Here is a 264,064-nt window from a genome sequence, read left to right on the forward strand (position 1 = left end):
TCTCTCTTGCCTTTGACAGTCTATTAATCTATTTTCTATTTCTTTACAGGAACTGTGTCTAGGAAAATCGGACGCCGGTTTATGTTTCAAATCAGTTGCATATTTTTAATGGACATAAAGGTGTGCAAAATCTTACTTAATATAGCCAAGCTCTCCCACTAATGATCTGATCTGATTTTTCAAAGGCCCTATATTACACAAAATGCACTCTTTTAAGCTTTAAGCCATGGTATAATGTTGTTACCTCCTCAAAAACATAGCTGGAGTTGCGTTTTGTTTCATTCTCATTCATTCATTCAAACTAATGGTCTCTAAAAAAGGTTGGCTTTGCTACTGATTTTTAAGTTCTACTATGTATTTTGCCTGCTTGTCTACATCTGCATAGTTTTGCACATTCCACCATATACTGTTTGATCTTATCTATATCAATGGATCAGGTGAAATTACAGGTTAAATTTGTGTTGTTTTTCAAGGTTATTTGGGGGCAATATATGTTATTCAATACACGCAAGGTAAAAAGTGTAACTCCAACATTCCAGGCATCACACTAACATCTCCAGGGAAACAAACACACAGCAAACCCTGCATCAGAAAATGAATGTAGTGCACCTTTAATGGAGTGCTTCTAGTCACTGTAATAACTGTATGAATTACTGCAGTAGTTACATTAGTGGTGCTGTTGGGAACAATATTCAGATAATGATTTGACTTAGTACTATGTTTGGACGTACTCTCTAACTGGACTGGACTCAAACCGTATTTCTCTGTGTGAGTTATCTAATGTCCAGTCTCTCAAGTCTGTGACCGTTTCAATTTGTAGTTACAAAAAAAGAAGTTCATTCATCAGATGTACTCCCTGCTCCCTCAGTCTTGCTCTTTAGGGGTGTGGGGGGATGAGCCGCAAACCATTTGGCTCAGTGCAAGTAAATAATAAGAGTGATTCCCATAGAGGCCACTTTGTTTGTTTGAACAATACTATTGCCATTGGACCATATTTAGTCACCAGTAGGGCCTGAGGTGCTGCCCGACTCCACTGAGAGTAACACAGAAAGCTGCAGAGATTCCTCACAGATCCCATTGTCCTTATATGGCACAGACCGCAGACTCTGTTCAGTATCTGCAACCTCACTCCCTCCACGCCCCCCACGCCCCCGTCCTCCCGTCTGGCTCTGCATCCCTCCCCTACGCACTGTCCCGGGATCTCCAGAGTTTTTCATAAAATGTTTCCCAAGGATATAGAAGATGCTTAGGGACTCCTAGAGGATGAGGGGAGCAATAATTGAATACATAGAACAGAAAGTGGTGATCTGTAAATGTATTATCAGAAAGCAGAACCAACATGAACTTCAGTTATTTCATATCAGGGGAAAAAAATCTAATGCTAAATTTGATAAGGTTTAGTGATAAAGTTAGTGATAAATAAAGAGCAGGATTATATGCTCAACAGCTTTCAAAAAGAGTCCAGGTGAACACTATCTGAAATCTGAAGTTAATAGTTGGTTCTGAGTTCTGAATCCCCACTTGAAACCCATAGATAAATTGTAAATGTTATGTAAAACAATACAATTATCAAACCATAATTTATTCTATTTGAACCCTCTGATTATCCTCCCACTCCTCTAAACTGTTTCGGAGTAAAGCCCCACCTCTGCAACACTGGTCATTTAGATGTGGCTCTTATGCAGTTACTGTGAAGGTCTTTGGTCCATCATCAAGTTTCACACACACATACCAGCACTAAACAGGCCTGCACTATCATCCAACTGTTTGATTTATTTCAGCAAATACAAGAGTGTCCTTATATAGGAAGCTCCAGAGGAGAGGAGCGGCACAGCTTCGGGAGGGTGCAGGATTTTGGGAAATGTGATAACAGCCAAAGATATGCCTGGGATGTATACGCACTTAAATAGACAGGTTTATTGTGAGAATAATGAGTTATGTTATGGGGCTCTTTCTGATGTTTTTACACATGGGGCGACAGCAGGCTGCCTTATGAGGAGCGGCAAGAACTTTGCTGTATACATAACAGTTCCCTCTGTTTTATGGGTGTCCTGGATAATTTTGCATTTATTAACTATGCAATAAACAACACTTTTGTGTTTACTAGAAAGCAGGTTAGGAGCAGTCACACAGGAGCAGGTGAGACACACAAAATATCTTGCCTTGGACTTTATGACTGTCCCAAACCTGAAACAGTGGGTCGGGCTACACATAAGAGGTCTCCCATTATGGCTTCTGACAATCATTTACAAATCATTTGCAAATATTGTGTCTTTTGGTTTAGCCAGATCTAAAATAAACTTTATGACAGTAGCCATCCAAATCAGCAAGACTCTCAACAACTCACGTTTTCTCAAATAACGATTTCAATTCTACTCATATCACATTTAGCCAATTATTTTTGTTTGCTTTGACACTATTATTCACATTATTCAAATACATTTCTACCAAACAGCCTGATTAAATTTTTGATTTCCATGTTTATGCTGCTGTACTGCCTCCTCTCAGCACTTTCTCCATCACTCCTCTGCTGTATGGTCCAACCTGCTGTGGTCCGTACTGCGCATGTCCGCTGCCTCAGTGGATGCTTCTCTAGGACCTGCGCTCCAGACCACGCGGCTCCACCTCTTTCGTTCAACGGGGCGCACTTTAAATGCTACGTCTCTGAATGAGACGAGGGTCATTTGGACTGTTACTGTTGGAGTACCTCGTCACAGCCTCTCAAAACATCAACCTAAATTCATTACCCCGAATCGGATTTCCTGTCATTATGTAAGTACAGTGTCTTTATACTTTTATAACAAAAGCTCATTGCTGCATGATTTGTTAAGCTCAGCAGAAGCCGAACTTCATAGTAGCATCAGAACTGGAAAAAGTGTGGTAAAAAATGTTTTATTCAGAAATAAATTCGTTGATCATTGTTAGAACTACTGCAAAATGCATAGACAGTAAAGGGGGAAGTTATACGTTCAAAGTGAATATTTGTCTTCTTATTGACCACTACGTTTCCTGTTTCCCAAATAAGGTCACACAAGACTGTTCTGTGGCTAAGACGCAACAAGTGATGCTGTTTGTTTGCAGTTTGTTGTAGTTACTGTAGTTTTTTCTGCATACTCAGACTTGCGTGTCTACTGCAGTTTTTTTCCTTCACAAAGTGAAGAATGCCAAAAACGTAATTGCAGTGCATTTATAACAATTAAGTACTGCTCCATTAATCTTAAGTGGACAAGTTATATTGACCTTAATTAAAAAATTAAAAGCCCACCCACGATTATTCTACTAATCCTGTGGTCATTGCATCTTATTGTCCTAATTTGAACTTGTCACTATTTATCATAATATACAGCTATTTGAATTACTGTGCTCTGGGGTTTATTAGCACGACTATAACAGGAAGTACATTAGTGAAGCTGCCAGCAAAGGAAATGAGCCAAAAATCATTCACAGGACCTACATGGCAACCGCAAACAGAAAGGTCATTTCATCTCATGAGAAAATGGGTTTATTATTACTTGCAATATGCTTATTATTTCAGATGAGGACTCTGACTGTTTGTCCTGTCTTGGAAAGTGTGAGGTTATGTGCAGGCCACTGTTAAAGATATGAACTTTTTTTAGTGTATTGTTGAGATCATGGTGTCTTTTCTAATTAGAAGTTGATGAGTTCATTCATCCATAAGAATAACAGTGCCTTGTGGACTTTCTAATCTATGTTTTTGTCGTCTTTAAAGTTTGGTTTGCATGATCCTGTCAGATCCACTCAGCAGCTCTGCAGACAGAACCATTGCAGAGATGTGTTGACACAATTCTCAGGAAGAGGAGGGAGCAGTGATAATATTAAGATAAAGAGCCAGGCAAAGTTTAAAGGCTTAGCAGCAGCGGGGATGTAATCACCTTAAAAATCAGGCTACTCCGAGACAGTGGGTCTTGAACTTTTCAGAAACACCTCCTCCTAGAAGATTTTATTACAAAGTTTAATAGTTGCGTGAAGATGTTAAGTCATCCATGCAATTTGAATAACAACACATGTTTTCACAAATAGTCAAGATAACTGACAAAGCCTCTTAGATGAGATTTGTCCATTTAAAACCATAAAACTAGTTCACTGCTGTATCTCTTGATTAATTTTAATAGACTAAAGTAGGTCTAAGCCTGAACTGAATCAGGACCAAACCGAGATTAAACCAGGACTGAATCAGGTTTGAAGCAGAGATGGGAAATATTGGCCAAATGAATATCTATATACTCAATAAACTATAAACAAACATAATTATAAATATCAAAATATCTTCCTCCTGTAGTGCCAATGTCAGTAATAGCCTTTGATTTAAAACATTCTACATTTCTTCTGCATCCAAGCTTGCCAAATACTTTCAGTGTTTTATCTCGTAACTTCTTTTAAATTTAATATGTCAGCAGTCCTTGAATGCCTCATCTTTATAGAGCCCTTGGGACATTCATAGACTTTCTCAAGATTTATTTTCCCATAGTTCTTTCCGCTCAGTTTCACCAGTACCAGTTTTGAAGGTTGAACGGCAGCAGCAGTTACAGCCTGAAGTTTGGAGTAATTGTTTGAAACCCAAGTGCCGAGCAATTATCCCTTAGCTTTTCAGTGGTAAATCCAAGATGGCAGATTATTGCTGTGTGACTCAAGGTCCTATTACAATCACTAGGCTTGAGTGGAGCAGGTGCCATTTCTGTACGGAGTGTTCTGATTGGCCGGCTCTGTCAGATACTATATTCAAAACAAATAAGCAGTTAATCACTTTTTCAGTTGTTTTAAATCCTGATGAAGAGTGCGGGCGTGTTAGTTAAGGCGACAGTGGCTTGGTGGTTAGAGCAGTGGTCAGAGGATCAATTTCTGCTCTGATCAAGTTCTGTCTTTGTGTCCTTAGGCAAAACAATTCACCCACCTTTACCGAGTATGAAGGCGGTCTGTGTGGAAGTGATTAGTGGTAGTTGGAGGGGCTGATGGTGCAGATAGGTAGCCTCAATTGTAGCTTCCCACCACAGACTATGGAGTGAAGGGTAGTACTTTAAAAAGCCTGTAAAATCCATTACAAGTGTAAGGCATTATTATTGCAGTCAACCTTCTGTCAGTAAATGCATGTGGTGTAGAGCAGACTTTAGACTTTGAAGCAATTTGGATGTTAAGTGGTATTGATTAATCTGATAATGATCAATCAATATGATCGCTGGCCAGCCTTATATCCAGTAGTTAAATGATCTGATTATCTTGTGACACCAATGAAATCAGTTCATGAGTCTAAAGAGTGTGATAAATCTGCACATCAAAACAAAACAAAAAAACATCTCTGCAGTTTGATTGCACCGGCAAAGGGGAAATGGTTGATTTTTATGGGGTCGTATTACAGCTTTTTATGAGGTCATGTTACACATTTATTTTTAAATGTTATTTCCTCTACCTATCAAGATCTAGTCTGACCATGCCCCCAATGTTGTTTTTGTCTTTTTGAATGATTACAACTTTTTGAAAGCTTTTGTCAACCTAATTATCATACCAACCAGTTTGTGATCCATACACATAAATGCATTTATCAGTATCCCATGTAAACTACAGTGTGCAAGCTGCAACCAGGCCCCCCTCAGTCTCCGTGCTTTGCTGTTATCATTTTGAAGTAAACGGCAGAGCACTCAGAGACATACTATTCCCTATAAGGCCTTTGTTTGGGACTGAACTTGCCGTGCTGTTTAGGTCCGATGAAAAGAGCGCTGCTACAGAGAAGGAGCCCATATATGGTCATCGCAGCACGAGACTCTTAGAGGGAGAGACAGGGAGGGGAGAGGCAGACATGAAAAAAAAAAGATGTTGTCAATTACTGTATTACATAATGATTAAATTACTATAGACTAGGTTGTCAGCATTAGTGGACACATCTTAGATAAACAGCATTGATGGTTTATCGTTATTGAATAAAACAAATGCATTCCCATCCTTCATTTTTGTGTCTAAATCAAGGGGGGTTTATGTGTCTCTTGTGGAGTGTGTGAAAATGTAGTTTGAGGGTGGAGGCCTGTGAGAAGGAGCGTGAAATCCCCAAAGGATCAAACATGTTAACTCTACAAGGTACAGCCAAAACAATATCTGAGGGGCTATGTCTTTGTAGTGTTTTTTGATCATATAACAATCCCATTCCCAATAGCATAAGGCCAACGCTAGTATTCTGTCATTGTCCTGTTGTATTAAAACAAAAAATAAGCTTATATGCCTTATAGAGCCTGCATTAATCTACAAAATACAAAAACAAAAATATCTAGGGTCATGGATAAATGCTTATTCCATTCAAGTTAGTATGGCTTGTAAAGAAAATAATTTATAGCCAACAAGCTTCAAAATGGTGGATATTTGCAGGGATTGATTACAAATGTCATGATATGAAATTGTATTATTTTATCTTCATTTTTAAGAATTCATTTTGCTGTATTATGTAACCAGGTTTCTGAAAGATAAAGTTAGTGTGACATAAACAACGGTATATCACTGAAATGTTTGTACAGTATTGTTTCATTATTCTGTCCCTTTTGCAGCTGGCCCTCCACCCAAATCCAACATGTCCAAGAAGGCCCCATCCGAGGACGAGAAGTTCCTCTATGTGGACAAAGACATGTTGAACAACCCCATGGCGCAGGCGGACTGGGCGGCTAAGAAACTGGTGTGGGTGCCGTCGGAGAAGCACGGTTTCGAGGCAGCGAGCATCAAAGAGGAGCGCGGTGATGAGGTGCTGGTGGAGCTGGCCGATAATGGCAAAAAGATGACAGTGAACAAGGACGACATACAGAAGATGAACCCGCCCAAGTTCAGCAAAGTGGAGGACATGGCCGAGCTCACCTGTCTGAACGAAGCCTCAGTGCTGCACAACCTCAGGGAGCGCTACTTCTCTGGACTCATCTATGTGAGTACAAACTATAGTACAAGTATTATTACCCTGATGTGTCACTATACAAGTTTATGCGTAAATAAAACTGAGAATCTTATATGTAAATATCAGATAATGTTTGAAACGCACCAATTCAGCTTTTTCAGTACATCAGTACTATAGTATTGATGCATTACTGTCCTGTCAAATAAAACTTACATGACATTTTTTTGAAGAACACAACATACTGTACCTTTTCTTGTGGAGGGTCCAATACCTGCTTGTCTGCATGGAGATGTCATTGCTTTCCTTAACTTATCTATCTTTGTGGAGGCTCACAGATCACACCAGGCCAAGTTACAGGTCAAATCTGTGGAGAAGCAACCTCACTGACAGTAAAATGCTTGCTTTTCAAAAGATTTCTGAGCAATAAGAACATTTTTAACTCAATACATGCAAGATAGAGAAGTTTATTGACATACTGTGGAAAGCAATAACATCAGGTGGACTCTCCATCTGAAAAGTTACATAGTGCACCTTTAAATGCTGGTATTGTTTAAACTATATAAGTAAATAGTCTTGTACATATTACATTAATGCATTAGGGACTAAACTGAATCCTTATTCCTATCACTATATATGTGTAACTTATGCATCTGTAATAATAATACCACATACTGAATTAGGGTCAAGTGTAAAGTTATTTCCTCATGTACATGTAATAAAATATGTTATATTAGTGTCAGGTTAAAAAGTAAGTGTAGAGTACAGTTTGGAAGTGGTCTCTGAATGTTGTCATCTCTGGCCAGGTGTTTTACAGCGGCCTGTCGACATAATAAGAAAATAGAGTGAGTAATGCATAGTAATAAGAACATAGCTATTGCATTATTCATTGTGTCGCACATAACTTGACCTTAAAACAGTGCATCAGTGTTCATGTTACATATTTAAGCTCTTTTCATTTGATCTTATTCCAGTTGGGTCAGAGGTAAATCATTCACTTGTTAATTGTCAGAGGCAGCTAATGGTGGAATCTAATAAGATAAATGACTTTAGTCATCATTTTTTAATTCTGTTTCTTTCAGACATACTCGGGTCTGTTCTGTGTGGTGGTGAACCCATACAAAATGCTCCCCATTTACTCAGAGAAGATCATCGACATGTACAAAGGGAAAAAACGACATGAAGTGCCTCCTCACATCTACTCCATCACTGACAACGCCTACAGGAACATGATGCAAGGTATTGTTCCACGCCAACACTCAAATCATTATGACTGTATTTATAACGGCACTGTGTAACTTTTGTAGTTGAAAGTCTGCCACTGGTTTGTCTCCCTGGAGATGTTATTCTTTTACCAGAAATGATCCTCAGTAGGGCATTAAACTTCTCTGTTTCCATGGACAGGTGACGCTACCAGAGCTATATAGGGTCACATCCATTTTTTTGCAATAAAAACTAAATGCAAAGTAGATAAGTTCAATGCCCTTTTCCTCCTGTTTTTTTAATTTTTTAATTTTTAATTTTCCTTCCTAAACCAGATTTATAATGAGATTAAACAAGATATAACCTGTGACTAAATCAAGACTAACCCCCAGTTCTAAATAAGGTCTAACACAAAGGAGGACTAAAACATGAATGAAATTGACTCTGAATTAAACAAAAATAGACATGCAGAGGACCCAGCGTGCCTCAGTTGGTACTCATACGTAAATTTGAGAAACACTGCTGCTTAAGTGTGCTTCCTTCATACTTATTCTAGCTCATTTGAGAGTCATTGTCTTATAAAGCTGATAGTGCATTTTCCAGACTTTGTCCTTACATTAAATTGTTTTTGAGAAACCCCTCCTCAGTGCTGCAGTTTCAGAGCAGCTTGTTTCCCATCGAGTGCAGTGTCTCCTCTGTGTCCAGGGGTCATGCCCACCCGGCCCCCTGCTGACGTGACGATGTGCTCCCAGAGGAGGCCACATCTGGTTGGAGAGATGGGCGGAGGGCAATCAAACATTTCCTGTCTCCAAATACTTGACAATATGTTCAGTCAAATAGTCCTCATAGCTTTAGTGACAGTATGGACAGAAGAATGAAAGGGAACAGAGTTGAAAGATGGAATCAAAATATACTAGGGGCTGTTAAATTAATCACATTTAATTGAATAGTTTGAAATCAAAGCAAACAAATTGTCAATACTCAGCTGGGATCTTAATTAAGTAGTCTGCAGCCAATCAGCAAAAGCATGTGGTTTGGAGCAGAGTTCATTTGAGAGTCATTGGAGACTGTTAAATGACGCATTAAAGTCTTAACAAGATTGTAAAAACTCTGATCGATAGGAAATTTTGACTGAAAAATCTATGTCAGCTGGCCCCTATTCTCAGGACAAAAATGTACAATGACTCAAGTGAAAGAGAAAATGTTTAACTTATTGTAAAAATGTTCAGCTGAGTATAGAAAGTAAAATTTACGCAGGTGCTTTTTTGTTGTTTTTTCTTATTCATGATTATAAAACCGTTATTACACTGTGTCCTATACATTTATATAGAGCAAAAATGTGCCTGTGCAAATATGCAGTCCATATCTCCTAATACAAACACTCTGCTTCTTATTAGCATTCTTGTAACCTACTGCACTGGAGGGCATTCCCTTACATAACCATTACATCAGTCTGAACTTGTACACATATTACTACAGAGGATAGCCAGGATGTTGTGTGTCAATGTACTTACTTTAAACCCAACATAAGCCCAACAAATGTAACTGTATGTCTCCCTGTGTATACATTTAGGGCTTATTAGCACACACACAGTATTGTTTTGTTTACAGGATGGAGACAGGCTGTGTGTATGTTTAAACAAGCTTCACTTAAGGTTTCGATAGAGAAGGGATCCAGCTATGACTTCATAGTTAGTTTGTGAATATGCATGGCTGTCTACCAGATTTTTGATCAAATGTGAACTACCAAATTATTTTGCAATGTGTTTGGATTTTATTTTTAAAAGTAGATTGCAGCACAGGTATGCACATAACAACAGAGACAGCTCAGTAGAATTAGTTTGGAAGTCTTTGCACAAATACATGATCAAATCTACTGTACATCCTCTTTGTACTGGTACCAAACCAGCTCTGCACACTGGTTTGTAATATACTTATCATACAGTTAGTAGTATGAAGATATTGATGCAAGATGTTAAATTTAAAACTAAAGCATCCTTGAGGAAGTGGTGAACAACACCCACAGCTCCCTCTAACTCTTCCTGTTGTTTTGGCTGAAGTCCAGTTGTTTAGGAAAAAGAAAACCAAGTCCCAGAGTGATTTTTTATAATGTTTTAGTATTTCACAGTGGAGCCATTTGCACTTTTGGGATTATGATGTCGTAAAAGATGTTTGAGTTATACTGTCTGTAACAATGTTGTTTTTGGATATTAACAACTATTTACCTACACATTCACATCTGGTTTGGTGCTGCATCAATCAGGAATTATAGAGAAGGAAAGGAGTTGTAATAAAATGAGTGTTTATTGAACTTGAAGTTCTTAACAGCTAATTCATCTGCCAAGGCACTGGGGTCCTCTTGCAACTGTAAAAACAAAATAGTCTTGACATTTTCTGACATTTAAGTTTAGTAAGAATTAAACAACCTTCTGTGTCACGTTATATACAATTGTAAGGAAAAAGAATAGGAAAAATCATTAGGCATCACACTTAACTTAAATGTTTTCACACAGTTACTTAAACAATCTAACCTTCTAAAGGCAGAGAAAAAAAACTGCCACTCTTGAGTTCCCACACTGGATTATCTGAGCAGCACAGGTCTAGGGTAATGTGATATAGTTTAATTAAACTTTGAACAATGTTATCTTTGTGGGCCCTCTTACTCGACGAAGGGGACCATTGAATTTAAGGATATATTTAACCAAATGGCCTTACATGGACTCAGCATGTTCTCCCAGGGGGTACTTAATCACTACTAGAGACATTTAAATCGTATTTTAAAGCATTGCAGGGAAGGACATATTTCTTAGACAGCGAATCAACAACTTCATAAGAATTGAAATTAAACTTAAAAGGTGTCCTGTGTAACCTTTCTGGTGGAGGGTCCTCAGTAGGACATTCAGCTTATTAATTTTGCATTTATTCAATTATAGGTGCATTTATTGCTCCAAAACACCTGGTAAAACATGACTTTTCAACATGGCTGTCACTTGGCCTGGTGGTGTCACAGGCTCCATGGAGACAAAAGTTCAGTACTGTAGTTTACATAGTGTGACCCTTTGAGTAGAATAGTTATGCACAGATATGTAATTTCTCATTTAATGTTTATGAATACTAACAAATTTGAATGTCTTTTACAGATCGTGAAGACCAGTCCATCCTTTGCACGTAAGTGAAGGGGCTTTCCTATCTTTATTTTCATTGTGTAATCAAGTCTGTCTGTCTTAGTGTGCATGTTACATAACATTTGTAAACACTTAACCATTTGCCAGTTTTTAATACTATAATGTAAAATGTACAATCAGAACTATAACTGATACACACTGAACACTTTGAACAAATGGTAAAGAAAGTTTTACATTGGCCTTACTGTATTTTAGCATTAATCTAAATATAATGGAGGACTTGGCCATGATCCCAGTGGACTAAGGCTTGGGCCCTCTCAGACCCGGGTCAGGAAGTTGGCCCTGTATCCTGATCTGAGAACCAGATAAGCCTCCCAAATGTTTGCACTCCATGTTTTCTGTTTATTTACTTTGAATAGACTATTGAGGACTATGATTCAAACATGAAGCATCTAGGGACAGATGTCTTCGTGTTGATTCTCTAACGAGGGACCGTGTCAGTGTGGGTGAAATGCTCACTCACTAACTAAAGTGCTGTTGGTTCAAACCTTGCTCAGTGTATATGGATGTTGCAATACTGGACACTCCATTCATGAAGTCATACATAAAAGATAAAGAGATAACTATCTGATTTGCATATTAAGATTATCTAATTATCTTATCTAAGACTAATTATCATGCAACAATAACGTTATGTGCATGATGCAATTATAATTGTAAAGTAGCATTAAGACATTGCATAGTGGCCCTTGATTTGCCCATATTTCTGAAAGATTAACTGTGCTCCTGCTAAAACAAGGCCAAATGTTTTGATCATTTTAAATCCCTACACTCAATGTTAGTTTTTCCTCAATGGAAAAAGTTCACATTGGTCAGATTCTGCAGCAGCAGTAGTTTGATAAATGATTGGAGTAATTTTAGTCATGAAAAAGTCATTGTTTAATTTTGGGTGAGAGTTGAAATTTGGTCTGTGCTTCTTCTGGAGCCTTATAAGGCAGAAACGTTTGAGCAGAACATGGAATGTCATGTATGAGCTACTGTGTGTGTGCGTGTGAGTGTATGTGTGTATCTGTGTGTGTGTATATGTGTTTATGAGAGAGGGAGGGGGCTGTCACTGTCTGCTCAAATATGTTGTTTTTCTTTACACCATTTTAGAAGTAATAATATGGTAAATTGACATGGGAATTGACCTATATTCTCAAGTAAAAGGTTTAACTAGGTCCCGGGTTGAGCACTGCATTTAAGCATATATACTTATTTACAATATCTTAAACAATGCTTACTCATTATCCTCATTACACATGCTGTTTGATACATTTGATATGCATTTAATGTGGCACAGATGTAAAAAGCCAAAGAGGCAACTAGACAGATTAATAAAAGGTAGAAATGCAGGATTATTAAGGCATTTTTGTATTTTTTGTTGTGAGATTGTCAAACAAATACATTGAAAAAGGCCCCATTCCTTTCCAGAAAATCATATCAAATCTGTACACTGGCCATCAGGATTTTAGGGGCAAACAGCTAACAGTTGTTTGATATGTACTTCTATATTTTGTAGCATCAGGATGCTACAGTCTTACCTACAGTCAGTGTCTGAATGTGTGGTCTGCTTATAGTAGCAGTGTAAATGTCATCTATTATCTCCAGTGCAGGACAATAGTTTGAGCCCTAAAGCGTCCAAAAGGGAGACCATCCTGTCCCTTTTATGGCCTGTGTCTGAACTGTGTAGGACGGATATGTCCAGTTATATTGTTTGTCTGATCAACATTGGAACTGTTGCTTGGATGGAAAAATATCATTAATGATGTAATGGCACTGGATATTCAGTGTTACAGTGAGAGTAGGGACGAGGAGGAGTCAATATTTTTAGCCTCAATGATCAAGTCCATTATGGCAACCCTGAAAAATAAATCAGTCATGCATTTTTTTCATGTTCATGTCCTTATTTTGTTCATGTTTTGTTTGTAGCATTAAATCTAATATACCTAATACAATTGTACCCATGAAGTGGTGTTAAGTTGGTAGAAAAGGTTTCAAAGGTCATCTGGACGATAGTAGGTTAGGTAATAAAAAAAAAGGTATCAACCCCCTATTTAAAATGCCTTCTTTCTCAGTGGAGAGTCTGGTGCTGGTAAAACTGAAAACACCAAGAAAGTGATCCAGTATCTGGCTGTGGTGGCGTCTTCACACAAAGGCAAGAAGGACAGCAGTGCGGTAAGTTTCTGAAACACATTATCAAGCACTTTCCTCGCTCTTACGAAGGAGGTGATCAATGTCTGCAGGAAAAAAGTGCCCTAAAGTTTAACGCTGTATATCGCCGTTTCCTCCAAATAGCAACAATCAGGATCACAGTTTGCCTACGTGAGTAAAGGCCTGGCGTGTGTGTTGTGTGGTGCTTACGTGTGTCTCTCTCTCTAGGTTCAAAAAGTGCATGAAGACAGTAGTTTTTACACATGGGTTAACTGGAGCTCCATAGAAAATAGTCATCTTGATATCTGACACCACTGTAGTTTTGATTTCGACTGCATGCTTGTTATCAAACACATTACGGAGCGAGAGAGGGCCTTAGTTAGGACGCCCGGTGTCGTCTGGCCAAGTCCTGAACTTTGGTTTTCCTGACACACTTCCACTGCCAGCCGAGGCGGGATGGGTGGGCAGGGGCACAGCAGGACGGGGGCCTCTTTGACAGTGAAAGTGTTCTTCACAGATCAATGCACAGTGTGAGCATGAAACAACTCCTTTCTGAAAAACATCAAACATCACTGACCTCATCTGTTCCTCTTTACTTAACTTAAAGACTATATTTGAACCTCTCATGTGTAATGGACATTATTTTGCTGTATTGTGGACAACTAAATATGTTTTTCATAGGACAGGGATGAATCATTCTCAAACATTCCTCTCTTAGTTTTAAGCTGGTGTTATTTCTGGTCATTCCACAGACATCCATTTAAAGTATGGGTTGAGTGCAGGAATTCAAGGATATGATGTCATAATTTTAGATGGAGGGCAGGGACCTATCCATCTCTATGGGTAATTCACACTTTTGAAAGAAATATCAACATTTTCTATCATATTTTTGGTAGGGATTTGGTCCACACATTTGCCATAGCTTGTGGCTTAAAATCCTTTCAACTGATAAGAATTAGATTGTTATGAATAATAGCACTACTTTTTGGAGCTAGAATTTCATCTTCATTTGTTTATGCTGGCAAAGAAGATGTTTAACCATTTTTTCAGTAATTACAGACATATTAACCATAAAGCAACTAAGATACGAGCAGTTTAAATCTTGTGATGTCTGCAAACCCAACCTATTTCCGTGTGCTCACAGAAGTACTGCATGCCCCCATTGACTGTGGCTAGGTTACATGTATGGATTTTCATGCACTGTAATCATAAATTGTGATTGTGAAGTGCCGTTTCAAAATAGGCGCTGAAATTCCTTAAATAATAACTCTACTCTTTTGTTCTTTTGAGTTTTTTCATGTATTCTAGTCATAATTCCTCTTTCAACCAAGACAACTCTTCACTCTGCTTTGCCAACTCTGATCTGCCTTCATCTGCTGGTCTGTACCTCTCTGTGTATTTCTTTCTTCTTGTAAGAAAACATAATAGAAAATAAACTATATTGTTATCCACCTTGCTTTATTCCTTGAACCGCTGAGTCCAGTGTATTTGAAGTGGAGGAGATTTGAGATGTTGCGATGTCCTGTGCCTGACCCTGAGTGCTTTGATCAAATGGATTAGCTCAACTCAAAGTGAAAGGAGTAGTGCACCAATGTAACTACAGTACGCTTAACCTTGTTTTGATGGTGATAATATGATACAGTCAAAAGTCTTATAGTTAAATTTAAATGAAAAAAAACAACAACACACATATAATGCCTCTATACCTTATGTAACTTGAATCTTGCAAAGGTTTCTGCCAAGTTGTTTTGATTTAACCTGAACATCTGAGTATTTCAACTATGATTTTACTTGCTCACTGTTGCCACTAGGGGGAGCTGGAGAAACAGCTTCTGCAGGCTAACCCTATTCTTGAAGCCTTTGGAAATGCAAAGACCATCAAAAACGACAACTCTTCAAGATTCGTAAGTTTCCTGTTGTAATACTGAACAAAAACATATGATTTGCAAATATTTCTTAACATGTTTTTGATCTTTCGTTTGCAGGGTAAATTCATCCGTATTAACTTTGATGTGACTGGCTACATTGTTGGAGCCAATATAGAGACCTGTATCCTTTGTGAATTTTTGTGTGACCAAAATCTGAAAATTGACCTTGTGATGAATAACATGTTTGTTTCAAGTAATCTGGACAAACTGGTATATATATTTCTTGGTATTTTCTTTAACTCCTGAATGCCTGCAGACCTGCTGGAAAAGTCTCGTTGTATTAGACAGGCCAAAACTGAGAGAGCGTTTCATATCTTTTACTACATGATCGCTGGTGCTAAGGAAAAACACAGGGGTAAGACTACTCTCATATTATACATTAATTGCTCCACGACCGGGACGAAAACCACACTGCTCGTCCTGAATCTGAGGTTCGACTATCGGTCGGATTCTCCTCTCCAGCACCCTGGAGTAGGCCTTACCGGGAAGGCTGAGGAGTGTGATTCCCCTGTAATTGGAACACACCCTCCGGTCCCCCTTCTTATACAGAGGGACCACCACCCCGGTCTGCCATTCCAGTGGTATTGTCCCCGACCGCCACGCGATGTTGCAGAGACGTGTCAGCCAAGACAGCTCCACAACATCCAGAGACTTGAGGTACTTGGGACGGATCTCGTCCAAACCCAGAGCCTTGCCACCGAGGAGCTTGCTAACCACCTCGGTGACTTCAGCCAGGGTGATGGACGAGTCCGCCTCCGGGTCCCCAGTATCTGCTTCCTCCTCGGAAGACATGCCGACATTGTGAGTGTGAAGTGGCTGGGATGAGAATCAGCTCCTCCAAATCCGAGGCCATGGTTCTCAACCGGAAAAAGGTGGTTTGCCCTCTCCGGGTGGGTGGTGAGTCTCTGCCCCAAGTGGAGGAGTTCAAGTATCTCGGGGTCTTGTTCACGAGTGAGGGAAGGATGGAGCGTGAGATTGACAGGCGGATCGGTGCAGCGTCTGCAGTGATGCGGTCGCTGTATCAGTCCGTCTCGATTTACCGGTCAATCTACGTTCCTACCCTCATGAGCCGTCATGAACTCTGGGTAATGACCGAAAGGACAAGATCGCGGATACAAGCAGCCGAAATGGGTTTCCTCCGCAGAGTGGCTGGGCGCACCCTTAGGGATAGGGTGAGGAGCTCTCCTACATGTTGAGAGGAGCCAGCTGAGGTGGCTCGGGCATCTGCTCAGGATGCCTCCTGGACGCCTCCCTAGGGAGGTGTTCTGGGCATGTCCCACCGGGAGGAGGCCCCGGGGAAGACCCAGGACACGCTGGAGGGACTATGTCTCTCGGCTGGCCTGGGAACACTTTGGGATCCCACCGGAGGAGCTGGAGGATGTGTCTGGGGTGAGGGAAGTTTGGGAGTCCCTGCTTAGACTGCTGCCCCCGCGACCCGGCTCCAGATAAGCGGAAGAAAATGGATGGATGGATGTTGAACAAAATCAGTTTTATTTTTCCTGCTACATTTGTTCAATCACACCACAAATTTAACACAGTGACTGACTGACTTTCACAATTTCACAAAAATAAAATATCATCAGCAATATTATATTTAATGCCTTTTTTCTTTTATAATTTTGTATGTTATATTTTTAGAGGAGCTTCTTCTGGAGCCTTTTAGTAACTACCGGTTCCTCAGTGCGGGACATGTGCAGATCCCAGGACAGCAGGACGACGAGATGTACGAAGAAACAATGGAGGCCATGGACATCATGGGCTTCACAGACGAGGAGAGACTTGGTAACACACTGTAGAGTGAGATTAAAAGGGTAGTTGATATTAAGAATTGGATTATGTTTAGTTCCACGTTAAAGAATGTAGCGCTTCAAGATTACCATACTAGTGATGAGATCGAAACTGCAAATTGAATGGACACAATCAGAAAATGGCCAATGCAATTATGAATGCAATTATTAAAATAACATAAACAGTGTATTCCTAGCCTTTCTTTGTATTTCTTTGTTTCAGACATCCTGAAGGTGTGCTCCACAGTCATGCAGCTGGGAAACATTAAATTCAATAAAGAGAGGAACCAGGAGCAGGCCACAATGCCAGACAACACAGGTAAAATACAGATAGATATTATTAAATTATTAAGTTATTTTCATTGAAAGCTTATGACAAGTTTAACCTTACCTTGTTCCGTAGCGGCCCAAAAGGTGTGTCACTTGCAGGGCATCAATGTGACCGACTTCACCCGAGCAATTCTCACTCCTCGGATCAAAGTGGGAAGAGAGGTGGTGCAGAAGGCCCAGACCAAAGAGCAGGTAACAGCACGGCCCTCACAGTATTTGCAATTCCATCACTATATTTTAATGCACATTTTGAAGATGCGCGTAAGGACTGGCAGGTGGAAACTCCAAATATGGCATTTAAAACCCTTAATTCGCTTAAAAGTTTATTTGTTTATTTGTTATTTTGATTTTAATTGCAAAACAGTTAAAGCACATTTTGGAAGGTGTAAATACCTTTAGCTGCAATAATTCACCTACAATAATATGAAAACCCACGTGACTGTCAGACTACATACTTGACTGGACTGGAGTGGACACAAGTGATGGACAAAGCCAGAATAATCCCTTGATGCCAGTGGTTGTTGGCCAAAATTCTCCAGAGAAGCACAGCTAAACTAACATTATTGTACAAGATGAAAACAAAAGTTGTTGGCCGTAATAACCTGCTCAGAGCTCTGGCTAATCTTCATTACGAGTGTAACTTGGGGAAAATTTATAGTTGTCCAGCATTTTCATCCTCAGTGTGGTAGTTTGGCAAAGATTGAGGCAGCAGGCTTGAGCTTTGTAGTAAAACATGTCTATAGCATTATTACAGTTTACACGAGATGCTAAGTTTTGGGCATGACACAAATGTGTGCAGCAAACGGCATCTCTAGCAAAGACAAACGAAACAGACGGTGTGCTCTCTGTAGGATTAGGAGTGTCACAATGCAGAGCAGGCAGTTCCTGTAACCAGGTAATCAACACCCCGTTATGTGCTTGAACACTTTGATGGAAAAGGGGATAAAGTTACACTTGTTATATGTTTTTTTAATGCAAATTTTGGAAATATGCGCATTTTGGATGAAACGCAGTTAGTGAAGTTTATACGAGCTTTGAGTTTCACATTATGTTTAAATTATATGGTCCTGGGCATAAAATTCACTTTACTGGGAACTACTTGAATCATATTACTGTTGTAGAATACATTTATGTAGCCTAAGGAAAATAAGAAGTAGAGTTAAGAAGAGGTATGAGGTTGGAGACTGAGTTTTATTATTTGTTCAATACAGTGAACCTCCCTCAGTATTGCTCCCTCTATGAGGTTAATGAAGTGATGATCCCATAAAGAAATAGTTTCATAGTGTATATCCCTATCTGTTAGTAGACACTCCCTTTTACTCACTATGTCCGTGGTGTTTTGTCTTCCAGGCTGACTTTGCTATTGAGGCCTTGGCTAAAGCAATCTACGAGCGTCTTTTCCGGTGGATCCTGTCCAGAGTCAACAAGGCCTTAGATAAAACCAAACGTCAGGGGGCCTCCTTCTTGGGAATCCTAGATATTGCAGGATTTGAGATCTTTGAGGTATGGAAATAATACATGATTTTTTCTTTGCTATTTTTAAATGTTGGATGAAATGCTAAATTAGAAAGGGTTCAAAAAGGTGCCATAACTTAAAATACATAGTGCATATTCTTATTTTCATTTGGTATTTTTTGTTTGTTTAGATTCTTTAAAATTGTAAGAAATTGGGGTTTTGTACATCTGTTTATTGTCACCCTACTTTATACGATTGTTAGCCAGATTTTTATTGCTTTGTATTCATGGACAACTACATTGAAATATTTTTTCCCTATGTGATATAATTGTTGTATTTCTTTCTATTTCAGGACAACTCATTTGAGCAGCTCTGCATCAACTACACCAATGAGAAGCTGCAACAGCTTTTCAACCACACCATGTTCATCCTGGAGCAGGAGGAGTACCAGCGCGAGGGCATAGAGTGGAACTTCATTGACTTTGGTCTGGATCTGCAGCCCTGCATCGAGCTCATCGAGAGACCAGTAAGAAAATGAGCTTCTGAGGAGGTGGCCAATGTTGACAAAAATGAATATATAGATTTTTTTTATTTTTTTTATAGATTTGTTTTGGGTTTTTTTAAGTTCTAATTTCATACTGTGGATTTCGGGGAAAGCAATAACATATTAATGGTATAAACAGTTGTTGTTTCCAATAATAATAGATTAGACTTTTAAAATCTATGGCAAAAAAGTGCCTTTAAATGTCTTGGTTGAGATTCATGTGTCGTAACAATAGATTGTAAAATGAAACACAACAGTGCAGAAATACACCTCGCAAGTATTTGTTGTTTTATTATTTTTTTATCAGTGTTACAGTATTATGTTGTTGACAAGAGTCTATGCATAACACAAATGCAGTATAAAAGTAAGTTTATTAATTAAAATATTGTTTTGATTTTGTGCAGAACAACCCTCCTGGCATCTTGGCTCTGTTGGATGAGGAGTGTTGGTTTCCCAAAGCTACGGATGTGTCCTTTGTGGAGAAGCTCATAAAAACACAAGAAAACCATGTTAAATTTTCCAAAACCAAACAGCTCAAGGACAAGACAGAGTTCTCACTTTTCCATTATGCTGGTAGAGTAAGTATTGATGTACCCAAACAAATCGTGCGTATAATATTTCATTTTACATATTAATGAATGTTGTTATTTTATGTTTTAGGTGGACTATAATGCTACAGCCTGGCTGACTAAAAACATGGACCCCTTGAATGACAATGTGACAGCTCTTCTCAGCAACTCCTCAAGCCAGTTTGTTCAGGAACTGTGGAAAGACAGTAAGATTTTAAATCAGCGCTTAAATATGCACATCCAACATGGCACCAGTCATTAGGAAGTTGAACTTATTGTGTTGTGAATTTCAGCTGACAGAGTGGTTGGTCTGGACACGATTGCCAAGATGACTGACAGTTCGATGCCCAGTGCTTCAAAGACAAAAAAAGGCATGTTTCGAACTGTGGGGCAGCTTTACAAAGAGTCTCTGGCAAAACTCATGACCACTCTACACAACACACAACCCAACTTTGTCCGATGCATTATTCCCAACCACGAGAAGAGGGTAAAACCAAGATATTTCTAAACAAACCACTGAGATGTGAGAAAGTAATAGTTCATATTTCAATGGTTTTATTTGGTTCAGGCAGGAAAGTTGGATGCCCACCTCGTCCTGGAGCAGCTCAGGTGTAATGGTGTTTTGGAGGGGATCAGAATTTGCCGACAAGGATTTCCAAACCGCATTGTGTTCCAGGAATTCCGTCAGAGGTTAGTTGAACTGTATGGACTTTATAAGTTATTTCTTAAATGTATGTTTTATATTAACATAATACTTGCTTAACTTTTAGATATGAGATCCTAGCTGCAAATGCCATTCCCAAAGGATTCATGGATGGGAAACAAGCTTGCTGCCTTATGGTAAATTATAAGGATGTTATATAAATATATCACAATTTGTATTTATTTTTTGTAAACTATTAAATCTTTGTTCATGTTTTATTAAGGCTAATTAAAGTGTAGTTGTTATACAGATGTTTCTTTTACTATTGTTTTTATTGTCTGTGTGTAGATTAAGCACCTGGACTTGGACCCAAACCTGTACCGGATCGGACAGAGTAAGATCTTCTTCAGGACTGGAGTGTTGGCACAGTTGGAGGAGGAGAGGGACCTGAAGATCACTGTCATCATCATCGCCTTCCAAGCCCAGGCCAGAGGGTTCCTAGCCAGAAAGTAAGTCACACATTAGCCTTTATATATTTTGTTTCTTATGATCTTACAGTGTGTTAGTAAAGGTGGAATATTAGTAGTTAATGGAGTTGTTGCCTGTCTATATAATGTGCTGTGTTGGACAAGGTTTATTAGACCAAGACAAATTTCCTACATGTGAGTGAATAAAGTTAATCTTGAGTCTTGAAGTTGTCAGGAAACCTAGGGCAAGAGCAGTATATTTAATAAAAAAGAGCATGAAGTATGTTAATGTGAATAGACAGTACTTATATTTTACTTGAATCAGTTGTATGTGTTTTGTGAAGGGCTTTTGCAAAGAGACAGCAGCAGCTCACAGCAATGAAAGTGATTCAAAGGAACTGCGCCGCCTACCTCAAACTCAGGAACTGGCAATGGTGGAGGCTCTTCACAAAGGTCTGGTCAAACAATTCTTACCTAAATTCAACACTTAATAATACAGATATATTAGTATTTCAATTATTAATATTGTGTGCTTGTATTTGACACATAGGTTAAGCCTCTACTGCAGGTGACCCGGCAGGAGGAAGAAATGAGCCTGAAAGAAGAGGAGCTGCAGAAAGCCAAAGAAGTCGCAACAAAGTTTGAATCTGAGCTTAAGGAGATATCACTGAAACACACGGCGGTAAGAAACAGAAAGTGCAAATACTGTTTCTGTTCACTGATTATTAAAGGAGACTTTTAAAACATTTACGTTTACATCAGGTTGTCTGATCTGCGTACAGTTTATGTTGTGTTTTGTTTGAGTTTTTATTGTATTTAAACATTTGGTAGCACTCTACACCTTAATTAGACCTGTAATGACCAAATTGTTTAAAAAGAATGATTCATGATTTAATTAAGTAGTTATCAAGATGGATTCATTCTTAATAAACTGTTTGTTCATTATGAACTAAGTCTTTGTGCATGCTTTATTAAGGCTAATTAAGGTGTAGTTGTTATTACATATTGCCAAATATTTTGTCCACTGATCTGAAGGTTGACAGTTTCAATCCTGCTATCAACAGAAACTTCATTGGTTGAGCAGTCAGATCCACTGACCCACAGGTTGGCGGTGCAATTCCAGCTCCCACAGATGAATGCTGTTGTTGTGTCCTTGGGCAAGACACTTAATCCTCCTCGCCCCCAGTGTCTGCGTATACTAGTGTATGAATGTGTGTGTGAATGGGTGAGTGCTTTGAGTGCCTTGAAAGTGGAAAAGCGAATTACCGTTGTTTAATTTAATATGTCTAATTTGTTAATACTTGATTTTCGACGATTCTGGAAGAAGCTTTTTTTTAATATTCCTGCTAAATGCTATGATTGTAGGTCCTGGAGGAGAGGAATGCATTACAGGAGCAGTTGCAGGCAGAGACAGAGCTGTACGCCGAGGCAGAGGAGATGAGGGTCCGTTTGGCCGCAAAGAAACAGGAACTAGAGGAGATCCTGCATGAGATGGAGGCGCGACTCGACGACGAGGAGGAGCGGGCCCAATCACTGCTTGTGGAGAAGAAGAAGATGCAACAGCAGATGCAGGTCAATATGATAAAAATGTAATGAAGAGAACCAATAACTACATGGTAATTCCACACAGCACAATATTACACTTGATTATGATTTATTTACTGACCAAAAGTGTAAAATAAAATAAAAATGCTGTCAGTCTGGTCAGTGTTAGTGAATTATATAACCAGCACAATTAATGAAATGACATTGTGAAACTATGATAAAATACTTTCTTATTTTTCCTGTTATGATTTTGTTGATTCATTGTAAACAACTGAAAGCAAATTATTGAATTGTTATCTTATGCTCTACCACTCTACACATTATCCCAAAACTGATGCTCTGAAAAGAAATAAGAACTGTCAGTGGTAATAGTGGTGGTGGTTATGTGTGATTAATGTGTAGTGAACTATTTTTAGGAATTAGAGGAGCATTTAGAAGAGGAAGAAGACGCACGACAAAAGCTACAATTGGAAAAGGTGACCTGTGAGGGAAAGATAAAAAAGCTTGAGGACGACATCTTAGTAATGGAGGATCAGAACAACAAACTGCTGAAGGTAAGTGCTGATGTAATACTGTAAAGCCAATCTGAAACTTTATAAATGTGTAGTCTCACTGTTGGATATTGATATTTTAGGAGAGAAAGTTAATGGAAGAAAGGATTGCAGATTTCAGTGCAAACTTGGCAGAGGAGGAAGAAAAATCAAAGAACCTCACGAAACTCAAAAACAAACACGAGTCTATGATCTCTGAACTGGAAGGTAGTTATTACTATGTTAAAAAATACAACTAATTAAATAGATAGTTAGATTCATATCATGCAGCTCATATAGTGACAAGTGCTGTTGCATGTTTTCAGTTCGCTTGAAGAAGGAGGAGAAGAGTCGTCAGGAGTTGGATAAGGCCAAGAGAAAGTTGGAGGCAGAGTCTAATGACATGCAGGAACAGATAGCAGAACTCCAGGCTCAAATCGCAGACCTCAAAGCACAACTCGCCAAAAAGGAGGAAGAGCTACAGAACGCCTTGGCCCGGTAAAGACCACACGGCGTCTAATATCCATGCTGTGTGATAATATTAAGTTACAGACAGAGCTGGGCCATGTAATATCACTGGGGATGAAATATATGGGGATGAAAAGAAATTTGGAATAAATAATGTCAAAGATATGAAGTTCAGCAGTGTTTTTTTCTCTTTATATCATGATAAAAATGTTGACCATATCGCCTAGCCCTACATGCCACTACCGGAGTCTGTAGAGTCTGCAGAATCATATTTTATATCAACTTATTATATGCCACAGTTTGAATGAATGGAGAATGTTACATCATATTTCACATTATTTGCATAAACATATTTTTAATGCATTTTTTATGTGCCAATCTTAAACCAGGCTAGAAGATGAGACAGCCCAGAAGAACAATGCACTGAAGAAGATCCGTGAGTTGGAGGGACACATCTCAGACCTTCAGGAGGATCTGGACTCAGAGAGGGCCGCCAGGAACAAGGCTGAGAAGATCAAGAGAGACCTGGGGGAGGAGCTAGAGGCGCTGAAGTCTGAGCTGGAGGACACACTGGACACCACCGCTACACAGCAAGAGCTCAGGTCTGTACAAACCACTGTGAAGGAAAAATTAATGAGCTGTTTATTTAGTACTTTAATGATCTGCATTGCAATGTAATGTATGTGTGATTAACAGCAATCTCTAAACCTCAAACACTTGCACACAGTAGTTGTTACTCATGACATAAGGACTTGAATAAAGCAATTTTAAATAATGAATATGTTAAAGCTCTGTTTTTGTGCAGTGTACATAAATTATCTTCTTTATCTTGTATCTTCTTTTTATTATCTTTCATTATGATCAAACTGATATTTTGGAAATCTATAATACTTTGGAATGTCTAGAATGTGCATTATACAGTATGAATTATGTTTCAGTTTTGAACTTTTGAAACAAATATTCCAAAAAGATATAACATTCAAGTTTGTATGTTATATTTTCACATTTTGGTGTCCAATAAATAACTTACTTTATGTTCAATATTTGTGATCAGAGCTAAGCGTGAGCAAGAAGTTACTCTGCTGAAGAGAGCCATAGAGGAGGAGAACCGGACCCATGAGGCCCAGGTCCAGGAGATGAGACAGAAGCACACACAGGCCGTGGAGGAACTGACGGACCAGCTGGAGCAGGCCAAACGAGTGAGAACTACTACCAGGAAATATTATCATGTTTATAGTTAAGAATGCCAGACGACGTTATAATGCAACATATTTAAAGATGTATTGAATGAAGGCACAGCTTTATTTTAGCACATCTGGTGAATTGTGAATATATTTACATTTGGAACAGCAACGCTTTTAGTTAGGCCATATAAAACATCACTGAATGAGAAAACAAAGCAAGCATGGTTAACAGACAACGGTAAAAGCCTTGAAAAGTGTCTAAATACGTTAGTAAAATAAAAGAAATGTATGTATAAACTGTATACATAATTTTCACTGTTTTTGATTTATTATGTCTTTACTGTATGTTGTGATCATTGTGAGGGATTAAAATTGAAGCAGCTTTGTGATACACGTGATACAAGTATAATGTTATGTCTCCTATTGTTAAGGTCAAGTCAAACCTGGAGAAGGCTAAGCAGGCTTTGGAAAAAGAGACTTCGGAGTTGACGATGGAGGTTCGTTCGTTGTCCCAGGCCAAACAGGATGGAGAGAACAAAAGGAAGAAGCTCGAAAACCAGGTGGCAGATTTGCAGTCACGCTTCAGCGACAGTGAGAAACAGAAAGCAGAGATGACGGACAGATGTGCAAAAACAACGGTGAGTATAAAAATATTGCATTTTGTAATTATGTGATGAGGGATATATAACTGGTATTATCTTGCATTTTTTATGATTTAGGCTGAACTGGAGAGTGTGACCAACCTTTTGAATGAAGCTGAAGGCAAGAACATTAAACTTAGCAAAGATGTCACCAGTCTCTCCTCTCAACTCCAAGACACACAGGTACCGGCAGCTGATTTCCTTCCAAATTAAAACAGTCCTTTTTTATTTTAATGTTTTCATTTGTAACTGCCATCTCATCCCTATACTGAAATCATCCAAACCATATCATTTTCTACATCCATAAATCTTCTATTTGGTTTTCTTTTCGACCCCTTGTCGGGCAGCTCAAAACTTCTGCTGACATTCATACCATAATTATCTGGTCTTTTGAGCTTTATAACATTAACATCTACCATTTGCTCTTAGTAATCCTCATACCAAATTGAAGGATGGCAGGTTTTTAGCTGAAGTTACAATTTTCTTGTCAAGTTGTCAAGTCATGTTTTCAGTCGCTTTAAATTGCTTTTAAGAGGTAACTAAAGTTGTTGGTTTTTTTTGCTTTTATTTTATTTTTTTGCATTTAGAAAAAGGTTCAAGTACTGAACCATAACACTTTGACCTCTCCAACTTTATGTTATATTGGCCACCCCTATTCCAAATTGGATCCATAACCTCAACATCTCCAGCTGTCCTACATTCAATGCTGCCAATTTTACTCTCATATTTTTTCCTGTCTTTATAGCCCTGGTGTAGTTAGAATGGATTTGTATTGATTTGTGTTGTATGACTTTTGTAGGAGCTTTTAGCTGAAGAGACACGACAGAAACTTCAGTTCTCAACAAAGTTACGACAATCGGAGGATGACAAGAACAGTTTACAGGAGCAGCTGGAGGAGGAGATGGAAGCAAAGAGGAATGTGGAGAGACATGTGTCCACGCTCAACATCCAGGTGTGTCATCTGCACAAAATAATAATTCAGTACTTTAATAATTTACTGATACTGATAAATATAACTTCAGTATAATGTGAGGGATGTTGCTAAAAAAAACCAAAAGGTCACTTTATTTTATTTTACATCAGTAAAAATGTCGAATCAAAATTGCCTGTACTTTTTTAAGGAGACATATGCTAAATTAATCTTTTTTACATTTTAATTAATGTCATAATCCTGTTATAATAGTTTTCCCTCATCATAAGCTTACCTGTATTTTCAAGATTGAAAGGTGTGAGTAATACTGTATTGTCTGCGTTTGAGGCTTGAGTGTCCAGAAAAGTTCTATTTTCACCTACCACTTATCCCAGCCCACAGTGCTGTACTTACTTGCAATTATTCAAAAGATTTATCTGCATCTTATTTCCGTCAATATAGTCAATTCAGTGTCAGTCCTCACTGGTGTCTGTTAAATGTATTGCATGAAAACAGACTACTGTAATTCAATAAAGATTATCTGTGTAGTTGTCAGATGCAAAGAAGAAGCTTGATGAAATGTCCAGTAACATTGAGCTCCTGGAGGAGGGAAAGAAGCGTCTGCAGAGGGACCTGGAGGCGGCCAACACTCAGTTTGAAGAAAAGGCCTCAGCCTACGACAAACTGGAGAAGACCAAAAACAGACTGCAGCAGGAGCTGGAGGACACCCTCATGGACCTGGACAACCAGAGACAGATTGTGTCCAACCTTGAGAAGAAGCAGAAGAAATTTGATCAGGTAAGATGAGGTTATCAAGTGTGTTTATTGTTAGTAATATTCAAAATTTCAGATAAATGGCATTGTTTTTTTTAAAAGAAAATCTACACTGAAAGTCCGTTCCTCTATAGAATAATGTCAACATGTGAATGCATTGATTTCATCATATTATTTTCACTTTCAGATGCTTGCTGAAGAAAAGAGCATCTCCAGTAAATTTGCAGAGGAGAGAGACCGTGCAGAGGCAGAGGCCCGAGAGAAGGAGACCAAAGCCCTGTCTCTGGGTCGGGCTCTGGAGGAGGCCCAGGAATCGCGCGAGGAGCTGGAAAGAGTCAACAAAGCTCTGAGGATGGAGATGGAGGATCTGATCAGCTCAAAAGACGACGTGGGCAAGAACGTAAGAGCTTAATTTGAAACCTTAATTTAGGTTCTCTTAGGCCAGGGGTGTCCAAACTATGGTCCGGGGGCCAAATGCGGCTCTCAGACCAGTTTTTATTGGCCCTCTGGCCTCCTGCTGAACCGGTCCAATTGATCATAAGCAGTACTTTAAACAGCAAATTAAACTATTTCTACCACTATAACCTCAAACATCACATTGCATTGTGATACAGACCTAAAATGAATGTGTTTCAAGCCTTATTTATACACAGCGGCTCTGTCAAAGCTGTGTATAAAGCACCGCACTGCACTGGTGAGATGTGACCCTCAATAAAAAAAGTTTGGGCACCTCTGTCTTAGGCACTTGTTTCTTATATACTTTTTAAATACCTTTGAAAGGAACAATGCACAATTCTTAGTTGTTGTAGCCTTCTTGATACATTTATTTTGACAGTGTTCACAGATTCATCAATAATGTCTTTGCATTTACATTACTTTATCATTTTGTGTGCTTTTGTTTCAACTTGTAAATCCTCTTCCTTTCATTCTTATGATGTTTTTGTTGCACATTTTCCAGCCATGTAGACTTTATTTTGTATGAAGAGGTGCTTTAAAATCTGAATATTTCTGCCATGACATAACTCAGTCTAAAAAAGAAAACTCCAGTCAGGTACTCATGACTATGAACATACATCAAGAGCTGAAGATAGTCACCCACTGCTCCTGATAGATATCCCAATGCCATTGAAAGATGGGCCAAAACAGAGGACAAATAGCCTTTTATGGACAGAAAGTACTGTACTGGACTAGAATTCTAACCTTAATGTTTTTCTGTCTCTTTTTCTGATCCAGGTGCATGAACTGGAGAAGTCTAAGCGTGGTCTGGAGGCTCAAGTGGATGAGATGAAGACTCAGCTGGAGGAGTTGGAAGATGAGTTGCAAGCGGCAGAGGATGCTAAGCTCAGGCTGGAGGTGAACATGCAAGCGCTTAAGGCCCAGTTTGAGAGGGACCTCCAGGGACGCGACGAGATGGGAGAAGAGAAGAAGAGACAACTCGTCAAACAGGTGACTCCACTCAAGGACAAAATAATACTAAGAGACCATTGCAAAACCTGATTAGGTGTTGTTCATTTCACTACTACTATGCCATACAGTTTGTTTTGGTTGAGTACAGAGTTTTAGATAGATAGATAAAAACTTTATTAATCTCCAAGGGAGAAATTCAGGTGTCCGGCAGCAAACGCACACTTGCACAAACACACACAATAATAACAGTAGAAACAATAAAATATTACTATCAATAGTATAAAGTACTCGTCATATAGAAATTACAGTTCCTATCAGGCAGATCTGTTAAACAGCCTGATAGCTGAAGGGACAAACAACCTCGAAAAGCGCACTGTCCTGCAGCTCAGTGAGAGGAACCTGTTACTCCGTGTGCTTCTCTGTGCAGACATAGTGTCATGCAAGGGATGTCTGGAATTGTCCAGGATGCCCTGCATTAAAGCCCTCATCCTCTTCTCAACCACAGCTCCCACAGAGTCCACCCTCCTCCCGATCACAGATGCGCACTTCTTAATCAGTCTGTCCAAATGATTGCAATCCCTTGTGGTTATACTGCCACCCCAACAGACAACACCATAGAAGACAGCACTTGCCACAACAGACTGACAGAAGAGGAACAACATGTCAGCACACACATCAAAAGACCTAAGCTTTCTTAGGAAAAACAGCCTACTCTGTCCTTTGTCCTTTCTTTCTGTCCTTTCCTATACAGAGCCCGAGCTTGCTCTGACCAGTCCAGTTTGTGGTCAAGGTGCACACCCAAGTACTTATAGGTGCCAACCACCTCGATCCTTTCTTCGTCAATGATCAAAGGATTTGGATCAAAGGTTAAAATGCAACTCAGCTGAAAGCTGGCAATATGAACCCTGCTTGGACCTATGCTTACTGGCATTGTGTCTTTGGGCAAGACACTTCATTCACTAGGTTTACACACATGAAAAATAATTATAGTGACATTTTTTAGCCAAATTTTGTTCCAACAGAAAGGTGTATACGTGTAAATGTGAACTGCAAAAGGAGAGTGCAATGCTTCCAAAACTGAGAAAGAATATTTAGTTTGGTTATTATCTATAAAACAGATTTTGCAATGGTATATTTGTGCAATAAACTATAACATTTTTAGTACAGCTCTGTCAGTGGAACGAGCTGTGATGTATTTAATGACTGCAGGTGCGTGAGCTGGAGACGGAGCTGGAGGATGAGCGTAAACAGAAAGCGAGTGCAGCTGCCGCCAAAAAGAAGCTCGAGACCGACATGAAGGATCTGGAAGGTCAGATTGAGACCGCCAACAAGGGACGAGAAGAGGCCATCAAGCAGCTCCGCAAGCTCCAGGTGAGGGAGGCGGAGGGGTGCGTAAGCGTGTGATTAAACATATATATTTAAATGATGTGTACTGATGTGTGAACTTTAGGCTCAGATGAAAGACTATCAGAGAGAGTTGGATGATGCCCGTGCTGCTCGGGAGGAGGTGCTGACCACGGCCAAAGAGAGTGAGAAAAAGGCCAAGAGTCTGGAGGCTGAGCTCATGCAGCTGCAGGAGGTAAGTCGTAAATTAAACAAATAATCTACAATTGACCATTTTATACCTCCCATTACTGTAATGTGTTACTTTATTTCAGGAACTGGCTGCAGCTGAGAGAGCTCGTAAACAAGCAGAGGCAGAAAGAGATGAGTTGTCTGATGAACTGGCGAGCAATTCCTCTGGAAAGTGAGTTGAACTACTGTGATGCTGTTTTATGTAAAAAAAAAAAAAAAAAAAAGTTTGTTTGGTTTCCTCTTTTTAGGTCAGCCTTGGCAGATGAGAAGCGACGACTTGAGGCCAAGATTACTCAGCTGGAGGAAGAGTTGGAGGAGGAGCAGGGCAATATGGAAATCCTCAATGACAGGCTGCGCAAGAGCACACAACAGGTAAAATAACATATAAGAAAAAATCTAAATCAGATTAAGTGATTGTACTGTTTATAGTTTAAAAATTGTGTTCCCAGGTGGATCAGCTGAACAACGAGCTGCAGACGGAGCGTAGCACCTCTCAGAAGAACGAGAGTGCCCGACAGTTGCTGGAGCGACAGAACAAGGAGCTGAAGGCCAAATTGCAGGAGATGGAGAACCAGGTCAAGTCCAAGTTCAAGTCCTCCATCACTGCTCTGGAGGCTAAAGTAGCTCAGCTGGAAGAGCAGCTGGAGCAGGAGAGCAGGTGAGGAGTCAGAGCAATACAGGTCTATCTTAAGTGTGAATACATTTCAGACATACTCATCTTGTGCTCATCTCATTTTGACCCTGTGTGCATTTGATCAGGGATAAGCAGGCCAATGCAAAGAGCATCCGTCAGAAGGACAAGAAGATGAAGGACCTGATGATGCAGGTGGAAGATGAGAGGAAGCAAGCAGAGCAGTACAAAGACCAGGTAATTAAAATAAGATAGTTTGTGTTCATTACCTCATGGTGCCTTAGACCAACCTCTTGTTTCTGTTCCCCTCATCAGGCTGAGAAGGCGAATGTGCGTATGAAGCAGCTGAAGCGTCAGCTCGAGGAGTCAGAGGAGGAGTCTCAGCGTGCGACAGCTGCACGGAGGAAACTTCAGAGAGAGTTGGACGAGGCCACAGAGGCCAATGACGCCATGAGCCGTGAGGTCAACACGCTCAAGACCAAACTCAGGTGAGAGGTGCAGTGCAATACTACTGTTATGGACCACACAATATAGATGATCAGATTAGAATGAAGGAGGCAACATCAAATCAGTGCACACAACTAAAAGGCCCTGTTGGAAAACAAAGTTACACTGAAAATAAAAGAAACTGTTATTGCTGTCCACATAGAAAACATTCATGTCCGTGTCTATTACAGAGGCAACCCTGAACCCAAGGAGTAACAGCAGGTACCACTGTGCCACTGTAGCCCAGAGCTGCTCATCACTGTTTCCCATTTCTTTCACAGTCTACCTGAGACAAAAATGGCTCAAACTCATTAAACATTGCTCTAATTCACAGCTAGGGCCATCTTTTTCTCAGTGCTTGGTTTAACTGCCCTAAACCAAACTCATTCTCCTGAATCAGGACTCAAATGAGTTACAAAGATAACCAGCGTGCTTAACCCATAACCAAGGCACATTCTCTACTGAATTCCTTCTTCTAGAATAAAGCACGAGTGGTTTTCAGAAAACATAAACATGTCACATGCTCTGTGCACTCACAGTCTATTATTTTTGTCTGTTTGTTTTTGTGTGTTTTTGTGCGTCTTTGTGGTGTTGTAGGCGTGGAAATGAGCCCTCCTTTGGCAGCACTCCTCGCCGGATCGGAGGCGGGCGAAGGGTGATCGAGGATGCCTCAGAGGAGGAGGGCGATTCCCAAGGCGACTACAATGGAAAGTCCACAGAATAATGGATTCGAAACCCATCACATAAGATTCAATGCCTGAAATGTCATCTTGCCCAATTTACTACTTTTTTTTTTTTTTACCTTTTACAGTTGTGTATGGCGCACCTTTTCTTGGCACAAACTAAAATACTTGATATCAGCTGTTTTTATAAGGTCCCGCAGAAGTGTGATTTATGGTTCAACTTTATTTTCACTGTTGTAGTTCACTGAATAATTGAATACTTTGTAATCATGCAAGGTTTTGTACACCAATAGGTGCCTCTAATTATCACGCTATAATGGAGCCTCAAATCTGCACAATAAGCCACCCTTTCCTTCGAAAAGACACATTATGTAAATCTGATGTAACTTTGATCATCCTATTGCCTGTTACTGCTGTTACTGATCCAGAGCTGTACTGTAGTGGACCAATCTCCAGTCAGTGCTGCTGTCTGTAGCCAAGGACATATTTAGCCGCTTTAGTCACCTTTAGGTAATATTTGCACCTTTTATGAGTAAAATATTTAAGTCAGACAAGGATTGGGGATTTCTTAAAATGATAAGCCAAATTACTTAAGACACACTTAATGTTCACGATTTGTATTGCTTATTATTGTCCCTTCTCTGTGTCGGATTTACTGTAAAGAGTTCCAAATGCACCCCAAACCAGATATTTTATATAATCAAATGATGTTTACATGACACTTTATTAACTGTTGAAGCACCTGCACTGAAAATAAAGATAAAGTATATCAGTTTGACAGAGTTTTTAATGTCTTTATTTCACTATTTAAATAATTTCAATCTAAAGAAAAATCTGTTCTTAGGCACATAGTCAGATATCAAGCAGTTGCATAGGTGCATTGAAAAGCACCCGATACACAGTGGTCAGAGATTACAGTTACAGTAAGCTCATTTTCATTTTAGAAAATGTTAACAGCAAAAAGCAGAAACTTGCAACCATTAAGTTCAACATGGGCTACCTTACATAGGTAGCAAACTGCTCCAGGAAAGATATGTCGCATTTATTTGAATGGCAGTAATAAAGCCACTCACATTTCAACATTTCACCAAAAATCACATTACATTACATAGTCTTAAATTCTCATTTTCTCTCCCTAAAACAATAGTCTACAAGGTAAACAAAAGGCTGTGCTTATCAATGAAATCACTTATTGCTTGGTCAGTTGGACGAATATTGGTCACTACCCATTTCAGTACTGTACATGTGCTGATCTACTAAAACAAAATAAAACAGACTGACAGCAACATTACTTATAACATTCTATCAAGTTACTTGTTTTGAGGCAGATGTTAGGCAGACGCAAGAAAAAAAACTAAAACCTCCAATGGCTGGAATATGTATTTTGGTTAGACTAATGAAAACAGGAATGAAATTAGTAAAAGTAAGCTAAAGTCAATTTCACAAAGCTACCACCCTAAACCTGAGTCAGTAAGGGATGCATTTTAATAAATTGTAGGAAAAAAATAAAAACAAATTTTAACCTAACCCCTCGCTTTACACCGAATGTAAAGTTTTGTCAACTGAAAGGCCACTAGGAATGACTTTGTCATTAGAATTCCCAGAAAACATTCCCATGTTTTGGTGGTTCAGTGTTGGAAATAAACTTTGGTTTAGTTTCAATATAGACTGGAGTTTTTTTAATAAATTTCATTATATTTTATTTTTTCAGTATCAAATGGCTCAATCAGTTGTTCCAACAATATTTTTTTTTTCTTTATAGGATGGGGCATGATAGAAAATAATTGAGAAGCACTGGCCTAATCTCACAGCTATTTAGGGTCTCTACTTTGCTCCACATGGCAGGGCATTTAAACAGACCTAAGGTTTGGACATGACTCTCCATGAAGCCAAACCAAATAAGCTGCAGTTGCTTTACTTTATGTGTGATACGAGCTTCAGGCAGTAGTTGCCCATGCACAGATTATGTGGAGCAGATCAATCCTATGGGACACACAGTGTCGAGAGAAATAAGTCAATCTAATCACTGCATATTTTTGTAGAGCAGGTCAGAAGATCAAGGGGACAGTTTATTGCAGAGGCAGGTGTCTGTCTCATAGCAGGATCTTCACACCTCCCTGTGGCGACTGGGCACCTTGGGAGAGGCCTCGTGGAGGACCGGGTCCAAACTCTAACTGCTTCACTACACTAAAAAGATAGTGAAAAAAAGCTATTAAGCTTTTAAGAATAATAATAGGAAGCTAATCCACATGAAAAACAGCACTTACCTGTCATACTGCGGAGGTGGACTGCTTACTTGGATTTCAGAGCCTCCTAAATCAGCAGGACTGGCAGGAGCAGCGAGGAGAGCTGGTCTGCTAATGGACGTGTCATACACAAAGTCTCGACAAGATGCCAACTTGGACTCCAAGTTCTGATTAAGTATATGAAATAGATTGATCACACATATGTGTGTATGTATGTATACATATATAAACACATACATATAAAGATATATATATATATATATATATATATATATATATAAAATAAATTACATTTTTTTGTTCAACTTTCTTACCCCAACTTTTCTCAGTAGTTCTCCAACAATATTTAGGGCAGATATCCGGGCAGATGTTGTCAAGGGAGTGCCTGTTAGCCCATCACCTTCAAGACAACACAGTACTTTTAATTTACTAATCCATATAAAAAGGTAGACCACTAAAAGGAATTGATTTCTGTTGCAAGAATTACGATTACACCTTGCATTATGATTACAGAAGCTGTAGCTAATACTCACCTCTACGGATACTTGAGGCAGGGGGTGTGTCAAACGAGCTAATCGGTTTAGCTGGTGTAGCAGGGAGGGAAGGGTTAATACCAGAGGGGCACTGCAGATCTCGCTCAGTGTCTCTGCCTAAGCTGCTCGACGGTCGTCTCTCTACCTGCCGTACAGCCAACTCTTGACGAAGGTCTGTGATAGGAAAATAATACAGTGTCATTTATTTTAAAGTCAAAAACATATGCAAATCTGAAAGTGTGTACCTCGAGCTTCATCCTTAAGTCGCTGAACAGACTCTAGCAGGTTTTCCTTCTCATCAAGCTCACTTTCAAGGAAGGCATTTCGTTCAATTACGTGGTTCATCCTCTGTTCAAAGTCTTCCAGTGACATAATAGTTGCCCTGTGATAAAAACAGTAAAAAAAAAAAATAAAATTTTCTCTTATGAAACAGATTTTTCTTCATAACAAACCTTTTGGTCCTTTCTAAGTCATCGTTGGACTGCTCTAGCTCCCTGATGTATTTCTGCAGATGATCTCTCATAGCTTTAGTTTCCAGCAGTTCCTCCTCCAGTGTAGAAATGTGCCTTGAAGCTTCTGAGTGCTGAGTCTCAAATTTCTCCTGTTAAAAACACAACATTTTAATAGTAAATGTTAGCTGGTATGATACTGAAAAGGAAAGCAATGCTGAATTTTGCACAATTTCGTCATTCATTTTAGTATAATTAATTTCTCTTTCCTGTGGTTATCTTAAACTATCAATCCATGGTTCTACATTCCAGAAAACAATACAACTTGTGGAAGTAACATGCTGGTGTGAGACTCAATAGAAGCCTTTATGGGAGGATGTCATATCTAAACACATCATTTACAACTTCTGAAGCAGTGGGGCACATGGCAGTGAGGGGCAGGATCTAGTTTCGTTTTAAGGAGCGGTACCTTCACATTTTCTAGCTCCATGCGCAGTCTGTTGTTGTCCAGGAGAAGATCTTTGTTTCGCCCTTCACACTGCTTCAACTCTGACTCCAGCTCAGCCTCATAGTCACGACTCATTTGCTGAAACTCCTGCAGCTCCTCTTGCACCTCGTCTGCCCTAAATAACACAAACTGTGGACCTGTGCTACATACGCTTAGAATGTACAACACCCAAGATTTACCTACCTTTGTTGATGTTTTTCTGCCTGGTCCTTCCAGAAGCACAGCTCATCTTCCAATGACGCAAATTTGCGCGTTGGCTCTACCATCTCTACAGATGAGACTGGGATTTTAGCACAGCACAAAACATATCTAACCCATTTCAAACCCATTCTAAATGTAGTGGAATGCTAGCAAGGAGAATCCACTAACGCTAGCCATTATATTATTTAAAAACTTTGGACAATTAATACATCTGGTAATCATAATCGTGTAAATTTGACTGATCTTAACTCAAAGACTAGAATAGAGGCACATAAAAAATAACACACGTGAAAGACCAAACGACTGCATTGTTTTGTTACACATAACTTTAGCTAACCATTAGCTAGCTCTTTAGCAATTTCAATCCATCGTCCACTGAGTTTTAGTTACTCATACTTTAATTGAAAGAAAATAACAAAAGCTAAGTACTCACCTGCAATTAAAAAAAATGCTTTAAACCAACTAAAAATTAAGTATACACGATCCTAATCTTGCTCGGTGTAGTTTAGAGCAGTGAAGGAGTTCCCATCCAAATACAAACGGAGCAGCGGAGCGCGCCTGTGATTGGTGCATTAGAATGACGATAATCCTGGATTATCCAATCACGTCACACTGACAGGGCGCGCTCAACCAATCCGCGCTCCCCAACCACAGAATGTACTTCACAAGTGATATTTTATTCATTAATTATAACCTCCTGTTGCTCACCGAATGGCAACATGTTTCTACTTCTAAAGAGTTAGAGGCAGATATCCTGTGTAGTGAGCTAAAACAATTCAGTGAAAACAATTGCACACGTATTTTATTTGCCTTTATTAGTAGTAATAGACCAAAAGTGCAATAATATGAGGTAGTTGAAACTAATTGAGCATTGACAATATTGGTGGGATTTTTTCTACATTGCTATACATGAATTAATTTAAGTTTTGTTATTGTTATAAAATGGAATAAAAAGAGGGTGTCAAAATTCATTTATAAAATGGCTGTGTTAAAATCTACCTTTATACCGCCATTTACTGAGTTAGTATACCAGCATGCAAAACTGTCCCAGGCTAGTTAATTGAAGCTGTGTTAGTATTCCTGAGATAATATTAGTAAAAACCATTACATTGGACATTATGCGTTTTGCTTTTAAGCAAATTCATTAAAACATTTTTAAAAAATCATTTTCATAAATAATATTTAAATAACAAAAAACAGGAACAAATATGAAAATACCGAAAATATTAGTTATAACCTAACAACCCTTCAATCATACACAATCAAATCAGGGACTTCATTATTCTCATTTCCCCACACCAATGTTATCTGCAAAAATACATATATTAATAGTTAGATTTGTTATAATTTGTACAAATATTTTAAATACTTTATGTCTACTTACTTTTCATTTTGTTCTGTATTTTCTTGCACTTCATTCTTGAGCACACATGTCCCCCTCTTACCGTCAATCACATCTGTCCTCACTTGACCCAAAGTTTGCAACAGGCACATGGTGTCAAATCCCTCATCACTTGATTCTTGTAACAACTCCAGTACCTGTAATAACACATCGCATTGTTTTAAAGAGAAAGACTACACACGTAATTTATATCTCAATGAAATCCACCTGGAGGCACTTGTATGACTTCAGCTGGCTCAGATTCTCCTGCAGAAACAGTAAATAAATGCTCAGATCATTATAAACCGGGGTAATCACTCCTAAAGTGCCAAACCCAGGGAGCATAGCATAAGGCTGGAGGAAGCCCGAACTCTGCCGTGCCGGTCCGATGGCGGCATAGATCACCAGAGGAGCCAGGAGGATGTAGACTACCAGGTTGATATAACTGAGTAGCCTGAACACACCCACTGCCACGAGCTTGCACTGCACTGCTGAGGGTACAAAGCTATCGTTTTGAAGTAAGCCTTTTCTCAAGTCACAAGGAAACTCGTCTGTGAAGGAGGCCAGTTGGATGTAGTAACCAAGGTATATGCAGGCCAGCAGCAGAATCAGCAGGGTGAGACCACGAGATGCCAAGTATCTGACCACGAGGCGGCGAGAGAAGCGCTTGGTCTTGAGATAATGCTCCACTAATGGATATTTGAAGCAGCCTTCTGTCAGGTCCAAGGCACTGTGGTAGAAAACATACATATCATTGTAAAGAGGTTACAACAGTTGGAAAAATGTTAAGTGAAAACTAGGGATTAGGATGTTCTGGAACATACTATCACATATATAGGCTTACTTAAGCACAGTCGTATGAGATAGTTAATTTATGACAAGGATTACACATACAATAAAGTAAATTAAACTAGCTTAAGTAATAACAATGGTAAATTGTGGCTAGATAACACTGATGACTTGCAAAAATTTTGAATTTCAGGCCTAAAACCTTTGATTTTTTTGGGTGTGTAGAGGTACTGTTGTAGTCCTGGTTTAGTCTTGGTCTAGTTAAATTTATTCCTAATTTAGTCCAAATTTTGGCATGGTGAGCAAGTATGAATGCAATATATTGCTAGATATTAAATCTACATACACATTTGACTAACTTGTATGGATACAAACAAAAAAATGTGATATGTATTACACAAATCACTTACATACCATACAAACAAAAATCGTATGTGATCACATTTTTATGTATGTATGCAAATTGATAAAAAAAAATGTCTAGACCCTACCTTTGAGAGTCATCAGTTCCATCCTTGCTATCTAAAGAAGCCAGATTCTTGGCCAGACGAATTGCGCGATTATAAAAACGATCCAGCTCCTCCATGATAAAACTGAGGTCTGAGGAAAGGTGTGGAGCAGCTGTGAACCTCCAACACAGAGCGGGGATGTACAGGAGGATGGCAAATAAGAGCAGGATGTATGGGAAAAACTAAAAAGAATATATGAAAACTATTAATTATGAATCAGTTATTTCAGTTGTACTTGTTTTGGATATAGTACCTTATGTAACCATAGTGGGGTGTTCTCAGATTGCTGCTGTACTGCTGCCCAACAGAATGAGTCAACATAGTATGCTTGTCTCCAGGAGAAGTTTGTTGGAGCAAAGCAACTGATCTGTGTACCTGAAAGACACAATATAAAACACTGTATTAATCTACTTACAAAGTTCTAAATTCCACTGCACAAAGTACTACTAATTATGTTCACTTATGCTGTTTTTCCTCCTTTCTACTCTATACAAGAGGTTCATCCAGACATGCATAATTCAATCATGATTCATGTGATCATTATTTTGGTGGGTTTTGGGCAGTAGCAATATGGAGACTAACAAATAGAAAATAACAAGTCATATGACCATAGATACTGCACATACCAATCCTGCTTCACCACAACAGCATGACCTACTTTGTACATAAAGAAATAGTCAATATTGTATAGCAGTCTATTTCAGATCCATGGAGAATTGGAACTGCTGTTGTTTTTTATGTGATTATTATATGCATGTCATATAATTCAACAGTCCACTCATTTTCCCATCATACACTGTTATGAGTGGTTCTCCACAGAGGGCTAAATGACACTTTGATAACAACAGACAAGGTGGCTGCAGTTTTAAGAGGATTATAGATCTCCAGTTAAACAAAGGCTTTATGTCCATATGTCACCAGCTACTTTCAACAAGAGCTTTTATGTGAACCTGGTATAATCTTTATCAGCATCTGCAGGAGTGACTGTCTGGGTGCGCGGAAGGGTGGAGACGCCCTAACACATCAACGCACATGTCTTAAATTTCCGCTATGTCCCGTGGTGACTTTGTAGTATGAATGAAAACATAAACATCTATTGACAACGTCCACAAATAAACTGGAAACACAACTCACCCACGGACACCTCTTGAGCAAAGGCGAGAGAGATGAGAAATAAAGGTAGCCCCACGGAAAGAAACGTGACTATTTTGTCCACAGCGAGCTCCAGGCGCACACCTTTATACTTATTACTCTGTCCGTCCGTTGGATCCTTCAATAAGAAATCGCTGAAGACATATTCGGTGGCTACGTGCGCGATCGCCATGCCAAATGTGAACAAAAGCCGTTTTTTTTTTGTATATTGAATAAAGGGTTAACTTGCCGCATGTGGTTCAATTCACCATCTCGCAACTAGCCTGTATTTATGGTGATAATAAGACAGAAAGGCTCCAGACGCCAATAGTGAAGGAGCTGAACTCAATCACCACTGACAAAGAGGATGATGGTAACCCTGCTGCTGTCCCGTCTCGTCAGTCAAATAGCAAATGGTGGGTGCAGTCTCCCTATCTACCACTAGGGGCTGCCATTGCGCTAAACCACGACATAATTTACATATATTTTACATAAAAATCGATTTTTTTTTAATTTTTTTTTTAAATCAGATTATTGAAATCAATAGTCTATAAAAATCGATGGACTATAAAAAAGGACAAACCATTAGTGTGCATTCATTTTTGTATACACGTTGATATTTATAATAATGTTAAATTAAATAGGTTGTTTTAGTCTAGATCTTGTTTAAGGTTTATATTATGGTGTTGTGGATGATTTATTTTATATACTAGTAATCGAAATGGAACAGACAGGTGCAGGTCAGGCGCAATATATTTGCGACAGCTGCAGCTCATTTGCGGCAGTGTGCAGGTTACAAAAAGATCCGTGTTTCTGGGGAGACAAACAGAGGGAAACGGTCCAGAGGGGAAATGTAACGACACCAGGTAGAAAAATAAGACAGTATTTCACATTTTTAGATTACTGTCACTTCCATTTTACTCATTTACAATCAATATCTTACTTCGAATATCTGTAAATCAATGTAGTTTAAGAGTTAATGATGCCTTTGGTTAGCTTCGAGTTGTAACATAACCACGGCGAGCTAAACCTATGTAATTTAAGTATCTGACCTTAGCGACTTTTGCTCATCAAAATAAACATTTGTCAGCTCTAAATTGTAAACCGTTTGTGCCTGGCTACTTGATGCGAAGGATATCGATGATCTTGTAAAGTCAACTGGCTAAAAGACAACAAATAAACAAGTTTACTGACCCCAACTGAGGAGTCGATTGGGCGACCATGTAAAAGTTTTTTTATTGATCCACTGTGTCTGGTGTGTTTTTGTATTTTTAATGAAGCATGAGGGAGAAGAGGACCGAATTTAAGGAGAAGGACAGTTTTGGGATGAATGATGGAAGGACTGGGAAAAGAGAGATCCATATGCAGCTCTAGACCCTACCCATGGCTCGGCCCGACCAAAACAGAAGCCTCAACTTTGCTGTGGAAACTCAAAGACTGCTTTTCCAACAATGCAACACCGTCTACCAACACTGATAAAGAAGTGAGTGGAAACGTCAAGGATTGAGCTTCTCTCTTTGAAATGTTATCAATATTACTGCTTTCCTTTTTTAACATTTACTCTATTTACTGAATATAGGGAATATATCTTCAGTAATAATTCCCCTTGCAAATAATCAAATAATTTGTCTGGGCCAAAAAGTATTTAACTTTTAGAGTCAAAACATTGGTGATATGAGCACGGACATCATCACTTATGATAAATGCTGATTTAAACATTGTTTTTTGTTACTTGGAAAAGAAAATTGTCCTGTAACTGAGTCCTCATCACGAATCACAGGAGAGCTGAACGTATTCTTTTTTTTTTCCTTAAGACTAAAGTTTAGTTTGTTTTCATACCTGGCAGTTTTGACTGCTCACTCATTCTTCCTTAAAGTGGTCATGTGATGTTCCTGTGATGTGTCTGATCAGTTGATTTATAGGTTTTGGCGCTGATTTCTGATGCTGGGGAAGACTGCAAGTGAGCAGTCGAAAACAAGATGTGAAAACAAACTAAACTTTGGGCTGAATAAATAGAAGAATCGGAAGACCAAATTACCCTCATTGGACTAGCTGAACATATCGTTTTATATAAATAATACATATATTTGAATACATTATTATAATAGTCATGACATTTTTTAAGGCTGTATTGTCTTTTTCAGAGCAGTTACATGGAGAGTAGAAAGCCTGTGCTGGACTTAAAAGATGTCCCTCATCCTCCTGCTCCTCTGCATCACAATGTCGCTCCCCAACTCTTCTCTCTCGCCTCTTTCCCCATTCCACCGCCACCTTGCTTGCCTCCACCTCCTTCAATTCCTCAGCAGCCAGCCCCACCACCACTGTCCCAGCAGCAACAGGGGTCTAGCCCCAAAGTAAGCACTTGCTCCTATTGTGAATACTGTGGCACAGGGCACTACAACACTATAGGTGGTGGAGCTGGTGTTGGCAATAGTGGTAGCAACGAAGGTCCCCTCTCGTTTTACATAGCCTCAGACTCGTTGAGAGTACCCAGCCCCAACACCAAAGTTTACAGCTCTGGGCCTTGTTCTAAGCCATCATCTGTTCAGTATAAACACAATTTAAGCTGTGGAAGCCATGATGAATCTTTAGCTACGTGGAGCAGTCATAGTTACACATCCCAGCTGCCATCTTCCGTTGCTACCTCACAACCTGTATCTTCAAATCCTTATGCACCTGGCTGTTCAGAACTGTTGCTCCCCTACCCATCACTGTCCTGCAGCCAATCAAACCAGTTTCCCTCTTCAGCTCCTCCGGTCCCCTCTCTTCCCTCTACATGTGCACCTTTGCATGGCTCCTGTTTGGCTTCTTCTGGGTACTACCCATGTGGTGTAGACTGCAGCCCTTTGACCAGAAGAGCCCAAAGAAGCACAACACTGGGTGACCATACCACCACCACTATATCCACTACCACCACCTCATCACACTTTTGCTCTATACCTATGCACCTAAATATAGAACGCACGGTTGGTGTGAAGGGTGCACAGCACTGCCAAGAGTGCTTGCTTAAGGTTGGTACATTTTCATACAGTTCTAGTGGTAGCTCACTAAATTTGTGGGAGATGATCAGAAAAATTATATTGATGTATATTGTATGCAATAATGGGGCTTGCAGTTTTGTTTTGTTTGTTTGTTTTTTTTCTAACTAGTCAAGTTTATTGGTATGATACAAGTCCACAATGCTCATTGCTTATTACAGTCAGGTACACCACAGTGTGTGTATTATTCAGTTTAAGATTGGAAGAAATGGTAACTTTTTGCAATTTTTGCTTCTTTGTTAGTCTGCACCTCGTGTAGTGTCGGAATCCGACAAAGGGTGGCCCAATGTTCCTCTTCTCCAGACCGCGCCGATCCCCATTTGTAATGGCTGTAACACATCTGCAGAAGGAAAAACGGGACAGAAATATGGTCAGTGGTGTTATTTAGGTTTACTGGGTCACCATGTGGGATTATGTTTCTTTTCTATCAAATTTTTATCTTTCAGGCTCTCCTGAAAGTGGTGGTTCTGAAAATATCCCTCCTGTTGGGGTATTCTGGGATATCGAAAACTGCAGCGTTCCCTCCGGGCGCTCTGCAGCTGCTGTGGTCGAGCGAATACGCAGCCGCTTTTTCCAGGGTCACCGTGAGGCAGAGTTTATCTGTGTGTGTGACATCAGTAAAGAGAGTAAATGTGTTATCCAAGAGCTCAACAACTGCCAGGTACATTGAACATGATGCAACATTCACCCAACTAACTTCTGCTCTTAACATTTTATGCATTATGTATTTGTGTACTTTTCCAGGTCACAGTTGCCCATATTAATGCCACAGCCAAAAATGCTGCTGATGACAAGCTTCGTCAAAGTCTGCGTCGCTTTGCTGAGACCCACACTGCACCAGCTACAGTTGTATTGGTATCCTGTGAGTAGATTGTATACTAAGACTTATTTAAGTTTATAAACATGGCCATTTTGCTGATATTTGGATCTTTTATTAGCTGATGTGAACTTTGCCAGTGAACTCAGTGATCTGCGCCATCGCCATGGTTTCCAGGTGATCCTCGTCCATAATCACGCCTCGCCCGCTCTTCTGCAGCACGCCAACTGCCACGTGGCCTTTCAGGAGCTCACTGCCGATTTACCACCGAGAATGGTCAATGACAAGGTATGCACTAGTACATTTTTGTTTTGTAATTCTAAAAAATGTATACAATTTTTACACCAGATTGAAGCGGATGGCAGAAAGGATGTTATTGGCTTGATGTTTTTAGAGAAAGTGCTGCATTTATTGTCTGATTTAAAATCATACAAACCAGACAGAGTTTTCCTTCCTTCAGCCCACTTTCAACCTCCTCTATGTGCACAACCTTCCCATCGCCCGTGACAAGAGCCAACTCAATGCTGTGAAACTGAGGCTCCGCCGGTTGTCTGCTAACTGTGGTGGCAAGGTCTTGGGTGTGTCCTTCGGGACAGCAGTCCTGCGCTTTGGCAGTCCTGCCGCAGCCGCACGTGCATGTAAACGAATGGAGAATGAAGATGTGTTTGGTCATCGCATCAGCGCATCCTTCTCACCCTGGCCCACAGAAGAGCCCAGACCTGATCACAATTTTCAGGCTTACCTTCATCAAGTTCTCCAGGCTCTGCCTCAGCCCCTCCCAATCCACAGCCCAATGTTTGCCCCACACTTTTCCTCTTCACCTTTTCTACCCCTGGACAAAACCAGGTCACCCAGGAGGCCACGCTTCCGAGCTGCCCGCCAGGTGCCTGAACTGCCCTTCAGCCTCAGGAGAGGGTGCAGTGGGCCTCCCCATGGTGCTCCATTCACAGCTCTTCAGGTCAGGACACTCGCCAGTGCCTGCTTCCCCTTCAGCTTCATTGCGCTGTGTTCTTGTCTAGGCTGCAGTTTTAATCCGAGTACCCTCCTTCATTCCAAAATCTTACTAAATGCTGCTCTATTACCTGCTTGCCCTCTGCCTGTGCTTGCATGTTGCTTCAGTAGTAGATGCATTGTGTCTTATTTTCTGTGCGTCTTGTGTTATGCATAGATCAATGTGTAAATTAACATTAATGCTTTTGTATTCTGTTTGTTCATCATGTGTGGCATGTTCTCATGTACATTTTTGAAGGAACCTGTATCTAGGTTGTTTTTAGAGTGTGTAAACCTTAAACTGGGTTGTAGAAACCCAGGTCAACATAAAGTGGAACCTTTCAAAGAGAGGGTGCATGTTGCATGGGTGCATGTTGCATGGGCCATTATTGCCTATAACCATACCTAGCACTACAAAAAAAAAAGTTTTTACATTGCTGATGAATTATATTCTGACTTAGGAGGTGAGCTGTGTGGATGGTAAGCCCAATGTCTTTCCAGACAAAGGCCCACGTGCCGCGTCTTCCTCACCTCGTCGTAATGAGGCGGGAACCCTGAATCAAGTCCCCAAGTCTGCACTCTCTGGAGAATCTCTGTACAGAAGGAGGTATGAATGAGATTGTTACACAAGATGTGTTCAGTGAAGTTTACCAAAAATATTTTATTGTGCAGAAGGGATGGTTCAAGCCCTCGAAGCACAAATGAGTTCCCTATTGAACGGGAGAGGACTGTGGGAGAGTTTCAGATCAGCACACCCTCAGCTTTCAGCAAACTCAACCTGCAGCAGAGCTTCAGTCCCCACGTGCTTTCGCAGGGATCATGGTCTTCAAGGTGAGTGCTCTTAAAGTTCAGTATTAAAGGTAAAATAAGTTGTTGCATTGTCTCTTTTTATAAAAGGAGCGTATCTCCCTGCTTGTCAAGCCGTTCTTCGCCCTTGCTTGCTCCTCCTCGTAGTCCATGTCCTGAAACTTCTGAGCCTTTTTCTGATGGAGCTGAGGTCCAAGCGGCCAACCTGGATTATAGGATGTCCCGCAAAGATCTCCAGCAAACTCTTCATGAGACATTCTCTAGATATGGACAGGTTTGCGTCTGTTTACATTACCATATGTCCATAGAATTTTTTTCCCCCTCTCTCATTGTACAATGTCATAATTTAATCCATGTCTCTCACATACTATATCAGGTTAAGTCAGTGGAGCTGAGCCCTCACACAGACTATCAGCTGAAAGCCACAGTGCAAATGGTGTCTTTACAGGATGCCATCAGTGCAGTTAGTGGTCTGCACCGCTATAAAATTGGAGGCAAGCGTATTCAAGTGTCTTTGGTCACTGGAGGCAGCAACAAATCTCTGACCATGCTTAGGTAAAAGTACTAATGATAACTCATTAAATAAATAAATGTTACTTTGTGAAAAAAATATTTTTTTTCTTTTGTGCAGCAGTGAGATTATAAGTATTCTCCAGGATGCACCTGCAAATTGCCTTCCACTTTTCAAATTCACTGAAATCTATGAGAAAAAGTAAAGTGTCTACCCACTATAGATAAATTTTTCTTCTGGTTTGAGTGTTATGTAATTAAAACCTATTCTCCTCAGATACTTCAGAAAGCTCATGGTTGGAGATCTGTACAGGCTACCTGAAGTGGTTTCTGTGCGTGAACAGGCAGGGTCACGGCTCGTTTGCCTTTTACATAGCAGCCAGATCCGTCAGAGCCCACTGGGGTCCTCTCAGTCTCAGGAGGGATCATCCTCAGCTAGTGGCAGCCCTGTTGTTTTTGAAGAGCTGGAGTACCATGAGCCCATCTGCAGACAGCACTATGCACAGCAAGACTTCAGGTTGGTCTGCAGTGAATTAGTATAAAAATATTACATAAATTCTGTATAGTAAATTTTTGGTTTGCCAATTTTTAGTGAAGCTGATTTTGATCCTGACGCTTACAAAATCCCATTTGTGGTGATGTCTGTGAGTGCTTTGACCTCTGATGTCCACACTTTGTTGCATTCTCATGAGGGAACCCTTCCACTGCTTAGGTAAGAATGGACATTTTTGAACCCACCTCCTCACCACTCCCACTGTAACTCAAATGTACAAATGTAATTGACCTAACACAGTGCCACATTTGTAGGCATATGCTTGCATAACACACTATTGTAAGGATGATTAAAATAAGTGTCTGCAACATATAATGTAAAGAGATGTTGGTCCTTTTTACAAAACCACTTTCTCCACATAGTTGAGGTGAAATCATCATCATTATTTTGTATTTGCAGTTTTCCAGACTGCTATGCTGCTAAATTCAGCCCCCTGCAGTTGGGAAATGAGACACTAGAGGGGGGTGTTCCTTTGGAGCACCTCATAACCTGTGTTCCCAGTATCACAATAGTCACAGCTCAGAATGGCTTCAAGATCATCAAGTGGATTCACAATAAACCACCGGCACCCAACAGTGGTATAAACTGTACATAATTATTTAAAAACCAAGCACAGCATATTAATGTTAAACTGCGGTCTCTGCAGAGCCGTGGATACAGCGCTGCAAGAGTCCAGTGGGTAACCCTCAGCTCATTCAATTCAGTCGTGAGATAACTGACCTTTTAAAGAGCCAGACGTCCTGCATTATGCCCATCAGCAAATTCATCCCCTCATACCACCATCACTTCGCCAAACAGTGTCGTGTCTCAGACTATGGCTACTCCAAACTTTTGGAGCTGCTTGAAGCAGTGCCACATGTGCTTCAGGTATTTCATCTTTATTAAACATGAAGTGTGAAGATCTGTGTTTTTACCATGCTTGTAAATGTCTGTTCTTAGATTTTGGGCATGGGAACAAAAAGGCTGTTAACTTTAACACATCGAGCTCAAGTGAAGCGCTTCACCCAGGATTTGCTCAAACTCCTCAAGTTTCAAGCCAGCAAACAAGTGACAATCAAGGACTTCATGCAAGCATACCACTGGTCTGACCTTTCAATACTAGAACTTTTTTACTTGAATTTTGTAAATGAATTTCTAACTAGTACCTGGTGCTGTTCTAGGTGCTTCTCCAGGGACTGGCGGGTCATTGACTACGGTGTGTGTGACTTGATGGACTTGCTAAATGAGATTCCCGACACAACTATCACTATTACAAACCAGGACCCAGACACTGTCATCTCTGTCCCCAAAAGAGGTACCATGACCTAGAGGCACCTGTGGTTAAAAACTATTGCGCTTTTCATTTCATCACTGTAGTTTTTTTTTTTTTTTTTTTTTTTGGTCTTCCTTCAGAGCGTACTTCTGAAGAAATGGACCGCACCAAGCAGTTTGGGAAGGAGGTAGTAGATCTGCTCCGCCATCAACCTCACTGCAGGATGCTCTTCAGTAAATTCATTCCCACATACCACCATCATTTTGGGCGCCAGTGCAAGCTCAGCTACTACGGCTTTACAAAACTCATGGAGCTCTTCGAAGCAATTCCTGATATACTCATGGTCAGTCATATTTTTCCATTTTTACTTATGATGTCCAAACCAAATAAACCGTTTCATAACAATATCTTTTTTTGACTATTGGCTCCATTTGATCCGGTCTTTGCTGTTCAGGTGCTAGAGTGTGGGGAGGAGAAAGTCCTGACTCTGACAGAAGTGGAGCGGATCAAGGCTCTAGCTGCACAGCTTGTCAAACTGCTCCGAGCCCAAAAGAACTCCAGTCTCCCCGTGAGCCAGCTGCTCACTGAGTACAGCAAAACCTTTGGCTATGGGCTTCGACTGCAGGACTATGATGCTAGCTCCCTCCCTGCTCTGCTTGCAATGCTCTGTCATGTTGTCAAGGTAATAAAAACAGCAGACGCACACTGCAACTTAAACTGTAGATGGTTGTTTTGAAACGTGTGCTTTTATTTCCAGGTGGTGGATGGGAGTGAGGGTCGTGAGGTGCAACTGATCAACAGAAAGTCCCTGCGTTCACTCACCTCTCAGATCCTGGCTCTGCTCATGTCCCAGGAAGAGGAGCAGGTTTCCAGGGGTCTGAGGGTGGACGAGGTCAGCAATCTGTATCTGAGTGTGTATGTAGCACCTCTCAACCCATGTGAATATGGGTTCCTCTCTCTCAGTGAGCTTCTTAAGAGCCTGCCTTATCTTGTTGAGGTCAGTATCTCGGCTTTTCCTTATACTTGATGATTCTAGGGCTCATCACTTGACAATACGTTTATCTGATTTTGTGAACTTAACAGTTGTACAATGAAGGTGAGGAAGGCAGCTTGATGCACGAGAGAGTGAGACTCACCAGGCTATACCAGTTTGCACGCAATGTCCGTGCTCTGCTCCAAACCTACCATTACAACCAGATTTTCCTGACAGAATTTCCTGGAGCTTATCACAAATTTACAGGGTGCAGCCTTGAGCCACGCTCATTTGGATACAACAACATTGATGAGCTGCTCAGTGCCATCCCACAGGTAGAACTGATTTCATGAAGGAATTTTAAGGCAAAGTATTTCAGAAATAAAGACTTCTTTCACTGTTAGGTGGTCTGGATCAAAGGGCACAGTCACAAGAGGATTATCGTTTTGAAAAACGATATGAAGGGTAATGGTAATATGTCATCAATTTATTCTGCGAAGAAAGAAAGCACAATATTAACTGATATCTTTATGTGCAGCAAGAGTAAGTACATCAGTCCCCAACAGCCCACAGCCAAGTGACAATACGGAAAGTCCAAGAGAGAGTCCTGTCAGCAGTGTGATTTCAGATTCTCAGAGTTCAGGTACTGTAGTCTAAATGTCTTAAGCCTGGAGTGTCCTTAATGTGTGGATGGTGGAAGGATTGACACAAGCATGTCATGGTATGTAGAAGGACTGTTGCTGGAGTTGTCTGTGCACACAATGTTGGAGGAACTCTGTGTTAAATTATATTCTGGTTCATGCACATCACAGAACATAAACTCAGCTGTGTGGTGGTTTGGATTTTTGATCCAGTAGCAAGGGAAGATGGGACAGTCGCCCGGTGTCCTCCATAGGCACTGGAAGTTGATTTAGTCTGGACTGGGCTTTAAATTACATTCAAAATGTGTGTTAAATGCTTTATCATGTTTTCAGTTTACTGTAAAAAATCAAAGTCTTGGCAATCTCACAGGCGGTGCCGAGCTGCTGTCTTCGGTCTCTCCATTAGACCTTCTATGTGGACCTGTCCCGTCCTGCCTCCCCTCACCTCAGCTACACCCTGACCCTGTTCTCCAGTTGGACTTGATTCATTTTGAGGAAAAACTACCCACAACTGGTACCACCTGTAATTTCTATTACATGATATATAAATAGAATGACTAATTACTACTTCCACCTGTTTGTGTTTCAGAGAGTTCTGAAGCTACAGTTGAGAGGACAGCTGATCCACCTGAGCGAGAGGACACAGAGAACACTGTCCCGCCACAGCAGCCAACCTCAAAGGGAGCCAACAGCCCCCGAAGAGTGTCCCGCAGCAGGTTCAAGCTTGCAGCCAATTTCACCTTCACCACAGGGCTCTGAGTCTTTCTGGCAGATCTAAACTCCTTAAACTGGTCTTCACAGGTACAATTCTGATAGACAAGTTGCTGTATTAAACACCATAAACAAGTGCCCTAAGAGTATTGGCAATGTGCTCTCTGTATCCTTTATTCTCATTTGGTCTCTTTGACTCAATATCCCTTCATTTTCACCCCATGTGCATTTTTGTTTTTGCAGATTTTCTGCAAGTGTTCAATTTGACACAGCCTTTTAATAATGTTTTAATGCAAAATGGGTAAAAACACATGTTAAAGAACAAAAAAAATGTCTAAAATAAGTTAGTTGTCACTGTAAAGGGTAATCTGTTAGTTGGTCTTCTAGAGCAAAGAATGGTTTCCAACATTATCAGTTTAAAATGATAAAGACATTGTCTAGTTAAATATGTTTAACATATTATGTCTGACAAAACTAAGTTCTATTGTGTTTATCATTTCCTTTGTGAGGTGAACTTAGATTTGTTAGTGGGACCAGGGAAAAGGCGCCAATTTAAGTTTGTCTTTTTGGGGCTAACATTTTGTGATCATGTTGAGGTTTACTTTTCTCTTACATTCTAGTCTTTTGTCTCTGTCAAAAGCCTCAAGACATTTTTGGAGTAAGGATATTTTGTTGGAAGACTTTGGTACCATCAGTTAGCTCTTGGAGATGCACCAAGAATTAAAGTGAAATAATCATGACTCATGTTTTATTACTGGTATGGATACTCATGAGTTAAAATGGCTGGAATCATTTTAAAACTAGTGCTATGAACAGTTAGATCTTGACCCAAAGATATCTCTCAAATGCTCTCTATTCATGTTACTGAAGTTTGTTTTTTGTCTTCAGCTGTAGCCAACAGGAACTTGTTTTAACTATAGTTTGGGGCTGACACTGGAGTAGGTGGTGTGAAATATGCTGAGTGCATAACAAAGCTTATGCATAGTGTTAGCCCACAGACTTGATGTTTTTTGCCCCCGGAGATGGCCCTCTTATTGCTGCTTTTGTCAGTTCAAGGTTTGAGTGAACCTTGTTGCTGGGAGACTCATGACTCAGATGGCATATCAATGGCAGCAGAGGGCACTCTTGGTTCAGTTTTTATTTAATAAAAGGGAGAATGGGTTTTTGGAGGGGTAATATGGGGAGGTAAGTTGGTTGCATGGGTGGGTGTTTATGAAGATGACTCTTGTGCCCAGTGTACCCACTGTGGTGCCCTGAGATCTGCCTGGCTTTTACAATGGCTTGTATCTGCCATGGCACTAAAGGAGATGCCACGTACCCCCCTGTCCCTCTAATCTTGAAGATTTTACCTAAGCATTGGTTTCTATTGGTCATAATGTAACCGTGTTGGCTGTTGAGATTGAGCAGGTCCCTGTACCACCAAAGTTGGCACAAGTTTGATTTTTAGATGAAATGGCACAAACTCCATTGAGCCAGATTCTGTGTAGACCTCTGTTCTGAGTTTCCTTTTGTAAGACCTGGTTGTAATTTAGCATTTTAGTGATAGCCAAAAGTCTAATCAATGTTTTTAAATGGTCTGTTTTGGTGTACTTCACCTGCACTGCTTTACTGACAGTCTGGAAACCTCTTTAATAAATGAATTTGGAGCTAGGTCTTATGTAGATTGAGATATAATGATTAAAAGTACTAAAATTACGCATTTAGTGAAACAAGTTTGAAAGAAACGGTGACAACTAACTTAATTTTATTCTTCCCTTGGGTACATCAGTGAGAAACTACTGCTTTGGTTAAATATGCACTCTGCATATTTTGTAAAATGTGTTGCGGTATTTTAGATGGTTACGTCTCAACTTGATTTGCCGTAAATTTGGTCACATTATGTTTACTATTTTAAACATTTCTCAAATTACTGTTTTATGGTTTAGTGCTACAAATGTGGATTTACTTGATCATGTCTGCCTTTTGTTAAGTATTACTGATGTGCAAACCATCCCAAACAGTTGCTGTAACAGTTGAACATTGTTAAAGGGGACCAAGAGGAGTAATTTTAATAAACGTCGCAAGCATAACTGTCTGTTTTGTTTTTACATCATCACATAGTTCCTTCTTGAAAGATGCTCTTTATTTAAACATATATGTACAGGTATTTCAGCTTATTCTCTGCATATAGTTAAACAATCACACTCAAAGTCACTACCACTACAGAAAGCTACTTCATTAGAAGAAAGTGACAGCAACACCTGCCGCCATATGAGCTACTGGTCCTAGATACACTCGAAACATGTACGTACACTGAAGGCATTTACAAGAAGTGCATTCATTTCTCAATAGGTGATCATTAAAATGCAGAACAAATGTAATGCATTGTGGATTACTCATTGTATACATCAACCTCTATGCAAATACTGAAGGCATGGCGATATACATTTTACATCGCACATAACAGTGCATTATATTCTGGTGTTAAGCAAAGAACAAATGATATAGGCCAAATAGTAACACTTAAGAAATGTGACATAAAAATCTTTAAGAGTCCATGTCTTGGATAAGTTGCAGTTTGAACACTTTTTTTTTACTCAAGTTTTTAATCTCATGGATAGTAAATACTAGATATGCCTCAAATACCAAATCATTACCAAATGTTTAATTCCATTGAAGTTCATTTAAGGAAACTGGTCAAATTAAGCTTGTGCTTGTATTAGTTCATGGGCATCTATACATTTATATGATCTCATAAACTAAGGATGTTTTGTACCACACATGCAGTATTATCAAAACTGTGTGTGGTTGAATTGAGCATAGATACTGGAGGTCTCTGGTAGTGTAGAGGGCTGCAGTTGCCATGTGTCCTATTACATGATGGCACACTGGGTCGCTCCGCAGCAGTCCTTGATAATGGCCGCTCCAGACTTTGTGATAGACGGTTTGTTGGGAGGCGGTTCTGGGATGAATCTCTTGGGCTTTGGGGGATCCTCTAATAAAGAAGAGGAGAAAGGTGAGCTCATACAAGCTTGTTCAAGTAATATGCTTTTGCTGTGGTTTAAGTTCACTTACTCTGTGCTGCTTTGAGTTTGTTCTCCAGCGGCATCAGCTTCAGTCTGAGAAAGTCCGCCATCTCTTTATCCTCCTCTCGCTCTCTGAAGAGACAAGATCCAAGTTCAATTGTGAGTACTTGCACTAGTGGAAAATTAATAAGGCACAGTGTGAAAAGTATGTATAGCATGTTTAGATTTTGAAGTGTGAATATACTAATTTGTCCCATAACTGAAAGGATGCCCAGTGTTCATAGTGTTCATATTGTGTTTTTTGGCAAGACACTTACAAAGGTGCAGAAAGGTTGCCACACCCTCTGGGGAATCAAATATGAGTGAAATATTAATTGAGTAAACCCACAACTAAACCAGTACTACAACAGGATCAAACCAAGTCTACAGTAGGACTAAATTAGACCCAACATGAAACCAGGACAAGTGTTAACTCAACCTTAGTAAGGTTTAGAAAAGACTTGGCACATGTGACATACGAACCTACAGTGTAAATTAATCATGACGACTATTGGATGCAGTGGATCCTGTTGCTTAGAAACAAAGACTTCTCTTTAGCCTGCATCTTCCTTTTTTATCACCTCTATGGTGTGGTTTATCTGTGAGTCACGCTGTATGTCAGTTTATCAGCAGGAGCAGAGGGGAACAAAGCAAGTCTCATCAGTCCCACACCCTCGCCCCCTGCCTCCACTACAAATACAAACCCACACTGTAAGCCAACTTGCCTTGTCTTACTCTAATGAGGGTCTGTTCTGCTGTTTTCTTACCCACATTTTAGATGTGTGTTGTTTTTATCTGTACCTTAGTCTCTCCACCTCCGCATCGTCCACCAGGAAGTCCCTCTTCTGAACCAGTTTATGGATCTTCAGGATCAGCTCCTCTTCCCGCTGCCGATGCTTCTTGGTTTTCTCTTTCTCTGCAGCAAGTGTGGTAAAGAAGAAATGTGAACATATGAAAGATTAAATGATAAAACAAAAACATGATAATGGTTAAAACGTGACCCAAGACCCAAAAAAACACTTGTCTTGGTTCAGTCCTGTTTGGCCCGTCTTTTGTATTGATGTAGACCTTGTTTAGTTCTCTTCTAGACCTGGTTTAGTTCTGGTTTTGATGCCTTTTTCTCAACAATAACTGTTTATTGTTTGGCAAAATGTGGATGCTACTGAACTGAGCTGTACATGCATCAAATAAAATGATCTAGCCAATAAAGGTGTGAACAATTTGACAAAGTTAATAGGTACATTTTGCTGTATATTTGAGTGCGGTTCTGATAATGAACTAAAAAGCTGCAGGTGTATCATAGTGCAGTATTTAAGTGTTCAGCAAGGGACATTTCCTTGAGTTGAATTAAATGTTTTTGCTGTAGGCTTTGGCTAATATGACAGAAGGATTTCTATTTGAGTAATTCTTCATCTTGAACTCTCTTTTAAACTCTGCCTCATGCATAATTCAATGCATCTAAGCCACTGACTTCATTATGTTTATACTTTAAAGCTCTTTTCGTTTCATTGCACAAAGATCTTAGTATCAGCATAATGTAGTCCACTTCTAGAGAGAGAGAAAGAGAGAGAGAGAGAGAGAGAGCAAGATAGGTGGATCATGTACTATCTGAAAGTCATAGATGTGAATGCAGCACTGAGAGTGATCCCTACCTCTGCTATCACAGAAACCAATGAGCTGATAGACACTTCAGCAGCAGTGAGTCTAGAGATGCTTGGCTATAAGGGCAACCTTAGGAGTCATGAGAAACAATACCCACCTGTGGTTAGAGGCTAAAGTCAAGGCAGCACGGAGAGAAGTGAGCCAACTGTCAGAGGCCCAGAGAGGGGCAATGAAAAAACAAGTACCCAAGAGGTATAGCCAGATGCGCATACCTGAAGCTGCCAAACAAAGGCTCTAAGCTTTGGCCAGCCACCTAAAGAGGTACACATAAATCTGGCAAACAAACCTTCTGTTCGCAACACAACATGCGAAAGTGTACGCTCAATGGCGGAGTAATAAAACCAGAGGAGACCTGCCAAGGCTGGAAACTGAACAGTACTGGAAAGGTATATGGGAGAAGGAGGCATCACATAACAATTATATACAGTGGCTGGTGGCTCTGATAGAACACCACAGCTACCTCCCTGAACAGAATCCAGTCAGCACATCACAGTGGAAGACATCAGGGAAAGAGTCTCAGGTATGAAAAACTGGGCTGCACCAGGCCCTGACATGATTCACGCCTACTGGCTAAAGAAACTCACTGCTCTCCATGAGCGGGACTCACCCTGAATGGCTAACCGAAGACCGTACAATCCTCATCCAGAAGAATCCTTCAAAGGGTACAGTCCACAACATGGTCAGGCATCATCGCGGCTAAGATAAGTGGGCACATGGATCAATACATGAGCACAGCACAGAAGGGCATTGGCAAAGATACCAGGGGAGCCAAAGACCAGCTCCTGGTAGACAGAACAGGCGCCTGAGACTTCACAACCTGTAAAACCAACCTGTGCACTGCCTGGATTAATTACAAGAAAACCTACGACTCAATGCTACACACATGGATCACTGAATGCCTGTAGCTGTACAACATCATCTACGAGCCTTCATTTCAAACTTGATGAGATTGTGGAAAACTACCATTGAGGCCAATGGCAAACCACTTGCACGCGTAACCATATATGCCATATGTGGCATATACCAAGGAGATGCACTGTCCCCACTGCTGTTCTGCATAGGTCTGAACCTCCTCTGCTAAATCATCAACAACACTGGCTATGGATACCGACTCGGGAATGGGGCCACCATCAGTCACCTCCTCTACATGGATGACATCAAGCTGTACGCTAAGAATGAGCAAGACATCGACTCACTGATCTACATCACCAGGATCTACAGCACTGACAATGGAATGTCATTCTGGCTTGAGAAGTGTAGCCGGATGGTGACAAAGAGAGTGAACAATAGCAGACACTGAGGACAGTTACAAGTACTTTGGTATCCCACAAACAAATGGCAATCTTGAAGAGGAAAAAAGGAAAGCAGCCACAACAACAACAAACTTTATTTATAAAATGCTTTTCATACAAGAAAAATGTAACACAAAGTGCTTTACAGTGCATTAAAATCAGTCCCACCCACCAAACCCACCCAACCACCCCATAGCCAAACAACCCAACCCCAACACATCAATAAACACAACCAGTCAACCCCCCCACCCCAACGCACACATCCCACCCCCCACCCCAACACATGTTAAAATAACTTTGGTTTCATTAAAATAAGTTTAAATGCCATAGGCTGGATAAAGATGAACCAGATGAGAGAGCGCCACCAGAGGAACCATCTGCACCAGGAGCAGAGTCACCCACAGCCACAGGACACCAGCCCAGGGCCCAGAGAAGAGATGAGGTCAAGACCAAACCTCCAGGGCCCACGAGCCAGGGCCCAGCAGCCACAGCCAGCCACAGCTCCTGGTGCAGAGGAAACACTGGCAAATCTAAAATTATTAAAAGAAATAAAATAAATCAAAGCTTAAACAAGTAAATAAGACATAAGTAAAACATGGATATCAACATACACTAGCCAGCCTGAATAAATAGAGAAGTAAGCTAAAGTGATAAATACTAATCAAAAGCTATGCTAAAAAGATGGGTCTTGAGCCTGCTTTTAAAAACCTGAATGTTCTCTGCGGCCCTGAGGTCTTCCGGCAGACTGTTCAATAGACGGGGGCCATAAAACTGGAAAGAGGCCTCTCCATGAGTGTGTGTCCTGACTTTGGGGATGAATAGGAGCCTGCTGCCGGAAGAGCGCAGGGGCCGCGAGAGTTCATAGGATAAAAGCAGTTCTGTAAGATAAGAAGGCCCAAGACCATTAAGACATTTAAAAACCAGTAAAAGAACTTTAAAATCGATCCTGAAACACACAGGGAGCCAATGCAGGGATTCTAAAACCAGTGTAATGTGGTCCCCCTGGTCTTAGTCAGGACACGTGCTGCTGAATTTTGGCCAAATAACTCAAACAAGTAAGGCAAGTCCTAAGGAGTCAGCTCAATGATAATAATAATAATAATGCCTTACACTGTAATGCGCTTTACAGGCTTGTCAAAGCCTCTCAAAGCGCTACACTATAGTCATTATTCATTCATTTCCACACTTGGTGATGGTAAGCTACTATTGTAGCCACAGCTGCCCTGGGGAGACTGACGGAAGCGAGGCTGCCAATCTGCGCCATCGGCCCCTCCGACCACCACCTATCATTCACGCACACACCACTTTCATACTAGGCAATGTGGGTGAAGTGTCTTGCCTAAGGACACAACGACAGAACTTGGTCCGAGCGGGACTCCATCCTCCGACCTTCGGGTTGGGGGACCAACACTCTAACCACTGAGCCACTGTCGCCCCAATGGCAAGAACAAGACCCAGGCAATAAACAGCTACGCCCTGCCAGTAATCAGATATCCAGCAGGAATCATAAGCTGGCCAAAGGAGGAGATACAGACCACAGATGTTAAGATTCGGAAGCTCCTGACCAAATCTAGCACCCTGAGACTGTACGCGAGCCAGAAGGAGACCAAGGACTAGTGAGTGTGCAAGCCATTGTCCAAGATGAAACATCCAAAATCCATAAGTACATCAAGGACAAGGTCCCAACAGATGACATGCTCAGCAAATGTCTCAAACAGTGGAGCACAGAGGAAGAGATGCTGGAGTAACATCATGGAAGGACGAGCCCCTGCATGGGATGTACCACCGGAACATAACTGAAGTGGCTGATATCAAGAAATCCTGCCAATGGCTTGAGAGAGCTGGTCTGAAGGACAGCACAGAGGCACTCATCCTGGCTGCACAGGAGCAGGTCTTGAGTACGAGAGCAATAGAGGCCCAGATCTACCATACCAGATAAGACCCAGGCTGTGCAAAGAGCCCCTGAGACAATCCAGCACATAAGTGCAGGATGTGAGATGCTGCAGGGAAAGCATACATGGAGTAGCATGTGCAAGGGGCAAACAAAGTGTACAGAAACATCTGTGCAGAGTACAGACTGGAGACCCCAAGGTCAAGGTGGGAAACACCTCCAAAGGTAGTGGAGAATGATCAAGCCAAGATCCTGTGGGACTTCCAGATACAGACTGACAGAATGGTGATGGCGAACCAACTGGACATTATGGTGGTGCATCAAGAACAGAGAAAAGCTGTTGTGGTGAACATTGCAGTACCAAGTGGTGGGAATATCAGGAAAAAGGAATATGAGAAACTAGAGAAATACCAGGGGCTCAAAGAAGAGCTGGAGAAGGCCTGGAAGGTGAAGGCATCAGTGGTGCCCGTGGTCATCGTAGCACTCGGGTAACTACTCGGGTCATCCCAGGAAAAACATCAGATATCTCAGTCCAGAAAAGTACTAGAAACAGCAAAGGGACTGTGCAGAACCCTCAAGCTCCCAGGACTCGAGCGTGGAAAAAGGGGATGAGACCAGCCGTAGAGGGTGAGGATGAGATTTAATAAAATGCAAACATTAGACTGTTTATCACTGTCTATATTCAGGGTGCTATACTTTTTTCCTCCTACAGAAATAAGCGGAACAGTGAAATCCTACCGCTAGGGGCCTGGGACAATCTATCCAGGGTGTCTCATGTAAATCTCAATGTCAAAAACCTGGGAAGGTCCTACTGTAAGGTAATATGCATTTTAATATTAACTCTTACAGATCCAAAAGAATGAGTGTGAGTATAGAACTATAAGATTAGATTATATGTACCAATATGCCAAACTTCATATACTATCTGTTTTAGTATTTATTATTATTTTTATATACATTGTGACATAAAATGGCAATGCAAAAAAACAAAAACTGAATGCTGATGTTAAAATAAAAAAAATAAAAAAAAAATAGAGGTAATATTAGCAATGGCCAATTTTGGCTCTGTAGTTTGGTCATCAATGATTTAACTTGGACATTAGCACACTGTATTACACTTTGGATCATACACTTTTTAATTTTGTTTTAAGTCGTTCTGCATTTGATCATAAGGTGAAGGGTAGGCTCGCTATTAAGGCAACGTTTGGCTCTTGGCAGTTAATTTAAAATGTAATCGAAATAAATGCTTATTACTGCTAATCATAATGACTCCTCCTGTGGCAGTTATTATTTATAGAAGAGCGTTGTCATAGTCTGTAATTCCTGAAGTGAAATGTGCAATGCCGTTATATTTTAGTTTTAGATGGTGTATATAATGAACAAACCATAAAATCATGATCTTTTCTTTGTTTTCCTAAATATCCCACCAAAAAGAATATGTCTTTAACCAATGTGTGTTTTTCCTTGATATATATATTTTAGTTATCAGATTTTTGTGATTTCATTTGATGATGTATAGCCTATATTCTTTCTGGGTCATGTGCCACTAAAAACTCCAGATTAAATACTCATTGTTGTCATGTTGCTAAAAATAGTTATATAATGCAATGAAATGTTCCTATTTGAAGTTCAGAGTTCATATCCAAAAACAGCTGACATGTCCTTGCTCACAACTGCCACCCGTCCCTGTACAGTACAAACATGGATATACATTGACAGGGGGGTGGGTGACTGTGTGTTACTATGTGATCAATGTGACTTGTATGACGAAATGACGACAGCCACACGAGCATATAGCGCTGCAATAGCACACTGTAAAAACACTATGTTCCTTATTAAAGCAGTGTAGTTAACATCATTTTTCACAGCCACCTAAAACGTGTAGCCAATACAGTCATGCAGAAAACTACTGCACAAATAAATCAAGACATAACAAAGACTTTGGATCAATGGTGCGTGTGGTTTAGAGCAACAGCCTGTATAAATCTGTACTAAAGCAGCATTTTCCAGTGAGACAGACACAGACAAAAGCCAAACATCTATTTTTAGTACTGCCTGAGCCATGGGCCAGTTTTGAAGGACGTCTCTAGCTCTCTTTCTCTTTACTTATCATTTGCTAAAAGTGTGTACTTGTATGTATATGTTTGCTTACCTGGTACGGCCACTATCTGCCTCAGCTCCTGCTTCAGACTCATGATGTCTTTGCAAAGCTGAATGTCATCCATCCTTGAAACACAAGCAAAAAAATCAACAAAGGCCTTAGTTGCATTAAAGAACAGAAAATGCTTTTAGCTTATGTCAGTTCTGATACAATGTTACCTGATTTTGCAAGATTGGAGGCTATCTTACACTACTGACCTCAAAAAAGGGCATTAGAAGAAATTTGTATTTATGCAATTACTATGTATAACTTTAAATTTTATTACAAAGGAACTAATTTGCAGTTTTGTGATTTTACAGTTGCCAGATCTTTTGACACATAAGAAATTGATCACACAAAGAAAGCTTATATATTGTTCATGGTCAGCTTGTTTTATTGCACAAAAGCCTAATTGGGGCTGCTCCAGACAAAATATTAGATATCAACAGTCAGGCTCTAACTGGATGAATCATGTGACATTTTTAATTATCATGGGATATGAGAAAACTGTCAGAGGATGTCAAAACAATTAGGAAAGTCATGAGTGGAACTTAAGTGTTATTTTAAAAGCTACACTAAGCACACTCTAAAAGATTATGAATAAATGTATTAAAAAGGCTTTTTTTTTCAATTATCATAAATAATTTGGATAGAGAACAAAAACATGAATATTTAAAGTCAACATTTCCTTTACTTTACCCCCGATCACTTCTGTCAGTTTCTTATTATATACCATTGTAAGATTGTTTTTCCCCTGTCAATATTAATCCTATATTTGCAAAACATCTCATACCCACTGACATTTCCATCAAATCTCATCAGAACCACCAGATTCCCTCGTAATGGATCTAAATGACAAATATATTGAGGACACACTAACCTCACAGGCAAACCTAACAATCAATGCATATGAGTTTATTTTTAAGAGATTAATCAATACTTCATTTAATCTGCTATCTGTTCTATCTGAAGACGCAGAGATAACGCTGTGCCCTGACCATGAGTCTCCTTCTGCCACGAGCTCAGATAAAAAACACATTGTAAATCAATCTGTCCCACTCGCTCCAATCTCCCACAGCCCTGACATGTAACCTCCTGCTCCATTACACTCTTCATCTCCTTTTCCTCTTTTTCCCTCTCTCTCTCTCTTTACAACCCTCTCCTCCTCCTCCCTCTCCTTACTCTCTCTCTCCCTCTACTCCTCTACCTCTTCTCCTCTCCCCCTAACTTCCCCTTTCTTCCTCTCTCTGCTCCCTCCTTTCTCTTTCCTCTCTCTCCCCCATCTCTTTCTGTACCTCTCTTTCTCTCTCATTTCGCCCTCTCTCCCTTCTTGCCCCCCTCCTGTTGCTCTCTTCTACCCCACTCTTCTCTTTCCTTCGTCTTACCCCCTCTCTTTTCTTCCATTGCCCATTTCTTTCTCCTCCTCCTCCTCTCCCCCTTCTCTCTCTCATCCTTTCCTCCTTTTCCTGTCTTTCCCTCTACTTTACTCCCTGTCTCCCTTCCTCTCTTCTCTCTCTCCCCCTTCTCTCCTACATTCCTCTACCCTCATCTTCCACTCTCTTCCTCCTCTCCTGTTCCTCTGCAGAGAAGTGACAGCAAGCACAGATTTAATTCAGCCCGTGATGGATCAGGCCTGATGACTCATGCAGAGCCTCCTCCCTCCGTGACCCCTCCTTCCTCCGTGACCCGTCCTCACCACTTCACACTCCCGGTGTTTGACACTGGAGCAACAGCACATAACAATGCTCCTGACGTGGGCGTGTGAACTACCATTATTAACACGCTGCCATTACAGGTATTTTCAGTGAGTATATTTGTTAATACAGTGCTGCCCAAACTTTTCACACCAGCTCAGTCATCTCTCTCTGTGCTACACATAACCTAAAAGGCTAAATTAGTCGAAGGACCAACATGGTCATAATTTTGGTCGTATAAATGTGATAAGTTTCTTGTTTAAATTCAATCTACATTCTAAACCTGAATTTCACAGTGGCTAATATAACACATTATTTTCTCAATAAATGTGTTATTGTAAACTAGATAAACGAAAATGCACAACTTCTTAATGATATGCCAGTGAATATTACCTGTGGCCTTTACCACAGAATCACTGATGTAAAACATACAGTTAAGTAACTCCATTTTTTTGTTTCTAAAATCAAACAGCCCATATCTGACAGGCACATTTCGGCATCATCGTTGCATCAGGGTGTAAACAAGTTCAGCTGAGCGGTGACTCACTCTGCTTCTATTTATAACTTTTGAATAATCTGTAAATACTGACATTTCGTGGAAAGTTGCCAGTGCCTATCAACAAATGCGTCACAGCAGAAAAGTCTTTGACAGTGATCACTGCCTTTGGACCACACCAATAATTAGAGCTGATTGCCCTGATTAGAGTGATATGGAGTGGACTTACATGAAGCGCAGTTCAGACTCCCTGCGCACCAAAACCTCCCTAAGGCGTTGGATACGAGCCATCTCCACTTCGATTTCCTCTGGAGACATTGTGCTCTCGGCCATGGACACATCTGAGTGGCCTGCGCAAAGAAGACACAATCCATGCATAAAAAATATTTAAGACACAGCCCATGCAGAATACGATGATCACTGACTGGGAAAGGATATAACAACTGATCCAGCCCTTTTTCCCTAAAATGCCTGACTGAAATGTGCACAAATTCAGACTGAATCTGTTTCTAAACCCTTGGAGTACAGACAAATGGCTGGGCTCTTTGTGAAGCTGAGACGCTCTAGTTTTGGCCTCTGCTGTCTGATCTACTCTCGTTAAGTGGGAACAAACTTTGCACAGAGGAAAATCAGATTTCAAATCCCTCCTAGATTATTTTTGGTAAATATAAGATTAGGTTTTGCTAAGTGTCTGGAGGGATTGTCCGATAGACACTAGATTGACAAAACTGAAGCATATATCAATACAAATTTGATTTAAGGACTAGTTATTATAAAAGTCTTCTGATTCTGATTCTAATTAGGTTAAAAAATGTCCAGGCAGAATTCCTATTAAAGTCTTATTCATTTTTAAATGTATTTTTATGTACAAACTGGGCCAGATTCTTCACAGTTGGTTGGTGGTTGATTTGCCTGAAAATAAGTGAGTTCCAGCTTTCCCCAGGAGCTTCACAGTTCCCTATCAACAGATGGTGGACTAAAATATTAAAAAAATAAGAAAAAGACTGTTATGAGGTTTTAAAAGAGTGTGAATGGATTTCTGCACTGAAAATCAAACATTTTATACAATAAAAAGCTGCTGGTGTAATTCTGTGATGGTTTTAAGTTTAAAGACACTGCAGCTGTTCAGGCACATGTGTTGCCATGTGAGTTTTGTTCTCACCATCACTGACTATGTGATGGCAGAGGATGCACCCATTTTAGCCCAATTAAAGCAACATGAACATTTAACACAAATTTAAGTCATAATTGATCCTACAGCATTGAGTAAATGATTAAACAGACACACACTGACTGCATCTGCTCTCAAAGTAAAAACCACAACCACTGCAGATAACTGAGGGGAGCTCTAATTGCTGTGGGCACAACCTCTGCAAATGTTGCAAGGGCCAAAACATTCATCAGATTCATGGTGCATGGTGGTGATAGGGCAAACAGTAAAACAGCATGAACAGTGTAAATAGGAAAAACAAGACTGTAATAATACTAAATTAGTCAAATAAAGTTTACTATTTCTGCTGGTGGTCTATTATGTTCAAGCACCAAACGTGCCAAGATTTACTTTGCCTTTCCTGTGGGCAGATAAAAAGAGATGATCGAATATATTGACTAGGGATGAGGTTTATGGCAAAACATTGTTAAACAGAAAAGCTCTGATTATCGATCTCTCATGATTGGCAGATTGTCACAGCGTCAAGTAACAAGTCTATATATCTTCACCACCCATCCTTTTAAGATGTCTCCTTGGTGACAAAAAAAAAAAAAACATCCCTTGGGAACCATATAGCCTAGAAAGAACATACAATTAACAACATATAGTACTGGTCTCATTTAGGTGTCAAATGTCATTTTGTCCTCATGCACTTTATTACATTAATTATTTACAATGTACAGAAATGCACCATCTAGACAAAAGGGTAACCTTGTATAGCTGACTGTCGTACTTTCCTTTATTCAATACACATACATACCTACACAGACCGGAGCACCTGACAACAACAGACACAGTCCCTTGCTGTCATTTTGAGCATAGCTTTTCTGCAGTGTCTGGCAATATTATAGCAGTATCTGTAGATTTGCAGTAACTTCAGCTGCAGTAGACCTTTACATATAAGGACAGCTGACTCACCACAGCAGACTTGAGCTGTGCAGAGGGCCCATGTGTTTATACCCATCTCATGTTGAATCAGTGACAAAACAAGAGTTGCACTTTTTCTTAGCAGCAAAGTCCGTCCCCCCCCCCCCCCCCCCCTTGATTTTACTTCAGCAAAATCTGGGCAAGCTGCATTAATCTCAATGGGCCAGTTATGGCAAAGAGCCAGCTTAGTGATGTCTGAAAAGCTCACTCTGTTATCCTCGTTTGTCTAAATTATTAGTGCAAATCTCTTGAACACTTTTCTAATTAAAAGCTCAGTAACCACCTGGGAGTTGACAAATTGCTCCTTAAATCATCCATGATTGTAAACCAGTCTTCTTCTTGTCATTCCCAATAGATTCCATTATAATTAAATGTCCAAGAATGTAACCGTGTTGCTATGATAGGGCTTGACAACTGGAGACGTCAGTATCTGTATGACAACCAATACATTGCAGAGTGACACGCTGCAGTTATGCTCCATAAACATGGAAAAGCCCCTCTCCTCCAGGCAATAATGGGAAAATGCAAAAACAACTACTGGGGTATGTGGGGTAATGGTATTGCTGTTGTTCTTTTATGTAGTTTTGTGTTTTGTGTGCTCTCAAGGAGACGGGAGTTTGTAAAAAGATCCAACGTAAAATTCATGGAAATTTCTTCCTCACATTCTGACAAGCTTTCAAATTGTAGTTATTTTGACTTCTGCACAAACATTTTCAAACCACCTGAACTTTAGCTCCTTTAGTTTAATAGGTGAGCTAAACAAAAAAAAAAAGAAAAAAAGGTGAGATTTCTGAAAATAAAAAACTTAAATATTATATTTAGTTATGCTGGAACACTTCAAAAAGTTCACTGTCCATAGCCTTCTGCAGTGTAATGTGAAGTCAGCTCCACTCAAATGCAAATGTTGCAATGTTTATACAATTTAAAGCCAAAACATTAAAAGTATAGAGGCTGAGGTCTTATGTTGCAAGTTTGAAATATGTGTCACCATTTAACTGTCTGTAGACTATTTGTACTGGTGTCGCCATTATTGTGTATTATTCAGTGTCTCATTCATTAGAGGAATTCCCTGACGCTATAGGTTGAATGTATGTGCACTGATCATAGGCCCTAAAGCTCCAAAAAAAAAAAAAAAAAACAACAGCGCCACTTCAGGGCTTTGTGATCCCAGAGCTGCGTGACTCACCGCTGCTCCTGCGCTTTCTAAAACCTGTCTACGCTCCGGGACACGTTTCCTTCATGACGCTCACCTTTGTCGGTGGTCCACGCCGTTTCCGACACGGCTCCGTAGCTCCTCAGTGCGCGCTCGGTGTCTGAAATGGATTTCTTCAGCTCCATACCGTGTCTCTAAATGTATTCCCTGTCTCGATAGGTGTGTTTTACTGTTCCAGCGGTGCTTCAGGAAAAGTCCCGTTTCACCCAGTGATAAGGCTGCGGCGACCCGCGACGCTCTGCATCTTTATCCGAGCTTTGATGTCTCTGGACGTGGTGTGGATGAAGAGATTCAGGGAGCATGCGCAGTGAGAGCACAGATGTGAGGGACTGGGAGTCACCCACTGACACGAACATGACGTAAAGACGCACAAAAAACACCACAGCAACAGAGCAATAGTTTACACATCAGAAAATAAAGCCTATGAATAACTTTAACTTTGAGATTCAACATAAAGGAAAGAGTTAGTTGGCCCTACATTGGTTTAGGCCATAGACTGTAGAGGCATAACAACATTTCAAACCAGAAAACTTTCAGAGGCCTTTAGAGGAAAAGTTCAGAAATGATTTAATTTTCAGATTTCAGAGATGACTAATGCGTCTACATGTCCTGGGACAAAAACACACATGCTACCCAAGTACAGCCTTGTAGATTTTAAATATGTGTAACCATTGTAAAGCTTTTCTAAGTTAAGCTATTGTTTTACTTAATAAATAAATAAAACATATTAACACAATTATAGCATGTTTTATTTATGAACACAAATAATTTAATGAAAACATTTCAACCATCTCACATAAAATGTACAAACTGTATTTTTGACTGGACCCTGTCAAGATTAACCACCAGTAAAAATCATAACATTTTTCATATGACCTTACACAATTACATTTCACATATAAATACTCTTATTTACGAGTTAAGTGATAAAATAAATGTTCACACTGTACCATATATTATCTATTATATAAACACAATCCACTCTGTTTGCATATATATTATATCAAATATGTTAACAAGTACATTAATATACAAAATATATTATCTTATTGGCTTTGTGCGTGTTTGTAAATCCACTCATCTCTACCAGTGTTCAGGCACAGTTTAAGGAAAGCACCTTTTCATTTAGAGAAAGCATTAGCTCTAACCCTTGGACTTTCACTTTACTATAGTTCTGACTGCAACCAGAACCCATCTGGCTTCTTCCATGTCTGCCATTTATGGATCTAGGCCTGTCACAATATTTACCGTAAATTTCGGACTACAGAGCGCACCTGATTAAAAGCCGCACCAGCCAAATTTGAAGAGAAAATCAATTTTGTACATATATAAGCCGCACCTGAATAAAAGCCGCAGGTTTTCATATTGTAACATGAGATATTTACACAGAAAGACGGTGCACCGACACGCTTTTTTTTAAACTGTGCCTGAAAATTGGCACCAACACGACAACAACACGGGATGAACACATCTGCAGGTTTAGAAAATAAAACTGCACCAAAACGGAAAATCTGCTTTTATTTCCTCTGAAAACTTTTGTCGTCTTTTACATTGACCAAGTTGGATTCATTGATGTCGAGCTTACGTGCAGTGGCTCTATTTCAGGAGTCTGCAACCCGCGGCTCCGGAGCCGTATGCGCCTCTTTCAGCCTTATACTGCGGCTCTGCGTGGCTGAAGTGTATTTTATTTGTGTTAGCTCTTTTTTGTTGTAGTTTAAATTGGAAGATTATTATGATCTTAAAATAAAATTATATTTTCTTATTTTTCGTTGCTCAAAATAAGCGTCACACTCGGAACAATGTTCAAAACAAACACCGCTCACGTCTCACAGACACAGACACAGACACAGCTCACTGTCCTGCGTAAAGAGCCCTGATTTTCAGACGTTGTGCGCACAGGGGTCAGGAGCAACTTTGGCCCGTCCCTAATGACACACTAATAAGCTCGTCCATAGATGTATCATGAAAATCCTGCTGGAAATCGCCACAGAAATCTATTTGATGTAGTAGCAAGTTTATTATCTGCTCTTGTCTCCGCGGTGACGTTTCACATATAACACATCAGACATGTCGCACAAAAGTAGAGCCACAAGCGAGTGAAAATGAGCCAAAACAAAAGTCTTTGGAGAGCTTTTAACAAAGGGGAAAAGGACAACTGAGGAGCCAGAAGAGGAGACTACACCTCCAAGAAAAAGAAAGATAAATTTAACAGACAATGCCTACTTAAAACCTGGGTTTGTCGCTGCAGGTGACTCACGCGCACAGTCCGCTCTACGTAACATACGGGAAAAGCAAATAAGGCAATGAAACCTTCAAAACTGCTTTGGCACATGGAGAATAAGCACCTGGGATTAAACGATACGCCTTTAGAGTTTTTGAAAGAAACTGCGGAGCAGAGTAGACATAATCACATAATCAGCGCAGGGCTCCCTCTGATGCAGCGGTTTGGTGAGTTGTATTTTTTTAATGCACTTAAGTTGTTTTTGCCATATTTATCTGCCACGTGTAGAAGGCTTGTCCGTGAAAATAAAACCCAGGGGCCGTTATCCAGTAAAAAATCCATAAATAAGCCGCACTGCTGTACAAGCCGCAGGGTTCAAAGCGTGGAAAAAAAGTAGCGGCTTATAATCCGAAATTTACGGTACTACTACTTACTACTATTACGATAAGATTTGAGCTGTGCAGGGTTGAATAAGTAAATTATGTGGTTAATTATTGCTTAATTCTGCTATTTATTTGTTGCAGCTCAGGCCTCTAAATTATACTGTCTATTTAAAAAATGATTCACTGGGATTATCCTGTTTTATTTTTATTGTATCAGAGGCATAAAGTACTTTGACTATGAATGGTTATTGTTCTATTTCTCTGTAATCTCTGTAATAAATGGTACTTCAAATGTTGTTATTGTGACAGGCCTACATGGCCCCATTGTAGACTTTGTACTTTGACTTGACATAATGCAGCCATGTTGCCACACAGGAATGATCTGGCAGATTCTGGCCTATGCTTTCTGATTTTTGAAGCAATTCGGTATCAACTTTATGATATTTTCATAAAAAGAATTAAGAAAAATACAAAAAAGTTTAACCTAAGCATTGACATTAGTCCACTGGTCCAGTACACATCACTATATTTATTCAACCACACTGCAAAATCTGAAGAAAGGCAATAGATATCCTTGCTGCCTTCTCCTCAATTACAAGCCAATAGAATGTAATGATGTCTTCTGAAGCCCAGCAACAAGTTTGATATGGTCAACCTTCTATGATCTCATAGCAGCATTTGTTGCAAGTTTTTTTTTTTCTTTGACACATAGCAAAGAAAACAACAACAACAAAAAAAAAACACCAAGAATAACCACAAAGTACAGATCAGACTAGTGTTGTTGCAATAACTGTTTCTTGTAAAACTGAGTGAAACTGGGATTTTAGGTGGTTTAGGTGAACTGACCCAGTGGAAGCACCTTCATTTATTTAGCGTAAGTCACTTCTTATACAACATGTGTCTTGTAACGTGACAATCATTCTTTAGTTGGTTTGGCTGGTTGTTTCTTCTCTGCAGAAGCACTGACCTTCTTAGAGTCCTCTTGGTCCTGGCTTGTTCTATCTTTTGTGGGGAACATCCATGAAATAGCTGCAGCTGCAGTGCCATCACCACTTTGCCGTGAGAAACACAAGAAAGTCGCCCAAACAAATGCACAGCAGCCGGTAAATGTAGTTCGCACATACAGAGGTACCAGAGCAAAGTTCAGGAACTGGAAAAGACAATATTTCAAGAATGAACTTGTACAAGTCAAATCTTCCAATGATTTCAGCAATAATGATGTTGACTCAATGTTCAAATACGATCCTTTTATTTAAAAATATCAAAATCTTGGTATCAAAAACTACTATGATATGACCCCACATTAAGCCCATAATGTAGGTTATGTTGTAAGAGCAGTTTACCTGCACAAAAGGCCAGTACATCAGTCCTGTCTGAAAGATAAAAACAATGTTTACACTTACCAAATAAACATGATTATTAACTTATTATACTGTATTATAAATCACTTGCCTTGTATGTATTTAGAAATTTTTCTCTCCAGTCCTGTGTTATGTCTTCTTTACCCTCTAAAAAACTCACACCTGCAATAAATGGGAAATATTCAGATTAGAAATAATGAATGTTAAATTAATTTCAACCATCGCATTTGTTAAAAGCATCAAACGTGAAGTATTTTTAATAATATGAACTTATTTTATATTAAACTAAAGTATAACACTGACTCTGGTGTCTTGTGGCATTGGAAGTGGCCCATGTGGTTGGAAATGTAGTGGGGTTGTCTGTTTTCCCTTGCTGCCCTTGAAAGCACCCCTGTGGGCTCCTTGTTTTGTCCCCCTAGTTAGAGGATATTTAAGTCACCTGCTCCCAACATGGCAGTCTCTTTGCTGTTGCTGCACTGTCTGCCTCATTGCAAGTGGTCCTGTTCTGTGCTGCTGTTGGTCTGTGGGAGTCAAACCCTGGGTACATCTGTTAAAGAGGGCTGGTTAAGTTCCTGGTTGTCAAGGGTGGCTAAACCTGCTGCTGTTTTGCCGCCCCCCCCTCCTCTTTCATGTGATTTGGTGCACTGGGATCATAAGATTAGTGTCTGCACTTTTCATTTGCTGTGCTGCTGTGTCCACTGAGGTGTGTATGTGGTAGCACCTCTGGCTGCACCCTCATCTGCTCACCTTAGGTGGCTCCAATGGGCTTATTGTTTTGTTTTGGTTTCTTTGGGGTTTTTTTTGCCAATTTTAAACTGTGCTATTTTTTTTAATTCTTAAGCCTATTTTAGACAGTAATTAAATTTTTAGCTTTTTTTTTTTTTTTTTTTAACTTAAATTGTGTTATAATAAACATACTTTCCTAGATTTTGTCGTTGTCACATTTTTATTTCAGCTGCATCCAAAGGTCTTCATTTCGACTTTAAAACATTTTAAATAAAATATTTTTTTTTTTATTGTTTTTCACGTCATCGTTTTAATTCAAAACTTTACCTGTGTGTCTTTTAATGTGTCAATTTGATTGTGACCCCTGAGTCTTATACCCTCAAAATTGCCCTCTGATGCCACAGAGACATAATTTGATGATCAAATATATTTGCTGCCACTAAATTCAATGAATTTCACTGTCTCAAACTATGTTACAGTACTGGTAGAACGAAGGTACACACGTCCTCCTCACCATTTTATTTTTGTCACGTGATTGTATTGGTCCGCTACATTATCCTTTAAATACCTTTCATGTGACACCTGACCTGCAATAATCAATGTGAAAGATCTGCACGTGCGCTCTGCGTGCCTATGCTCACGTTACAGATTGACCCGCGCGTGAGTTCGCTCTGACAGGGGAGCTGTCCCGCACTGACCTGTGTAGAAGACGCTGGTAGCGAGTGGCGCTGCTGTGGTCTGGTCCAGGACTAGTTTACGCAGCACCATCCCGGCGGAGTTTCCGGGGAACGTGCGCTCCAAAAACCGCATCCAGAAGAAGTTGAAGTTGCCATGGAAACTGAAGGCTACTATGGCGACGTTCCGCGTTTGGGTCCAATTGATTTCGTCGCTCCGTGAAAGGCACTGGTGCACGAAGTCTCCCCCGGCGAACAGGCACCCGTACAGGGTGACATTTGTGACCCATGGGAAACGCCGGATAGCCTTAAACATTTTAATACCACAGTGGAAAAAAACTCAGCACGTCCAGCTCCTATTATTCCCGTTCAAGGCGATCATAACGTAATATATTCTCCGTTGACACGTTTGTCCCACAAACATTAGGCTACGGAGCGACTGTCGCCTTGTCTTTGCTCTACGCCTCCGGCTGCGAATGATCTCGAATGAGGTGCTTCGCTGCAATGTATGAACATGGCAGTGGCGGAGAGGCTATTATCAAGTAGGTTATATGTTAACTCGCTGTCCAGGGCCTGCCTCTGTACTCTTGACCGGCTACTCCACTTTCCCCATGGTTGATGGTGCACCGCAATGTCTCTACAGTGAAAGGGTTGGTGGGCGGGGCCACACGAATACAGTAAACCCAAAGCTGTCATTGTTGGACACTGCAGAAGAAAACTAACCTCTAAAAGCAAATAACAAAAACTTACTTTGTATAGCGCAAATTAATTATTATTATTTTTTTATTTCATAAGCCTTCAGTATATAAAAAATCAAAACATCATAAAATACACTTGACATCCTAAGCACCAAAATCAAGATAGCTAAACTTATTATAGTTAATTTTTGTTGTTGTAATACAGCAGTAAGTCTAGTCAATAATTTAAATCACCAGTTTCAACATTTGTCATTTCACATTTTGGAAATTTCATGGCACAATATCATACCATAGGGAAAACTTACTAGTGTTAAACCCTCATCCATTATCACATTCAAGAATCTGAAAACCACCAGAGCAGCAAATATTAAACTTCAATGTTCAGTCAACTGAAAAAAGTATATTTAACAAATGACCTAAACTAAAGGCCACATAGCAACTAATACACTATTTTCATACAGGCAGACTTGATTAACGTTTTACTGATTTTTGGTAAACCTGGGTAGGTGTCCAGTGGCCCAAAAAACACACTGTCTCACTCTTGATTGGATTTTGCAATTTTTAAATCTGTAAAACTAAAGCAAAAGGTTAATGTTATTGCAAACAGTGCCAGGATGCCATATCAGTGGAAGGCACCAATGTGCCTTTCTTTGCAAGTAGTACACTCAAGATTCAAAGAGTCATTATTTGTTAATCTTTTTTTTTTTTTTTTAAGCACTTAAGTCATTCTTGGCCAAGAACATTTATTTACATACATGATCATATTCTCACATATCAGAATGGAGTTTCTCCCCTGGGCCAGCCAGAAAGTGGAAAAGAAAACATTGAAATACACATACTGGTTATGAAGTATAGGCCTTGACACAAGTGGGCATCAGATTGTACTTGAAAAGCACATCGTTGTTACCGCTATGTGTAATAACATGCAACATCTCTATTTGGTAGTAGTCTCACTAAAATAAGACACATTGGAAACATTGAACAAATACAGCAGGCAATGCAGTTCCCATGCACCATGAGCTGAGGCAACAGAGGTTTTGTGTTAAGGTTTTTGATGAAACAAAATACTGTACGTCTATGTCGGGACTGTCCTTTCCCATTCTCCTTGTTCTGTCCTGTGATAGACCTGCGGTTGTCCTGATGGAAAGAGGCTCTCTGAATTTGGGTGATCTAAAATGAACTGGATGGTTGACTTTATGTGCTGGACAAAGTGAGGTGGTTCAGCCTTCGGAGATGTTGAGAGGTACTGTGTATGAATTAAAAAAAACAAAAACATTTTTGGCATTATAGTATTTCTATATACTTACAAACAATATCCAGTACCAGTACCAACCAATACCTTTAAAATGGTGGCATCATTTTGTGCTAACCAGAAACCAATTTCCAAATTCGGAGACCACTCGCAAGGGCCAATTTTGACTAATCCCCGGCTTGAATCATATACTTCTGCCATCTACAACATAACCAAAATGTGTAATACAGCTTTTACAATTATAAAAACACCATACAAGATGCATCTAACATGCTGTTTCTCTACCTGTCCTCCAGTGAATGTTCGTGCTGAGCGCAGTTCCTCTGCAGGCCCTTTACAGGTGAATAAAGAGGGGAACACATCACCTGTTTTTACATTCATACCTGTGAAGAATCAATAATGATATATGATGAGCCCAGGTTTTCTTTGTGATACTGTGACTGGGTCTTACCTATTCCATACACTGCAGGTCTATGAGTACCATTAACAACAGTGTCATTCATTTCTGCAAAACACTTTTGTCAGTGATCATATTATTTTATATATTTATATTTAATTCATATTTTAAATTTGTCATGGTTACCAGTTATGCAACATGTTTCTAGATGAACATTTTCTTTTTGTTTATGAAATGCAGCTGCAAATATAAAACAGGTAATTATAATGGTATTGCTTGTAAGTTTGTAACATTTAAACTTACCCAAAATGTTAAGGCTTAAATTATCAGATGTCTTAGAGTCATCATTGAATCCCCCAACCAGATGAAGCTCTAGTCTAGACATGACACAGTAATAATGCACTTATATCCATGTAAATCAAACCAGTAAACTGAAGACTGAAGACTACCGTACCTGCCGTCTTTGCAGTGGTGACTGAGTGACATCACAGCTTTAATAATAAGTTGGACCTCTGCCCAAGTATTGGAGCCATCCAAGTGAGCAACACAAGCTGCTCCACTTCCTGAGAGATTGTAAAGAATTAAAAAAAAAAAAAAAAGTTATAGTATACATTGTTCATACATAATGGGGTAACAACCTGTGTGTCGGAGAGCAACTAAATGACAGGTGGTTGCATCATCTGATCCAATGACAGAAACATACTCTGTAAGAAAAGAAGAAGATGTTTTGAATAATTAAAATAAAATTTTCTTGTCCCGGAGCTTGTTCTTGGTTGGAGTTTTTTTTAGAGGTTAAGGTGTTTTGTTTTACTTACGATCTGCTGGAGTTGTTGCCGCATACTCTCTTTGCTGAACATATAAGAAACATTTTGGGTCCACATCCACAAGTGGCCTAGAGCGAAACTGTCTTGCATTTTCCTAGAAAACAAATTGAGATAATTTCATATTAATTTCATAAACTACAAGTCAACAAATGGCATCTTCTAATGCAAATCACTGAAGCTTTCAATTAAATGGAGCCAATGTCCAATACTGATACAGCCACTACTACTATTGCTGATTGAATATGCGGTAAGTGGCATAAGGCTTTCCTTTAAACCAGTAGGTCCCTTCAGCTAATCTCATCTACGAGATATGGCAATAACCATTATTTACATAGACCTACTGGGTCTATATTACTTCGTATTAAGTATGTGCATGTGTATTAACATACAGAGTCAGTCAATGAGGGTTATACTCACATTAGATTTGGAAGACAGTTAAAGTATATGAATATAAGTATATAAGTAGTGTTTAAGTATATTAGACAAACCTGTAAATGCGAGTATCTCTCATAGAGGTCTCCTGTCGAGCGTATGCGGTCAAGACCTTTATTCTGGATCAACAAAGGCATGACTTTACATTAAGTCCACTTCAGACCGTTGCTGTTCTATCTGTAAGGCTTTTAGGACACCTTCACAACTAATCTATGAAATATAGAGTGTCCATTTAACTAAAACAGCGCACCGTACCAAGGGTTTGCGCTTCCAGGAAAGCTGGCTTCTTTCCTTCCTCTGAAAACCTTGTTTTTGTTACAACGCCCCGCTGCGGCGAGGAAAAGCGAGAGCGCTTAAGTGTTATTCACTATTGTAGTTAGTAAATATTTGTGCGTAGTGACGTTAGAACGTGAGGTGTTTACGCCACATTCCTCTTGACGGTACGTAGTAAAAAAGGGCAGGCCGACTGGTGAGATTACAGCGCTCGTCGCTATTTGATACGCGATAAATGCTACATTTGCAAACGAGCAGGTTTATTTTTGAAAATTCCCACTATATATTGCGTAATAACGTATTTAGAAATTGATTTGTAGGTGAATGCACGTATAGTCATATTGAATTAACGTTAGTACAGAAACGAACGCACTCCGACCAAAGCTAACGCTGCAAAATGCGAGGTGGCTCTTATGGAGACCGAGACAGGGACAGGGACCGAGACCGTGGTCGAGACAGGTAAATATCTCGTAGTTATCCATCGAAAATATTTATATGACCATAGTTAAGCGTTAGGTATTTTTAAATATACTTTGATTCGCTAATAATGGTGACGATTCTGCTGCTAACTGTTGTTGTCTTTCTTCTGGGTAGGCCTCATCCTACATGATAACGCCAAACTCAAAAGTCATCAGTGTAATTTATTTAGTTTATTTTACTGGGGCCAGGGTTGTTTGCATTGTTTACAAAACAACATTACCTAAATATTATTAACAATAATGACAAGCACCTGCATCTAAATAGCTTAAGCGGTTTTCCCATTTTCCAAAACTGTAATTATTTCTACACAGACCACGGTTTGGGGCACCAAGTGGTCGAAGCAGTGGCCCTCCACCTATGAAGTTTGGAAATCCAGGGGAGCGACTTCGTAAAAAGAGATGGAACCTAGATGAATTGCCCAAGTTTGAAAAGAATTTTTATGCTGAACACCAAGAAGTGCAACGAATGACTCAGGCATGTTTCTCCACTTCATACCTTGAACTCTTTAATATTTTATGTGTCATCTTAATATCTTTCTTTTGTTCTGAATTATAGTACGATGTTGAAGAGTTTCGCCGAAAGAAGGAGATCACACTTCGAGGCTCTGGATGTCCACGACCTGTGACAGCTTTTCACCAGGCTCAGTTTCCCCGTGAGTAATCCACACACAGACATACATGAGGCCCTTGCATAACTGAAAAACACATTTATTCATGTGTATAATATATGCTACTCATATATATTTCTTTTAATTTGTAGAATATGTGATGGATACTTTGATGCAGCAGAATTTCAAAGAGCCCACAGCCATCCAGGCTCAGGGTTTCCCTGTGGCTTTGAGTGGCAGAGACATGGTGGGCATTGCTCAGACTGGTTCTGGGAAGACACTGTCTGTAAGTACTGTTTTAAAAAACATTAATTAGTGATGTGTATAATATAATAATATTCTAACATATTCCTTTTGATGTATTTTAAGTATCTTCTCCCTGCTATTGTGCACATCAATCACCAGCCATACCTGGAGAGGGGTGATGGTCCAATTGTAAGTTCAAATGGAATAATTTGTAAAAGTTATCTTTTCAGGGTGATTCACTTTATGGACCATTTTTTTTAGTGTTTAGTGCTTGCACCTACGAGAGAGCTGGCCCAGCAAGTCCAACAGGTTGCATATGACTATGGAAAGTCATCACGGATCAAAAGCACATGTGTCTATGGTGGAGCACCCAAAGGACCACAGATCCGAGACCTTGAGAGAGGTACGTATTGTGCACACTTACATTGTGAATAAAAGGGATTACACAGACATAAAAGTACATAGTTTAATGTACGTGTATTTAAATAATTAAATCCTGAATATTCGTTCTCTAGGTGTGGAGATTTGCATTGCCACCCCTGGTCGTCTCATAGACTTTTTGGAGGCAGGAAAGACTAACTTGCGTCGATGCACGTACTTAGTGCTGGATGAGGCCGATCGCATGCTTGACATGGGTTTTGAGCCTCAAATTCGCAAAATAGTGGAGCAAATCAGGGTAACGTTTACTCACCAGCTTTTGACTTGCACTATATGATACAGCGATATTTAAGTGTATATTGTGGTTCTCAGCCTGACCGACAGACCCTGATGTGGAGTGCGACCTGGCCAAAGGAAGTTCGACAGCTTGCTGAAGACTTTCTCAGAGACTACATCCAAATCAATGTTGGTGCACTGGAGCTGAGTGCCAACCACAATATCCTGCAAATAGTGGATGTGTGCATGGAAAATGAAAAGGACAACAAGTAAGAAGAATGTGCTGTTCAAACAGATGCTTGGAATCCCATGTGGTATTAACAGTCCCTTCATACTTGCTTTACTTACATTTTAGACTTATTCAACTTATGGAGGAGATTATGGCTGAAAAGGAGAACAAAACCATAATTTTTGTAGAGACCAAGAAGCGTTGTGATGATCTAACCCGGAGGATGAGGCGAGATGGGTGAGTATCATGGCAACACCATTCTAGCTAGTTACTTACGAATAAGCTCTTGATTTATTTGATTATAGTTGGCCTGCTATGTGTATCCATGGAGATAAGAGTCAACCAGAAAGAGACTGGGTGCTCACAGGTACAGAAAATGTTTTGTAAGAATCCATCCATATTTACTTAACTTTGTATATGCTTATTGTTTCTTTTACTGTTTGTAATTTCACAGAATTCAGAAGTGGCAAAGCCCCCATTCTGATTGCCACCGATGTAGCTTCACGTGGTCTGGGTATGTCTTTATGCACAAAATTACAGACAAATCAGAATTGATCTGATAGTTTTATATAGCAGTTATTGTACTGATGGTAGTATTTGTCTGATATATACAAGAGTGCTAATGAAAACATCTCTAAACAATTGTCAACATCTTAATAATAGCTTGATACAGTTTTCATGACTGTGCTTGGTAAGTATAATGGACATAACATCTGAAGACGACTCAGTCCTACCCAACTCCAAATGTATTTTTAAAATGTAGATGATGATCCTAGCATCTGCCGTGAGAAAGCAATGCACAGTTTGTGACAGTGCCCAAGGACCTTATGGTTCACTGGATTTCTAGTCTGTTTCTTGTTACTGCAGTTCAAACCTCCTTCACCTGGGGCTCTCTGGCACGCTGCCCAAAGGAGGGGTGTATGGGGCAGTAGCTCCTGTGCACCTTTTCTTGTCTCCATAATGTTACAGATACAAACTGCCTAATGATAACTTTGCTCCAGTTACACATTTACTTGTATATGATTTACTTGGCGTATTTCCAGTTTTTGTTTTCAATGTCAGTTTTAGGCAACTTTAATCTGAGAAGGGGGGCAGGTAAATTGTTCATGGCTTGACACAAGGAATTTGACGTATTTTTTGTTTTTTCCCCTCTTCTCCTCTCAGGGTTTGGCAGCTCACAGCAGCTGTAACTCTCTGAGCTGCTTTCTGCCCCCTCAGTCATGCTAAAGTAGAGGCTTGGCTAGTTTTAGGGGAGGGTTTAAAGCCCCTCTTCTGTACTTCTTGGGTAACTCAGAGCCCCCCCTGCCCAGTACCTCAAAGTTTGTAAATCCAGCGAGCCTTCCTTGGGAGAAGCCTGAGGGTCCTGTATGTCTGCCCACCGGCCCGTCCCAAAAGCAGACAGACAGGAGAGCGCGTTATAGAGGGCTCGTCTGGATCCAGTCCTGGTCCAGGGTCTGAGGCGGATCCCGCAGTGCGACGAGAGCAACAGAACCTGCCCGTGTTCTGCTCCCGTCAGTCTCCTGCCGCCTCAGCCCCACCTATCAACCAGGACTGATCAGGGGGGACTGGCTACCTTTGTAAAAACAACACAAAGGGGGTAAGTACCGCAACACCCCTTTTCTCTTATCTCCTCTACAACCTCAGCGTACATGCAGCTACTTCCATCACGCCTGTATATTAGTCAAATTTCATCACAGCACATTGTATTACTGAAGAAGTTAGTGATGAAATGTGAAATGGAGGTGGAGGAGACTTGAGGAGACTGGTTACGCAGTGCTGTCAGAGCCCCACACCTCTGTAATGAGAAACAGACATTCTGATCAGCTGTCACATTTGCGAGTGAATCAGGTCAGCCTAAACTGGACCATGACTTATGTCATACTGCAATTAAAAAGGCAAAACTGTGTCTTTTGATCTATATGAAATTTACATTACCTTAATGTCATATCATGGCTGGGAGAATGTTTGAAATGTGATGATCTTCACAGGTAAGTTAGCTCAGGATTCATCATTTTATTTAATAGATTTCCAGGTTTGTATTATAATATCAAGTATTTATTATAAATGCACATTTACGTGTGGTTTTAACGTTCCCATTTTCCCCAAAAAAAACGATTGCCACTCAGATGTGGAGGATGTCAAGTTCGTCATCAACTATGACTATCCCAGCTCCTCTGAGGACTACGTTCACCGTATAGGACGTACAGCCCGCAGCACCAACAAAGGCACTGCCTATACATTCTTCACCCCAGGAAACCTCCGCCAGGCCCGAGACCTGGTCCGAGTTCTGGAGGAGGCCCGACAGGCCATCAACCCCAAACTGCTACAGCTCCTGGACTCAGGGCGGGGAGGAGGGGGAGGCGGTGAGACACACCACCATAATAGTGGATGCACTGTTGACATGGTGTTTTGTGACCACTAATACTTCTGTTTTCCACAGGTGGACGCATGCGCTTTCGCGGCAACAATTCTAACAACCCCAACCTCATGTATCAAGAGGAAACCGAGCGGCGTATGCGCACAGGTGGAGCCAGCAAAGATGGGCGCGGCAGCTTCAACCGTGACAGCCGCAATAACCGCGATGGGGACCGCTCCAACTCCTCTTCCTCCTTCAGAGATCGAGATCGTAGAAACAACTTCAACAACTCAGATCAGTACAACAACTACAACAGCGGCGGAGGCAGCTACAACTCCCGCAGCGGCCCGCCAGGGGGAGGGGGCCCAGAACAGCCCAACCAACCACCGGGTCAGTATGGCCAGCCACCCCCACCTCCACCCACTGGAGCCCCACAGCCTCTCATGGCTCAGCAGTTCCCCCCACCTCAGCCTCCCCTTATGGGCTTCATGGGCCAGCCTCCATATCCCTTTAACACACCCCCTCCACCCCCTCCAGGACCCCCACCTCCTCGAAAGTAACTCATTATTTTTATTTTGTGTTTACAGTGTATCTTTACTTGTGTGCCCAAATGTTTTGTATAATGTAGTAAGGGCTTATATATTTGTAGTCATCATTTCTACTAATTTCTTCTTTATCCACACTGCCTACCTGTGTTTATGAAAGCCTTGGTTATCAAATTTTCTGTGAAACTTTGTACTATGTAAAGTAGTAGACCTACTCAGAGAAAGTGTATCACGAGTGTGCTGCAGAAATCAGTTCTGATCAATATTCTTACATTCCAGTGTTGCTTGTCCTTACCTTTTTAGAGTAAAATTTATACCCGATTCAAAAAAGGGGGCAGTAACTTTACGTAGAAATTTATAGACAGTGCTTGTACTAACCTGTACTGGCCCAATTGTTTATACACAAACCCGTGCTTCAGTCTTCCTTATGCTTTATGATTAGATGCATTTTCCACGCATGCCTTTCCAGCGTGTTAATGAAGCTCTGTTACTTGACTTGTTACCTGCTACTTGTAATATAATAGTTTTTTTGTAGTTTTCTTTCCCCAATAAATTGTGTTAAACAGAGCTGTGTCTTGTCATTAAAAACATTTGATCACATCATTTATATTCCTTAGTTCCACTAGTAGTCTTATTTTGCAGACACACTCGCTTATATTATAATTACATGGGCCACATTAGAACCATATTCTCAAAGCAATGTACCCTGCATAAAATTTGAGTTACTTTTAAGTGGTTGAAATAACAATTCTAAATGAAAAGCTATTAGTTCCCCTCATATAGCAAAGCGTCTCACAATCTCTAACCTCTTTATTTCTTCATTAGGGATGTCAAAATCTCAACATGTTTTAAAGATCTTCCATTTGTTAACATTAGACTATGCATGTATACAGTATGTACAGTTTCAGGCACATGTGGTAGAATAAGGATAAAATAATAAAATAAAAACTTCTTTGGGTGAGTAGACAATAACCAGCAAAGAAAAGTCAACATTGTACTTCAGATGTTAGAAACTGAACAAGCAAAAAAGAAAAATAATAGGACAATTACAAATCAAAATCCTGAGCATGCACATTTTAGAAAAAGTGCAGAACTAAAAAAAAGATATAGATATATATATATATATATATATATTGTAAATATAATTAAGGAGTGTGATATCCCTTTAAGATTTTCACACATGGCCCCTCAGGAATCCAGCACAAACAAGTGACACAACATAGTAAACTAAATGATGAACAAACCTGTAATTGTAGATTTTCAAAACACCAGTAACACTAGTTACTCTTCCCAAGTCACCACTTTGCATCTTTATATTGTTTCGTGAAAAGATTTAAAGAGAATAATTTCACCAACTTATATGTGAAACTTTAACCATTTATATTGTAACTGTATTGTATTGTAATTAATTTCCAGCATTTGTTCATTAAAAGCATGGCTCTTTTTGATTGAGAAAACATGAACTACAATTTGGGTATTTTTTAAAAGACAGCGGTTAAATTCACATAAAATGGAAAATTGTTTTTCTTCATCGACATAAAACAAAGACCATTGATTTCACCAAGTCTCCTTGATTCACATTACTGTTAGCTGGAAAGAGAGTCAGTGAAGGAAGGCACAAAGTAAGCACAAGACCAGTAGTGGATTGCTCAAGTGGTCTTTTAAAAAAATGTAATAAATGATCTCTTCATAAAGTTTCTTGTGGCCTCTTTCTCTCAGAGGTTGCCCCACGTATTTGGAGGAGGGAACTGGTCGACGTCACCAGATACGTCATAAAAGTTGTCATTTAAGTTAAATGTGAGTTTGTACCGCAGTCTCACTTTCTCCTGAAAAACAAATATACAGGTAATTTAACAGTGATATTCAAAAAAGTTTTCTTAGGAACTTTTGGTGTAAAAGCTGCGTTTTTCATTTGTTTTTCTTTTCAAGTTTAGTTCATCATTTATATTATTTTTCCTTAATCTCTTTTCCTTACTTAATCTCAGTAAATAATCAAAGAAGGTTCTTGCATTAAAAAAAGTCAAATCAACGACCTGTTAAACAAAATAAAAATAATTTTAAATGTACCTTTTGAGGATTTGCCAACAGCAGAATCTGTGTAATGGCGGCTGGAGGGAGAATGGGGTTGAAGGCTGGAAGTTCAGTTGCAGTTGGCGGCTGTAGTTTAACCTTCATAATCTAAACCACAAATAAACAGATTATAACTGATACATACAACTTTTTCCAAATCCCACAGTAAATAAACAGTGTGTTTCATAACAGAGCATAGAATCACAAGCGTAGACCCCACTGCCTTTACCAAGCCATGGCAAAAAAAAACCTCAACTATGTATTTTAGACCATTACAGAACAATCCTTGTTATAGATGACATTTTGAGGACTTTGACCATTCGGAAGATATTTTATGTTGTTTTGAATGTCAATTGCTACAGCAAAAGTGCTGATTCTTCATCAGGCTGAAACCCATGGAGGTATGTTTGAATGAAATCCATTATCAAAATATATCCAGTTATTTTTGTTATTTCATCATTGGGGATGTATCATGACATCAACACATTTTCCATCTTTTTTGCCAAATAATTAATGGAAATTCAGACACTACATTTGTCATGTCTTACCTTGGGTACAGCTGCCTGGAAGCGGATATTGGTGATAGGAACAGGGGCTGATGATAACATGGAGATGATTACAACAAGCACATCTGGGCGAGAGGGCGGACAATCACGGGCAAATGTAAACAGCACTCGAAGACTGTGTTTGTCCATTACAGTAACAGGTAATAAGGTGCCTGAAAACAAGAAGGGCAAATAATACTCAAGTACAAAAATGGATTAGAAAAACTTAAAAAACTTTAGTAAGCTAAGCTTTAATTACTTGGTCTGATTGTTTCCAGAGGGACTGTAAGGTCAGATAAGGAAATACTTTGAGGGTCAATAGCAGGCATGGACACTGGTGCTGAAGTAGTGATGGGCTGGTTCAAAAGTGCAGGTGTAGAGGAGGCAGGATCAAGTGTGGAATTTGCCATACTCTGCAAGTCTCTCAATGAAACCTTACTGTGGGTCTGAAGTTTATCCCTATTTGAAAGACAAAGGATAAAATGGGTCAATACTACAGCCTTTAGGACAAAAATGTTCAGGCATAAATATGAAATATAAAAATTAACATCCGACAATGGTTTTAACTTGCCCTATCTGTCACCATATACACAACAAACTGTCCTGCCATGTATAAACATTTCTATATTATAGAAACATTAACTCCTTCAGTCAATTGAATATATGTGCTTTACTACACAAGGTAAGCTACAATTCCGAAATAGTTCAATGTGTTATAACCAGATTATTGTCAATATTCACTACAATTGTCAGTAGTCTAAAAATCTGAATATTTTATGCCGCTTTGTACCATTTGACCTGCTGACTCTCCGGCGGTAAGGACTGCTGTAACAGAGTCTTCCCCAGTATGTCCAAGTCATCCAAAGCATTGGCTGGTGCACTACCGCCCTCTATTGGTGAGGCTTGTACTTTCTGGACAGCAGGTGGGATCAGCGCTGCACCTGGGATAGGAGTGGACTTTTCTGGACTATTGTGACACTAAAAAACAAGGACACACCTGTTTAACTGACTTACAGGCTAAAGAGAGGTACAGGATTATACTAAAGCCTACCTGAGAAGTTGTGTGGGAGTTCTCGGTTACATTCAGTCCTAAGATAAGAAAAACAAAGCATGCTTTATGCAACATAACATGACACAGATTGACTTACTATTTTTTATATTTATAAAAATTTTGGAACTAATACATATATGAACCAAATCTGAAAGTATGTATGTTATAAGTACAAGCAGAAATCAATGTCTTAAATTACAAAAAAACTCCTTGAAATTAGGCCATAAAAAGTTATATATTTTTTTTAATTATGTTCATTGGTATTTTATATTGAGAACAAGTGGTAATGGTGTTTATAAATAAATTGTTAAAATGATTCTATATGCTGTGTAGCAGGTTTTAGAATTGGTTTTAAAGAATGGCCAGATCCAAGTATTTTTCTTTTGTGTGGTCTACACAGGTGTGCCCTTTTAAAGTCTGAATGCCTCACTGCAGGAAGGATACACCCTGGACAGCCAAATCAGCATCTAAGAGTTCAAACGTGCTTACGCTGCTACCCAAACTTTAATTGCGTATAAAACATTAGGTCAGTAATCCACGTAGAGCTTTGATGAGTCAGATAAATTACTGTTAATGACTTGTTCTTACCCAGTGACATGAGTTCATCATCCAAAAGGCTGATGCCCACATTCTGGGTCAGGGTCTCGAGGCAGGAGGGGTCCGTGTTGGACGGTGTCGAGTCAGTCAATGGACTGATACCTGCCAGGTCTAAAAGTGCTGAGTTGCTGTTGACTGAAATTGATAAGGCCAATGATTACAAAGCTTTATAAATTAACTATGTATACAATGACTGTATTGAACAACTAAAATTACCTTCTTCTGATTGCGTTATGTCATCTTTGTTAATCACTTCACCTTTTATCAGCTGTCTGTACATGTTTATAACTTGAGTCAACCTGTCATTTGCCTCCAATATGTCACCTAAAACAGAAAAAACAAATACCTGAATCCAAATTAACAATTGCCATCACTACATCTTGATATTTGACAGCTCTTTCTATACAGTTCACAGGTACACTGCATGACTTCAGGTGGCTGCTCGCCTCCAGATGTTGTTAAATTATCTATTAAAAGTGTCTACAGACCTTTTTCCATTACAGATATTTTTATTGCTCAAAAATACCTTGGAAAATATTAATTCTTACTGTAAGCAGGTTCATCTCTTCACAGCTAACCTATAACTTGGTCTATTGGAATAGTTTAATGCCACTCTGAGAACATTCTAGCCAAAGCAATAACATCCCCTTTAAGAAAATTTGCCTATGTCATTAATCATTTCATATGTATAATAAGTAGCAAAGAGCAGATTAAGTAAGCAGATACCTAGAGCATCATCATTATCTTCAGTGTCACTGGCTAACCGGAAGAGTGTCGGCCTCATTTTCTCACAGCGCTGGTAAAGATCCTGGAAACAAAACAAAGATACAGATTCTTTGATACCTTATTTTCTCTTGTACAGTGTCTGTGTGTAAAGCGTGGTTTAATTTGCTGAGCAGCGCAGACCTTAATGAGTTCCTGGTTGCTCTGAGAACTGCTTTCTTTGCTGTAGCCTTCCAGCAGCTGGCTCAGCAGGCTCACACTCTCATTCACCTCCTGGATGGCATTAACTCGCTTTGATACCTTTTCCACGCGCTTCTGATCCTGATTAAACACAGGAAAATGCTTTTGAGATATTTACACCACCTAAAATGTTCTTTGTATTTGCATTTTCCAAAGGTGTGCTTTTAGGGATGGTTGGTGAAAATTAGCAGTGGTCTAGGGGTGTTTATATATTTCTTTGTGATTATTGTAGTCATGTATGCATTCAACAGTTTTATGAAGCAACAATCTCTTATATGGTTTAATGATTAGACCAAAGTTAAGTTGGCCACACTATGGGTACGCTACGCAACTTAAAATATCACTTTAAGCAAAAATCCCAATAATTATGACATTTGTAAAATCTCCATGTTTCATTTTGACATCGTTTTCAGCACTATTTTGGACCACACCCACCTCTTGGACCATTTCCTTAATGAGTTTGTTTGCTGCTCTTAAATCATCAGGGTGTGTGCTCTTCAATAACCGAGACAGTGCCTGCAAAACAGGATAAGACATAGGTACAAAAGAGGAAGAGGTTTTTATAAACTATTTATCTAAAAGTATTTTCCCAGGACAAAGTGCAGATATGAAAACATAAATCTCCAATTTATCACATAAAAATAATAGCTTCTTTTGAGTTTCAAATGCAGCAATATTATTTTATTTTGATTATACAAAAAATCTATTCTGATTGATTAATCAATCAAAAAAATGTGGCTTCCTTCTACCTTTGACTTTTCTTCATCATCAAAGACAGCACTTTTGGCTCTAGGTGGAGGTGGGGGGAGGGGCTTGTCATCAGGAAGTGCTGGATCCTGCTTGACAATACCTGGAAGAGAACAGGAACACATTTAACCTTAGCATAGATACACAATCTCCATATCTATATGTGCTTTAACTGTTTGAGGTTACTACAAGTAAGAGCTGTTGTCCGCATAAATAGCCTGTGAGGATTCAGGTATTCTACTATACTATAAACAGTGACTGATCAATCACACACACTTCACATGTATCACTGCAATAAAAAGAAGTAACACAAAAACACTATTTCCATGAACCTAAAATGTGAATAAATGTAACAATATTTAAAACACATAAAACAATAATTTAACTAAAATGTATAGGCTCACCCTGCTTTTTCAGCATGTGATAAGCTTCTGAAATTTTGGCCTCATCTGGGAGTGTTAATGTCCAGCTATACATGATTTCTATAACCTTCTTCTTCACTGGTTCTGGTGCCCGGGAACCTAAATACTACAGAAAAAAGAAAGATGTTTTCTACCATATCTTATGACAAATGCATATTAATGAATGTGCTATTCATGTGGAATTAGTATTGGTTAATTGATATACAACATCTGGGAGGAACATCTAGTGTATTTCTTTGGTATATGTGTAGAAAGAAAATCTGGTAACAAATGGAATATACAAAATTAGTGTCTATAATTTTGATTATTCATGATTACCTTAGGTGATACCACCTTGATGAGCTCATTGAGGAATCTGAACTTGCCTACTTCAGAGTGAAATTTCTTCCCACAGTTCTTCATGCAGGTCTCGAGCACCTAAAATTATAGGTAAATATTGTTGACAGGTTCCAAATAACAATGGTTAGCCTTAAGCTACTTGTTTATCATAAATGAAGTGCCTTACTGTAAGTGCTTGCATAGCCTCCCATTCCTGAGGAGATTGGATTTTGTGAGCCAGAAGTCTTGTTGCAAGCTGGGGTCTAAGAGAAGACCGAATATAATTTGATTTATTACAAATGGTTATTATATAATTGTACAAATACTGTGTGCATCCCATAAATAGGACCTACCCTTCAGGTTCATTGTTGAGCTGCTCATAAAATTCTTTGATACAGTTCCAGTCTGTCTCTTTATTTTGAGGGCTAGTAGCTGCGTCTGCATGAAATAAAATTACACACACTTACAACTGATTTCGCGGTTTTAATATCAGTTTTAAACACTGTCTCGCAACACTGCTCATTTCTATTTCAATCTCTACAAACCAAAGTTGCTCTTAAAGGTTATATGTCTCCACCCCGAGTCAGGTGGAGTGCGCACTGTTCCTGGTTGCGAGAAATACCTGTTTGTGAAGGTAGTCAACTATTGTCATAATCAGCCCTTTTACACAGAGAATAATCTTATGCCAGTTTAAAGGTACACTGCAGTGTGTAGGGATTTAATATTCTATGAACGCAAAGCAAAATCACGGAGCTCTGGGTCTGAGACTGCTGCACTTTTTAACGAGAATGACATAGCTGCCTCGACACAAATATGCTGTGAGAGATAACAAAATGTGCTAAAGCGGAAATGAAACACAATTAATCCCGGTGTAATGTGAAAGTGTGTCGCCAAAGTCTAGCTCTTACACAAACATTTAGAGCTGTGTATGGTGTTTTGACTTACTGATGCGAGACTGCAGGCTAGCCTCATCTAGAGGCGGCGCCGCCATCTTGGCCGAATACTAAACAGTCCCAAATCACGCGAGACTTTAAATTTCATCACATTGTATCAATACTCCAATATTCACACTATAGACATTTTTTTTTATAAACTAATATGCAATTTTAATATCGTTAAAGGGGAATTTCTTTCTAAATATGTAATGTCATATTGAGGTACTTGCAGCTCGCACTTGAGCCCCATCCTCCGTCCAGTGAATGAAACACAACGTGACTTAGAGGAGGACAGGCAGCAGGGCGCTGTGGCTCCTGAGGTAGTACAAGACGTGATGCTTAGCACTTCAGAACATTTCTAAGTTCTTCTGCACAAATGGGCATAGTTTGGGACATTTGTGGACAATGGGATGCTGTTGCCACTGAGTGAGGCCGTGCTTTGTAAAAACGGTTGACTTAAAAATTACTGGACATTACCTGAGTCCCTCTTGTTGTTTTGTTCTTTCTCTAAACAAGGAGGAAGAAGTCGTCTCCAGTGCTCTACAGCAAACTAGGCTTGTTTCGACGAAGGATTTTTTGCTCCTGGTGATGCTCTGGGTGAAGAAAAGCTGCAAACTTTAACCAGCGAGAGGAAGCCGTATCCTGACGCGAAGTAGCAGCTGCTGAGTTGTCTGCTGAAGTTTGTTCGCAGTCTTTTATCGTCGACATTTCATTATCAGCCATGTTAACGCCTTGCGTGTGGACAAAGGTCTGTGTAATTTTCAGAGATTACTGCAGGTATTGCCTCGTACCGTGAGAATACACAGGATGCACTTGAAGACGCGGCTAACACGGCTAACCATGCTAGTTTTACATGACTCAGTCAATGTTAATGAATGTAACGCAGCGGGTGTTGTCTGCTCCATGAATCGGTGCTGATGACTCGCGTCTGACTGGAGAGAAAGGACTTAAGACTGTCCTCTGTCGCATTTGGACTATAACTTTGACCTGGGGCTTGGATATTATGATTTTATGAGAAGAATGGGGTCTCTGAAGGCGCTCCAAGAGTGGTGTCGGATACAGTGTGAAGATTACCACGATGTTGCCATTAAGGACATGTCCACGTCCTTTCGGGACGGCTTGGCTTTCTGTGCTCTCATACACAGATACAGGCCAGATCTGATGTAAGTACTCCCTATGATGATCTCTGCTAATCTACAGAGAGACATTGAGTCACAGATATCAAATAACCCACTGGTGAAAAACTATTTAGTAAACAGTTTATGCAAAGAAAGATCTTAGGGTTAACAACATACAAAAAGAGAGTATAGGCTAAGCAACCGTTAATCATTCGTCAATTGTTGTGTTTTGTTTTGTGTCTTATTCAGTTATCTTATAGTAATTTCTCAGTTACAACCTAATGTTACAACCTAATGTAGGCCTATCACAAAACATATAAGTTAGGTATAATTTGCAGCTACCAAATCTCCCTTCTCTCTGCAGACTATGTGATGATATGTTAAATATTTGTCATAATTGCCCATTTCTTTGAGTATGTAGCAGTTGTAGGCCAATGTGCTGTTACTAACCCAGACTGACATGTTATGCCCTGTCTATAACAACACACCCCTCTACTGTAATCATTAGACAGCTCAGTCAGTGACTACCACAAAAACACAGCCACACAAGCATATTTCACCATACCAGGATTAAAATAGATTGTTATGAATGGGGAAATCAGTGTCTGTCTTTATGTGTAGGCTATGTGAAAGACCAAGAATGCAAAGTCAGAAATGGTTAAAAGTACAACTGAAAGTAACATCACAAAAGGTGAAGTGGCCCATAGTTAACTCCTGCACTTCACTCTAATTGTGTAATTATCTCATTGCAAGTGCGTGCATGAATGTTCATGTGATTTTTGGGTTTTACATTGATAGCACTGGCAATAACAAATGCTTTATGTGGCAAATCGAATTAATTTCAAAGCTATTCATTTGTGCATTTTAACTCAAAACTTAGTCTAGATTTGCTTGATTTATGGTGTTGAGCCATTCCGAGACCACAATAGCTTCAGTGCATCTTCCCTGTTTTATAAATGTGCTTCCTGGATCCTTAAATCCTTAAATAACGATGAAACAAATCAACAAACTAACTATGATCCAAGCAGACAGCATGTCGGTGTAATCTGTGACTGGGACCTCAGGCTGTCAAAATGGCTTTAGCTCTAATGCGCCTGTATGAGGCCGCTGTACTGTAATAGCACTCAAGTCAATGTATTTTCATCACAGTACATTAAGCCATACAGAGTCAATATAACTGTAAATGTCTTTGTCTAAACTGCTCATCGAAGACCATTTGTCAGTGATTTAGTGCAATGTAATAGTCGCAATGGCTTAGCTAACATATGGGATATTGCATAATGTACGTTTATATTGTACTAATATTTTCACTAATCTTTCTATCAAATAAATCCATTTTAAATCAAATCCATCCTTGCTGGAAATGTGGTCCGGTGGTTTTAAATGAACAAAGAAATGTGTGCATCCATGAAAATAAATAGTCAAATAAGAAGTGCCTTAATGTGTCTAAAAAACTAAAATAAATTTGCTTAAATTGCAACCACATTGATTCTGAAAATTTATCTGTATAATAGTTTTACTCTAAATGTTCAAGCAATGTTTACTAAGCTTACTGTTATATTTCCTTAAGCTCCTTTAAATACAGTTACAGTTAGATTTTGATCATATAGATTTAAAATAGCCGTAGCACATGTGCACTTTTAGCTGTCCCCATTCCCAAAATAATCTTGAGACTTGAGTTTGCTCACCAGCACGCACTATCTGTCATCTATGTCACCTGGTACTGCCTGTTCAACCAGACTCAATTTGGGTCGTCAGAAGTTCAAATATTTTCTTAAAATTTTCTTCATGCCAAGGTAGACACAGTGGAGCAGAGTTTCTTTGACATGACCTTGATATCAAAGCTGCTGGTATGACTTTGCAGACCATGAGAACGAGATTAGGGGAACAGAGGAGACTTTGTCTGCACCAACACCGGACTCATTCACTTGGTTTTCCTCCTTGAGAGCACCACATGGTAGCCGCAGACTCCCACAGATGGGGCTGGGCCTATTTGATTTCCATGAGTTATGTCGTTATTAAAGGTGCACTATGCAGCCTTTCCAGTGGAGGGTCCGTCACTTGTTTGTCTCCATTTCTTTGCTTGGAATGTTCCACAGTATGGTATAAAACATATCTGTCTGCATGGGGACAAGTAGCCAACACCACCAGGCAAAGTTACAGGTCAGTTCTGTTGAGATGTGACCCTACTCAGAGTAAGAAGAATACATTGAGAGTAGCATGCAGTAAAACTTTTAGAGAGACAAGCAGACGGTGGAACCTCTACCAGAAAAGTTATATAGGGCATTGTTAATATTATTCCATACAAGCAAACATACAATAGATTTAGAACAGATACTAACATGAGTGTAAGACATAAATAAGAAGCCTGTTCAGCCTGCACAAAATGTACTTAACAAAAACTGTCTCCATGTAGCAACCAGAATCTGTATAAATTGATTGATTGTTTTTATTTTGAGCTCATGACAGGAAATGTGACTTCTGTCTGTAGTTACAATATTTACAGATTTGTTGCAGAAAGGACATAAATGTTTCCAAACAGTTTCACACTTCTTACCAAATCCTCTCATCTCAGAGCTTCTATCGGCCAAACATCGACTCAGGACTTTTTCCACTTTTACAACAGGATGTTTACAGCTGGAGCTGGAGCCAGGTTACTCGCTGCAGGCCGTTTGTCAGAACACAGCCTTGTAATTATGAGTCTGTCACTACTGTTAGCACTAGTAGCTTCTTTCTTATTGTTCTTTCATTATTTATGTGTGGTCTGGGTTTACACAGATCACCCACAGATCATGGTCTTGTTTAGATGTTACTGCATTTTCTCTTGCAACACTGAAAAACATTTTTTTTAGAAGTTGGGTAATTCATAACACACGTGTAAATAGGTCAGACTTCAAAACAGATTAGGTCATGCTGTTACACTTCCTAAAGTCATTTACCTTTTTTTTTCTTCACAGAGACTTTTCTTCTTTGTCCAAAGAAAATGTCTATGAGAACAACCGACTGGTGAGTCATTTGCAAGTGTTTATCAGAGCTTTACAAATGTGGGTTTTAAGGATGGTAGAGTGGAGCTCCAATATTCAGTAGAGACTGGTGTTGATTGAACCATGTAACCACTGCATCATAACAGGAGAAACCAGCAATAAAATTAATAGATAATAAACATTTTGTGGACTTATAGCAGGATGCAGTAATGATGGTACACTGTGTTACCTAATGTTTGTGGAGCTTTTCCGAAGGCTTACAAAATCATAGACGAGGAAGCAAGATGATTTACAATTCTTTTAAAAAACTTTATTGAAGATTTGATTCTCAAAACTGTTGAACTTGGGCTTGTACTGGAAAAGGGATGTATGAGTAGGAAGAGAATTATTAACTATTTGAGGGAAGCAGCTGGACATGAAAAAAACGGGAGTGTCCTCTGTTTCAGCCTGACCTAAGCTTGTGGTTGAAATCCATGTTTCTCTGTCATCTAATTGGACTCCCAGGGGCTAGTGAACTGGGTAATTCTGTGGAACAAAATGCAGTGCTGGTATAGGCCAAATAAAATACTATGTTATTCCTTATTGTAAGTAAAAGTAAATATAGAGAAGACAATGAAGAAGACAATGAATGATACAATGGAACAAAAAATGTTTAGTTTTTTTTTTCTGTTTTAATGATAATTTTGCTGAGGGCCACATATAACAGTGGAGTGCTTGTGTGTTGGAGAGATTTTTTTGTGTGTTTTTTGAGCGTAACTATGTGAAACTGAGTTAGTTTGCTTTTCTGTGCAGCACATAACTGTGAAATCAGTCTGTGTAATCAGAAATGTGTTTACTTTAAACTGCAGAGAAGGAAACTGGACATTTACCTGTAAATCCAGCTGCATTTCTGTAACATCATGGTTTACATGTGGAAAAGTGCATGTGAACATTGCATCATGCTGTTACGTAACATCAGGTGCTTCATCTTCCCTGGAATTTTTCATTAGTCTAATGGCTATTCAAGGACAAACTATATTTAAGAAACAGGTTATCGATGTTTCCAAAGCACGGGGTCATTTTCTTGTGCATATTGTATGCTGTAATTGTCTTACATTTTCTACTGTGATTATCTAAACTACCTGTTATTTGTGTTGACTGCAGGCCTTTGAAGTGGCTGAGACACAGTTGGGAATCCCGGCACTGTTGGACCCAGAGGACATGGTGTCCATGAGAGTACCAGACCGACTCAGCATCATCACCTATGTCTCTCAGTATTACAACTTTTTCAACAACAAATCCCATGGTATGCAAAGCTATTCAAGAAAGTATATGTAAAACACCTAATCTGAATATTGTAGTTGAATGGATTTTTGATCAGTTGTCTGTAATTATTAATATAAATGATTAAAGCAGAACTAAGTACCATTTTACCTCATTGAGCATCTCTGTAAGTCCCTGTAATGGTTAAATATGTATTTTGGGGTGTTTGAAGTGTCTGTCATCTTCCACTGGTGTTCGTGCTAGAAGCCAGCCTTGCAATAGAGATGGTTCTCCTGGGAAACCCTGGCTCCTTTTTTTATATTTGGCAACATTATATTCTTTTTTACGCGATTATACTGCCTTAATTCATTTTTTAAAAATTCAAGTAAAGAAAAGAAAGACACCCTTGATTCTGTTCCCTCTGTATTCTCATAAGGCATCTGCAGGGGGAATTCTATCGCTAAAAGTTACTTAGTTCTGCTTTAATATTGATTTTAACTGTGTACTTTTTTTTGCCCACAGCAAATCCTCCCTGTATGAAGAGGCCGAGTCCTATTGGTCCCATTAGTGAACTCGCCCAGAAGAAACCTGCATTGCCTTTAGACGACAAAATAAATGAGAATGAGGTTAGCATTAACTCCACTAAACATTACATTACATTGTGCAATTCCTGCTTTCCTACTGGTGTAAACTGATCTTCATTACATTTGCATGATACTTTATTGCAGCTGCATGTCAACAAGCTGCATTCCTTCCAGATACTGTTGTAATCTTGGCTGGACTTGGACCATGTTTGTCAGACTAATCACTCTATCTGCATGGGCTATTGTGGGGGTATTAAGTCACTGAGCACTGTACAATACAAATCCCATCCTGTCATTTGACTTAAACAATATCTGCACATGTGGTTGCTAATGCCTACTTCCTTGTTTGGGCTTTGTGTTGCACAGTGGGTGCAGAGCAGAGCACAAGAGGTAGAGTAAATCTATAAAGATAGCCTCTGTATCCTGTCTCTCTTCTCTGTTCTCCATCGTCATGCTCCATATTTGGGCTTGTCCCCTTCCTCCTGGACTCCCCTGTTTCTCTCAGATGGAAAACTCCACTCCATCTTCTCCCCCCTCACATCTGACCCCCCCTCCTCTCTTTGGTCCTGGGCCTAGGCAGTAGGAGGGGGTGGGGGTGTTGAGGAGTTCAAAGCCGATAAGTTAGGTTAGTTATTCATTCAAACATCTTGTTTTAATACTAACAATGTAACTTTCCCAATATTTTGTGATACTTTACCTTTACTGGTATTAACGTTTTTTTTAACTAAAAAACAATCAATCAGTCAATGGTGGATTTTTATTAAATTTTTTTTTACACTAACATTTGCAGTGACATACTAATTGTTTGTTATTTAGATTTGAATTGATTTGGTTTGCTGTAGAGGTAGCTAGCTGACGTACTGATCAAATCATATCCTCAAATCCTGACCTCATGTCTGATCTCCCCATCCCACATTGCTTTCCATTTCCCCTCTCTCCTGTTGCCGTGCCCCTCATCACTGGGACGTCCCATCACTGTCAGCAGACAGGAGCAGAGGCCAAGCGCAGCACCTTGAGCAGCACCTGCTCTGTCTGTAACAAACACGTTCACCTGGTGCAGAGGTTTCTCGTGGACGGAAAGCTCTTCCATCGCAACTGCTTCAGGTGAGCTGCCTCATGGCACTTCACAGCAATTTTATACCTGCACCAAACTTGCACATGAGAAAAAAACTGAAGAACATGCACTCAGTTAATTTGGTAAAAGAAGTCCATAAATTTTGTAGAAGTATTGTCAGAAATCTTCCTCCCTCTATGGAGATGCTGTTGTCCACAAAATGTCATAAAACCTCCTCCAGAAAACTGATTGTCCACCTTTAACCCTATTGTGGCGGATGCTATTGTCACAGATAGAGCGCGGTTGCGGACTTTCCATTACAGTAACTCCGCAACCAATTGTGCTATCATGTAAATTCAAACGGCATCTCAAAGCAGTTGGATAGGGCTCTTTAAATATTTTACTGTCATTACGGTAATGTGATTACGTTGTCCCTCGAAGATGACGAATCAGAGCGCAGGTGCCACAGGGATTTTCCCAGTCAGTTATTCGATGCGTCAAAGGAAAAATACGGATGGATATGTAAAATACAGGTAGTTGTGTGAAAAATGCAGTAAATTGTGATATTTACTTTAACATGATTTTTATGGCTAAAAAAAATAAAATTTTAGGTGAGCTATACTGGTCTATTATGTGCTCAGTCCTTAAAGGGGTGACTAGTTATTTACCTTGGTCTTTTAAAATAAAAAATAAAATACATTTAGTTAAATTTCTTTCTTAAGATATTTAAAAATAGGATTATGTACTTAATAAGCTGCCATAAATTGAGGACAGGACACTAAGAAAAGTTTTATTTACTCGTAATTTTGGATGTGTCAGCATCCAAGATCAATATTATCAATATTTTACTTGAACATGTTTACGTGAAACAGACAGGTCATGCATGTTTGTAGAGTATTTTTTGTGGTATTAATTATTACCTTTTGTTCTCCCAGATGCACTGAATGCCACAGCACGTTACTTCCAGGATCCTACAAACTGGTGAGCAACTCTGGGTCGTTGGTCTGCACGCATCACTTTGCTCGCCACAGTTCATCCAATCAAAACGGCCGACCAGATCTCAGCAAGAAACCAGAACTGAGTGTGAAACCTGTTCTAGTCGAGTCTGCCAGGATTGGTCGCAGTCCCGTTCCTCACTCTTCCTCTGTGTCATGTAAAACGGAGGAAGATTTAAGTAGTAAAGAAAAGACAACCAAAGACACTCCTATAGTCACTCCTGTTATAGCCATTGAAGACAACTCTATAGAAGAAGCAAGTGTAACTGACAATGAGGCAGAAGCTCAACCATCGACCCCTCCTAATCCTTTCGATGACAGTGATGAAGAGGAGGAGGATGATTCTGTAAAAGAGGAGCAGATTGAAACACCAATACAACACACAGTCAATGGAGATCTGCCCTCTGCTCCTGTTAGTCAGTCTGAATGTGCAAGTCGACCTGTTCCTGCTCCAAGGAGGGTGTCTGATCCCACACCACCCCCTCGACCTGCCCCTCGAGTCCGGCTTCCTCCCACTGCAAGCTCTGCTACAGCGAGTATGCATGCATTTCTATGACATAATTTCAATAAAATATTTTTCTAATAGTGATTTGACTATTACAGGTGAACCACATAAGCCTCTTATTGCACCAAAACCAAGAGAACGATCACGGTCTCCAGGAAGGTAACATACTTCAAAATATATTTATGTCACTGTTTGTCTTTGAGGGGCTATATAAACTGAATAAAAGACAAAAAATGTTAAAAACATAGTGTAAATCCAAAATACAAATATTTTTTTCAGCATACCAGACTAAAACAAATCTGGTTCTAGCTCTGAAACTATATTAATAAAAAGCTGTATTTTACCCAGTGTTTACTTTTTACATTTACTGTTTACCATTCCATTTACTGTTTACCATTCCATTTGTAAAACACAGAAGGAAAAGTGAAGGAGGAACAACATGTGGAGAAAGCGCTCGGCATGTGGATATCCAAAATGGGCCTTCAATAGATTTAAGAGAGATTAAAAAAACAGGACAACAGGGAATCTTAACCTAGAAGGAAAGGTGTATCTATTCCTGACACAGTTGCTGTGTCTGTAGGCTTGAAATAGACTCAAACTGTCTGAAAATTTTCTGAAGTTGTTCAAACACTTTAGGGCTTGAGGTTTTGTCCTTTTGGTGAACCAGTTTCTGTCTTAAACAAAGCAATGTTGTCTACTCCATTCAGTGTAGTCAAGAGTGCAGTGAGCGTTACATTGGAGAAACTAAACAGCCACTCCATAAGAGAATGTACCAACACCGGCGCAAGAGCTCTTCTGGACCCCAGTCCGCCGTACATCTCCATCTCAAAGCCACTGCCACACCTTTGAAGATAGTGAGGTTCAGATCTTAGACAAAGAAAAGAAATGGTTTGAGAGGGGAGTTAAAGAAGAAGAAATTTTTCCCCCATTCCTGTTCAAGGAAGACAATTCTTCCTTGAACAGGAATGGGAGCCTTAGACATCAGCTGTTAGCTCCCCCCCATTAGATATATATAAGGCAGTGTCCACCAGCAATCCAGAACTGAAGAGGCAGCTTGTATGAGCAGCGAAATGTCTTTACTCCTACAACTTGTTGTCCAGTTGACAGATTTAACTTTGCATTTTTTTCCATTTGTTACTTCATTGTACTTTCATCCCAACTTGTGTGGCTTATGTCTGTAGTCTGTCTGGTGGTTCTCAAAAATCCAAAGATCCCCCATGGCTCGCTTTGGTCCAATCACAAGAATCCAAGAAGAAGAAAGCCCCTCCCCCTCCTGTCCCCGGACTGGCTACCCCCCCAAACTTGGGCTCTGTGTCTTCTCTCAAAGGGGACGACTCCAGATCCAGCACTCCGCCTGTCCCTGCTAATCCGTTTGAGGATGATGAAGATGATGTGATTGAGGAAGAGGAGGAGGCAGGTGATGAGAGCGTTCCCACCACAGTAGCAGCGACTCACCCCTGGTATAGCATCAGGCGGGCAGCGGACTCACCTGCCGCTGACACCTCCCCCAGCAGAGGGAGCACATCTCGATCGGAGAGCCCAGCAGGTGGAAAGAGCAAGAAACGACCTGCCCCTAGAGTCCCACCACCACCAACCTTGAACCAAGGTTTGGCCAGTGCAGAAAAAATACTTTTCATATTTGACCCCCATCACCTGAATGTTTTACATGTGAATACTGATACTATTTTAACATAATGAGCCCATACAGTATATAAGGATGAGAATGCAAATCAAGTTAAATATTTTTTTCAAAGATAGAAATTAGTTGCCTGCATGTAGATGTGGGATATCTATTAATTTTGCCAACAAAACTGCAAAATCAGCAGACCTACATTAGATATTCCCCTGCACCCAGCTCAGTTAAACTCTACAAGTTCATATAATATTTTAAAGTAATCTGTTTCCTTTCCTTCAACTTCTTTCCCTCAGCCCTGTCCCCCTCTCAGCCCTCCTCCTGCTCCGCCTCTCCAGCCCTGAGCACAGAGAGCCTTTCGTCTGGCTCAGAACAGCGGTCGGCTGGTGGTGCCAGCAGTGATCAGGAACAAACCATCACCAAAAGCACCTCAGAGCCCTCCATTGCCTCTCCGGACAACTCCGTGCCCTCTTCAAATGACCATCAGGCTTCACTCAGCCCTTGTCCACCCCATGTACCTTCATACGCCAGCTCAGCACCAGCCACTCCTCAAGCAGGTCGCAGTTCACATGGGTCTGTAGCACCAAGCCCACTTGCTTCAAACCACAAGGTGAGCCAATTCACTCTAATCTGTATAAACTAGTCAGTATACATTTTTCAAAGAAATACCACTATATTTGATGTCTAGAATTTTTACTCACACCTTACTGTTGTGGCCAGTAACCAGTGATTGCCTATGTCAATTTTAATATTTTAAAATCTGTAGTAAGGCCTACTTATTCTACATTCTCTGTATTTGTACTGTACAGCCCTTAGGAGCCATAGGTTGTTGTACATGTGCTATATAAATCCAATTCAGTGTAGTATAAATTCCAGTGTCTCAAACCAGTACCATCACTTGAAAATGGCTTCTGGATGGAAGCCAAAACATACAGATGACTACAGCTGAAACCTCTACATGTATAAATAAAAATAAAATGCATAAATAAATAAAATTTGTAACAAGCTGTCACTATACATAGTTGCTGGTTTGTGTGTGAGGCTGATGTCTGATTTGTGTTTAACCTTATCAATTGAAATATGCTAATTCAATTTATTATTCTGTTTTTAGCGTATTTGCAAGGAGAATCCCTTTAACAGGAAGGCATCTCCATCACCAGCAAAATCCAAAGGCAAACCTCCAAAAGGCCCACGACCCGCTAGACCTCCAGCACCCGGTCACGGCTTTCCACTCATCAAACGCAAAGTAAGTAAGCCCTTTAGCTACAGAATCCATGTATTGTAAATGTACCTTTGCCAGACTAAAAAGCATTCGGTCCAATCCTCTGTACAGGTGCAGTCAGACCAGTACATCCCAACCGAAGACATCTATGGAGAGATGAATCAACTGGAAAAACAACTGGACGAGCTTGAACAGAGGGGCGTGGAGCTGGAAAAGAAGCTACGAGACAACCCTAATGGTATGATATATTACTAATAATTTATTCTTGTGGCACTAAATCTAGTATTTTTATATGGGCTGGGCGATATGAGGATTCAAATTTGATCATGACCTTAGCCCTGTGACAATCTGCTAGTCATAATGTGATTCACTATTTCTCTATTTAATGCAGCTGTCTGCTAAAATGCAGACACTTTTTCCTACCCCTCCAATGGGTTAGTCTCTAAGGCTCTAAATGAGTGAGTAACAGACAGCTGGAAGTGTAGTGAATTCTTTGCCATATCGCCTTCTTGTATATAAAATTATTGTTAATGTCTGCAACATTTATTTACCAGACAATTATTGGATTATCTACATTGTACTGTTACCTTTTCAGATGAAGACGAGGAGCACTTATTGGTGGACTGGTTCACCTTGATTCATGAGAAACACCTTTTGGTTCGCCGGGAAGCAGAACTTGTTTACACGTAAGCATAAGCATCATACAGTCTGTTTGATCAATATAAAATCTATATTCAAATTTTCAATGTTACTATTTTGTGTGATTCAAGGGCCAAGCAGCAAAATCTGGAGGAGAGGCAAGCTGATGTAGAGTATGAGCTGAGGTGTCTGCTCAATAAACCAGGTAGAGTGTACATTTGGGTGTTTTAAAGAAGATATATTATGCAAATACATTTTTAAGAGCCTTTAACCATGTCCTTTCTTCTCTACTTACATGATAGGCGAGGGAGCACGGCACTTTGTTTTGATAATGTTTACTGTGACACACTATAAAGGGTCAGACAGAAATCAGTGCCACAGTTTTGACTCGAAAGTCAGCTGACCGGTTTCTTAATGTCAGTCATTCTAGACCAATATTGTGATTTCATGTCCAAAATCTAAAATAATAATCCATGGGTGTTCTGGATTATAATTATATAGCAGCTAAAAGTATAATATGAATACATTTTGGGATTACTGAATAAATAGTGACTCCATGTAATTTTTTTGTGTAGAGAAAGACTGGACGGAGGAGGATAAGACCCGGGAGCAACAGTTAATGGCTGAGCTCGTCACAATCATTGAACAACGAAACCAAATCGTCAACACCATGGACCAGGACAGACAGAGGTAAAGGGTACTTTAACTGCAGTATATTTTTTGGGTTCAGTGTTTATTGTGTGTACCTTTTCGTTACAGTCATTTTTTTGTGGCACATTTGAGCTACAGATGGTCAAATAATTAAAGATGAGGTATCTGATTTTCTAAAATCTAGACTATTTCTGTTCCAGGGAAGAAGAGGAGGATAAACTTATGGAAGCCATGTTGAAGAAAAAAGGTAGCATTCCTCTCTTTTTTTTAAACACAGTCGAATGAATAAATGGTATTGTAAGAATAGACCTCAAAGTAAAATCTGTTTTTATCATCTTTTTGTTATTAGACTTTTCAAAAGAACCAGAATGCAACCAGCAAAAGAAAAAAGGGGCAAAGTTCAAACCCATAAAAGTGTTCAAAAGACTGAGCCACAAAGGAGAGCCAGGCAAGAGCCCCAGCCCACGCAAAGAGAAGAGCTGAAACAGGCCAACAGTGGATGAAACTCTTTGTGGGGAAAAAGTAACAAACTCCTTTAATCCTTTGACGACTCATAATATTTAAAGTGACAATTTGATTTTTTACAATGCTCCAAAAACATTTCCAGCAGGGTTTGTGTTGCTTTAAAAACATCTTATCAAATGCCGTAAGAACTAATGTCTTCCCATCTTTTGCACTGATACTGGTGTGTGCTTTAAGTAACATGAACTATTGACTGTGTGATTTGTGACAAGTCAGTTAAAAGCATTTTTCATTATTATTTCAGATAACTGTGGCCTATTCATGGGTTTCCAGATTTAAAGGATTTGGCACAGTAATGGTCCACTGTTGTTGTAGCAATAACGTTGTGCTAAAATATGATATCTTTTTGACTAGAGAAAGGTTCTCACAAAATCCTTCAAATTAGAAAGGAATCATTTGCCTGAAACCCATGAATAAGTTAGTACTGGAGTTAGTGTTGGAGTTTTTCACTTATGTTATAAACTCAGCTAATGGATTACTGTAAGTTGTTGGTTGGTCTGTTTTGTCCTGTGGTACTTTTCAGGAATTATCTGCTTTAACATGCCTTCAAACAAATATCAACAAAACCCATCAAGCGGCCATTGTTAGGCCATAAAGTTTTAATCTTTTATATGCATCACATTACAGAAATATTGTATATTTGTTCATTTACTGTAACATTTTGGTCTATCAGTATCGGGAAAAAATATCACATACCCTCCACAAATTTCACCCTTTAACAGTTCATAATAATAATAATAAAGGCAGATACATATCGCAAGAGGCATCTCAAAGAAATTCTTTAAAATAAATATGCAATAATTAATTCATATTTTTGACAATGCCTTTCATGTTATTTTGCCTTAAGAGTCGCTTGTAAAGTAAAGAGAGACTTGTATGACTGGCCTTTATTTAAATGCTTTTATGGATTTTTCATTATTGTTCATAAATATTCATAAACATACTTATTCTCTATTCATTTGTCTGTGTGTCCCAAACAGAAGACATCCATATTTGGTGCATTGCCACTGCTGTTGCTATTTTGTTCCATACATAAATGAGTTACAGGCTGGAGAATATATTTTTGACCTTCCTCTCTGACGATCTTCCCTCCAGTGTTGGACTGTTGGACTTGTTAAGCAGTTCTAGTTCTCTGACTTAATGAGTTAGTGTTGGAGTATATGTTTTCAAACACATCTTGGTGAATTATTTTCTCAGCAATGAGCAGAACCATTGAATTTTACTTACAAATTGCATTTTAAAGTTTATGGTTCAACATCACACAAAAGACTTACACTAGTCCACCTGCAAAAGACAGTATATTTTAGGGCTATTTTTCCTTTCTCGCGATCTTCCTCTCTGATTATCCTCTCTCGGATGTTTCACTGCTGGACTTGTTAAGCAGCTCAAGTTCTCTGATTCTCTACAATGGGAAAGAGCATATTACCCAAAACCAGTCCCGATGCCAAATTGGCCATTGTCATTCAAACTGATCAGTTTTACCTGTGATATTTCAGTGTTGATTACGTTGACATACTGCTGCTCTTGACCAAGAGATGCCATGTCTTCCAGAAACTGACATCTTTCTTCAATCTCCTCCAGGACTTTGATGAAAATGAAAACCCATTTAAATGAATTCTAATGGCAATGGCAACACCTATTTATGGGATTAAGTTTCTTGTCATAGGTGCCATTTGGAGGACTTTGTTTTGACCATTTAAAAGATTATTTGTTAATTTGTTTGTTAATTGCTATGGTAAAGGTGGATAGTCTTACTTTCATGACTACGGTCCTTTTGTTCTGGGGCTTCTGCGATTGGTGGTTGTTGTTTTATTGTGACTTTAGGCTCATCTTTTCCCATCTCCAGGATTTTTTGAAGACGCCGTTTCTCCTTCTCATGGTCTCCTAGAATACAAGGTACAATGTATATTTGTCAATGGAAAACTAAATAAACGATAAGTAGCTGATATAAAAGGTTAAACAAATTATAATGAAAAACACACACAAAATAAATTAAAACAAATATATCTGTAAAATTTCTAAACTCACGGGTTGGACCAGGCCTGAACTTCTCCCTGACGTAGCTGTCTCCTGCTTTGCATTGGTCAGCACTGCGTTTTTGTGGTTTGTTTGGAAGTCGACGTGAAGTAGGTTGGGTTGGTTTGGACTGAGGAGGAGGAGGGGGTGGATTTGAGGCACAGACCATGTGTAAAGGTAGTCCATCTAGAAGTCAAATAATGTCAATCATACATTTTCAGCTTTTAAAATAAACCACACATTGTAGTATGTCTTCCTCTAAATAGGCTAGGTAATAAAACCTACTAAAACAAGAAGGTAACTTAACTGCAGACTATTTTCTTTTTATTTATGTCTACAAATGTCATTATTCACACTGAAACGTATTTTGTTGAATAAAATGGGATAAAATGTAGTTTTAAAAAATGGTACTCACTTTTGAGGCATTCACGGATCTGCCTTTTCTGACCATTGGCAAGATATGACTCCTGCATCATCACTGGGAAAATGGATTGAGAGAAAGACAATGAAATTCCATAGTAAATCTATATCGCCTAACAAAGTATATTTTAATACGCAAATAAGCTCTCTGGTTACGGGTTACAATAGACATTAAAGCCGTTGCATTGTGCACACTTGACTCACATTTGAGCAGCTCCTGTGTCTTCTGGCTGTACGTGTGGGGTCGTGCACAGCTCCATAGCCCTCCTGAGGTTTTCGGGTTGTTCATCTGCAAGGCATTTCATCAGCATGAAAACAGTTTAGAAATGAAATCAAACACAAGCCATAATTTTAAAACGTAATGGAATAAAGATTTAGATTTTTCGTTTGGCTACCTCTCAGATCATAAATTAAACGTTACGCTCTGGGTGCGCTTCCTGTAGCGGTTACCACGACAACGGAACATCAACAAACTGACTCAGGTTTAAAGTGGGAGTGGGAGACAATAAGGACTTTTTTTTTTTTTTTTTTAACGGCAAATAAAATGCCTTTTGTTTTATTTATATATCAGTAAAAACTAACAAATGAATGCCATATACTTTTCCGTAAAAATGTATACAGAGAATGCGGACATGTGCATTGACACGTGACCAAAGTCTAATGGGTTAACAGCTGTAATATGTTATTAAACTTCTATATGTTTGTTTGTGTTTTTATTCAGGCTACTTTACAATAAAACACACTTCGTGCTACTTCAACTGACCATCACTTTAGGCTAGCTTAGATGCCTAATAAGCCAACAAAGCATTTTAGGACAAAGGCTTGTTTCAGTTTAAATAGTATTAATAGGCTACAGCTAATGGTAATAGCCAACATATTGATCTATCTTATGATTGATCTAGGCCTACAAACTCTTATTACTAATAGGCTTTGATACCAAAAGATAAGTTAGGCGAGGGTTGTCAACTTAACACTGTCTAACAGTCTCATCTAATGTCAGCTCTCAAACGACTTGTCCTGGTGTTTCTGTGAAAGGGAGGCCTGTTGTTGTAGTGAGTGTCTGGAGATGTCGTCACTCGTAGGTTTAACTGCTTATCAGTAGTGGACACCTGATCAGGACCAGCAGTGCTGTAAAGGTCATTATCATTGCACGGGCAGCAGTGTGTTTCTACCCTAACATCTAGATAAACAAATATCACTGAGGAACAGGGACCTTCTAAGAAGTTGAAACCACAAGTCCCAACAGAGAAGATGGGACAGTCAATTTGGACAACTAAGTGTTCTCAACAAGTATTTTGAATAGTCCTAAACATTAGCTTTCACTATCTAAGTTAAAATAGGCCCTAAATGTTGCCTTGTTTTTTTTTTCTATAAGCTAAGAAAAGATATAGTCTTTTGTTATTCCATTTTCTTATCAATGTGTTTAGATCATTCAAGATTTCAAACTATTTACTCCAATAAACACTTTATTTTTATTTTATATATATATATATATATATATATATATATATATATATATATATATATATATATATATATATATATATATATATATATATATATATTTGCAAATGATGATAATTAGCAAATTATATCCTAAGATTTTGACACCTTTTAAACCTCAAACCTTTAAAGTAGTAGGAGGATTTATCTCAGTAATTATTACTTCAGGTAAACCATCGTCTTGACTAAATGCATCTGTTACAACATAGTCTAGTATTTTTTTGTTTCTTCACAAAGCAAAAAGTTGCCATTAGTTTTTAGCACAACTGATCTGAATACCACAGAGGTGGAAGTTGGTGAGCCTAATGATTGTATTAAGTGTATGAAGCGACGTAGTAGTGAACGCTCCACCTCCTAACGGTCAAAACCTACGTGAAAAAGTGAGATTTGGGGTTGAAGTTGCAGCTGACAGAGATAGACAAGACAGCAGTGAGATATCAGTGGAGCTATGGAGCTTTAGGAAACTGTTGGTGGAGCCTCTGAACAGGACTGTAATTGGGGTGAGGCCTTGGTGACGAGTTTTTATTGAATTTAGAAGTTTTGGGGTTTATTTCAGATTTTTTAAGTTCAGAAAGTCAAATTTGTAGTTGTGTGTCAGTCTGTAATATTTGAGGTGCTCGATGGCTGTTACGCAGGCTGTACTCCCCTCCTTCAGCTCCTTTACCAACTTCACCCCCTGCACTGACGATATGAAGGTAAGGAAAATGTTTTATTTTAAGTACATAGTGCCATAGGGGAATATATATATATATATATATATTTCAATTCCATAGCTTTATGTTTGTTTCTTTATGTCTTCTTGATGGTTTTATGGTCTGATCTTTTTATGCTAAAATGTTTATCTTGTTACTTCTCAGTTTCATATAAACATCTCTTCATATTGGTGCAGACATGTCTATTTTTTCACCATCAGGTTTGGGATGCAGAGGTGAGCTCTCTCCCCGTGGACCCCCTCAGCAGCAGGCCGTTACCCCCAGACACTGAGCAGCTCCAGGTTCAACACCTGACTCTCGAGGAGCTGGACAATAGCAGCCAGGCATCATGGGACATCGATCTCTTACTGTCAGACTGGGCCCTGAGCCCCTCACCAGAGCCCTGTGTGAACACACAGCCTGAGCTGCCAGAGATCAGCATCAAGTCGCTTACTGAGACGTGTTCCTTCAAAGACCAGCAGGACAGCAGTCATGTGGCCGAACTACTCTCCACAGTTGAGAGCTCCCAGTCTGAGCTATACCATCCTGGGTACTCTGACCCTCAGCCTGCCCGAACACTCCCCATCCCAAATGTGGAGCAGTTTGGCTTTCCCCAGACAAGCAGCATAGACAGGCACAGAGGAGCTCCTGCCAAGATCCTGTCCTGGGACTTCAGTCCGTACTACGCCCCTCAGCAGCCCACTATGGTGGCCTACACAGACCACAGGTTCCTTCCTCCTCAAACTGTGCACCATGATCCAAGACACTACTATGTGCCCCACTTTGGTCCCAACAGCAGTGTTTACTGTGACTTCAGTCCCACTGTTGGCCATGTGCCCCTGAACCAGCCTGGGCTGATACTGGCCTCTCCCCTCCCCCCAGGGGCAGTGGAGGGCAAACGTGGGCGTCGGACCGTGGGCAAGAAGAGGCCTGCCATCCACAGCTGTGAGTACCCAGGCTGCTCCAAGACCTACACCAAGAGCTCGCATCTGAAGGCCCACCTCCGCACCCACACAGGTACAGCCTGCCAACAGAAAAATAATGAATAAAATAATAATAATAACAACAATAGCTTATAATAAGTTCATAAAAATAATAATAGTGTTTGTTTGTGATCAGGTGAAAAGCCATACCATTGCACCTGGGAGGGCTGCAGCTGGAAGTTTGCACGTTCAGATGAACTGACCCGTCACTATCGCAAGCACACAGGTCAGAAGCCCTATGAGTGCCTCCTGTGTCAGAGGGCCTTCTCTCGCTCGGACCATCTGGCTCTGCACATGAAGAGACACGCATGAGGAATACAGTTAATACTAATGAGAATAACAATGCCAAAGATGTACTAATATTTGGAGAGAAATATTCACAAACCATTCATTTGAGAATTAGGCGGTAATTTATTTAGTAATACAGACCTGATATTGGGACCAAACAGAGACACTGTAGACATGGGCATTGAAACACTAAAAAAAACTCCAGCCTTTGTAACTTTACTTATTATGTATAGATCACTGTGTGGTAGGTTTTATTTAAAAAGTGCCTTGTATTGTCTTTGTAGGTTTCTCTATTTTCTCATGTTTAAAAAGGTAGCAGCATATTTATTGAGATATGTTTTATATCAAGATTATATTAATGTAGAGGATTTTATATTCTAACAGTGTGTGTTTTTTTTATGTTATTTTAAATAAAATATTGGCGCTGTAAATTGGTTTCGCCTCGTCCACTTGTTATACAGCGATGACCTCCTTACATCATACTGCTGTCTTTTTGAGTAACTCCATTCCAACGAATTACAAGATTATGTAAGCTTTCTGTGTGAGCTTTCTGTGATGTGTGACTTTAGCCAATAGAGGGCAGTATGTCATAGCTGCAGACAGAGACCTGGGTGTTCGCTTATGTAACTTCTCTGTTTAGTGTTACTTTTTTAAAGATTGGATTATATTTATTTTACACATACAGGGGAAAAAAATGTTATGTCAAATAACAGTCTTGACATAAAATTATATTAAATACAACAAAAATAATAATAATAAAAAAATAAAAATAAATACTACTACTACTGCTACTACTGCTACTACTGCTACTACTACTACTACTACTACTACTACTACTAATAATAATAATAATAATAATAATAATAATAATAATAATAATAATAACAATAATAATAATAAATAAATAAATAAATAATTGAACAGCCTACAAACATTGAAATTAGGAATCTATTTAGACATTAAAACATCAAAATAATAACAAGGCTTATTCACAGTGAATCTAATCATAGTAGGTACGCTGAGTACAGAAGAGAAGTGTATTACACAATTTTCTACTGTAACGCGTTGAACAGGTTTTTAAAGTCTAATAGTTCCTTTTGTTCTAAATATATCCAAAGATTAATTACTCTGTCTCTCTTGCCACTTCTCAAAAGGAATAAAAATATATAAAATGAATATTACGGTAATCACCTTTATATATAACCTAATGAATTTAGGTTTGCATTCCATCATATAGAATATACAACACAATGCACTATTTATATTGGATTCCACCAGGATAAAGTATCTGTAATAGGTCTGTATATGGAGGAGATTATTATAGATGAAATGAACATCTGTGTTAACGAGCACAGTGAAAACAAGGAAGCTAATAAGTATGTCCTCATTGTTATTGCATTTCATGGTTTCAAAGCTATGCTAACGACCCATTTATGTTACTTAATTTCCTCAATATTGTGCAATTTCTTCTCCAGCACAGCAACAAGCCAATCTGCTTTTCTAACAACGGTAATAGTCATACCTTTGTTTATGCCTGTAATTTCAATGCCACACCACCTACACTTACCTCATAGTACATATTTTCAGTCTCAAGGGAATATCATGTACACTGTTGCATTGACCTTAAATGACACTGCACATGCACACAAGGCTGACCTGTGTTGACACTGTGAAGCTTATTGTAAAGTTTAATATTTGAGCAGTCCCTTGTTGTGTGCCTACATCTATAAATTGATTTCTTCTGCATTATTTAGCAAGTGTTACTTCAGGACAACGAACTTACAAGTTCTCATGTTATCTTTTCTTTCAAGGGCAGAACTTTCAGTGAAGCAGTGTGCACGGTGTTATTGGGAACTTCATGATTACACAGAGGTGGAGGTAGATAACTGGGCACTTTTAATATAGTAGAAAGAATGACTAAATGAGTGCTTCAGAGGGTCATAGGGTAGTTTACTTTTATAGATATAATGTTTTAAATTATATTAAGAGTGGACTTTAAAACACATCCAGCTGCATTTTGAAGACACTCAAATATTTTAACTGGCAAGATAAAACAAATATTACATGGATTTCAGAACTTGTTTGTTCAGGTTTAAACTAGCTGTTTAGTGTTGTGGTTAACAACAATAGCATGTAACGTATCTTCAGTGAACAGTCAATGCATTGTATCACCTATATATGAACATGCATGACCTGCCTCTTGTCTCTACAGTTAGTACATAGTTCTCCAAAAACAATGCTTTAGGGCTGTACAATATGTCACAATCAACATCACAATAACGTAATAACTAATGTCATAAGAACAAACTAAATATGCTGCAATAAGGCCGAGGTTCTCCATCTGACAGAAATGCACTGATGAAATGAAAAGTTACAAAGCTGATTTTCCTTACTAGACTTCATTTGCTCTTTTTGTTTTATATTAAAACTGATATTACTGAGTTTAAAAGTATATTAAACTCTTGCAATACTATTGATGTCACAGTACTTAACAGCCATATCGCATATTGCTATATTTTGTCACAATAAAGCCTTAGCTGCATTTACTGCTGAAACCAAAACTGAAAAATAACCAGAGATGAACCTTTTCTGGACTGAAATGTCTGATGTTATTTTCTGGGATCTGCTGTAGCCACTCCTCCAACTGGCCCGAGTGCTCCGATGACCACAGGCACCACTAATGCCTTCACCTTCCAGGTTTTTTGGAGCCCCTGATATTTCCCTAGATTTTCATGTTCCTTTTTTCTAATTTTCCCATCACTTGGTATAGCAATGTTCAACACAACGGCTTTGCTCTATTGTTTATCCACCGCCACAGTGTCCAGTTGGTCCATCACCATTCTGTCAGTCTGTATCTGCAGCCCCATAGGATGTTGACTCGGTCATTCTCCATGACCTTTGGAGGTGGTTTCCACTTTGACCTTGGGGTTTCTAGTCTGTACTCTGCACAGATTTCTCTGTACACTATGCCCACCACTTGGTTATGCTTTTCCATATATGCTTTCCCTGTTTACTTTTCTTTAACATCCTATAGGTTGCATGCCTTATTTTATTATTATTCCAATATAAAAATCAAATATAGGCGCACACAAATAGAAACCCCAAAGAGAATAAATTACAACAAACACACTAGTCTATGCATAAGGACAGGGTGTGTACACTGTGTATACACCCATACGCAAAGAGGCTGTTATGTAATCTGCACCACTCAGGCCATCTGAGGACTGAGTGGAGCTATACCAGTTCAGTTGGGGTGAGCTCAAAATAAAAGAACACATTGTTTTCTTTGAGCGATCCACAGAAGACAACACTTCCTCCTCTCACTCCTCTCCATTGCAGCTGCAGGGAGCACTTCATCCTGGGGTATGTTAAGAGCAGAGACCCTGGTCCTGTTGGCTGAGGTTACAACATGTGCCTTAACAACTGCAGCTAAGGTGGTGGTTGTGAGATTTCTGCGCGAGTCGTGATGCAACAGACAGAAATCAGTACAAAGGAACTGCTTTAAAGGTCATGACGGAATGTTCTCAGAAAGTGTTTTCCCAATAGCAAACAGCCTAAGGATACAGACTAAGCAGACATTTAGTTTTATAGATTTGTAATAGAAAGCTGTTTAAAATGCTGCCGTTTAAATTGGACGAACATTTAGCACAAGTAAACCAGAGTGAATAATATGTGAGACTCAATACACCCATTTGACTTAAATTTCAGATTCAGGTCTCCTTTGATGCTTAGACCAGAAATAAACGTCCTTACAAGTCTGTTCTTAAACGTTAATTGCAGCCCTAACTTACAATGTCAATAACAGTTCCACAAATTATAGCAACACATTCATAATCATATGCCTTTTTCTGGGGTTACCATAACAATTCATAATGTATTTTAGAATAGGTTTTACGGCTGGATAAGGACAAGCTCCTGCCTATATAGACTATTTGGATGCCAATGAAAAAAGTGGGTCATCAGAGGCTTGTGCACAAACAGTGTAATTAAATGTGAAGAAACCTGTAATTCAAGCAGGTCTTGTAAAATCTTGTCTTATTTATGTTTTAATGTTTATGTAAGGGGATGTGCTTGTAATAATGCTTCATATAAGGACCACTTTAGCTCTTCAACATCAAAGGGTGGATTAAGCTCAAAAATAGACTTGTTTCTCAGTCCACCATTTATCACAGAACCTTGAAAATGCTGTTGTATAATGTTCCACCACCTCATCTTTTAGACATTACAGAAGAACTGGAGAATGACTCACATATCTCAGAGCATTACATCGTCGGAACAAAATAATATGCATTTAAGAAGCAGTTAGTCAAGTTAATAACAATGAAACCCAAGTATCAGTGCTTGCATTTAAACTAAGGTATTTTTAATTACAGAGACAAATATAGACGTTGGTATAAGTTTCCACTGTGGTTCAGATCAGGAGACATTCACTTCTTATGTCTCTTAAGACCTAATCCGGCTTAGGCCTAGTGTTCCCATTATGTGAGGTTGTGTGAAATAATAAACACATTAAGCGTGTAAGATTAATAACAATCAAATTTAAATAGAGTTTCTGCTATTAAATAATGTTATGTGTAAATATACCCTCACGGTCTTATATTTTACATGAACATTAGCCTATCTGCAAATGTTCAAATGCTTTTTATTGCCAAACGTAATACTAGGTTATAAATAAAGGCAGGCTATATGAAGGCTTACGTTTGGATAGTAACAGGAGCCTATTTGCAGCCTAGTAATATGGAGTAGTATAGGCTTAATTATAGAGACAAATAGAGAAGTTGCTATACGTTTTCACTGTGCTTCTAAAGGGCCTATTTGTGTTATATTTCTTAATAGCTTATTTACAAGAGGACATTTTTAAGAAGTCATAAACCTAACACAGAAACCTACTTACCATAATACACCCAGACCTATAGCAGTCCTTTTTTTCTCCCCTGCGGTTTGCGGCAGTCCTGTCAATCAGAGGGAGGAGGAGGAGGCCAGGGGGGAGGAGAGAAGAGGAGAGGAGGAGGGGCGGCCGGACGGAAGGAGGGTCACGCCGGGTGAGGATCCGACCCGGGCTGAACCTTCGCGCGGGGAGTGCGCTCAGCGGGAGGCAGGAGCTCAAACATGCGCAGGACAACAGCGGGAGAAAGACGTGATATCACTGCTCTGCCACGCTACGGAGTTTTACACAACAACAGCGATACCGTAAGTGCACGTTTATGTTTAAGGTTTGTGCGAAAGACTGACATAAGTTTGGATTTGTAAAGATATTTGCTTTGGCATGTTTGAGTCAATGGAGTGTGTATGTAACGATCGAGGCATATGCTTTGAGGCGCTGCACTTTACGTATTCTCTGTAACTTTTTATATGTTGCATTTAGACATTATTGGCACACATGGTTTATAGGAAATATTAGAAATTAAAATGTTGGTGTTGAATAACTTTGAATGAATGTTATGGTCCAACAAATTAACAAACGTACACAATTATTATTGTATATTTTAGTTTGTTTTGTTTTTAGAGCTAGCAACCTAATTAATGTTACATGAAATACTTAGCTGGTTTGATTTACTAAATGTAAATTTTTGTTTTATGTCACCATGTTGATTTCCAATGGGTGCATATTTTTCTTTCCCCAGCAGGTGGAGCTCTTACACCACTCTATCTGTGGGATATGACAGAGGGGTGCTTGCTGAGGGGCCAGTCTGGGGCCTCCCAGCTGAGTGTGGTTGGACAAGAGCACACAAGTGTGAGTGAGGACGCCCTGAATATCCTCAGCTCCCCCAGTCTAGCTAGCAGTCTTCTGGGGGCCACTATGGGTCTGACCCGGGCGGAGGTGGAGACCAGAGCTGGGAGCAGCTGTGATGAGGACGGGACAAACAGTAACTCTGGGAGAAGGAAGAGAGAGTTTATCCCAGAAGAAAAGAAAGACGACGGGTACTGGGATAAACGCAGGAAGAACAATGAGGCTGCAAAAAGGTCCAGAGAGAAGCGCAGAGCCAACGACATGGTGCTGGAGAGACGTGTCCTGGGACTGCTGGAGGAAAATGCTCGACTCAGAGCGGAGCTATTGGCCTTAAAGTTTCGCTTTGGCCTTGTGAAAGACCCTTCTGAGGTGAGCATCCTGCCTCTGTCTACAGCCCTCGGCTCAAACCAGTACAAAACCCAGAGTGCATCTCATAGTATCCCGCCTGTCCAGAGCCCCCCACTACATCAGGTGTCCACAAACGGAACAAGGGGAGACTTACCAGGCCACACTGTGTCTGAAGAGGCTCCCAATTCCAGAGTGTACTGTAGTGACCCCCCCACAGACAGGAGCGGGGTCTGGGGGCAGGTGGAGGTATGTTCACTGGGAGCAGCTGAGGACAAGTATCCAAACAAACAGGATTCACCTGACAGCATGAAAAGCCTGCCACATAAGCTCAGGTTTAAATGTCCCTCCAATGAGGGAGTAGAGCTGCCCCCCTCAAGTGACACCAGACCCAGAGTGCCCCCTGTCGCCACTGTAGGTCCCAGTGTCCACGTACATCCGCAGACAGGTTGGGACAAAGGGGGGCAGAGCATGTGGGGCAGTCAGGAGGGAAACTGTCACTATTACACGTTTTCTCAGTCAAACATGAAAGAGGGTCCCGCAGAGGACGGGGGTCTCCAGTCGCAGGTCAGCTCTCTGTCCCAGGAAGTGGCCCAGCTCAAGAGGCTCTTCTCCCAACAGCTGCTCACAAAAATCTCCTAAAATCGTAAACTAGGAAACTGTGCCAAAAGACTTCCCAGCGCTTATTTTACTTTTTTTTTTCTAAGTGTGTTTAAGTGGACTATGTAGTATCAAATTATTTCTTTTGCAGTGAAATAATTGAGACTACATCCATATTTCTGTATATGTACATTTAGTGAATTTTGTACATTAACAGTACTTATTTAAAGACATTATATTTTTTATTTTGATAATCATTGTTTACACTGTATATTTTGACTAAACAGGTGAGTCAGAAACACTGTATTAAACTGTAGGGGGAAGACAACAGCTGGCATTGTAGTTGTTCCATCACGTACAAGTCACGTCACGTAACAAATATAGATTGCTCTCCCCCACCTTTGACCAATCAATTGGTTTGTGACCCATAACCAAATTACCCACTGTAATCCTTGAACAAACAGGTGCTTACTTTCTTATATATTCATAAACTGGGCCGCATTGACCATCCAGGGAGTTATTTTACTAAATAAAAACTACACTGTTTAATCAAGGGGTGTACAAACTTTTTTTTTTATCATGGTCCACATATGGAAGCATACAAAACAGAATGGCTTCAGACTCATGAATCATAAGTGCATTTAGCAGAGACCTGACTGTGGTACCACAACTTTATTCAGGGCCACACTGTGTGTACTTCTCTATGTGTTCATTTATCATACAATGTTGTTTGTAAAAGATTTGATAATGTATGTTTTTTCATTTAAATACTGTTCACTTATAACTTGTCCTTATCAGTTAAAAATTAAAGTTAATCAAATTTGTATGTGCCATTTTTATTATTTAAACTATATAATGCCATCGTATCATCGCATTTTCACTTATTTACTGCCAAAAAAATCAATGATGTGTCCCACAGGTGTTACCAAATAATACAAACAAATCATTGGAAAGACAACTCTTAAGTACATGCTCTCCATTCATGAACCCTCTTTAAAACAAATGATGCATAAAACATGAGATGAGGTTCAGATGAATGGGTTGTTCGTGGAGGTGAATTGAAAGTCTATATGAGTCATCGGTCACGTCAGCAAAGAGAAAGCTATTTTTAGCCGTGATGCAGCTGCTTCTGAGGCTGATTGGCCCGGTTTGGAGCAAAGGATATGGTCCCAGAATTAATTATTAAAACCTGTAAAAGTGCTGAGGTAAAAAGTGAGAGAAAGCTTCTGGAAATATACAAGTAGACGCTCTATTAAGTCTGGAAGTGAATTACTTAGTTTTGATTCTCTTTTATTGACAATATGCCAAATGTAGGGTTATTATATTAGTATTTAAGTCCTTTTGCCCTCCTATGATTGAGTAAAGAAACTAAGACAATAACATCTAGAGTTAAATAATAAAAAAAAAATAAACAGGATAAACACTTTGTATTTTGATGTTAAAATGGATATTGTGATATTAATCAATACAAAAACTAATACTGAGCCAATATATTAGACCAAAAACTATCAATAATGGTAAAAAAAACAACAACAAACAAACAAACACATAAATAGGACAGAATTGAACCTTTCCTGAAAAAGTTTAAGAATATTCTGGATCTATATTAAAACTAGTGTAAGATGACAAGGAAATAAAAAAGAAAATATCTTAATTTTGTGTTGAAATTACTTTATATAGAGTGTTTGTTTTTTTTTGTTTTTTTATCTGTATCTAGTGTAGAGCCATTTCCCTAGTATCAAAATCAAGTTAGAATTTTCAGTATTGTAACACTTTTGTAACACTCTGTCCAACAATTATTTATAATACAGGTCTACAACAACCTTATTACATACTCGATACAAAAACACTTATATCTGCACTTAAATCTTTTTCTATTCAATGATGAGTATATAGCATTCTTGTCGTTGGTCGCTAGGTGGCGCCAAACGTGCTTGTCTTTGACTCTCATTGAGTCGTTCATTGATCCAGCAGTGTGTTACTAGAGGTCCCATTTTCCATTGTGCTTTCTCTGGAGGCACATGCTGTTCACAGTAAGCAACGCCATCATTTCACACTCCCTCCACTGAATGAAATATTGTGCTAGCCAAATGCAACAGACACAGAGACCCTGCTGAAAGAACATTATTTAAAAACATTATAATGCTTTCAGATATGCAAATAGGAGGTCAAAGATGTTGCATGGGGCTTGTATGTAGGTAGAAAAACTGGTTATTCAAGCTCCATCAAAACAACACAGGTCTCTGTCCCAGTGAGGGAGGTTATTGTCAGTGATCAATGCAGACAACCATAAGAACACTGTACTACCCCCCATTAACCATGAGCCAGGAGGAAGCTACGAGTTGCTAGGCAGGCACAGCCACACCACACAGTTGCCAAGGGAATTTCTGCATGCAAAGGCAGCTGGGAGATCAATGTTGGGGGTTGGTGCGAACATGGCTACAAGGGAGTAGTATATTGGTTAGAAAACGGGGAGGAGCGAGACAAGTTCAAGGTCTGTGCTGGTTGTGGTGGCTGTTCACATGTGGCTGAGCAGACAAAGCAGGGGGAGGGGAGGTGAAATGGGGGAGCTTTGGGCTGGAGGTGCATCTGATACAAAACAGAGGGCTGACGTAACTACACATGAAATATGGTGCTGATGAGGACAACAGGCTTTGGGTAATGGAAAAAGCTACTGCGAGATGGAGATAGGTTTGGGTTTCCTCTCATAAAATATATGGACTATGTGCAACCAGTAATCATTTCCATAGACTTTATTGTGTAAGGTTTAAGGGATATTACATGGCTTGTGTTCAACAGTATAGCCTTTTGTTATTTATATTTGCATTTGTATAGATTTACAATGTCTGGCAGCAATGTGGCAAACAAATTAGCCAATGATAGCATAATGTAGTAGACAATACCACAGATATCAAATATGTAATCCATAAGGTTAATTATCTAAGAGGGATGTTTAGTTGTGTGCCAGCCTTTTCAGCACTGTGTCAAAATGTGTGCAAAATTGATATTATTTGGTGCAAGTTCCTTAATTTACCTTGACCAATAGGGAATGAATTTGATTAGTATCCTGTGTACTTTTTGTGCTAGTGCAAAACCTTGATATATGCATTAGGTAGCATCAAGATTCAACAAATAAATCTGTTGTCAATTATGTAGTAAGTACAAAATAATATGGTAGTGTTGAATAGGGTAACCAGTAGCAATACTAAGGATAAAGCAAGAATCCAATTTATATACAAGACAATGTGGTATAGTTTAAGTTGTATTTTAAATGTGCTGTATAAATAGAATCTAATTAAATTTACATATTTGCATTGCTACTCTGCTTTAAAGCCAAAACATGAACACAAAACAGCACCAGACCAGACAAAGGGTTAAATTTGTGTGTGCTTTCAAAATGGACTGTGCCTACATGAAAAACTATTGGGCAGGAGCCAACGGTCAATCACAGAAAGGAAAATATTACAAATGGTCTGATGTGATTACTTTGTGGTTGTAGAAGTTTCATTTTAAATAATAAGCAAAAAACACAAGGCAAAGGCACTAAATATACTAATTAAATGAGTACTACATTTTAAGCCTGTTGCTGTTGTGATGTCACTGAGGTTAAACCAGTTTCGCAATCAGGTCACATGCAAAAGTTAATGACAAAATGTGATTATAGACCTGATGTAATCTAAAAATCAAACAATGTTAATATATGCAAATATGTGAAATATGTACTATAGCTGAACATCTACTGGAAATGTGTCAATATCTGTATGTGCTATATGCAAAAATAACACAGTAATGTAGTGGTGCTCCATTTTTTGACAGTTTCCATTAGAAGCAAAATTCTGAAGAGGAAAGAAAAAGAAAAACAGTAATACATTCCAAATACATGTGGTCCTTTTGGTTTAGAGCTGGTCTAGTTCTTGACATTGATCTGGTTTTAATATTAAATACATTTGTGCTCAAAATAGTTAGTGAAGTTATTATTATTTAGTTCATTGTTAATTTTTATGTTCACAGATAAGCTGTCCAAAGCTGTATGTTGTGCACTAAAGGCATTATATCTAAAATAAAGATCTATTGTTTCCATTGTTTCCTCCATTGTGTAGAATATCAAGCCTGAATGAGATGTAAATATGTAAATATGTATGCAATACCTTAATGCATAACTGTAGTTAATGAAAAGCTGTATATGGATGAATAAACACTGACTTTTGTTTTCCTAGGTGACGATTTATAGGTATTATAAGCAATCTCCTTCTATGCATTTGGACCATGGAGTAAAGTTAACAGATGAATCAGGTGAGTTTCATTACAAAATGAGAATACAGTTAATTTATGTAATGCAGATGTAAAGCTTAGACATTTTTCGCTCATGATCAGTTTGCCAAATATTATGCATCCCCTCCAGTTATGCAAAAACACAGCACAATTAACCTTATTCTTTTATTCTCAGTTTACTCACATTTTATTTTAGACTTGCGCTGCATAGTATTAGTCTAATAAATACTGTGCACTTTTAGTTACTAAGTCATGTAGCTGTTGACACAGTAACCCTCATCCTGACGATAACAATATAACCAACCCACCTCCATGTGGGACATGCTTGTATAGACTGTCCACGAGACACGACCCCAGCGTGGAGCGCGCGCCGTGCGTAAACTCATTCATAGCAGTTATAAAGTTAACCACTCCCGTCAAACTGCACTCGCAGTCGGGATGAGGCCATATAACATGGTAAAGAGCCACACACCTCACCCCAGCAGCGCGCGGAGAGAGATAGAGGACAAAAACGTGACTAGGCAGCCTAAGAGCTGTTATGCAACCGCTGACCTACTAACACATATTTCTCGAAAGGGAGCCGCAGAAACTGGAGCAAAGTGTCCGGTGGCGCACACAACACGTTGAGCAGATCCCGAGCCAAGAGCCTGAACCAGCATCCTGCCCCTCCACTGACTCAACCACAGCTCACCCGAAAACATCGACCAGACGCGGACAACGCAACTTTTGGAAACGGTTTTCGTGGAGAAGTTTTTTTTTCCCTTTTTGCTCAGAGCGGAGAGGCAAACGAGGAAACGCGCGGAGCCAGACTGCTTTTGTGTCGTGGTGGAAGCGTGTGGATGTTTCTCCTCCTCCCGGACATGGAAAGGTATGTTTTGACTGAAAAGACGGTGGCTTTTGTGTGTTCTTCTTATATTTGTGCTAGTTTATTTCATTATTGTGTGAATGTATGTCCGCGTAGGCTCTATAAGAGTGCGTATTGTTGTTAGGACATGATGCTCCCGGTCGGGTATTGTTCACATGGCGGCTGCCGGCACATACGCAGCCCATTTGTGACTTTGAGACGTTTATAGCTATTTTGGGTGGCAATAAACGTCACAATTTGTCCTAACGAGGTACTATTTTTGTCATAGCGGCGTATAAGGACAATTTGTACCAACTAATACGCACAACTAAAGCCGGCGAAACGTGGTAATGCGTAACCCATATTAGGCACTCAATGTCAAGGCGAGGTAATTTCCCTCATGGTGGTGTTTTCCAGGGAATGGGGGCAGCTGCTGTCTGGCTCCACTGCAGTGTATTGTATAGAACAGATACCACACGTGTCTTGATCCGATTTATACCCCGTGCTATTTTAGTGACTGAGATTTGAAATCATCTCCCCCTTTTGGGTGCCATGGGGACAACAAATAAAGTGTCTATTTTCAGACATGCTCTATAGCTGTTCAGCGTTTTACTATATTTATAGTATTCTCATCATTTATTCAGCGCTTAGCCTCTATTTATCTAAGATGACCAATATTAGACAAATGTTTGAATCTTTTTGTGGCGTGCTTAGGCAGGCTTGTGTCTAAAACATATAGATTTAACTATGATAAATAGGCTATGCAGCGATTGGAAACAAATAATGATATTGTTATTCTCAATTCATAGGTATTTCATAATGTTATAATATTTAACAATTAATGTGTTCTTTTACGCACGTAAACCTAAAATAAGTCTCAAAATCCCTAGTTTCCATGCAGAGTGACTCACTAGATGAGTCTATGGTGTGTTAACCAAAGAGCTGCGCGTGTTGCTTTGAGCCAGTCTGAGGCTATGACATAACCGCGCGCAGCAGGGAGAAGCCATAAACAGCAGCAGCCCTCTCCTGGGACAATTTGTAATTGATTCCTGCTCACACCATCTTCAAATTATCTATCTGGCATTGTATAGGCTATTTCTATACCTATTAATTATTTATCTTGCCACCAATGCTCTTTAAATGTGAGCTATTTTTAACTCGTTCAAAACATTTAAGGAGTCAGAACAGAAGTTGATTCATAACAGCTCATAACATCAGTTTTCATCTTTAGACAACATCATTATGCGGTGTTTGTTTATTGTGAAATAACATGTCCACAATGTGATGCAATCGATGGAAACTCTAGTCTGCAGAGGTAGACTAAAGTTTTGTAAAAAAAAAAAAAAAAAAAACTTAACCAGACACAAGCAACTGGACCCATTTTACAGAGCTCTACAGCGGCACCGTCCAAGCCAGAATCAAATATAGGTCAAACACGTATGTGGGTGAGAGAACATGAGGTATACAGGCCAGTGCAGTTCATACTGACATAACATTGTCTATGCATCAGTAGCCACATATTTTTGCTTTAGTCCTACATCTACTTCTACCAATACTCATAATATTGCAAACACAACAACAATTTTAACTTTGGAACATTATGTAGGTCATTATTGTAAGTGCATGAAAGACTGTAATTATGTTTTGCCATTTACTTTACCATGAAATCAGATCTGTACAGTATCTCTAGGAAGGGCATCTGGTTTGCCTTGAAACTTTAAAGCAAAATATCGATTATTTTGTCAGTTCGAGAGTAGGAGAAGATTTAAGACACACAAACTTACAATGACATACTTCAGACAACTGCTAGTCATTTTACTGAAGCATGTGACCCGTGAATTGGTGCACACAGTTATTAGGCTGACCTGGTATGTCTGAATTCCTATTTGTGTTTTGACATAAGCCGTGGGGGGAAAATTGAGTCTCCTAACCTACTGGGGGCCCCTCCACGTGTGTGGCGTTGAATCACTTAAAAAGGTGGAGGAGGGGAGGAAGTAGAGGATGCCATGCGTTACACTCACTCACTGCACAGGGAGCAAAGGGCAAACATTCCTCCCCAAACATTGGGGAGGAATGTTTGGGCAGTTGTTTAGGAGCTGCCATTATAGCTCAACTGAAGTCTAAAGAAGTCTGCCCAAAATCTAACTCCAGGCATAATGGTTGAGGCTGCTGGACAATATGAGAAAAATAAATTATGACAGCTTCCACAGTGGCAATGTTCACATGTACACCAACATCTGATTATAATCTGATTTTTGCACCTATACGATTATGTAAATGACATGTAAACCACAATATATGATGTGAGTGCTCAGAGGGATGATGATCAGAATGAAATCAGATTATTTAATTTGCCATAATCCTATAATTTAGTGCGCATGTAACCACAGCCAGCACATCTAACCACAGCCCGTGATGATAAGATATAATACTTGGACATTTAAGTAAAATCAGAACTACTCAAGGTATTTAGTCATCATAAATTTGTCATTTATCAAAACACAAAGATTAAAGAAAAAAAAAAAAAATAGGCTAAACAGAAAAAATAAAATAATTCTCAAAAAATAAAAAAATAAAATTACTTTCAGATCAATTTTGACCACAACAGTGTATCATTGAAAGATCTAAAAGCAAATTTGGTCTCATAAAGTTTATATATATTAGGAATAATTTTGTGACCTGTTTCACAGCCCTTATGTTGCACAATAATTGATTTCTGCTGCCAAGTTTTATTCGTCATTCTGAGTATTGTGAAGGAACTGATTGCGTCAACTAACCTGTAGCTTGTGCTGCTATGTAGTACATATTTGTTACACAAGCCGCGCATCGGTACAAGGGATTCAGATCACGTACGTTATGAGGACCAGTGGCAGCCCCTCCCCATGGACCGGGCTGTTATGTGGAGTTTGGCTGCAAGATAGGGGTGTGTGCTTTGACGTCAGTGCCGTCACCCTATCTCTTTCCTTTCTCTCCATTTCAGGCACATTGTTATGCATTACGGTTTTGGGAGCACATAGGAGTTAATGTTGTAAGCAAACCACCAGGCTGTTTATAACCTCCCCATACAGCTGGTGTGTTGATTTTCCCTGTTGCTCTGTCTGTAAAATTCCTCTCGTTATCCCTAAAACAAATTCCTACCGTCACTGGTCTGCTCCGATTCCTCCCTCTTCAACCTCGTTCTCTCGCTCTATTTTTAGCGTGTACTTCTGTGCTCGCTCGCTCTCCCTCCACGGCCCCCCTCCCCTACAGTCCCACTGACCTATTTTATGGCGCTCCGTCAAAGGCAGAGGGAGTGTTTACTGCTGAGCGTCGTTTCTAGGTCAGTGGGACAGTGCAGACGTATGCACCCCTTTCTTCCACTTTGCTTTTGTTTGGGTCCATATAGTGGAATTTTAGATAATATCACATAAGGCCTTTCACACTGTATAAACATTATGGGAAACATGGATAAAGTTTTCCTACAAGTAAGCTTTTCAGTTCAACATTGTAATAATAATAATATACTATGGATGAAGTTATACATTCTAATCTAAAAATAACATTTGTCAAGTGATACTTACATACATGCATTAGAACAGTCAATCCAAACTCATGCATTCACTGTCCTACTGACCCTCTGCTCTCGCCTAGTTCAGACGCAGCTTAAAAAGTTTACATTTTCTTCATAGATCTACCTCAAATTGCAGGACGGTGTCTGTGTCACAACTGCATTTACACTTAGTCTTCAGACTTCTGTTGATCTTTCTAATTTGCATTTAATCGCTGCATGGCCAAACAATGAAAACAGGAAAAGAATAAATGTGTCATGTCATTGTTGTGAAGCAATACTGACACCAAACGAGGAGGTGCTTAGTGACATAAAGTAAACCTCTAGCTGGACATGTTGTGAAATAGATTTAATTTTTTGACTCTAGAGCTCCTCTGGTCTATTTTGTGTTAATAACTAATGCATATATCAACTGTGCTGCTGACAACAGGAAAACACTGTTAAAACAAGAAAATGGTCAGAGTTGTTACATAATGGCATCAGCATCCTTTCTCTTCAGTATTGTCTGGGCAAAGAGGCAAGCTGTGCGTGAACTGTGATATGTATCAGCAGCTTGAGAAACTGAGACGCCCCAATTCTTCCACAGACAGTCTGACATAACAAATCCTCCATGGCAGTGGCAGTGGGGCTGAGGGAGGCGCCGTTTACGACAAAATAAAAGATTTTATAGCACACTTGAAGTGAAAAGTTTTGTAAACAACTTCATGTTATTGAGCCATGCTGGAAATGACATACGCACAGTAGCTCAGTACAGAAAAAAAACAAAAACAAATGTATTATATATGGATTACTAAATTTAGTATTTAGCAAATTAGGTGGTGAAATGCATAGAAGAGATCTACATTAATCATATACATTAACTTCACAACTATCTGTATAAAGTTATGAAACAAAATTTGAATATTACAAAATCTTACGTAGAAAGTGTTGCTTGCCTCTGTGTGTCAGCCTGTCTCTTGTCAGTAAAAGCCAGTGATATCAGCTTCTTACACAACAGTTCTGCAGCAGTCTGTTTAGTCACAACCTCACCCCATCTTTCCTGCTACTATTCACCATTACTCAATACAAGCTACAAAAAAGGAGACGCGATATGCAACAGCCAAAAGGTTATGTCATAAATTTGTAAGCTGCATACAGATAAACATGGATTTTAGACACACCTTACATGAATCAATATTAGAATGTCTCTTTGTAATTTGACCTTAATAAAACCTGAACAAATGCCACAATGAACTATCTTACATTGAATCTAACCATGTGCTCCTCTCTTTCCCTTCCCTCTTTGTATCCCTCTCTCCATAACACAGTTAGTGGTGAGCAGCACACAGCGGCAGTGAAGTCCTCTGGGAGCGCTGAAGAAGACAGACTGACCTACATCCTTTGTGCAAAGAGAGGCAGCCGCCCGACCGGAGCCATCGCCCTCTAAAGATTGGGAGAGGAGCTGATAAACTCAAACTCACCTCAACACACAGGGGCCTCATCTGAACTACCGTCACAAACATTGGCTTAGTCTCAACTAAAATAACACTCTAGCTCCTTTTTTCATCAAGTTTCATCCCCAAACTACGTCAATGTACAAGGTTATTCTGGAGTTCCACCTCTTTTTAATCTTCTTGGCTAATTTGGACACTTGAGTGTAAGAACATTACAAACAGAAATCAATGAGGCTCTCCTTCCGTGGGGCACAAATACCTCATCAAGAAGTTTTTGCTGATCCTGCAACATAGGTTAAACTCAAAGTCAAACCAAGTAGTCGGCACATATAGTTACCTCTACCCCTCCCCCTTTGCCCCCCAGAGTCTCTCTGGCCTGGCCACAAGATCATGGAGAGTCTCAGTCTGCATCTCTCTGCCACCAGCAACAAGAACACCATGGAAGTGGACTCATACTCCTACAGCGACAATATGCCCTCCCCAAGCCCAGACTCCTCAGGACGACGGCCCTCCAAAGGCTCCAACAAGCCCACCATGACCTCGCGCCGCAAAAGGGAATTCATCTCTGATGAAAAGAAAGATGCTTCGTACTGGGAGAAGCGCCGGAAGAACAACGAGGCGGCCAAACGCTCAAGGGAGAAGCGTCGCATGAACGACATGGTGCTGGAGAACAGAGTGATCGCTCTGAATGAAGAGAACGTGAGGCTTAAGACGGAGCTGCTGCAGCTCAAGTTGCGCTTTGGCCTCATCACTGCTGCATCCTACATGGAGAAGAGCCAGCAGATCTCCAGTGGGGAGGCCACCATCAACAGTAGCAGCGGTAATAGTGCCACTGGGACCCCCAACAGTAACGCCTACCTCTCCAGCAGTGGCTACTCTAGTGCGTCCCAGGTCATGATGAACTCAGACTCCTCTGAAACGGAGCAGTCTATCCGCGGGGACTGTCACAACTCCTTTCAAAAGTACTCCCCTCGAGGCTCTGTATCCGACATGTCCGATGGATCGTCCCGGGACAGCCCAGAGCCCATGGGCTACAGCATCAAGAAGGAGCCACCCATGGACCTGGCTCGGCTGGAGAACATCCCAAATGGGATTCCCAATGGCACCTATAGCACTGCTGTCCCCTCCCACCAGAGTGCGGTCATGGCTGAAGGCCAACAGTGCCACATGGAGAGGTCCAGCCCGGCCCCCCCAGCGCCCCCCGCCCAAAGGAGTGTGATCCTGTACCGCTCCAGCAGTGGCTGTTACCCGCTGGAGCAGCCCGAGGAGCAAGGCAGACAGTCACACGGCTCCAAGTACAGCGACTGTTCCATGACCATTACAGAGGTGGCAGAGAAACTGGAGAGGACCAAAACCATGGACTCCCCTCAGTACGAATACAGCAATGGGCATGCGGAAGCAGAGGAGCTGCAGCGCTACAGCAGCCAACTGCAGCGCGAGAAGCATTACAGTTACCAGGGGTCAGAAAATGGTCTTCAGCCAAACCCCTTTGCCCCTGACCTCACCCACAACACTGAGGAGGGACGGTCCTCCTACCCACAGCACGCCTACCTCACCTCCCTGGACGAAGAGCCCCCAGTGCTCACGTATGAGGGTGGTCCCAGGACAGATGGGTTCTTCCAGGAGAACTCCTCGGGCAAAGACACGTCGTCCAGTGACGGCGACCCACGCAGCTCTGACAAAGAGGGCTCCACAGACGACGAGTCCCCCTCCTCTTCCTCCTCAGACATCAGTAGCTACCACCAGAAGTCCACCATCATCAGCTCACAGGCAGAGAACCCCGCCGAGGTCAAAGCCACCGCACTACCCCATAAACTGCGCCTCAAATATAGAGCTCTGTCTAATGGAGGGGCACAGGAACCTGCTCCTGTGTCTATGTCCCCTTCACCCACTCTTCCCCAGCACCCCTACCTGGCCCTCCCTGGGAACCCCCTCAGCCATGCACTGGGGGACAGTAAAGACGAGAACCAGATTGAGTACCCTGAAGAGGTTAAAACTCAGGCGAGCGAGCATTTGGAGGCCAAGAAAGAGGGAGGAAAAAAGGGTTTTGGTGGTGGTCGCGGCGGACGCAGTAAGAAGCGAGACTGAAGACAACTGGGACAAGTTTGTATTTGATAACGGACAGTTCAAACACAGAAGGAGACAGTGTTCTGTGGTGTACGCAATGTGATAAAGTCATGTTTTGTCAAAGGGTTGAATAGGGAACAGCAGCACTCACACAGGTGTAGGACGTCCCTCATCCGACCCTTTCACAAAAACACTTAAGCCTGGGATTTCAACTTCAGTCTTCACTGTGTCACTTCTTTCCTGTCTTTCCTACCTCCCAAAACTAAGATCACACAAAAGAGAAAGTTTTCTCTTGAGTCAGACATGTACAGATTATTCACTATTAACTGCCTTTGAGGCTCTAGCCAGCACTTACACATCTACTGTGGCATTATAGGAACATTCCTTCAACCAAAGAAATGCATCCGTTTAGTAAAACACTTTTGACGAGTCCCATTGCTCCCTCTCATCTGCACACAAGCCCCTTCACTTCTGAAGCACTTAGATTGTACAATACTGTGACATATGAATTTGCATATACAATTATATATTTTAAGAAGAAAAACATGGCAAAAACAACAAAAACAGAATTGTGTAATGCAGTCGTAGACTTAAAGTGATTTGTTTGTTCTTAGTGATACACCTTGTACAGTCCTTTATCTAAAATGCCTCAAAGATTTTGTTTTTACTAAAACTGAAAGAAGAGCCACAACTTCGAAAAACAGTGTATGAGGTGTTTTCCAACAGTCTTGATCTGATGACCAGTGATCAGATGACCAGAGCTTAAAAAGTCAAGGCCAGTTTTTCATATCAGTCAAGGCTATGCAGATGACAGATGTTGGCTAGACCTGACAAGCACAAGGTAAGCCTTGTTAAGCTCCATAAATCAGACACAAAGATTGTGTGTCTAATAAATGAAATGCTCTTTAGTCACTACCAGCAAAGCTGCTTTCTTCATGCGGTGCCTCTTATTGTTTGTCCCTCGTCCCACAGTGATCCCAAACGCCCCACACATGCACTGAGTCTAGCTCCTGTAGCTGCAGTATCAGTCTGTACACTTCCTGGTGCCTGCCTCTGGCCACATGTATAAATGTAAAGTTGTCTATCTCTTGTATACTACTGTCATTATTTTAATATTATTTTATTAATATTGTTATTTTCTATTATAAGTGATTATTATTATTTTGGCTATTACTGTGTGTTTGTCATCATGTTGTGTCATTTTGATCGATGCTCTTCCTTGTGCCGTGTATTTACCCTATGCCCCAGTTACCATTTGTACTGTGTTACTGTATAACCTACGCTGTTTGATGAAAGATGAAACAAAAATGGAAAAAAGAGAATAAGTAAGCCTTGTCCAGAAGTGATTATGTAATGCGATACTTCACGTGGATATGCAAATGGTTACAAAAAACTCATTTTGTATTGTGAACGACTCAAAATGGGAAAAATAAAAAAAAATGTTGAATTTACTTTGAGTGTGAAATTGCTTTATTATATTGATTCAGGCCATAAGAGATAGATTTGTTTGCCTGGGATCGAGAATATAAGCTTGTAAAAAAAATTAAAAAAAATAAGGAAAAAAATATCAAAGGGGCTGTAAAACATGGTGGATTTCTGCAGAATCAATGAGCAAAGCACCAAACTGTTAATCTGAGGTGAGATAAATTAGTTTTTATTTGTAAATGACATGACCAATGAGCTCCTTCATTTCACATGTGTCACTGAAAAAAATAAATCTGATTAACATAATGGAGGACATGGGGACCAGACTGATATCAACTAGATAAAAAATATAACATCAGAAACATCATTCTGGATTTGCCAGGCAATAGATTTGTATTATGTTGCAAATAAATATTACTTACATTAATTTTATAATGTACTACATTAGTTAATATTTACATTATAAATGTGATAATTATGTTGTTAGAAGTTATAAATACACATAGTCCCTTAGGATGTAGTCCAGGGTATAGTTATTTCAGCCGGTCCTTGACGTCTTTGATAACTTGAACATGGATCTAAGTGTGGCTCATTTACACTGGGTGACCCATTGAATAATCTCAAATATATTGTTGCAAATAAATTATAATAAAATCAAAGATCAAAGTCAAAAATCAAAGATTAACAAAAAGTGAAACTGACCCAAATGCCAAGTTCACATGGGCATTACATAATACGGCTTTTTATTTGAGGTCAACAGAAAAATCATATTCAGTGTTTTACAATACAAACTAATTCTGCTGAGCTCAAATGTATGTAAATAATTTAAATAACTACAAACCATTTTATTTGTAATTCCAATTTAAAACATGTCAGAAATGCTTTGTTCAAGTAACCAAATAAAAAACATGGCATACAGGTTACACAAAAGTGCTGCTGTGAGACTGCAGCCTCTTACTGGAGCAATGGCTGATGGGAACAACAACACGTTTGATTGGGCAGAGCAGCGCCACTGGATAGGCTTACATAAGAAGTAAAAGGGAGGGCAGTGGACTATCTCATACAGAGGTGTCGCAAGTTCAGGGCAACACCCACATTTTAAACACATCAAAAACAAAGACAAAATTTAAAGTTTACAGTTTTGAATACAAGACTAATTATGTTGATCTAAATAATAATAATAATCAACAGAGGAAAGAGACACAGAATAAGAAACAATTCAACCCATATTTTTTGGTAATTATATTGGGTTTATGCAAGAACTGCCCTTCGAGCACTGTGGCTGTAACAAGGTGACATTCTTGTGAAAACCGCATTGCATTGTATGGCGCATTCCCCCCTCCCCTCTCTATGCATTTCTTGTTCTCCCTCTTTCTCTCTTTCTCTCTGCCCCTCTCTTCCTTATTCACCCCTCTGTAGCCCCTTCCCCATTCACCCCCTGCCCCCCCCCCAGCCCAGCCCATCTTTGAGTAGTAAAAGCTGCTTTGTGTTGTGCAGAGGCTTGCGAAAACAAGACAGGAGAGTAAAAAGTAGGTCACAGAGGAGGGAGAGAGGAGAGATGGAGGGATAGAGAGAAAAAGGAGTTGTTATTGAGTGAGTGAAGCGGGTTACATCACATGCCTTCACAGCAAGAAAAAAAAAAAACATGACTATATTGTGCGCCTGGGGGACTGGGTTAGTAGTGCATGCAGATGTGGCTGGATTGGTGTTACACATATTTAAGAATTTAGGATTATCCATTGACAAGAGACACATAACTAACTTTGTATGGAGTAGTCAAATATGTGGTGTTGTTGTTGTTGTTATGTGTCCCAGATGTTCTTAGTCAAACTGAATCCTGGTTATGTCTGTGCCTGTGTCTAGTTGTTGTCGTGATTTAAACCAAAATCTTATAATTCTGCTTAATTAGACTGACTTCATCAAGCTGGGTTCAGACATGTTGTTGTGTTCGCATGTTTTAGTTTTTAAAGGTGCATTATGTAACTTTTGTGTTGGGGGGTTAGCCACCTGCTTGTCTCCATGGAGATGGTATTGCTCTGCCAAGAATGTTCCACAGTATAGTATTAAACTCATTTATCTATTTAGCATTCATTCACTTACAAGTGTTTTCATAACTTAAAATATCTTGGAAAACATGAATCTGAACAGTAACATGGTCCGGAAGTGTCCACTGCTGATAGATAAGTCTAATGTGTAACATTCCAGACATGGCTTTAACAACTTCATAGTTAATGAATGACTGCTTTTGTTAAATGTGTAAGTAAGTGTTTGAGCAAGTGTTTGGGCATGAACTCTGATTATGCTCTGTATTGTTTTAATAAGACAACAAAACAAAAAATGGTGTATTAAAGAGCTCTCATATTATTAATAAATCCCTTTTGCCACTTGTGGACATACTCATAGAGGGAAGATTAGCCAAATATTGAATTCAAGTTCTGTTACTGTAAATACCATGAAAGAAGTACATGTAAGAAGTATAATGTGTTACTTTGAGAAGTACAGTTTGTAGCCCATTACTACTACTGATAGATAGTTAGGTTTGTTACAATGAGAATTACTTACTTCAGTACTCTGAACAGATCATTTTCAAACAATATTAATACCACATCCATTATTTCTAGAAGCACAGCATCACATTTTCTGCTGTCAATGTCAAGCTAGGTAAAAAGTATCTCATAACTCTAAATGGTCATATGGCATTTGTCCAACATATAAATCACTTCTCACTTGGCATGGGGGATGTTTCCTGCATCAATAAAACGAAAAAGAAAAGGGAAACTTGCTTCAGCATGATTTACTGATTTTACCTTAAAAGACACATTCAGGTAAAGACAAAAGACAATCATTTAATTTAACTGAACCTGTCTCTGAATAATTAGGTCAATTTAAAACTGTCGATATGAAGGTTAAAATGGATAATGAGAAAGTAATCAAATGCATGTTACTAGTTTAACTTAAATAAAAATGCATTTTCACAATATTAAAATATATTTTATAAAACAGGATCAGATGAATGAGTGAGTAACACCTGGCCCCACTTCTGCACTATAGCAGTATTGTGTTGGTATTGAATGGGAAAGGAGCATGAATGTGAGTGAATGAGAGTGCCCAGGAAGTGCTGCAGAGCCAGCTGTGTGTGCAACCAAGCGAGGACCTAGAGAGATAGAAAGAGAGGAGGGGAAGGGGGGAAAGAGAGAGGAGAAGAAGGGAGAGAGACAGGGAGAGAGAGAAGGGGGGGTGACAGGTGACAGAAAAGGGAGAGGCAAGAGAGAAAGAAAAGGGAGGGGAGGGATAGTGCTAGGAGAGGGAGTGGGTGTTTGAGTGAGAGAAAAATGGGGGCAAGAGAGAGAAAAAAACTGCAGGAAGAGATAGAGAAAGGGAGTGAGAGAGGGGGAGAGAAAAAAGGAAAGAGAGATATAAAGAGAAGGGAGAACCAGAGGGAGAGAAAACAGGAGAGGGAGAGAAAGAGAGATAACAAGACATAGGGGAGAGGAAGGGGAGAGGAGAGAGAGAGAAAGAGGTGGGGGTAGACAAAGAGCAAGAGAGAGAGGGGGAGTGAGAGGGAGAGAAAAGGGTAGAGAGAGAGAGAGAGAGCAATCGTAAAAAAAGAGGAGAGAGAGATGAAAAGAGGAGGCGTTGGCCCAGAGCTGCCTGCGGAGATGAGCCCGGGATAGTTACGTAACTGGATGCTGCAGCATGTAGGTCAGCACAGCAACACAGGGAGAGCCGGCCGAGGGGTATGAACTGAGCAACTATTTACCCGCTTGAGAGGAGCAACCTACTTCTGAGTCACTGGAGGAGGACGAGGAAAAAGAGATGAACAAGGGGTTTGGACAGGCATGGTGTCCAGATGCCACATACCATCATTCATCGTCGTGACCACACAATAATCTGACAGAGAAAGAATTACGTTAAGGGATTAGATTATGTAATGCGACAGATTCAACCCATAAAGAAGATGAGAAATGTACCGGAAGTTAAGGATTTACCCATGCATAGGACTTTTGTTGTTAAATTGATGAAATAAACAAGGACAAACTGACAGATATTTGTTGTTATGTAAGTTTAATGTGTCTGGAGTCATAAGTGAGGGTACATGAAATATCAGCATAATTTCCTCATTGCCTTTTTTTTTTTTTTACCTGTCTCACCTCTCCTTTACTACCCTCTTCACTGGTGAAACATAATTAAGTAAAAGTAGTAAAGCACTGTATTTAAGTAGAAACTGACTTCAGTAAATTTTAATGTGGATACTTTTTACTTGTACTTCACAACATTTGAGGTACCTGTACATTTGCAGGTCACTGTACTTTCTACTTAACTACATTTTATGATTGTTTGAGGCCTGCTGAAAAAGCTGAGGGTTTATTTTTAACAAGTTCATAATTTGAGCAAAAACTGCAAGAAAAAAGAAAAGATTAATTAAGTTGTTTCCATTGAACAAACTTCAGCACAAATCTTTATTAAAAGATCTCAGAATCTACGTGAAATGCTTATACTTTGTACATTTGTAAAGGGGTATTTTAATACTTTTACTTGAGTTTTTTTTTTTTGCTCTGGTATCTGTACTTTTACTTAAATAACAAAATTGACTACACCTTCTACCATAAGTATTGCATAAATTAAAATAGTTAACTTTATATCACTCTCAAGCTACAATAAAATGGTCAAATCAGTCTCTAGATCCTTAGAAGAAAAAAAATTTAATTAAATAAAGTAAAAATAGCTACATTCAGTCATCAATTGAACTGTGTAACAATCAACTCCATAATGACAAGACAAAATGTTTAAAAGTACATTATCTAACTTTTCAGGTAAGGTTCCACCACCTGCTCTTCTCCATGGAATTCTTGCTTTGCCCACTGTAGAGCATTAAACTTCTGCATGGAGATAAGCTAATGACACCACCAAGCCATATTACACATCAGATCTGCAGAAAGGCAAGTCCATTCACAGTAAAAATGCCATATTTTTCAAGGTGAGCAATAAACATCTGCAGCTGATTAGGTTTAATGCCATACTGTGGGAAAAAAACTTCTCTTAGGATTAGCTAAAGCTCTGCCATGAGTCAATTTTTATGTGCAGTACACCCACACCCACACCCGTATTTTTGTCCAGTTGACACGTTTTTACTTTTGGTTTTAGCTGTGGATCAGACCTGGATGACTAAAGGATTACACAGACACACCCATGTCCTTCCGCTAAAGTCATAATAGTCCATTGATATTTAAACTTATATGACATAATACTAAACTACACAATGTTCAGTTTATTAGAGAAAGGAGTGGCACTATTGGACTAGATTATGTAATCGTGGTGGACCAGAGTTAATCATTGACTTTTGCGATTGCCCAAAGTGTCTAATTTCACATGCTCATAGTGGTGAAATGCTTTGGTAAAACATTAAACGATTAAAACCTGAAGAAACAAATAGCTTAGTCACAATGAAGTCAGTATAAAAACATGCATTGTGGTTGTGGGTAAATTCAGTTAAAGATTTTGAATCATGCAAACTATGCTGCTCCACAAACCCACTAAAATGTGGATTACCGTAATGTGGACTATAGACGGGATTTGTGATTATCTTATCTAAATTTTGACAATTGTGACCCATAGAAAGAAAAAAATAAAAATAAATCTGGGTCATTTTTTTAGAGCATTGACTTGCAGCCAAAAATCTACTCGGTAAAGAATAATTACGATGGCTTTTAATTTCCTTGGCAAGTTTTGGCAAGCGATAGAACCCAGATGAAAAGAGCCATGTGTGTGCTGTCTGGGGAACAAAGGTTGAGGAAGGCTAATCATTTTCAACTCGTCAGGTCAAAAAATAAGAGTACATTTACTCTTGTCCTACTTTGGCCCTGGTTTAGTCCTGGTTTAGTCTTGGCCTATTTCTAAGCTATTTCTAGTCTCAAATATCAATTTTCTGTGCAAGTGTTAACACACCCTGAGACTATATTCAATAAAATGAGGGCTAAGCAGGTCCCTAAACCCAGAACTTAACCAGGACTAAACTAAGAATAGAACAGTACCAAACCAAGTCTACATCAAGGCTAAACCAGATGATCAAACCAGGACAAAACCAGGACCAAGTGTGAATCTAAACAAAGGGTCTCAAATGGTTCAGTATTGTTTTTAGGAGGAAGGGCATCTGAGATAAAAAAAATCTAGCCCAAACTAATATGCAAGTCGCTAGAGATTAAAAGGTGGAAAATTTGAAAAGTCTTAAAAATGTTACCGTTTTGGGTTAAGCCTTTGATCAGATGAGTTATTACATGTGCACTTTAAGTACAGTTTAAGGGCGTGTGCCACTTATTTGTTAAGTCTACAACTAAAAAAAGTAAAGCGCTAAAATCCTTTCCACATTATAAAAGATTGTCAAATATTGCACAATGCTACATCTCGGTCACCGTTAATAGGTCCAAGATTTGTTCCGAGTTTCCAGGAGGTGCGGCAGACAGAAGGGGAAAAGCCCACAGTTAAACATGTTGGGTTGGCTGTGCTTCAGCTCAGAGTTATGTTGCCTTCCATGACCCATTCAGGGCCGCTGCCTCAATCCTCCCCAAAAAGTAGGTCAACATACAGCATGCACCAACTGTGAAGCAGACTGCGCACATACTCCTGACCTAATATTATCCGATTCAGTTTCAATTGGAAATGCATTGATTTGATTACGTCTGACCACAAAGTACTGTCCTGTCAGATACTTTTTGAATTCCCTGCCTTACTTTTCTGAAGCTCTTGCTCGAGGACTTTTAAAACAAAGTCAGCAGAGACTTTTTGTGAAATGTTTTGGCTGCTTCTGCTGATACCTCCACAGATGTGTCTCCTGGCACACGACTGAAAAGGTCTCTGAAAATATTCCTGATCAGATGGCCCTTTTCAAAAAAAAACAAAACAAACATATATCAAGTTATTTGATATATGTTTAATAATTAAAGAGACAATGCAGGAAAGCAGAGAGGAAATGGGAAAAGGATCATTTTGTGTCTCTAGAAAACTTGCTGGCCATCAAAAGCTGTAAAAGATGCACGAGATACATATTTATATACTCTGATAAATCACAATAGCCATGATTCAAGGTTACATATGGGCCCTCCTACAAATCAACTGATGACTGCACTACAAAATGTGAACTGTTCCTAGCTCATTTCACAAATAAAGTAGAGATAAGGCATAATATCACCCACCTATGGACAACATAGATATTTTATATAAGACCACCTACAAATTGCACAGTTTTGACCAAATAACTAAACCCAAGTTACAAAAACTCATTGTTCGTGTAAGTTCCTCTAGCTGTCAGTTAGACATTATGCCTCCAATGTTTCTAAAAGTCATTTTCCCTACAACCAGTCCTCATTTCTTCTCCATTGTGATCTGCTCCTTATTTGCTGGTCAATTCCTTGAATCTTTCAAACATGCAGTACGATCACTTCTTAAAAAGCCAACACTTGACCCCATGCATTTAAATGACTTTAAGCTTATCTCAAACTTTCCATTTATCTCAAAATTCCCAGAAAAATCTGTTAACTAATTGCTCACATGAATAATAACCACATTTTCTTTAAAAAATCAATCTGGTTTCTGTGGCAACCTTAGTACAGAGATAGCACTTACTAAATTAACGAATTATCTGCTTTTGGCAGCAGACAGTAGGGCAAGTGGATCTTAGTTCAGCCTTTGATACTGTAGACCATAAGACTCTGTTAGAGACACAGCACTCGCATGGCTCTCATCTTTTTTTTATCAAAACGGTCTTTTTTAGTTATAATGAGACAATTTTCATCATTTTTAGCTCTTCTTTCCTTTGACATTCCACAAGGTTCAATTCTCAGTCCAATTTTGTTCAAAATTGACATGCTACTTCCACTTTACTTCCAATTGGTCATATTTTTGGAAAACATAATATTAATTTCCATTGTAAAGCAGATAACACACAACTATACTTACCTCTGGCCAATAATGATCCCAATGCTTTTTCACGTTTTCAATGATATAAATAACTGTATGTCATAATTCTCAATTCTCAATTCTCAGAATTACTCAAAGCAGATGAGAAATCTTGCTATTTAGGTCAACAAATACCATTTCGAAAACCATCTTGGGAATTTATCCTCCCTTGTAAAACAAACTGCCCACAACCTGGGTCTGATCATCAACACAAGCTTCACTAATGAGTCTCAAATTATAAAAAATAAAACTTGCCATTTTGGTGTGATGATGTACAGTGCAGCCCTGTAATGTTACACAGAAGTGCATAAAAAGTAGTATCTCCATGAAGACAAGCAGATAACTCCACCCACCAAATATTTTTGGCAATAAAAACACCTGTAATTTAATGAAAGGTGAAACCTTCAGACAAAGCCATAGCATTTTCATGAGCGTAACAGTACTGTAAAAACACCGTGATGGACACAGTAACAAAAAGTGTAATATGGTAATAACACATCATTATTCTACAGTTTTTCATGGTCAAAGTAGTAATCCTAACCCAAACTCACAGTTAAAGACTCTAAATTACCCGAAATTACCTATTGCCAAGAAAGGTTTGGTTAAAATTTCTTAGCATTAATTATAGAAACAGTGCTTGCTGTAAAATGCATTTACCATTTTACAAGTCCTATTTTGTTTCCCCACTGTCAAATAACAGCAAAACAAGTGAAATGATCAAAACTTAGTCAAATCCCACCCAAATAAGGATTAATATTCTACAGGCCACATATAGGACATTTTCCAACTTCCCTCCCTGTATCTAAGAATCACATAAGACTCTTGTAATAACATGGACGCACTGAGAGGCACAAAGCACAAAAATATAGGCCAAAGAAAGTTGCGCTCAACAGAAAGTAGGGCACCAGGACTAACTATGGGCGTGTGCATGTGATGAATCAGCTCAGCGTTATGCAATGCTAAACCACACAGCTCAGATTACCATATCTCATCTCCTCATGTTGCAGGAAGTTGTCTGTTGGCATGGCTTTTGTTTGTGTCTCAAGAGGTACACACAGACAGAGCAGTGTTTATGGACCAGTCACACTCGTTTACACGTGAGGTACAGGAGATTGAAAAGACAATATAAAGAATACAATGTACAAAGAGAATATTCCTTCTAAGGTGCTTTCTCATAGGGGTTCACCACCTGCTAGTCTCCGTGAAGATGTCATTGCTTTGCCTGGAATGTTCAACAATACGTCATTAAACATCATGCATTTATTTTGTTACATGTGTTTTTGTTGTTTAAAAATGTTATGAACAACAAGAATTTTTACTGTAAGCAAGGATGCCTCTCCGCAGATCTGACCTGTAACATGGCCTGGTGGCATCCTCTCCTTGTCTCCATGGAGATAAATAAGGTTAATAGCAATAGCATTTACTTTTCTTTACAAAATCCAGACAAGCAGGTGGCATATTATTATTATTATTATTATTATTATTATTATTATTATTATTATTATTATTATTATTATTATTATTATTATTATTATTACTATCATCATCATCATTATTATTATTATTATCATCATCATTATTATTGTTACTGAAAAGATTATCTACCTTATCCCATAGAAAATAACACACCTAAGAAAAATACTATCAAGTTTATAATCCATAAATGGGCATTGGGCCTCAAAGCCGAGAGTTTGTGCCAAACCTTTTTGTTTGTACTTGCCTTCAAATCTAACAGTATTCACTCCGCTTCAGTGCTGAGCAAAAGCACAGATGAAACTTCCTCCCTGAATATTTCATGATTAATAAAAAACATGGCCTGTTTGAAGGAAGCTCTTAAATACTTGTGGAGTCTTGTCTTTGTGCTCAAATCAAATTCACTGTTCTGTAGATTCAGTTTACACAGTGGAAAATTCTCGCTTCTTCCATTGGCCTGAGATGTGAGGTGAAGAGGCCAAACAAGTAATACAAGTTCACTATGCACAGTATTTATGTTTGTGAAAAAAGCTATTTTAGCGCGACTGTAAACATATCCTAATAATATACTTTATCACAGTTAAAACATCCGTGTTGTGACAAAAACACTGGCAAACACTGTTGTTGTGTCCTTTGGCAAGACACACAAGAGTTTCATCCAGCTGTTTATTTCCTGCAGCTTATGTCTTTTTAACAATATTGTAGATTAGAATGTTGTTTTTTTTTTGTGTTTTATTGTCTATATTTACTTCAACAATACATCAAACTTCAAAATGTGTTATCGTGACAGGCCTGTGTGGAGTGAATGAATAATGCACTGTAAAGCAAAGGGGCGTATTGAAAAATGCTATAGAAATCAAATAATGAATTAATTAATCAACAAAGTAATCAATTAATTAGTCAGTTAAAATTAATGAATTAATTAATAATGGGAAGACTTGTTAAAAATAACCCAACAACCCATGTTTTCTGTCACTATTGTCATGTTTCAAATTTAAATGAAGATTGATGTATTGTTCCTAATTTCATCACGTCGGCTGTACTAAAAAGGAGCCTATAATCATTGTTTATATTGTTATGGAGACAAAAGCCAGATAAAAATAAAAAGCACTTTAAATGTATTATCTTTATTTATTATTTATTATCTTTTTTTTTTTTTTTTTAATGGAGTATAAGCTCACATTAAATTTAAACCACTCACTGTGTGTTGTGGTTTTGATAATCACTATTATCAATGAATCAGTTGAACTTGACGTCTCTGGCTGTAAAATGATTAAACAACAAGACGAATACTGCAGAATAGGTGTTGCTCATGTCTTTACTGTGTGGGGTTATGTAGACAAACAACATGTGTGCTCTGAGGTAACCAGCTCCCCTCTGCGGCGCCTGTGTAGTTATTATTAAGTGGATTAACCTCTTTAGATTAGTCTCAGCTATTTCTCCATCTGTCTGCAGGCCACTGTACTCGGCACCCAGCACAAGGAAACACAAGAGACCTTAAACATGTTTATAGGAGTCTGACCCAGTGACCTGGTGAGGGGCGTGAGCCAAACCGCCGCTCACATGAGGCAGTACAGTAAACCCTGATTAGAGCTGATTTGTGTGAAGGGACAGCAGCTGCTACTGTACATGGGACGCAACAGCACGCGACCTCTTTACCCACTCAGCAAGTTAGGGAGTAATGCACGTTCAAATATGTTAGTATAGGTGCAACTATTGTGAATAAAAAGGCTTAAAGTAGAAAGTATAGGGTCCGCCACCTGCTTATATATATGCTTTGCCTTGTAATGTTCCACAGTATGGCATTTATTACACCTATCTCCATAAAAGCAAGTTAGGGAGTGGAGTAATGCATCTTCAAATATGTTAGTTTAGGTGCAAATATTGTGAATAAAAAGGCTTAAAGTAGAAAGTATAGGGTCCACCACCTGCTTATATATATGCTTTGCCTTGTAATGTTCCACAGTATGGCATTTATTATACCTATCTCCATAAAAGCAAGTTAGACAATGAAGTAATGCACATTCAAATATCCTAGTTTAGGTAGAAATACTGTAAATAAAAAGGCTTAAAGTAGCACTATGTAACTTTTCTAGTAGAGCGCCACCAGCTAAAAAAACTGAGGTAGGGATGAACTGTTGAATGAAATGCTTCTGTTTCATAGTGTAAAGTCAAAAATCATCATTGGTTTATATATAGTTGTTTTTTTTGTCTTATTTGGCATTAAAACAAGTAAATTCACAAATGTCAGTCCTACATAGAAGCTGGTTAACTTCTGAAAACACTGCAGCAGGCTACTCCTCTCATCTCCTTGGAGTAATTCTAATTAAATAATCTCAGCCTGTTACAGTCACAGGAGAAGCTCTTTAATAACAAACCTACAGTGCTGCCCCCGTGTGGCTATTTATAAATGCCATAAATCAAGTAGAGTCAGTGAGGGAGTTTTTAGGTCAGAACTGTAAGAACCACACCCAGAGGAAGAGTCTCCTATAAGTTTAATACCACACACTTAGGTTTTTTACGACTGCTTTATGTCTGGCTCAAACAAAAAGTGTAACAATTTGGATGGACAATATAGGACACTATGGTAATATTGATATCAGCAAATAATGTGTTAATAATAGTGTTTTCTCACACACTGGTAAACATCATAACAGAACATCACAGCAGTATAGAAATTCATAATCCGAGTTAGATACATTTTGTAATTATATTTATAAAAGAAGTGAAAGGTTGTGAACTTTACTACAGTAACAAGAACAGCAATATGTGAGCTTTGCCATGGTCTGTATTAGGGGAGAGATAAGTTAAATGTTTTGACTTGTTGATCATCAGTGGTGGAAAAAGTAGTCAATTTTGTTATTTAAGTAAAAGTACAGATACAGGAGCAAAGAAATACTCAAGTAAAAGTAAGTATCACATGCAGAAATCCACGCAAGGAAAAGTATTTGTTCAGTATCTGTTTAAAAATGTACTTAAAGAGTAAAAAGTTAAAGTATTTCATGAATATTTTGAGATTTAATAAAGCTTCCAAATGTAGTGATTTTGGTAAAGATCTGTGCTGAATTTTGAACAGAAACAACTGAACCAATTGTTTTTTTTTTCTAGCTTTTATTTATATGTTTGCACATGTTAAAAATAAACCTCTGACTTTTCAGCAGGTCTCAAACAAAAAAACAAAAACAAAAACTTTACTTTTCAGTCCTGTTTAAAACTGTAGTTGAGTAGGAAGTACATATACTGCTCTTAAATGTAGTTAAGTAAAGTATAGATACCTAAAATTTGTACTTTGTATTTGTACTTCTTTTACTTTGTTATATTTCACCACTGTCCATCATTGAGCAACTGAACAATAACTGGTCTATGTACTTTTTCTCTCAGCGAGGTTTTATGACTCAGACAGAGCAACAATTTGATTAAAGCGGCAAAGGAACTACTTCATTTATTTTTGTAATGCACAACAATCTGCAAATCAATCAAAAGAATAATTGCTGGATTCATCAGTTTAATGCGTTAGTTGCAGACCTACATTATCTCTATTAATGGGGAGAACAGCAAGACAAATATTAGTGTTGCTGATCATATCCATATCGGACCAGCCCGAGCCTGTCTGTTTGGTTCATGTGAGGGGAGTGTCCTGATGAGTCCCTTTGCAGAGAGACGCCTGCACTGATGTCATTACAGCAGAGTGAGCAGAAACAGAGGAGCCCAGGGCAAAGCAGGACACTCACAAGCCACAACAGAAAATATGAGCCTGGCTTAAATAAAACATCAGCCTGTTTTAAAGTTCCTCCTCTCTCTGTGTCACCTCCGCCCCTTTTTCTCTTCTATTTATAAATCTATACTACTTTATACTATTGCCAATAAAAGCAGGGTCCAAAGGCTAAAGTTGGTCCACCTCCGCCTTCAGATTTCTCTTTCTCTCTCTTTCTCTTTCTATTCTTCCATTTGTTACAATGTTCTTCAATTAACTCTTTATTATGGAGTCTGTTACAGCTATCTTATTTACAGTATGATTTGCAATTGATCAACCACAAATGTGTCCTTCTCCCTGTTTCCTTCTTTCTCTATTCCTTTTCCCTCTCTATCGTTCTCTCCGATACATGCAGTTATGGTAAATGTCAAACCAAACATCAGGCTGGTGTTATAACCTCAGATATTATAGGAAAGGTAAAGTAATATCAGCACTAATGAGCAAAATAAATAAAATATGTTGTTGTCTTGGTTGCTCAAAACTATGGACTTTTATTATTAGTAGTAGTATTTTGGATATAGCCTATAATTTGGATGTATAAGGAGAAATTATATATTCTGAAGTTAAAGGTCAAATATACAGACATCCAATTCAAAAAAGGCTACAATGAAATTAAATAAATGCATTAATACATTGAAGTTTTGAATCATGGGATATTTTGACCAGTTATTCACCAAATCCAACCGAAAAAAGAAAAAAAAAAAACAGGAACAAACCACTGCATGAAATCTTGTCAAATGGCCTAAAACTATGCACTGTTTAGTACAATTTAAATAATCACGTGCGTTTCCTGTTTTATTATTACTTACATTATAGTTACATAGACTATTTTTTCAAGTCATCTGAAACAAAACCCCAAAAAACTTGTCTAGTCTGATATCGACCATGGCTCTATTAAAATACTAACACATGCAGGAACAACACGTGGTTTCATGCGCCACCTAGTGTCCATAATACATAATGGAGACACAATAGTAGCCACTAGATGGAGCTAGATTCAGTTTGGGTAAGCAGCAAATAATTTTGTAGAAGTACCAATGAAGCCAAAATGATACCATGGATCTATTAAAATAACTTACACAGACCTGTTAATTTATTTGCGGCACATTTTAGAGCAAATTTAATCTTTTCAGACACATAACAAGAGATAGATAAAATGCACACACAAGACACTTTGATGAATAATTAATATACTTCAGTAGATTTTATTTATACTTAAGTGCTTATGTATATGGATTAAGAACAGCTTAGGTCTTTAAAATAAAACATACATAAAGTAGTCAAAAATACATGCAAAAACACTGTACAAGTTTAGATACAAAGACAGTCACCACAGATCCTTCATTTACTTCAGCTGCCAATAAGTTACCATGTTCATGTTTAAAAGGCATTAAATATTGTGACGCAATACCTCCAAACCCAACAACTTTAGCTTATTTTGCCCTTGTAGGTGCATTTCAACCGTTCAACTTTAGACTGTTACATCTCTATGGGTTTGAAGACGAGTTTGCATCACTGGACTCAATGCTTCACACAATAATTCAACATCCAGAACATTTAGTTTTCACATTCGGAGACTCTCTTCATACTTTCACAGCAATCATTATGTTTTGCTGTTACAACCAAAAATACACTGGTCAATAAAGTGGTTAAGTGAATACTAGTAGCAGATCCTTCATTTCTAAAAATACTAACTAGAGTTGTGCTTTTTGAAATAGATTTACATCTTATTTACAAAACTATTGAGGCTGTGATTGAAAACAGTAACCACTTGTGCCCATTTCCTTATATTTCTTTTTAATATATATATGCTGAATACTGATATGCAATAAATAATATTAGTTTATATTATTGACATTAAATACATTGCGTTAAATACTTCATCAAAACACAATGGCAAGACAAGGACTGTGCAAACACACACTAAATACAGTGTTGACCCTATTTAAATAAATCATGCCAGTTTTTCCTATTTATTTAAATTATTATTATTATTTTTATTTAAATAATTTGCTTTGTATAAATATAAAAATGGAAAAATATGACAAGATATATTTAACTGAGTTGACGTTTAATTTTTAGTGTATTTTGCTAGTGGCAAAACTGACAAGACATTTCCAAAATGTGGATAACTGGAAGGAAATATTATCACTATGTAAATCACTGTAAGCTCCTATGGCAAGTTCAGTGTTCAAAACTTTATTTTATAGTTTCGAAGCCTGATGTGGCTGAGCATATTAATAAAAGCTCATAGACTGTATATATAAATGGACATAGCTAACCTGCAAACCGCGTTTCAAATAGGAAATGAGCATGAGCGCCTGATTTTATTTCACACGTTTGTCTGTAAATCAAGATATGAACATACAGACAAATCGGGTGCCTTCCTTCCCCAAGATTGCCTCCGCTAGAGTTAGCAACATGTTTGATTGACAGTGTGCCTTCCCTGTTAAACCCCGACTCCGGTTTGGTCCTTCGATTCCTATGATACTCGCGGTTGGAACTCAGCTCCAAACTGGCCACTGCACGTCTCAATGAGCCTCATTTGAGTGATGTCACACTCACTTAGTCCACTTCTTTATACAGACTATAGAGGAGCTACGCAGGGACATAGTGTCTTCATCTTTCTGCTGAAAAGTTGCAGTCTTATTGTTAAAATATTCCACAGTATTGCTTTTCATCTGCTACAGCGAGTTTTGTGATTAGACCTAGAACTGGAGGGTGAACCGAAGCGTTTCTGGTGGTTCTTCCATCGTGGTCGTAAAACAAAGTTGTAATTGTCCATGGGGCACATGGCGTAAAAGACGTTAGCTTTGTCAGGAATGTGGAGCTCTGTGAAAGTAAGGAAAAGTATGCAGTCAGATAATGGATATTTTAAATGGTAAACGTTTAATTAGCAAAGTGGCAAATGCTCAAATAATGATTCAGTCATAATTATTTTTGCCCTATCACTTGTTCAACATGAATTCAGTTCAACAGATTCAACAGGCAAAAATGAAGTTAATAAGACTGAGGAGGATGAGAGACAGGCCTAAGTAAATAAAGCAGGGTTGATAAGAGATGTACTGAACATTTGAAAATCATAGAGGGGAGGTTAATGTTACCTTTTCCATTGCTGAGCATCTGGTAGAAGGCAAAGTCATTGCAGCTGAGCTCCTCCATGTTGTGTTTCTCCAGAGCTCTCTGCACGACCTGAGGGGTGTGGTCCTGGCTCGTCAGCTAACGAACAAAACACACAAGTCAACCTCTTCTATGTCTAATATATTAGTCGTCAATTGTAGGCTAGTAGTAGCAGTAGTAGGAATAATAATAGTACTTCAACAACAAATAGTAATCTGAGCACTACTAGTAGTAGTAATAATAATTCATATATTTTCAATAGTCCCTATCCTCACCAGAATACTCTTGTAGATGTTCCCATTGCTGATACTCTCCACACTGACCCTGATAATGCAGGAGTCATCCACCTGTTTATTAAAGCACAGCTGTGGAGAGTGGGAGGAACGTGAGGGGCCAGGGGAGTCGGAGGGACCAAGGGAGTCGGAGAGACCAAGGGAGTCGGAGGGACCAAGGGAGTGGGAGTCTGGACTGGGATCTAGAGAGGCCAGGCTCAGGTCTGGCTGAGACGAGCTGCCAGACGAACTGGACAAACTGGGACACATGGAGAGGTCCTCAGCAACGTTGTGAAGAGAGCCAGAGAGAGACTGTAGAGGAAAGGTACACAGTTATTAAGCAGTGTGTATTAAGATGAATAAGTCAATCAATAATTGTGATGTTATTATATAATAGTAACTATATTTAAATGATGATAGTATTTTGGAAGGATACATTGAATTTGAATCTAATTTATTCTCCAAACATTTTTTTCATCCTTAATATCAGGTGATTAGATACATAAATACAATAAATACAATACATACATACATACATACATACATACATACATACATACATACATACATGGTACAGTTACCTTGAGTTTGAGCCTGAGTGGATAAGGGTTGGGCACATTGAGCTCCTCCAGGTCTGAGCTGCTGGAGCCGGAGGAGCAAACACTGATCTGATCTGAGCAAGTCCTTTGAGAAGAGCGGTCACTGCCTGATCGCAACCTGCAAAAAGAAATAAATGTACAATTAATCAGGTATAAACAAGTATACATACTTTTTTTATGTAAGCTTTTTACATTGGTGATAATTTAAATCTAATACAATTAATCCAAACTACAAATTTCCTATCCTATTTGTAGAGTTAAATAGAGACTTACAGAGTTATTTTCTTTGTACGAAGGCGGTGGCCCCACAAATTTGGAGAAGATGGACATGGGTCAACAGGAGGCTCCAGTTCACGAGACAGGTCATAGCTTTAAAACAAAATATAGAAATGATTATATGATTTCAAATAATAAGCTTATGTTTTGTTGCTGTAAAATATATGAAATATTGGTACAAACAATCTATACATTATTCTGTAAATCTATTCTAAGTTTTTCTTTACCTCTCTTGATCAGTGAGAATTGAGTGACCTTGAAGCCAGTTGGTGATTTCTGCGTCCACTGTGAAACTGTAGAGAGAACAAGAAGCCTGGAGCTGCTGAATCTGAGTAAGAATCTCACATTCCTGAAATGGAAATAAAATAATAATTAGCAAGTTTAAAAAAAAATCAAAACAATAAAATGATGCACTTGAATAACCAGTAGATGGCGATACTTACTCTTCTACGTTTCTCAAAGTTGATGAGTCCACCCTATGATAGAAGAAAAACGCATAAGTGCCAAGTATTAGCCCTACCATAGACTTAATTATTCCTTCTTAATAATTAGTGCTTTAAAAGATCTTAATGATGTTACCTCCACTGTGTCATTGAGGGCGGTGTCCAGCATGGTCAGGAAGGTTAGGTAAGTGCCCAAATATGGGACAATACCACTGCAATGGGCCTAAAAATATAAAATAAGACATACCCTTTAAAAACTGAGCAAACTGATCTGAGGTCATACTGACACAAGCTACTGTTAAATGATTTTATGACCAAAAACCTTTTCATAAAGTGAATAAAAGGATAATAAAAGTAGTAATTCTCAGCCCATCTCGCTCTATGTAAACTACTAAATCATATTTGCACACGTCACACTTTTTATCTTTTAAGGTCAACAGGAACTGCCAACAGTCACATAGACTTTAACATAAAAGGGAAGAATAACCTTAACTCTTAAGGTCATATACAGGAAAACTGATTGTAGTCTTGATTAATGCGTTCAAATAACTCCCCAAATTTAAAACCCAAACTTGCATAACGTCTTACCATGTTTCTCGGGTTGAGCTGTGGTGATTTTGAACCAGGAATAGCACTGCCATCCTGTGAAAATAAATAAAATAAGTTTGTTAGCTCATTCAGCTATCCTGGATTAATTAACAACCTGTAGCTAAATCATATTATGGTAATGTTTTAGGGAGCACATAACACCACTTTGTATATTAGCCGGTCTAACCACTCAGGTATTAGGTAACACTAACAGGGGCAAACCTAATTAAGTACTTAGGATGCCTATTACAACTGGTTAGCCATTAAAATGTTCTCCCTAAACTAAAGCGTAACCATATTATACATTCCTCATAAGCAGCAATAAACACGCAAAGTAAAACTTGTGGGTGAAGGTGGAGTGAAGGTACAGTATTAAGCCAGTCACACTTGACTAGAGAAGCTGAGCGATGCTGCTGTGCCATACCAGAGGCAAACCTAAGCTCTAAGGAGCGTCAAACACAATGCAGGTTTAAATATCTGCTGTGCACCTGATCATTAGAGTAAGCATTTAATTGAAGAAAATTTGTAATTACATCAGCAAGGATCTCTCGACTCCTGAGCACAAAGTTTTCATCTGGAAAGTTCTCGCAGAGATGTTCGAATAAAACCAGGCTCTCCCTAAAAACACAGAAGACCATTCAAATTATTTAGCTGTCCAAAGCTGCCTAAGAAAGTTGTTTATTACATCCATGCACCGTGAACTCCTCCAGCACCTTTGACATGCACGTGTCGGGTAAGACAGTGATCATGTACACATTTGATTGTGTTTATATCCAATAACTGCTTAGCTCTTTTACTGTTATATTTAGACAAACAAATCTTGCTGACCTGCTGACTGCTGCCCAGGTCTTCTTGAGGCGGTACACAGCGTTGGACTGAAGTGCTGAGAGGATCGCTCTGAGAGAGGAAAAGTTCTTCAGCTCTCTGCATTCCTATGAAAGAAACATATTTTTTTGTATTTCTACTTCAAAATATTTAGGAATATAAAAGGGTACTTTTACTTTTTCCAATAATATTGTGAATAATTATGTTTTATACTTTGGTGAGATTGTGATTTCAATTAATTTATGCGATTCCTTAATTTTAGACATACAGTTGCAAAATAAAACCACAAAAAATTGATTAATTAAAAAATATTATTTAATATTTTTAAAGACATACAACAAATATAGTAAATTTTGTTCAACTGAATGAATAATGCCATCATCACTACTCTATTTAATAAACAGTGATTGAAACCTATGCAAAATATGTTCACTTTTTGTTTAAATGTTTGCTTCTCTATCAACACTATTAATTAACTGAAACAATGATTACCGTACTTTGTTTGTGTCAGTTGTAGTCGTTACCTGTGCTACAGCGATCCATCTCTCTATAACATGCGCTCGGTGGACACAGTTAGTGTGTGAGCTCCGAGAGGGGCGTGGGCTGGACGAGGGGGAGGAGACGAAGATCATAGAGGAGCGCGGCGATGCATTTGGAGAAGAGGAGGAGGATGGGGTCGCGGGACACAGCAGAGAGGTAATGACGCAGTTAGTCACGGCGTTGAACTGTGAGATGGTGGCACGGACAGTCGGAGCCAGATTCCGGTTTTCCTTTTTGTCGCGTTGAGACCAAACACAGCCGAGGCAGTGGTAAGGCTTCACTTTGACAAACAGCTCCTACAAAATTATCAAATGAAAAAATAAAGACAATACATTAAAAAGTCTCAGTGTGCACCAACATTGAGCTTTGGATCAGACACTGAAAGTTACAAACAAAGTCCATAGAGGTGCATATAAAAAGTAAATAAAAGCCGTGTCACTACTGTGTAAATACAACTATCACACTATAATGCTGTGCTAGGAATGTGTGATGCCCAAATATAATATTATTCAAAAAGTACGTACCGCGTCCAGTCTGGTCAGCTGCTCTGCCACTTTTCTCACAGGAAAGTCCAAGAGGGTTTTGTCTTTCCCTGAACAGTCCAACACGTCCTCTTGGTATGGATCATTCAGTTGCAGTGATGACAGCTGGGAACAATCTAAAACACACAGAATATATGAGGACTACAAAAGTACACAGCTGAAACTGAGTTGATACAGTCCATTTTTTGCTGTTGCATTAGTCCATATAAAGTATTTTTCCATGTTTATTATTTAAAGGCGCACTATGTAACTTTTCTTGTGGAGGGTCAGCCCCCTGCTTGTCTCATAAAAATATAATTACTTTGCCTGGAGTATTCCACAGCTCAGTATAAACTTATCTATCTTTTATTTATTCAGTTACACCCATTTGTTTGGTTGAGTCACCTGCTTGTCTCCATGGAGATTGACACATTTTATGCTATTCTGTGAAACACTCCATGCAAAGCAAAACATCTCAAACTAGAATAGGTGGTTTCAGAGTATCCCTTTAAAACCCCGTGTACAAACAGAATAGGTAAACCACATTTAAGCAGGTTTTGCCATTAAATTGAATTCAATACGAAACAGCACAGCTTATACTCATTACGTATTCCTTAATAGACTGTAACCTGACCTCAAACTGCTTTACCACCATATCTTACGCACAATTGTACTTTACGCCCTCATATTGCAGTACACAAACAAAAGCTATATAACACATTTGTGCCGTGTTACCTCGCTCCTGCAGTCTCTTCAGGAGGTTTTCAGCCTTTTGGGCCAAGCGTCGAAAGCAGACCCTGCGTTTGAGTTTGGATCCAAGCAGCTTCAGGGACGGGTACTGGGGAGGTTCATGGAGGTCCTCACTGAACTCCTCCAGCCACAGGCGCACCAATGGAGACAGGCCACTAAAGAAAAAAGTGAGGAAGTTAATGGCGAATATGGATGATACTTGTAACTAACATTATTGTAGTATTACACCAATTAAAAACTTTACAATGATCTACAAGAAATTCCTAATTACTACACAAGGGTATTAATAATTGTGTTGCTAAGTTGTTATAACACTTGCTTTTCTCCATGGAAATGTTACTGCTAAAATCTTCCACAGTATGGCATTAGACTAATCCATCTCTATGACAACAAGTAGGTAATGCAGCCAAGCCAAGTTTCAGGACAGATTTGATTTTATAGTACTTTTAGTAATAAAAACACTTGCAACTGAATAAATGTAGAGAGACAAGTTTAACATATTACTGTGGAACATTCCATGCAAAGCAATAAAGAAGACAGGCAAGTTTCATTGTCCCCACCAGAAAAGTTACATAATGTACCTTTAATCAATGAAAAAAAAAGTTTTTTTACAAGAGATATTTTTACTACAGCTAATGTATCACATAAAGATTTGGTAATGTAAGAACAGAATTGCCATTAAAAGTAGGCTCAATGTTTGTGCGTTTTGATGTACGTTTCAAACAAGCTATATGATGTAGTAATGCACCTTCACTCAACCAACTAACTATTTAACCTCTGGTGCCATAGTCGCCTCGAGAATGTCACATACAGCATTATTTAACATGTTATACTGTGAATTATTCCATGTGTTATCTGTAATTGTTCCAGACTTTGTTGAAGTGGCCGCTCTCACCTGTGAGTGCAAACGGCGTTATCAGAGTTGACCATGCTTTCATCCCTGTGAAAAAGGAAAAACAAACACTTCATTTGTCAAGGTTACATTTGAAAAAGAACATACATTTAAGTGGGAACACTTTGGTCCGAATTGATAAGTGCTGAATGGAAAATCCTGAACAAGAACATGGAGCATCCTGTGGAAATGTCCTGTAACGCCACACAGTAAAACCACAACTCGTGTGTAAACCAAGTGCGGAGAAGCAGCACAGAAGGAAGGACAACAGCAAAAACTAACTTTAACATCAAATGGATATAGGAAAAACATGCACAGTTCTTTAAGCTTTTAATAGCTTGGTAAATCTGAAAGTATCTGTACAAAAACTGCCTGAATAGGAGATTTCTCCACTGTGAGAAGAAGACGACAAAACATGACTACTTTTCAGTTCTGATACCAGTATCAATACTTTTACTTTAAATATCTGCAGATAAGAGATACCAGAGTAGGGGCAGAAAATGGCACCTATTTCCATAAACGCAGTTAACTTATTACACAAGAGATCCAATTATTATATAAATGTGCCAAAATCAGCCTGTAAATAGTCTTATTACATCCAATTAAAGGCCTAACATAGGATACCCAATTCAGCAACATTTTCAGTATCAACACAGGTATTAGATACCAGTAAAATATCGGTGCATCCCTAATTATGCAGTCGGGCCAGTGATGCTGTTTAAGCGTTATCCAGAAAGGAAACATTTCCATCTGATTCTGATAAGAATATCATTACTCCCAGTGCAAACAATTCAGCCGGTGCTGCCATTTAAGTAAAGTGGGTATTTACAAATATTATATAATATACAAAAAATAATACAATATTTTGTACATATATTGTCTGTCTTGATTATGTTTTGAGTTACAGACACAATACTACACATTTTCTTATCTTCAACAGACTTTAATGGCAACAAAACACTGTATTCTGATCACCACAAAAGAAAAACTGATTTCTTTGCCTGGCTGTAAGTTAATCTCTAAATCTTTTGTAGTTTTGTTGTCAATAGCAACAGAGATATGAGGACAACAAACATTAAAGCACTTGGCACAAATTCCACATATAACACATGCATTATAATTACTAAGGGAGCATTTTAGAAACTTAATCAAGGATAAATTAAAGATCATTATAGTTGTAGTCAAGTTTAAAATATTTTGTTGTTTTTGGCAAAGCACAGAGGTGATTGAGCAGGGAGGGAAGTCATAGGAGGTATAAAGATCATGACTTGTTTGGTTAGAGTATGACGAGGTAATGATCGTCATAGAATTATTCACCACCCCAGAGCTTTGGATGACGTGTAAAAAACAAAAAAAAACAGCCTATTGTAGATAGAGAGATTACCACGAAGCCTAGGTTATAAAGACACTCAGCCCTGAAGGTAAATGGTGAAAAAAAATGGGTCATGTCAGTACAATACAGAAAGACAGAATTGTGTGCAGTCAATAGCCCTCAACAAATGTGTTTTAAAACATTCAGTGGACAAAGTGTATATCAAGGCACTTCACAATTCATTTTTCTTATTATGAAATATGGTAATCAGGTACAAGATTAAAATTGTGTACTGATGAAAGGTGTGGTTGCCATGGTGAGTTACACTTTTACTGAAGAAACACTGAATCTTATTGTTGTAATTTGTTTCATTCATTTGATGCATCTCAAATAAACTATAGTTAATGAATTAACTTTAGACTCACTCTGGGTGGAGAGGACACTACCACTGCCACGTCATTCAGGAGCTATTAGAACCATTGATTGTGATTGGAGTGAATTTATATTTCACATAATAATAAAGCACTTGAGTTAAAAGCAGTTTTAAGAGTTTTTTTGTAATAATTTTCACAATAGATGAATGCTGTCACAGTGTCCTTTAGCAAGACACTTAATCCTCTGTCCCCCAGTGTGTACACTGGTGTATAAATGTGTGAGTAGTTTCTTGATGTAAAGTGTTTTGAAGGCCTTGGAGGTGGAAAAGAGCTATATAAACATGTGAACATATACCAATACAATTTTTAGAGATTGTAACATTTGTAGCGATACATTTCTTTCTAGTAAATATGGATACACACAAGAATTATGCTCCATGTAAAACACTTGTAAATTGACCAGTTATTTACCATTATTTAATTGCTTAACTTGCTTTAAAAGTACTTACGGTAATATTTTTTTTACAGTTTAAGACTAATTGGGCATTAGTGGTAATATCTACAAAAAACTAAACCAATAGATACACTGCTCTAAAAATGTTTACCTATAAATACCTACTAATGCTTTGAGTAAAATACAAACACGGCCCTGATGCGCCCACATTGCCTGTGTCTCACTCACCTCTGAAACAGCAGTTCGATGAGGTCAGTCGAGGAGGTGAAGGCCCTGTAGGTTGACAGGAAGACCCGAGCAAAGTCCGCTTCTTGGTTTTCATGGTCTAAAAGATGAGAGATGAGGCGGTCTAGAGAGGCCGCCTTCAGCCTGCGCAGCTTCACCGTGTGGTACTGGGAGAAAGAGAATACTGTGGGCAGGTCTGGAGACTCAGGACTTGGAACAACAGGGTCCCGACGAAGAGTGATCCCGAAAACTGCACCATTGTCCTCCTCCTCACCCCACTCCTGCACTGGGTCCTGCCACAAAAATGTGATCAAAAGTTACTCGAGTCTCTTAATAATACTAATAATATTGCATTGCTTTTTGACTATTCAAAAGATATATAGTTTTGCACTGACAATTGCCACTCTGTAACCTATTCATGGGTTTCAAGCTATGGTAACCATCCTCCGTCGTCATAGCAATTAAGCTATTAAAATCAAAATATTATATCTTTCAAATGGGGAAATGTCCTCTATGGATCCTCCGAAAGCCCTTCAAATCAGAAAAGAATTGTATAAAACTCATGAAATGATACTTTGCAGCTCATGTCATCAACACTCTAAGCTTTATTTTAACACAATCAAACCAGAAAAGAGATCATTTTGTTGGAACTACAATAGGTGAAATGATTTCTCTTAAGCATGACTGACAGGTTTTTATTCTGCACTCTTCTCTTTTAATGTTGATTTTATGATGATTATTTGTGATTATTTATGTTTGATTTGTGTGATTTTAATGTCTTTCTTATTCTGTAAAGCACTTTGAATTACTTTGTGTACGAATTGTGCTATACAAATAAACTTGCCTTGCCTTGCCTTAAGCAAGTCTCTCGCGCATAAAAATACAGTCACACGCTATCTAGCATTAGCCAACAGTTTTTTCAGTTAGTCCACCTCATCTTTTTTTTTGGTTGAAAATAAAACTCCTAAACAGGATCCTGAACGCTCATATTGATCACAGGCTCCTGAAAATTGATTTATAATGATGCCTATGTGCCGTTCTTTTTGCTAGTATTTTCTGAAATAGCTAGTAGTCAATTTGTAGATTATCCAACTTTAAGAGGTGACAACAATACAGCCTTATAGTCTGGTTAGAGACTTACATAAGTTATAATACATTAGCCTCTCTTTATAATGGCTCATTTAAACACAATTGACGGGTGTTGGAGACCCAGCCCTGAACTCTGACACAGTTAAACAAAAGGCAGCTGGACAATGGTTGGCAGTATTTCAAATCTAGGACGAAACAGGGACTAGACCAAGACTAAACCAGGGCCAAACATTGAGTACCGGTATGCTACAACTAAACTAGGCTCAAAACAGTGTAAATGCACCATGAATTTGTGGATCAAGTTGCACTCTTCCAAGTAAATCTTTAAATACATCTATTACAAACATTTGTGCACACATATAATGCACCCAAATTAATATGAAAAATAAAAATACAAAACACAAAATGTAAAGCCAATCAACAGAGCATTGCAGCAGCAAAGGGTCTAAATATTCACATCAAGAAAGAGGGAGACTAGGCCTATAGAAGATAAAAGTAGTTACACTTATAATTGTGCTTATAATTGTTAATAACCTGGGCCAACTCAAAATATAGGCTCACCTGATGTAGCCAAAGACAACACACATTAAATGGAGAGTAACAGACATAAATCTGTAGGCTGTAAACACAGTGTGAACATGTAAACACTCAGAGACTAAAGGTCTGGTAGACACGGTGTCATAAGATTGTTTGACCGGCTTTATGTAACCACCACATTATTATTATTACCTGTTTCACTAGGAACAATGGGCGCAAATATCCACATATCACATGACAGAAACCAGTGAAACCAGTGCATTGGACACAAATATCAAAGAAAGAACCGCTAACAATGGGTTTTTCCTGGTAAGCATGAAGCAGTTTTAGGTACTTGACGGAGTAGCTTTGAGATACGTTTACGTACCATTGAAAACTGCCATTTTTCCATAATATCTTGCTTTACTGAAGAAATCATAAAAAACGATGCGTGTAGATATTATGGGCTCATCGTGTTGAGGTCGTTTAAATCCATCCAACACGTATCCATTTGCAGAACATTAAAGAGTAGGCAAAAAATGTCAAACTTTAACAGCTCTGGCTCATTAGAGGATGAACGATCCAACTGACAGTGGAGTACGTGAGGAACGACAGGTAAACAGGGGCGGGGCTAAGATGAAGGTGTGGGCGGGGCTTGTTAGGGGCTGGCCAATAAGATACGAGATGCGAAGTGGCGCGAGAGACCCACAATTAACACAGACTAAAACTGAGATTACGGTACATTGAGGGCGTCTGATTGTCTGACTGTGATATGTAGCCTACCCATGAGTCGATAAAGATGAGTTGATAACAAGAAGCCGTTTTATTTATATAACGTATAATTAATTCAGGATTTCTATGGCTACAAGAGCACACAAAAAAATGTTTTGAAATATTTTTTTAAGATTAGATATCTCTTCATCTCCTGCTAATATTGCTAATCCTGAATTGCGTCAATCACATCAGACGATACAAGACATCCTCATGAAGGCAAGCATTCTAAATAGGCCTAAATAAAATGTAACAAGAAAAGACAAGAAAACAGTTTAAGATATTTTGTGTTTTCTGGTGTTGCTCTTGTTTGCAGTTGGAACTGACAATATATCTGTCATGAGCATCAAGTGTAAGATCAACTTGTGTAACTCATATAAAGTATTACTAACCAATGAGTTACTGTATAATAAGTAGTTACGTTTACACTGATGTCTGTGTACAAAATTTAAGGTTTATTTTATGTCTTCCTTGTACAAAAACATCTTAATAGGAAGCTCACAACAACACTAGGAAATACTTGCATGGCCTATCATATCAAAGCTTCCCCCTTCAGAACCAAACTTCCTTGATACACAGATGGTGGCACATGAACTGTAACAGTCGCCTGCATCAACAGATTGAGGCCTTAATATTCAGCGCTTTGGCCTTTCAAGAATCCAGACAGTGCGGTTTTCATGTAAGTTCTCTGTAGTCACCTGTGTCTTCCCTTGATGTCAGGGGTGTGGAGGGAGCATACCACATCAAACTGGTTTGTCGGCGTTAAAAGAGCAATGCCAACTTTAATTTTAGCAACCAGGACAAAAATAGGGCTTTTAAATACCCTATTCCACACATCAATTAATTTTCAATTCAACTAAGTAATAAACACAACAACCTTTTAACACATACTCAGACAGGGCAAAGGTTTGTGTTTGTTATTCTTCCTGTAAATACTTCTCGTAAACTCATAAATAGAGGTGGGATAGGTGGGATATATTTATTTATTAAAAATGTTTTATCAATAATAAAAACATAAAAAGCCTATAAAAATAGTTGATTTAAATAAAAAAGCAAAACAAACTTGCTGTGTATGTAACATTTCTGAACTTTTGTGGTAAATTTTGCAGTTTTGGTACATTTCTGATGAATTTCCATTAAATCATCACATTATTGTAATTGGGAGTAAACCAGGCCTAAAAAAATCTCCTAACAACAACTTTAAAATTGTGCTGAAATTAAATAAAACAAAGACTACAGTATGACAACAGAACAGTATGTCCTAATTGATACTAAAACTGCATTGAAATGAATTGAGCCAGAACAGACAGCAGACCACCAGGGTTGAGAACCACTATTGTATTCAAGACTTGAGGTTTTGCGAAGAATTCATATGTTGTTTCACTAATGAGTTTCTCCCCAAAGCAAAAATGTCCCTTTAATTAAGTATGCACAATGGATGTGAGATACAGTACCAGGAAGTCCATCCATTAGATCCAATTAGACACATGAATGGGTGATGAGGTGGCAGCCAAAAAGGAAGCAAGCAACAATAAAACAGAAAACAGTTTTAGAAGATTTTCATAAGAAATGAATTGTTCCTGGATTATTTCCTGGTTAGTGAACTACGACCTGAGGCAGTAACAGAATAGAACAAAATGCCTGAAGATAAAAAATAACCTCATACAGAAATTGTAAGACAATATTAATAAGGGACATCATCACACAGTATCTTTGCAATAATTTCAAGAGAGACAGTTTAACACTTTAAGGTGCACTGTGTAATTTTTCTGCAGGAAAAGTGCAAATGTTTTTGCTTTGCTTGGAATGTCCCACTGTATGGCATTAAACTATCTGCATGAAGCAAGCAGGTGATACCATCAGGTCAAGTTACAGATCAGGATCCTGGAGAAACGACCCCACACACAATAAGAATGCATATCAGTTTTTTGTAATAATGTAAATGCTTGATATATACACATTTATAACCATCCTGTGGAACATTTTAGGCAAAGTAATAACTTCTCCATCGTGGACCCCCTCACCGTGGCAAGGAAATATATTATGTGCTTCAGTACAAATTTCAGATACTTAGATGTGTTAGAAATACAAATTATGTGTGATGGTTACGCAGTTAAACTGGAAAAACCAAGAAGCATATGCGGAGAATTTGTCACGCGATCGAAGGAAAGTATCAGACTCTTCCTTGTCCTCTGTCATTGGCTGATCATAAACTCTGAAAAATTCATGTGACTCGCAGTGTCATACAGTTATAATTATTAAGATATAAATATGGTTATTAAAAATACATTAAAAAACCCATATAAATATAGTTTATAAACTTGGCAATATGTTGAGTTCTATGGTATGAATCTGTTTCTTTGAACATTTTCCCCACAACATTTCCATAGGTTATACAGGGACATTAAAATCTGATTTGGATCTGAGAGCAGAAGTTTGTAAGTTGTAAAATTAAAAATTGTTAATTGATATGGGAAAAGACCAAATTTGAAATCACTTAAAGGTCTCGGATCAACTTTGTTTTATCAAGAGGTCTGTTAAATATAAAAATATAAAAAATTATTGTTTGTTTTTGGTAACTTAATATGGTAACAAATGTAGTGACAATACCCAAGACAAAAGTGAAAATAGTTTTTGTCCATCATACCTCATACTGTTGGTCTAGATCCAGAGAATGAAACCTCTGTAGCAAAACGCCAGGCTCATTGTCCGTGTGGATATCCTCACTGAGGTTTCTCCGGAGCCAAAGTCGCTTTCTGATGAGGCCCATTTTACTGCGAAGGTCCCGAGACTCTCCCCCTGAGCCTCTTCCACACTCCCAAATAGGGAGTATGGTCCTCATGTCCCACTCAGTGTCAAATCACTCACCCACTGCTTCATCTGAGAGGAAATATAGAGACAAGTCACACACATGTACATATATAACCATTTGTACTATTACTAAGATACTATTACTAAGAAAAAATGTATATTATAATTATCTAAACTTGGCTTTATAATCTGGGTCTGACGAATATCATGTTGTAATGTTATTAGATTAAAGGGTCAAACAATAGCGGTAGTGTTGAACGATTCAGTTAACCAGCACATTGACGTAAATGACCTAAATGAACTCTTTTTAATGATAAAAAGAGTATAAAACTTGGACAAAGGTCAGGACAAATCATTTATAAATCTACCTGTTTCTGCCCAGAAATAGTGGTTCAGTATGAGTTAATAGACTGAGTTTACATTTTTCAGTTTACAACCACAATCAAAAATAAGTCGCCTTGAATTCATAAATATTATAAAAAATTATGACCTCTCAAAATATATAATATATGTCAATAGATAAATGATCCAAAAACAGATAAATTATAACAGATATTATGTGGAAAGGAATCTCCCCCAGGGACAATAAAGTAAAGTCTAAGTCTATTACTTACTGTAAAGGTAGCATTAAGTCTTGAAGTTGGTTTATGATGTGCTTGTATTCCGTTCAGGTTGGACGATCTGCAGAGAGTGAGCACTGACAGACGAGGAGACACGGTATGTGGTTAGAGTTGTTTCTGGTATTTGTCAGAGGAATGGTGGTTCCTCGTATTTGTGGGAGGAGGAGGAGGATGCAGCAGCCTGCTCTGTGTCAGTGATTAGTGTGTATGTGTGTGTGTGCGTGTATATTTGTGTGTGGGGGTGTGTATGTATGTATGTGGGGGTGTGTATGTATGTATATGTGTGTGTGTGCGTGGGTGAGTGTATGTATGTATGTATATGTGTGTGTATGTATATGTATGTATGTGTATATGTATGTATGTGTGTATATGTGTGTATGTATGTGTGTGTATATGTATGTATGTGTATATGTATGTATGTGTGTGTACATGTATGTATGTGTGTATGTGTATGTTTTTTCTGATCATAACGCACAGAGATTGGAATAGCCATAGGTGCCACAGTATTACCAAATATTATTGCATTGCTCATTACAATACGTGCAGTAGCTTAGCATGTTCACGTCTACATACATAAAGTGAAATAACTACTGGGGTTTGAGAGTCTACCATTGTGCAGTGAACATAGGTTTTTGCTGTTTGATTGTTTGACAAGAAGGAATTTGCGATTGACAGATTAAACTTACCTTCGTTATTACTAGTGTTCCTCACGATTGATTTAAGAAGTGACAAGTGTAAACTACATATCTACACGTGATATAAAAGCAGCTTAAAGGCCAATGTAAGTCACATTTGTCTGCAATGTACAGTCAGGCTCATGAAGAGTCATCCGTGTGATCTGGCATCGATTCAAAACTCCGCGCACCAGGAACACAAGGAAGTGCAAATCTGCCTCTTATTCTGATTGGATGATCGGATTTACGTAGAATGCAATAACATGACGTAGGCCTATGCTCCTTTCTATGAACAGATAAATAAAAATAAATAAATACATACATACATACATACATACATACATACATACATACATACATACATAAATACATTATTATTATTATTATTATTATTATTATTATTATTATTATTATTATTATTATTAATGATGATAATAATAATAATAATAATAATAATAATAATAATAATAATAATAATAATAATAATAATAATAATAATAATAATAATAATAATAATGTCTTTCTTGGATGCTGAACAGAACAAAACCCTCTGTAGTTTGTAACTCAGTGTGAAAACTCATTATTAACCACAGTTAACAAGTCAATCACAGAAAAGTAATTGATCCAATGCAAAACCATAGCTTAGATGCTACACACAACAATCAAGCAAAAGGCTGCCCGGGATTTTTTTGTTTAAATGAAATGTTGGATACCAATTGGGCAACATTTAATTTAAGTAAAATATGCATGAGAGACTGTTGGATCTACAAGGACATTTATATGAGACTCAACATGCACATATATCACAGCTTGTATTTCATTTTCACTTCTTCTTCTTCCAGGGCTTTTTCTTGAACTTTGAGTCAACAATCATCTGAGATTGTCTTTTCAGAGCCTCTCGTGAGATGGTTCCTGTTTCTTCCTCTTCACTCTCCTCTTCTGAAACACAAACATTAAAGAAAAATACACTGATATATTAAATACAATAATACATATGGTGTGTGTGTGTGGGGTGTGTGTGTGTGTGGGGGGGGGTGCGTGTGTGTGTGGGGGGGGGGGGGCTGTGTGGGGGTGTGGGGGTGTGTGTGTGTGTGTGCGTGTGTGTGTATCTCACCATCATCCAACAGCTCCTGTCTGTGGTCCTCAGGCAGCAGGACACGAGTGTTGAAGGTTGGTAACTTTCCCTCAATTTTGAGAAAGAACTGCACACAGTAAGATAAAACAGTGCTATACGTCAAATACTGAAGAAAAAAAAATAGTTTCCACAACTAGTGATTTATTGAATATACACAGGATCAAGTGATTAAAAATATATAAAAAAGTTTATGTAAAAAAAAAAAAACATAACCCAGGCTTTAAGGCTATTAGGCAATTATCTCAGAATCAGAATCAGAAGTTTTATTGCAATTGTTGGTGAAGAAAACTCACAAACTAGGAACTTGCTTCGGTGTAATCTGCAAATAACGTAATGAAACTGCATCACTGAAATTATAAAACAATTTTAATTACATCAGAAGAAGAATTCAACCCAACGAGCCAAACATTCCCCTTTAATCAGTGCAATAGCAGAAGTCAAATCTGTGTTTGAATATTTATATAATAATAGTCTGGTTCATGAAATAGTCTGGTGTCACGAATCACATTTTAAGACTGGTTCACCTAAAGGACAAAACCCCTAGCCACAAACAATGCATTGTGGTCTACTCCATTCAGACTGCAGTGTGTGTTATATTGGAGAAACAAAACAGGCACTCCATAAGAGAATGTACCATCACGATCCTATTGGGTCCCAAGAGCAGCTCGAGACCCCATTCGCTGTACATGTCCATCTCAAAACCACTAACCACTGCTTTGAAGATACTGAGGTACAGATTTTAGCCAAAGAAAATAAATGGCATGAGAGGGGAGTTAAAGAAGCAATTTTTGTTAAGAAAGACAATCCATCTTTGAAAAGAATTTTTAAGTCCATCCTCAGACGTAAAACAAGGCCAAACAATAGCCAGTATGCTAATAGATGTGGGATCACCCATTAAAGGCCTGAACGATTATGTGACTATGACTCACGCACAGTTCATACTTAAGTGTAGTTTTTACACGTAGCTAACAAACAGGAAGTGTAAACAAATAGGTGTGTTAGTTTCAGTGTAGTAAGATTCTCCCTTCAGGCATAGGATCAAGGGATTAAAAAATATATTCCCTTTATCGGCTCTAAATGAATATAATGCAGTTTCCCCCAGTAATCTGACCAGAACTAAAGAAGCTGATTGGATGAGCAGCAAAAAGTCTTCACTCTAAAACTTTTGTCCAGTTGACAGATTTAAATTTCTTTTGCTCGTTGTCAGTGAACAACATTCACAAAGGACAAACTTACTTTGGAGTTATTTGCAAGTAAAGAAATGAAACTGAAAAATAAAAACAAAGAGCATAACAATGAAATTTACAATGTTATTAAAATGGTCCTAATCGTGTTAACTATTACTATTAAAACTGATAAGCCTGTGCTAAAGCCCTGGATACACAGAGCCCATTATTCAACAATTTAGGCTTCATCAGTAGAAATGACAATGCATTTAAGATGCTATTCAAGATTTGGTAGAGACTCAGGCCACAGAGGCAAACAACAGCTGAGTTACAGGTGCACGATACAACAGCTGAATTATGGGTATTTTAAATCTCAGTATTTCATTGGAATATCCTGATGCTAAATGTGCAAATATCACTCATACCATTATTTTTTTTTTTTTTTTATGATGAAGATGTAAGTTTATTTTATCTTTTTATTAAATTTTACTACATTTTATGATCAGCTCTAAATGAAATGCATATTTTTTTCTGCAATATTTTTTTCCCTTAGATTACTCAATCGCTGTTTGTAGTTTGTAGTAACAGCGTTTCTATGTACCTCAATGAACTCCAAATGAAAGTAAGAGGATGTAAAATAACAAAGATAGTTGCGTCACTGAAATTATAAAACAAGTTCATTAATGTGAGTGACATCAAGAGGAACACAAACAGACGTGCCAAATACTCCCTTTAATTGGTGCACTATTAAAATTTGTCTCTGAAGAGCTTTTCCAGTGAATATGAATACTGAAATAATAACAGTTGGGTTCATGACACAGACTGGTGTTGTGTAATAGTTACCTTTTCCTCCTCCATCATCTTCATAATGGCAGAGAATTCTTTCCCCGGGAGCTCATTGTAGAGGGACTGTAGCTTCAGTTCACACTCGCTCAGCAGGTCCACCAGTCTGGAGTCAGTGGACACTGTGGTAGAAGTGCCCTCCTCAGCCTGAAAGAATTTAAGCCACAAATACAAAAATATACAATATGCAAGGCAAGACACTGCAGGTGAATATGAGAAAAATGTACAATTTGAAACATCTTCTATAGTCTATTTGCATAAAGGATCCAGTTTGTAAAAATCATAAGCTTTATAAAATGGCCAAAACTGCACAAAATTGGGACATGTAATGAAAAAAAAAATGGGTACGGCTAAGGGCACATTTCTTGCTTCATTTTGTTGACAAGATTAAATACATTAAAAAGTGGGATTTTGGATTTCTTATTTAGTATTTTTGAGTAAACGTGATCTCACTGAAAATCAAGCAATTCAAACTCCTTCTATTTTTTAGTTGAAACTTATAAATCAGGCTTAGAAGATTAGATATCAACAAACTCTTCTATACGATCCCTCATACTCTTGTTAAGGTCTAAGGTCCATGTAAGTTTACCAGGGAGATGTGTTGCAGTTTGTCGGAGAAATGCTCCACTCCGGCCTGGACTGTGCTCAGAGTTCTGTCCAGGGTGCTCAGAGTCTCTTGGGCCTGGTCACACCTCCTCTGCGTGGCCTGTAGCTGCTGCTCACAGTCCTCCTGGATGTGCTGGTCCCTGAAGGGATGCACCAAATATGAGATAATGTGTGATATTTGATAACTGTGATGAATATTGTGGTAACATGATTTAACAATATCAACTTTGATACAGTAAGTTCTATTAACATGTTAACAACAAAAATGCACTGTGTTTATTTACAAGTTTATTCACAAGACTAAGTCAGGACTATGTCAGACTTTGAACAGTCGCATTCAGCACATTTTGATTTTAGGTTAGATTTTGAAAATAGCAAAATGTCATTTTGTTGTGTCATATGATGCAGATATAAATATAATTTTTATTTATTTATTTATTTCAGGGAAAGTGCATATTAATCAGCATTTGCATGTAAATGTGCCAGAGTTAGCCAGATGGCAATTTTTCATCTCTAGTCCCTCGACAGATGTTAGGTGTCACTTCTACATAACATAAAATCACATTACAAAGTTAAAATTAATCATTCTAAAAAGTACACCACTTCAGACAACCCAATCACACGCATAACCAGTCAATTACAGATATTCACTCTCACCCATTAACTTAAAAATAATAATAGCAGCTTACAGTCAATAGGCCAGTGTCCAGCAGGGGGCAGCGAGAGGTGGGTGTCTTAATGTTGACAGCTTTGATTGTCTATGAGCCATTGTTTTAACTGTACTTTAAATGAAGTGTATGTGTTGAGGTTTCTGATGGTTGTGGGGGTGGCATTCCAGTATTGAGAAGCTCTAACAGAAAAGGTAGTTTGACCAAACAGACTTTTCCGGAGGGGGATGATACAGTCCCCTCTCGCTGCTCCTCTGGTTCTGCTGTGTTCAGAGGTCCGAGTGTTAATAAACTGTTTGAATGGAGGAGAAGATAAACCATGGATGACTTTATACAACAGACATAGATGAGCATATTTAATCATGTTTTCCCAACTGAGTAGATTGTGTTTTTGTAGTATTGGACAGTAGTGGTATGAATGGGGTTTACAGTCCAGAGTTTTTAAGGTGCGTTTGTACAGAGTGTGAACAGGTTTGAGGGCTGTGGTAGTAGTGTGAGACCAGACAGTTAGACAGTATGTGATATGGGATAGAATCATGGAATACGTAAACATTTTAGCGGGTCTAATAGACATTTGATGTCTGATGTGTCTAAAGTTGCTGAGGTTAAATTTAATGCGGTTACTGATGGTTTTGACATGGGACTTGAATGAAAGTTTTGATCAAGAATAACATCAAGATATTTCTATTCGTATATGGTATAAGTGGCTTGCTTGTGAAATAATGAAATGCTCTTGCATAGACATGATCCACTTGGGCTTATTGAGCGGAGCAGTGATTACCTGGATATTTTAGCTTCTCCGGAATATTTCTTATCCTCAAACTGTTGATCCAGCTGTGCCTTCTTCTCCTTCAACTGCACCAAAATGTTTTTATTATCCTCGGTCAGTTTCTCCAGATGCTCATGGATCCCTTTCTGTGTGACAAAGCGCTCTGCCACCTCCTGGAGGAACGAGAAAGTGCGTTGGCATGATTAAATTCTATGATTAAATTAAATCATTTCCCTTTTCAAATAATGTAAAATAAACAATTGTGGTTTTTAGATTGGTTTTAATGAAATATGGACTGTTACATTATAACTTACATGATTATACATTGGATTCAATTAACCTATTTATTGTTTCCCACTTAATGTTGTATGTAACATTTTGAGGACTTTTCACCATTCAAAATATTTTTTTACATTTATTAATTTGTCTCAAATATTAGGAACAAAAACAACAATCTAATTTATCATTCCACAGGTCACGATATGTTTGAGAAGGAGTAGAATGAAGCCTTATTCTGGTTCTACTCCAGAATAAGCCTTGTCTTATAATATTTTGTTTTATATTGCAAATTACTAAGGCAACAGTCCTAATTTGTCATAATTTTGAAAATCATGGACTATAAACTAAAATATCACTGACCAATTATTTCAGATATTTCAGACAGGTTTTTCAGCAGATCTTATTTTTGGGTTTCAGGCAATGCCATCAACAATCTATACACCAAGAATATTTAATACAGATGGGGAGCAGCTAAAAAGAATGTTTTGTGAAAATGCTGATTTTTGTCTGTAATATACTGAGTTCTAGAATCTAGTCAGAAATACAAATGATCAGGTTCAACATTTGTGAATTTACCTTTTGGGTATTTTCAACAGAAAGTAAAATGTTATCAATAGAGAAATCTGTCTGCTGTCCCCCTCTGGGAGTATGACATCACACATTTGAGAGCCTGAAAAACACAGCACCTGTATGTCAGTGACGCCTGTAGCCTCCTTGATTTGTCGAAACATGTCTCCAAAAGTGGACATGGCTTTGTCCTCATCTCCGGCTGTTCTGGTGGTGCTGCGCAGGGCCTCACTGCTCTGGTCATCCGACTGCATGACTGTCCTCTGTGTCTGCATGGGGCCAACATTACAAACATCACTGAAGCAGTAAAAACAAGGTAATCATTTCTGTTTACATCCAAGTTGTGTTTTTTTACAAGTCTGGCGCCTTCTAGAAAATGGGTGTTAAATATTTTATAAATACTTCAGTGTATTAAATAAGGTAGCCCTTCTCCTATGTTGTTGAAAAGATACTTTATTCTCTGGAGGAATATCCAAATATATACCTAAATATTATGTGATAAGAAATAAAATAGAGTTTACATTACCCTTCTCTCAACTTTCTCTGTCTGTATTTTGTGTTCTTCCACCTTGGTCCTGTAGCATTCTCTCTCCTTACGATCTCTGTAGAGCAATTCCTCTCTTTGCTGTAGCTCAGCCTGGACAGAATATGGAAAATATGATAAGAATAAAACAGACATATATTTTCACAATATAAATGGTCACATTTTTATATATAGTGCTTTTCCACCTTCAAGGCGCTCAAAGCTCTTTACACCAAGGAACCACTCACACATTCACACACACATTCATACACCAATGTATGCAGACACTGAGTAAACAAAGTAAACAAAGACAGCATTCATCTGTGGGAGCTGGAATCACACCACCAACCTGTGAGTCAGTGGATCTGACTGTTTCACCAATGATGTTTATCTCGAGAGCGGGTTTTGAACCGTTAACCGGATCAGTAGACAAACACTCTACCTACTGAGCTACTGCCGTTATGATTATTTTTTGAGAATGTTACCTTGGATGCCTCTGCGGAGAGCTGGGATTCATGGTTCATGACCTGCAGGTTTTGAAGCTCCTCTTTGTGCTTCAGGATTTCTGCCTCCAGACTGTCCAACTGACCTGAGAAATTCAGGCTCTCATCCTATAAAACAAAAATGAATGGTTAAGGTTAAGGTACACTTTATTGTCCCTGTAGGTAAATTTGTCCTCCGCATTTGAGTCATTCTCCAGTGTCGCTAGGGAGAAGCATGATCTGCTTTGATCTCCAAAAAACTGCCCCACGCAACCTGTAGCAAAGGCACTCGACTAATCTACTTGTTGTTTTGAAATATCACAATCATAAACTAGGAATTTGCTTTGGTGATATGTGGCAATATAAAACAATGAATAGAAGAAAAACATGTCTATGATCAAATAAAGACATGCAAACAGTAAGGAATCACAATATTGAATCAAAGCAAATAGCAATACATGATAGGTTTATTTAATTTTCTTAATTTAGTAGCTTCAAATCTAACATTCCAAATAGTTTTCCAAAAGGTGATCTTAGTGGTCACTTAATATATGGATGAGTCTGTAACAGTAACTGCTGGTTGTACCTGTAGATGGCTTTTTAGCGTCAGGTAGTTCATTGTGATATTTTCGGCCTCTGTACATTTCAGCTGGGTCTTCTCCAAGTTATTCTCCAGTATTCGCAGTTTCTGAGCACAGATATAACATAAAGATAAATGCTCAAAAGGATAAGCAAACATATGTTTAGTAAACCTGGCCAATCACCATCGCATCTTCCTCTGTTTTTTGGGCACATGGATCTGCAGTTTTAGAGGCACTGTTTCCCCGAGGTTTCAGTCTGTCATATTCTAACTTCAGCTCATTGGCGCGCTGCTGCAGAGTCTGAGCGATGTGCATTTGGGCATTCAGGCACTTCTTTTTCGATTGGAGCTTTCTGCCTAGTGTAGCCAGAGCTGTCTACAAATAAGGTAATACAAATTAATCAGGATTAAGTGGAAAGTTTTAAGTGAGAAAATTACATTTACCTTTCCTGACATGTTACAGAAGGCATCTTTCTCAGAGATTATGTCCAAATCATGAATAGCCACTTTAACAATATGTTTATCCCCCTACAAATACAAAACACATTAGTTAATTGGCAAACATTGTAGACCCTTTCAAAGCTTGTAAACAAAACATTATAAATTCTGGAGTGGAGGAAAAAGTGAAGTGGAATGTAACGCCATAATTTCACTGGAGAAACTGGGAATAGCCTCACATAGGTCCTACACGTAAGTAATAGCAGAGCCTGGCTTAAAGACATTGTAATTTACATGTTTTGTTTATTTGATTATGATCAAAACAGTAGTTTGAAGGCAAAATCCAAATTGTTAGGTTTTACTGGGCAAATACTTCCTGAAATGCTGCTGACCTCACAAGTTTTTCATTTTATAAACTTACTACAAATTAGACTTTTAGTGAAGCTCAAAAACATTTTTGAGGCTAGAAGTATTTTTCCAATCATTTGAAATAGAAAAGCAAACTAACTGGAAATGCTACACTGGAAAAGGTGGAAATTAAATATGTTTGCTTATATTGTGTTTTAAAAACACACTGGCATTTTAATTTAGTATCAGTTTTTCATTGAAGTGTGTCACAGTCTACTTCATTTTGTCAGATTTGGAAACATTCAGATCACATAGCATTTTAAAAGGTCATTTCAAACCCCAGTACACTCACATCACTGGCTTCTGCGAGTTTGTTGTAGAGTCTGATGTTCTCCCCTCTCAGCCGCTGCACAGTCTCTCTATTCTTTGTGATTGTGGCCTGGGAGCTCTCATAAAACGCAGTTCTGTCGCCCTCTGGTGGATATATGCATCACTTACGTTACATCTATCAAATTGTGAGAAACATCTGCACTTTTTGTGGATTTTTATTATGTAACAGTTTAAGTAACATTTATATAAAACACATTCCCACACTTATTAAACGACTCAACGTGAAGCTGAAATTATTTCCTATTACCCATAGAAATGTTTGCGTCAGTTTAGCGCATATTGATTAATGGAGATAAACGCACCTAAAAGTTGGATTCTTCGCTGTAGCTCGATTATTTGGTCACTTAGTGGAGGTTTGTGGGTGTTTTCGCTGAACGCCATGTTGATGTTCTAGCGATGAAAGAAAAGTAAAAACCACCCGCTTTTGTTTCGGCTCCAACTCAACGAAACCAGCTCAGACTGTTGCCCAGCAACGAGTCACAAACCCGGAGAAGTCTGAGCGCCCCCGTGTGTCCACATGACGCCACTGCACTAAAAAACACACTTCATCTCAACATCAATGACAATTTTATTAATTGTACAAAAATATTAAATTCTACTGGATAAACAAACCTGTTTTAATAAGTAGAAAAATTTACAACAGTTACCTTAATTAAGGCACATTCTGTCATTTGAAATCTCATAAGGCCATATTGCGTACAATCATGCATTATTTTAATTTGAGTTAGTCATTTACATGGTAACGGTTCAGCTTTGGTAAGTGGAGAAGACAGTGCAAAGGGCTTTTAAAACTGACATTGCATTATTCCTTACATGGCTCTCTGCCACATACTTCAAAGCACAATAAGACTGCATGGCAGTATGAACAAATAACACTCATGTAAACATATCCACACAAAACAAAGAAATATACAAAAATACATCATGCAGTGGTTACTTTACAGCCTATAATTCCTTCAGCAACAGCCCTGCACTTCAAATACTTCCCTGAACAAGATGGCACTTGAACTCCTACTGTAACTGTACTATTTGAGAACATACAAAACCCATCGGCTCATTCATATGCACTCTCACACACACTGGTCTGAGTTAGTCGACTTGTTTGGGCTGGTCATTGGTTTTCTTCAACAGCTCCAGAAGGCCTTGGGACATGAAATATGGCCGCTCTGTTGACCCATCATTACGTTCAAGGTCTTCCACTGTAGTACACAAAGAAGCAGAGAAGTTAAATATGCATTTTCATATTATGGGTATTAACCCTAACAATTTCTGCACTTTTATTATATCTATGTGATATCAACTTACCTGCTCATGGTCAGAAATCCCCCCAGTTAACATTTACACTTTGTTTTAAATACAATCACTTTTAATAAAGATATACATTGTCCAGTAAATATGGAATGTCATCATTTGGAAAATCATTATACACATTTCACAAGATGACAAACAAGAAGAATTACAAAAGCATTAGAAGACAAAATGTTAGTAGCAAGCATTCAAAGGCCGAGTCAAAATCATGCAGCACTTAGACAGTAGAGAGAGACAGAGAGAGAAAGAGAGAGGAAAGAGAGGAGAGGAGTGGAGAGGAGCAGGAGGAGAGACAGAGCAAGGCAGGTGGAGGTCAGTAAACACGTGGGCATCTCCTGGCTGCATAGTGTAATGCTTTTTTTAAAATTCAATTGCAATTAATATTCATTCAATTAATATTAAGAAAAGAAACATTGCAGTATAGTTACAATATTACCTGATTGGTACCATTATTTTTGCTTTAACCTCTTTGAGCATCTTTGTGTTCTGCGACAAAATACATGTGTTTAAAAAGTCCGGGTAATTTTGATATTTTAGACTTGTTTATATGGATAACTTTGATTCCCAACCCATGAACCTATGATTCAGTTTGATTTAAATAACTAAAGTATACAAGAGGATTAATTTATTTCTAATGACGTTACAACACTTTACATGATCATTGCATATCACCATTGCTTTCATATTACACAGCCCTGGTTTGTATCAGCAAAGAGAGGTCACAAAAGTTAGTTTTACAATCACAGCACTCTTACACCATTCTGAGGCAAGAAGGTAGAAATACAATACTTGGGACCCCATTATTGATTTGACAAGACTGAAGCCAAAAAATTACATACACTACATGATCTACAGAAGTCCCATGTGAAAAAGCAAGTCCAGTTTATCAAATATGTCTGTTACATTTTGGCGTCAGCTGGTATTATTGTAAACAGTGAAATAGAGTTTCACCATTATGACATATTGATTTGACTGTAAACATAGTAGTCCTGAATTGCATTAGTTAAGACAACAGAATTTGACATCAGGCACAGATTCAAGCACTCACAATTAGATTTTTTTCTTTTTTTTTTTTTTTTTTTTTACAGATTTTCACAATATAAAACCAACACTGACCAACCTTAACCCACAAAAGCATTTTTCAAGCTACAGAGATGCACTGGGCTTTTATGGAAACCTGCTTTACTCATCACGGTTAGTCCATTTCTTCAGCTGGGACAGTACAACACTCACAAAGCAAAAGGCCAATCTGAAACTTATTTGCCATACATTGAACAGGTCCATACCACTAAAGGTTTTTGTTTAATTCTTGTGCTTTTGCTTTTGCTATTCTTGTGGAGGAGTGGCAGTTGCATCAGTTTCTTGCTTGGGATCTTCATCTTTCTTGTCGACTACCTCCTCTGTATTAACCTGCTCTTTTGGGGCAGGGGCTTCCTCAGTCTTTTCCTCAGTTTTAACCTCTTGTTTTTCCTCTGATTCCTTAGTATCTGGCTCTGGTTCGATCTCGTTGGCTTGGATATCATTTTGGACCACTTTGCTCTCCTCAGCGTTGTTTTCAGCATTGGCCTGTAGGGGTTGCTCTTCCTCATTTTCCTGCGTGAGCACTGTTTGTTGCTTAAGCTGGATTTCTCCATCTTGTTGTTGCTGTAGAGGGGTCTCTTCTTCACATTTGACCTCCTCCAGATTTTTGGCGGTTTCTATCTCCTCAACGCCATCATGCTCCTCCTCCGCCTTCACAGTTTTCGACAAAATCTCATGCAACTCTAGCGACATGAAGTAGGGCCTGTCTGAGGAGCCGTCATTTCGTTCTAAATCTTCACCTTTTCAGTGTTAAGTGTACATATGTGGTGTGATCGAGTGGATTAATGGGAAAAAAGATGAAATAAAAGCAACAAACAATATTAAAAGTGTGAAAATTAATGTGGCAAAATTAGTGGGAGAGAGAAATGAGAAGAAGAGTTAGAAAAGGCCCCATTACAAAGAAATCAGCAGCAGCTTTAAAGAAAATAAACAGTTTGTGCCACATAAAGGTACTTACAGAAGCAGAGGAAGAGCGTATCCACACACATGGCGTACACACTGAAGAATCCATGGGCAATGAGGTAGGACCCCACAACAACCGTCTGAAAACATACATTTCATCGTCAGTTAGTAGTTATAACTTTAAGAAATCAAAGTAAAACACACACCAGGCCTTATAACCTTATTATATTATGTTTTTTTCTATATATGTAACTGTTCTTTTTTGTATATGTAACTGAAATAGTTGCCAACTGATGTTTTAATAAATTTTTGGCAATCTCAAATTCCTAATATAGACTTTAGAGTACATTGAGGAATACTGAATAGATCGTGTGTGTTCAGGTCAGTGTTATCTCACCAGTATCGGGACCCAGTAGTAGTTGAGAGATGGAGCAGCGTCTTCAATTGCTCTAATTCTCCCAGAAAAGAAAAAGAAAGAGAAGATTCCTGTAGAAAATAATACATTAAAATTAAATGATTATATTATTTCTATGGTATTTTTTGCTGAGTTTAAGGGAAAATATGATAAAATGTAAACGCACCAACAATTCCAACAATAAGAAGCTTTCCAAGAAATAGCAGAAAATCTGTGACTTTGTCCAAAACAGCCACTCTGTAAAACAAAACTAACCTGTAAGCTGAAGTTATGTAAAAACAAAATACAATTTGGTTTATTTATAAATGTTTCAGACCTGACAATATTTCTCATCAGGAGGAAGAATGCATCTTTAGCAGAAGTACAAAAGCTTTTCCCATAGATGGCAATCTGTGTGGAAAAATAGTCCACTTACACAACATACACACAGAAAAGTCCAGTGTGAGAATGGGGTCAGTGAACTCACCATGATGTAAGCGTTCCTGTTTAAGAACTTGATGCATTTCTCGAGACACCAAAAGCAGCACTTCATACAGCTCAGCATGAATTTGGCACACTTGTTTTGAGCCCCTGTAAATTAGTAAAACACTTGTAATAACTGAATAAATTTAACACTGTAACTTGGACTTCTTGTTAAATGTTTGTACCCTTCAGTTTGTGATCCAGATACTCCAGAATGACCCTGATAATCTGGACTATAGACAATATGAGAGAGCCAAAAGCCAGGGAGCCCGTGTGGTATCTGAACAGAAGGAGAAAGTCTGGCTGTGAGCTCAAACACACTATTTTCCCAGTCTCCAGTCCTTCTACAGACAACGCCATCTGTCACACGCAGAGGCAATTTCCCCAAAACTTCCTGGCATTTCTCTGTTCTTTCTGACACTGAATGCAACAAGGATTAAAGGCAACAAGAATATTTTTAGAAGGAACTGGAGATGCTTACTATGTTAAATGTGTTTCCACACTAGGTTCCTCAGGGTGTACTTAAATCTAGTGACACATTAATTCTATTCTATTCTATTAATTCAGTCTAAAAACAATACTTACTCTTTTCACACCAAGTACCACCTAAGAAATCTAAGAAAACATCTGACCTTCTGAGTCCCACAACATCTCAACCAGGAATAAAACAGACTATCTTGGGTCTAAACTAAGGCAAACCCAGGTCTAATATAGGATGGCACAATTTCTTTACTAGTTCTAAAACAGAACTAACTCGAAGGAATGTATAAATGTACATTATCTCTTAAATCAGCAAATATTTAACATCAGGAGTTTGAAGTTTGACAACTAGTGCTTTATACTATTAGTTACTAGGCATGCCATAATAATTACTATATCGACTTCATAGCAGATAGAACAATATTTTTTGGGGGTCAATATTTAGTTATTTCAGCAATTTTTTTGTTTTATATTGTACATTTACAGTAGGTTTTTGGGGATACTTCTGTTTTATGGTTTGGTTTCAGTATTATCGTTTATCGTCTAGATTTACTTCAGTAATATATAGCATTTGTTATCATTAGTTACCAGGTTTGCAATTCTAAAAGACCTTAATCAGCTTAGTACACAATACTATACCTACATAATGGTAATAAAGACAGTTAAGTAAAGCAAGATTAGGTGTTCAAAACAAGTATTTACTAATCCACTTGCTTTGAAAATTTTGGGCTGTGTGGGTACCTTAGCGCTCGTCCCAGTGAGGAGAAAATGGGGTATGCAGGGATGTCCTCCGGCTTCTTAAAGGCCCAGTAATATGAAGCAAAAGCCCCAGACAGAGTCACCTGTCCCAGGGCAGTTACAAAATTGGCACACCAGAAGAAGAGGAAGACATTGTAGAACTGGAACAGGATGAGATATCTGTGATACAGGGTCTCGCCACCATAAAAAGCAAAGAGGCACTCAGCATCCGGACACTGCTGTGATGCGTTTGATGTGTTATAAGTCTGGAGAGAAAATAAGAAGACTTAATAACACAATAGTAAAGTATTAATTGATATTGTATTTTATAGTAATGTTACCTTGGGGTCACAAGTCTCTCGTGCATATTCACACTCTGAGTTATTGAATACTTTGTACACTTGCTCATTGGATGTGGACAAGAATCTGATCACATGGGTTCAGGAAATTATGTGTAGTGTCATGACTCATAAAAAATGTATGTATGAATAAATAATGAAGACTTGATACAACAGCACTTGCCAGTACTTGGAAGAGGTGCTATAAAAATCATTTATTGAAGGATACACGGCAGTAATGGCCCAATATGCGATTACCACAGCCAAAAGGGCAAAGGTCAGCAGTGGGTAGAACAGAGCGGACATCACATGGCCTACGGCTCTGAAAAACAAAAGATTACAAAGAAAGGTAAAAGAAATTGTAGTGTAAGAATGCCTTTACAAAGCACCACTGACCTGCTCGCTTCTTTGATGAGGGCGATTGCAATAAGCAGTCTTTTTCTCAAGAATATGAGCAGCAAAATGATGATGAACTCAACAATACACAGGATTATCACTGTAATAGGGTAGTTATTGTTAATTATTAAACATAAATAATCATATATGACAAGTATGAAGGTTAAACCACTTACTGAAAGCTAACCATGTTTGCCTGATTTGTAGATAAACGGAAAAGTCAGTTTGGAGGCCCAGATCTCGAATAGTGACATCTGATCCTGGCTCGCCCTTCAGCTTGGCAAACTCCATGTAGCAGTGGAAAATCCCTGAAAAAAACGCATTACTCAAAATTAACGACCAAATTATATGTGATTAACTGGCACAAAATGATTCCAGCCCTTACCATAACCAATGACGAGAATGACCAAGATAATCATGACCCAGACCATAATTCCAGCCAGAAATCGCAGCAGCACAATAAAGATTAAGCTGACGACCATAGCGATCACCAGTCCACTGTTAAGGAAATAGAGCATTAATGTTATTAGAATCCCTTTATATGATACAGACTCTGCACAGCAAATATGCAAAACTGTGCTCAGTTTGGATGGTTATTTAGTAGTTATTTATAAGTGATGATATGATTATTACATAAAATACCAGGTAGTATATAATAAAAATACAAGGAAAAAAATCTACAAATGATTTGTACTTTTAAACAACCACAATCTGCATATTAACAATACTAATTTTACTATAGTCAACAACAGCAAGTGATAGAGTGGGGGTTACATACAATAGTAGACTTACAGCAGTATCCAGTGCCACGATTGGGTGTAGTCTTCAAAGATTCTCATTGCTACTTGACGGGCTTCAACAACCACATTTGACTTCCTGTATAAAAAGAAACAAAACAAAAACAAGTCTGTTTAGCTGCAGCTCTAAGTTAGAGACATCTGTCTGTCTTTCCTACAGGGTAACTTGGTGTAGCATATAGTGTCTCAATTCCCATCAAATTAAAACATAACCAGGACTAAACCAGGGTACTAATAATTAACTTAACTAAACTAGGAATAATAATAACGAGTGGAATTGCAGGACTATGTAGACAAGGGCAAAAACTGCACAAAATAACACCATCAGACTCCCAGGTACCAATGGCAGCAGCCTAGTGATGCCACACACTTGGTATAAAAATAGAGCAACGCATAGAGAACATTGAATGAAGCATAACATAACATGATACAGCACAAGATATCTGACCAATGTCCAAACATTTCACCTCTTCACTATGAGTGTAGTCTCTCTGCTATATCAAAAATATATAAAAAGAGACTCACTTTGACGCCTCCAGCACGTCAGTGGCATTAACGCTGGTTCCTTCTCCAGTGTCAAAACTGGTCTCGTTGCCCACGACAACAATTCCCCCTTTCAATGTTCCCAAAGCAGGAATGCAGCGCCGCGTGACTACATAAAGAAAACAGTAATATTAAATGTCCTAATATTATTCATATAAAACTGAAACATGACATAATAAAGTCTATAACTATCTTACAGGGTTTACTTGGCAACAGCATGGCAGGACATAAGCCGTCCCTCAGGATCTCAGGAGGACTCTAAAACAGTAATATTAGGTTTGCAGTTCATACTTGTGTTATTGTTCAAATCAAAGCAGATTTTGTTTGAATATTTACCTTAGTGAAGTCCACTCCATCCTTACAAAACTGTTTGTAGTATTCATGCTCGCCCATAAGTTTGGCTTTTATCAGTGTTAAATGTTTGTCGGGACATTTTTCCACACAGAGCTTATACCCAGAAAACCGAAATACATTCAAATTAGTACCAAAATGTAGTAACAAAATGTACCAAAATATTTCTCTACTGACCTGTGTGGTGGGGCACTGAAACTCCAGCAGAACCAAGGGGCTGGCACATTTTAGGATGTTAAAATAGAACAAAAATGGCTTTTTCCTGTAAAAAAAAAAAAATCAAATTGATATCAAATTAAATCACCATTTGGGGATATTTGATGACATTATATTGTTTTCCAGGACTTTCAGTAAACACACATCCTAACACATTATGGGTGTGTCTGACTCACTCGAGGGGCGTCCCAGCCTGTCCACAGAACTGCCCTCTGCTGTCAGTGGGGTAGATCACCTTCCTGGGATCACCTTGGGACCAGGCTGCAGAGGGACACATAAACCAAATAAGTATTTTGTAACTGAACAAAAGTAAACAATAGTCATTTGTTTGGACAAATCTATGTCAAATTGCAAAAATGTAATGTTATTGAGCATTACTTTGTCAAAAAATAATCTAACTTAAATGCAGCTTTAAAAATGTTTTCAGCACCAAGTTTTTTTTTTTTTTTCTGGTTTTAATCTTGTACTCTTTAACATTGTTTTAGTTTTAATTTCTGTTTTTGAGTTAAAATTATATTTCGTTATTATTATCTATTCACAATATTGTGTAGCTCTAAAACTTTAACAAATAGAACATACTTACCCAGGATACCCACAGCGAAGTAGCCCAATAAGGCAAGGATGAAGAGGATGCAGCAGAGGATGTCAGTGCAGCCCCTGAAGAAGAGGAGGAGAGAGTAAAAGCACTGTGTGTGAGAAAGGATAATGGTCTGGTCATCTCACCTGTTTTGGATTGGTCCTTTGAAACTTGGATCAAACTTTCTGGACTCTCCTGGAACACAGAAAAAAGGTAATCATATATCTGCCAAGAACAAAATATTAAATGTTTGGTATTTACAAATTTTTTATTAAAACTCATCATCAATCATATGAACATGTAGAAAGAAAACAACAGATGGAAATGGGTCAAAATTACAATAAAAGTAAAAGGATCCAAAAATCTCCATAAAATTATTTCCTTTTTTCTCTTAGTACATTCCCCGGCCCAAACATATTTGTAAAGCTGTCAGTTTAACAAGTTTCTTTATCGTTACTATAAAGAAAAATTACCAATGTCTTCAGACGCTCCTTCTACCAACATCTGTTTAGATTTCACTTCTCATTTTCAGCAACGTGCAGTCATCCACAGTGACTACTTGTTTCTTCTTAACCCTTTAATGGTTTTCTCAACATTTGGGTAGAGTACATTTATGTCACTGTGTTTCATTGAAAAATATGTGGAGCTGAACCCCACCATTTATTGTAGGTGTGAAGTCATTATTGGACAGATGTATACCACATAACGTAACATCGGGCATTTTATAAGTTTGTAATCATTTTTGTAAAAGTATGCGTAACCATATGGTAGAGATGTCAGTTTAAGGCATGGTAAATAGAAATTTGGTAAAAACATGGCATCTGACCATAAAAAAAACATATTTTTAAAATATATATATATATCACTAAAATACAACTTTCATAGCCAAATTCCACTGAAATATCACATGTATTCTCGCAAATGTATACATCTGATGTATGAAGACATTGAATGGTACCTGTCCCAGCCTGTAATCAAAAGTTGTGAAGGGCAGAGGACCACAGTTTGGTCTTAATCATAGACTGTATGAAGAGGATTCATTTATATATACAGTCTATGGTCTTAATCCCCTGCCCCAGCTCTTGGATTTGATTTACCCTGCTCAGATTGTGTACTAGCAGCTCTGGGGGCTATGGCAGAACACCCAGGCTCTCACTGAGGATAAGGTTGAGAGGGTTAATTTTCATAATGAACAGGCTGATTTGAACTGGAATGAAAAACTTACATTTCTGTTGAGGACAAAGCTCTTTTGAAAAAATAAACTTGACCATTCTTTCTCATTTTTTCAGGTTTTAGGACTGTAGCCATGAATTAACAAAATTTATTTTATTACCTATTAATCATAATGTATCATGTCACTTTATCATAAAGTGTCCTCTCAACTATGTGGTAGACATGATTTTTTTGAGTGTTTGAAAAAAATCTTTTTGATTCTTTGTTATTAGTTTGTCAACAACATTTTTTTCAAAGTGTTTTTCATGGTGGGGACACTGAAGGGTTAACTTACAACTTTTACTTTTGCTTTCTACACTGCATATTAGCAGAAGATTCATTACAGTATAAATCTGCATTGGTACAGAGTACACAGACCAAGACAAAGGGTTTTTTGCAGCCTTGTTATGCCAAGTAGCAACCCACAAAATGTCTCCCTACAGACGACAGGCGCCATGGAAACACCTCAGACCCATCAGAGACAAAACCTCACCCACTTTTCTCATACTGTCTTCTACTATTGCATCACATTATCAACAATTACCATAAAACTTGTAACTGAGTGTAATTTAGACATGTTATGTACTTACTATGTACTTATTGTGTAATTAATCTACCACCATTTAGCTACCAAGTGACTTTTTTCACTTCTTTCTTAAGGAAAGCAGCTTGTCAGAGACAAGTTATTTGTTTTGCTAAGACATCCTTTTGCAAGATAGTGTCATATCCTTTGTCTGACTGTGCAAGCTCTGGCAACACAAACAAATACAAACACATGTATTTTCCTATTACTAGACTTTCTATTAACAAAAACTACGACTACTGGACATGGACATATTGAACCTTAATGTTTTGTCATTTCTTACCTTTTTTATAATTAGTCATTTTGTTATTTCAGTAAGCTCTGTGACCGCCGCTGCTGGGTATGTCCATTTCCTTCCTGTGATATGACAGACTGCTGTAATTCTCACTTCCCTCTTAGACAAATGTTTTATTGAGGCTGAGTGCGTCGGGGGAGCAAGCACAACAGGTGTACAAACTAACAGGGGACTGGTAAAATCAGACTTGTGGCGCCTCTTGCATTGCTGTTTAAACCTCAGACCCAGCCCCTTCATTTGTGTTCTTTATAACACTGAGTCTATCTTTTGACTGTTTTGAGATAGTATCTTAATTCCTGATGTACAGTACAGACATGCACCGCCAGGGTTTTCTGCTGATATATTATATATATTATATATATCATTGTTTGGCTGGGACGTGTGGAACTGCCTTTTCTTTTCAATCCAAAATGGACAATATTCAAAATGATACATTTTATGGTTCAAGAAAAGGTATTTATTTATACCATTTTAAACTATATTTTTCACATGTATTTGTATTTATGAACCATTTAAGAGTAAATTTAAAAAAATATCTGAATAATATACATTTTTGTCCTAAATATAATAACCAATTTGTAAATGTCCATTATAATGGATGCTGGGATACTTAAATTGTATTTGAAGGATCTTCTTTTTTGTAGCTGACAGAACAGAAATAGAAGGAGTTCACCACAAAACTGCTGAGGGAGATTGTGATTTGAACGTGTTTGATGAGAAAGATAAGGATTTACATCAGCTTGAGATTTAAACTTTAGAAAGTTTTCAGAACCTTCAATTATCATGACAACGTAGATGCATAATAAATCTGATTGTTTTCATTTTTATTGCTAAAACTCAGCACTGATTAGCCTGATATAGAAAATAAAATACTATCAATCAATTCATCTTTATTCTGGATTCATGGTACATTTTTAAAATAGACAAGGAAAGTGACAATACAAACAGTTAACATTTATGTTTTAAAAAGACAACCAAACCAGTGTCTCCACATCATGGACTGATAGTGTATTGCACTGATTCTTATGTTTGTAAGGGACCTCATTATTTAATTTTCTGACCTATTCATCCTGCAGATAAAACTGCACATTAAAGTTCTTAGTACAGAACTTTAATACAAAGTGTTCACTCATGCAGTGACAAACATCTCAGTCGCACTAGTCCATCATGGCCTCCTAAAGAGCACCCGTAAAGTGTCATTATAACCCACCTGCAGCCTTTGGAGACTGGCTTTTTTGTAATGAGTCCAGAGGTGGGCAGTGTGTAGTGGTGTACAATGTGGTTTAAACAATATCAACTTTACATCATCAGAACGTGAACCAAACTTGAACACAAGAGTATTAGCTTTAGCATACAACATCCTGCATTGTCTATAAATATCATCATCACCTGCCATGTCTGCAGTGATAATATGACCAAGATATTTACTTTTAGTTGTAACCTTCAACAAACATTAGACAGGCAAAAATTAGGATATTGCATGTGCTTGTTCTCTTTGGTCCTACAGATCATGATCATACTCTGAGTTGTGTTATACTATATATAATGCTGCTCCACACCACAAGCTGAACAGATGTTGAGTAGCTGCTGTAGACCATTGGTGCTCAGACTAAAAATAACCAAGTTGTCTGCATATATTAAATGATTCAGGACAAGATTAGGATTATGATTAAAAAAAAAAAAAAATGTAACAAATTAAAAAGGAGTCTGAAAACTTTCTGAGGAAACTGTAGGGGCTTCTCAGAGATGTTGGACAAAATAAAAACAAAATCTAAAAGTTAAGGTGTTTATTTACGTCCAAATAAATAGAAAATCATAAAAATGTATATACTGCCTTGCCAAAAAAAAAGGTTACCACCAAAAAAAAAGGTCACGTGCCATCAGGGAAGAATAAATCCATTGAATGGAATAACCTGGTCATTCAGTATATTCAGGTAGTCAGCTGAGCTCAGACTGAACCTAGACCTGACCAACTGGAGGAGGCTCGGACCTATTTGCTTAGTTAAATCCAGGTGGCGACTTTTTTTTTGGCCGGGCAATGCAATACATTTTTTTTTTCCCCAGGAGGTTAAACAAAACCGTGGGATTGAAAATCAAAACATTACATTATATCAATGGCACAAAAAGTAAACATTTTATTCTTTCATCGTATCAACACTTACTCTGAAAATGGAAAATGAATTATCTCACAGTGGCAGTGCACAGCATTATTTTGTTATAGGTTTTTTTTTATAAACCATGCCAATGAAAAGAAAATAATCTAAGACAATCGTAGAAGTGACACCTAACATTTGTCAAGGGACAACAGATGAAAAATAGCCGCCTGGCTAACTCTGGCATATTCACATGCAAATGTTGATTAATATGCACTGACCCTGAAATAAATAAATAAATAAATAAATAAACAATCCATTAAAAAAATAATCACTTTTTTTTTCAATGTGCTGATTCATCTTGTTTTTTCAGTAAAAAGAGGATCAATATAAGTATGCCAATTGATTTGCGATTAATTACTATTATATATCAATATGACTTTCAATCTTAATTTTATAAACATAAACAACACCAATAGGCTGAACTCTGCTCCAAATGACCTGATGCAATTAAAAAACACAAGCTGATCACTGACTATCTGAAATTATTGAAAATTGATTTTTATTAAAATTGTATAACTTTCAAAGCCTCCACTTGTTATAGGATCATAATAAGTGTCACCAGACTCTCAAATATCTAGTGCCTGTCCCTGTTCTAGCACCAAACCAGTAACGCTCTACTGCAGCTCACTTGACCACAGACAGCTGAATGTCTCTAATTGCTGTGAAGTCATTATCTTGATCTCTGCATATTTGACACAGGAGGCGGCGTTCTGAGTGGAGTGGACCATGGACAACATGGATCGCAACAATGCAACAATTTGGACAGCACACGCTCAGTGCCTGGTCTGCCCACTTGATAGGACTGCAGTATGCCATATCAAGAAATACAATGCCAACTATTGATCTGAATCACCAACCTACAAGAAGAGGGGCACACTGAAATCAAAACTATAAACAACTATTGGAAAAACTCATGGTTGTGGTAAAGGGCCTACACTGCACTATTATCTGATCTGTGTTATAATGTTGCTTCCTCATCACATCATTTTGTTTTTGTTAACTTGAAAACTACAGCTTCGTGGCACAAAGCTCACAAGAATCCATTTTGTTTAACCTGTGTGTGACCTTTAATAAGTTGTATTTTTATGTATGAAAAAAAACAAGAACATATGTCACAGAAATATAAAATAAGCTTGTAGACTCTTCAATGTACTGTAACTGTACTATACTAAATATTATAACCTCTCTTCCATTCAAGACCATGTGATGTAAATATATCACTGTTTACAGGTTTTAAATGGCTTTTATGTATTAAACATTTTAAAATCTCCTGTCAAACACTGTAACAGTAAATACAAAAGCTTTTCCATTGAGGTCTATTGAGATGAAAAAACGTACACCTGCAGCAAGAACGTTCAAATACAGATGTTTGACCTGGTTTATGGTGAACTTCAGGATCCCACACCACATGCATGTTTTTGTAACTTTTTTGAGACAGGTTTGTTATATTACAGCTCGAGGCAGTAACAGGTATTCTACTTTATTTACCTGGCTAGAAAGCTACAGGAAATACTGAAAAATCCTATTCCTACATCAGGATGGGAGGAAATGTCTAAGGATGTTTCACTTGTTTACTTACTTGTTTGTTGGATTTACAAAAAGGGCCCATTTTCAATCATGTTTTCTGTAGGGCTTTTGTCCGAGCATCAGTAAATCTAAAGCTTCTTATTAAACCAGACAATCATCTGTCTCTTCGGCTGTTTTGTACAATATAACAAAGTCTAATTGTACTCAAAGATCCCTGCGGCTAATTCGCTAACCGCCAGCTGCTAATCGTTGGTAAATGGCCACGTATGTTTACATAATTAGCCAAAATGTTGTAGTTAGAATATAATTACTGCTGATTGTACACAGAAGATGTGTCAAACAAGAACATGAATTGTGTTTAATATTTCTCGTCTGGCAAAGCAACAGATGATTGGATTATGAATACAGCTGTCTGGTTCTTCAAGTTCAAAGGGGCCATGACTCTTGCCATAACAGTTCACAGGGAGGGAATGTACCGTGGTGACATGACAAGAACATTATTATTTATTATTGTTCATTGGCTATGTGTCGTATTTTGTGTATATCTGTTTTTGATTACTTTTGTGAGAAGCATTTTGGACATATTAAGTTGTATTTTAAATGTGCTATATGAATAAAGTTGAATTTAATGGAATTGAAAAAAAAAGCTTACTAAATATTTGAACGGACAGTTAGAAAATGTAAAGCAAAGGCCAGAGTTTGGCGTTTCACATAATAACACTATATAAAATCAATCAATTTAATTTTCTTTGTTATTATTGCCTAATATATAACAGATATATAAAAATTACACCATGACCCAATAATCTGATTAGATATTTAACAATTTCATCCTTCTTTCTAAATAAATGTGCTGATCTCATGACCAAAGGCCCATTGGGGCTACTACACTTGAACCCCCTCCCAGCTATTTTAACTTGTTGGTGCTCAGTGGCTAATGTGAAGAAGTTATTACAGTTCACTTTTACATATTAAGATTATTAAAATGATGTCATTTGCACAGATTGAATATAATACCAGGCTCCACTCTGAATCCATCTTCTACAACAGTTGACATAACTCACCGTTGACAGCCACTAATGAGGTCATTAGCCTACAGTGAAAACTCATAAAGAAGACAAGAGGAGACACCCCAGCCTCTTCGGAAGTATAAATATTTAAAAAGTGACAAATTGTTCCTTAGATCTTTCTCTATTTAACTCCTTGACAGTTTGTCTGCATCACAAGGAATCACAGTCAAACATGTAGCACTGATAATGTGTAAAAAGTGGTAAAAGAATTTGGCACGTTCTGTTGGATAGCATTGGCGTGTGTTGGTTGAGTGGGAGGAACTCACAAGGCAGATCAGAGCACGCTGAGGCCTGCTCCCATAAGCAATGAAAATGTCAAATCATCAATTAACATGGCGCTGCTCGGGTCAGATATGCCTATAGTGATATAAAATAATAAAACATATGAGCTCATGATGTGGGCTCAGAAGTGCATTGTTTGAGTGTGTTGTTGCCAAAAAGCTTTATCTCTACTTTCAGATGGTTTGTGACCTTATAGCCTTCGGGAGGGAGGGGGTGCTACAGGGAAAAGAGTGTTTGCACAGTAACAGGGAAGTAACAAGGAAATACTAATACTGGGTGCTGCTTGCATAGAGTGGAGAGGATGTGCACTTCATATTGTGGGTGTGGGCTGTTGAGGCATCTTATTGTGAAAGAATGGATAACTCTTGGAGGCAGACGGCATAAGTGACACTGTCTGTAACATGAGCCCGGACTGTGGTCTTCTCTTGAGTGGTCATCCTCTCCTTTAACAACGCTGATATGAACGCAATAACACTAGTGGTTATCAAGAATTCATGACTCAACAGTCTACATGATATACTAAGCACATATAAGACCACAGCATGTCTCCATGGCCACAGTTTGCACCAGTGGAGAAAATACATGCATGACACACATAATAATCAGCAGTGAATGAGTCATGGCTGGAGGTGGCACCATGTTCTTTCATATTACACCAAACTTATATAAGACGTTCCAGACAACATCAAAATAGACAATTCTGGGACAACTATGTGTTTGTGAGTGGATTTACAACTGCAGAGACACCATATGCTATACAGTTTTGGTCAACAAGTGAAAAAAAAACCTTGAGCACTTATCCATCTTGGTGAAACATAGTAGTAGCTTATGGGCCAAAGCTATTACAAGACAAATGGGTCTTTTTTTAAGCAATCAGCCTGCTTTTCTTGTCAGTGAATGTTGATTGAATGATGACAATTGTGAAAAAGTAATTGCCTTCAAATTATGGTCTAGCTCTAACCTACATGGAAAGGGGAGGATACGCGCAAACATCACTTCACTGACATCGTGTTGAGCTTCATTTGCTTGAACGATGTTTCTTCTGACACATATGCGAGCTTCAATGCAAAGAAATAATGGTGTTTAATGTATAGCGCTATATAAAGACATAAATTGGCTCTGAGAGGACGGTCCGCCAGATCTGCATGCAGACCCCATGAAGTCCACACCCATCCATCCATCGCAGTCATTGTTTCCATGTCTTCGCCCGATCCCAGAAGAAAATAAAAGCCCAGCAAAGGGAATAAAAAGAATCTGCACTCACCATATTTTGGGTCCGGGTTTTTCTCCTCCATCTCCATTCTTACACACGGCACTATTTAGGTCTTCAAAGCAGACAGGACAGTTACCATGGAAATGTCGAGGGAAAAAACACCAATAACAGAGACCGCCGCTACCGCTACAAAGAGTGAAGGACCGTCCCAGCTAAAGCCCACTGCAGTCAGCCCCCGGAATAAGACAACCAATCAGCACGCTGTGTTTATTTGAGTGACAGCTCTGTTACCCAATCACACCATTTCTATGGGACGGAAAGATTCACGCCGCTACTCAAAGGAATTTGCTTACTCTTCACTGAAATGTGATAATTAGGAGAGACTGGCTTTAACTAAGTTTCATTTTCGCGTAATGGAAGGTAGGTTTTTTCAGGAGCCTATCTCTATGCAGGCCTATCTGCATTCTGCACAGATTAAGCAACATTTTATCAAAAATACTACTACCAACGATTGGGTTGAGAAGTTTGATATCAGCAGTGAGGGGACAGTGATCAGCTGTAAACCAAGTGCTGTTTGTTGTTGTCTCTAGTCCCTCCCAGTCTCGAAGTTAGAGCACGGAAGTAAGACCCTGGGTGAGTCTGGGGCATGGATATACTTCCATGGCCTGGAGAGAGAGGGGGGAGGGCACGCGCTCAGATTCTTCTGTACTTGGTGCCTTATTTTAAAAGCCAATCAGCTGCAGGCTGGGACCCCACACCCTCCGACATGTGTCAGAACTGTGCAAAAATCTGTAGTTTACGATGTGTATAGTACTATAAGCTACATGGGGTCGAACTACATATAATACAACACAAAACTATTTTATCATTTAACTTAAACTTGATCAAGGAGAGTTATATAACCTCCAGGAATTGCTCAACTCCAAAAACACCTCGTGTTGCTTTTGCCACTGTCGCGCAACAGAAACAGCTTCAGTACTGTTACGTATCCATGTGACGTGTGACACTGAGCTGGAGTTACTTAAGCAGCGTTCACAAGGCTTTTTCCAGTCGTTTGGGACAATCTTTGAAACGTCCACTTTGGGGAAAGACCACCAGGTACTGTGACTTACTTTGGTCGAAACACTCTTGCTAAAATGCCTCTTAGTCGTGGCTGACACTAACAATTAACTAACAACCCTTTTAGGATAGTAGAGTAGGCTATGACGTATTTTAAGGGTAGGTTAAGTTTTAGGATAAATTACTGCACAACTAACCTTTGTGATTACCAAAAATCCACATACATTTTATTATAATGTGTCTATCTTTTCAGCTAAATGGCCCTTAGAAATGCTGCCTTTCGCCTTCTGGCCAATTCTCAAAAATGTGCAACAGCATTAACACCCAGAGCACAAGGCACAGTTTCAGCACAACATAAAGGTATGTATTAATTATTCTCTTAGGTTCAGAGATGTTAAAGAAACACTGTAATAGGCTACTTAAAATAAATATGTAAAATAAGTTTAAAACTATTCTTAAATAGGGTCATTAACTAACCCACTTGAAATTATCTTAAAGATGCTGAAGAAGTCTCAAAGCCATCCTCAAAACCGTGTAAGTAAACATTTGTTTTGTATTCAGTGTTTCCTGTATTACTATGTGTGTGACATGATCAGTGAGGGTACGCACTTATATTTCGACACAGCCAAGGTGACTTTCGACTGGCGGGATGCTTTGAATTTGGAGGGTCAGCTGACAGAGGAGGAAGTTATGATCAGGGATTCCTTCAGGGACTATTGTCAAGAAAAACTCATGCCTCGTATCCTGATGGCAAACAGACATGAACGTGAGCCAGACAAATGAATAAATGATTAGAGCGTTGGATCAGAGAATAAGTGTAAATATTTTATCATTTAATCTTTTAGATTTCCACCGTGAAATTGTGTCTGAAATGGGAGAGCTGGGAGTTTTGGGACCAACTATTAAAGGTAAAGTTTGATATGTTTAGGTGTAGATGTTTATTTTATTCACATGTGTTATGCTTAATGCAAACATGTTTTGTTAGGATATGGCTGTGCAGGCACCAGTTATGTAGCCTATGGTTTGATTGCCCGAGAGGTGGAGCGAGTAGACAGTGGATATCGGTCAGTTATGAGTGTTCAGTCTTCACTGGTCATGCATCCAATCAATGCATATGGTACAGAGGCCCAGAAGGAAAAGTACCTACCCAGGCTGGGTAAGTTACTCTATTTAATTGTGCTTAATGTTAACTTTAAAATCTACCTGTATTTTTATTCATCAATTTGCTTGTGTAGCCCGTGGAGAAATCTTGGGTTGTTTTGGTTTGACTGAACCAAACCACGGCAGTGATCCAAGCAGTATGGAGACTAAGGCTAAATACAACTCCTCAAGTGGTACTTTCAGCATCAGTGGAGCAAAAACATGGTGGGCCATTTTTGTGATCAATGTACTGTGCATGGTACATTACCAAAGAAGCACCAGTCACTATAATTAAAATCATATTTCTTTGATTTAGCTTAACATACATACCAATGTAAAAAATGTGAATGGTAGTAAAGCTGAAATAATTCAAGGATATTTGTGTGTACAAAACTTAAAAGTCCTTTATTAAGACATGGACTTTTAAATTTTCTATACAAGAGATTCTTTCAGCTCTACTACCATTCACATTTTTATGTTGCTATGTACTAAGCTAAATTTCTGTTCTTCCATGATAAGTGGCCTCATCCTAGCAACTGTGTCCTACATCCTCCTATCTGAACCATTACAGCATTGAAGCACTCACCCTGTTTTTATCTTTTTTTTGTGCCAGGATCACAAATTCCCCAGTAGCAGACATTGCTGTGGTCTGGGCTAAATGTGAAGATAGTAAAGTGAGGGGTTTCATTTTGGAGCGTGGGATGAAAGGGCTCAGCACTCCAAAAATTGAAGGAAAATTTTCTCTGAGAGCCTCTGTGACTGGTATGATCCTGATGGATGAGGTGGAGGTCCCTCAGGAGAACCTGCTGCCCAATGTATCTGGGCTGGCTGTAAGTGCCTTTCTCTGCTGTTACTGCTGCTCTAACCTAAGACATTAATCCTAATATTATTCTGTGTCTGTGCAAAAACAGGGTCCTTTTGGCTGCCTCAACAATGCTCGCTATGGCATTGCGTGGGGAGCCCTGGGAGCGGCTGAGTTCTGTTTCCATGCTGCGAGACAGTACACTCTGGACAGGTGCCTGTTGTTGATAAAATGTTTACACAAAAAAATCTGTAGCACTTCACAGTACAATAATAGCATGGTAATAGAATGGAAATAGCTTACTCATGGAAACAGTCTTATACTACTTTAAGTCATGGTAATATAATCAATTCTGACCCTAACCCAGTATAAAGACTAATACTATCATTTATTCCTTGTTATCCTATTTACCATGCAATTTCTATCCTATTACCATGATATTACTGTATTGTGAAGTAGGGTCAGAACATTTGTTTAAATGCTTAACAGTGCCATTTAAGTATGCGTTTTCTTTCTAAACAGAATCCAGTTTGGCGTGCCTCTAGCCAGGAACCAGCTCATGCAGAAGAAGATGGCTGACATGTTGACTGAAATCACAATTGGCCTACAATCATGCCTGGCTCTGGGGCGGCTGATTGATGAGAAAAAGTAAGTATCTAGTTTTGGATTAAATCTGTGTTGCACATGAACAATCTTTACTAAACAATCTTTAACTTATGGCAGAGCGGCCCCTGAAATGATCTCTATGCTGAAAAGGAATAGTTGTGGCAAAGCTCTGGACATTGCACGACAGGCCCGGGACATGTTGGGAGGAAATGGGATTGCGGATGAGTACCACATCATCCGTCATGTTATGAACCTGGAGGCTGTAAACACATATGAGGGTAAATCAATTTAAATTGCATTACTTTTTGTTTTTTGGTAGCAATAGCAATATTGCCACTAGAGGGCAGCATTTGTCTGTATACTGAAATGCACCTTTTCTGTTTTTGTTGTAGGAACCCATGACATACATGCACTGATTTTGGGCAGAGCTATCACTGGACTACAGTCATTTACTGTTGGAAAGTAAATTACAATTTTTTAAAGATAACTAGCGCATAGTATTGTCAAATATATAAAACATTTTTGTGAAATATTTCAAATGTAACAATCTTTTGTTTGAGATGTTGCTTTGTTCCTTATAGGAACCATTTTGGGACTATATAAAACTATATAAAATGTACAGGGATAGAGTTAACTATCTAGATACTTAAAGCTATGATTTATCTACCACTGTCAGACAGAAGCAATGTAGACCTAGTGGTGATATGTTAGAATACAATATGGCCGGGTCAGCTAATAGATAATTACAGATGGTAGCTTTAAAGACCATTGTAAAGTAATTAATTCTATGAACTTACTGAGGAATAAATTAAATGTAAGTATTTTATTCATTAATTGTTTTAAATTATATCACAAAATAAAGGTGTCCAAAGAAGGCTTGTGATGTTTGTTTATTTTTGGTGAAATTGTGTTACATTAAATTAATAAATACATAAATACAAATATAATATTTTAGCAGCTGCATTGTAAAAATTATTTAAAAAAACAGCCTTGTCAACATTGGTGAACTTCAATAAACAGTTAAGGGTGCAATATTTAATTTGATGTAGTGTAATATTCAAAATGAGTCTCTGAGATGTGATAGGGCCTGGGTGGCCTCCTGAAGATCCTGATTCAGACGCTGACAGTTGTTCAAAATCTCAGACAGCTCTGTCAGCTTCCCCTCTATCTTACGACTGTTGTCCTCATACACTGAGTACAGGTGATCCTTCAACTGCTGACACATTTCTGACAACTGCCCAATGCAAAATGTATACCATGTATTTATGTTATTTAACATGTTTAGTAGCAAATAAACCAGGTTGTTAATAGAAGGATATACCTTGTCAGATAATTTCTTCTGATAGCTGTCCATCTCTTTATCACTGGCACGGCTTGTGTTGATCCTTTCCACCAATTCCTCCACTTTATTTCTTATTTTCTCGACGCTGTTATTCTCACTGACAACCAAAATACCTCACAATTACTACCTTAACAATGCTATTTGATTTGATCCTCAAATGCAACTGTAGGTAGGTGTGTTACCTGGAAGGTCCGTCTGTGATGCTCGAGGAGTCCCCCTTTGATAAATGCCCGGAAAACTGCTAAATTATAAGAGACAAATAAATATTCTTACGTACAGAAGTAACTACAATGCCATTAACTATTTTGTTGAAAATAATTTCCAATTTAACAGTAGCAGAATTAGTGATAGATACTGCTGAGTGGGGTGGGTGTGTGGGTCTGTACATTAAATAAACTCACTCACCGTTGTCTGTGCTTCAGGATTAGGCAAAGCGCTGGAAGTACAAGGTAACTCAGCATCAAAGAAATAATCCATGGTAGTTTTCTCTGGAATAGAAACATATACATAGTGAGAAAGTACTGAAATCAAACTATTAGCGCTAACGTGGCTTTGATTTGATCACACGTTTGTGCTAATGTTAGCTAACTTCATTACCAAACTTTAAGGCAACGTTGATATTTTGATTTTATTCTTTTTCGTAAAACATAACATTAATAACGGTAAAACTATTCATAGGCTGGTTATTTAATTCACTATTTTCCTTGTCATTATAACAATAGTGAAAACTTTAAATCAGTAATCAAATGACAGAAATCTCCTACCTCCCGTGACAGCTGAACAAGTTAGCTAAATGTAGTACGTACGTTAATTAAGTTACCATAATTACCAGGTATATAACTGAACTGAACTGAATCAATAAAACAACTTAAACGAAATTGCAGAAGGGCAGAAAGAAAATGGAGGAAAAACAAAATCACAATTAACTTTCAAATGTACACCCAACATCTAAAAACATATAATAACGCCATCAGAAACAATAGAAACTCATATTTCTCCAAACTAATCACAAACAATAAAAACAACCCCAAAATTCTTTTCTCCACTATCGACCATCTCACTAACCCTGTTCTTAACAATTCCAAACTCCCTCCCACTGACTCCCTTTGTGAGCAGTTTGCAGACCACTTCATGGGAAAGATAAACAAAATCAGATGTGACATTTTATCTGACCAAACCACTGTTTTTAACACATCTGATTGTTTGTCTTTACCAGAGGAAACACTGGACAGCTTTGTCCTGGTTAATGCTGAGAGGCTTGATGAAGTTTTCTCCTCAGTGAGACCCACCACATGTCTTGTTGACCCCATTCCAACACGGTTCTTCAAGTCATTTTATGAATCTTTTAGAGACGAGCTTTTAAACATGATGAACTACTCTCTTCAGACAGGGGTCTTTCCCACTGCCTTTAAAGCTGCAGTGGTGAGGCCCCTGCTGAAGAAGAGCAATTTAGATTTTAATTACTTCAACAACTACAGGCCAGTGTCTAACTTACCATTTTTAAGCAAAATTTTAGAAAAACTTGTTTTTACCCAGCCTAATTATTTTTTAAACACACAGAACATTCTTGAAGAATGTCAGTCTTTGTCAGTTTTAGAGTAAACCACAGTACAGAGACAGCCTTGACAAAGATTTTAAATGATTTTAGACTAAATTATGATTCTAAACAGGTGACAGTGTTGGTTCTACTGGATCTAAGCGCTGCCTTTGATACAGTAGACCACACTATTCTTTTAAACAGACTCAAACACCTGGTCGGCCTCTCTGGTACTGTACACAAATGGTTTACTTCCTACCTCACAGACAGAACATTTATGGTAAGCTTAGACACCTACTCCTCTCAGGTTCATAAAATCACATGTGGTGTGCCCCAGGGTTCCATTTTAGGTCCTATACTTTTTAACCTGTACATGCTCCCTCTTGGTGATGTCATCAGGAGACATGGAATCAGCTTCCACAGCTATGCAGATGATACACAGCTTTACATCTCCATGTCTCCTGATGACACCAGCCCATTGGATGCTCTTTTTAACTGTATTTTAGACATCACATCCTGGATGGCAGAAAACTTCCTCCAGCTTAACCAGGACAAAACTGAGGTTTTAATCATCGGTCCTGAGGCCCAGAGAGAGAAACTTTTACCCAAATTACAGTCACAGTCTTTTAATCCATCATCACAAGTAAGAAACCTGGGCGTTATTTTTGACTCTGAGCTGACTTTTATTCCACACATTAAAAACATCACAAAAATTGTTTTTTACCATTTGAAAAACATAGCCAGAGTCCGTCCCATCCTCTCTCGGGCCAACACAGAGACGCTGATGCATGCTTTTATCACCAGTCGTATAGATTACTGTAATGCCCTGCTCTCTGGTCTTCCCAAAAAGGCGATTTCAGGTCTACAATTATTACAAAATTCAGCAGCACGTGTCCTGACTAAGACCAGGGGGTGGGACCACATTACACTGGTTTTAGAATCCCTGCATTGGCTCCCTGTGTGTTTCAGGATTGATTTTAAAGTTCTTTTACTGGTTTTTAAATGTCTTAATGGTCTTGGGCCTTTTTATCTTACAGAACTGCTTTTATCCTATGAACCCTCGCGGCCCCTGCGCTCCTCCGGCAGCAGGCTCCTAGTTATTCCCAAAGTCAGGACACACACGCATGGAGAGGCCTCTTTCCAGTTTTATGGCCCCCGTCTATGGAACAGCCTGCCGGAGGACCTCAGGGCCGCAGAGAACATTCAGGTTTTTAAAAGCAGACTCAAGACCCATCTTTTTAGCATAGCTTTTGATTAGTATTTATCATTTTAGTTTACTTCTCTATTTATTTAGTCTTATTTAGGCTGGCTAGTGTGTTTATGTTTTACTTATGTTTTATTTACTTGTTTAGTTTTGACTTATTTTTTTATTCATTGATTATTTTATTATTTATTTATTTTATTATTTATTGACTTATTTATTGACTTATTTATTAGTTTTGACTTATTTTATTATTTTTAATCATTTTAGATTTGCCAGTGTTTCCTCTGCACCGGGAGCTGTGGCTGGCTGTGGCTGCTGGGCCCTGGCTCGTGGGCCCTGGAGGTTTGGTCTTGACCTCATCTCTTCTCTGGGCCCTGGGCTGGTGTCCTGTGGCTGTGGGTGACCCTGCTCCTGGTGCAGATGGTTCCTCTGGTGGCGCTCTCTCATCTGGTTCATCTTTATCCAGCCTGTTCCACTTAAACATATTTTAAATGAAACCAAGGTATTTTAACATGTGTTGAGGTGGGGGGTGGGAATGTGCGTTGGGGTGGGGGGTTGTTTGGTTATGTTTATTGATGTGTTGGGGTTGGGTTGTTGGGCTGTCGGGTGGTTGGGTGGGTTTGGTGGGTGGGACTGATTTTAATGCTTTGTAAAGCACTTTGTGTTACTTTTTTTTGTATGAAAAGTGCTCTATAAATAAAGTTTGATTTGATTTGATTTGATAAATGTAGTGTAGTATTCATGGGTTTCAGACAAACAACTCTTTCCTAAATTGAAGGACCTTTCCCCATTCAAATGATAACATATTTTGATTTGAATTGCTTAATTGCTATGACTACGCAGGATGGATTCCATAGTTTGAAACCACTGAGCTATTGAAACCCATGAATTCGTATGTTGTGTTAAATTTTTCTAGCCTCCTAAAACCCAAAAACTGTGGAAGTGAAGAGAGAGAACCTTAGTAGACTCATGGAGAGAACAGGTATTTTAAAGGTGAACTGTGTATTTTTGTACTGGGGGGGGGGTCTCTTATGAAATATAAATAAGGACTAGAGAGATCGTCGCCATGGTAACCTGTGGTAAAAAGAGACTAGTTCCAGCGGACATGTTGGGAGTGTAGAATTCCACTCAAGTACTCATGCAAACTAATAGGAAGCTGGAGTGTTTCATTTAAATAAACAGAAGAATTATCAATCATTGTGTCCATATTGCGTATTGACAAACAATACATAGTTTAATTCGGCATAAAATCAGTAGGGTGACAGACATTATTAAGACCACAAATCCACTATTATGTGTCCATTTAAACACTTCATACTATTAATTTTCTGACTCTGTATATTATTTTCAGAATTTTGCTCTTGTTCTACAAGATTGCTGCTGCATTTGCCACAGCAATAGTACCCATACTCTATCTAGTCCTTATAATATATCATTGGGGTGCACCACTTGCTTGTCTCCAGGGGAATGTGCATCGTTAATAGCATATTGTTGACATTTAAGACAAAAAAGTAACCCTGACTAAAACAAAAGGAAAAATTTAGGTGCAGACCTATTAGAAGTACAGTAAAGGTAAGTAGAGAGGGTCCCAGTGGAGAAAGTGGATATTGCTGGATGGGATTAGGCTAATCTGAGCAGGACAGGACAGTGACAGATTGGTGCAGGGACAGGACACAGTCTCTCTCTCTCTCTCTCTCTCTAATCCCCTGGGCAGAAAGCACACAGGCAGTGGCATGCATGATGCATTTTGGGACTATCTGACAGCTAAAGCATACTCAGCAAACAAATGTTTGCTTAGCTCATTAAAAAATTCTCAGAATAATGCCAGAACACAGTGCCTTTATTTAAATGCATTCTTTTTGGATATGGCATAGAAGAAGCCCCGGCAGGTAGGAAGTTGGCGTTTTATTTCTTAAACATTTTGTTATTTTAGGGCCTATTTTGGGTAGAAAGACCTGCCAACCCTTGTATCCAAACAACTATGGACTAATTAAAAGTTTTCAACCTGGAGACTGCGGGACTATGGACAGCTTCAACTACACAGATGAAGGCGGACAGCCTTTCCAGTATTTAGTCCAGAACATGGAGCCCCTCTATAAGGAATACAAACCTCCACCCAGAGACCTGATCCAGCTGCCCAAGTCTGTACTGTACCTCCTGATGGCTGCTCTGGTGGTGGTTGCTGTAGCTTATGCCATTGTGGGTCATCTCATCAAAGACCTCATGTTGGATATAACAGGTACTTTACTACCATATGTACACATTTGGCAATATGCTAATGTAGACAAAATGGTAAACAAAGTGGATGGATATTGATATATAGATAGATATTGACTTATGAGGAAAAAGTAAATACATTGTTGATTGAGTTTTATCCTTAGAAGGATAAGGATGAAGTCAGCCTGACTGGGGGTTTATAAGTTACAGATTAAAGTGAAGATAAGATAACATTTTATTGCCACATAATTTGTTTTGGACAGGAGCACGATGAAAATAGACAACATCCCTTGGTGGAAGAAGTATTCAATCTTGTTACTTAAGTCAGAGTACAGATACCGGAGCAAAAAAATGCTCAAGTTAAAGTATCACAAAATCTACTTAATTAAAAGTGTTACTTAAGTAGTGGTTTTCACAGGTTTTAAGGTCTTATGAAGCTTCAAACGTAGTGATTTTGATGAAGATTTGAGATGAATTTTGTTCAATACAAACAACTGAATAGATTTTTTTTTAGCTGTTTTTACTGGTATATTTTATTTGCTCAAACTATGAACATGATCAAAATAAACCCCTCAGCCTTTTCAGCAGATCTCAAACAATAATAAAAAATACTTATACTTATCAGTCCTGTTAAAAAATGTAGTGTAGTAGAAAGTACAGATACCAAAATTTTCCACCACAGACGACATCCAAACACAATCTCATATAATGAAGTTCGTAAAGTGCTCAACACATCTATTCCTCTGACTGAGAGTTACACAATCCAAACAAAAGGAAAAGGCAGCGCATATATTGAATGAAAACATTCTTTGTTGTCAGACTTAAGTTTATATGTCGATGAAAAGCATTAAATAGATTAATTATTATATAATTCAGTGTATAATTCAGTGCATAAGTGTCCTTTTTTGTCTAGATTGTTTGTTAGGCCCGTTAGAGGATGAGCTGAAGAAGGATGGAGAGGCGGAGGGACTGAGCCCGCTGCACATCCCAGCCTCAGTGAGCCACTCGCACCAGAACGCCTTCCATGTGTGGGATCAGGATGACGTCATCATTCCCATGACACCCCGCAATGACAGCCCCGCTCACAGTCCTATGATGCCCGTGATGCCCTATATTCCCTCCTTCTTCCCCCACGCACTTCACCACATCAGCAGCCCAATGCATATCAGAGAGTACCTCAGCCCCAAGGAGAGTGAAGCATAAAAACAGTACTGAAAACTAAGGCCATGTCGACATACTGCAACCGAAGAACATTCATCAAATAGTAAAAAGCAAGTGGATGCACAACTTTTAAAGACTTGCATTGATTGATCATCTTGGGGCAAATCTCTCTGACCCAAGACACCATCTGGTTCTGGCTGATTAACTGTCAAACTTCAAATTGATATTTCGGCAATGAAAAGAGGGAGAGATCTTATGTTTTGCCAGGGTACTTTTAAAGATGTCCAAAGTCAGGTGTAGGACTGTTTCCCTATTCCCAAAGCAAGTAAAGATTAAAATGGAAAGGTTTATGTGTTGTTTTTTTTTACTTGTAAAGGAGGCAAAGGATACTTCAAAAGGGATTGAGGCAAGAGATTTGTAGTGGATAAAATAATCTACAAACTTGGAATACATGCAAATAATGGGAGAAAAATTTGTTTATTTTCAATTCCTGCTTTGACATGTGAGACTTGACCCTTGTGGGGACAACCTGTCTTGTTAAAGCTCTCTGTGGGTTTGTGCCAAGTTAATGTAGCGTCAAGATCACCCTCCACATCTCAGCCAACTTTTGTCCCTGTGCAAGCCTAAGAAGATTGAACAGTGATACGATTGTTTCACTACTTCACTGCTATAAAAATAACTTGTGATTGTATTTGGAGTAGCATGGCAGTGAAGTGAAAAGACTCGAGCTGACCCCAGACTTTCTTGCGCATTTATTTACATTGAAAACTGTCTAAATATGGTCCCACTCAACCTGAATTGAGCTTCCATTAGCTTCATTCACATATATGGCAACTGAGTTCCCTATACAGAGACGAGTGCTGATTGAACTAATACTGTAAGAAGTATGTTTGTCAATGTATTCACCACATTTCATTATTAAATATGCAGTCTATCTACATAGAGAATTGACTTCTCCTGTGAGGTTAAGTAAAAGGCTACACCTAATTCAATTAGTAGTAGGCATGGCCTTGGCTAATGTGACATTGTACCTTTAATACAAATTACACTAATCAAGAAAAGTTTCTTGTTGCTCAGCAAGTGGTCATGTACAGTATACAAATGACTCTTGTGGTTATGGATAATCATTAAATAAGAAAAAACATATAACAATAATACAGTGACTTACACAGCGACCTATACAAGTCAATGCACTGTGGCTTACTATGTTTAGAATATGACAAATGCACTACTGTACTAGCTTTTTTTGTTTTTGTTTATTTTGACCCGTAAAATTCTGAGGATCTGTTCAACAGCTGGAGTGAGGCTTGAACACAGCTGTGTAGATGGATTTGTTTAGTCCGATTACAAACACACATGTTCCCTGTTACACAACAACAACAAAAACACTGAAAAAACACATTACTTTGACTATGAGACACCTACTGGAAGCATTGTGATTGTAGCCATGATTTGATTTATTCTGTACATTTTTATCAAATTTTATATTGATTTTTTTTTTAAATATTATCAAAGACATTATTTAAACATTTCAGTGCTCACTGCATAAACTGTATTGACTCAAGACTGAGATTAGGAGGAAAAGGATTAGATACACAGCTTATCTTTGAATACAGAGGGTCGTTACTACATTGAAGCTATAGAATTAGATAATCAGACTTGGCTTGCCTCTACAATGAAGATAAAAAAAAATAAGACCATAAATCTAATATGTCCACAACACTTTGTGGAGAATAACACTGGCAAATGATTGCATTTGTTGTATCTGAACATGAGTGCAGAATTAATGCAGTTGGAACATTGACTCATCACATTACTGTTGTGGTTGGATACAATGTGAAAACAAAGCAATCTAATGAACAGCATTATAAAAGGCAATTAAAGAAAATAGAACATCTGTAGTTTCTCTCAGTCCTTGATTGTAGGAATCCAAGTCAAAATCTCACTTCTCTTTAAAAATGATGACTAACACAATGTACTAATGTTAAGTTTGTGGCCATGAGTCAGCTGAGTGTTTTCCTTTAAGACTGGACTTGGTCTAGGCTGACAGCTTGGGTTAGGTGATCCCTCCTGTCCTTGACTCTTCTCAGGTGATGGTCCTTTATCGGCATTAACTTACTTCTTAGCCTGAAGTGGCATGATGTCACTAACACATTGTAACGCATCCTGATTGGATTAGTCCCACACCAGGGTGGCATGCAGTCACATTCCCTCACAGCCAAGGCCATTAAATACCAAACAGAGGGCAATAGAGCAAGCATTAAAAAATGGATCAGACCAAATATTATTTAGAGTATACACACACAGATTTTAAAAAGTCTCTTTGTACTAGTTAAAAAAATAACAACAACAACAACAACAACTGCTATGTCAGGTCACAAATCACAGATAACCAAATGAACTCTAGAAACAACCATGTATTGCTTTACAATATATAGATATTTAAATTCAGTAATTTAAAGCAAAAGAAATTTCAATTCTGTCAGCTCGACAAGTTTTACAATGAAGATGTTTTGTTGCTCATCCAAGCAGCTTTTGTAATCTAACGTTAAAAAGAGTTTTCATACAAACTACTTGATTAGTCCAGTTTCCTCTGGGGGAGCACAATGCGGTAAAGAGAAGTACCTTTAGCCTGGTAGAAGGTAACAGTCATTTTGTCCTGTGCCACCTCTGCATGAACAAACCCTCCCAGAGTGGAAGCCTGTCCTGTAAAGAACTTTACCGACCCTTTGGGGACATGGTTCCAGTGACGGACATCAGGGTCCAGAAAGTTCCCTGCTCCACTGACCACATATCCAACACCAGACTCCTCAATGTACTGTGAAGAGAAAAAGACTTCTAATACATCTGATATAGCATCAGAATAGTCTACATCTACAGGACTTGTGCACAAACCTGCAGGTTGTGGTCATGCCCACAGAGGTAAGCTGTAGCATTGTGTTTGATGAGCAGAGGATGCAGTTGCTGCAGCAGACACTGGGTGGGTCCATGTTCAGACACAGACCACACAGGGTAGTGTCCAGCCACCAGCAGAAAATCTGCTTTAGAACGGGCCATCCTGTCCTGTAGCCACACCAGCTGACGGTTTGCATCCACCTGCCTCAGAGGACCTTTGGGCTGTGCGTCCGAGTAGTCGTTTGAGTTTCCACACAGCATCACAGTGTCAAGCATGATGATGGTCAGGGTCTTATGAGTGTTGGGAATGCGGAAGTTCAGTTCATAATAATAAGCAGGAAACTTCCTACAAAGAAATATTAGTAACCCAAAGTGATACTATCTGTTCTAGATGTATTTGTAATTGAACACACCATCTGTTGGACCTCTGGCTGTATTCAATTTGTGCCTTCACATTTCCAACGTGGTCATGGTTTCCGGCAACGACGTACCAGGGTATCTTCAGGGACTTGGCTGTGTAAACAAGCTCAAATGTGGCCTGCATATAAACAACATTATTTACCTAACAAATGATAGGAAGAATACTTTGAAAATGTTACAGAATACTGAACGCCTGCAGTAAAATGTATTTTGGAATGCGTTTCAATACCTAATCCAATTAGAGTACTGTACTTCTGAATACATTTACATCGGGTTGCATTTATAGTCTCAAAATTCAACAGTACTATAAGTTTCAGTTTCTTAGACGGCGGTTAAGCATTTCCTGTCATAAATAAGAGAACCTAAAATCTTGCATGTACTAATACAAACAGAACAGGAGTTTGAAGCCTAAATTGTGTGATCAAGTACAGTAATAAATTTGTTTGATTTTAGGAAAGTAAATATATTCTGAATACCACCAAATGAAAAAGTAGCTTTTGGTAGGCTACATGTATTGAGTTAGTACCCAACACTGCATATAACACACAACATGTTTTTAAACTGAAAAGAATGAACTTGCTTTGAATCGAGGGGAGTCCACGCTGTTCACACCTTTATAGTAGAAGTTGTCTCCAAGAGCCAGAACAAAATCTGCTCCCACCTGCTCTGCTATTTTACTCATCTCTTGAGCTGTAGCCTTCTGCACAGCAGTGATGTACGGAGGATAAGGGACCCCTCCCCAGTCCCCTATGGCCAAAAATTTTATGGAAGTCCTGTTCTCTGCCAGATGAAAAAAAATTATACAAATGTGTTTAATGTAGACAAACATGATTTGATACTTACTGTCAGTTTCCACAAGTTCCTGGAAGGCAGTCGGGAAGCAGGATGCCAATGGGATGGAAATGAAGATAGAAACTAGAGCAAGTGCCATCTTAAAAACACAACAGTTGAATTACATCAAGCTAAAATGAAGCTCTAGGCGTAAACCACATAAATATAACTGTTAAAAAAAATAAGTAAAAGAGGAACTTCAGTAGTTTGTTGTCAGCAGTTGTAGAAGCAAACAATGTAAGTCTTGCTTTACCTCTCCCCTCCCACCTTAGCTAGTGGGAGGGAAGAGGTAAAGCACTTTAGTACTTTAGTTGCCATGTGATTGGCTGCAGCAACACACACATCCCAGCTGGAACTAATGAAGTTAAGGGTTACAATGCATCAATAATATCAATACAAATTCTGATGTGGAGTTTGGAAATGCATCACAAAAGATAAAGCGACTCACAGCTGATAAATGTAGACTTGTAGACCCTCTTCATCTGCAGTGTGCTTCCTCAGGCCCTGTTTTATAAGAGACAGCCCACTCCAGAGAGGCATGATCATGGCTCATATCTTGACTCAGTCGAGACTAAAGCGTTTTCAGGGCAACATGTGACCCTCTACAGAGGTTATAGTCAGTGTCCAGACTTTTCCATAGAAGCTGATCACACCGCTCCTTCCCTTTTCCGGTTTTATTTTCTGATTTTGGAAACAGAGAACAAACTCATGGCTGTGACCATTGTTCCATTGACATGCTTTTCCAATATTTTAAGCAGTCTTACTTTACCCCATTTGACCTGTCTACACATTAATGTTTTGTTTTACTCTCTGCTCTTAATGACATTTTGGAGCATGTATAGCAGTAGCAATGGTAACATATGTAAAAAAAAACAAAAAAAAAAACAACTTTTGACAAGATACCAAAATAGGAGGAAAAACCATTCCACTAAAATAATTTATTGACAAGGGTTAGAGCACACAAATATACTCTTAGCTCAAAATGTGAATGTTTGAAAAAAAGTAACAGAAATGGTTTATGAAAATGAAACTATAAAGAAAAGGGGATTAACCAGGTACTTTCACTCAACATCGATATGGTGGAGTCCTCCAGTAAAAACAAAAAAAAAAACATCAGCTTTTATCGTACATCCAACATCAAGTAAGGTAAAAGGTGACAAACTCAAACAGACAAAATCCACTTTAAAATGTAGCATGATGTTAACTAATAACTGGCGCCACTGTAACCCTGGTATGAGGTCTGGTCTTGTCCCGTGTAACCCTGGTACACATAGTTCTGATTGTCCCAGGTCTGCTGTCCCCAACCTAAAAAACACAATGACATGTTTATTCCATGTAAGGCCGTAAAAATAAAGGACATTTTATGACAATGGACTCATTCTGTATGCCTATAGCCCTTTAAAATGACCCAAGTAAAATGCAAACTAATATATTGTGAGCTGTATTCTTCCCTTCTATGCAACAGCACATTTACATTGCTAGAAAAAAACTGATGAAAAGAGTAATCTCATACCAATAATAGGTTCTGATTATTGATGTGTGTTTATTCCAAAACACATGGTGAACTGTCAGTTAAATTTTTGAGCAACAGGGATATTTTGATGTTATCATTTCAATTTTGCAATTTACAAGATATCTGACAACTTCAGAAAGTAGATTGATTACATTTTGGTGTGCATGTGCTACTATATGAGTGCTCTTTGAAGTGCCTAGGAATAATGGTCATAGTTTAACGTTTAATGTAGAATAAACATCTAAAAACATGTGTATATGCATTGGTAATGGATCATCTGTTAACCATGTTTGATGCTTTAATGAATAAGACTAATATTCCTGAACAAAGGCTTGATACCAATTTGTTACCATTTACATGAATGAAACAAAGTTGCTGATTTAAAAAAAAATAAAAATCTTACCATAGTTACTATAATCCTGCCCCCCTGTCACTGAACTGGGGTAAGCAGTGGAGTACATGGAATAGTTTTGTTCTTGGGTCAGCATCTTCTTTTTCTCTTCTCCATAGCCATAGCTGTAGGGACTTTGCTGGTCAACAGGGGGCGGCATTGCTGTATAATTGGGCTCTGAGGCAGTGCTTGTGGTGGTGGTGGTGTTGGAGACAGGTGCAGCAGAGTATGTGGTAGTCTCTGGGTAAAAGGTCCCATATGTGCTACTGCTGTCTGTCGTGCTGCTGTCACCGCCTCCATAGAGTTTATCTAGAAAATTACACACTTTTGAGTTAAAGTTCACAAATAATAATTTTATAATTTGTAAACTACAAGTACACCAATCAGGCATAACATAATGACCAATGAAAGGTGACATAACAGAGATTTGAGGAAATAGTAATTCAGTTGATAGACATTCAGCCACAAGTCCAGAGGTAGGCTGTTTGACTCCCAGTACTGCTGATGTGTCCTAGGGTAAGACACCTTACTCACCTTGTCACTAGTGTGTGTACACTGGTTTAGGAATTGGAATGTCTTTACTCCCACAATGATTAAAGTTAATGTCAACACCCTTTTCTTAATTTAGTATAAATTCAATTGACAATTTTTTGCTTCTACTAGTCATATTATTATTTAGTTCTCACTACTATTCTTGTGGCCTGGATAAACATGATTATCGATTAATTGAATAATACTGACATCCCTAATTAACAATGTGTGCTATTGTGAGTGTGCACGATGGTTCCTCATTGCTTTTTGAACCAGTATTCATACAAACTCACATTTGCTCAAAAAATCTGTTTGGTACAACTACAAACCACCCATTTATAAATGATTTATATGAAGATGATGATGGTCATAACATGAGATTAAGATGTTATGCCTGATGGATGCAGGTTCAGCCAAAGCCAAGGTTTAATATTTCTGTTTAAATTAGACACGTACGATAACTTGAGCCAGTGCCGCTTTCATAGCTGTAGTTGGCTTTTAAAAACAGGAAGAAGAAAAGTCAAAAGAGGTCCAGAGCACATTATTGTTCAGTGTTCAGAGCATTGCCTCACTTTTGTTGTAGCTGGGACCAGAGGTTGGCTTTTCTCGGCCCCGTCCTCGGCCCCGTCCTCTTCCTCGAGATCCAGTGTCAGTAGGGATCCCACGGATAGTTCCAAAACCCGGGATGTGCTGGGAACAGGAAAGTACATTTAGACTTGTTCAGGCTTTCTGTGGATTCAAATATCAGTAATTCATGTTTTAGGTTTCAAACATCTCTCACCATATCTGTATAGGTGACCTTCTTCTTTTGATAAAATCTGGAATGATCTTCAGGAAATAAACTCTCTAAAGCAGCCAGAGCAGCGCGGGCCTTGGCTTCCTTCTTGTTTGAGCCACTTCCTTTAAACTTTTGACCATCAACATCCACCTAAAATGCAGAAGGATTATCATAGTTTGGTCAACAAATTCAACATGGCAGATGCAATATACAAGTTAATGACACTGACCTCAATAACAAAGCACTTCTCATGTGATCCCCCAGTCTCTGCCGAAAGCTCATACCTCAAACTGCGGCGTTTTTCATTCAACTCCATCACTGGATTCTTGCCATTTTTTGTCAATATGGGACCTAGGCCTCCCTGCCCCAAAAATGTGGCATTAGAGATGTGACTGTCACACACAGATCATGGTTACAGGAAACTCACTTCATCTGATCCAGTCGTGGTTGAGGCAGAGGCTTTCCCTACATCTTGTCCTCCATTTGAACCATTAGATTCTGCGGTAGCAGTTAAAAGACCAAGATCTTGCAAGACCTAAAAATCAGAGGCTACATTGTTTCACTGCAGCATTGATATACACAACTAAGAATCTAGTTAAAGTACCTTGGTAGCTACATTAATTTTTGCCGATCGTTTGGAAGGACCAGTAGCTTCATAAGTCTTTCCATTGAAGTCCACAGCCATCGTAAATACTGGCTCATGTACAGGGCCACTTTGTGATGTGAGGCGATACGCCAGGCCAGGCCTGTACTGGTTTAGACGCATCACAGCATTCATATTTATGTCATCACTGACTGTGGGTGGGGGGCAAGTGATGACATAACATTAGAGGCAAACATTTGTCAACACAAAATGACTTGATTTCTGTTACGAACATGGTTTTCTTTGAAAGCGCTTTTGAAACTTGCGTTGTTTGCTGTTAAGATGTGGCTGTTCCTCTCCTGTATCTATAGCTGAAAAAGGTCTCTTAACTGGTGGGTAAAAGCGTGGTCCTGGTGCTAAAACATAAATTTAACATCAGTGTCACCTTTGAACACTTTAAAGTGAAAGATAGCAGAAGTATATGCAATGCAACGGTACCTGAAATATTTGTAGAGGATTCCGGTTTCTGAGGTTTTTTAGGTTTTGCTCCCATTCCCAGGACCTTGCGCATCTGTCCAAATGCCCACTGCCTCAGGATATGCTGTACATAAAAAAAAAAAAAAAAAAATTAAGATCGAAGTGTTCGCTTTTGTTAACTTAAATGTTAATAATTTACCTGTGCATTCTTTGTGATGTCTTCACGCTGCTGCGTTGATAAGTGTTCAATGGCATCCACTGGATCCTTCTCACATGGGTCCTTAATTCCAGGCCCATCTTTGAACAAAAACAAATTTCACTATTAAAACACTTTCACTATTAAGCCGGGTGTTCACTGCACGATTTTGGCCGTTTAAAATAGTGCAGGGGACACCAAGCTATACATGTTGGGTGTAGCTCAACCTTCTAAAAGTAGTCCAGAAGAGATGGATTCAAATACTCTGCGCAAAGCCTCTCCGGCTCCCAGGGGCCTCTCAGACGTCACAATGGCTTTCTCCACCAGCAGCTCAAGAGGCTAATGAAAACGCACATCATTAATATCAAGCTGAAGAATTAACAAGAATTTGTATAAACAGATGTGCCATTTTCAGAAAGGAAAACAAAACATACCCATCCAGAGAGTGGCTGCCAGGTAGGCACGCGGATACACAAGTCTCTCAAGATCCGAATTACAACAAGTGCAGAGTTCAGCTCATTGACTTTGGCCTATGGAGAAAATACAGTTAAAAAGACAAAGGGTGTAGAGTTCTTAAAAGGTGTCTGACAGTTAAATGAGCAAATCTCACAATCAACTCTAATTTGCAACACACAAAAGTGAAAACTAGGGTTGATTTTGAGATGACTCAATTAATATTATTTTTTCAAATTGGAAAATGGCTCACATGCCATTGTTGACACCAACGACACATTCTGTTGTTCAATCAAGATTGACCTTTTTTCAAATTTTGATATGAAGAGGAGTGAATATTATTAAAGACTAAACAATGTTACGTACAAATAAGGACGTGAATGCAAACCTGGAACCACTTGGCATGGCGAAGAGATGCCAAGGCAGTAAGGCATTTCTGCCTGTCCAGAATGTCCGGCGGATCGCTGACCATTTGCGTTTCTATTGACGAGGTGGAGTAAGAAGAAAAGGTACAGTTTGACCAAGGGCTTGGCTCTGTCTTGAAGTTTAGGGAGTAGCAGCCTTCCCAAACCATGTATTGAGGAAAGGAGAAACACACTAACCAAAGTTATTTTCTTTTGAATAAAAACATATGAAATGTCAATGAAAATTCATTTAAATGTTAACTTTTAAAATAAGAAATGCATTTTCTCCTTTCCATAGTTCTTTGGTTTGAGTTTGCCATTTTCTCCTTTCTCAAGACAGTGTATCCAATTGGTCAAAGGTCCAGCTTTCCTAAAAAACTTCACAAACTAGAAGATCAGTAACAAATTACAAGCATTCAAAAGGTTTGACTTCCCCCTCAGTGCAGCAAAACTGAGTCACTGTTTTGACCCACATTGTTCACAGAATATTTAATAGAATACTTCATACAGCCCCACAGCTTATTGATAAACAAGACCCCTTCAGACTATGGGGTAATTTCTGTCAAAACATTCCTACTATTGTAAATCTATACTCGTAAGCCTGAGCACTGTCAGAATACCATTTTCAGTACCAAGATTAAGGTAAATATGACATACAAAGATCAAATGAAAATGATGTAATTTTGGGCTGTCAAAAGAAAACATATTGAATGGCCTCGATCAGTTTTGCTGCAGATGGTGTCAACTGTCACTAAAGAGACATATTTTTTCCGCGCTTTAACATTTGAATAAGACAATATACAATTTAGTGATTAAACTCTACATGCTAACAAAACCAGGATAATTATAAGTCGACGATCACTTTGGAACGAGCCAATTAACAATTGTTCGGGGGAAAGACATCATTGACCACTAATGAAATACACCTATGAAGTGGAGTGGTGGTGTGCCTTGGGCTTCACACATAAGATCCATGTTATACATACCCTCATTTGTCTCTGTGTCTTTGATTGTCCTGACCAGGGGTGACGTCAAATAGACCTGAAGAGTCAGGACAGGCTTAGTGATGCTTTGGACGACAATAGCTGCTTTTTCAGGACTGTCAGATATTGTGTACATTTCTGGTGAAATATTCTGAAAGAAGCAAAAGAAGCATTAACAAACATACGATATAACAGCACATATCGTTTTAGTCTTATGTGGTCATACCTCTAACTCTACTACTAGTTTTTCTGTTACTTGTTTGAGGAGAGCAACTGTAGGCTTTTTTGATGAAAGCAGGACCAACTCAAGATCTTTATCACCCTTCAGAATAAGTCCTTTGGCAACCAACCCTACCCTCATAACCCCGCGCAAGACACGGCCTTGTTCATCACTGAAGTCACTAAAATGATGAAAATTAAAACAGGTTATTCTAATAAGCATACTTTAATACCTCTACAATAGGGTGTGAAATTAAAGGCATGCCATACCTTGGTGTAGCATCCATTTGATCTGAGACCGTCTTCAGTGCATGTTCCACATGGGAGATAATCATTTGTACAGCATCTAGGAACCTTGCCGAAGGATAAATATCTGAATGTTTGGCCATTACATGACGATCATAAGGCCGAGGACAGGTCTGTGCAGCAGTTTGCTTTAGAGAAAAATGTGTTTTTAGTTTCAGTTTAACAAAAGAGAAGAAGTATGGAAGACAGATACCAAAATCCATTATTTCCATATACTAACCTCATGTTGCATTTGACCTTCAATTTCCTCTATAGCAGCAAGATAGTCATGGTATTGTCTTAGATCTTCTTCATAGCAAAGGCAGTCATACCAATATCTCAGTTCTTCATATCTGGAAATGGTAAAATAACAACATGACAGCCAGTATTAATTTTGGCTCCAGTCAAATGTCTATACTAAAAACACAGTGTACAGTGTTTACCTGTCATAATCGTGTGGGTGCAACCGGTGCCCTCTCTGGATGAGATCATCCCAGTACAGCAGCTCTTCATAAGCCTCATGTTCATCCCACTTTGCCTGAGCGGCAGCCATGCTTGTTGACACCCTGCTGTAAATAAAACAACACTGCATTGAAATAATGCCTGTTTGAAACTGGTGTGTAATGGAGGAGGATCTGGCAGCAGCCCTCCAACCAGAGTACTTGTAAACTTGTTTGTTTTTCTGCTTGTATTGTATTTTAAACAGCGCGCCCATGAAAAAGAAAGCCCAGTTGCTCTCATTGGGTTCCCCTTTATAAATAAAGATGTTTGCTGGCCATTGTTTTCAACGTAAAGTTGACTTTGTTTTACGCTAAAGACAAGTCCAAACCCCTTTCCTATCCTTAACCTTTGCAGATTTGTGTCTAATATTATCCAGACACCGGGCCTACAGCAACACATTCACTGACAAACCACATCTAATACGGCTATGCTATTTATGCCCTTGTAAGCCTATGCTGACAGTTTAATATAGCTTTTTTGTTTGTTTGTGACAACATAATTTAAAATGCTAATTAACCCATGCAAGCAAAGAAGAGCAGAGACAACACAAGGCTAGTTAATTTCAAACTAGCAATGAAATCAATTCAAATCAGACTAAAAGTCATAGAAGTCGTTTATCAACTAAACTAATGTCGGCGCATCCTTTAAGAGGTCTGTGGGGTAGGGTCCTCTGGGTGGAGGTCTGCAACCAGAATCTCTTGGCATAATGTGTAAGAATAAACATGCACGATGTAGTAGCTAATAAACAGCTAATGCTAACGTTGCAGGTGCGTTCTCTGCAAATGAGTCAAACATTTCTTCAGGGTCTTTTGCACAGCACTTTAGTAGTGGTAAACAAGAATCAAACAAGTCAACTAGCTTCATGCACAAATTACGCCTGTAGTGTTAATTGCGCTAACAACAGTTTTAGCTAACCAGAGGTTCGTTTACACATTAGTAAATATCAGGTGCACATCCAAAGGATGGACGCAAGCAAACGACTACAAATAAAACCGTATGCATTTGCATTTTAAACGATTCCTTACCCTTTCAAGACAAAAAGGTAGTTGCAGTGGCAACTTTTTCGGGGTGATTGTAATGGTAACGTTAGCCTTTAGCCTCCGCTCGCAGCTCCGGGTGACGGTCGCAGAATGCAGACGTCATGTTTGCCACGCCCCCTTCTACGGGTAAACTGTTATTTTAATAAATCCAAGCCGCAAGAGCCATGGAAGAGCTGGAAATGTGCAAAAGGCGCTAGAGTTATTGTTTTTCTATTATTTAAAAAATATATATCTTAAGTAATCATACGTATCTTTCCATTTGAACTATTTACGTATAAGCATGAATGCATTTGTCCAAGAAAAAGACAAGATTTTTAGGAAGTTTTATTTCCAATGTAGCAGAAAAAGTAAGTCAAGAAACAACCCATGGAGATTTTTTTTAATAAATAGGCTGTTCAAACAAAAAATGCTGAATTTGCTCTTTCTGTTAGCTTAGTGATTGGGTACAAAAGTGTACACAGAATCGAGGTTTAGTTTACAGGTTAGAACAATAATTTAGCAAACTAACCACAACCAACCACATAATCATCAGTGAGAGATGTTAAGCTAGATAGAATGATGTCTGAGATCAGAATAACAAATAGGAAAATAGTGCATAGTCTGCACCAACAGATTATTTGATTTGCAAGGATGAATTCTTATTTCTTTTTAAGAGCCTCAGATCACCTGGCAAAACCTGATTTAGATAGATCTTTAGGCAGCAGTTGACAGTACACAGACAATGCTTTTGCATCATGTCCAGTTAGACTTGATCAACTTGGTTCTTGTCTGAGCTCGGGTAGGATGTGGGCTCCCAACGCCCGAGCACACTGCTCCTCAGACCGGCCTGGCACTTGGCAATGAGGTAGATCTTCCGGAGCACAGTGCGCCGCAGCAGAATGTAGACCCAAGGATCCAGGATTTGGTTCCACGTTGCCAATCTCACGCCTCTCAGCATTAAAGTTTTATAAGTGAACAGATCTTCTCCAGTAGATCCAGTATAAGAATGCAAGACAGACATCAAGCCATAGACCTAGAGAAAATGATATAAAAATGCTGTAAAAATTATTGCATACCTTATTATTAGCATGGCTATATATAATTAATGTTTACTTAACATTTTATATGCTTGAGGGCCTTAAACAATATTTGTTTTATTTGTTTGTTGCAATCTGAAACTGGTAGATCTAAATACCTATGTAGCTTTCCAAGTGAAATAGATGAATACATTATGTTTGTATATAAAACTACTCATTTTACTTTACTTTTTAAGTTGTATATTAAAACTGCAGAAATAGTTTGCATAGATTAGATTAAGTAATTAGTTATCCATGTCAAATACAGCAACTTGGACTCTAGTCTAAGCCCACATGACTTGATACAACTAACATTACTTGTTCTGTGCAGTTCTCACCAGTAGAGGGCTCCAACAGATGCAAGATGTGATCATGATGCCAAGTAGCTGCACCACCATCTCAATGTCATGGGAGTTCGCTGAAGGATGCGTTCTGGGTCTCCTCCTCATTCGTGCCAAAACCAGCGTCAGTCCACTTATAGTATTACACACCAGTGCCACAGCCAGTGAGGTCAGCCCTAATCCTGAGAAGAGCACCACAAAGGCTACATCCACCTCTCCAATGTCATTTAGGACCTTTATAAAGCACCACGTCCCAGGGTCCTGATAGGTGTAGGAGCCTAACTGAAAACATGGTAGTAAGGCTACAGACAGAGCGGCCAACCAAATCATACATAGACTGACTTTGGTTCGAGTAGTTGTGACCAAAGATGAGTGCAGAAGTGGTTTGGTGACACCCAGACAACGCTCAGCTGCCATCGCACACCCAAGAAACAGCGGGCATAGGCCAAAAAAAACCATACTGCCCCCCAAGAACTGACACATGCCATCTGTGGAGCTGTGATCTTCGGGACGCACCCCTCCAGAAAGATAAAGTCTGAGAACAAGTGCTCCTGGAATCAAATGTCCAATGAAATCTGTCACAACAAGCGAAGTGGCAAACAACAAGAAGGTTGCTTTGGATCGTCTTCGCTGGAATGTGTAGGCATTGGCCAAAATAAACAAAGCCACAATATTGGAGACTATACCAAGAGTCATAGATAACACAACAATGATGATTCCGCTGGTCGTGGGGCGCACAAAAGTGAAGTTTTCCCGTTGGGATAGGACGTCCAGAGCCAGCTTGGCCTCCACGCTCCCTTCACTGTCATTGCAGAGCCGTGGACGGAGCAGGGAGCTGGTGGAGTTGTAGTGGCTCGGCGCTAACATCACTTCACGACTTGCATGGTTAGATTCTGCAAAAGGAAGTCTGCAAGAAAAGGAATTATGGGTTAAAGTTAGTTCATATTTGGTGGAAACATATATAGGGGCAAGATGATGTTTAAAATAGTTAGGCCTATTTTGTATTAAGATTAGGGAAGGCAATATGGACAAAAATGAATATATCCTGGGTCTGTTTTAAGAGTATCCTGATAATGTATTTATATTTTGGCAATCTAACAGAAATGAGCTAAATTGTAACTTTAAAGGTTTTCTTTGAGGTAGAAGTATCAGAAAAAAATAAGAGACGGTAATATGACCTACAAAAGAACTGCAGAACTTTTTACCATCGTTGAAATATGAATTTTTAAATGTGCTCTTTTTAAAGCATAAAAAAATCCTACAACAACATTCTCAATATTATGTTTGATCTGATATGATACATTGCCCACAATTGACAGATACATTTTCTTTCTTTTTTAATCAAGCATGATAATGCCAACATAGTGTAAAGACTGCAACAAATACGTTCAGAAATGCATGTCATTCTTGTATTTGGCAAACAGTGTACATTTCAGTTTAGATGGTTCATGATGAAATTCAAAGGTAGACCAGTATAGTTTTTGAACCTCTGCCACGTGTTACACCTGCATTCTATATCCTGCATATTATATCCCCTGTAAAAGTAAATTAAATGTGGGAACTTTGTGGAATTTCACAATGACTTCCTGTCCAGACTGGATACAATCTCCAATTAACAATCAAATGTAATGTAATAATGCCATAACAGTAGGGGTACGTCCTAGGTCTATTTTTATTTGCAATAGGCCTATGTATTTTTGTAATAATTTATAATAACAGAAATAATAAAACAATAATAATACAAGGAATAGTAACTGTGACTCCATTGTTGAAGTAGCCTTTGTTTACTTGACTAAACTTTACGTATTAAATAATTCAGCTTCTTCAAAGATTGGGCTACATCCTCTATCTCTGCAGAGCTATGGGCCAATTGCCATTAAGGAAAAATCTATAGGCTACATTGGGGAAAGTGGCAGCCAGCACCCCCAATGGAGACATCACAACATTTTAACCTGACATTGGAAGTGCCGTGGCATTGTTCTGCAGTCTTTCATGCCAATTCAATCTTATCTTGACAGCTGTTTACTGGAGCCTCAGAGTCACATTTGAACAGAGACGTTAAACCTGTCATCCTCCCCATAAAAACGACCCACGTGAAAACAACCAATTACTGAGACAACAGCAGGAGCAAAGCACAGCCATGTGTAGTTTATGCTCAATGTCAAGCAACTGTCATAAAAACAAACGACCACCAGCGACGTCGTTTTTTTTTTTCTTCAATTAACTCATTTAACCAAGAGGTGTGAACTTTCATATGGCCCAAACTGGAATGAATGATTGTACTACAAAGTTTGTTTTCACTGAAATGTTCTTGTTCAGTGTGGTTCCTCTGTGGTCTCAATAACACACAGAGAAACGGTAGAATGAGTAGGTTTATCGTTATTTGTGACGAATCTAAGACATTATATAGGTTTAACAACTTAAGGAATACATGCTTTAATAGAAAACAATATAAAACAAACAATATAAAACCTACAATAAACTAAACATCAAGGCCATATGTAGCTGCAGGGTTATTTTTTTGTTTTGTTTTTTTAGTAGATAATTTACACATTACTTGCTATTAAAACAACTGTATTTAGCCATAATTGTGAATGGTTTTGCGTTTGTCATACTGTAAATGAGCAGATATTAGATTAATTAGGCTAATTAATTCATTCATACTCACTCCGTATGGGAAAAATATCAGTCTGCTCTTCTTCTATCGCCTCTCAAAAGTTTTTCAAACCGTCTAAATGAATCCCAACCCAGTCCGGGTCTTTTCTTTCCTTTGTGGAGCAGTGAGACGCGCTGCGCTCCGTGTGCGCTCCATGTCTGCCTCGCTCCTGCTCCGGCACAGACTGAAGGTCTTAAACGACCCGAGCCAACTCCAAATGCACACGCACGTCTTTATAAAGCCTCATTGAACTTTCAGTGCGCGGGGTGTCTGCTTGTCTCGCCCATGTCTTGGAACTTTAGCAGGTAGCAGACATTTTTGTTACTTTTATTCCTGGCTCATAGTGTGTGCCCAGTGTTACGTGATTTGCTTCTGCACTAAATTATAACAGCGAGAGAGAAATACAAGGATTTTATCTGGCCCCGTTTATTTGCGGTGGTAATGGCCTTTATTTCAACTTGTTCATCCACAAAGGATCACTCACAGCAGGCATGAGCGGCCTGCCTCTTCGTGCCTGGCCCCCTGGATGAAGAGTTTCAGATCATGTAACAAAAACAGCCAGCAAAACCTTTCTTTCGGTTTGGCCTTTTGTGGTGAATTTAAATGAATTCACTGTCACTTAGAGTTATTTCTGTAATTATGTCCAATCTGCAAGATATGTGCAGCAAAAGTTATTTAAAAGTGATCTTTGCTATTTTAGTCAATCAGCTGAAAGTGATATTCTGCCGGATGCTGCGGAAATATTCCTGACCCCATGATACAATTACGCATTATTGATTTATGTGAAGAAAATGCAGAACTGCACTATTGGATCACAATACAGTCTAATGGAGTAGACTTTTCCACAACACCGGCACGTCGGTTGTACGCAGGTTAATAATTGTATCTATTTCGGGAGCTAGTTTGCTTATCGTCGTTTAACAGCCCAAGTTTCCTAAAGCTGTAGACAGACAAACCAGGTGTTGAAAGAGCAGCATGTGGTAAACAGGTGCAGGGACATGGAGGTCTAAAGCCCTGAGCAGGAGCCACGTGGAAGGGATCTGAACAGAGTAAATCACTCCCCATGGTGTGGACTAATAGCAGCTATATCTTTTACACTACTTTGGCTGCCATTTTTAGCACTTTTCAACATTTACAAAGAATAATTTGCTTTGAAATTGTTATTGTTAATGGCTAATTTTTCATCACTCTGAAATCCATGGACCACCTTTATTGCATTTGCAGGAAACCCCCCTCAAGTGCTAGTTCTGGAGATGCTCTGCCCCTCTTGCATATGCATGACAAACAGGCTTGCCAAAATGTCTCACACGTTTGTGTTTCATCTAAAACAGCTTTAAAGATAAAATATTCTCAAATCAACTAAACATTGGGAATGTAGACAGGTGGTTTAATGTTTGTGTTAGTCGACATTTTACCCCAAGTTTTGACAGTGAGCTTGTCTGTTCCTCTCAACTGGATATCGAACATTCCTCAAATGTCTGTTTTGGCCACACTTTATTCAGGGTCTTAGTGTGTGTGTGTGTGTTCGTGTGTGTTCGTGTATTTGTGAGTGCTTGTGTATGCGCGTGGGTGTGCGTGGGGGTGGGTGTGTGTGTGGGGGTGTGTGTGTGTGTGGTGTGTGTGTGTGGGGGGGGTGTGGGTGTGTGTGTGTGTGCGCGCGTGTATGAGCAGCTTCAATCATAGAGGGCAATAAGTCCTAAAACATGTCTGTCAGGAATGTACCTCCAAAATCATTTCATCTGGTGCAATTTTTTACTGTGGGAATTTGAGTATTTCAAGCAAATTGGGATGTAATTAGAAAATCAAATTTCAAAAAATTCCAAAACCTGTCAAATTCAACTTTTTGAAATAATAAAAATATGTTATATTCTTGACAAGAGACATGCCCACTGCAGAACATGGACTGATTTTGTATGGGCCGATATGAAACCACTAAACTGTTGTAATGGGAGAAAGTTGAAGCCAAAATCCACTCGTTTCAAGACTTACAACACAAAAACAAGCTGTTTTTTTCACAATCAAGATTAAAATTTCAGTTTTATAAGTTAAAATGTCAGGGTCAAACATGAAGAATGTAGTGTTAGATTCTGTGGTTGGCAGAAAAGGGGAGAGGGTGAAGGAGGAACCTCAACCTCATAAAGTGTAGACTTAGTATTGGAAGAGTGAAGCTTCCCCATTTCCAGGAGCAAGTGATGAGGATAATAGAGCTGTGGGGGTCTCCTTCCACTGCAGGAAATATACATTCAGTGCCAGACTTTTGATTGCTGCACTAAAAAGTCTCAAGTAGAGGAAGACCATCAGACAGCAGTGACTGGCGCTAAGTCCAGAACCAATACTTGTAACAATTTAGGGTCGGGATTTTAAAATGTACTATGTATTTTACTGAAATAATGATAATGGGTGACAGAGGTTATTGCTCTGTAGTTACAGTGAGCTGTCATTGGGTGGCCTTGTCTGTCTCTCATTTAGATTAGTGTTTTCAGTGGAGTTTTTGTTGAATCTGAATAAACCACAGGATTAGAAACAGTTGTAGGTGGCCAAAATGTCTAATCAGTCACAGCTCTTACAAGGTTTGGCTTTCATTTGCTCCAGGCTTATAGCAAATCGTTTTTTTATATATAATCTAAATTAGCAGTAGTTCAGAGGCTAAATAGGGTTCATGTTTTAATTCTGCCCCCACCCGTTCATGCATCTGTTTACAGAGAAAAGATGAACACGTACAACCACAGTTTATGTAGAACAAGGGAGAGGTATTTTTCTGACATTATTGGAAGTTTGCAACAGTAAATAGATTAAGAAACCTTCCAGCTCCACTGCCATTAGACCTAATTTTCACATCTAAGTGCAATGAGTTAGCAGTATTTTTCAATGACAAGGTTCAGGGCTTTAAAAATTACATCAGTTCAACACATATAACATCCCTGCAGCCACTTAGACACTTAGAGCTGACTCACTTTGCACCTGTAACTGACAAAACTGTCCAAGAGATCGTCACCAGTCTGAGTTCATCTACATGTTGCCTTCATATGTTACCCACTAGATTTCTAAAGTCTGTGCTCAACAGTTTGCTATCACCACTCACATAGTTAACATGTCACTTCAATCTGGAACATTCCCAAGCGCTTTGAAAACTGTGGTTATCAAGCCTCTCCTAAAGAAGAGTAGTCTTGATGCCACAATACTGAACAATTTCCAAACCATCTCAACTTTGCTGTTTTTAGGCAAAGTTCTTGAAAAAGTTACCAACAGCTTATGAACTTTCTCCAAATGAACAACTCCTTTGATGTTTTCAAATCTGGTTTTAGACCCACCACAGCACTGAGACTGCTCTAATCAAGGTGACAAATGACATCCACCTGAACACTGATGCAGGCAAAGTCTCAGTCTTGATCCTGTCAGATCCGAGTGCTGCCTTTGACACTGTGGATCATGGGATCCTCTTATAGAGACTAGAGGACTGGGTGTACATCTCTGGTACTGCACTAAACTGGTTCATCATGTCTAGAAGACAGGGAGTACTTTGTTGAATTTGGAAAATGTTTGACAAAATTTTCCTGACGTGTGGGGTGCCCCAGGGGTCAATGGACATGGGACCACTGTTGTTCAATCTCTACATGCTGGCATTAGGCCAGTGAATATGCAGCAATAATGTGTCCTACTACAACTATGCAGATGACACTCAGATCTATGTTGCACTGGCAGCAGGTGAATATGGACCATTTGTTCTGTCTTGCCTTATTGTCCTACTGTCTGTACTATTATAAGTTTAGTCTTGTGGAGTATAATTATAATATTGTGGAGTTCAAGTTCCACAGTAGACAGAAGTTTAAAAATACCACAATAATAAAACAAATATCAAGGTTAAAGTTTTTTTTCCCCAAAACAGATCATTACAATTATAGTCCCTAATGAAGTCAGCAGTAGTGAACAATGTTGTTTTTTCTGCAGTGTAAAATAAAAGTATTTTGGACAATCATAACCCTGTAGGCTGCTTCTGGGAACTGACTCTTAACATGCCAAATTGTGCCAAAAGCCCCATACTGCAGTAATCTTTGGGACCATTTAGCCCATTACAGTCTCAGCCTATAGCCAACTGGGAGAGCTTCCCCCTCGGCTGCCTCTCTCATGTGTTTTCAAACCAATTTTAGTGTCAGTGCCCTACTCCGCTCTGAACCTTCCGCCAACCTGACTTACTCCAGTGTCCAAACTGCGCAATATGTGGCCTTTCAGTGCCAGCTACTTCATGTAAAATGAAAACAAACATGGCCACTGTTTTTTTAACAAATTGCATCAATGTCAATCAAAGAAAGAAATTGACATGCTTTTCCAAATGCAGCTGTAAAAGCCATCAACATTAGAGTTTGTGGAGCACATCTGGATCCTTGGTGAAGCTGCTTTCTGGATTTCTCATAAAAGGCTTCAGAACATATACTAGGGGTTAAAGGGGTCAACAATTGTAATAGTAAATGAGTAATGATAATGATTGAATGTACAATGAATTAACACCTGTTAATATGGTCACATTTTATATATATCACTTTTCCACATTCAAAGCACTCAAAGTGCGTTACATCACGGAAACATTCACCTATTCACACACACATTCATACACCAATATACACAAACACTGCATTGGGCACAAGGTGGGTTATGTAGTTTGGCAGCATTCATCTGTGGGAGCTGGAATCGCACCACCAACCTGTGGGTCAGTGGATCTGACTGCTCTACCAGTGATGTTTATGTCGAGACTGGGATACAACCCACCAACCTTCGAATCAGTGGAGAAACACTGATACCAAATAACTGAGCTGCTGTAATATCTTCTTAGTCATTAAGTTTGAGTCACAGAATATTAGTTTTTAACTTGTATATGCAGTGGCTCTCAAAGTTTAGGACAGGACAACTGATGTGGTACCAGTATGCTGCACTGTAAGCATCTCTGATTAATACCAATTACTCAACAGTGTTTTGCCTAAGGACTCAACAACAATATGCATAAGAGCCACTGGTGCCCCACTATGGTATAGTCTCCCATCCAGTACTAACCAGACCCAAACCTGCTTAGATTATGAGAACAGCCATCCTCAAGGTGGTATGGCTGCCTTGAGAATGCCCTTGAGAATGCCCTTGAGAATGCGTTGATGTACATTAGATCAGATTTAAAACTGAGATAGAACTCATTCCTCACTTAATGCATTTTAAGGTTAATCTGGAGTCTATTTTTGGTTTTGTCCTAGTGTTTATCTAAGATGGAACAAGCAAGATCATACTTTAACTTAAAGAGCCCATATCATGGTATTTTCTGATCTATGTTCTGATCATCACAAACAGACTTGGAGTTGTGTTTTGTTCCATTCACAGATGTTTAACTCACAGACCCTGCATATTTATTTATAGTTTTTCTGTTAAACTGAAAGTACTTCGTTCCACTTTCTGGTGTTATATGGTAATATAGGAAGTGATCCATTACAGCCCTGGAATTGCCAATCTCTACTACTAATAAAGAATCACTTAAACATGTGTGGATGAAACAAAACACAACTCCAGGTATTTTTTTGATAAGGTAACAATATTAAAAGATGGCTTAAAACTCACAAGAGTAAATTTTGTGCAACATAGGACCTTTTAGAAAGAAACTTAGAAAGTTTTGAAAATCAGTGCTTCATGCAGTCACATATTTGACAAATAGATCATTAAGTAAGTAACCTAGCAATTTTACATGCTAATACTGCTATTTCCCAAACATTTGTGCATAACTACCCAATCCGCGTCATAAATCCTTTTTCAAAATAGAATACAGTTACCAGAGTTATATGAACCACATCAGATGAAATTCTTCCTATGTGGCTTAAGACACTTTCACTTGATGTGTGGATGAACGCTAAGGATACGTTTCCGTTTATACTGGCATCTTTTGTACAGTGAAGATGAGAGCACTGTTTGTTCAGATGGAAACTGCAAAAGGTCGTTTATTTTAAATTTTATGGCCGTTTCTAGGAAGTCCACAATTTTAACACTACGCACCCACCTCAGCGAGAGAGGAGGGAACGTTTGATGTATTTAAACAGAGCACTATACATCAGACTGCGGGACGTGGGGCGCCAGTCACCGCTCCTGATTTTTGCCAGTGTTTGCAGGAATAAAAGTGATGGATGAGGGGTTGTGTTGGTGTGAATTAAAGTGAAGATGTGGTAATTAAAAAGTCTGCTCCGTCAGCACAGGCAAAAGGAGACAGTGACAAACATACTAATCTGTATTCATGGGATAAAATGGAAGTACATCGTTTGTAATTGGACTGTGTACAACTGTGCGGGACATTTTGTATTTGTATTTGTATTCAGTCAGTAAATAAAAAGGGCACACTTTTTTTTTTTTTCAATAGCGGTTTCAAGTCCATTGATCCTCTCACAAGTCTATAGGCCATTGAAAACCCAACGTAGTTAAAATGATCATCAGACAATTGTATTATCACATGAAACTAATCAGAAATATACTGGTTGGTTGTGATACTTGCTCTCTCCGTTTAAATGCATTGCCTCCAATAGAGCACATATGTTCATTCTTCCTCCCCCCCATCATCATCGTCAAATGAGAAATATAGGTTAGGCACTTGGAAAATATGTGGCCATTCTGGTAAATAGTCTTCGAACAAGTTATGGAGAGTAGGAGCAGATGTGTGGATATACCTCCCCTCAATGATAACCCTCTATAATGGCATGGATTTATATCACATTTCAGTTACTCAAAGCTCTGTGCAGTAAACATTGTTCATTTACTCTGTGGTAGTAGTCACAGATGCCCTGGAGCTTACTGAAAAAACATAAATGACATGGCTGGAAGGTCTGCCACTTGTCTGCATAGTAATATTATTGTTTTACCTGAAATGTTCCACAGTATAGCAGTTGTTTTTTTTTCCGTGGAAACCAGCAAGTGGTGAAATTGGGCATTTTACAGATCTGTGGAGAGGCAGTAGACTTCGCTCATAGCAAGAATGCATTTACAATTTTGAGAAATAAAAACACCTATAATTGAATGAATGCAAGGTATAAGTTTAATGATACACTGTGGAATATATTTAACCTGTTTGCTATGCTGCTTTATTGCATGTACTGAGCAATGCTGTGTTTGTGTGTGGAGTTTTACGTTATGCAGCAAGTGGCACTGTGGCCCAAGGCAAATTTCCTCAAGGGGACACTAAAGTTTACCTTTAACAGGCAGACAAATACAATCTCTGTGTAGACAAGTGGGATTTCCTGCATCAGAAAAGGTAAAGTTACACCTTTAAGTAATTCAAATAAATATCACTCTGTTTCTATTCTAGTATCAGGAATTGTACGATTAAGTAACGATCTGATATTTTGTGTTTAGCTCAGAGTTGACACCTTTTGTTGTTCTTGTAACTGTTCACACCTGGTTAATGTAACTGTTTATATTTTTGACACTTGGTTGCTATGCCAGTGAAGGTCCTATTCATCAGTTACTGGTCTGTTTTGGAGATCGGTTTTAGTAAGTTGATACCGCTGTTGTTTTGCTCTTGATTTGGCGTGGGCTATGGCCTACAGTAGCCCTTGTGTTCAGAAAATAAACAACACCAGAACACTACAATAATAATACTTTCATGGAAATTTGAATAAAACCAGTGTTATTCCAACATTTTGTCCTCCCCCTCCCTCCCTTCCTCCCTCTCTCTCCTTCTCTCTCTCTCTCTCTCTCTCTCTCTCTCTCCATCTCTCCTTTGGCTGTGGCTGCCTCATGCATTATGGCACAGATAGTGATGTGTTGGTATCTTTGAGCCTGTAGAGTTTTGCTGATCAGGGCCCTCATGTTGTGTTTAACGTCCTTGTCTAACCTTTTTAAAGCTGACTGATGGTTTGTCCTCTCTGCTAAAAGGGTCCTTTATCACAACAAAAGCAAAGTGTACTGTAATAACTGCCAGAACGGATGCACACTCTCTTATATTATAAATGGACCCAAAAGTGAGTGGTGCTTCCGAAAACAGCACAGCATCATTCATGAGATTAAGTGAAATTTACCCACATGGATTATCTTGTCCTATTAGAAAAATGATCTGTTTCAGTCTCCACATCATCAGAGTACTGTATATTATTTTTTATAATAGACATGGGAGTCACATAGAATATAAACCTGTTCTGTAGTTGTACTTAAACGTCAAGGCAAAAACATCTTTCTTGTGATTTTTTTTTTTTTTTTCGATTGAACTTATTAAATAAAATATGACTTTCACCTTTAGTTTACAGGAAGGAAAAAAATCTAACTTGGAATGTAATCATTACCATATCAGCTTAAAATGGGGTGAGAAGAAAAAGTGACTTGAACTAGTAGAGTGTTTGTCCACTGATCCAAATGTTGGGGGTTCAAATCCCACTCACAACAAAGACTGAGCCTCAGGTTGGTGGTGTGATTCCAGCTTCCACAGCTGAATACTGTAATTTGTGTCCTTGGGTAAGACACTTAACCCACCTCGCCTCCAGAGTCTGTGTACACTGGTGTATGAATGTGTGTGTGAATGGGTGAGTGGTTCCTTGATATAAAGCACATTGAGAGCCTGAAGGTGGAAGAGCACTATTTAAAAATGTGGCTATTTACCATTTACCGAGTAGGGACAAGTTATTGGTCAGGAAGAAGAGCCTGTTGTGCATATGTTAAAAATGTTTTATCAGCAAAAGCCTGACTAAAAGTATACACATTTTACGGTTATATTTGCAATTTCAGCAGTTTCACAGTAAAAGTTGCATTGCCAATAAATCAAAAGTGTTTTCTTGAAGACAAGGTTTCCAGACAGTCATGCAGCTGGTGTCCTGTCTCAGAGAAGCCGCTGTGTTTGAGACCGCCAGAGCAAGCGTCCCATCAGTTTGTCCCTCTCTCTCTCTGCTTCTAAACCTAATCCACATGTTTGGCACAGCTGCTGCTGATCACAATCCACTCAACCGGACAAGTGCTGAGGAGACTCAAAGCAGAGCTCAGTGTCTCAGATCATTCAGGCTGCAAACTGGTGCTAACCTCATTTTGCACTATAATTTTTTCCAGTTTTAGGTAATACATTTCTCTTTGGTTTCTGTGTTTAAAAGAAACAGGAGAAACAAAGCTTTTTCTGATTTAAAAACCTGAATATAGAACCTGAATTAAATATACATATGTCTCACATGTTAGATGGCATTTAAAACTTTTAAAACTCTCATAACTACATAAAGAACAATATTTATATTATAAATATATATTTTCACTACAGTGAGGACAGTCCATTGTTGAGACTAGTTCCATTGACCTTGTTCTATATCTGTTACATATTGCCTGCTGTTTATTGAAAGCACCAAAACCAAAGTTGTACATCATGTGTCTTTCTGTTTCATTCTCTGTATATTTATAGCCTTCCTCGCAGATTGAGTGAAAATTGATAGAATGAGGTTTTAATGGCTGCTGGTTACGAAGTGGGTCAAAAGTGTGATTTATGTTTCTCCCAGAACAATGTGCTGGCAGTAATACTGTGAGAAAATGTGATAATAAAAACATCCACCAAAACCTGCAGTCAACAGACTTGAGCTAACTTCTGTTATAACTTAAAATAGCCCGTAAAAAGCACCATTAGCAGCAATAAGTAATTTTTATTGTTTTGTTTGAACATTTGTGTTGCAACGATAACAATTTGGGGCATTATTCAAGGGTTTAAACCAAAATGCTGCCAGTTTAAAGCTCAACATTACATATTTCAAGTACTTCAATCAAAGTATATGGTTGGTTATAACAGGAATCAGATCTCAGTAAATGTAAATTGTGTATTTAAGCAGTCTAAAAGTTGAAAATGAATAATTCATCTGCAGGTTGTATCTCAAAGATCATATAGTTAAATTGTTTGACCTTTCTTGTTATATGTGGGTGGACAGGAGACAGATGACAGCACGAGACAAGACTGATTGTGACCACATGGTTTCTTGAAATAGAAACAATCTATATAGAGTACAATAAGATCCTTATCAAGTGTGTTGTGCTGTAAAGTTGTGAACACTCTGGTATTATGGAATTAGGGTACAGAGAGAGAGAGAGAGAGAGAGAGAGAGAGAGAGAGAGAGAGAGAGAGAAAGATAGTGCTTTGAATATTCCATGGTATGGCATTAAATTCATCTTCCTTGCATTTTATTGCAAATGAGCAATAGATGTACAGATCTACCAAGACCCAAAGCGGCCCCTGGGACAATCCAGCACATAACTGCAGGATGTAACACTCTGGCTGGTGTGTGTGCGCGTGTGTGCTTGTGTACAGTAGGTGTGTTTACAATCATCAAAAGAAATTACATAAGCATTTCAGATTTATAAAAATACATTCATTTATTTACTGTTCATACATTGCTTAAAAATATGGTCAATTATTATTAACTTGGTTCTTCCAAAGTGTGGCCCTTTGACAAACTACAAGCTCTGTTTGTTTTTTGTTTGTTTTTTTGTAGTTTAGGACAGTGCGCAAAAGGTGCTTTTGAAATGAACTTGAGTTTCACAGGACTTTCTTTTTTTACTTTGTACCTAAAATGACAAAAATATCACAAATCATGAAGATTTCTCAACCATTACTGACAGTCTCCAAGGACTTTTGAAATGACTGAACAATTCAAAATAGGTGAGGAAAGAGCACAGAGGTGATGAAAACATTGTTCCCAAATCTTGGGTGGAGTATTGGATTGTTTCATTGAATTAGGTTTGTGCAACATACTGGCTGTCTACACAAAAAAACTGTGAAAAGAGGTTTTCAAGATATTCTGTTAATGCTACAGCCTTTCAGATGTATTTTAGATGCATGTGTTGGTACTTAGTCCTTTGTTCATTCATTTAGATGTGCACTATGTGACTATGTGACTATGTGACCTGGTGGAGGGGCCGTTTGCTGCTTGTCTCCATGGAAATAAGAACGATGCTTAGCCTAGAGTGCTCCTATATGCCATATTCAAATATAATATACCTCCAATAGTGGTTGGGGTCCCTCCAAACCTCACATCCATAGGCCTATACACAAGATCAGGCCAGCTCCAGCTCCTATTGTCATCAGTCATGCAGGAGTTCAAAGTACCAAAGTGCAGAGTACTCACAATATACAGAGACTTACAGGATGAGAAAATAAGACAGGCTGGGATCACCATGAGAGCAGGGCGGAAATAGGTAGCGGAAGCAGCCTTAACCCAAGCTAAGACAATGTTGAGATTGGGAGACAGTTTGGCAGGCATGGCCTTTTCCTGTTAAAGTAGGCTGCAGAGGACTCCCTGCTCAATCAGTATGGAGAATGGTCACAGCCATTAGAGTTACTGGAAGGAAAAGGAGAGCAGCAATTCAGAGGATGGGTGAGACAGAAGAACGGGCTTCCTGCTGGTTTTAGAACAGGAGAGAGAAAACGAGCTTGAGGTCAGGAGGAGGTTATGAGCAGTGAGTTGGCCACCACTGCTGACCCACCAACATGACAGTGTTTCAGTTCAGGGTCAAAATACCCAGTGATCAGCGGGTACTGCCTGATGACATCCTCTCTTCCTGGTTTTTATCTTTGTGGAGACAAGCATCTAAAGTCATTAGGACAAGTTTCAGCTCAGATTTGTGGAGAGACACTCTTGCTAAATAAGAATACATGTTTTTCAAGGTAGGTTTTAGCAATAAAAAAACATCTACAGCTGAATAACTGCGACATATTGTAGATACTTCCAATGTCACACATGGAACAAGGGCAAAAGCAATATCATCTCCAACAAGCAGACTGCCTATTCCTCACCAGAAATCTACATAATGCACCTTTAATCAAAAAACAGAGACTAGGAAAGTTATTTTCATTTGCATGGGTAATACTGTTTTTATATTGGTCCATTGTAGCCCTCACAAACCCTCAAGGCAGAGACATTCCTTTCCTCAATTTAGATAAGATTTTCATAGACATTTCTTATCTACAGCAGCCTGGGAGTACTGTTTTTGTTTTTTTTCCATAACAGGTTTAGAACAAAAATCAACATCATATCCTACACGACTCCCTTGACTTAGCTGACTTACCTCTTGAGTTGTGGGTGGACAGAAGACAAATTAGTTCATCTGTCAGAAGGTGGGGTCTGTGACTGTCCTCCCTGACTGTCTAAAATTAGATCAGGATAAATTTGAAAATCTTAAAATGTACCAGACGAATAAGAGTAAGCTTTGGAAGGACAGGATGGCATGTCTTTGTCCACTCTGGCGTCTTCTTTTGCTTTTATTTAATCACATTGATGTCTGTGGACACTGTCATGAGGCCTATAGTAAATTGTACTTCTCCAGCAGGTCGTCGATACAAGTGGGTAAACAGCATTCATTATGGAAACGTCATTAGGGAACAGTGCCATTTCAGGAGGCCCTCAAACACATCTGTCTTATGCTGTCTTACACTGCACTGGGGTCTCTGTCTCTGGGTGGGTGGATTATTTGTGGAAATATTATAAGTGTTTTAAAGGTTTGTAAAGATCACTCTCACCCAAGCATCCAGCTGTTTTAGCTGTTTGTGACTAAGATTGTCACAATACTAACTAGATTTCTACATGGAGGAATATGCTTGATACTTGATAACAATTTTGATACTATGACATTAACAGAACACTCTTTTTAGGTAATCAATAGATGGTTTAATAGATACTAGACACATTTCAACAAAGAATAATAATAGGCCTACTTTATGTTACCATGTGGTCTGATACTAGTTCATACAGCTCATACAAGATCATTTTAACTGTTCAGGAAAAGTCAAATCTTGTCTTCTATATAGATATATATTGGTCATATATATATTTGCTCATATTTTGTATTGATTAGTATTTGATTTTCAGTTGTCAGGGCTGTTTCTAGTTTTGTGAGGGTCCTGTTACTGTTGCAAGCATGCACTGCTCACTATTAGTCATTTCAAAACACATAAAAACTAAATATACGAGCAATTTGTGTTTTAAGAGTAGGCAGACTCTTGCAACTCAACTCTTGCACATTTTTTGACCAGATGAGTCTAAACAATCAGATCTGGGGGGACATGTTTGTTTAGCTGTTCTGATTGTTGTACATGGCAACGGGATGTCAGCTGCAGATGTTTCTATGAAAATAATGAAACTGGCTTGACATGTCACCATCGCAACATCCAGGACACAACTGTGAAAATTAGCAAGGACAATACTACAGAGTGACGTAGCTGTACTCCCAAACTAATTTAATTAATTCAAGAAATGCCATAGAATTTAGAAAGGTAATGATTTCTCAGTAGAGTGTGGGGAAATAAAAGATTCTGTAGCTCAGTGGGACTAAAAGCTACATTAGAAACAAGGGAAGGAGGGAAACAGAGGCCTTTCTACTGCTGTGAAATTGGCTTTTTGGTGATTTATGCATTTTTATATTTGACTGTAGTGTTTCTGTTTCTATAGTGGCTTATTATGCCTATTTTCAAAGTCTCAACAGGTGCCTCCAATTTCATATTCCTTGGAAACTTATAGCAGGCTAAAGAGCTTACATTAGAATTGTGCAAATCTATTTATAATTTAACATTTTGTAGAGTGTTTATGAGATACAGAGCGGAGCTGGGACTCAAATCAAACAATGAGCAATGACTTATAGTGAGATGTTTTGAATCAGCTGGCATTAAAGAGACACATTCAACATAAGCACTTCAGAGAATAAAACAACAGGATTACCACCATTACACAGGGTTTCATAAAAATAGATTTTTTTTTATAAACACCAGTCCAATAACTCCAGGGCCTCTTTGATATTTTAGTTTCTGCCAGATTTTCATTGCTCCAAATTTGGGGTTGGTCTGTTCAGTGTTAGAGCCTGAGGAGGAGTGTCTGTTTATGGATGAAACAGAGTCACTGAGCAATACCTTCCAGTATAAACCATTATCAGACACTTATATCAAAAGTCAGTTTGATTATGTTAAATATGTAAATGGAAAATATATTTATTCTGTGAGGGTTTAAAATCATTATCCAGGAAATATCAAAGACTTTTTATGAGTGTCAGATGTCTGTATTGGTAAATGTTTTACAAAGTTTACAAGACTAAGCAATTATATAAATAGTATTAATAGTTTTCATGACTTTGCTGTCTTAGTCATTTGAATAGTGGCCACAGCCCCAAACAAAGTGTTTTCCTGGAAACAACATCACTCTGATAAAATGGCCTGTTTCATAAATAGATCTGAGAAACAAAAGATTATTGTCGATGAGAAAACTTAGAATATAATTTTGCACGAGAAGATAGAAACCAAATTCAATAGAAGACAGTGATGCTGCAGTTTTCACAATGGCATTCACAAAATACTTAGATCCACTGTCTGCATGCTAAATTTAATCTTAACTCATTTAATATCTGTAACAAGGACATTTATTTGAATACAGGAGTACACAGTCATTTGTTTTCAAGCAAAAGAATTCCCTCAAAACCATTTTATTTAATCTAATCACACGACATAAACATATTGGTCTAATTTTCCTTTCATTTATTGGAAAAGTCAAGTATTCAGGGCTTAGTCAAACCTTAATATCCCCCACATCTATATTAAGAACATTGGCTCAGTGTCCTTTTGAAAAAAGCCAAACTGCAGTATGTCAGTGTCTGTGTGATGTCAGACAGTGTTGGGAGCAAATTAAAGGATTTCTGTAACGCTGTAGCTGAGAGATCTTAAATTTCAAAGAGCTGTCCAATCATTTGTTCAATACTCTCCGTGGGTGCAATACAGTGAATGTTGTTGGATGAGAATCACAAGGAAGCATCTGTAAGTTCAGACAAATTCATCCAGTTGCAGATATTTTTGAACGAGAACCACCTGGAAACAACTGCCTGTGACGAGTGGACGGGGTTGTTTATATAATATGGGTATTTGTGCACGCTCATGTTTGAGATATTCATTATTGATTTGTTATTGGCTGACCTGACATGCTAAAATGATGACAAAATTCGCTCTAGTTTAATGCAATAGCCTGCTTTGTTCACCTTCCAATGCACATTCAGAATTCTGCTGCCCGCCTCCTCACCCGCACCTCCTCACCCGCACCTCCTCCTGTGAACACATCACCAGTCCTCAGCACTGGCTTCCCATCCCCCAGTGCATCCAATTCAAGCTCCCCACTACTGTGTACAAGTCCATCCATAACCTGGCCCCCACGTACCTCTCTGAGCTCCTCCACTACCACACACCCACCTGTGCTCTCTAACCAGCTGATGCCAACCTCCTATCTCCCCCCACCAGGACTTAATACAAGACCTGGGGAAGACAGGGATTTCTCCACTGGAACTCCCTGCCCAAACACATCAGAGACTCATCCACACTCACCATCTTCAAAATATCGTTGAAAACTCACCTGTTCAAAACTGCTTTCAAATAACCATTTCTTTCATTTGTGTTTTGTTGATCTTGAACTGTGTGCAGTGTCTTCGAGCACCATGATTATTATTAGAGCTAATAAAAGGTACGGTGGTAGAAAGAGAAAGTGCCATCTGAATAACACAGATGGGGAATGGGCTGCTATGTTTTGAACAGAGTAGGATAATAGAGTCCCACTGAAAAGCTTTCAAATAAAATGCATTAGGTCATTATGCATCATCTCTTTTACTAGTGCTTGTACTGCTTACACAATCACATTTAAACATAACAATTAATGACTCATGTTTAATGGCTCCCTTAATATAAAAATATGTAAAAGTGCACTATAATGTTTCCAGTAGGAAGGGTCTGGCACCTTCTTGTTGTCATGGAGATGTAACATGTAATCTTACTCTGAGTCTGCCTCTCCACAGAATATTAAAGGCACATTGGCATCTTGATCTTGAAGAAAAAACAGAACAAAAAAATAGCTTTAAAACTTATATATTGCTGTCAAATATTCATCTGGTGAGTGATCTGCTTGTGCAATAAGCCTTTCTCTGTTTTGTCTTTATTTCTGGGCCTGGCCATCGCTGTAACTAAAGTTCCCTATTGAAATAATTCAGTATACTGTAAACATGATATCTGAGAGGTGAGAATGCGCCTTGAAGAATGTTGCAGGTGGAGGATCACTTTTCACTGACATGCTGTAATTTATGAGTCCACTCTGCTCCACTGACCTTGAGTCCTGCTCTGTTTGTTTGGATTACTGACACAGGCTTCATCTAAACTCCAGCTGAAGTCATGTGACCACAAATGAATTTAGTTTTGAAGATCGACATCGACAAAGGTGAAACGCAGTGATGATCAGTAAACAACACTCAAATTTACCTGTTTTTCGATTTGGATTAATCTTATTTAGTATGGGAAATTTGCAAATAGATATTTGCAATTCTTTTATGTCAGTATACAACTTGTTATAAATTGGCCTATGCAGTAATCCATGTGATTTGAAGTCTGTTGTTTTTAATCATTACACTTAATGATGTCAAACTGTTTAATTGTAAAATAAAAAAACCTGTTAACTTAAAACTCTTTTATTGTAAAATATGCCCATAGACTACAGCACACTTTAATATGAGAGCCACAGCCTGCTTTAGACTTGTGTGAGGTCATGTCTGCTCCAAAACATTGAGTGATATGTGAAATCTTCTGTTTATTGTAACAGCAGGAGTCACCTAGTGGTGAATTACTACAGTCAGCTATATCAATAAAATACTTCAACACAAACACTGCAGGCTGTCAGATGATTGCTAGCCATAGGTTTCAGACTGAGTGATGAAGAATTAACACATTTACAATAGCAATTAACAATACAATTATTATTATTATTTATTATTATTATTATTATTATTATTATTATTATTATTATTATTATTATTATTATTATTATTATTATTATTATTATTTTATTTTATTATTATTATTTTTTTTTTTTTTTTTATAGTTAAAAGTCCTCAGTTTGTCTCCAATAAACAGGAAGCTGAAACCCATGACTCTGATGGTGATACTTTAAATGTAAGGGATAGACTGGAAAAAAGTAAATCATTAATACTTAACAAAACACACTTAATAAAATAACAACATTGTATTCCTTTTCCCTGTTTGTTACTGGCAGATAGCTCTATGCACTGATGCGTCTTCTTAAAATAGTTGCGACTTATCAGGTGTTTTCAGATATTTTGTCTTTGAAGATGCCCTATCAACTGCATACACCATGTAAACGTAGCTCTGTCATCGAGACGACATTGGCTCCATGCAGACACCACGGTGGAGATTACATGCAGTGCTTTTGATATCCTGCATGTGTTCAGTTCCTGTCGTATGCTCACAACATGCAAACTGTAGGAAAAATATTATGGCCTTGGATAGAAGTGTAATAAAATCTTTGCACTTATTTTGCTTTCTGCCATGTTATAACTTTGCTTCTTCATCTAAAACATGCCTGAAGACGTTTTAGATGCCATCCATACATGTTTTTTTTTTGTTTTTTTTACTGTTTTAGCTATCTCTCCTGGGCACTATTTGAACTCTCATTGCAGTTAGCTGTAGGATTCTGTGCAATACTCAGCCCACAAGCCCAGGACATCCATACCCCCACATGACAATCCCAAGAATAGAGACAGATTATGATGGCTGCTTAATAATGCGTCAGAGCATGTTTGATGGAAACTATCAGGGAAAACTGGCCAAAATAAATTCAAAATGTTACATCTGATTATTATAGCCTCATTTCTTTACAATTCAATGTCAGGACCTCACACCAGTCTGTTCTTGGATTTCCCCCCAAATTATTACTCCTATGTATATACTGTATTTCAATTCCCCAACTCATAAAGACAGATGTACTTTTAATGTGGCTTCTCCATACACATCTGACCTGTCCATTGTTGAGAGCTATGAATAGTAAGACATGGGTTTAATATCAGATTTATCCATCACTTTCTGAAGGCTGACTCGGAGCTTAGCCCTGACCGATAGTAGTTTGTTACTGTAATGAGGCTCCTGGGGCCAATGGAGGTAATATCATCCACAGACAGTGACTTCGACCAGAAACAAGCTCAGACCATCTATGGAGTAAAGGTGAACGGAAAGTGCTGCAGCCACATTTATTATAAATCATGTTCCTGGGATCTGCACTTCTTCTACTGTTAAGGTTTTTTTTTTTTTATTATTCAGAACATGCACTCTTCTCCAGGCTTCGGTCATTTGGTAAGAACCTAACTGTTAATAAAATTTATAATTGATGAAATTGGGGTACACACATAAAACCAGAGGATAAGATAGAATAAGGAGAGAATATTTGGGTTATAACATGAAAGTTATAAAGTAAATTTGTTCACAAAAGACACAATCAGTGACATACACTGGCTACATGGCCAATGAGAGTGCAGTGTCTTGCTCATGGGCACAATCAGACAACAAGTCAGATTCAAAACATTAACCCTGCTTGGTTTTCTTCATGACTAATGCTCCAAGCAATTTTATTCTATCTAATGTGAAATGCATTTCAATGTTTTGCTGCCATTGTATTGCATTATTTAAAATTTAGAGGAACTGAATTAAATCCTCTTACTGTTTAAAAAAGTAAGGTATTAGTCACAACTGAACCAGCTGCCTATGCCTTCCCCTGAAGATAGAGGACACATACAAGTTTTTCTTATTCTCAGTAAATGGGCAGGCCATGCCTCAGGTGAAAGCCTCCAGAACTCACTCATTGAGCTGCAGAGGCTGCATTAGTATTTATATACTATATATAATTGGCTGTAGGAGCCTGTGGTTTAGGTAGTGATGATTCAAATCGAAGAATCTTTTTAGGTTTAAACCAACTGAATTTCAACATAGAAACTGGCAACCCAAATGAGTGAGTCTCATTCTGCTTTCTGATAGGATAATCATCTTGAGAATCAAAACACCAAACAACAACCTGGCCATCCTGTCCAGTGTATTTGTAATGAAGAATAAATAGCATCACAATTGTTATCAGTAAAAGCTATGTTTGATTTAAACATGTTTACCACATATTGTGGGCCACAGATAGGTCATGTCTCACATAGGGTTCCTTTAAATCACTTTGTTTTAACATGTCATTTAAAAAAAATTTTTTTTTCCAGTTTATTCAGTGGCAGGTAATGGTTGAGGTTTAAAGGAACCGGTTTCTCTACTGTGGATATGGTTTAATCTCCAAGGAGACATTACCATCTAACTTAATCAATGGTGAAGAAAAGATACTAAAGTTAATGGCTCATTGCAGGCAGTAAAGGCAAAGTCCATATCCACAATATATGAAGGAGAAACTTTAATTAAAACAGGCAGCTTCACCAAACATTTGCAGGTATATATGTATAAGATGCATTAAAAACTCTAAAGAAAATACAGTTTGGGCATAGTAAACATTTTTTATTATGCATCAAGAAAATAGCAATTACAAGTGCTAATTTCGTATGTAAAGGCAAATGCAGTGACACAGTGAAGTTAATATATTTTAAGGTTCACCTTGATGCTGGTTGAAGTGCCAATAACTGACAAAGCAAGAAAAAACAACTACGAACATTATGAATTAATTGTAGCTCACGCAGTATAAAACCATCTGGTGATTTTTATTTAGGAAATCCCTAAAGCTAAGACAATAGATGAACAGAGAATGAAACATAGGCTGGTCTTTTCAGTAGTTCGTAAAATTAATTCAGAAACATAGGCAAATTACACGTTTAACACACAAGATACCACAGTGATCACAATTATCATTTTTGTGGCTCATGTCTGCCCTCTGGAGGACACAAATTGAACTTCTCTCAGTACACAAGTTTTTTGTGTGGCTTTTTCACACAGGTGTTTAAACAGCGACTGCCCGGACCAGAGTAGTGGCCTTCACTGGCGCAGATGGAGGAGATGCTTTGCCTTTGTATCCCAGAGTCCGGATGTGCTTCTGCAAATGTGTGATCCACTTCTCCTGAACCGAGAGAGGGCCGTGGAACACCTCATCACAGAACCTGCAAACAAGCGAACATCAAAAACGATAAGCTGGTAAGAAGAATAAATTCTAAAAACATAAAAGCACAGTGTCATTTTTACCGTCTTAAAAACATGTAAAAGATAACACGTGTTGTGTATCAGTCAAAAAACTCTTATTCCTCACATTCCTGACCTCATAGCATAACTTTTATCATCATGGTAATGCTAACATGCTAACAGCACACCTGTTTTACTTCTTGGTTCACAAATGCAAAAAAAAACAAAAACAAAAACAAACAAATAAAAAAAAGATAATGTCTGCATTGTGCTTTCATCACAGTGCTGATTTACACATGGGGCTACTTAGATATATGGGGGACTAAATTAGAAGGGTCTTACCTGCACTTGAGGGAGTAGACTTTGCCCACCACCTTGACCAGGGGGGTAAGTGGAGGTTTGGGGAGCATTGCAGGGATGCTACCTGGACGTGCTGTGGGCTGAGAGCTGGAGTCCTGGATCTCCTCCACTATAGAGGGATGTTGTTTTGGTGCATGGGCCATTACTATAACAAATTAAGTATGAATTAGGTTGTTATTTTCGTTGACAAAATATAAAAGTGATTTTATAAGTCACCTTTAGTAGAGTGTACATTAGGATCCACAGTTGGTGAATGGCTATACGTCTGCCTAAAGGAGCTGGGTATAGAGATGTTCTTCTCCTTCAGGCCGCCCTGAACAGAGTCCGAGTCTGTTGATAAAGAAGGCGACGATGATCTCTGGGTCTGAAACAAGATTTGTCAGAGGTTGTATTAACAAGTTACATGACGTACCGTGTTGTTTTAAGACCATTTAATAAAAATAAATAATATTTACTGTACAATATATTTTATTGTATGGTATTTATATGGTTTTGATTTTAACATTCACCACGACTTCCCAATGTGATATTCAGTCATCACAGTTACTTGCCAAGTCCTGTTTACCCTTACTCAAATATTCTACCTACAGTGAGGCAAATGAGTATTTGAACACCCTGTGATTTTGCAAGTTCTCCCACTTAGAAATCGTGTCTGAAATTTTCATCTTGGGAGAAAGTCATGTGGTCAGATGAGACCAAAATAGAACTTTTTGGTCTTAATTCCACTCGCACCCATGACTCCTCTGGATCATCCAAATGGTCATTGGCAAACTTAAGAAGGACCTGGACATGTGCTGGTTTAAGCAGGGGAACCTTCCATGCCATGTATGATTTTAAACCATGACGTCTTAGTGCATTACTAACAGTAACCTTGGAAACGGTGGTCCCAGCTCTTTTCAGGTCTTTGACCTGCTCCTGCCGTGTAGTTCTGGGTTGATTCCTCACCTTTCTTAGGATCATTGAGACCCCACGAGGTGAGATCTTGCATGGAGCCCCAGTCCGAGGAAGATTGACAGTCATGTTTAGCTTCTTCCATTTTCTAATAATTGCTCCAACAGTGGATCTTTTTTCACCAAGCTGCTTGGCAATTATCCCGTAGCCCTTTCCAGCCTTGTGGAGGTCTACAATTTTGTCTCTTGTGCATTTTAACAGTTCTTTGGTCTTGGCCATGTTAGTAGATTTAGTCTTACTGACTGTGTGGGGTGGACAGGTGTCTTTATGCAGCTAATGACCTCAATCAGGTGCTTCTAATTTAGGATAATAAGTGGAGTGGAGGTGGACTTTCTAAAGATGGACTAACAGGTCTTTGAGGGTCAGAATTCTAGCTGATAGACAGATGTTCAAATACTTATTTGTAGCAGAAACATACAAATAAATTATTTTTTTAAAAATCATACAATGTGATTTCCAGATTTTTTAGATTATGTCTCTCACAGTGGACATGCACCTAAGATGAAAATTTCAGACCCCTCCATGATTTCTAAATGGGAGGGATGCTACCTGCAAAATCACAGGGTGTTCAAATGCTTATTTGCCTCACTGTATGTCTTTTGACATATGTAAGTAATTAAATTCAGCAAAAATATTATATTTGTCTACATTCAGAATTCGCTCTCCACCTTGTTTATTTATTTGAAATGGGGCACTGCACATTAATCAACATCAAACAATGTAAATATGCCTGAGTTACCGGATCTGAGCTCATTTTCATAGTTAGTCCTTTTGCCAACATAAGGAATAATACAAGTAAAAATCATATTAGTATGTTTGAGTACAGACCTTTCTGATGTACAGATCTCCCATTCTATAGCGTTGTGTCACCTCAGCCACTTTGGCTGGGTCTTTCCTGATGATGTCACTGAGGAGCTCGATGGGTGAACTCGATCCGTCAGGTTTCCACTCGATGCCCAGCTGCCGGAGGTGCGCTCGGGCATGACTCGCCAACGCTTTGCGGTTGTCAAACTCAAACCCGCACAGCTCACAAGCACAGTCTAACCCAAAAAACAATACAAAAATAAGAGGGAGAACTTTTCAAGATTGACAGTTTAAAACAACTTTTTAATTAAGATCAATCAAAGATGTTAAAGCTACATGTTAAATGATATTCTCTGATCTGGAATTATAAATGATCAGTGCTATTCTTTTCATATGTCAATGGCCATAATGTTATAATAATTTAAGCACAATGTACTGTCAAAATATAATTAGCCAATTATTCTACATATATCAACAATAATGCCAACTACTAAAACCAATAAAGTTATGTTTACTTATTAGTAAATGAATTTTTAAAAAGTATAATATTGTTACAAAAATAAAAAAATAAAAATTACAATAATATTATTAAGAGTAATTTACCATTCCTTGGTGCTGCCATTTTGCCACATGGCACTTTCTCCTTCATGGAAAAGTCTAAAGGGGAATTAGATTTAGAAGACTGCTCCCCTAAAACCAGACTATCCAGGGATCTTTTAGGAAGTTGGGGCTTTCCTGAAACTTTCGCAGACCCCAAAGCACTACTGGCTGTTCTTTTGCCCTCGTCATCCTGTTGGGTCATGATTTCTTTGAGGAGCTCAATTGGAGATGTGTTAAGAGGCAACGCGACTCCCAGCTCTCTCAAATGACAGCGAACATGGCAAGAAAGGGCTTTACGAGTGTCAAACAGTTGGCTGCAATAATCGCAAGGGACTGTTGGTGGTTTTTCTGTATCTAAAAGAAAAAGAAAACAGCAAATAACACATCAACACAGTAAAAATACTGTAAATTAAAAAATACATCCACAGGATGTAACTTTTCTGGATGTTCCAACTGAAAAGTTACATAGTACACCTTCCAGTTAAGACTTACCAGCAATAAAGAGTTTTGGAGCAGGTAGAGGAGAGTTTCTGCCAACCATCTGTACATCTGAGATACTTCTTTCTGTGTTTTCTGGCTTTGGTTTTCTAAAAAATGGCTCCACTGCAAATCGAAATCCTTTTTTAGCCTTTGGAGCACCTTTTGCCATTGGGGGAGATTTGGATGAGATTGGGGAGAGAGCCTGAACTGGAGAAGTTGGTACTGGGGAGTTAGTTTTAGGGAGAGGTTTCAACACGCCACTCTCAATCAACTCCTGGATTGCTTCGATTGAGGACTCCTTCCCAAGTAAGTCATCCACCCCAAAGTGGCGCAAATGATAACGTGAGTGAATGGCCAGGCCTTTGTGGTTTTCAAATGTCTCTCCACATAAGACGCAATAAAATTTTCCTTTTTTTGGCTGTTTGTTTGGCGTGGACATCGTTGGTGAGGAGACGTCAGCAGGCCGTTTGGTGCCTTTTGCCAAAGGGCTGGGCTGGAGAGCTGATGGTGCTTCACAGTTGACCGGTTTGAGATCTTCCTCCTCCATCAGCTGATACAGGGTCTCAATAGGGTTGCCATCTCCGTCTGGGATCCCTAACTGGCGAAGGTGGGATCGGGCGTGACTTGAGAGACCTTTGCGAGTTTCACACCAGCAACCACAAAGATGGCACACGTGGAGTTCCTCATTAGTGTCTGACAATGCAAAGTGAATAAAAGAGAAAAGACAAATTAACAAAGATAACAAGAGAATATTTGCTCTCAAGATAAACAAAACTCAGCATGTCTATCTTAAAAAGCTGGAAGCTGGAATCTTAAACTGTTGGAATTTAACAGTAATCAGCAATAAAAAAGGTCAATCATTTTAATTGTTGTCTCATAAAGTGTAAACATTTTCACACCTTAATAAACGTCTATGTAGTACTGAACCAGTTTTTACCTGCATATAATTTCATTAAACTTCAACTAGATGTCAACACGTTTAACACAGCTCCCGAGTGATCAGACTAACCTAAAGTGATGGGAGCATCTGTTGCCAGTGGAGCCCATAGTGGCTTGGTTAAGGTTTCTAAGGTAGAAGAGTTTCCAAAGTCACTTAATCTAGATTCAAGCATCTTAAGTGCAGGTGATGATAATGGCAGAAGAGAAGTGCTTTGGGGGGTTGTTGAGACTCTATGCCCTGCGTTGTACATGGTGCCCTCATCCGCACATACTGGACTGGCCCCCTGATGTGATGTTTGGTGGTTTGGGCTGAACTCAGAAAAACTTGAGTGTGTTTTGAAACTTGGAAATTCCCCATCTCTTTCTGCTATAAGCCGGTTTAGAAGGTCTATGGGAGCAGCACCAGGTTCAGATACACCGAGCTGGCGAAGGTGCCCCCTGGCATGGTTGGCGAGCCCCCGTCGGGAGTCAAAGAATGAGCCACACACTTCACAAACGATGAGCTGAGCAGGTGCTGTGGGCCAGTTCACATGAGACATCAATGTAATAACAAAACTTACACAATAATTTAACAGAAAGTGATAGCAACAGAAAAGATTAGCTGCCTCCGTGACATAAGTAAAACGAATGGGTATGACTTACATTTAGATGGTATGATAATAAGATGATGATTAAATGACATCTCTCAGAGAGCAGTGATTCTTACCTTGTGAATCCATGGCTGGTGCTTATGTTGCGGGCTTAATTAGGTTTCTTGTATTAATAAAGTCTACAAATTATAAAATACTGAGAAACCCGATGGCCTGTCCTCAAACAGCTTTTTCTCTCGACCTTTTGTTTTGCTCTACGTGTTAGCATTAGCAACGTTTACCTGGAACTACGAACTATTTAGACATACTACAGCAGTAAACTCAGAGATTTAGCATACTCTCTTAATCGGTGTTCTATTATTGTCTTTTCCCATATTTTGTTGTGCTAGGATTAGATATAGAACGAGCAAGCTCTGCCAAGAAACTGCTTTGTTGAAGAAATATTTTCAGCGGATGAGTGGGTTTGCGAGGTTTTCAAATTAAAAGAAAAGAATTTCACAGTTTCACAACTAAATCTTTACAGAGACCAGAAGCACGATGCACCATAAATGTGCCATATTTAATATCAAGCTGTGGAGTAAGCATTTCTGTTATTGAGATTTTTTAATGAAAAAGTAAAATAATAAATAGAATTATGTTTTATTGTGAAAAGTGTTGTTGAGGTAAGTTCCGGCGGTCACGCCTACTTCTTGTTCGTAGTATCGCTGTCCCTTCTCCACTGTTCTCTGCTCCCAGACTTCACTCTGTCCACCGCTTTTCCACGGCATTACTTCAAAAACAGGTGAGTTTAAATATTTACGTTTTTATTGGCCGTGCAACGGTGCAACTCCAAACTGGCTTTCCTTATGTTCACAATTTAAAATATTCGAAGAAAAAAATGCACATGTGTATTGTTCAAAGCTAACTTAAAGCTAGCCGAGCTGTGCAGACACTTGTTCTTTCTTTAGTAATGGGCCTGTTTTGTCACCAAGCCAAAGCTTTATTGCGCTTCTGATTACACTGCTCTGGCCTATCTTCGCCTAGGGACATTTTAATCCAACAATTAGCCCAACTACACAGAGTTTTCAACACAAATCTGCTTTACGCAAGACTGCTTTTGACGACAATGAGCTGATGCGAACTGCACAAAAGTGTAGTACAATGGGTAAAATGCAACAACTTCAATGAATGTAGCTGAATAATGCACGTTAAACATTTTTATTGTATTTACTGTGAATATATCTGATTTCGTATATGCTTAAAACTGTGCTTGCATAAGCCTCTTAAACGGTATTGTTTCCTGCTGAGTAACCATGACTTGCATGTGACTCGAGCTGGTTCGCTCAACTGAAGCTGCAAACCGGACACGTGGGAAATCCAGCCTTTGAAATGTTAAACTGTATTTTTTGCTCTGATGGTAACTCTAAGAGAGAGCTTAGGCCTGTCAGAAAAACGAGCTGTCTCAAGCTCCACCCAGGGTCTCTTATCTAGCTGTCAGGAACATAAGAATCTCCCTGATAACAAGTGCCGCCTTTTTCCAGTTATTTCCACCACCAGCACCATGGCTTCTGGAAATGCTAAGATCGGCCAGGCCGCCCCCAACTTTCAGGCCACAGCACTACACATTGATGGATCCTTCAAAGAGATAAAGTTATCAGATTACAAAGGTATGCAGCATGTTGCCTTTGTCATAATTTCAGTTTATGACTTTGACAAACCCCTTTTTTATAGGAAAGTATGTGGTGCTCTTTTTCTACCCTCTGGACTTCACCTTTGTTTGTCCCACTGAGATCGTGGCCTTCAGCGATCGATCTGATGACTTCCGTCAAATCAACTGTGAAGTTATTGGAGCCTCTGTTGACTCTCACTTCTGTCACCTTGCCTGGTACGTGTCACACATGTTTCAAGAGTAGCAGTTTACTATTGTTTTCTTTACTTTACAGCAATCATGAATTTTGTTCTGTATTTTCATATGGCCACACCCATTCAGATTTATCAGTATTAGAGCATTTTTGATAAGGACCTTTGGCTATTGAACTGTTTCTTTTTGATATTTTGTTGCATTTCATTAAACATGCTGTCCCTTTTTGCTACAGGACCAACACACCAAGGAAACAGGGAGGCTTGGGTAAAATGAAAATCCCTCTTCTTGCAGATCTTACCAAATCTATCTCAAGAGACTATGGTGTGCTCAAGGAGGATGACGGCATTTCATACAGGTAAGACTTCTTACAAAAACAATTAGCTTTTTTTCTCTAAATTGAACCATGACAGATTACACAAATCAAAACTTTTATAGCAGTACATACGTTTTTATTAACTTTGTACGTCTTTCAGGGGTCTGTTCATTATCGACGACAAGGGCATTCTGAGACAGATCACCATCAATGACCTGCCCGTGGGTCGATCTGTGGACGAGACCCTGCGTCTGGTCCAGGCTTTCCAGTACACTGACAAGCATGGAGAAGGTGAGCTAAACAATATGGACGTTTACTATTTGATACAGGCTGTTTCATGGTTATTGTTTTTTTATGCAATCGTGTCACACAAAAATGAGTTAAGTGCAGCTTAAGCATTCATTTTGTCTGAAAGATTTTAAGAAGCAGTAGTAAAGTGTGACTTGTATTGCCATAGCGGTTTTTTTCTTGTTTTATCTGAGAGAGAATGGCCTTGCATTAGTTTACCCTGCTGGCTATTACCCTCTGAACTTTGTCCCCTTAGACTTGAATTATGTTAAACATCTCACTGAAGCTTTATTGTAACAGTTCATTTTATTGTGCTCCACAGTCTGCCCTGCTGGTTGGAAACCTGGCAGTGACACAATCGTCCCAGAAGTTGGGAAGAGCCAAGCTTACTTCTCCAAGCAGTAAAAACAAACATTTGCCTCTGGTTTCCAAACATCGCACTTGCCACAAATGATTCCTAGCAGTTGCGTCCATTTATATGAACACATATGGGGTTAAATAATGCTTTTTCTTGTCCAGTGTAGAAGGGTTGGACTGACCTCATAGTCTAAAGCACTGAAGTTAGTTGTTCTGAAGGTAGTTGTTGTTTTACAAAAATGATCAATATTTGTCCTTTCTAATGACAGATGTAACCATCTTAATAAAAAAGCAATAAAAAAAAACTACCGCTTTTGATTTTATTTTCACTTGTTATTGAAGAAACGCGCAGGTTCGATTTCTATTCTGACCGCTAGATGGCAGCAGGTACGTTTCGAAATTGTAGCATCCTTCCCAATGTTTTCAAGTAGGACGCTCTTGACCCTATTAGTAGCACCAGCTATAACGTGTGCCAAGATCTGCCTTGTAAAGACTTTCCTAATACTGGACTTATTGTGTGGCCTTTGACTCAGCACTATAGCCTCACCAAATACTGCTGAATATGACCTTACCCCATATTACCCAGCCATAATGACTTTTAATAACAGTGTTGGGGACGCCACATTTTGTGAGACGTGTGTGTGTGTGTATAGACTGTCCACACAGGTCATTTAAACGACAACTCAACTTGCTTTACATGGATCAGAGCTCGTCACAAATTATATCTCAGATCAACTACACGAAGTTGTTGTGCAACCTCTTTCTGGCCTAACGCGCTTGACTTGTTTTGGGAAAATGAAAGCAAGGGAAACTCCCTTCGTTAGAATAATCCACTCATTGACAAACATCTACTTCACACGCGCTGATACGAAAGGGAGAAACACAGCTTTTCTGACTGGCAATGTAGGAGGGAGTTCCCGGAAACATTTTTGTAAGTGACGTTTACCGGTAAAGTTGACCAAATATGGTACGATGCACGTACGTCACTTGGAAACTGTCCTACGCCGGGACGCGTCCGACGTCAGACTAATGCCCACCTCAGTGCTGTAAACTTCTGATGAGAAATGTAGACAAGCCTTAGCCTTATTCGAGAAATTGACATGTGGGGTTATTTTATCCAGATGAGCTAGCCCACAAGATGAAGAACCAAAACGAAATGGGGTTTCATATTTTAATTTACTTAAATATATACTGTACAAGTAAAAAATACACAAATAAGTTACATCAAGGATAATCACAAATAAAGTAAAAATGTAAACAGGCAATGACACGACACTTTCAAAAACGCTCAAAAATGCCCTAAGTGTTTTAGTCTTGGATTTTTGGCAGAGGTCCAAGAGCCGCATAGTCCAGTCCAGACAGGAAAGTGCCTGCTGTGTGCCGGCAGTGCAGTTATTGTCCAGTGTTTTTAAAAGTGCATTTCATTTATTAATAAGACTTCACCTTTGGCGCCAGCATAAGCTGACAGCCACTACTCACATGTGTCATAACTTTTTGTTTGAGTTGGGCTACCTGCTCGCGCAGCACAGAAGCAGTATTTGACAGTCCGGCGTTGTCCGTTTTCAGGACCTTAACTTTTTCTTCCAGACGAGCAATACGTTCCAGTTTTCGTCTCCGGCATTTGGAGGCTGCCAGTCTGTTCCTCAGACGCTTGCGCTCGGCTTTGATGCGCTCTTGGTTCTCCAAATCGATGGGAGACATCGGAGGAGTGCTGTTGTCGCTGCTGTGCATGTCCGGTACGGTCTGGGGCTCCTCTTTCAAGCCACAGAAGCGCTGCGCGTGGAGAGGCTGCTGGAAGTGGTGAGAGCTGTGCGCTGCAGCTTGGGGGTACTGGTGGTGGGGTAGGTAGCTGATTGTCGTGGACGGATAACTGGGCGCAGAGGTCAGGTTAGTGCAGCTGTTAAGAGTGGTGTACTCCAGTGGCTCAGGCTGCATTGAGGGACAGGACACACCGCCGGAGCCCAGAGACACATTTGGGGGTGCCATCTGGTTCATCTTGTGCAGGTCGTCCAGTGCTTTGACAAAGCCGTCTGCGAAGCCCTCCTGCTCCTCTGTGATGCCGCGGTTGTAGAGATACTGCGCGGGCGTCGGTGTTGTAGTGATGACCCCGTTGCTGTTCTGGATGATGAGTCGCTCGAGTTCAGGAGACGCTAGTTTCAGAGAGCCCACGTCCCCTGCCGAATAGAAATCTCCGTGTTGTGTCTTGAAGTTTGAGTTCCGATATGACTCGGAGAAGTTCAAGTTCATATTCTGTTTTAGCAGCTTGTAGTCTGGCAGTGCCGCGCCTGGATGGCCATAAGCAGAAAGAAACGAGTCGTCATAAAATGGTTGTTCCATTATTGTGGACATAATTCAAAATCAGACAGTCAAATACAAGAGCGCTGCAATGAGGCTGCTAGACACCGAGCCTTCAGTGTCCCAAATGACTCAATTTCCAAAGTCTCTCAGTATTAATACACTGAAGAAAACTACCAAAACCAGAGAAAAACTTCCAAATAGTGGAACAGTAATGTACCAAGCGTCGATATATACCTTTAGACTGAGGTAAAGCGGAGTCCAATGATTAATTCAGCTGTTTTCATTCCACTTGTGAAGCTGACAATTCTCCTTTTAGTTCCTGCTTGGTAATGACCCGCTCGTGCGCTCCTCTTCAGTATTTACACGGTGACGCTCGGAGAGCGCACGAGCCCAGGGCGAGAGCGCCTGTGATTGGCTCGTTTTCCTTCACTTTCCCCGCCTCCCGAGAATGAATGACGTTGTTGCCAGGAACAAGGAGCGTAACAAGACGAGGCCTATTCGATGTGGAAGAAACTTGCTCAGGTAAACTGTTTCATCATTTCAGTCTCAGAAGCATAATCGGCACAGTTTTCCTGGACTGAAAAGGCTTTATAACTCTCATCTCATATCACGGCCTGTCACGTCAACCACAAGTGTTCTTGAACTTATCCAATTCTATCCTGACAATTCCCAGGAGTAATGATATGTAGCATGGAGCTGAGTCACGCTTTTGAAACTGATATCGGACAGTCCTTATTTGGGTATATCCTGGCGCTCCGGTTCCTCCCAGAGAGGAGCGGGAAGCCAATCCTCCCGTGGCCCTGGTCCAACTGCACGGGCCGTAGAGGCGGAGGAGCCGGGTTCATCCTCCTTCACCTCGTGGGTATATGTTAATTCTGGGCGTGTGGCCTGAAAAATGTATGAAGTGTCTGGTGTCCTCAGGGTGTAAAGTTGACAAAACGTTATTCAAACAATACGTGTGATCTAATTAGGCTATCAGTGACAGAAAATTATAGGCTCCTGGTCTGGAAGAGGTGTTATATTTTTATTCAGTGTCAGGCGATCTGTAAAGTCAGCACTTACAATTTACATCCCATTATTTCTTGAAAATGCCAAATCAATTGGATAAAAGAATGTATCAGCATTTGTGTCTGTGTAAAGCTGTGTAATGAAAAAGTCGTTCTGGTTCAATTATGGATTATATTATATTTGTATATTTTCACTTTAAGGTACAGACTCATATGAACTCAAGTAAATTAAAATTTTATGTTAAGTCTTTGCCTACCATGTGTCTCTTAGCACCCTCAGACTGATCACTTTGGGCGTGTGTCCTCACTGGGATGTCCTGGTCAGCTCTACTGAAATGAAACTGGAGCAGATTCAGGAAAACACAGTGAAGTATCATTGGCCTGTTCCCGTTTCACCGTGACTTCATCCATGCAGTAAAGGTCAGTGGTTTGTGGTTTTGACATAACGTAGATGGGTGGTTTCCCCATAAGCCATATATAGATAAAAATGTATGCAAAAGCTATTTACATATTAAGATAAAGACGAGATCATTGGATAAACTGCTCAATTTTAAGCTTAAAACAGCCTCAGTTCATACAATGAATGGACTCACAAATAAAACATAACTGTGTTTCTCATTCATAATTTGTCAGATATTTACCAGCTGGTGATGTTATAGCCCAAATTAGATGCACAAGTTAGTTCTGGGATCATAAGGAAGACCAATGGTGAGATTTGTGCTTTCAAAAAGGCCACAAAGGTAATTGGGATGAGAGAAGACAATCTATCAAGTTGATGTGGAAATACACAAGTATTAAATATCTGCAAATTGCCCGTTATCACCGTCAAAGAGTTTTTTTGTTTTTTTTTTGTATTACCTTAAATGAACAAAATCTTTACAGGTACAATATGATGAACAGATTGTTGTACTTATGAAAGAAACATTCCTGACCTTTGTAATACTTGTTTATACTTTCACGTTCATAACGTGCATGTTTTGAGGCCACAGATTTCCCAAAGCAGCACCTCATACATACGATTGTGTCAGTTTGTTTGAGCTTTGGTGTGATTCAGAGTGACAGGCTGCACGGAGGAGGCTGAGAAACAAAAGCTACTCTGGCACAAATGTGAAGAAACAACGCAAAAGTTATAAAGGCCAAATATTGCAAAACAGTGGACTGGGCGTTTCAAGATGACAATTAATTAATGTATCCTTATTTTGGCTTAGTTTACCATGTAAACTAATATTACAGTGGCAAGTAGTGGCGAATAAAGGTAAAATTAAAATAAATACTCCAACTTCAAGCTTTAAGTAAAATGTAATTGTCAGCCAGGAAATGATAATGTCTTAAAATGACATACATAAAAAAGCCCTTGTTCCTCTAGGGCCCTGTTCTGTCGGATGACTTTCATAAAATCTATATTATGTGCACTATACATCACTTATTAGAAATGCATTACTATCTATTACTGTATTTAGAAATGAGTCATGCTGTTCAATGATCTGTACAAATAAGTCATAGAAGCCAAATGCTGACTTCAAATACCACTAATATTTTATTATCTTCACATATTTATACCTGCTGGCATTAATTATTAACTATTACAGGGGTCTATATTGGAGATTTCAAACTTCTTAAAGGACTTTACATTTGTCCATTCACTCATTCCAGTGACATTTGGAGGAGAGCTTTTTACCTCCAAATATTCCCTTTATTATATAATTAAATATATCATCAGCTTCAGGTCTACTGTAATGATCACAGACCTGGATAAAACCCTTGAACCAAGACATGGTAAAAGCATCAAGTATAAATTAGAAACCAAGTTACTGCAAACTAGGGCAGGTTTGAAGACTTTTGCAATCAAACACGCTTCATGTTATGACTTGACTTTAAAACAAAACTTTCTGACAGATGAGGACAGTCCCGATGACCTCCTCAAAGGCTTAATCATGACTTCATCCCCCCTGTTTGACCCTACTCCAACCTCTGCTGCTTATGTGACTACTAAACACTGCTCAGCCTTAACTAAATGAACCAGAACTAACTTTTCTCCTCCGTCTTTGGCAAGGTCTTAGTGCTGCTCGCTGACCTGGAAGTGGCCTGTAGGTGTAGTGAGTCAGGTAGTTTGTCTCGGCTGTCCCCGTTAGCGGGCGACAACTCACACCCCCCTCTTTAAGTGTGCGGAGTCCTCTTAAATTACCTCTAACAAGCAACCTTTTTCTAATTTCACCCCGTTTCGCTTCAACCCAAACTCCTCCCTCGCCCTGCCCATGCTCCCTTCATCTCCCCCTCATCGTTATTTGGCTGCCCGTGGGAAACTGAACGGTCTTTTGCGTGTTTAATAATCGCTTTAATGAAGGCATGTTTAATCGGCATATTCTTCATCTGTAGCTTGCAGATAGTGCCAAAGAGCCTTGTAGCGACAAGAGACCTTTAGCACAAGACGCGGATGATTGCTGGGGCCAAATGAGTGTGGCAGGAAAAGGCGGTTGGATGCGGCAGTTGCCTGGGGCTGACATAACGCATATGGAGATGTTCTTCCCACTTGGGCTCCATCAAAATGCACGCTTAAGCTGCCTGTCATCACGCCAGTCTGTGGTGGATGTACGGCAAACAGCAGCGGTGTTTAAGTGCAGGATTTAATTAGGTCTAATCTGATTTTACATGGGCTTTGGTTTATTAATTGAGCTGGCGCATTGGCACGTGTTTTGTTTGAACTGGATACAAATGAAGAGACAAATGTTGGAGAGAGATTGTGTTCATAATTTGATTAAAATGGAGGGATAATAGTTAGTGATCATTAAGAGGGTCAACGGGGTTCTAAGCCAATGTGCTTGCAAAAAACAATACATAATGAGACAGGGGTGTAAGACGAAGGGCATCCAGCATACAATTTAAAATTAAAAAATAATTCACAAGTTTGGGGGCAGATGATAGTGTCTTGCTGGTCAGTCTGTGTGTGTGCACAATGACAGTCTATTTTACAAGTTTGTCTGATCTGGACAGTTGTTGGAACAGAAATTGCGTTCTTCTTTCACCAAACTTAATAAATAAAAAAAGAAAAGAAAATAAATGATTACATTCTTTAGTATAGTCTATACATATTTTGATTTGTCCGCTGAATCAGTTGGTAGAATGTCAACTGTCCACTGATCCAAAGGCTGGTGGTTCGAATCCTGCTCTCGACATTATTATCATCATTGGTAGAGCAGTCAGATCCACTGACACACAAGTTGGCGGTGCGATTCCAGCTCCCTCAAATGAATGCTGTTGTTGTTGTGTCCTTGGGCAAAACACTTGACCCACCTCGCTCCCAGGATCTTTGTAAATTGGTGTATCTGAATGTGTTTCACTGATGTAAAGCGTTTTGAGTGCCTTGAAAAGTGCTACATAAAAATGTGACCAGATGTCACCATTTAAGTCAGTCTGCTCACAGGCAAAGTTTGAGCTGGTTACCCTCCAGTGAACTCTCAAGCTACTGTATCATATTCACCTGATATAATAAACAGCACATAGTAAGTAATAATAGTAATCTCTTTTCTTCTTGGATCAAACCAGAGAGAGTTTAACCACTTATTATGAGATATTTAGTTGAAGCTGGACAGCCAAGAGTTAAAGGTGCTGTCAGTGGACACAGTTCCTCTTTGTGAGAAAATTGTGGAAGTGAATGTGGGGTGGCAGAGGCCTGCTCGGACCATTTGGGTACACCTCATTTTCATTTCCTCTGTGGGTTGCAGTGATAGCCAGTTGCGGTTGAGTTGTTGGTGATGTGGCAACACAGGTCCTGGAAAGAGAGGTCAGAAGTCAAAAAGAAAAAGTAGAAATTATTATTCAGACATCACTTGGGCTTATAAGTCAATAGAGCACATAAACCATCAAATATAGTTTCATATAGTTTCATATGCCAACAGACTCATAATCATATACTACACTGACGTCATTTGAAACCTGCTTATACTGAGAAATCCAATTCAGGGTCTTCTCTTGTAATGCTGTATAGCCGTTCTAAGGGAAATTGTAAATGACATCAGTGTTTAGTTGCACAAATTGGAATTTTTGTGTTTGAGCCGGTTTGTGTTACCACCAGAAAAGGGCTCGAAGGCGTTAGGACATTTTGTATTGTTGTGTGTTGTAATTGACTATGACGTACACAGTGGCACATATTAATTATCTGTTTTGAATCATGTGATTGAGGATTTTAATGGTTGTTTAGGTGAATATATTAGGCGTCACTAAGGAGTGTACAGTCAATGGTTTTAAGGCACTGTGTCTCTATGTGTGAGTTGAAGTATATATAGTGAGAAATATACAACTTCAGATCAAATGTTTAATAATTTTAGAATTAACTAGGCTATTTAAGTGTAACTATATTAAGTATTTTGCTATTTTAAAATTCTGCGGTTAAAAAAAAGTTTGTTTATATTATATCTTCAGTTTCAAAATTGGCAGTGTATGAAGACTTTTATTTAGTATCAGAAGTTTAAAATTTAACAACACAATGACAAAGCAGACCTCGCATGACAAGACATTTTTACATTAATCACTGTAGCTGGTAAATGACTCTTTATTCAGTCGAAGTGTAAAACCAGAAGCTGCGGTTTGACTTGAGGTTAGCACCTCATTCAGTTTCCCAGCAGGTCAGTCAAAGAAAACATTGGGGCTAAGCATTCCCTCTCTTTATAGGGATTTTACAATATCAACATTTAGTGTTATGCTTATTATTGATAATTGTTTGTTTGTGATTTAGTGATTATTGGCATCAGGACCAAATTCTAGTTTTATTTAATTCTCTATTACATTACTTTTCCTCAAGTATGTGACCAGCTTAATGAAATGTGACTTTTTTGTTATTATGATCATGTTGCGAATAGTTTAACCAAATACTCTTGACTTCTTACTTTATGCCCTGCCTAAACATTAAATGTGGAAGTTATTGGGAGAACAAAACATTCATCTTTTTTTTCTATAGAGAATTGTTATGAAACTGTCTCCATTGGTTGATAGCTTAGTTCTGTTTTTGTCTGTGTGGTTTGTCTGCATTTTATGAGAAGTGTTTAGCATTATCTTGATTCGAGAAAAAGGACAGTGCCTCTAATCGCGTGGTTTCTGGAGAGATCAATAGTGCGAGCTGCTGAAAGTGTGTAGGCGCATAGAAGCATTCACATGTGCTCATTGTCAGTGATCAGCATCGACGCTTCAAGCCTCCTCTGTTCCTGGAAGTAAAGCACAATGACTATGGCTAATGTTTACGTATAGATATTTATCTTTGCTGTCAAGTTGGGTGAAGTGAAAACGATGTGACGCTTAACAGCACAGTAAAATGCCAACAGAATAGAGATGGCATGAGGACTACAAGTGTGAAATAATGATTAAACTGGGAACATGGTTAGTGATTCTAATCATCTTCAAACGGGTCTGAAGTTTTAGTTTATACCTTGTTATCCAAGTTGCCATTTTATAACCATGCCATTACTGTGTTGTAAAGTACGATTGAAAAGCATTTTAGTTGTCATAGCTACACTATAACTTTATTAGTGGACGATCCACCAGCTGGTAGTGTTTCTATAAGTTAAATGCTGCACAACATTCCAGGCACATCGGTCTCCATGGCGACAAGGCATGGTGGCAGACCCTACACCAGAAATGTTTCATAGTGCCCCTTTAAATTTAAATTTTAGTAAAACTTTTAACACTGAACAGCATTTTTAACCCCTACCATTACAAGATGTTTATCAGCTATGAGTACTAATATATAGGCATAGTTTTTGCGATAAAAGAAATAGTCAAAACATTATGAAGTTTAGCAAATTCATTGACATTATGTATTTTTAACACCTTCCTTGTGCCTTGTCTTATAATCCTCAAACTTGAACACAGGTCTAAAAATGTCCCTTATATTTTTGGTTCAAATGTAGTAGCCACCGTGTCACCTCCAGCCTTGTTTCTGTCTCTACTCAGAGTTGAAGCTGAGACAACACCAGCAGCAGTGAAGCCCTTTTTCTATTTACATTTACCAGAAGTGGTTCACCAGCTCACGTTTTCTCAGACACTCGCTGCAGACTTTCCTGTCACAGCCTGGTCTTTCTTATACTAACGTGGTCAAGGCAATGTGTCTGCAACTCCCCTAATTTCATTTAAAGCTACACTTGCACTCATCTTGGTTTGGCCCACAAAGTGGAGCCACGCAGCCAAAATGTCTATCTCCCTTTATCATGTCGCTTCTGCAAATGTTTGATAGTTTGTAGAGACATATTTGTACCAAGATGTCCTTGCTTATCTTGTAACTTTGTGATATGAATTTCCAGATATTCATTTTTGCATTCAGCCCACATCTGGCTTGATTCTGATCATTTGTGTTTTTCATAAATCAATCATTCTTTTTGAAGCACAAATTTACCCAGTTTACTGTCCTAAGCTTGTGACTAAGACTTAACTGACAAAGTGTTATTGCCCTGCATGTCTTATCATTTTTACCGAAAGAATCCTATAGTTCCAGGCCTTCTTACAATTTTAATATTTATTTGGAAATGCATTGTTGTAGTTGTTGCACATGATAAAAATACTGCCTTGTTCGTGCTGGATTACAGCCTGTAGTTTATTTCCATTCATTATTTTGCATTCTCTATCACAAACACACTCTCATACATAAACCGGTCTAGGCTGGAGGCAAGTGTGCGGCCCAAGGACACAACAGAAGCATTGGTTTGGGCAGGAATCAATCTGAAGACTGTTTAGTGAATGAGCACTCTAACCACTAGAGCCACTGCTGTACCACTGTGGCAACAATCCATCCAAATACCAGCCAGGCCCAACCCTGTTTAGCTTCAAAGATCAGATAAGATTCATAACTTGGATTCAATAAATTGTAAGTCCCGTGGTCCGAGTCATAAAACAATTCATATGTCCCCTATCTACATCCCCTTGACACTAAAAAGAAAACAAAAAGTGTGTGGGAAAAAGACAGTAGTCATTTAACCATCAAAACATCCCCTTTGTTCAGATATTGGCATGTCATGTGTCAACATCATGTGCATGTCATGTGCCAAAAATCTTCCATGTTCAAAGAATTTACACGTACTCTGTTGGTAGTAGTTGTAGTATAGTACAGTAATTTAGTTGCCATGGTTGCTTTGTAAATTAATTAAATGTAACTCTAAATGTACAAAATTGTAGCAATGATGCAAGTAGTGGTTGTGAATAGTCATAGCAGTACTAGTTGTTTGTTCTCACTGCAGTATAGTAGTGGCAGTAACAGTGAAAGTATATAATAAATATATATAGACTGTTCTTCGTATCTACATATGTCTCATTCAGTGATGCAGAGTATTCATCTTTAGATATAGCAGTATTACCTGTAGTATATTTAGCAACAATAGTAATGGTAAACACTTAAGTTGCAACAGGAATCATAGTGGTCGTTACATATTGCCTGTGTAATTATATTAATTTAAAGTGGTTTAACTGAACAATTTATTTATTCATTACTTTCTGGATTGATCTTTTTCTGTATATCACAAATGTCTGCACCAGTGATTTCTTGTTATATAGTGATATTTGATTTTTTTATTATAGAGTAGCAGTTATCACAGAAAGAAACAGTCTATTGCGTAGTAGCAGTTCTAGTAATTTGTTTATTAGGATCCTCATTAGTCATGGCCTTAACAATGCCTTGTCTTACATGGATCATAAAAACAACATTGAATTAATACAAAACAGTAAATGAGATCATAGATCTAAAACAACAACTTAAAACTATAAAGCTAGAGAAATACAACTCCACATGAGTTTGTGTTAGATTTAGATTTATCTCAACAGTCTCTTTAGTTATAGACTATAATTCACTTTTACACAAGCCGTATTCAGTAGTTGAGGTGTCAAAGAAGGTAGCCGTTCAGACAGGCGTGACTGGGAGGGGCATACAGACTGCACTTTCTTCAACACTCATTTGAGCGAAACTATGAACACCTCGAGACAGAAAGAGACATTTTACTCATTCAGTAACCGCCAGCTCAATTCTGTCCAGCATTGAAACGGTTAAACTGCACTTTTGCTTTTTCTGCCTCCCAGCTGTCTGGTATTACAGCAAGAGCGGGTGCCCAGAAATAAGGTGCACGGTATTTTTAATCAAATGCGATCATAGTAAATAGCATCCAAGAACATCTCAACAATATTTTACATTTATCAAAAAAATATTCAATATACACATGGTGAAATAAAAATTTCTGCTTGAGAAAATAAATCCATTCATTGGTGTATTATGATTGACTGTCTGAACCATAGACTATATAAAGAAATGGAATAAGTGAGTGTGACGTCACCCACAGCGTTCGGCTCCAGTCAAATGAAGCTCGTCAAGGCTAACAGTTAAAGGGGCCAATTTGGAGCCCAGTTCCATATTTTATATTTTGACCGTGAGTATCATAGCAACCATAGAGCCAATCCGGAGCAAGGCTGTTGAAGGTAACTCCCCTTCTCGCCTGCACCACTGGTTTAGCAGGGGCAGGCACTTAGTAACGCTGTCAGTCAAAAAACAGGAGTGAACCAAAAAAGTATAAAGGTGTAAATGTTTGAGTTTATTCAGTATGTTTTGCAGCAAGTTCTATTATCCTGCATCCCTGTGTGGGGTTTGATTTTGGGGTTAATTAAAGTAGTTGCTATTATTATTAGATGATAAACGCGACTCCGAGCTAGCTAAATAATGTATTTGAGCTAAACTTCTGATAAAGCAGTTTATATCTTCTTACAGCTCACGTGTGGGCACTTGGTTGCCATTTGCAAAGACACAACAGGAATATTTACACATTTGTGTAGCCACTCGTAGCATTTCCATCCGCTCCACTGAAAATGCATCGGATGTTTTCCATCTAGCCTGTGATAATGGGAATGGCTTCTAAAAAAAACAGTGTTTATTCTTTCTAGTGGTTTGAACATATTGTTACACAATATGACTAATTAAATAGCAAATATCACCCAAATGCACCTCTGTGACTAACAAGTAAACTGCATGCATGTAAACAAGTGATTAGCCTAGTGAGCTAGATGCTACAGCTAACAAACCTTTTAGCATTTTTAGTTGGAAGATAACAAATGAAAATACAAAAGGGGCAATTATCAATTTTGTAATTAATTCACAAAGTCACAAGAGTGACTGGATGCACACAGATTTACCAACAACACGAATAGCATTATTCAAACTGCTACGTCACATCAACATATAGAATATCATTTATCATTATTTATTTATTAGTTTTTGACTTACCGCATCAACTGGATAGACAGAAGGAACTGATCCCCCCCTCAAGTGGAGCCTTTCAACAAATCCATCACTAAACTGGTGCAAGTTTGAGAAGCATTCCTCCTTGAAATGGTGCGCACATACAAAAAGCGTCCCAAAAAGTGTCCTGGGCACGGTCCTAGGCACATTTCCCTGAAAAATAAATGTTATCCAAGTAGTTGGCAGAGGTTCTGTGACTAGAGGCTGGTGTACCGGTATGTGTTGGTTAATGCAACCAATAACCGAACACCTAGCTTTATCTATGCGCATTTTCTTATAATAAAAAATAATATATAAATATCCTTACACTTGTAATGCACTTTACAGGCTTGTCAAAGCCTCTCAAAGCGCTACACTATAGTCATTATTCATTCATTTCCACACTTGGTGATGGTAAGCTACTATTGTAGCCACAGCTGCCCTGGGGAGACTGACGGAAGCGAGGCTGCCAATCTGCGTCATCGGCCCCTCCGACCACCACCTATCATTCACGCACACACCACTTTCATACTAGGCAATGTGGGTGAAGTGTCTTGCCTAAGGACACAAGGACTCGATCCTCCGACCTTCGGGTTGGGGGACCAACACTCTAACCACTGAGCCACTGTTCTTCCATCATATTGACTTTAGACTACAAACCAAAAACAAAATGGCGGGCTCGGAGAGCAATTAGATGGAAGTTATTGAACTTGTATGGCCTTTTATGGAGATTTCCTCTGAAAATCATTGACACAACAGATCGAGAAAATGTAACAGATCGCAGATAATGAAAATGGCATATCTAAACCGGAATTGAAAGGTGTCTAAAAAGATATAAAGATATCTTTACAGCTACTGAATGGTTAATACAGACCCTGTATACCCAGGAAAAGGTATCCAAAAGTTAAAAATGTGGATGTATAATATGTGTTCTTTAAGTTGGAGCGCCTTACCTTCTCATGTTTCATTCTCGCTGATGAGCGCATAAATATACGCAACTACGTTAAACAATCAACTCATGTAACAACTGTAAATATTATACTTGTGTTTCAGTTTGTGAGAAGCCCCAGATACATGAGAATCCCACTGGAGGTCACAGATGACCATGGGGTGGAAGTTGATGAGGACGTCTTTGCAGATCTGGCGGCTAAAGACTGGGGATTCATCATTGCTGCAAGTAGACCTAATGTACGCTAATATGATATATCAAAGTAGTTTAAGGAGATATGTCTATGCTTTTTCACATTAATTAAATTAAAAAGTTTTTGTTTTTAGTGCTTCACTTGGAGCCAGCCTGCCTGCACAGACCTAAATGCATTTGGTGATGCCCCCAAACCTGCCTGACAACAACAGTTGGTAAGTAATAGAAGAAAAGTAATATTAATGTATGTGTGTATTCATGGTATATCATGTCTGACAGACTTAAGCATTTTAGAAGATGAGAATGATCCAAAAATATATACATGTGGGGCTGACGAACTGTCCATCTCAAGAGGTCTAAGCAGTGAGGCTGTTTTTTTGAGAAATTAGACACTATTTATCCTTCGGACCAAGCAAAAATGGTATTTTTGCAATTATTGTAATAGACAGCCTTCACGATGCTTTAAAGGTGCACTATGCAACTTTTCTGGTGAAATGTTCCGCAGTATTAATCTTCAGTCATTAATCTTATTTCCACTGGCACAATATATGTTTTATACCAATAAAAATATTTTACAATATTCAAGGGTATAGTACTAGATGTGAGATAAGTGAGTTTATGACTGGAATAGTTTAGATTCAGTTCTATCTCCATTTAGGCAAACAGACCTGAAACACACACCAAAAAGCTTACAATGCACTTTTTTTTTTTTTTCGACCAATTTTTTTATTGTTTGTATAATAACAAAATCAAGATAACAAAAATAAAGATTTCCCATGAACAAGAACAAAACAAACACTTAAAAAAATACATAAATAAATAATACATAAATACATGTACATTATATATGTATTCATGTACATATTGAGATTATGCAGTTCTAATAAAGTTTTACTTGATAATGAGTTTTTCTTTTGGCTCCATGCATTTTAGCTACTGATAATTCCATGTTAACGAAATAACAAAAGGTATTCATCCAGTGACAGGGAGTCAAATTGTTGGATGTTTGCCAGCGAAGGACCAGTAGTTTTTTCATTGCTGTTAAACCTACCAGTAGTATCTTTTTATGAGAAAAGGACCAGTTTAGTAAGTTTGAAAAATCGTTAATTAAAAAGATAAGTGGGGAAAAACAAAAATCTTTGTTTAACTTTTTTGTTAAATAAGAATGTACAGTTTTCCAAAATATACTGACATCTTTACAATCCCAAAACATGGAGATAAAAGTACCAATCATAAAAGTGTTCTCCAAGCATATTTGGGTGTTAAATAAGTTCTATGTAGAAAGTTAAAGTGAATATCTGATAGTTTGGATTTTTTGATGAATAAGTAATTGTGTTCCATATTCTTTTCCAGTTGTCATTCTCCAATACTGCATCCAAATCCTTACTCGTTTTCAGTTTTCAATGGTTTATAATTTGCAGTCAATAATACGCCAAATCTGAAACAAATCTCTTTTTAATTAATTAATTAAATACTTACATTGCACCTTTTAAATATTTACAGATTCTATTTCATTGTTTTGTTTTAATCCCGCAAGCAGAAATGTAATTAAAGAATAAATAGAAACACATTATGATGAATGTCATTGTTGCTGCCATGTGTGAAAAAGAAGGGTAAAAAAATATTGTATCACACATGTCTTGTGTTTCAAACTTCATTATTATTATTATGAACTATTTCATGTTTTCCTCTTAATCTAGGAGAGCAGTTCGCAAGCAAACTAAAGAGTTTTATGCTTGGCAGAGTAGAGATTCCAAAAAGGGACATGTAAGTCTTTCACTTTATCATAATTTTAAATATTGGAAACAACTCTGGGTTCCTTCAGTGGTGTCTAAAAACTCTCCAACACCAGTCAAGAATAGTGTCTAGCTCAAGCAGACACACAAAAGTGGCCCAATGTCTCCAAGACTGCCTGCTTCTGCTGCACATTCAGGGGATGAATGCCTGGAAGCAGTGGCACTTCATACTCACACAACTGACAAAGAAATGGTCTGCTCAAAGACAAACCTTCAGTCACTGGCAACAGCTCCTCAATGATCCACAACAGTCTTTGGATATTTCAGATGTTTTGTTGCTTTATGGAGACAAAAGGACTGGTAAATACAGTATGAAGCTGTTCATATAAGTTTTAAATATTTCATTTTTAATTCATTCTTTCCAGCGCTGCCTCAAGATGTGTGAATACTGATAGGGGCTAATAATTGTTGCTTGTTCTCCTTTAATAGATTTTACAAGATTTTTCTTTGATGGTTGGAGATGAGGTTTCTGCAAGATTCTGTGAAAAATGGACCATGAACTTTAAAGAAATCAAAGAAGCACAGAGCCTGAAAGAGACATCTCTTAGAAAATGTCTAAAGGCAGTCCACAGTGAAGCTACAGCCCCACAGAGGAGCAAGTTAAATACATACAACTTGCATATAATTTATTTCATCACAAGGGATAACGGTTAGCCCTGATGCATGTTAGGATCGTATTTATATGGAATGATTTGCTTTAGAGTGGGACAGCAATATGTCCTTGCTGATTCTTCTGCTGTATTCTTTCACCGCAAGCTGCTAGAAAAAAGAGGGCAAAGAAAATCAGGGTTGAGGAAGCTACCGAACATATAGTGAAATATCAAAAGGTTAATTTAAAGAAGTCTTGCACCTTTTTATAAGCAAGTGTCTTATGATTGTTATATTTTTGTGTTTATTTCAGTCCTTCCAAAATCTTGAGGATCACCTTCTGACTATTGAAGGAAATCCACAGCCTTATCTCCTTGCCCAGGGAACATCAAAAGCCCAGGTTTCACCATTCTACATTGTTCTCGACAAAAAACTTACTTGCCTGTCAGTCAGGCACATCTTTGGCGGCGTGTGACAATTTTAAATGTCATTTTGTCATTAGCTTGAGGTATGATGACTCCCTGTCCAACATATACACATTTTTACAGATGAGAGTTTCTTCTTGTTTAGATGTGACTTTTGCATTTAGCACTGCTTTGCTTTTATTGCTGCATCTCAAACTTATCCTTGGAATGTAAATCGGGAAATATGTAAGAATAAAATAAGGCCAGGTAGGCTGTAGCTGTTCAGTTGTTTTTTTTTTGTAATGCATTACTGTGAAAAAATATTTCACATATTCAAACGTGCAAATGTGTTTTAATGTAAGCAGATACAAATGTTTTATTTTAGTATTTGCTAAAGGCAGGTAATTACTCTTATCTAGCGGCTCTTTATGAACATTTTAAGACAAAAATGATGAGCCTGACAGCAGCAGTTATGGAGAGAGGGGCGACAGTTTTTCAATACAAAGTGAATTGGAACCAGATTCGATGGAGCCAAAAGTTCACTTCTTATTCAGAACATGGTGCTAGCAGGTTAGCTATGTATCATTTATGTATACAGTCAGTGGTATGAATCTGCAACTGCTATGGTATGCTTTCTTCAAATATAATAATAATGTCTTTTAACACTTAGTTACACATGAAAGTAACTAAACCATGGCTTAACAATCACAAAATGTGGGCAACTGTGTCCAAACAGAATTCAATAATAAAATAAAAACATTTTAGATTTGATCATAAACACTATAATTAATTTGATTTTGCAATTTGGAGATGGTATTATTAGAAGCAAAATGTTTTTACAATAACTTTTATCATTGAGAAAGATGGGTGGGCTTTCCCTGCTGTTTGCCCACTGTTTCTGTCTAAGTGTGAATCGTAAAATTACGATTTTTCTTCAATAATAATCCCAACACTAAAACGTAATATTGTAACATCTATGGATACTTGCAGGCTGCCAATGAACTGCAGCCTTTTGGCTTAACTGGGCTCCTGTTAAAACAATACCATGTCGTATTTTCCACATTCTGAAGTTTGCCTTACCTTATTATACATCTGTCCATCTGTTTTTTCGTCTCCATACATGTGCATCATGCTCTCCTGAACATCTGTAGCCCTTGGCATGTTTTCAGATGTTGCTGTTCTTGGTACAAGCAGAGGATTTGCATTTTGGCCCCAAGGCAACACTTGACCCTTGTTTACAGCTGAAACACACTTTAGGTGCACTGCATTAATAAGCACTGAACAGAAGGGAAGGAACTGTTTGAGTTCATATGCCAACGTGATGGAGGCATTTCAGTACACTAAACTTCATCTTAACACTAATCAAAATGAAAGTCATAGTTCACATTTTTAGCTTGCTTAAACAGAAATCATGCTTTGGGGACCATGCATTGCACGGGTACTTGCACACTGCCTGATGTAAAACTCAGAAGTACAATTTCAGAAGTACAGAGGTAAATGTAACAGGAAATGTAACTGCCCTAATGTGAGCATCTTGGAATAAACTGAAGCAGACCATGAATTATTCATATCATCACGTCAAAAATAAACAGTGATTAAAATCTGTCATATGGGCATAATACAGGTATTTCTCATTTCCTTGTATTTTAGGGAAAAGCTAAAAGAGGTTCTTGATTGGTCAGTGAGTTCACTGGCAAATCTGATCAGTCAGTGTGCTAACAAGACCATAATAAGCACTTGTGTAATTAACCCATTATAATCAGCCTAATGACACGGCTGGGGGCAGTACCTATGTGTGCTGTGTGTGCACTTAGACTGTATCCAGACTAACAGTGTGTTCTATGTAGGTAACTGGACCACATTATTAGAAGCAGATTTGATCAACAAGAAATGCAAACAGCTAGTTTATTTCGCTGACTTAGTGAGCGATTTAACTAATCTCTAATTCAGATCTCCAGATCTTTTAAAGGGGCACTGTGTAACATTTTTAGTGTGGGATCCATCACCTTTCTGTCTCCATGCCCATGTTTTTGCTTTGCTTGAAATGCACTAATAATTCTTTCTGTAGCCACAGATGTCCTGGGGTAGTCTAACGGAAGCGAAGCAGCAAATCTGAACCATTGGTACCACCAGTAGCTAACAAGCACAACCACAACCACTACAGGCAAGGTGGGTGAACTGACTAACTAAAGACACAATGACAGAACTACAACCTTCAGAGTTTGTGGACGAGTACTCTAATAACTGAAACACTGTCTCCGCAATATATATTGTCTTCATGGAGACGAGCAGGATGCGAATCCTCACCAGAAAAGTTACATAGTACCCATCGCTGCAAGTTTAAAGGGCTGAACACAGAAAGGAATGCTAATCCCATCATTACTTATTATACACCTAACCTTTACATCAGGTGCCTTCCCTATGTTAACCACTCATTTTGTACAGGATTTGCCTGGGCTTTGGACAGCTCAAATTATGGCTTTGGCTTCATGAAATTAATGAAATGAAAATGATGTTAATGTTGAGCGATGATGAGTAATATTCTAGTAAAAGCATGACTGTTGTGCCAATTCAAGTGCATAATAATGATAGCAGAGGGATTTTTTGCAGAGGCAGAGTACAGTTAACAATTGTAAACAATAGTGGCAGTTTAGTTTATCTTTGTGTTGGATTGAGAAGTAGTGTTGTACTATTTTGACTTTCATAAAACACTGCATGTTCGTTGCCAGACCTTATGCTTATTCAGTAAACTATCTCTGTTTTGTGTGTTAGGATGTAGATTCAAGTGCTGTGTGAGGTTGTGGTTTGCAGTGAGAGTTCCTTCATTCATTCATTCAAGAAGCTCAAAGATGCTAGTACAAACCTCATTTCCTGTGTCAAATTAGGCCGGAAACTCTTGATTTCCGCTGGTGAACTGTAGGTGTGGGTTTTAGTACATCAATTTGTCTTCAAAAAGCTGACACATCCAAAAGTCTAATGTTAAAGCTTAATTGTGATTGAAATAGTATGAAATCCTTTGCACAATTTAAAGCTGCACAATGTAACTTTTCTGCTTATGTCCTATTAAATGATATTGTTTGCCTAGAATGTTCCATAGTATGGCTTTGAACTTGTATGCATTTAAATACAAGCGTATTTAAAACTGAAAAAACATGGAAAAGCATGCATTCGTACTGTGAATTGGCATGCCTCTCCACAGATCTGACCTGGAACTTGACCTGACAGAATCTCCTGCTTGTCTCCAGAAAATGAGGTGAGTTTCATGCCCTCCTCCAAAAAGTTACATAGTACACCTTTAAATAAATGCTGAATATTAACAAGGCCGACTGTAATCAGTAGAACAGATCCACGTGTACTTGATGTAAAAGAAAACTCATTTTTGTTGATAATTTCTCACTTCTGCCTCTCAATGACGTAAATGAAATTCCAAGCAATTATGATGTGAGATTTAACACGCTGATACCGCATTTGTGCGCTGCAAAGCAACTCTATCACCATCATGGTGCAACTGACGAGACCTCTCCTAACCCTGACACTTGGACCACAAACACATTTCTGTTATAAGATATTTTGTCTAATTGTTAGTCACTGCAGAAACCTGAAATAACCCAATTTTGTGATTTTGGCCACATCCTCCTTTGCTAACAAGCCTTTAACAGCTGTAGCCAACTGTCAAATCACTCTCACACTCACACAAGTCTGAGCCCCCAAAATATGCTATACTGTTGCCACAGAAACAGCCAATCAAAATCTAAAAAGATGGAAGACAGAAATCAAAGGCTAAAAATGTCTAATGTTTCCATGGAAAATAAATGCTTTTTATGGAATGTTCCACAGCATGGCATTAAACTTCTCTTTCTTCATTTATTTATTCATTACAGCTGTTTATTGCCCAAATATACCTTCATAAAATGCATTCTTACTATGAGTGTGACCGCCTCTCCATAGATCTGACGGGTAACTTGGCCTGGTGGTGCCATCTGCTTCATTAAAATAGATAAGATGGCACAGTATGGGATTATACAAGAATGTCATACTCTAGAACATTCTAAGTAGAACAATAACATCTCATTAGACAAGCAGGTGTCAGACCCCTCACTAGAAAAGTTACATAGTGCATCTTTTAAAGTAACTAAACAGGAATAGGTTGAATGTAAACCAGAATTAAACCAGGCTAAACAGGGTTTTTTCACTGATTAGGATTAAACGTGCAAAGTAAAATTAGACTCAAAGCAAGACTAGACCAGAATTCAAACTGATCAATGAAGACTAACACAAGGCTTTGCCAAAATGAGTAGCTAGCTCTTAACAGATTTCATATTTTTTTCATTAGCTAATATTACGGTAGCTAGAATTGTTGTCAATTACTATCATAAACTGTTGCCTCATAGAAAGAAGCCACATTCAACTGAGATATCAATTTTGAATTTATCTTTGTGAGTCCATGTCATGTGTGAGAGGAGGGAGAGGCTTGGTGTATCTCGGAATAGCTTAAGTGACGCATTTGTCCAGGGCGGCCACTGCCAGTTCAACTCACTCCTGCACCTCCCCTTTCTGTCTTACAACATACATCCATCTGTCCAGCATACACACTTTTTTCTCATCTACAGTTCACTGGAACTTTCAAATCTCTCCCAGTTCCTCTAATTTCAGGAATTGCTGTTACAGCCTTGTTTCTTCCAGCTAACTCACTGGTGCTATCGTGGTACTGTAGCTGCTGTCGTGGTACTATCGCTTATTCTTACTGGCATAGTGATAAATTCTACTTAGGCTTGATGTCTACTTTTAAAATTAGAGCTTTTATCTACTTATATTCCAGCTTAGTAGAGTGGAGTCATAATAATTCACTTGATATATTGACCATTTACTGAAACATTTGATACATTTACATTTTATGTTGTACTGTTTATGTCTTAGCCCACTGCAAAGAAGCTCCTTTATGTATTCAACAGTTAAGAAGGCATGTTATCCATAAGTTTAAATTGTTTCATGGGAAATTATTGGTTGGCAAATACATTAGCAATAAGCCTGGATATAGTTTCAAACATATGAGTAAGGCAAGGCAAGTTTATTTGTATAGCACAATTTGTACACAAGGTAATTCAAAGTGCTTTACAGAATAAGAAAGACATTAAAATCACACAAATCAAAACATAAATAATCACAAATAATCATCATAAAATTAACATTAAAAGAGAAGAGTGCAGAATAAAAACCTTTCAGTCGTATGCACAGCTAAACAGAACAGTTTTGAGCCTGGATTTAAACATTGTCAAAGTAAAGGCCTGTCTCATATCTTCAGGAAGACTGTTTTAGCTGCATAAAACTGAAACGCTGATTCCCCATGTTTAGTCCTGACTCTGGGCACCAGCAGGAGGCCGGTCCCTGAAGTCCTCAGAGCGTGAGATGGTTCATATGGCACTAACATATCGGAGATATACTTGGACCTAGGCCATGGAGAGACTTATACACAAGCAGAGCTGCTTTAAAGTCTATTCTTTGAGCTACAGGAAGCAGCAGTGTTCTGGATGTACTGCAGCTGTGTTAAGGCTCGTTTGGAGAGGCCAGTGAGCAGGCCATTACAGTAGTCTAACCTACTAGAGACAAATGCATGGATAAGTCTCTCTAAGTCTGGTTTTGACAGTAAACCTTTGATTTTTGCAATTTTTTTAGGTGGTAAAAAGCTGCAGATGTTATTGATTTGATGTGGCTGTTAAAGTTCAAGTCTGAGTCCATTTGAAGGTTCAGTGATTTGAAGGTTTTAGAGAGAGAGACTAGAGGTGACTGCTGACACTTTCTCTATGTTTCTGTGGCCAAAGATGATAACTTCAGTCTTGTCTGAGTTTAGCAGAAGAAAGTTGTTTTGCATCCACACACTGATCTGTTGGATGCAGTGGAAGAGTGAATCCACTGGTCCATATTCACCTGCTGCCAGTGACACATAGATCTGAGTATCATCTGCATAGTTGTGGTAAGACACATTATTGCTGCGTATTAACTGGCCTAACGGCAGCATGTAGAGATTGAACAGCAGGGGTCCCAGGATTGAACCCTGAGGTACCCCACAGGTCAGGGACATTTTATCTGATATACATTTTCCAATTTCAACAAAGTACTCCCTGTTTTCTAAATAGGACTTGAACCAGTTTAGTGCAGAGTAAAATAAATGAAAGTCTCCTACAATTCCAGGTCCGTGCACTATACGTGACTAGAATGTGTCAGTGTCTTGGCGGAGGTCTATATACATTCTCAGTGATGGTGACAGTGATTATTTTCTTTAATACAGTGATACACTACCTACTGTAGTTTGGGTAAAAAAGGAGTTTTCCACAAGACTAAATACAATAACAAACATGTTTATTTAAGTATAAGCATCCAGAACAAAGTAATGATCTAAAAGGTGCCAGTCCTTGTTGTTTTGCGGTATCGATGTTAGCAACGCTGCTTATGAGCTGTGTATGGGTTATTTTTACAGGCAGTAAAATCCCAAGAGGGAGCGATGACTTCATATTGTGCCTGATTAATGTTTGTTTGTGAGAGTGGGGGCTGGAGAGAGAACTCAGCCAAAATCCCTTCGCCTCTCCCCCCGGGCACGTGCAACCTACTTTGTACCAACTATGAGCTCTCGACAAGCAGAGTTTACCATATAAATATTTGGGCTACCAGCCATCATGACCGATTTAGCAAAACAAAACAAATTATTATAACCCCCACTTATTTACAGTCTACTGATAGCATTTGAATAACTGCTCCTTCTGCATTCATCTTCTCTTTGCTGTTGACTGCTGAAGTGGCTGTACGAATAGGCCTAAGTAAATGAAAATAACTACCAGTACATGGCATACAATATGTTTGGTATGAGTCAGTGAAGTCATGCGTGCATATAAATGTTTTTTTTTTTCACTATTATTGTAGGAAGAAGCATCACACTTCAGCTGTAACTCATCATTACTGACACATGGCACAGCAGTTTTCTTTCATTCACAAATATTTATATGTATCACCATTTCTCAAGTACGTGACCAGCCACAAACAGCTGGATGAAAAGCACTTGTAGCTTTTTAAATCGAACTGAGATGAACATTTTGCTTCTAAATTTCAATTTTTTATTAATTTTTTGTTGTTATCTATTGTGATCTGAATAATCACAATTATAATTAACCAATTCATTTTGACACCCCTGGTTTGGATAAATGAAAAGGAGTTTTAATAAAAGGTACCAAATTAATCAGCTTGAGAATTTGCTAAAATTACCTCAGAGATCAAAAGGAAGGCATTTTGAGAAAAGTATTCAAGAAACATTATATTATTATTATTATTATCATATATATTCAAAATGTAGATTTAAAATGTTTTGTTGCTCTAGCTAAAAGTAAAAGTAACAGCTCTTGTGGCAATAATTAACATGTGTGTCATTGGCCATCAGTTCAGCTTAAGCGAAAACCCATTTAGCACATTTTACACATGCTAAGAAGCGGTGCTAATAAAGTTGACCTCAGTTGTGCATGTGTGCGTGTGCGTGCGTGTGTGTGCGTGTGTGTGCGTGGTTGTGTATTTGTGTGTATATTCGTGTGAAGTTGTGAAGGGTGTGAGTGAGTGAGTCGCTCTGAGTCACTGCTGTCCCCCGGTGCATCGTCAGGGCAGTGAACAAGCGCTGCACTGTTAGACTTCATGATCTGCAAACGTCTATCCATACTCGGGTGTATGGATTTACAGGCTTCAAATGACATCTTCCTTCGTCGTTTACATATCCCCGGGTCTCAGAATGATGAAAAGTTAGGACGGTTGCCATAGCAATTAACAAAAAAAAAACAAAATAAATTGAATCGCACGAATAGATTATAGAAGATGATGTCAGAGTCTTATATGGGAGCAGTTGTCAGTAATCCTGTATAGATTATCTTGTAATTCATAAAACATACTTGTAGTATGACAAACCTGGGTTAGATACTCATATTCAAACTATTTGTATTTTATTTTTGTTTTTGGCTTGTTTCTCAGGTGTGGTCATATCAAGTCGTATACCTACCAAGCTGCCAGTAATAATTAACATTTTATAGTGAAAAACTGGCATGAAACTATCTCTTCAATCATTTATTTGTTCAGTCCTTAGGGGTTAGGGGATAAAATAGCCCCTTCTTTCACTTTCATGTTGAATCACAGCCACACGCTCACCCAACCCAATAATGTCTCTTATTCAATGAAATTTGTCTTTTCTTCCTATGGTTCTTATTCCTTATTTAACACCCTTTTTAATGTATAATCAATATCATTCAGACAAATATCCGCTTTTACTATAGACTGTAGTAATAGCCATAGAGTAGAAGAAATAACTCGACCCAGACCCTTTAACGTTTCCCATTCGTCTTAATACCAGAGTGAAGATTATCGTATGGGGTCCTCACTCACCTCACACAGATTTCTATAAACAGTTGATGCATAACAGATTAATTTATTTTAACAGTAGGTAGGCTGCTATGCTTCTCTATAATTCCATATATGAAAAGGACACATATTTGGCATCTTGTTATGTTATCAGGAACTTGAGCCTTTATGGTTTGACTCATACTATCATCAAACCTAATAGGGCATTCAGTGTGTATTAATCCACAGCTAAAAATAAGCCTATGTAATGTTGTGCAAAATGGCAATGCTTAATGCAGCAGAAAAACAACCATGTTTTTGATATTATTTGGCATTACATTATAAACGTATGTGATGACTGAGCTAAAAGGTTATCTAGAGCAGAATAAATGGACACTAGAAGATGAATGTGAGATTATGTATAAAGATGAATTATATCTGTGTTTTTATAAATTGTATTAATACATATATCGAATTTCAAACTCCCTTTAATACAGTGATCTTCTAAATATTGTGATATGTTTATTTGACGAAATGACTTGGAGGGCTTGGATCATTTCAGGGTTTTTGTGGGACCCGTTTGAGGGCCTCTTCCTGGAAAAGAGGAGGAGCTAATTCCCACAAACTGTTTTCAAGTTTGCTTTACTGTAAATGTTTTAGCAATGAAGGGAAAATATTATGGG

General features: G+C 38.8%; 24 protein-coding genes across 42 annotated transcripts; 9 read left to right on the plus strand and 15 right to left on the minus strand.

The window, feature by feature from the left end:
• Window positions 1-2,613: 2,613 nt before the first annotated feature.
• myh11a (myosin, heavy chain 11a, smooth muscle) lies at window positions 2,614-32,736 on the plus strand. 2 transcript variants are annotated; one of them, XM_033975981.2, is made up of 42 exons: window positions 2,614-2,772; window positions 6,549-6,913; window positions 7,963-8,119; window positions 11,224-11,251; window positions 13,326-13,425; window positions 13,546-13,572; window positions 15,213-15,305; window positions 15,387-15,450; window positions 15,586-15,684; window positions 16,968-17,111; window positions 17,340-17,435; window positions 17,520-17,638; window positions 18,797-18,949; window positions 19,255-19,428; window positions 19,851-20,024; window positions 20,107-20,221; window positions 20,309-20,502; window positions 20,584-20,705; window positions 20,786-20,855; window positions 21,007-21,167; window positions 21,470-21,578; window positions 21,676-21,807; window positions 22,491-22,697; window positions 23,087-23,224; window positions 23,305-23,428; window positions 23,527-23,698; window positions 24,058-24,270; window positions 24,723-24,867; window positions 25,284-25,490; window positions 25,572-25,676; window positions 26,293-26,445; window positions 26,953-27,201; window positions 27,365-27,577; window positions 28,411-28,623; window positions 29,794-29,955; window positions 30,035-30,163; window positions 30,243-30,331; window positions 30,408-30,531; window positions 30,609-30,817; window positions 30,919-31,027; window positions 31,106-31,278; window positions 31,874-32,726. In XM_033975981.2, exons 2-42 carry the CDS (start codon window positions 6,572-6,574, stop codon window positions 31,998-32,000), a joined length of 5,934 nt encoding a protein of 1,977 aa, XP_033831872.1. In that variant the 5' UTR covers window positions 2,614-2,772; window positions 6,549-6,571; the 3' UTR covers window positions 32,001-32,726. The 2 variants fall into 2 exon arrangements, with proteins under 2 accessions (XP_033831872.1, XP_033831880.1); XM_033975989.2 differs by lacking the exon at window positions 13,546-13,572 and having other exon boundaries at window positions 31,874-32,736.
• Window positions 32,737-33,737: 1,001 nt separating this feature from the next.
• On the minus strand, window positions 33,738-35,985 carry LOC117370816 (nuclear distribution protein nudE homolog 1-B-like). Its single transcript, XM_033966358.2, has 8 exons — window positions 35,879-35,985; window positions 35,657-35,810; window positions 35,191-35,339; window positions 34,984-35,120; window positions 34,739-34,912; window positions 34,520-34,605; window positions 34,227-34,372; window positions 33,738-34,146 (listed from the first exon to the last, which is right to left on the minus strand). Exons 1-8 carry the CDS (start codon window positions 35,959-35,961, stop codon window positions 34,053-34,055), a joined length of 1,023 nt encoding a protein of 340 aa, XP_033822249.1. The 5' UTR covers window positions 35,962-35,985; the 3' UTR covers window positions 33,738-34,052.
• A 1,215-nt stretch (window positions 35,986-37,200) lies between these two features.
• Window positions 37,201-40,104, minus strand: LOC117382508 (pannexin-1-like). Its single transcript, XM_033979745.2, has 6 exons — window positions 39,710-40,104; window positions 38,829-38,950; window positions 38,558-38,757; window positions 37,506-38,007; window positions 37,281-37,435; window positions 37,201-37,204 (listed from the first exon to the last, which is right to left on the minus strand). Exons 1-6 carry the CDS (start codon window positions 39,897-39,899, stop codon window positions 37,201-37,203), a joined length of 1,173 nt encoding a protein of 390 aa, XP_033835636.1. The 5' UTR covers window positions 39,900-40,104.
• Window positions 40,105-40,484: 380 nt separating this feature from the next.
• LOC117370783 (meiosis regulator and mRNA stability factor 1) lies at window positions 40,485-52,060 on the plus strand. Of its 3 annotated transcripts, none has more exons than XM_033966327.2 (27): window positions 40,485-40,572; window positions 40,987-41,189; window positions 41,851-42,717; window positions 42,988-43,114; window positions 43,191-43,405; window positions 43,489-43,606; window positions 43,683-43,849; window positions 44,022-44,519; window positions 45,013-45,158; window positions 45,224-45,382; window positions 45,449-45,632; window positions 45,735-45,913; window positions 45,990-46,070; window positions 46,146-46,385; window positions 46,461-46,580; window positions 46,821-46,999; window positions 47,068-47,288; window positions 47,361-47,503; window positions 47,582-47,715; window positions 47,814-48,016; window positions 48,128-48,355; window positions 48,431-48,670; window positions 48,757-48,981; window positions 49,051-49,111; window positions 49,185-49,289; window positions 49,658-49,801; window positions 49,877-52,060. In XM_033966327.2, the coding sequence occupies exons 2-27, from the start codon at window positions 41,037-41,039 to the stop codon at window positions 50,044-50,046; spliced, it is 5,307 nt and encodes a 1,768-aa protein (XP_033822218.1). In that variant the 5' UTR covers window positions 40,485-40,572; window positions 40,987-41,036; the 3' UTR covers window positions 50,047-52,060. The 3 variants fall into 3 exon arrangements, with proteins under 3 accessions (XP_033822218.1, XP_055080088.1, XP_055080079.1); XM_055224113.1 differs by having other exon boundaries at window positions 41,851-42,060; XM_055224104.1 differs by having other exon boundaries at window positions 40,495-40,572; window positions 45,993-46,070.
• A 54-nt stretch (window positions 52,061-52,114) lies between these two features.
• Window positions 52,115-71,576, minus strand: LOC117370848 (bMERB domain-containing protein 1). Of its 4 annotated transcripts, XM_055224150.1 has the most exons (7): window positions 70,953-71,547; window positions 66,543-66,550; window positions 62,447-62,558; window positions 60,040-60,113; window positions 53,844-53,958; window positions 53,053-53,135; window positions 52,658-52,972 (listed from the first exon to the last, which is right to left on the minus strand). In XM_055224150.1, the coding sequence occupies exons 1-7, from the start codon at window positions 71,246-71,248 to the stop codon at window positions 52,851-52,853; spliced, it is 810 nt and encodes a 269-aa protein (XP_055080125.1). In that variant the 5' UTR covers window positions 71,249-71,547; the 3' UTR covers window positions 52,658-52,850. The 4 variants fall into 4 exon arrangements, with proteins under 4 accessions (XP_033822282.1, XP_055080125.1, XP_055080116.1 ...); XM_033966391.2 differs by lacking the exons at window positions 66,543-66,550; window positions 70,953-71,547 and adding an exon at window positions 65,605-65,865 and having other exon boundaries at window positions 52,115-52,972; window positions 62,447-62,567; XM_055224141.1 differs by lacking the exons at window positions 52,658-52,972; window positions 53,053-53,135; window positions 53,844-53,958; window positions 60,040-60,113; window positions 62,447-62,558 and adding exons at window positions 69,515-69,540; window positions 69,620-69,694 and having other exon boundaries at window positions 66,297-69,321; window positions 70,957-71,576.
• Window positions 71,577-71,721: 145 nt separating this feature from the next.
• ntan1 (N-terminal asparagine amidase) lies at window positions 71,722-74,849 on the minus strand. Of its 2 annotated transcripts, none has more exons than XM_055224138.1 (10): window positions 74,592-74,841; window positions 74,095-74,197; window positions 73,918-73,983; window positions 73,734-73,842; window positions 73,583-73,656; window positions 73,466-73,519; window positions 73,334-73,387; window positions 73,168-73,214; window positions 72,970-73,083; window positions 71,722-72,876 (listed from the first exon to the last, which is right to left on the minus strand). In XM_055224138.1, the coding sequence occupies exons 1-10, from the start codon at window positions 74,670-74,672 to the stop codon at window positions 72,706-72,708; spliced, it is 873 nt and encodes a 290-aa protein (XP_055080113.1). In that variant the 5' UTR covers window positions 74,673-74,841; the 3' UTR covers window positions 71,722-72,705. The 2 variants fall into 2 exon arrangements, with proteins under 2 accessions (XP_055080113.1, XP_033822260.1); XM_033966369.2 differs by having other exon boundaries at window positions 72,342-72,876; window positions 73,168-73,265; window positions 74,592-74,849.
• Window positions 74,850-74,971: 122 nt separating this feature from the next.
• Window positions 74,972-80,485, plus strand: ddx17 (DEAD-box helicase 17). The gene is made up of 13 exons (XM_033966340.2): window positions 74,972-75,267; window positions 75,600-75,762; window positions 75,844-75,940; window positions 76,048-76,181; window positions 76,265-76,330; window positions 76,403-76,544; window positions 76,657-76,817; window positions 76,892-77,064; window positions 77,151-77,261; window positions 77,330-77,391; window positions 77,479-77,538; window positions 79,151-79,387; window positions 79,465-80,485. The coding sequence occupies exons 1-13, from the start codon at window positions 75,206-75,208 to the stop codon at window positions 79,938-79,940; spliced, it is 1,944 nt and encodes a 647-aa protein (XP_033822231.1). The 5' UTR covers window positions 74,972-75,205; the 3' UTR covers window positions 79,941-80,485.
• Window positions 80,486-81,383: 898 nt separating this feature from the next.
• On the minus strand, window positions 81,384-87,641 carry LOC117370808 (ADP-ribosylation factor-binding protein GGA1-like). The gene is made up of 17 exons (XM_033966348.2): window positions 87,584-87,641; window positions 86,992-87,076; window positions 86,826-86,901; window positions 86,639-86,737; window positions 86,303-86,426; window positions 85,901-86,001; window positions 85,587-85,667; window positions 85,095-85,232; window positions 84,915-84,996; window positions 84,405-84,512; window positions 84,180-84,323; window positions 83,592-83,629; window positions 83,331-83,518; window positions 82,800-82,999; window positions 82,544-82,713; window positions 81,993-82,103; window positions 81,384-81,751 (listed from the first exon to the last, which is right to left on the minus strand). The coding sequence occupies exons 1-17, from the start codon at window positions 87,627-87,629 to the stop codon at window positions 81,641-81,643; spliced, it is 1,902 nt and encodes a 633-aa protein (XP_033822239.1). The 5' UTR covers window positions 87,630-87,641; the 3' UTR covers window positions 81,384-81,640.
• A 190-nt stretch (window positions 87,642-87,831) lies between these two features.
• micall1a (MICAL-like 1a) lies at window positions 87,832-101,665 on the plus strand. Of its 2 annotated transcripts, none has more exons than XM_033971062.2 (16): window positions 87,832-88,736; window positions 91,649-91,697; window positions 92,819-92,960; window positions 93,440-93,543; window positions 94,487-94,605; window positions 95,491-96,086; window positions 96,154-96,214; window positions 97,237-97,661; window positions 97,985-98,298; window positions 98,800-98,934; window positions 99,022-99,148; window positions 99,506-99,596; window positions 99,681-99,754; window positions 100,125-100,239; window positions 100,401-100,447; window positions 100,550-101,665. In XM_033971062.2, exons 1-16 carry the CDS (start codon window positions 88,585-88,587, stop codon window positions 100,681-100,683), a joined length of 2,685 nt encoding a protein of 894 aa, XP_033826953.1. In that variant the 5' UTR covers window positions 87,832-88,584; the 3' UTR covers window positions 100,684-101,665. The 2 variants fall into 2 exon arrangements, with proteins under 2 accessions (XP_033826953.1, XP_033826945.1); XM_033971054.2 differs by having other exon boundaries at window positions 87,840-88,736; window positions 94,484-94,605.
• An 18-nt stretch (window positions 101,666-101,683) lies between these two features.
• Window positions 101,684-103,602, minus strand: c1h22orf23 (chromosome 1 C22orf23 homolog). Its single transcript, XM_055224156.1, has 7 exons — window positions 103,554-103,602; window positions 103,363-103,447; window positions 103,154-103,216; window positions 102,751-102,924; window positions 102,478-102,606; window positions 102,205-102,305; window positions 101,684-102,124 (listed from the first exon to the last, which is right to left on the minus strand). Exons 2-7 carry the CDS (start codon window positions 103,445-103,447, stop codon window positions 102,065-102,067), a joined length of 612 nt encoding a protein of 203 aa, XP_055080131.1. The 5' UTR covers window positions 103,554-103,602; the 3' UTR covers window positions 101,684-102,064.
• Window positions 103,603-105,044: 1,442 nt separating this feature from the next.
• klf1 (Kruppel-like factor 1 (erythroid)) lies at window positions 105,045-107,055 on the plus strand. Its single transcript, XM_033974141.2, has 3 exons — window positions 105,045-105,356; window positions 105,575-106,370; window positions 106,473-107,055. The coding sequence occupies exons 1-3, from the start codon at window positions 105,282-105,284 to the stop codon at window positions 106,646-106,648; spliced, it is 1,047 nt and encodes a 348-aa protein (XP_033830032.1). The 5' UTR covers window positions 105,045-105,281; the 3' UTR covers window positions 106,649-107,055.
• Window positions 107,056-111,665: 4,610 nt separating this feature from the next.
• Window positions 111,666-114,124, plus strand: LOC117377655 (uncharacterized). Of its 2 annotated transcripts, none has more exons than XM_055224131.1 (2): window positions 111,666-111,814; window positions 112,249-114,124. In XM_055224131.1, the coding sequence occupies exon 2, from the start codon at window positions 112,284-112,286 to the stop codon at window positions 113,340-113,342; it is 1,059 nt and encodes a 352-aa protein (XP_055080106.1). In that variant the 5' UTR covers window positions 111,666-111,814; window positions 112,249-112,283; the 3' UTR covers window positions 113,343-114,124. The 2 variants fall into 2 exon arrangements, with proteins under 2 accessions (XP_055080106.1, XP_033830019.1); XM_033974128.2 differs by having other exon boundaries at window positions 111,672-111,814; window positions 112,252-114,124.
• A 3,857-nt stretch (window positions 114,125-117,981) lies between these two features.
• On the plus strand, window positions 117,982-126,913 carry nfil3-5 (nuclear factor, interleukin 3 regulated, member 5). Its single transcript, XM_033991656.2, has 2 exons — window positions 117,982-118,440; window positions 123,271-126,913. Exon 2 carries the CDS (start codon window positions 123,787-123,789, stop codon window positions 125,482-125,484), a length of 1,698 nt encoding a protein of 565 aa, XP_033847547.1. The 5' UTR covers window positions 117,982-118,440; window positions 123,271-123,786; the 3' UTR covers window positions 125,485-126,913.
• Window positions 126,914-141,375: 14,462 nt separating this feature from the next.
• rgl3a (ral guanine nucleotide dissociation stimulator-like 3a) lies at window positions 141,376-157,128 on the minus strand. Of its 2 annotated transcripts, XM_055225173.1 has the most exons (18): window positions 157,061-157,128; window positions 156,283-156,515; window positions 151,263-151,552; window positions 148,898-148,942; window positions 147,988-148,157; window positions 147,256-147,389; window positions 146,716-147,027; window positions 146,195-146,298; window positions 145,900-145,984; window positions 145,367-145,420; window positions 144,915-145,001; window positions 144,779-144,811; window positions 144,563-144,684; window positions 144,333-144,428; window positions 144,042-144,177; window positions 143,464-143,772; window positions 143,173-143,287; window positions 141,376-142,900 (listed from the first exon to the last, which is right to left on the minus strand). In XM_055225173.1, the coding sequence occupies exons 2-18, from the start codon at window positions 156,475-156,477 to the stop codon at window positions 142,746-142,748; spliced, it is 2,442 nt and encodes an 813-aa protein (XP_055081148.1). In that variant the 5' UTR covers window positions 156,478-156,515; window positions 157,061-157,128; the 3' UTR covers window positions 141,376-142,745. The 2 variants fall into 2 exon arrangements, with proteins under 2 accessions (XP_055081148.1, XP_033829897.1); XM_033974006.2 differs by lacking the exons at window positions 156,283-156,515; window positions 157,061-157,128 and adding an exon at window positions 153,253-153,438.
• A 1,427-nt stretch (window positions 157,129-158,555) lies between these two features.
• Window positions 158,556-166,915, minus strand: odad3 (outer dynein arm docking complex subunit 3). The gene is made up of 13 exons (XM_033973449.2): window positions 166,837-166,915; window positions 166,497-166,618; window positions 165,803-165,886; window positions 165,543-165,734; window positions 165,365-165,466; window positions 164,782-164,907; window positions 164,300-164,410; window positions 163,893-164,042; window positions 162,940-163,100; window positions 161,474-161,630; window positions 160,885-161,031; window positions 158,855-158,942; window positions 158,556-158,679 (listed from the first exon to the last, which is right to left on the minus strand). Exons 1-13 carry the CDS (start codon window positions 166,913-166,915, stop codon window positions 158,564-158,566), a joined length of 1,635 nt encoding a protein of 544 aa, XP_033829340.1. The 3' UTR covers window positions 158,556-158,563.
• Window positions 166,916-167,085: 170 nt separating this feature from the next.
• slc44a2 (solute carrier family 44 member 2) lies at window positions 167,086-183,673 on the minus strand. 3 transcript variants are annotated; one of them, XM_033966269.2, is made up of 22 exons: window positions 183,528-183,673; window positions 175,285-175,333; window positions 175,145-175,218; window positions 174,738-174,822; window positions 174,523-174,607; window positions 174,331-174,441; window positions 174,192-174,252; window positions 173,977-174,103; window positions 173,447-173,530; window positions 173,040-173,152; window positions 172,831-172,962; window positions 172,655-172,754; window positions 172,488-172,580; window positions 172,262-172,346; window positions 171,924-172,186; window positions 170,888-170,982; window positions 170,707-170,810; window positions 170,557-170,630; window positions 170,407-170,477; window positions 170,223-170,311; window positions 169,881-169,965; window positions 167,086-167,733 (listed from the first exon to the last, which is right to left on the minus strand). In XM_033966269.2, the coding sequence occupies exons 1-22, from the start codon at window positions 183,562-183,564 to the stop codon at window positions 167,624-167,626; spliced, it is 2,127 nt and encodes a 708-aa protein (XP_033822160.1). In that variant the 5' UTR covers window positions 183,565-183,673; the 3' UTR covers window positions 167,086-167,623. The 3 variants fall into 3 exon arrangements, with proteins under 3 accessions (XP_033822160.1, XP_055077947.1, XP_033822145.1); XM_055221972.1 differs by lacking the exon at window positions 183,528-183,673 and adding an exon at window positions 177,217-177,312; XM_033966254.2 differs by lacking the exon at window positions 167,086-167,733 and adding an exon at window positions 168,966-169,662.
• Window positions 183,674-184,304: 631 nt separating this feature from the next.
• gcdha (glutaryl-CoA dehydrogenase a) lies at window positions 184,305-187,961 on the plus strand. The gene is made up of 12 exons (XM_033966279.2): window positions 184,305-184,574; window positions 184,789-184,895; window positions 185,034-185,069; window positions 185,161-185,301; window positions 185,381-185,443; window positions 185,521-185,691; window positions 185,771-185,900; window positions 186,289-186,505; window positions 186,587-186,690; window positions 187,000-187,125; window positions 187,201-187,361; window positions 187,476-187,961. The coding sequence occupies exons 2-12, from the start codon at window positions 184,793-184,795 to the stop codon at window positions 187,547-187,549; spliced, it is 1,326 nt and encodes a 441-aa protein (XP_033822170.1). The 5' UTR covers window positions 184,305-184,574; window positions 184,789-184,792; the 3' UTR covers window positions 187,550-187,961.
• A 179-nt stretch (window positions 187,962-188,140) lies between these two features.
• syce2 (synaptonemal complex central element protein 2) lies at window positions 188,141-188,902 on the minus strand. The gene is made up of 4 exons (XM_055221456.1): window positions 188,831-188,902; window positions 188,608-188,666; window positions 188,405-188,522; window positions 188,141-188,317 (listed from the first exon to the last, which is right to left on the minus strand). Exons 1-4 carry the CDS (start codon window positions 188,900-188,902, stop codon window positions 188,141-188,143), a joined length of 426 nt encoding a protein of 141 aa, XP_055077431.1.
• A 6,636-nt stretch (window positions 188,903-195,538) lies between these two features.
• acp5a (acid phosphatase 5a, tartrate resistant) lies at window positions 195,539-199,304 on the minus strand. Of its 2 annotated transcripts, XM_055221023.1 has the most exons (6): window positions 199,139-199,304; window positions 198,703-198,790; window positions 198,440-198,639; window positions 197,853-197,977; window positions 197,440-197,785; window positions 195,986-197,362 (listed from the first exon to the last, which is right to left on the minus strand). In XM_055221023.1, the coding sequence occupies exons 2-6, from the start codon at window positions 198,788-198,790 to the stop codon at window positions 197,123-197,125; spliced, it is 999 nt and encodes a 332-aa protein (XP_055076998.1). In that variant the 5' UTR covers window positions 199,139-199,304; the 3' UTR covers window positions 195,986-197,122. The 2 variants fall into 2 exon arrangements, with proteins under 2 accessions (XP_033823210.1, XP_055076998.1); XM_033967319.2 differs by lacking the exon at window positions 199,139-199,304 and having other exon boundaries at window positions 195,539-197,362; window positions 198,703-198,966.
• Window positions 199,305-199,356: 52 nt separating this feature from the next.
• LOC117371608 (interleukin enhancer-binding factor 3) lies at window positions 199,357-207,162 on the minus strand. 2 transcript variants are annotated; one of them, XM_033967309.2, is made up of 20 exons: window positions 207,030-207,162; window positions 205,947-206,072; window positions 205,745-205,856; window positions 205,489-205,652; window positions 205,226-205,400; window positions 205,003-205,150; window positions 204,001-204,092; window positions 203,594-203,689; window positions 203,387-203,498; window positions 203,163-203,260; window positions 202,985-203,087; window positions 202,780-202,902; window positions 202,508-202,698; window positions 202,331-202,438; window positions 202,133-202,264; window positions 201,907-202,053; window positions 201,698-201,815; window positions 201,582-201,620; window positions 200,607-200,903; window positions 199,364-199,995 (listed from the first exon to the last, which is right to left on the minus strand). In XM_033967309.2, the coding sequence occupies exons 2-20, from the start codon at window positions 206,054-206,056 to the stop codon at window positions 199,895-199,897; spliced, it is 2,466 nt and encodes an 821-aa protein (XP_033823200.1). In that variant the 5' UTR covers window positions 206,057-206,072; window positions 207,030-207,162; the 3' UTR covers window positions 199,364-199,894. The 2 variants fall into 2 exon arrangements, with proteins under 2 accessions (XP_055076996.1, XP_033823200.1); XM_055221021.1 differs by lacking the exon at window positions 201,582-201,620 and having other exon boundaries at window positions 199,357-199,995.
• Window positions 207,163-207,507: 345 nt separating this feature from the next.
• ptger1a (prostaglandin E receptor 1a (subtype EP1)) lies at window positions 207,508-211,330 on the minus strand. Its single transcript, XM_033971441.2, has 3 exons — window positions 211,109-211,330; window positions 208,438-209,347; window positions 207,508-208,056 (listed from the first exon to the last, which is right to left on the minus strand). The coding sequence occupies exons 2-3, from the start codon at window positions 209,305-209,307 to the stop codon at window positions 207,787-207,789; spliced, it is 1,140 nt and encodes a 379-aa protein (XP_033827332.1). The 5' UTR covers window positions 209,308-209,347; window positions 211,109-211,330; the 3' UTR covers window positions 207,508-207,786.
• A 19,057-nt stretch (window positions 211,331-230,387) lies between these two features.
• On the minus strand, window positions 230,388-236,199 carry LOC117377247 (protein Wiz). Of its 4 annotated transcripts, none has more exons than XM_055224089.1 (8): window positions 235,861-236,199; window positions 235,558-235,668; window positions 234,228-234,908; window positions 233,739-234,089; window positions 233,160-233,371; window positions 231,597-231,744; window positions 231,363-231,525; window positions 230,388-231,001 (listed from the first exon to the last, which is right to left on the minus strand). In XM_055224089.1, exons 1-8 carry the CDS (start codon window positions 235,871-235,873, stop codon window positions 230,845-230,847), a joined length of 1,836 nt encoding a protein of 611 aa, XP_055080064.1. In that variant the 5' UTR covers window positions 235,874-236,199; the 3' UTR covers window positions 230,388-230,844. The 4 variants fall into 4 exon arrangements, with proteins under 4 accessions (XP_055080064.1, XP_033829528.1, XP_055080062.1 ...); XM_033973637.2 differs by having other exon boundaries at window positions 235,225-235,668; XM_055224087.1 differs by lacking the exon at window positions 235,861-236,199 and having other exon boundaries at window positions 235,558-235,843.
• A 237-nt stretch (window positions 236,200-236,436) lies between these two features.
• prdx2 (peroxiredoxin 2) lies at window positions 236,437-238,808 on the plus strand. The gene is made up of 6 exons (XM_033973667.2): window positions 236,437-236,525; window positions 237,265-237,390; window positions 237,455-237,608; window positions 237,820-237,942; window positions 238,061-238,191; window positions 238,511-238,808. The coding sequence occupies exons 2-6, from the start codon at window positions 237,285-237,287 to the stop codon at window positions 238,591-238,593; spliced, it is 597 nt and encodes a 198-aa protein (XP_033829558.1). The 5' UTR covers window positions 236,437-236,525; window positions 237,265-237,284; the 3' UTR covers window positions 238,594-238,808.
• An 894-nt stretch (window positions 238,809-239,702) lies between these two features.
• junba (JunB proto-oncogene, AP-1 transcription factor subunit a) lies at window positions 239,703-241,236 on the minus strand. Of its 2 annotated transcripts, XM_033973653.2 has the most exons (2): window positions 241,078-241,236; window positions 239,703-240,830 (listed from the first exon to the last, which is right to left on the minus strand). In XM_033973653.2, the coding sequence occupies exon 2, from the start codon at window positions 240,790-240,792 to the stop codon at window positions 239,974-239,976; it is 819 nt and encodes a 272-aa protein (XP_033829544.1). In that variant the 5' UTR covers window positions 240,793-240,830; window positions 241,078-241,236; the 3' UTR covers window positions 239,703-239,973. The 2 variants fall into 2 exon arrangements, with proteins under 2 accessions (XP_033829544.1, XP_033829540.1); XM_033973649.2 differs by lacking the exon at window positions 241,078-241,236 and having other exon boundaries at window positions 239,703-241,071.
• Window positions 241,237-264,064: the final 22,828 nt, after the last annotated feature.

This window comes from Periophthalmus magnuspinnatus, chromosome 1, assembly GCF_009829125.3.
Source record: "Periophthalmus magnuspinnatus isolate fPerMag1 chromosome 1, fPerMag1.2.pri, whole genome shotgun sequence".
Classification (NCBI taxonomy): Eukaryota; Metazoa; Chordata; class Actinopteri; order Gobiiformes; family Gobiidae; genus Periophthalmus; species Periophthalmus magnuspinnatus.

Excerpts from the sequence above, each read along its gene's own strand:
- myh11a (XM_033975981.2), top strand. The coding sequence starts at position 6,572 with ATGTCCAAGAAGGCCCCATCCGAGGACGAGAAGTTCCTCTATGTGGAC. Across the intron at positions 6,914-7,962 it reads ACTTCTCTGGACTCATCTAT|ACATACTCGGGTCTGTTCTG; the intron begins GTGAGTACAAAC and ends TGTTTCTTTCAG. Across the intron at positions 13,426-13,545 it reads GCAAGAAGGACAGCAGTGCG|CAACAATCAGGATCACAGTT; the intron begins GTAAGTTTCTGA and ends TCCTCCAAATAG.
- LOC117370816 (XM_033966358.2), bottom strand. The coding sequence starts at position 35,961 with ATGGTAGAGCCAACGCGCAAATTTGCGTCATTGGAAGATGAGCTGTGC. Across the intron at positions 34,913-34,983 it reads ACTTAAGGATGAAGCTCGAG|ACCTTCGTCAAGAGTTGGCT; the intron begins GTACACACTTTC and ends TTCCTATCACAG. Across the intron at positions 34,147-34,226 it reads CCACCTCCGCAGTATGACAG|TGTAGTGAAGCAGTTAGAGT; the intron begins GTAAGTGCTGTT and ends CTATCTTTTTAG.
- LOC117382508 (XM_033979745.2), bottom strand. The coding sequence starts at position 39,899 with ATGGCGATCGCGCACGTAGCCACCGAATATGTCTTCAGCGATTTCTTA. Across the intron at positions 38,758-38,828 it reads CCCCACTATGGTTACATAAG|TTTTTCCCATACATCCTGCT; the intron begins GTACTATATCCA and ends TATTCTTTTTAG. Across the intron at positions 38,008-38,557 it reads GGAACTGATGACTCTCAAAG|TGCCTTGGACCTGACAGAAG; the intron begins GTAGGGTCTAGA and ends TTTCTACCACAG.
- LOC117370783 (XM_033966327.2), top strand. The coding sequence starts at position 41,037 with ATGATGGAAGGACTGGGAAAAGAGAGATCCATATGCAGCTCTAGACCC. Across the intron at positions 44,520-45,012 it reads CTCCATTCACAGCTCTTCAG|GAGGTGAGCTGTGTGGATGG; the intron begins GTCAGGACACTC and ends ATTCTGACTTAG. Across the intron at positions 48,671-48,756 it reads GCCTGCCTTATCTTGTTGAG|TTGTACAATGAAGGTGAGGA; the intron begins GTCAGTATCTCG and ends TGAACTTAACAG.
- LOC117370848 (XM_055224150.1), bottom strand. The coding sequence starts at position 71,248 with ATGTTTAAGGCTATCCGGCGTTTCCCATGGGTCACAAATGTCACCCTG. Across the intron at positions 60,114-62,446 it reads GAGTCTGAACTGCGCTTCAT|GATGGATGACATTCAGCTTT; the intron begins GTAAGTCCACTC and ends TTGTGTTTCAAG. Across the intron at positions 53,959-60,039 it reads GCAGATAGTGGCCGTACCAG|AGAAAGAGAAAACCAAGAAG; the intron begins GTAAGCAAACAT and ends CACTTGCTGCAG.
- ntan1 (XM_033966369.2), bottom strand. The coding sequence starts at position 74,672 with ATGCCTTTGTTGATCCAGAATAAAGGTCTTGACCGCATACGCTCGACA. Across the intron at positions 73,843-73,917 it reads AGTTGCTCTCCGACACACAG|GAAGTGGAGCAGCTTGTGTT; the intron begins GTTGTTACCCCA and ends ACAATCTCTCAG. Across the intron at positions 73,520-73,582 it reads TTTAAGCCTTAACATTTTGG|CTGCATTTCATAAACAAAAA; the intron begins GTAAGTTTAAAT and ends TTATATTTGCAG.
- ddx17 (XM_033966340.2), top strand. The coding sequence starts at position 75,206 with ATGCGAGGTGGCTCTTATGGAGACCGAGACAGGGACAGGGACCGAGAC. Across the intron at positions 77,262-77,329 it reads CGGAGGATGAGGCGAGATGG|TTGGCCTGCTATGTGTATCC; the intron begins GTGAGTATCATG and ends ATTTGATTATAG. Across the intron at positions 77,539-79,150 it reads TGTAGCTTCACGTGGTCTGG|ATGTGGAGGATGTCAAGTTC; the intron begins GTATGTCTTTAT and ends ATTGCCACTCAG.
- LOC117370808 (XM_033966348.2), bottom strand. The coding sequence starts at position 87,629 with ATGGCGGCGCCGCCTCTAGATGAGGCTAGCCTGCAGTCTCGCATCA. Across the intron at positions 87,077-87,583 it reads TAGCCTGCAGTCTCGCATCA|ACGCAGCTACTAGCCCTCAA; the intron begins GTAAGTCAAAAC and ends TATTTCATGCAG. Across the intron at positions 83,000-83,330 it reads GAGAGTCAGCAGGTCAAATG|GGATAAACTTCAGACCCACA; the intron begins GTACAAAGCGGC and ends TCTTTCAAATAG.
- micall1a (XM_033971054.2), top strand. The coding sequence starts at position 88,585 with ATGAGAAGAATGGGGTCTCTGAAGGCGCTCCAAGAGTGGTGTCGGATA. Across the intron at positions 98,935-99,021 it reads TTCCACTCATCAAACGCAAA|GTGCAGTCAGACCAGTACAT; the intron begins GTAAGTAAGCCC and ends TCCTCTGTACAG. Across the intron at positions 100,240-100,400 it reads ATGGACCAGGACAGACAGAG|GGAAGAAGAGGAGGATAAAC; the intron begins GTAAAGGGTACT and ends TTTCTGTTCCAG.
- c1h22orf23 (XM_055224156.1), bottom strand. The coding sequence starts at position 103,447 with ATGAACAACCCGAAAACCTCAGGAGGGCTATGGAGCTGTGCACGACCC. Across the intron at positions 103,217-103,362 it reads GACACAGGAGCTGCTCAAAT|TGATGATGCAGGAGTCATAT; the intron begins GTGAGTCAAGTG and ends CCATTTTCCCAG. Across the intron at positions 102,925-103,153 it reads GATCCGTGAATGCCTCAAAA|ATGGACTACCTTTACACATG; the intron begins GTGAGTACCATT and ends TTTGACTTCTAG.
- klf1 (XM_033974141.2), top strand. The coding sequence starts at position 105,282 with ATGGCTGTTACGCAGGCTGTACTCCCCTCCTTCAGCTCCTTTACCAAC. Across the intron at positions 105,357-105,574 it reads CCTGCACTGACGATATGAAG|GTTTGGGATGCAGAGGTGAG; the intron begins GTAAGGAAAATG and ends TTTCACCATCAG. Across the intron at positions 106,371-106,472 it reads CCACCTCCGCACCCACACAG|GTGAAAAGCCATACCATTGC; the intron begins GTACAGCCTGCC and ends GTTTGTGATCAG.
- LOC117377655 (XM_055224131.1), top strand. The coding sequence starts at position 112,284 with ATGACAGAGGGGTGCTTGCTGAGGGGCCAGTCTGGGGCCTCCCAGCTG.
- nfil3-5 (XM_033991656.2), top strand. The coding sequence starts at position 123,787 with ATGGAGAGTCTCAGTCTGCATCTCTCTGCCACCAGCAACAAGAACACC.
- rgl3a (XM_055225173.1), bottom strand. The coding sequence starts at position 156,477 with ATGAGGACCATACTCCCTATTTGGGAGTGTGGAAGAGGCTCAGGGGGA. Across the intron at positions 146,299-146,715 it reads GATGGATCGCTGTAGCACAG|GAATGCAGAGAGCTGAAGAA; the intron begins GTAACGACTACA and ends TTTCTTTCATAG. Across the intron at positions 144,812-144,914 it reads CCCTCAATGACACAGTGGAG|GGTGGACTCATCAACTTTGA; the intron begins GTAACATCATTA and ends CTTCTATCATAG.
- odad3 (XM_033973449.2), bottom strand. The coding sequence starts at position 166,915 with ATGGCGTTCAGCGAAAACACCCACAAACCTCCACTAAGTGACCAAATA. Across the intron at positions 165,887-166,496 it reads AACTCGCAGAAGCCAGTGAT|GGGGATAAACATATTGTTAA; the intron begins GTGAGTGTACTG and ends TTGTATTTGTAG. Across the intron at positions 164,908-165,364 it reads CGCTAAAAAGCCATCTACAG|GATGAGAGCCTGAATTTCTC; the intron begins GTACAACCAGCA and ends TTTGTTTTATAG.
- slc44a2 (XM_033966254.2), bottom strand. The coding sequence starts at position 183,564 with ATGGAGATGGAGGAGAAAAACCCGGACCCAAAATATG. Across the intron at positions 175,334-183,527 it reads AAACCCGGACCCAAAATATG|GAGAGTCCAGAAAGTTTGAT; the intron begins GTGAGTGCAGAT and ends TCTGTGTTCCAG. Across the intron at positions 170,811-170,887 it reads TCTGGATCACAAACTGAAGG|GGGCTCAAAACAAGTGTGCC; the intron begins GTACAAACATTT and ends ACTAATTTACAG.
- gcdha (XM_033966279.2), top strand. The coding sequence starts at position 184,793 with ATGGCCCTTAGAAATGCTGCCTTTCGCCTTCTGGCCAATTCTCAAAAA. Across the intron at positions 185,302-185,380 it reads GATGGCAAACAGACATGAAC|ATTTCCACCGTGAAATTGTG; the intron begins GTGAGCCAGACA and ends TTAATCTTTTAG. Across the intron at positions 185,901-186,288 it reads ATCAGTGGAGCAAAAACATG|GATCACAAATTCCCCAGTAG; the intron begins GTGGGCCATTTT and ends TTTTTGTGCCAG.
- syce2 (XM_055221456.1), bottom strand. The coding sequence starts at position 188,902 with ATGGATTATTTCTTTGATGCTGAGTTACCTTGTACTTCCAGCGCTTTG. Across the intron at positions 188,667-188,830 it reads ATCCTGAAGCACAGACAACG|CAGTTTTCCGGGCATTTATC; the intron begins GTGAGTGAGTTT and ends CTTATAATTTAG. Across the intron at positions 188,523-188,607 it reads ATCACAGACGGACCTTCCAG|TGAGAATAACAGCGTCGAGA; the intron begins GTAACACACCTA and ends TTTGGTTGTCAG.
- acp5a (XM_033967319.2), bottom strand. The coding sequence starts at position 198,790 with ATGGCACTTGCTCTAGTTTCTATCTTCATTTCCATCCCATTGGCATCC. Across the intron at positions 197,978-198,439 it reads TGGACTCCCCTCGATTCAAA|GCCACATTTGAGCTTGTTTA; the intron begins GCAAGTTCATTC and ends GTTTATATGCAG. Across the intron at positions 197,786-197,852 it reads AGCCAGAGGTCCAACAGATG|GAAGTTTCCTGCTTATTATT; the intron begins GTGTGTTCAATT and ends ATTTCTTTGTAG.
- LOC117371608 (XM_033967309.2), bottom strand. The coding sequence starts at position 206,056 with ATGGCTGCCGCTCAGGCAAAGTGGGATGAACATGAGGCTTATGAAGAG. Across the intron at positions 205,401-205,488 it reads CAAATGGATGCTACACCAAG|TGACTTCAGTGATGAACAAG; the intron begins GTATGGCATGCC and ends TCATCATTTTAG. Across the intron at positions 203,499-203,593 it reads GGCAGCCACTCTCTGGATGG|CCTCTTGAGCTGCTGGTGGA; the intron begins GTATGTTTTGTT and ends CGTTTTCATTAG.
- ptger1a (XM_033971441.2), bottom strand. The coding sequence starts at position 209,307 with ATGTTAGCGCCGAGCCACTACAACTCCACCAGCTCCCTGCTCCGTCCA. Across the intron at positions 208,057-208,437 it reads TCTGTTGGAGCCCTCTACTG|GTCTATGGCTTGATGTCTGT; the intron begins GTGAGAACTGCA and ends CATTTTCTCTAG.
- LOC117377247 (XM_033973629.2), bottom strand. The coding sequence starts at position 235,693 with ATGTCTCATGTGAACTGGCCCACAGCACCTGCTCAGCTCATCGTTTGT. Across the intron at positions 234,909-235,224 it reads AGATGCTCCCATCACTTTAG|ACACTAATGAGGAACTCCAC; the intron begins GTTAGTCTGATC and ends TTGCATTGTCAG. Across the intron at positions 231,002-231,362 it reads GTCTACTCCCTCAAGTGCAG|GTTCTGTGATGAGGTGTTCC; the intron begins GTAAGACCCTTC and ends GCTTGTTTGCAG.
- prdx2 (XM_033973667.2), top strand. The coding sequence starts at position 237,285 with ATGGCTTCTGGAAATGCTAAGATCGGCCAGGCCGCCCCCAACTTTCAG. Across the intron at positions 237,609-237,819 it reads CACTTCTGTCACCTTGCCTG|GACCAACACACCAAGGAAAC; the intron begins GTACGTGTCACA and ends TTTTTGCTACAG. Across the intron at positions 238,192-238,510 it reads CACTGACAAGCATGGAGAAG|TCTGCCCTGCTGGTTGGAAA; the intron begins GTGAGCTAAACA and ends TGTGCTCCACAG.
- junba (XM_033973649.2), bottom strand. The coding sequence starts at position 240,894 with ATGTCCACAATAATGGAACAACCATTTTATGACGACTCGTTTCTTTCT.